The sequence below is a fragment of the Schistocerca gregaria genome, unplaced genomic scaffold (genome assembly GCF_023897955.1).
Source record: "Schistocerca gregaria isolate iqSchGreg1 unplaced genomic scaffold, iqSchGreg1.2 ptg000008l, whole genome shotgun sequence".
In the NCBI taxonomy this organism is placed as follows: domain Eukaryota; kingdom Metazoa; phylum Arthropoda; class Insecta; order Orthoptera; family Acrididae; genus Schistocerca; species Schistocerca gregaria.
The window spans coordinates 33,440-321,797 of NW_026061700.1; the positions used below are offsets into that span (position 1 = coordinate 33,440).

At 43.4% G+C, this 288,358-nt stretch overlaps 6 protein-coding genes across 6 annotated transcripts; all 6 read right to left on the bottom strand.

Annotated features, from left to right (window-relative positions):
- Positions 1–26,844: 26,844 nt before the first annotated feature.
- On the bottom strand, positions 26,845–27,675 carry LOC126301093 (nuclear pore complex protein Nup98-Nup96-like). The gene has a single exon (XM_049991684.1). It carries the CDS (start codon positions 27,673–27,675, stop codon positions 26,845–26,847), a length of 831 nt encoding a protein of 276 aa, XP_049847641.1.
- Positions 27,676–27,840: 165 nt separating this feature from the next.
- Positions 27,841–30,878, bottom strand: LOC126301095 (uncharacterized). The gene is made up of 2 exons (XM_049991685.1): positions 30,594–30,878; positions 27,841–28,620 (listed from the first exon to the last, which is right to left on the bottom strand). The coding sequence occupies exons 1-2, from the start codon at positions 30,876–30,878 to the stop codon at positions 27,841–27,843; spliced, it is 1,065 nt and encodes a 354-aa protein (XP_049847642.1).
- A 7,530-nt stretch (positions 30,879–38,408) lies between these two features.
- LOC126301096 (synapsin-1-like) lies at positions 38,409–39,413 on the bottom strand. The gene has a single exon (XM_049991686.1). The coding sequence runs from the start codon at positions 39,411–39,413 to the stop codon at positions 38,409–38,411; it is 1,005 nt and encodes a 334-aa protein (XP_049847643.1).
- A 3,613-nt stretch (positions 39,414–43,026) lies between these two features.
- Positions 43,027–43,641, bottom strand: LOC126301097 (uncharacterized). The gene has a single exon (XM_049991687.1). The coding sequence runs from the start codon at positions 43,639–43,641 to the stop codon at positions 43,027–43,029; it is 615 nt and encodes a 204-aa protein (XP_049847644.1).
- A 1,261-nt stretch (positions 43,642–44,902) lies between these two features.
- Positions 44,903–46,348, bottom strand: LOC126301098 (polysialoglycoprotein-like). The gene has a single exon (XM_049991688.1). It carries the CDS (start codon positions 46,346–46,348, stop codon positions 44,903–44,905), a length of 1,446 nt encoding a protein of 481 aa, XP_049847645.1.
- An 8,038-nt stretch (positions 46,349–54,386) lies between these two features.
- LOC126301099 (skin secretory protein xP2-like) lies at positions 54,387–169,356 on the bottom strand. Its single transcript, XM_049991689.1, has 3 exons — positions 169,281–169,356; positions 162,051–162,344; positions 54,387–55,039 (listed from the first exon to the last, which is right to left on the bottom strand). Exons 1-3 carry the CDS (start codon positions 169,354–169,356, stop codon positions 54,387–54,389), a joined length of 1,023 nt encoding a protein of 340 aa, XP_049847646.1.
- Positions 169,357–288,358: the final 119,002 nt, after the last annotated feature.

Sequence of the window (288,358 nt, forward strand, 5' to 3'; positions counted from 1 at the left end):
TACTTCATACATGTTGGATTAACTGCACAATTTCTGAAGCCTTGGAAAATGCCGAGGAAAATACCCCTGCTGTGGGAACCACAGGTTTGGCTCCAAAGGTCTCCATCAGAACGTGCCCTGAGTTTTCATATTAACTGTTACGGTGTAAGGTCATGCACCAGCATGCTAGTCGGCAATGGTAAAGACAATACAGATGCGGGAAGACGTCAGCCGATCACACGCTGACTGACCCCTCTCTGGTACGACGATGTGATGGCAGCAATGCCTATGTGAAGAGGATGTTAGTGCAGCAACCGATTGGTGTTGGGCCAGTCGAGTAGCAGCTTACAGACTAGTGACTCGGATAGGAGTGTCAATTCCAGTCATTTCGCTCATACTATGTAGCACAGACTTAGGATTGTCTATACTGATGAAGATTGCTTATATTGTATGTTACCCTTTGCATGTGACTCCTCTGTGTTATTGCAAAATTTAGTATTGTATCTTTTCATTTTGTAACAAAACCCATTAATAAGAATTGTTCAAGTGTCTTGTCTAGTGTACTAAGCATGCAGGTTTCCTAGACACCACACATTTGACTACAACTGCGGGGACACATTAAGTAGGGTCTGCAACTAATAGATATCCCCTGTATTTAAAACACTCCACTTAGTATCTGGGAGAAGTCATTAGTTATTAACTCGCTTTTTTGCTGACAGGCTGTTTTCATTTGGACTACACTGTGGATTTTCCTTGGCAGACAGGTTTGCAGTGGCTTCTGCCTGTGACTTGTTGGCTCCAGATCATGGTTATGGTACAGCAGTTTCTTCCGTGTGAGGACTTCAGCTAGTTTGACACTAATACGGCGTGCATACACAGGCAATCACCAGAGAGGTGAATCCAGCACACACATGATCTATCTGGTGGAAATGCTTCCCCTTGGCTTGAGTATCTAATGGCTCAACAAGGACTGTTCATGGTGTAGCACTGTGATTAAATGAAAAATGCTCTGTGTCACAGATACTATGGCATATGAACCATTAATTCTACTTCATGACTTGACAAACCAAATAAGTGTCATGTCTGAAGGGTTACAGCTCAGGGAAAATAAGTCAGCGATATAATGCAGTGAAGACCACTGTTAGTCCAGTATGCTCCAGATGCTGTTGGGATTTAACAGATGCAGAGGAGATCCAGAGGTGCCGCCTTCTCCTCACTCATTCCCCTGTGACTTCCAACTTAGTTTTTTGAGTGAAATATTTAATTCTTATAAATGTTGTTGATCTGATGTAAAGGGCAATAGCAGTGCGAAGAACAATGGGAAACTTTAGTTTGATTTTTTTTTCTTGCATGCTCTGTCCCAATGATAAGCAGCAAATTCTGCTTCAGTCATTTGTTTTTTGGTTGTTTTTTGTTTTTTGTTTTTTTCCGGCTGGAGTGGTTGAGCAGTTCTAGGTGCTACAGTCTGGAACTTTGCGACTGCTACAGTTGCAGGTTCGAATCCTGCCTTGGGCATGAATGTGTGTGATGTCTTAGGTTAGTTAGGTTTAAGTAGTTCTAAGTTCTAGGGACTGATGACCTCAGAAGTTAAGTCCCATAGTGCTCAGAGCCATTTGTTTTTGACGTTTGAAACATCAGAGTTGAATGTGGTTACCACAAGTTAGTTTATTATTCTAGCATTTCTTGTGATTATGATTAATCAACAAGATTTACATAGAGCTCACAGGTTAAAAACTTAAGGATGCAAAAATGTGAGCTGACATCACTTTGCGTTTTTATCTCTCCAGTATTAGGTGTGTTTGCAGACAAATACCACTTGCATTACAGTCTTAATTTCTTACTAATAGCTAGTACATGGAACCATAAATAAACACAAACTACTACTTCCTACCTACATTTTTGGGTGACCCATATGTTGGAGAATTGTTGAAATAAATCCTTCACTGTACCATCTTCCCAGTGAATTCTGGTATTCCTGTGTTCCTCAATCTAGATATTCTCTCTGACTTTTGGAATATCTTCTATTCATTGCCTTCATCAGCCTTGTCTCAGTATTTGGTGTTCCATAAGCCCTGATTAAAATGATTGACATAGTCCCAAGATGTGTCCTCAATGACACACATCTGTTTACGATATAAACAATCATTTTATTAGTTCCACATTATCCCTTCAATAATTAATGTGGGTGGCATTTTGTAGTCTTTTGGGAATGAAAGCTTATAAATCTGCTCTCTTCACCCTACCTGTAGCATCAGTTACCACCTGTGTTGTCATTGTTGTTGTTAGGATCACCAGCTAGCACTGTGTCCTAAGTTTGTGGATCTAAACTCCACAAAACTTTACTGGTTGTGACTGTTTCTAATGAACCCCCCACACAATTGTAATGCATTTGTGGGTTCCAGGTATCCCTGAATATTGCTTAGTTACGAAATTTACCCTTAGGTTGCCATTTATTTTTCCTGTATTGCTGAGGCAGGACTTGTGGTAATTTCATCCATAGGCTGAAGAACCAAGACTAGGAATTATATTTATCCTAGTCTAGTTGTTGTACAAAGCTCTGAAATGCATAAATATTTTGAATACAATGTCTCTATAGAACAATAAGCCTTAATTGTACAAGTAACTTCGTTGAAAATATGCTTATCAGTTATGCAGGATTACATAGAGTATCCAAAAACTGATACTTCTGAAAAACCATGTGTTTGAAGAAGCTGGGATGACTGTGAAAGTCAGGTAGTTGGAAATTTCTGAGTGTGATGCTGTTGTTTGACACAAGCTTGCTTTGCTTGTGACTTGTAGAGTGAAAGCAATGCATTAAAGAAATCTCCATAGTTTTGACACTTGTATGCAGGAGGCTCAATATGAATAGCTAGCTCCTCTTCTAAATATCTGCACACCAGAACTTAACTTTTGTCCAAAACAGGATGAGGGGTCACTGAGTAATGGAACTGTAGTATCCCAATGGGAGTATGTTTATTGTTCCATCATTTGTGAACACTTGAAACTCAGAGATGAGGAAGTGAGTTTGTAGTAATAGCTTTTGGTCTTCTTCCTGACAGGTTTTCATTAAAATTAAGAGTCTGGTATGTAACAGTCATTTCCTCAGTAAATAACAGTTGTAATTTCAGATGAGTTGTCTGCTGAGATTGTTATATAGGCCTCCAGTCGCCAAAGTTTACAAGCATTAAATAACAAAATAGCACAGGCTGGTATTTCCTGCAGTCCATTTATGGCATTTAATTGTTTAAATCACAATATTCTCCTAGCAAAACTGAGGCTTTATCGAACTGAATGTCATAGTGGAATGAGATGTCACATCTGACCAAAAAGTGCAGAAATCGGTACATAATTATTCAACCCATCTAAGCAGGGAAGATTCTTCTGACTGGGGAGAAATCAAAATGTGTCGTAAGAATAATATATGATGATCATACGTATCATCTTCTGACACATCTTTATAAGGCATTGGGCATTCCAATTACTGCTTCATTGTATATTTCCTTCCTTGTGGAGTTCATTGTGAATAATCCACTGCTGCTCAAAAGGAACATTGATGTACATAAGTACAATATGAGATGGAAGAAAGTAACACCCATTACTCTACACATAGGTTGTCCTTAGCACTGAAAGTGGTGCACAGTGCTGCAGCAAAACAATTACATTTGTTACCCAGTGATACAAAATGTCATACAGACAACAGAATAAAATTTAAAAGCAATGTGAAAAAGCTTCTGCTTGGCAATTCCTTCTATTCCACAAACAGTTTCTGTTATTGTAATGTACAGAAAGTGGTGGACAGGAGTTAATAACACAGATCTGCACATTAAAAAAGTCTTAAGAAAGTTCTGCATGTAACTATATTTACAAATTAAATTTTGATGTGACTCTAATATGACAAGCTCACCATTTTAGTGATTTATCATGCAAAAGTGCTATAGAAAATGAAACTGATGAGCAATTAACTGTTTAAATGAACTGTTGAATCCAAATAAGAGTCCCAGAATATTTTTCCTACCATAATCCTTTAGAAAAGATACTTTCAAAATGACTACTGTCTATGGCTACTGAGGCTATACTGTGAGTAATGCTGCATGATGGGAGAAGTGATCTGGATAGTGGGAGCAACAAGGTGGGTGGGAGGGGAAGGGGGAGGGGGAGGGACAGCAGGTTTGGAGTGGGAGATGGTAAAATGCTGTGTGTGGACGTACACGGGAAAGAAGTGGAGAGAGGCTAGTGTAGGCAAGTGGAGTTAACGGGCTAGACGGGTGGCAGTTGGTGTTGAGGAGGGGGTGGGGGGTGAAATTCTGAAAAGCAGATAAGTAAAGAGACTATATGTGCATTGGTGGAGTAGGAAGTTGTGTAGTGGTGGAATGGGACCAGGGAAGTGGATAGGTGGGCAAAGGACAATGATTAACAAAGGTTGAGGCCAGAATGGTTATGGAATGTACAATATATTGCAGGGGTCTGCCACCTGCACAGTTCAAAAAAGCTGGTGTTTGTAGGAAGGATCCAAATGACAGATGTTGTGCAGCAGTCATTCTACAAGAACTTTTCTACAAGATAATTTTCAGTGTTGCTTCACTAGCATGCACCCATGTCTGCTAATTATCACAAAATCATCATGTCTCAGTGTTTCTAATTGTATGTTGTGTGTTCATGCATGTAACAACTAATTCTTTTCCCACATTAGTTTTACTTGAATAAGATGCTAGAATGTAATAGTAAAGTATTTAATTCATCCAACCCTGTGTTGGGTTGGTACTGAGGTACATGCAGGACATCATTATTTTTAGAGGTCTCTAAATTTCCAAAGAGATAAAGAAGCTGTTTCATCTGGTTACTCTATCCTCTAATATTCTGATGAAAAAAGCTAGCCTTACTTTCCTGTGGATACTTGCATATTTTGTTGGTCTGTTCAGTTGTTTTGAGTTCTTTCAAAACATGGTGTCTGTATCATAATTCTAAAGTAACACAGGTACCTCTATGGCACCAGTAAACACAGAGATGGTGAATGGTGTGATGGTATCTCGTGCTACATTTTCTGTAAAGAGATCAGGCTACATATCTTACCCTCTCTTGTTTAGGTGTTGACTGTGTTTAGTAGAACACTGTGTTCCATTTTGGACAAGGTAGTTTTACATACATTTTTATTTTCGTTATAACAAGCTTAAACCACAAGTCAAACAGGATAAATTTGCAACTCATGTGTAGTTTTCTCTGGTATACCCTACTGTCAGTTTGAAACTGTCCCCCAGATTGGCAACTTGGCATCTGATTGCACAGCTCCAGTCAGGGCTGGCTGAAGCAGGCTGTGAATAGCCATGAGGACATTGTGAGCTGTCCATAAATTTCTTCATATTGCTAGTGCAGTTGAGGCTGGGCAATGTTGCTGATGATGTTCAGCACTTCACGGTCATTAACTCATTTTTGGGATTGGTACTGAGTGAGTGTGCGAAATTCTCTTAAGTTTCTCCTTTTGTACTGATGAAGAAATTTGAATAGTTATCACATCTGTGTGAGATCAAGATCATAAATTTCATTTTTTGATGTTAGGAAGGTAATTATTTGCTTACATTTCCACTTGTTTGGTGTTTCATGTCGTGAACTGTCTGCATTAACCAAAACCAGAGCAATGGCAGAGAGCTGAATGAAAAAGTGTCATGTCTGCTCCATGGCATCATGATCATCTCATCATCTAAGGCAAGAGCAGTTGCCAGTTCAGATTGCAAAGTACTGCCAATGTGTATCACTTCAGCTTATTTTCTTTTTTTCTCTGGAAATAACCACAACAGAATTCAGTAACAAAATGATAAGAAAACCTTTTCATTGCACCAACTGGTCATCAGGATACTTTTATTTTTAGTTTAAAACATTTGTAATGCAATAAACTTAATTCATTGTCAGTTTTTATTATTACTATTGAGTTGTTATCTGCTCAATCATAAGAGGTTTCCTATCACTATTTGGTATCGTAGCATGTGACTGTCAAATAAGTGATGTTACAAAGTATCAGGAGATGGCACAGCATATAAAACCAAATGAATTTGCATGTCACCTCATAGCATCGGTATAAGATGAGTGTCACAAACAATTTGCTAAGTAACTGTCCCTAGATCAGCTAAGACTTTGCAACATAATTGCAAGTATTTGGCAGTGCTGTGATATTGTACTTACTTCTGCATGTGGTCCTGAATCATTTTGTTAAATTCTCTTGGAATTCCCTTTGAATTTGATGTCTTGTGCTATATATTCTCATGTAAGAAGACAGGGTGAGACAGGAAATTTAATTTTTTGACTCTGGGAATGCTGTACACCACATAAGTAACAATAACAACTCTAACTTTGCATTATGAGATTGAGTGATCAATATTGGAATGAGAAAAACTAGTTTCGAGCAACATCTCATTGGCTTAGTTGTTCCACACGAGTCCTATGGTGCAACAGCACTGTGAGTTTCTGCTCTAATTGTGGTTCAGGCCATTGCGCACTACATTATTAACTTCCATTTTGTTTAAAACTAGAATGACCTAAGGAGGGGAACATTGCTACTACATCGTCATCAGCATTAGGGGAAATGGGAGAAGGATGGAGATGTTAAGGTTATGATTAAATAAAGTGAGCACCAGTGTTATTTCTTTTAAATAATTGTTTTTCAGGCTTATTAGACATCATTTATGTAATTTGAGAAAGAATAAATAAGTAACAATATAATGACAAGGGTAGTTGCTACTCACCATACAGTGGAGATTCTTAGTCTCATTTGTGCTATAGAGTGAGTAGCATTTGTCCTTTTCATTACGTTGTTACATTCCGTCTTTAGTTTTCCATTATTTTACAAGCAATTTTAACAAATGTGCACATTTCAATACTGCCTGCTTGCAGGGGCCATGATATAAAGCTCATAAGGGCATAATGCAAATGGTTTTTTTATCACCAATAATATTTAAAGTGCAAGGGAAAGTAATACTCTGAAGTCTGAACATGATTCAAAAAGCTAATTATTTCTCACTAAGCATAAACACAAGTTTAAGAAATTACTATTGTCATATAAAGGGCGAGACAAATAAAAGTGGCCTGGAGAGCAGAGTCCCAGCATACAAACACTGGAGAAAAGGAAATACTGTACCAACTGAACTACAGCAGATGCTGTAAGTGACCACTGTTCATCCCATCGCACAGAACCTGGATTTCTGGAATTTCATCCGAAATGTTCTGCTACAGTTTCTTAAGACTATGAAGGTAGTTATGCTACACCTTACACTTGTGGTCTCCTCACACTAAATAATGACACACTCACAGATCATATGAACTGAGTAGCCAGCTAGGACCATGACCAGACTGACCTCTGATAACAACACTGTCAGGCATGAAGACTGTGCAGATGTGATCCAAGGTTCAACCAGCTGTGTGAGCAGTTGCTCAGTCCTGTTGGAAGTAACTGTAGGTCTTTTCCTCCTCTATTAATGCTGCCACAAATTGTTTAAAAATGTTCACAGTGCTATGCACAGTTGTCAGTGTCTGATGAAAGGAGATTGGACAACCTTCTTATCATGCAATAGTGTTTCATGGAAGCTACACAGATTCTTCACTGCCCATAATGTATGATATTGTGAGTTAACATAACCACTCAGGTGAAACCATGCTTAATCAGAAGTAAAAGACAGATCCATGTTCAAGTTGTTAATTGTTCTCAGTGAACAGACACTTACAAAACTGGAGGTGCTGAGTAGCTTCTGCTGGTTTCAATGCTTGAACAGCACACAATTAGGCAGGGATGTGTGTGCAGGTCCAGGCAGAGTATTTCTCTGCGTGATTGGTGTGATACACATTGTTTCCATTACTTTCTTGTCACATAACTTTCCATAACAAACACTCACTACTCCACCGTGAATACCATTATCTCCTTTGCACTGCTCCACTCACACTGACACAGCCTGCACTCACTGTGCATGTGTGTGGATCACATGGAGGGCATACATGTGGTGTGCACATCACAGAACATGTATAAGATGAGGCATTAGTAATGACTGCACATTTTTACTATTTGCTATCATCTTTGAGCACAGTTGGACTTTGAGAAAAATTTACATGTAGCTTTCTTCTCTTAACTTACTTTTCTGGCAATTTGCTTTTAATCACCAGTATTTATGTCTGTAAATCAAGTCATGAGCTCTCAGTCTTGTTTATGGTTTATTTTTTCTTCATTCCCTCTTACTAAATTATGCTTCAGTTCTAGATGTTATGATTTCATTATTGCTGTAAAATATTTGATAATACCCTCCTCTGTATCTTGTTTCAGGGAGACTATTGTTTGTTGCTGCCTTTGTAACATGTTAATTGCTTTGGATTCCATACTGGTAGCATGTAAAATTCATTGATAGCATGTACACTGGCCTTAATCATTCACATTTTTCAGGTTTACCTCGATGCATTTGTTGGTACAGTAATTGAAGTTGACATCCAGAATACCTCCTCTAACATTTTTTGAGCAGATGATAGAGAAGTTCGGGTTGAATTTCATCAAAACTATGGGATCATTATTTTCTACATTCTTACCCAGTGGCTTTACCATCAAATGAGAAAAATTGACCAGTAGATTTGTTCCACTGAAATTTCAAACCACAATCTACACACAGCAATTCCTGTCAACCCAACGGGCAACATTTACACTTACCAAACACTGCAACACAATTAACTGCTGAAAAATAGAATTCAGTCACTTAACACACAGTACAAACACAAATTTTCATAATTTAAGAGCCACAAAAATTTAGCCTGCAGGTTAGCATATCAGATATGTGCCAATGCATCAAAAGAACACACCAGAAGGGGACTTCACAAACTGGATTTAACTGATGTAGTCAAAAATGAGCTTGAAAGATTACCAGCCTGGCTCCTGCCTCATGCGTTTATTCTTCTTGGTAAGGCATAAGTCCATAGTCTCTCCACTGAAATCTCTACAATTCTGAATCTTATACAATAATGGGCGCAACACAATTGTCTTATAGTTTCAGTTGGCCACACTTTCATAACCCCCCCCCAGGCAAGGGACCTTGAGCTAATGTGGCTCTCCTTCCTTTCCGGGCTGCAGACCTTCCTTTTCCGCATCCTTCCTAATCCTCCATCTTGTCCCCCCCCCTTCACCATTGCCTCTTTCTTTCACTTTCTCTCCCTCTGGGAGTATGTTTTTGTGCCTACATCTGGAGAGGGATGCTCGAAAATGTAAAACAGTCTCTCTTCTTTGCTTTCTCTGCTGGCAAGTCTTTGTCCTTACCTTGTCGTTCTCTTTTCCTTACCTCTTCTCTTTACCCTTTTCTCCACTGCAGTGTTTGGGACCTCTCTTCTTTCCCTTCCCTTTCTTTGTATTTCCTTTCCTCTTTTCTCCTCCCTGTGTGTGTCTGAAGGCTGACCCACACATTCCCATGCATAACCAGTGACGGGGTAACACATAATTTCCTGACCCGGATAGACAGGTAGGGCACGAACATACCCTCTGTAACGGCCATGCCCAGGGAGGGGTGATTACCCAAGCTGATACCTTCCAAGTGTGCCGATAGGTCTCTGAATCCATTTCTCAGCAGGTGTGACCTCAGCTGTGAACAATCACCTAAGGCGGGAGTGCCCTCAGCAAGGGCCCCCACAAGGAAGTAGCACACCATCAGAGATGCTGATAATCATGGGGGATATTTCCGCAATGCTTTCCTCATCATCTACTATGTCTGCTCACAAGCATAAGTTCAATGAGTCTCAGCCACTGACTATTCTGCCATCGTTGCTGCAGTTTCTTGTTGTTTCTCGGTCTGACCAAGGTCATGACTTCTCCACGGTCAACCCTTTCATTAATCAGAAAGGTGTCGATGCAATCGTAGGTCCTGTAAATTCTTGTTCCAGATTACGAAATGGCACCTTGTTGTTAAAAACAGTCAATGCCCTCCAGGCACAAATATTGCTGCACACTTCACTGCTACAAACATTCCCTGTCTAGGTGGAACTGCACCGCACTTCAACAATTCCTCACATGGGGTCGTTTATACACCCTCCCTCGGTTGATTGTAAGACAAGGAAATTCTACACTTCCTGTCTGAATAGGGTGTCATCGCTGTTCATCGAGTCACAAAAAGGGTTTACAAGTACATCGTTCCAACCCAAACTGTCTTGTTGACATCTGACAGAGTTCAACTCCCATCCAACATAAAAGTGAGCTATGAGATAATTTCCATTCGCCCTTACCTCCTGAGCCCTACATATTGCTATCGGAGTCAGTGGTTCAATCATACCAGCCACTCCTGCTCCAATCTGGCCTAATGCGTTGTGTGGCAATGATGTCCACGAGGGTGCTTCAAAACCTCCATCCCCTCATTGCATCAACTGTATGGGTGACCATGCTGCTTCCTCTAGAGATTGCCCTATTTTGTTAGATGAACGGCTCATTCAGGAAATCAGAGTGAAGGAAAAAGTGTCGACCTTTCCTGCTCGAAAGTTATTCACCAATCAAAAGCCCACTGTGCCTCACACAGGTAAATACAGCACTGTCCTTGCCTCTCCGTGGCCAACAAAGGAGGCAGCCACTCAGACTTGTGATCTCACCTTTAGTGCCATGGTCATCAGATCCCACAGCACAAAGATCACCCATTCAACCTCCCCACTCTCACCTGCTCACTCTATGGCTCACTCTTCATCGGGTTCTGCTCAATCTCGAGCCCCAAAATCAGACACCCGGACTTCCAAAAAAGAGCCTAGTCTTGAAGATATTTTACGAACCCCAATTTCACAACCATTGATTCCTCCTTCATCTAATCATCCTGTTTCCAAGAAGGCTAATAAGAAACCCATTTCCTCTCCTTCTCTGCCACAGCATGTCTCATCTACAGCACCACCTGGCGGTAACTGCCTTCGGCCGTCTTCTGTGTCGCCGAGGCACACTGCTGCCGGCCAATCAACCAGCTGATCGCTGGTGGCAGGAGCTGCTCCCGAACAACCTATGGATCAAGATCTTCAGCCTTCGGCTGAAAGCCATTTCACGCTGTCTGTAGCAAGCTCTGAGTAGTCGTTGAGTTGAGGGCAATCTTGGTCACATTCTTCCATTTTCTGTCCACCCTATGTCCATTATCCATTGGAATATTTGTGGCATTCGACCCAATCGGGATGAATTGTCAATCCTCTTATGATCCTACTCGCCGGTCATCTTCTGTCTTCAGGAAACAAAAATGCATCCCCATGACCACTTTGTTATCCCCCATTTTCAGCAAGTCCAATTTGATCATCCCTCTGTTGAAGGCACTCCAGCACATGGAGGACTCACAATTCTTCTCCATGATACTGTCCATTATTACCCAATCCCCTTAAACTCCTCCTGCCAAGCTGTCACTGTCCGTCTTTCACTTTCTGGATACAACTTTTCTCTTTGTACTGTCTACATTCCATCATCGACATCAATGGCACGAGGCCCCGTCTCCCAAGTTCCTTCCTCTTCTTGGACAACTTCCGCCCCTCTATTTGCTGGTTGGGGACTTCAATGCCCACCACCCTCTTCGGGGATCTTCGCATCCTAGTCCGCACGGATCACTATTGATAGACGCCTTCCACCAAGCGGATCTTGTTTGCCTCAACAATGGGGACCCTACCTTTATGTCTGCCTCACGACAAATTTTTCTCATTTCCACCTTTCGGTCGGAATAGTTCCGCTAGCCCGATGCTTCAAATGGTTCGGTCATGTTGATACACACTTGAGTGACCACTTTCCATGTGTCCTTCGATTGAAACCACAACTGCCATATATGTTCCTGAGACACTGGAAGTTTGCCCAAGCCAATTGTACACTTTTTTCGTATCTAGCAACATTCGATGACCATCACTTTGCTAGTGTCGACAATGAGGTCACTCGTATTTCAGAAGTTATTCTTACTGCTGTGGAATGTTCAATACCTTGGACCTCTGAAATGCCCCAGTGCCCCCCAGTTCCTTGGTGGAATGAGGCATGCCATAACGCAATACATGAGCGGCTACATGCTCTTTGCATTTCCAGACACCATCGTACTTTGGCCAACTGTATCCACTAGAAGCAGTTCCGTGCGTGATGTCGTTGCATCATCCGCGATAGCAAGAAGGCAAGCTGGGTCTTCTTTACTAGCTTTTTTTACATGTTCACTTCCTCCTTGGAAGTTTGTAGTCAGATTCGGCGGTTATCTGGATCTCCTAGTTTCTCCCCGGTCTCTAGCTCAATGTCATGCATTATAAATTAGTGGACCCTGTCGCAATTTCTAATTCATTGGGTCAACACTTCGCTGAGTTTTCGAGCTCTTCAAATTACCCACCAGCATTTCTCCCGAAGAAACGTGCAGTGGAAGTGCAACCTCTTGCCTTCTCCTCTCAAAATTGGGAAATCTACAATACTGTTTCCTCCACGCAGGAACTGCAACATGCAGTCTCTTATTCTTGCTGTTCCACCCCAGGACCGGATGGTATCCACATCCAAATGTTTCTGCATTTATGATACAATAGTCTCCGCTACCTCCTTCACCTTTATAATCGAATTTGGACCGACAGTACTTTTCCCAGAGGATGGCTGGAAGCTATCATTGTTCCTGTTCTGAAACCTGGAAAGTACAAATATCTCCCCTCTAGCTATTGCCCCATTTCGCTCACAAGGAGTGTATGTAAGGTTTTAGAGTGTATGGTGAATTGCCGTTTAGCCTGGTGGCTGGAGTCCCACAGTCTTTTAACACCTGCCCACCTGCATCATTCTGCAGTTGACCATTTGTTGCTCTCTCCACGTATATCATGAACAATTTTCTCTGGAAACGCCAAACAGTAGCTGTATTTTTTGATCTGGAGAGAGCATACGATACCTGTTGGAGGACGGGTATCCTCCGCACACTGTTCTCTTTGGGCTTTCGAGGTCGGCTGCCCCTTTTTGTTTGCGAATTTATGGCAGAGCACACATTTAGAGTGCGGGTGAACACTACTCTCTCCCAAGAAAACGGGTTACCCAGGGCTCTGTGCTAAGTGTTTTACTGTTTGCCATTGGCATAATTCCAATTATGGACTGTCTCCTTCCTGATGTCTCGGGCTCCCTCTTTGTGGACGATTTTGCAATCTACTACAGCTCTCAACCAACCAGCCTTCTTGAACGACGTCTTCAAGAATGTCTCGATTGCCTCCACTCTTGGAGCATCAAAACAGGCTTCCGCTTTTCTCCCAGTAAGACCATTTGTGTTAATTTTTGGCATCATATGGAGTTTCTTCTACCTTCCTTACATCTAGGACCTGTCAACCTTCCGTTTTTGGATGTCACTAAATTCTTGGGTCTTACGTTTGACAGAAAGCTGTGCTGGTCCTCCCACATTTCCTATCTTTCGGCTCGCTGTCTGTGACCCTCAACACCCTCCATGTCCTGAATTGCCCTCCTGGGGAGCGGACCAAGTGGTCCTTCTCTGCCTTGTTGGCAACACCTCAAATCAATTTCGGCTTCCTAACCAGTGTTCAGATTATACTGTGGAGCTTTATGCTGTTCTCCAGGCTGTCCAATACTTCCATCGCTATCAGCGGATACAGTCTGTTATGTGCTCAGACTCCCTCAGTCTCCAAGCTCTCAACCCTGTCCACCCTCTGGTCTACCAAATTCTGGACTGCCTCCACTTGCTCCACTTGGGGGGCTTCTCTGTGGCATTCCTCTGTATCCCAGGATATGTTGGTATCTGCGGAAATAAGGCAGCCAATATAGCGGCCAAAGGATGCAGTCTCTCTTCATTGGCCAGCTATTTGCATGATTCACTTAACCGATCTACAGAGTGCTTTATGTCATCATGCTGCTCTTTCATGGCACCCGCATTGGTCGACATTTCCAATAATAAATTGCTGGACGAGATAGCTCTTCCTTGTGCTTGGACCTCTTCCTCCTGAACTCATCATCGGGAGTTTTGTGCCCTAAAACCATAACAAAAGAAAACTTTCAGTAACTTTAAATAGACAGTTTGGATGACGACTAGTCACCTAACACTTGTACACTGAAATGCCAAAGAAATTGGTTTAGGCATGTGTATTCAAATACGGAGATACATAAACAGGAGAATATGGTGCTGCAGTCGGCAATGCCTATGTAAGACAAGAAGTGTCTGGCACAGTTTCTAGATCAGTTACTGCTATTACAATGGCACATTTTCAAGATCTGAGTGAGTTTGAATCTGGTGTTCTAGTTGGTGCACAAATGATGGAACATAGTATCTCCAAGGTAGCAATGAAGTGCAATTTTCCCATACGGCCACTTCTGAGTGTACTGTGAATATTAAGAATCTGCTAAAACATCAGTTCTGTGGCTTGAAAAAAATTCTGGAAAAACAGGGCTAATGACACCTGAAGAGAATCTTTCAACATGACAGAAATATGACCCTTCCAGAAATTGCTGCAGATTTCAATGCTGGGCCATCAAGTGTCAGCTTGTGAAACATTCCTCAAAACATCATCAGTATGGGCTTTTGGAGCCAAAGGCCCACTCATGTACCACTGATGAATGCACAACACAAAGGCTTACACAATGCCTGGGGTTGTCAACACTGACATTGGACTGTTGATGACTGGAGACATCGTGCCTGGTCAGACGAGCCTGAGTTCAAATTTTATCAAGCCGCTGGACATGTACGGGTATGGATGTAACCTCATGAATCCATTGACTGTGCATGTCATGAAGGGACTCTTCAAGCTGATGGGGGCTCTGTAATGGTGTGTGGTGGGTGATGTTGGAGTGATTTGGGACCCCTGATATGTCCAGATATGATCTGGACAGCACTGCAGGATTCATGGTGTCAATTCCCTTGCGTTGAGTCCATGCCATGTTGTGTTGTGGTATTTGTGCATGCTTGCATGAGGCCCTAAATGGTATAATGGTATTAGGCAGGTGTATCAGTTTGTCTCTTCAGTGCATTTGTAGATCAAAAGAACCAGGCTGGACCACCCAGCCAGTGACAGTTTCAGTGACAGCATAAGTCGCCTCATAATTTACTTTGTATAGAAAAACTAAGTTGAACACTGTTCATTACTACAGTTACTATAAATATTTAATGTTGCACTAATTCTCAAAACACATCCACTAATTGTAAGTAGGTAAACACTGTTTATGTTCTCACAGATACATCATAAGACATTTTGTTGGCCAGAAAAATGACACTGGAATATTCAATTGTGCCAAAAATTGTAGTGGTCAGTGTTTTATATTCTTTTTGCCTAAATTGATCTGTTAGAACAGAAACTTGAATCAACATCTTAATTGTGTACTCTCTAGGTATGAATGTTACTATATAACAACATATACTCACAAAATGACTGGAGACTCAATACATAGATGTTGCAAGTGTTACTGATGATGGCACACTGAAGATTATTTTTTTTTTAGGAAAGACATATTTATAAACTCACGTAAAGATATTTTGTGTAATTATGTATTTGTTTATAAAATAACTAGGTTAAAATTTGTGGAATTTGAGGGTTTATATGTTTAGGCAATGATTAAGTTTATGTAATGAATGCATAGTTAGCAAAGTAATAAGGTTTATGTAACTATTTTGTACATGTAAACTGTGAATTATCTGTGTACAAGTTCCTTAATTTGGGTTTAATTAGAACAGAAAATAAAGTTTTCAGTGGGAATTGTCTAAATACTGCACTACAACTGCAAAAATCTCAAGTTCATGATTTTCAGATCATCTTATATCAGTGTTTTGCAATGATGAAAATTCTCTACCAAAACTCTTCCTTAAATTTAAATCTAAACTGTGTTCATAATCACAGCAGGATCAGGGACTATTTGGAAACACTGAATATTTTTAATAATATTTGCATTTAAAATATGTGTGGAGGTGAATTGGAACACATTAAACACATCTAACAGCATTTTACTAAGAAAAATACATTTATATTAATTCATCTGTTAGCCAATTACTGTTTTTTATTCCCAAAATGCTTTATTAATATTCAACCTCTGAATGTATTAATGCTTTATTAATACAGTACGATGTTCCTCAAAACAAATCTCGATACTCGTTATTGAATACCATATGTTAGTTCATGAGGTGTCAGTGCCTTAGAGCTTTAAATATCATCCTTACTCATCTAAAAACATCTTCTTTCAACTTCATTGTAGGCTTTTTTGGTTTGGATGTATCTATGATTCTGTGTAAGTATTTACATGTGCTCTTGACCAACACTATGACATTGCCTAGGTCATCGGTGAAGTTGGCCATGGGACTCAGTGGAACACCTCTTACAGTCCCCTCCAAATATTTGAAATAGTCTGCCATAACATCTCTGTTCACTTCAGCTTTCCATTTTGACTCTAATGTACAGAAAGGTCATTGTTACTTGACAGCAGATTTTTTTTACCGTCTCCTATCTAGGGCTATCGTCTACTGACCTCTCCTCTAATTTACCACTTTGGTTTAAGTAACACTTCACAATGCCCTTAACTTCACCATTTGTAATTAGCTGATATCATTCTGCACTTTTAAATAAGCCACTGATTTTTACCACAAAGCCAGTTTGTCCCTATATTTTCAAAGGATTTGTATTATATAACCTCCTTGTTAGTGTACAATTGGGTATTCCATGTAGTTCAGATGCATTCCTTAGAGAGATTTTACATGCCTTGACTTAATTAACTGCCTTCTGGGGATTTCCCCACTGTATCGTTGATAGCCAGCAGTCCAGATCTTATCCTAATACTATGATATTATCATCTATTGTCTTCATAATACAGTAAATTTTAGAAATTCTAAACTGTAGAAGCTAGAGTTGGTCATCATACCTCATTACAAAAGTGTGTGACAATTTCATATAATGCTTTATCTGTCTATATAAAACAGTTGTTGAACAAACAAATTGATATTCGTATCATGAATCTAACAGAGGTTCACTGGGCATAGGTTTAGATTCAAACTTGGCACATTGTTCAGTATATGATAAGCTTTATAACTTAAACACACAATGTTCTATCCAGATTTAGAATGCACACTCTGATTTGGACTTTGAACATTGATATCCCCCTCACCCCCCCCCCCCCCCCCCCCTTTAAAAAAATCACTCCTCACTCCTCACTCTCTTTCTCTCTCTACTAGTGTCCAGTAGTCAAGGTTGCATGTCTGCCTATCTCCCAAACACTTTTGTCTGAGTCTATGGTTGTAATAAATTACAGTTTCAACTTATGGTAAATTTAAAAAATGCTCTATATCAGCAAAACATAATGTACTCTTAACACAATATAAATTTATACTCCTCATTGATGGAATATTGGAATGGGAGCTATTCCTGAACTTTACTTTATTACTAAAGAACACATTCTTTTTGTTCTTCTTGATGGAATACTAAACATTTAATTCATTTGTTTGAAGTGATGAGTAATTAATTGCTTTTTGATGTTGGGTACTTGTGTCTTAACTGCATAAATAATTTGAGCATTACAATACTTTTAAAACAGTATGTGCAAGCAACAATATAAGTTTTATTACCTGTTCAGTGAGTTATAATTTCGTTATATCTTTCACTTACACTACCACAAATAACATATACTACTCAAGTTACATTGGTGTTACATGTCAACAAACAACATAGTTGCTTATATGTAGTTTTTTGTCAGCTACTTAATCAAATTCTTTCCATACAACCTTGTTGACTGTAGCAGTGCATCTGCAAAAGAAATAACTGCAAAGATGGGTTTCTAAACATCACAACTTCATGTTACACTTCTCCTAATCCACATTATTAATTTTTGTACTACAGATTCATTTTACTCCAGTGCTTCAAACTACTCACTACATTTCGATGATTGTGATGCACAGACTCATTTAAAAAAGGCTAGTATCACCCCACATACACAAAAAATACAATTATTAACACATCTATCTTATCATAAACATGACAAACATAACCTAATGTACTTCAGTGCTCTAGCAAGAATATTGTTTTACTTTAAACCACATATTTTTCTCTAGTTTCTCTGACAGGAGTATCACATCACAAGTATACCTCTTCATTGACATCATTAAAGGCATCAGTATTTAAATTCCTTTTCCTCCCTTAACTCCAGCCTGAACAGCAATATGATAAAACCTTTTAACGGAACTGTACATTACAGGTGCCATTAAAAACCCTGCCACTGCAGCTGATGTACCAACTGCTCCAAATGTCTGCACAAATTGTGGGCCCAGTCCACTGCCTGACTGTTCCAACATACTACCACATCTCATGGGCCTGGCCAACTGCGCCCCCTCACTGCTGTACTGATGTAACTGGCTGACTGCTCACCTCACAGCTCAACCTCGCATCCTCACTGCCGCACCTGATGTGAGTGGATTTATGCTGCAGTCCTCATTCAAAATTTCAGCTAAGTAGTGAAAAAAAACTAGTAGAAACTCATAAATTTCCCTCAAGAAATGTACCAATAATTTAGAAGAGAAAGTAATTGTTTTTTCTTTCTGTGTGTTGCATAGTCATCACTCATTCTTATGAAACCTGCACAATGGTGAAGGAGTCACCAAATTGCATCATATCCTTCAATCATTACTCAAGGAAAAGAAACAGTCTGCTGACTGTACACTCTGCAGACTGCCGTGAATCAAATTTGTCACTCTGATACCAACTGAAACACAAGTTTGAAGCTTCTATACTCCACGAATCTGTATGCAAACCCATTAACTGATGAAGTCCTGTATACACCAAGGTAGTGAGTAGATTGATTGTTGCTTGCTCTGAAGATGACAGGTTAAGCTAGAGACACACACAACTAAACCACACTTGCACAAAAGCTTTCAGGGAAAGAAACAGAGATTTTTAAACCTTAGCTAGCATCTGTCTTTGTTGTGCATATGTGTAACATAACATGTCATCTTAATGGTAAGTAGCAAACTATCTTACCCATTACATTGTTGATTATATATATAATATTAAAAACAAAGATTTCAAGACTTACCAAGCGGGAAAGTGCCAGTAGACAGGCAAAATAAATAAGACACACACACACACACACACACACACACACACACACACACACACACACACACACACACAGAGAGAATTTCTAGCTTTCGCAACCGACAGTTGCATCTTCAAGAAAGAGGGAAAGACAAAAACCCGGACGGTGTAACACTGTGCCAAGATGTGCTGGCTGTGCACCAAGGCATGTTTAGCCACAGGGTGATCCTCATTACCAACAAACACTGTCTGCCTGTGTCCATTCATGCAAATGGACAGTTTGTCGCTCATCATTCCCACATAGAAAGCGTAACAGTGTAGGCAGATCAGTTGGTAAATCACGTGGGTGCTTTCACACGTGGCTCTGCTTTTGATCGTGTACATCTTCCGGGTTACAGGACTGGAGTAGGTGGTGGTGGGAGGGTGCATAGGACAGGTTTTACACTGGGTGCGGTTACAAGGGTAGGAGCCAGAGGGTAGGGAAGGTGGTTTGGGAACTTCATAGGGATGAACAAAGAGGTTACGAAGGTTAGGTGGACGGCGGAAAGACACTTTTTGTGGAGTGGGGGGGATTTCGTGAAGGATGGATCTCATTTCGGGGCAGGATATTAGGAAGTCGTATCCCTGCTGGAGAGCCACATTCAGAGTCTGATCCAATCCCGGGATGTATCTGTGTCACAAGTGGGGCACTTTCAGGGTTTTTCTGTAAGAGGTTCCGGGTTTGAGGGGATGAGGAAGTGGCTCTGGTTATTTGCTTCTGTACCATGTCGGGAGGGTAGTTGTGGGATGCGAAAGCCGTTTTCAGGTTGTTGGTGTAATGATTCAGGGATTCAGGACAGCAGCAGATTCGTTTGCCATGAAGGCGTAGGCTGTAGGGAAGGGACCGTTTGATATGGAATGGGTGGCAGCTGCCATAATGGAGGTACTGTTGCTTGTTGGTGGGGTTCATGTGGACGGAATGACCCTCACCAAACTGTCCATTCGCATGAATGGACACAGGCAGACAGTGTTTGTTGGTAATGAGGATCACCCTGTGGCTAAACATGCCTTGGTGCATGGCCAGCACATCTTGGCACAGTGTTACACCGTCTGGGTTATCTGGATACTTTCCACTAACACCAACCTATCCAAACTCCGGAGATGGGAACTTGCCCTTCAATATATCCTCTCTTCCCATTATCCACCAGGCCTCAATCTCTGCTAATTTCAAGTTGCCGCCACTCATACCTCACCTGTCATTCAACGTCATCTTTGCCTCTGCACTTCCGCGTCGACTGACATCTCTGCCCAAACTCTTTGCTTGAAATATGTCTGTTTGTGTCTGTATATATGTGTGTGCGTGTCTGCGAGTGTATACCTATCCTTTTTTTTCTCCTAAGGTAAGTCTTTCCGCACCAAGGATTGGAAGGACTCCTTACCCTCTCCCTTAAAACCAACATCCTTTCATCTTTCCTTTTCCTTCCCTCTTTCCTGACGAAGCAGCCGCCGGTTGCAGAAGCTCGAAATTTTGTGTGTATGTGTGTGTTTGTGTGTTATTTTATTTTATTGTGTCTGTCTACCAGCTCTTTCCTGATTGCTAAGTCTTGGAATCTTTGTTTTTATTATATACAATATCAGTGGAGTTCATTAGAGTAAATTCAGTTGACAATAATGAACTTAGCTGATTTACAAAGATGTCTTGCAAGGATATTGTGACATGTAAATAATCAATGTCCTTCAATACCTACAATTTCCATTGAAGCACATAATACAGTTGCCAAGTCATGGCTCATCTTCTAGTGTGACAGCAGTTATTTGAAGTGGTGCTTAAATTCTCTTCATATTGGGGACACACCTGTTGTCGTATAATCCTAGTAAGCATACTAATGGCTACCGCCGTCATGCAGCCTTCTCTGCTGTTACATTCTAGGCCAAACGGTTGTTGCTTGAAGTTACACTGGAAAACAGACGACCTTTAATCACACCAGTGTTCGATAAAAACTAATAAGTGAACCACTTTACTCAATTCTGAGGCTACTCTTCATGCAGCATTGGAAACTTATGTTGAGGTGGTCAAAAACATAACAAAAAAAGTGCTTTGAGACGAACATATGGTGAAGCTCAAGTGGAAATCATCCGTATATCATTCGTGAACTATAAAAAACAGATTCAACCAGTTTAAAGAAAGGGCTTTTTGATAGAAATTCAATTTTTTTTACAGGCTCAATGGGCCTGGCCGACCGCACCACATTGCTGCCGCACCTGATGTGCCTGGCCGACCGAACCGCCTAGCAGCCACACCCTTTGGTCATGGAAAACCGCACCGCCTCGCCGCCACACCCGGTGGGCCTGGCCGCCACACCCGGTGGTCCTGCTCTATTGCACCCCATGGTCCTCGTCTGCTGCACCTGATGGACTGGGCTGGCAGCACAGCCTCACAACACCACGAGATAGGCCTGGACATCGGCATGTCCTCACGACTGCACTTGATGGGCCCCGAAGAACACACTGCCTCAATGCCTCACATGATGGGCTTGGGAGAACGCACTGCTTCATTTCCCCAACCGAAAATGTTGGGCCTGCAAGACTGCAGTGCCTCGTCGCCGCAAACCTGATGAGCCTGGCCTATCGCACCCTCAGGGCCTGGCTTGGCAGCACGGCCTCACAACTGCATATATGGGCTTGGACATATGCAATACCTCACGACCGCACCTAATGGGCCTATCCAAAGTGCTGGCCTTGCTATCCTCACATGATGGGCCATGCCAACAGCGCTGACTTCTGACCAAATCAGGTGGGCCTGTCTTACCTCGCTGCCGCACCTGATCCTCCTGGCTGACCGGAGTACCTCACTGACTCACACCTGATGGGCTTTCCTGATTGCAGTGCATCGCCAACTCACCAGAGGCACCTGGCTGACCGCAGTGGAACGCCGCTGGGCCTGGCCGACGGCAGTGACTCATGACCGCACCCGATGGGCCTGGCCGACGGCAGTGCCTCATGACCGCACCCGATGGGCCTGGCCGACACACTGCCTCAGAAACGAAACTGATGTACCTGGCTGACCGCACTTCCTCGCTATCGCACTTGACGGGCCTGGCCGAGACCAGCTGATGGACCTGGCCTACTTAACTGCCAGACTACCACACCCATTGTGCTTGCCCTACCGCACAGCCTTACGAGCACTCCTGATGACTCTAGACCAACACACGGCCTTACGACTGTACCTGATGTGCCTTGCCGACAGCTCTTCCTCACAGGCCTGAGCGACATCTTTGCCTTACGACCCCACTTAATGGGCCTGGCCAACCTCACTGCCTGACAACCACACCCCATGGGCTTGGCTGACCGCATTACCTCAACCACACCTGATGAGTCTAGCCAATCGCACTGCGTCCTGACCGCAACCGATGGGGATGGCCGAACGTACTAAAAGAAGACCACACCCGAGGGAACTGGCCGAACGCACTAACAGAAGACCACACCCGAGGGAACTGGCTAACATCACTGCCTTATGACCGCACCTGATGGCAGACAGCACTGCCTCACGATCGCACATGTTGGGCGTGGCTGACAGCACTGCCTCACGATCTCACATGATGGGCGTGGCTGACAGCACTGCCTCACGATCGCACATGATGGGCGTGGCTGACAGCACAGCCTCATAACCGCAACCGATGAGCCAGGCCTACTTATTGTGACACAACTGCATGTGGTGGTCCTGGCCGACTGCAATGCTTCACGAACGCACCTAATGGCCTGTCCGAAAGCACTGTCACACAACTGCACCTCATGCGACTGTCGGACAGTAATGCCTCAAGACCGCACCTGATGGGCTTGGATGGAACCACTTCATTACAAACACACCTCATTGGCCTTGACGAAAACACTGACTCGCCTGATGGGCCCTTCTGACTGTACCTGATGGGCTTTGCCGCTCCAACCACATGACTACATCAGATGGGCGTGGCCAACTCCACTGCATCACTATCGGATCTGATGGACCTGGCCAAAAGCATTGCTTCACGACTGCACTTGACGGGCCTGCCGACCACACTTCTTTACAACCGCACTTGATGGGCCTGGCCAACTGCACTGATTCACGGCAGCACCCCATGAGCCTCAGCGACCTCACTGTGTGATGAGAGCACACAAAGGGGCTAGCCAACCACACTGCCTGATGACAGCACACAATGGGCCTGGCAGACTGCACGACCTGATGACAGCACACGATGGGCCTAGCCGACCACACTGAGTCATGACAGCACCTCATGGGTCTGGCAGACAGCACTGCCCCATGACTGCACCTGATGGGCCTTGTCGACAGCACTGCCCCATGACTGCACCTGATGGGCCTTGCCGACAGCACTGCCTCACGATTGCACCTCATGCGGCTGGCCGACAGTACTGCCTCAAGGCCACACCTGATGGGCTTGGATGACCCCACTTCATTACGACCACACCTCATTTGCCTGGACAACCACACGGAATCGTCCGATTTGCCTTTCTGACTGTACCTGATGGGGATGGCCGATCCAATTACACGACTACACATTATGGGCCTGGCCAACTCCACTGTGTCACTACCGGATCTGATTGTACTGGAAGAAAGAATTGCCTCATGACTGGACTTGATGGCCTGGCCGACCACACTGCCTCACAACGGCACTTGATGGGCCTGGCGGACCAAACTGCCTGATGGCAGCACACGATGGGCCTGGCCGACCACATTGCCTCATGTCCGCCCATGATGTGCTTGGCCAACAGCTCTGCTTCACGATTGAATGTGTTGGGCCAGGGCGACAGCACTGCCTTGCCGACAGCACTGCCTCACAACTGAACCTGATGGTCCTTGCCGACAGCACTGCCTCACGACTGCACCTGATGGTCCTTGCCAAAATCACTGCCTCGAGACAGCACTTGATTGGCCTTGCTGACAGCACTGCCTCACTACTGCACCTGATGGGCCTTGCTGACAGCACTGCCTCACTACTGCACCTGATGGGCCTTGCTGACAGCACTGCCTCACTAGTGCACCTGATGGGCCTTGCTGACAGCACTGCCTCACTACTGCACCTGATGGGCCTTGCTGACAGCACTGCCTCACTACTGCACCTGATAGGCCTGGCCGACTGCACTGCCTCTCGACCGCACCTGATAAGGATTGGCTTACCGCTACTTTACGACCCCACCCAATTCGCCTGGATGACCACACTTCCTCACAACCACACCAGATGAGCCTCTCCGAACGCACTGCCTCTTGACTGCACATGATGGTCCTTGCCGAACGCACTGCCTCTTGACTGCACATGATGGGCCTGGCCAAACGCACTGCCTCTCGAGTGCACTTCATGCGCCTGGTAGAACGCACTGGCACTCGACTGCACTTGATGGGCCTGGCCAACTGCACTGATTCACGGCAGCACCCGATGGGCCTGAGCGACCTCACTGCCTGATGAGAGCACACGATGGGCCTAGCCGACCGCACTGACTCATAATCACACCTCATGGATCAGGCTGACAGCACTGCCTCACGATTGAATCAAATGGGCCAGGGTGAAAGCACTGCCTCACGATTGAATCTCTTGGGTTAGGGTGACAGCACTGGCTCACGACCTCATTCCTATCGTCTACACCTGATGGGCTTTGCCGATATCACTGCCTTATGTCTGCACCTGATGAGCCTAGCCGACAGCACTGATTCATGACTGCACTTGATGGGCCTGGCCGAACGCAGTGCCTTCGACTGCACTTGATGGGCCTGGCCGAACGCAGTGCCTTCGACTGCACTTGATGGGCCTGGCCGAACGCACTGCCTCTTGACTGCACTTGATGGGCCAGGCCGAACGCACTGCCTCTCCTCTGCACTTGATGGGCCAGGCCGAACGCACTGCCTCTCCTCTGCACTTGATGGGACTCGACCAACGCACTGCCCCTCGTCTGAACTTGATGGGCCTGTCCGAACGCACTGCCTCACGTCTGCACCTGATGGGCCTTGCCGACAGCACTGAATCACGTCTGCACCTGATGGGAATCGCCGACTGCACTGCCTCACGTCTGCACCTGATGGGAATCGCCGACAGCACTGCCTCACGTCTGCACCTGATGTGCTTTGCCGGCAGCACTGCCTAACGTCTGCACTTGATGGGCCTTGCCGGCAGCACTGCCTAACGACTGCACCTGATGGGCCTTGCCGACAGCACTGCCTCACGACTGGACCTGATGGGCCTTGCCGGCAGCCCTGCCTAATGACTGCACCTGATGGGCCTTGACGACAGCACTGCCTCACGACTGCACCTGATGGGCCATGCTGACAGCCCTGCCACACGACTGAACCTCATGCGGCTGGCGGACCGTATTTCCTCAAGGCCACACCTGTTGGGCTAAGATGACCCCACTTCATTACGACCACATATCATAGGCCTGGATGACTACACGGAATCGCCTGATTGGCCTTTCTGATTGTAACTGATGGGGCTGGCTTGTCCAACCACAGGACTACATCTAATGAGCCTGGCCAACTCTACTCTGTCACTACCAGATCTGATGGACCTCGCCGAAAGCAGTGCCTCATGACTGCACTTGATGGGCATGGCCGACCACACAGCCCCACAACTGCACTTGATGGGCCTGGCCGAACGCACTGATCGCGACTGCACTTGATGGGCCTGGCCGAACGCACAGCCTCTCGTGTGCACTTGATGGGCCTGGCCGAACGCACAGCCTCTCGTGTGCACTTGATGGGCCTGGCCGAACGCACAGCCTCTCGTGTGCACTTGATGGGCCTGGCCGAACGCACAGCCTCTCGTGTGCACTTGATGGGCCTGGCCGAACGCACAGCCTCTCGTGTGCACTTGATGGGCCTGGCCGAACGCACAGCCTCTCGTGTGCACTTGATGGGCCTGGCCGAATGCACAGCCTCTCGTGTGCACTTGATGGGCCTGGCCGACCGCACTGCCTCTCGTCTGCACTTGATGGGCCTGGCCCAATGCACTGCCTCTCGTCTGCACTCGATGGGCCTGGCCGAACGCACTGCCTCTCGTCTGCACTCGATGGGCCTGGCCGAACGCACTGCCTCTCGTCTGCACCCGATGGGCCTGGCCGAACGCACTGCCTCTCGTCTGCACTCGATGGGCCTGGCCGAACGCACTGCCTCTCGTCTGCACTCGATGGGCCTGGCCGAACGCACTGCCTCTCGTCTGCACTCGAAGGGCCTGGCCGAACGCACTGCCTCTCGTCTGCACTCGATGGGCCTCGCCCAACGCACTGCCTCTCGTCTGCACTTGATGGGCCTGTCTGAACGCACTGCCTCTCATCTGCACTTGATGGGCCTGTCCGAACGCACTGATCGCGACTGCACTTGATGGGCCTGGCCTAACGCACTGATCGCGACTGCACTTGATGGGCCTGGCTGAACGCATTGATCGGGACTGCACTTGATGGGCTTGGCCGAACGCACTGAACGCGACTGCACTTGATGGGCTTGGCCGAACACACTGCCTCTCGTCTGCACTTGATGGGCCTGGCAGACAGCACTGCCTCTCGTCTGCAATTGATGGGCCTGTCTGAACGCAGTGCCTCTCGTCTGCACTTGATGGGCCTAGCCGAACGCAGTGCCTCTCGTCTGCACTTGATGGGCCTAGCCGAACGCAGTGCCTCTCGTCTGCACTTGATGAGCCTGGCCAAACGCACTGATCACGACTGCACTTGATAGGCCTGGCCGAACGCACTGCCTCTCGTGTGCACTTGATGGGGCTGGCCGAGTGCACTGCCTCTCTTCTGCACTTGATGGGACTCGACCAACGCACTGCCCCTCGTCTGCACTTGATGGGCCTGTCCGAACGCACTGCCTCACGTCTGCACCTGATGGGCCTTGCCGACAGCACTGCCTAACGTCTGCACCTGATAGGCCTTGCCGACAGCACTGCCTCACGTCTGCACCTGATGGGCCTTGCCGACAGCACTGCCCCACGAACGCACTTGATGGGCCCGGCCGAACGCACTGCCCCACGACAGCACTTGATGGGCCCAGCCGAAAACACTGCCCCACGACAGCACTTGATGTGCCCGGCCGAACGTACTGCCCCACGACAGCACTTGATGGGCCTGGCCGAACGCACTGCCTCTCGTCTGCACTTGATGGGCCCGGCCAAACGCACTGCGTCTCGTCTGCACTTGACGGGCCCGGCCGAACGCTCTACCTCTCGTCTGCACTTGATGGGCCCGGCCGAACGCACTGCCTCTCGTCTGAACTTGATGGGACCGGCCGAACGCACTGCCTTTCGTCTGCACTTGATGGGCGCGGCCGAATGCACTGCCTCTCGTCTGCACTTGATGGGCCTGGCCGAACGCACTGCCTCTCTTGTGCACTTGATGGGCCTGTCCGAACGCACTGCCTCTCGTCTGCACTTGATGCGCCTCGCCCAACGCACTGCCTCTCGTCTGCACTTGATGGGCCTGTCCGAACGCACTGTCTCTCGTCTGCACTTGATGTGCCTCTCCGACCGCACTGCCTCTCGTCTGCACTTGATGGGCCCGGCCGAACGCACTGCCTCTCGTATGAACTTGATGGGACCGGCCGAACGCACTGCCTTTCGTCTGCACTTGATGGGCGCGGCCGAATGCACTGCCTCTCGTCTGCACTTGATGGGCCTGGACGAACGCACTGCCTCTCGTCTGCACTTGATGGGCCTGGACGAACGCACTGCCTCTCGTCTGCACATGATTGGCCTGGCCAAACGCACTGCCTCTCGTCTGCATTTCATGGGCCCGGCCGAAAACACTGCCCCACGACAGCACTTGATGTGCCCGGCCGAAAACACTGCCCCACGACAGCACTTGATGTGCCCGGCCGAACGCACTGCCCCACGACAGCACTTGATGGGCCCGGCCGAACGCACTGCCTCTCGTCTGAACTTGATGGGACTAGCCGAACGCACTGCCTTTCGTCTGCACTTGATGGGCGCGGCCGAACGCACTGCCTCTCGTCTGCACTTGATGGGCCTGGCCGAACGCACTGCCTCTCGTCTGCACTTGATGGGCGTGACCGAACGCACTGCCCCTCGTCTGCACTTGATTGGCCTGGCCGAACGCACTGCCTCTAGTCAGCACTTGATTGTCCTGGCCGAACGCACTGCCTCTAGTCAGCACTTGATTGTCCTGGCCGAACGCACTGCCTCTCGTCTGCACTTGATTGTCCTGGCCGAACGCACTGCCTCTCGTCTGCACTAGATGAGCCTGGCCGTTCGCACTGCCTCTCGTCTGCACTAGATGGGCCTGGCTGAACGCACTGCCTCTCGTTTGCACTTGATGGGCCTGGCCGAACGCACTGCCTCTCGTCTGTACTTGATGGGCCTGGCTGAACGCACTGCCTCTCGTCTGCACTTGATGGGCCTGGCCGTACGCACTGCCTCTCGTCTGCACTAGATGGGCCTGGCTGAACGCACTGCCTCTCGTCTGCACTTGATGGGCCTGGCCGACCGCACTGCCTCTCGTCTGCACTTGATGGGCCTGGCCGAACGCACTGCCTCTCGTCTGTACTTGATGGGCCTGGCCGAACGCACTGCCTCTCGTCTGCACTTGATGGGCCTGGCCGATCGCACTGCCTCTCGTCTGCACTTGATGGGCCTGGCCGAACGCACTGCCTCTCGTCTGCACTTGATGGGCCTGGCCGAACGCACTACCTCTCGTCTGCACTTGATGGGCCTGGCGAACGCACTGCCTCTCGTATGCACTTGACAGGGCTGGCCGAACGCACTGCCTCTCGTATGCACTTGACAGTGCTGGCCGAACGCACTGCCTCTCGTATGCACTTGACAGGGCTGGCCGAATGCACTACCTCTCGTCTGCACTTGATGGGCCCGGCCGAACGAACTGCCCCACGACTGCACTTGATGGGCCTGGCTGAACGCACTGCCTCTCGTCAGCACTTGATGGGCCTGGCCCAACGCACTGCCTCTCGTCTGCACTTGATGGGTGTGGTCGAACGCACTGCTACTCGTCTGCAATTGATGGGCCTGGCTGAACGCACTGCCTCTTTCACTTGGTTGGCCGGGCCGAATGCACTGCCTCTTTCACTTGGTTGGCCTGGCCGAACGCACTGCCTCTTTCACTTGGTTGGCATGGCCGAACGCACTGCCTCTTTCACTTGGTGGGACTGGCCGAACGCACTGGTTCTTCTCTGCACTTGATGGGCCTGGCCGAACGCACTACCTCTCGTCAGCACTTGATGGGCCTGGCCGAACGAACTACCTCTCGTCTGCACTTGATGGGCCTGGCCGTACGCACTGCCTCTCGTATGACCTTGATAGGGCTGGCCAAACGCACTGCCTCTCGTCCACACTTGATGGGTCTCGCCGAACGAACTGCCTCTCGTCTGCACTTGATTTGCCTGGCCGAACGCACTGCCTCTCGTCTACAATTGATGGGCCTAGCCGAACGCACTGCTACTCGTCTGCAATTGATGGGCCTGGCTGAATGCACTGCCTCTTTCACTTGGTTGGCCTGGCCGAACGCACTGCCTCTTTCACTTGGTGGGCCTGTCCGAACGCACTGCCTCTCGTCTGCAGTTGATGGGCTCGGCCGAACGCACTGCCTCTCGTCTGCAGTTGATGGGCCTATCCGAACGCACTGCCTCTCGTCTGCAGTTGATGGGCCTGGCCGAACGCACTGCCTCTCGTCTGCACCAGATGGGCCTGGCCGAACGCACTGCTACTCTTCTGCAATTGATGGGCCTGGCTGAATGCAATGCCTCTTTCACTTGGTGGGCCTGTCCGAACGCACTGCCTCTTTCACTTGGTGGGCCTGTCTTAACGCACTGCCTCTTTCACTTGGTGGGCCTGTTTGAACGCACTGCCTCTCATCTGCACTTGATAGGTCCTGGCCGAACGCACTGCCTCTCGTCTGCATTTGACGGGCCAGGCCGAACGCACTGCCTCTCGTCTGAACTTCATGGGCCTTGCTGACAGCACTGCCTCACGTCTGAACCTGATGTGCCTTGCTGACAGCACTGAATCACGTCTCAACCTGATGTGCCTTGCCGACAGCACTGCCTCACATTTACACCTGACGTGCCTTGCTGACAGCACTGCCCCACGTTTCCACCTGATGGGCCTGGCCGAACGCACTGCCTCTTTCACTTGGTTGGCATGGCCGAACGCACTGCCTCTTGTCTGCACTTGACGGGCCAGGCCGAACGCACTGCCTCTTCACTTGGTTGGCATGGCCGAACGCACTGCCCCATTCACTTGGTTGGCATGGCCGAACGCACTGCCTCTCGTCTGCACTTGGTGGGCCTGGCCGAACGCACTGCTTCTCGTCTGCACTTGGTGGGCCTGGCCGAACGCACTACCTCTCGTCTGAACTTGATGGGTCTGGCCGAACTCACTGCCTCTCGTCTACACATGATGGGCCTGGCCGAACGTACTGCCTCTCGTCTGCAATTGATGGGCCTAGCCGAACGCACTGCTACTCGTCTGCAATTGATGGGCCTGGCTGAATGCACTGCCTCTTTCACTTGGTGGGCCTGTCCGAACGCACTGCCTCTTTCACTTGGTGGGCCTGTCCGAACGCACTGCCTCTCTCACTTGGTGGGCCTGTCCGAACGCACTGCCTCTTTCACTTGGTGGGCCTGTCCGAACGCACTGCCTCTTTCACTTGGGGGGCCTGTCCGAACGCACTGCCTCTTTCACTTGGTGGGCCTGTCCGAACGCACTGCCTCTCGTCCGCAGTTGATGGGCCTGGCCGAACGCACTGCCTCTCATCTGCACTTTATGGTCCTGGCCGAACGCACTGCCTCTCATCTGCACTTGATGGGCCTGGCCGAACGCACTGCCTCTCATCTGCACTTGATGGGCCTGGCAGATTGCACTGCCTCTCATCTGCACTTGATGGGCCTGGCAGATTGCACTGCCTCTCGTCTGCACTGGATGGGCCTGGCCGAACGCACTGCCTCTCGTCTGCATTTGATGGGCTTGGCCGAACGCACTGCCTCTCGTCTGAACTTCATGGGCCTTTCTGACAGCACTGCCTCACGTCTGAAACTGATGTGCCTTGCCGACAGCACAGCCTCACGTCTGAACCTGATGTGCCTTGCTGACAGCACTGCCTCACATTTACACATGATGTGCCTTGCCGACAGCACTGCCTCACGTTTCCACCTGATGGGCCTGGCCGTCCGCACTGCCTCTCGTCTGCACCTGATGGGCATGGCCGAACGCACTGCCTCTCGTCTGCACCTGATGGGCATGGCCGAACGCACTGCCTCTCATCTGCACCTGATGGGCCTGGCCGAACGCACTGCCTCTCATCTGCACTTGATGGGCCTGGCCGATTGCACTGCTTCTCGTATGCACTTCATAGGGCTGGCCGAACGCACTGTATCTCGTATGCACTTGATAGGGCTGGCCGAACGCACAGCGTCTCGTATGCACTTGATAGGGCTGGCCGAACGCACTGCCTCTCGTCTCCACTTGATAGGTCCTGGCCGAACGCACTGCCTCTCGTCTGCACTTGATGGTCCTTGCCGAACACACTGCCGCACGACTGCACTTGATGGGCCAGACCGAACGCACTGCCTCTCGTCTGCACTTGATGGGCTTGGCCGAACGCACTGCCTATCGTCTGAACTTCATGGGCCTTGCTGACAGCACTGCCTCACTTCTGAACCTGATGTGCCTTGACGACAGCACTGCCTCACGTTTACACCTGATGTGCCTTGCCGACAGCACTGCCTCACGTTTACACCTGATGGGCCTGGCCGAACGCACTGCCTCTCGTCTGCACCTGATGGGCATGGCCGAACGCACTGCCTGTCGTCTGCACTTGACGGGCCAGGCCGAACGCACTGCCTCTTTCACTTGGTTGGCATGGCCGAACGCACTGCCCCTTTCACTTGGTTGGCATGGCCGAACGCACTGCCCCTTTCACTTGGTTGGCTTTGCCGAACGCACTGCCTCTCGTCTGTACTTGGTTGGCCTGGCCGAACGCACTGCCTCTCGTCTGCACTTGGTGGGCCTGGCCGAACGCACTACCTCTCGTCTGAACTTGATGGGTCTGGCCGAACTCACTGCCTCTCGTCTGCACTTGATGGGCCTTGCAAATCGCACTGCATCTCGTCTGCAATTGGTGGGCCTGGCTGAACGCACTGCCTCTCGTCTGCACTTGGTGGGCCTGTCCGAACGCACTGCCTCTCGTCTGCACTTGGTGGGCCTGTCCGAACGCACTACCTCTCGTCGCACATGGTGTCCCTGGCCTGCCTCTCGTCTGCACTTGGTGGGCATGGCCGAACGCACTGCCTCTCGTCTGCACTTGGTGGGCCTGTCCGAACGCACTGCCTCTCGTCCGCACATGGTGTGCCTTGCCTGCCTCTCGTCTGCACTTGGTGGCCATGGCCGAACGCACTGACTCTCGTCTGCACTCGGTGGGCCTGGCCGAACGCACTGCCTCTCGTCTGTACTTGGTGGGCCTGGCCGAACGCACTGCTTCTCGTCAGCACTTGGTGGGCCTGGCCGAACGCACTGCCTCACGTCTGCACTTGGTGGGCCTGGACGAACGCACTGCCTCCCGTCTGCACTTGGTGGGCCTGGCCGAACGCACTGCCTCTCGTCTGCACTTGGTGGGCCCAGCCGAACGCACTGCCTCTCATCTGCACTTGGTGGGCCAAGCCGAACGCACTGCCTCTCGTCTGCACTTGGTGGGCCCGGCCGAACGCACTGCCTCTCGTCTGCACTTGGTGGGCCTGGCCGAACGCACTATCTCTCGTCTGCACTTGGTGGGCCTGGCCGATCGCACTGCCTCTCGTCTGCACTTGGTGGGCCTGGCCGATCGCACTGCCTCTCGTCTGCACTTGGTGGGCCTGGGTGAAAGCACTGCCTCTCGTCTGCACCTGATGGGCCTGGCCGAACGCACTGCCTCTCGTCTGAACCTTATGTGCCTTGCTGACAGCTCTGCCTCACGTCTGAACCTTATGTGCCTTGCCGACAGCACTGCCTCACGTTTCCACCTGAAGGGCCTGGACGGAAGCACTGCCTCTTGTCTGCACCTGATGGGCCTGGCCGAACGCACTGCCTCTCGTCTGCACCTGACGGGCCTGGCCGAACGCACTGCCTCTTTCACTTGGTTGGCATGGCAGAACGCACTGCATCTCATCTTTACTTGATTGGAAAGGCCGAACGCACTGCCTTTCGTCTGCACTTGATGTGCCTGGCCGAACGCACTGCCTTTCGTCTGCAATTGATGTGCCTGGATGAACGCGCTGCCTCTCGTATGCACTTCATAGGGCTAGCCGAACGCGCTGCCTATCGTCTGCACTTGAGGGGCCTGACCGAACGCGCTGTCTCTCGTCTGCACCTCATGGGCCTCGACGAACGCACTGCCTCTCGTCTGCACCTGATGGGCTTGGCCGAACGCACTGCCTCTCGTCTGCACCTGATGGGCCTGGCCGAATGCACTGCCTCTCGTCTGCACCTGATGGGCCTGGCCGAACGCATTGCCTCTTTCACTTGGTTGGCTTGGTTGTACGCACTGCCTCTTTCACTTGGTTGGCATGGCCGACGCACTGCCTCTCGTCTGCACTTGGTGGGCCTGGTCGAACGCACTGCCTCTCGTCTGCACTTGGTGGGCCTGGTCGAACGCACTGCCTCTCGTCTGCACTTGGTGGGCCTGGTCGAACCCACTGCCTCTCGTATGCACTTGACAGGGCTGGCCGAACGCACTGCCTCTCGTATGCACTTGACAGTGCTGGCCGAACGCACTGCCTCTCGTATGCACTTGACAGGGCTGGCCGAATGCACTACCTCTCGTCTGCACTTGATGGGCCCGGCCGAACGAACTGCCCCACGACTGCACTTGATGGGCCTGGCTGAACGCACTGCCTCTCGTCAGCACTTGATGGGCCTGGCCCAACGCACTGCCTCTCGTCTGCACTTGATGGGTGTGGTCGAACGCACTGCTACTCGTCTGCAATTGATGGGCCTGGCTGAACGCACTGCCTCTTTCACTTGGTTGGCCGGGCCGAATGCACTGCCTCTTTCACTTGGTTGGCCTGGCCGAACGCACTGCCTCTTTCACTTGGTTGGCATGGCCGAACGCACTGCCTCTTTCACTTGGTGGGACTGGCCGAACGCACTGGTTCTTCTCTGCACTTGATGGGCCTGGCCGAACGCACTACCTCTCGTCAGCACTTGATGGGCCTGGCCGAACGAACTACCTCTCGTCTGCACTTGATGGGCCTGGCCGTACGCACTGCCTCTCGTATGACCTTGATAGGGCTGGCCAAACGCACTGCCTCTCGTCCACACTTGATGGGTCTCGCCGAACGAACTGCCTCTCGTCTGCACTTGATTTGCCTGGCCGAACGCACTGCCTCTCGTCTACAATTGATGGGCCTAGCCGAACGCACTGCTACTCGTCTGCAATTGATGGGCCTGGCTGAATGCACTGCCTCTTTCACTTGGTTGGCCTGGCCGAACGCACTGCCTCTTTCACTTGGTGGGCCTGTCCGAACGCACTGCCTCTCGTCTGCAGTTGATGGGCTCGGCCGAACGCACTGCCTCTCGTCTGCAGTTGATGGGCCTATCCGAACGCACTGCCTCTTGTCTGCAGTTGATGGGCCTGGCCGAACGCACTGCCTCTCGTCTGCACCAGATGGGCCTGGCCGAACGCACTGCTACTCTTCTGCAATTGATGGGCCTGGCTGAATGCAATGCCTCTTTCACTTGGTGGGCCTGTCCGAACGCACTGCCTCTTTCACTTGGTGGGCCTGTCTTAACGCACTGCCTCTTTCACTTGGTGGGCCTGTTTGAACGCACTGCCTCTCATCTGCACTTGATAGGTCCTGGCCGAACGCACTGCCTCTCGTCTGCATTTGACGGGCCAGGCCGAACGCACTGCCTCTCGTCTGAACTTCATGGGCCTTGCTGACAGCACTGCCTCACGTCTGAACCTGATGTGCCTTGCTGACAGCACTGAATCACGTCTCAACCTGATGTGCCTTGCCGACAGCACTGCCTCACATTTACACCTGACGTGCCTTGCTGACAGCACTGCCCCACGTTTCCACCTGATGGGCCTGGCCGAACGCACTGCCTCTTTCACTTGGTTGGCATGGCCGAACGCACTGCCTCTTGTCTGCACTTGACGGGCCAGGCCGAACGCACTGCCTCTTCACTTGGTTGGCATGGCCGAACGCACTGCCCCATTCACTTGGTTGGCATGGCCGAACGCACTGCCTCTCGTCTGCACTTGGTGGGCCTGGCCGAACGCACTGCTTCTCGTCTGCACTTGGTGGGCCTGGCCGAACGCACTACCTCTCGTCTGAACTTGATGGGTCTGGCCGAACTCACTGCCTCTCGTCTACACATGATGGGCCTGGCCGAACGTACTGCCTCTCGTCTGCAATTGATGGGCCTAGCCGAACGCACTGCTACTCGTCTGCAATTGATGGGCCTGGCTGAATGCACTGCCTCTTTCACTTGGTGGGCCTGTCCGAACGCACTGCCTCTTTCACTTGGTGGGCCTGTCCGAACGCACTGCCTCTCTCACTTGGTGGGCCTGTCCGAACGCACTGCCTCTTTCACTTGGTGGGCCTGTCCGAACGCACTGCCTCTTTCACTTGGGGGGCCTGTCCGAACGCACTGCCTCTTTCACTTGGTGGGCCTGTCCGAACGCACTGCCTCTCGTCCGCAGTTGATGGGCCTGGCCGAACGCACTGCCTCTCATCTGCACTTTATGGTCCTGGCCGAACGCACTGCCTCTCATCTGCACTTGATGGGCCTGGCCGAACGCACTGCCTCTCATCTGCACTTGATGGGCCTGGCAGATTGCACTGCCTCTCATCTGCACTTGATGGGCCTGGCAGATTGCACTGCCTCTCGTCTGCACTGGATGGGCCTGGCCGAACGCACTGCCTCTCGTCTGCATTTGATGGGCTTGGCCGAACGCACTGCCTCTCGTCTGAACTTCATGGGCCTTTCTGACAGCACTGCCTCACGTCTGAAACTGATGTGCCTTGCCGACAGCACAGCCTCACGTCTGAACCTGATGTGCCTTGCTGACAGCACTGCCTCACATTTACACATGATGTGCCTTGCCGACAGCACTGCCTCACGTTTCCACCTGATGGGCCTGGCCGTCCGCACTGCCTCTCGTCTGCACCTGATGGGCATGGCCGAACGCACTGCCTCTCGTCTGCACCTGATGGGCATGGCCGAACGCACTGCCTCTCATCTGCACCTGATGGGCCTGGCCGAACGCACTGCCTCTCATCTGCACTTGATGGGCCTGGCCGATTGCACTGCTTCTCGTATGCACTTCATAGGGCTGGCCGAACGCACTGTATCTCGTATGCACTTGATAGGGCTGGCCGAACGCACAGCGTCTCGTATGCACTTGATAGGGCTGGCCGAACGCACTGCCTCTCGTCTCCACTTGATAGGTCCTGGCCGAACGCACTGCCTCTCGTCTGCACTTGATGGTCCTTGCCGAACACACTGCCGCACGACTGCACTTGATGGGCCAGACCGAACGCACTGCCTCTCGTCTGCACTTGATGGGCTTGGCCGAACGCACTGCCTATCGTCTGAACTTCATGGGCCTTGCTGACAGCACTGCCTCACTTCTGAACCTGATGTGCCTTGACGACAGCACTGCCTCACGTTTACACCTGATGTGCCTTGCCGACAGCACTGCCTCACGTTTACACCTGATGGGCCTGGCCGAACGCACTGCCTCTCGTCTGCACCTGATGGGCATGGCCGAACGCACTGCCTGTCGTCTGCACTTGACGGGCCAGGCCGAACGCACTGCCTCTTTCACTTGGTTGGCATGGCCGAACGCACTGCCCCTTTCACTTGGTTGGCATGGCCGAACGCACTGCCCCTTTCACTTGGTTGGCTTTGCCGAACGCACTGCCTCTCGTCTGTACTTGGTTGGCCTGGCCGAACGCACTGCCTCTCGTCTGCACTTGGTGGGCCTGGCCGAACGCACTACCTCTCGTCTGAACTTGATGGGTCTGGCCGAACTCACTGCCTCTCGTCTGCACTTGATGGGCCTTGCAAATCGCACTGCATCTCGTCTGCAATTGGTGGGCCTGGCTGAACGCACTGCCTCTCGTCTGCACTTGGTGGGCCTGTCCGAACGCACTGCCTCTCGTCTGCACTTGGTGGGCCTGTCCGAACGCACTACCTCTCGTCGCACATGGTGTCCCTGGCCTGCCTCTCGTCTGCACTTGGTGGGCATGGCCGAACGCACTGCCTCTCGTCTGCACTTGGTGGGCCTGTCCGAACGCACTGCCTCTCGTCCGCACATGGTGTGCCTTGCCTGCCTCTCGTCTGCACTTGGTGGCCATGGCCGAACGCACTGACTCTCGTCTGCACTCGGTGGGCCTGGCCGAACGCACTGCCTCTCGTCTGTACTTGGTGGGCCTGGCCGAACGCACTGCCTCTCGTCTGTACTTGGTGGGCCTGGCCGAACGCACTGCTTCTCGTCAGCACTTGGTGGGCCTGGCCGAACGCACTGCCTCACGTCTGCACTTGGTGGGCCTGGACGAACGCACTGCCTCCCGTCTGCACTTGGTGGGCCTGGCCGAACGCACTGCCTCTCGTCTGCACTTGGTGGGCCCAGCCGAACGCACTGCCTCTCATCTGCACTTGGTGGGCCAAGCCGAACGCACTGCCTCTCGTCTGCACTTGGTGGGCCCGGCCGAACGCACTGCCTCTCGTCTGCACTTGGTGGGCCTGGCCGAACGCACTATCTCTCGTCTGCACTTGGTGGGCCTGGCCGATCGCACTGCCTCTCGTCTGCACTTGGTGGGCCTGGCCGATCGCACTGCCTCTCGTCTGCACTTGGTGGGCCTGGGTGAAAGCACTGCCTCTCGTCTGCACCTGATGGGCCTGGCCGAACGCACTGCCTCTCGTCTGAACCTTATGTGCCTTGCTGACAGCTCTGCCTCACGTCTGAACCTTATGTGCCTTGCCGACAGCACTGCCTCACGTTTCCACCTGAAGGGCCTGGACGGAAGCACTGCCTCTTGTCTGCACCTGATGGGCCTGGCCGAACGCACTGCCTCTCGTCTGCACCTGACGGGCCTGGCCGAACGCACTGCCTCTTTCACTTGGTTGGCATGGCAGAACGCACTGCATCTCATCTTTACTTGATTGGAAAGGCCGAACGCACTGCCTTTCGTCTGCACTTGATGTGCCTGGCCGAACGCACTGCCTTTCGTCTGCAATTGATGTGCCTGGATGAACGCGCTGCCTCTCGTATGCACTTCATAGGGCTAGCCGAACGCGCTGCCTATCGTCTGCACTTGAGGGGCCTGACCGAACGCGCTGTCTCTCGTCTGCACCTCATGGGCCTCGACGAACGCACTGCCTCTCGTCTGCACCTGATGGGCTTGGCCGAACGCACTGCCTCTCGTCTGCACCTGATGGGCCTGGCCGAATGCACTGCCTCTCGTCTGCACCTGATGGGCCTGGCCGAACGCATTGCCTCTTTCACTTGGTTGGCTTGGTTGTACGCACTGCCTCTTTCACTTGGTTGGCATGGCCGACGCACTGCCTCTCGTCTGCACTTGGTGGGCCTGGTCGAACGCACTGCCTCTCGTCTGCACTTGGTGGGCCTGGTCGAACGCACTGCCTCTCGTCTGCACTTGGTGGGCCTGGTCGAACCCACTGCCTCTCGTCTGCACTTGGTGGGCCTGGCCCAACGCACTGCCTCTCGTCTGTACTTGGTGGGCCTGGCCGAACGCACTGCTTCTCGTCTGCACTTGGTGGGCCTAGCCGAACGCACCGCCTCTCGTCTGCACTTGGTGGGTCTGGCCGAACGGACTGCCTCTCGTCTGCACTTGGTGGACCTGGCCGAACGCGCTGCCTCTCGTCTGCACTTGGTGGGCCTGGCCGAACGCGCTGCCTCTCGTCTGCACTTGGTGGGCCTGGCCGAACGCACTGCCTCTCTTCTGCACTTGGTGGGCCTGACCGAACGCACTGCCTCTTTTCTGCACTTGGTGGGCCTGGCCCAACACACTGCCTCTCGTCTGCACTTGGTGCACCTGGCCCAACGCACTGCCTCTCGTCTGCACTTAGTGGGCCTGGAGCTACGCACTGCCTCTCGTCTGCACTTGGTGAGCCTGGCCGAACGCGCTGCCTCTGTCTGCAGTTAGTAAGCCTGACCGATCGCACTGCCTCTCGTCTGCACTCGATGGGCCTGGCCGAACGCACTGCCTCACGTCTGCACTCGATGGGCCTGGCCGAACGCACTCCTCTCGTCTGCACTCGATGGTCCCGGCCGAACGCACTGCCTCTCTTCTGCACTTGATGTGCTTGGCCGAACGCACTGCCTCTTGTCTGCACTTGATGGGCCCTGCCGAACGCACTGCCTCTCGCCTGCACTTGATGGGATTGGCCGAACGCACTGCCTCTCGTCTGCACTTGATGGGCCCGGCCGAACGCACTGCCTCTCGTCTGCACTTGATGGGCCTGGCCGAACACACTGCCTCTCATCTGCACTTGATGGGCCTGGCCGAACGCACTGCCTCTCGTCTGCACTCGATGGGCCTGGCCGAACGCACTACCTCACGTCTGCACTTGATGGGCCCGGCCGAACGCACTGCCTCTCGTCTGCACTCGATGTGCTTGGCCGAACGCACTGCCTCACGTCTGCACTTGATGTGCTTGGCCGAATGCACTGCCTCTCGTCTGCACTTGGTGGTTCTGACCGAACGCACTGCCTCTCGTCTGCACTTGGTGGTTCTGACCGAACGCATTGCCTCTCGTCTGCACTTGGTGGTTCTGACCGAACGCACTGCCTCTCGTCTGCACTTGGTGGTTCTGACCGAACGCACTGCCTCTCGTCTGCACTTGGTGGTTCTGACCGAACGCACTGCCTCTCGTCTGCACTTGGTGGTTCTGACCGATTGCACTGAATCTCGTCTGCACTTGGTGGGCCTGGCCCAAAGCACTGCCTCTCGTCTGCACTTGGTGGGCCTGGCCCAATGCATTGCCTTTCGTCTGCACTTGGTGGGCCTGGAACAACGCACTGCCTCACGACTGCACCTTGATGGGCTTTAGTGACAGCACTGCCCCACGACTGTACCTGATGTGCCCGTTCGAACGCACTGCCCCACGACTGTATTTGATGGGCCCGGCCGAACGCACTGCCACACGACTGCACTTGATGCGCCCGGCCGAACGCACTGCCCCATGACTGCACCTGATGGGCCCGGCCGAACACACTGCCTCTCGTCTTCACTTGATGGGAACGGAAGAACGCACAACCTCTCGAATGCAATTGATGGGCCTGGCCGAACGCACTACCTCTCGTCTGCACTTGATGGGCCTGGCCAAACGCACTGCCTCTCCTCTGCACTTGATGGTCCTGGCCGAACGCACTGCATCTCGTATGCACTTGATAGGGCTGGCCGAACGCGCTGCCTCTCGTCAGCACTTGATAGGGCTGACCGAACGCGCTGCCTCTCATCTGCACCTGATGGGCCTTGCTGAATGCGCTGCGTCTCGTCTGCACTTGATGGGATTGGCCGAACGCACTGCCTCTCGTCTGCACTCGATGGGCCTGGCCGAACGCACTGCCTCTCGTCTGCACTCGATGGTCCTGGCCGAACGCACTGCCTCTCGTCTGCACTCGATGGTCCTGGCCGAACGCACTGCCTCTCGTCTCCACTCGATGGGCCTGGTCGAACGCACTGCCTCTCGTCTGCAGTCGATGTGCCTGGTCGAACGCACTGCCTCTAGTCTGCACTTGGTGGGCCTGTCCAAACGCACTGCCTCTCGTCTGCACTTGGTGGGCCTGTCCAAACGCACTGCCTCTCGTCTGCACTTGGTGGCCCTGTCCAAATGCACTGCCTCTCGTCTGCACTTGGTGGGCCTGGCCGAACGCACTGCCTCCCGACTGCACTTGGTTTGCATGGCCGAACGCACTTCCTCACGTCTGCACTTGGTGGAGCTGGCCGAACGCACTGCCTCTCGTCTGCACTTGGTGGGCTTGGCCGAACGCACTGCCTCTCGTCTGCGCTTGGTGCGACTGGGTGAACGCACTGCCTCTCGTCTGCACTTGGTGGGGATGGCCGAACGCACTGCCTCTCGTCTGCACCTGATGGGCCTGGCCGAACGCAATGCCTTTCGTCTGCACTTGATGTGCCTGGATGAACGCGCTGCCTCTCGTATGCACTTGATAGGGCTGGCCGAACGCGCTGCCTCTCGTCTGCACTTGATAATGCTGGCCGAACGCGCTGCCTCTCGTCTGCACTTGATAGGGCTGGCCGAACGAGCTGCCTCTCGTCTGCACTTGATAGGGCTGGCCGAACGGGGTGCCTCTCGTCTGCACTTGATAGGGCTGGCCGAACGGGCTGCCTCTCGTCTGCACTTGATAGTTCTGTCCGAACGCGCTGCCTCTAGTCTGCACTTGAGGGGCCTAACCGAACGCGCTGACTCTCGTCTGCACCTGATGGGCTTGGCCAAACACACTGCCTCACGACTGCACCTGATGGGCTTTGCCGACAGCACTGCCTCACGACTATACCTGATGTGCCCGACTGAACGCACTGTCCCAAGACTGCACTTGATGTGCCTGGCCGAACGCACTGCCTCTTGTCTGCACTCGATGGGCCTGGCCAGAACGCACTGCCTCTCGTCAAGTGCACTGGCTTCGAGTGCACTTGATCCGACTTGCTGACAGCACTGCCTCACGTCTGAAACTTATGTGCCTTGCTGACAGCACTGCTTCACGTCTGAGCCTGATGTGCCTTGCCGACAGCACCGCCTCACGTCTGAACTTGATGTGCATTGCCGACAGCACTGCCTCGCGTCTGAACCTGAGGTGCCTTGCCGACATCACTGCCTCACGTCTGAACCTGATGTGCCTTGCCGACTGCACTGCCTCACGTTTACACCTGATGGGCCTGGCCGAAAGCACTGCCTCTCCTCTGCACCTGATGGGCCTTTCCAAATTCACTGCCTCTCGTCTGCACCTGATGGGCCTGGCCGAACGCACTGCCTCTCGTCTGCACCTGATGGGCCTGGCGGAACGCACTGCCTCTCGTCTGCACCTGATGGACCTGGCCGAACGCACTGCCTCTTTCACTTGGTTGGCTTGGCCGTATGCACTGCCTCTTTCACTTGGTTGGCATGGCCGAACGCGCTGCCTCTCGTCTTCACTTGATGGGAACGGCAGAACGCACTGCCTCTCGTCTGCACCTGATGGGCCTGGCCGAACGCAATGCCTTTCGTTTGCACTTGATGTGCCTGGATGAACGCGCTGCCTCTCGTATGCACTTGATAGGGCTGGCCGAACGCGCTGCCTCTCGTCTGCACTTGATAATGCTGGCCGAACGCACTGCCTCTCGTCTGCACTTGAGGGGCCTGACCGAACGCACTGCCTCACGTCTGGACCTGATGGGCCTGGCCGAACGCACTGCCTCGCGTCTGGACCTGATGGGCCTGGCCGAACGCACTGCCTCTCGTCTGAACCTGATGGGCCTGGCCGAACGCACTGCCTCTCGTCTGCACTTGGTGGACCTGGCCGAACGCACTGTTTCAGTCTGCAGTTGGTAAGCCTGGCCAATCAGACTGCATCTCGTCTGCACTTGCTGGGCCTGGCCGAACGCACTGCTTCTCGTCTGCACTTGGTGGGCCTGGCCGAACGCATTGAAACTCGTCTGCACTTGAACGCACTGCCTCACGACTGCAACTTGATGGGCTTTTAGTGACAGCACTGCCCCACGACTGTACAAGATGTGCCCGGCCGATCGCACTGACCCACGTCTGAACTTGATGGGCCCGGCCGAACGCACTGCACCATGACTGCACTTGATGGTCCCGGCCGAACGCACCACCCCACAACTGCACTTGATGGGCCCGGCCGAACGCACTGCCCCATGACTGCACCTGATGGGCCTGGCCGAACGCACTGCCTCTCGTATGCACTTGATAGGCCTGACCGAACGCGCTGCCTCTCGTCTGCACTTGAGGGGCCTGACCGAACGCGCTGCCTCTCGTCTGCACTTGAGGGGCCTGACCGAACGCGCTGCCTCTCTTCTGCACATGGTGGGCCTGTCCAAACGCACTGCCTCTCGTCTGCACTTGGTGGGCCTGGCCGAACTCACTGCCTCCCGACTGCACTTGGTGGGCATTGCCGAACGCACTTCCTCACGTCTGCACTTGGTGGAGCTGGCCGAACGCACTGCCTCTCGTCTGCACTTGGTGGGCCTGGCCGAACGCACTGCCTCTCATCTGCGCTTGTTGCGACTGGGTGAACGCACTGCCTCTCGTCTGCACTTGGTGGGGACGGCCGAACGCACTGCCTCTCGTCTGCACTTGGTGGGCCCTGCCGAACGCACTGCCTCTCGTCTGCACTTGGTGGGACCGGCCGAACGCACTGCCTTTCGTCTGCACTTGGTGGTCCCGGCCAAACGCACTGCCACTCGTCTGCACTTGGTGGGCCTGGCCGAACGCACTGTCTCTCGTCTGCACTTGGTGGGCCTGGCCGATCGCACTGCCTCTCGTCTGCAATTGTTGGGCCTGGGTGAACGCACTGCTTCATGTCTGCACTAGATGGGCCTGGCCGAACGCACTGGCTTTGAGTGCACTTGATCCGACATGCTGACAGCACTGCCTCACGTCTGAACCTTATGTGCCTTGCCGACAGCACTGCCTCACGTCTGAACCTGTTGTGCCTTGACGACAGCACCGCCTTACGTCTGAACTTGATGTGCATTGCCGACAGCACTGCCTTGCGTCTGAACCTGAGGTGCCTTGCCGACTGCACTGCCTCACGTTTACACCTGATGGGCCTGGCCGAAAGCACTGCCTCTCGTCTGCACCTGATGGGACTTTCCAAGTGCACTGCCTCTCGTCTGCACCTGATGGGCCTGGCCGAACGCACTGCCTCTCGTCTGCACCTGATGGGCCTGGCCGATCGCACTGCCTCTCATCTCTACTTGATGTGCCTGGATGAACGCGCTGCCTCTCGTATGAACTTGATAGGGCTGGCCGAACGCGCCGCCTCTCGTCTGCACTTGATACTGCTGGCCGAACGCACTGCCTCTCGTCTGCACTTGAGGGGCCTGACCGAACGCGCTGCCTCTCGTCTGGACCTGATGGGCCTGGCCGAACGCAATGCCTCTCGTCTGAACCTGATGGGCCTGGCCGAACGCACTGCCTATCATCTGCACCTGATGGGCCTGGCCAAACGCACTGCCTCTCGTCTGCACTTGGTGGGCCTGGCCGAACGCACTGCCTATCGTCTGCACCTGATGGGCCTGGCCGAACGCACTGCCTCTCGTCTGCACTCAGTGGGCCTGGCCGAACGCACTGCCACTCGTCTGCACTTGGTGGGCCTGGCCGAACGCACTGCCTCACGACTGCACCTTGATGGGCTTTAGTGACAGCACTGCCCCACGACTGTACAAGATGTGCCCGTCCGATCGCACTGACCCACGACTGCACTTGATGGGCCCGGCCGAACGCACTGCACCATGACTGCACTTGATGGTCCCGGCCGAACGCACTGACCCACGACTGCACTTGATGGACCCGGCCGAACTCACCACCCCACGACTGCACTTGATGGGCCCGGCCGAACGCACTGCCCCACAACTGCACCTGATGGGCCCGGCCGAACACACTGCCTCTCATCTTCACTTGATGGGAACGGAAGAACGCACTATCACTCGTCTGCACTTGATGGGCCTGGCCGAACTCACTGCTTCTCGTCTACACTTGATGGGCCTGGCCGAATGCGCTGCCTCTCGTCTGCACTTGATAGGGCTGGCCGAACGCGCTGCCTCTCGTCTGCACTTGATAGGGCTGGCCGAACGCGCTGCCTCTCGTCTGCACTTGATAGGGCTGGCCGAACGCTCTGCCTCTCGTCTGCACTTGATAGGGCTGGCCGAACGAGCTGCCTCTAGTCTGCACTTGAGGGGCCTAACCGAACGCGCTCACTCTCGTCTGCACCTGATGGGCCTAACCGAACGCGCTCACTCTCGTCTGCACCTGATGGGCCTTGCTGAATGCGCTGCGTCTCGTCTGCACCTGATGGGCTTGGCCAAACACACTAACTCACGAATGCACCTGATGGGCTTTGCCGACAGCACTGCCTCACGACAATACCTGATGTGCCCGACCGAACGCACTGCCCAACACTGCACTTGATGTGCCTGGCCGAACGCACTGCCTCTCGTCTGCACTCGATGGGCCTGGCCGAACGCACTGCCTCTCGTCTGCACTCGATGGGAATGGCCGAACGCACTGCCTCTCGTCTGCCCTCGATGGGCCTGGTCGAATGCACTGCCTCTATTCTGCACTCGATGGGCCTGGTCGAACGTACTGCCTCTCGTCAGCACTTGATGGGCCTGTCCAAACGCACTGCCTCTCGTCTGCACTTGGTGGGACTGGCCGAACGCACTGCCTCCCGACTGCACTTGGTGGGCCTGGCCGAGCGCACTGCCTCCCGACTGCACTTGGTGGGCATGCCAAACGCACTGCCTCACGTCTGCACTTGGTGGGCCTGGACGAACGCACTGACTCTCGTCTGCACTTGGTGGGCCTGGCCGAACGCACTGCTTCTCGTCTGCACTTGGTGTGCCTGGCCGAACGCACTGCATCTCGTCTGCACTTGGTGGACCTGGTCGAAAGCACTGCCTCTCGTCAGCACTTGATGGGCCTGTCCAAACGCACTGCCTCTCGTCTGCACTTGGTGGGCCTGGCCGAACGCACTGCCTCCCGACTGCACTTGGTGGGCCTGGCCGAACGCACTGCCTCTCGACTGCACTTGGTGGGCATGGCCAAACGCACTGCCTCACGTCTGCACTTGGTGGGCCTGGACGAACGCACTGACTCTCGTCTGCACTTGGTGGGCCTGGCCGAACGCACTGCTTCTCATCTGCACTTGGTGTGCCTGGCCGAACGCACTGCTTCTCGTCTGCACTTGGTGGGCCTGGCCGAACGCACTGCCTCACGTCTGCACTTGCTGGGAATGGACGAACGCACTGCCTCCCGTCTGCACTTGGTGGGAATGGACGAACGCACTGCCTCCCGTCTGCACTTGGTGGGCCTGGCCTAATGCACTGCCTCTCGTCTGCACTTATTGGGCCCGGCCGAACGCACTGCCTCTCGTCTGCACTTGGTGTGCCCGGCCGAACGCACTGTCTCTCGTCTGCACTTGGTAGGCCTGGCCGATCGCACTGCCTCTCGTCTGCACTTGATGGGCCTTGGTGAATGCACTGCCTCTCGTCTTCACTTGATGGGCCTTTGTGAACGCACTGCCTCTCGTCAGCACTTGATGGGCCTGTCCAAACGCACTGCCTCTCGTCTGCACTTGGTGGGCATGGCCGAACGCACTGCCTCTCGTCTGCACTTTGTGGGCCCGGCCGAACGCACTGCATCTCGGCCGCACATGATGGGCCCAGCCGAACACACTGCATCTCGGCCGCTCCTGATGGGCCCGGCCGAACGCACCGCCTTCCGGCCGCACTTTATGTGCATGGCCGACAGCACAGCCTAACGGGCTGGCTGACATCGTTGCCCTACAACCGCACCTGATGGGCTAAGTGGACAGTAATGTGTTATGACTGCACCAGATGTGCTTGGTGGACCCCACTGCATTACAACTGAACCTGTCCCCCTGCAGATTCGGTGGTAAGTATAGACCCACAGTATTTCTGCCTGTCGTAAGATTCGAATAAAAGGAGTCTCACCTGTTTTAGCTTTTAATGTGATGGTTCCCATTGTGGTTTGACCTCCATTTTTCCAAATTCAGCAGAACTTCATGTCTTTTGGGGAAGGACACCTCACGTGGTGCACCTTGAGTCCTCTGTGCCCCAAGACCTTGGCACACTTTATTGTCTTGGTGTCGTCGCTGCACGCTCCATCCTTCATTTTGGACATACACACCTGTTGGATTGTACGTAACGCCCTTAGTGTGTCACCATCTGCACCCACAATCATTATGGACTACCCATGGCATCCAAAATCTAGCACGGTAACCAGCCTGTTTTGGTGTGTTCGTCATGTACCCTCTAAGTTGTAGCCCCCTAACATCATACTGACGATGCCTTAGCTGACACCTCCCCACGTAACCCAAAGGGTAGATGCTCGTCTCCCTTGGGCATCAGTACTCCCTACTCCCGGCAACGGCCATCCTGCCAGGTGGCCTTTGCTGTGGCTGGATGACGCAAATGGAGAGAGCCCCTGGTCGCAGTGGGTGGCATCAGTGCGGATGCCCCTCAATGAAGAGGGTGAAGTTTCAGTCCGCTGGGCGAATGACCGCCAACATCTCTAAACGTTGTAAGACAGAATTTAATGCTGTGACATATAACCCCAAATCGTTAGATTCCCTATCCACGCCATGGGAGATATACAGGGCTGCGGACAGACATTAGCCAGATTCACCGCAATACCTTGTGTCCAGCAGAACCAATGGGGGTTCGTTTTTGGGGACTAAGCCTCTCACCCCGTGTGGGTTCGGGGGTAAGTATAGGCCCGCGGTATTCCTGCCTGTCGTAAGAGGCGACTGAAAGGAGTCTCAAAAGTTTCGGCCCTATGTGATGGTCTGCTCTCGGGTTTGACCTCCAATTTTCAAAATTTCCGTTGTTAGTGCGTGCCATTTGGGAAGGACGCCTTACGTGGAGTTTTTCTATTGGTCCATCGTGCAACACAATCTTGCATGCTATCTATTGTTGTGTGGTGGGATTTACACCCAGTGTCTTCTGGGTTGCCTCCTTCTCGTCTTGTGCGCAATCCCCTTCTTAGCGCCCATGACAACTGTGGACCATTTCAACACCTAAAATCCAGCACGGTAGTTAGTCCGTTGTGGTGGGGTCGTCATGTACCCTCTTGGTGGTAGCCCCCTGAGCACGCAGGGATCGCACTGCAGATGCCAGAGCCATTTCCTCTCCATGCATGCCAAGGAGTATGTGCCCATTTTGTCAGGGGCACGGGGACTCCAGTCAATGGGATATCGGCCAGGTACCCGTTGCTTTGGCTGGGTGGCGTCCTTGGGGAGAGCCCTTGTTCGGAGTAGGTGGCGTCTGGGCGGATGTGGCGTAATGAAGCGCAATAAATCACACTAAGCAGGTGGTCGCACGGTCACCAGCGTCTCTAAGCGATACAGAGTTGACTTTGATGCTGCACAATACGACCCTCAGTCGTTCCCCTCATTGGCTACGCCGTGGGAGGGACGCAGATCTAGTGCCAAGCCGGAGCCTTACGTACCACAATACCTTGTGTGCAGCAGGACTGATGGAGACTCCTTTCTTATGACAAAGCCTCTGTTTTTTGTGGAACATGTGGAGGATAAGTTGGGGAAAGTGGTGGGGTTGTCTAAAATGAGGAATGGGTCCATCCTGCTCAAGACGTCCTCCTCAGCCCAGTCACGGGCGTTGCTCTTGTGTGATAAGCTGGGTTACGTCCCTGTTACCGTCAGTCCCCACAGTAGCTTAAATATGGTCCAAGGGATTATTTACCATCGTGACCTATTGTTACAATCCGACGACGAGCTGAGAGCAGACTCGGAATGACGTGGTGTGCATTTTGTCCGTCGTGTACATAGAGGACCCAAGACTAACAGGGTGGCTACCGGTGCCTTTATCTTGGCCTTCGAGGGTGCTGTATTGCCAGAGAAAGTCAAGGTAATGGTTTACCGTTGTGACGTCAAGCCAAACGTCCCTCCCGCGATGTGGTGCTTCCAGTGCTTGAAGTTTGGGCATATGTCCTCCCGTTGCCCATCCAGCGCCACATGTCGAGATTGACGCCCCTCTCGTCCAGATTCTCCATGTGTGCCTCCGCCTGTATGTGCCAACTGTGGGGAACACCACTCTCCATGCTCGGTGGACTGCCCTGTTCTTCATAAGGTGCGGAAAATAATGGAATTTAAGACCCTGGACCGGCTTACTTGGGGGGAGTCAAAACTGAAATTTGAAAGGTTGCATACTGTGCCTCTTCGAACTTCTCATGCTGCAGCCACATTATCGTCGCCCTCGCGGGCGGCTGTTGTCGCTTCTCCTGTGCTGCCTTCAGTGGGCACTTCTGGCCGTGCATCTCTGTGTGCGCCCCCCCCCCCCCCCCCCAGTGTCTGTGGGCAAGCCTTCCTCTGTTGCCCCCTTAGCAGTTGGGGCAAACCATCTTCTGTCACTGCCCCTGCACATACTTCAGGAGTGACATCTGCTCAAAAACCGGGGGGCTCGATCCCTCCCCCGACTTCTCCGAAGGCGTTGCCTCTGCTGGTTCCTCTCTCGCGGAAGGGGTCCTTCGGGGCTCTCCCTTCCTTCGCTTCTTCTCCTACCCAGCCGGATGTCAGCCAGTGGCTGAAGGTTTCGGCACCTGCTGGTCGTAGGGCTTCTGTGTCGTCGTCAGCCTCCGCCGCTCCTTCAGAGAAGCTCTCCCATCCTTCTAACCCAAAGGACAGATACGAGAAGAAGGAACGGAATGTGTACAAGAAGAAGGACGTTCTGGTGGTTTCAATACTGCCTGCTGTACATAGTTCTGGCTCTGGGGATGAGGTGGAGATCCTCGCCTGTGCCGCAGATCTCGCCCTCACAGAACCGTCTGGGGCCTTTCCTATGGACGCAGCTGACGCTCCCCCAGTGGCAGCCGTTGGCTCTGAGGCGCCGTCTGCCTCTTAGTCGCCTTCACGCCCTCCCAGTCCCTTCCTGCTTCCATTCTCCAGTGGAATTGCGGCGGTAATTTCCGCCACCTGCCTGAGCTCCGGATGCTTCTAAGTGTTTCCCCTGTTCTCTGCATTGCCGTGCAGGAAACTTGGTTTCCAGCAATGCGGACCCCCGCCCTTCGCAGTGTCGGGGATACTATAAAACTGCGTGGCCTGTCTTAGAGGCAGTCGCTGTCAGGGTAGAGATGTCGCCAGCTATTACCGTTTGCTCTGTTTTCATTCCTCTGGATGGGGAGCTCCCACAACATGGCTCAACTCCCAGCCACCATTGCTGCTTCTGGGCGATTTCAATGCCCACAAGCCTCCATGGGGTGGGACTGTCTCCGATGACCGCGGTCGTACCGTGGAGAATGTGTTGGCTCAGCTCGACCTTAGCCTCTTGAACACTGGTGCTCCCAGGCATTTCAGTATGGCCCGTGGCTCATTCTCGGCCATCGATCTCTCTCTTTGCAGCCCCAGACTTATCCCATCCCTCCACTGGGGAGTGCATCCTGACCTGTGTGGTAGTGACCATTTTCCCATCTATTTGTCACTGCCCCAGTGTCATTCTTCTGGGTGCATGCCCCACTGGGCTCTCAACAGGGCTGACTGGCTGGCTTTCACTTCCACTGCCACCATTTCTTCTCCCCCACATGGTGACATTGACGAGGTGGTCCGTGTCTTGACCACTTCAATCATTTCTGTGGCTGAGGCTGCCATCCCCCGCTCTTCTGGACTCCTTCTGAGGATGGCTGTCCCGCGATGGTCGCCGGAGATTGCTGACGCTAATCGCGACCGTAGGCAGGCTCTCCAGCGTCATAAGCGGCACCCGTCTCTGGAGGCCCTCATCGCATTTAAGAGGCTACGTGCCTTGGCCCGTCGTCTTATTGCCCGGTGTAAGCAGGAGTGCTGGGAGAGGTATCTCTCATCCTTGGGCTCCTGTGTTTCCCCCTCGCTCGTGTGGTCCTGCATCCGGCCGATTTATGGCTACCAGACCCCTCTGGGTGTCAATGGAATCTCCCTGGACGGCGCTGTCTGCACGAACGCTGCCGCCATTGCTGACCACCTTGCCGCACACTTTGCTACCAGCTCTGCGACTGCAACTTACCTCCTTGCCTTTCGCTCATAAAGGAGCGAGCCAAGCGAACGCCATTATCCTTCTGCGCCCATCGTTCTGAAAAATAAAATGCTCCTTTCAGCGAGAGGGAATTCCTCGCTGCCCTCAACGATTGCCCTGATACAGCACCAGGACCAGATCGCATCTACGCGCAGATGCTGAAGCATCTCTCCAGGGACTGCCAGAGACACATCCTCACCATCTTTAACCGCATTTGGAGCGAGGGCGTGTTTCCATCGCAATGGCGAGAGGGTGTTATTGTCCCCATCTTGAAGCCCGGTGCGGACCCTCTGGCGGTGGACAGCTTTTGTCCCATTACCCTCACCAACCTTTTGTGCAAATTTCTCGAACGTATGGTGGGGCAGCGTTTCTGTTGGGTCATTGAGTCATGCGGTCTCCTCACTCCATCCCAGGATGTCTTCCGTCGGGGCCGTTCTGCTGCAGACAATTTGGTGCAGCTGCAATCTGCTATCCGTATGGCCTTTGCCCGCCGTCAGCATCTCACTGCTGTATTTTTTTATCAGCGGAAGGCATATGACACCACATGGAGGCATCACATCCTTGATACATTGCATGAGTGGGGTCTTCGTGGTCAGCTCCCAGCTTTTCTTCAAAACTTTTTATTGCGCCACTCTTTCCGGGTGCGAGTCAGTGCCGCCTCTAGTTCATCTTATATACAGGAAAATGGGTTCCATGGGTCCCGCAGGGCTCGGTGTTGAGTGTCTCCGTATTTCTAGTGTCTATTAATGGTCTGGCTGCAGCCGTGGGGTCGTCAGTGTCTCCTACTTTGTATGCCAATTACTTCTGCATCTCATTTAGTACAACGACTACAGGAGTCGCCGAACGCGGGCTCCAAGTAGCCGTTCGCAAGGCAGCATCATGGGCTCTGACTCATGGTTTTCAGTTCTCAGCAAACAAGACTAGAGTTATGCACTACTGCAGTCGTCGGTCGGTCCACCCTCCTCCTGAACTTTACCTCGATGGCCACCTGTTTGAAGTGGTGGACACTAGCCGCTTCTTAGGACTCGTCTTTGATGCCTCGCTCACACGGGTTCCTCATATTAATCAGCTGAAGCAAAAGTGCTGGCGGCACCTCAACGCCCTCCGCTGCCTGAGCCACGTAACTTGGGGTGCAGATTGCTGCACACTATTGCGATTGTACAGACCCTTTGAGCAGTCCAGGCTTGATTATGGGAGCCTGATCCATGGGTCTGCATCATCCTCAGTGTTGACGTTGTTTGACCCCATACACCACTGTGGGGTTCGGCTTGCAACTGGCGCTTTCCGTATGAGCCCAGTGGATAGTCTACTGGTGGAGGCTGGGGTTCCCCCGCTGCGTATTTGCCGCCACCAAATGCTCGCCGACTATGCTGTCCACGTGAATTGCTCGCCGGGCCATCCCAATCATTGCCTGCTTTTCACTACCATGGTCCTTCCTCTGCCCGAATGGCGACCTAGGTCTGGGCTTTCCATTGCTGTTAGCGTCCAGTCCATGCTCTCAGAACTGGGGTCATTCTCTCTTCTGCCTCCCTTCCGGGTCCATGCACCCACGCCTCCCTGGTGTATGCCCCTGCCGTCCGTCCGCCTGGACTTGGCAGGAGGACCCAAGGACTCGGTCCCGCCTGTGGCCCTCCGTCGCCATTTTCTTGCGCTCCTCGCCTCATTTTCAGGCCGAGAGACTGTCTACTCTGATGGTTCCCTGGTTGATGGTCGTACTGCCTACGCTTTTGCTCACGCTGCCCATGTTGAACAGCGCTCCTTGCCAGCTGGCTGCAGTATTTTTACTGCAGAGCTGGTTTCCATTGGCGCGCTCTTGAGCATATGCGTTCATGCTCAGGTACGTCCATTGTCATCTGCAGTGACACTCTGAGCAGCCTCCAGACTATCGACTGCTGCTATACCTCTTCTCCTCTGGTATCCTTTATTCAGGAGTCTGTTTTTGCTATTACCCACTCTGGTCGCTCGGTGGTCTTTGTTTGGACGCCAGGTCACGTTGGCACCCCGGGCAATGAATGTGTCGACAGGCTGGCTAAAAGGGGGATCGACGCCCCTGCTTTTGAGATCGGCCTCCCAGCTCCTGATCTGCAGCTGTTGTTGCGCCGTAAGGTGGTCGGGATGTGGCATGATGAGTGGCGTAGCCTGACGTCGCCGAATAAATTGCATTCTTTTAAGGAGACGACCGATGTGTGGCGGTCCTCCCTGTGGGCTTTTCGCAGGGACTCTGTCGTCCTGTGTCGGCTCCGCATTGGACATACCTACCTGATGCACGGCTATCTTTTGCGTGAGGAGCATCCCCCCCCCCCGTGTCGGTGTGGGTCCTGGCTGACGGTCGCCCACATCTTCTTGGAGTGTCCCCGATTTCGTACCCTCCAGCAGTCTTTTAATCTCCCAGGCACTTTGCCTTTGGTTTTATGCGACGATGCCTCCATGGCTGACGATGTTTTAAATTTTATCCATGGTAGTCCTTTCTATGGTTCCATTTAGGGAGGTTTTGCACCTTTCCATTTCTGTGTCTCTTGTCCTCGAGTCACTCATCGTTGCTTGCAGACTTTAGTGTAGGGTCGGATGGTTGACTCTCTCCCTTTGTTTTGTTCTCGTGGTCAGTCAACCAGTCTCCAGCCCTCTTCTTTTCTTCTGTTTCTTACTGTGTGGTGTTCATCTGTCCTCTTTGTGTCTGTAGTGTTCTTTGCGGCATTTGTGATCTTTCAGTTATGGGGGGGGGGGGGGGGGTCTCCTATCCTTTGGGGTTTTACCTGCTCTGCACGTTTTCGTCTCGCCTGTTTTTGGAATGGGGGACTGATGACCTTAGCTGTTTAGTCCCCCTTAAACATCCCAACAACAACCACCACCACCACCAAATCTAGGCCTCTCTTCTTTGTTCACCACCTTGAAGATAAGTTTGGGGAAGTGGCATCTTTTTCCAATAAGAGGAACGGGACTATTCTGATACAAGACGTTTAATCTGCACAGTCAGAGGCGTTACTTGCCTGTGAGAAGCTCGGTGACATCCCCATTAACGTCACTCCCCATAAGTCCTTAAGTTTGGCCTAGGGGATTACCTTTCATAGACATCTTCTGCTACATTCTGATGATGAGCTGCGGGAGAATTTGGCACGACGAGGTGTGCACTTTGCCCGTAGTGTCTTTAGGGGGCCCAAGGATAATAGGGTGCCTTCACCCTGGCCTTTTAGGGTGACTGCTTGCCTGAGAAGGTCAAGGTCATGATTTACCGGTGCGATGTCAAGCCCTATGTCCCGCCCCCTATGCGATCCTTCTAGTGCTGGAAGTTAGGACATATGTCCTCCAGATGCACTGCCTGCCACACGTGTCGTGATTGTTTACGATCTTCACATCCTAATGCTCCATGTGCTCCGCCTCCCACCTGCATTAACTGTGAGAACCATCATACTCACTACTCGCCAGACTGTGCAGCCTACCAAAGAGAGCCGAAGATACAAGAAATTAAGACCCTGGAACATTTAACTTACCAAGAGGCAAGGAAGAAGCTAGAACGGCTCAACCCCACATCTCTGTTGAGAAGTTATGCTGCTGCAACTCTACCGCCACCAGTTACTGCAAGACTCCCTTCTCAGTTGGCCCACAGAACAGTAAAGTTACACCTGCCCCACTGCTGGTAGGGGCAACACTCTCTTCCACTGCTCCCAAAACACCCGATTTGCGAGCAGCGGACCCCGAACAACTATGGACATCCATCCACACCTCTCAGCCAGAGAGGCACCAGCCCCTCTGGCTGCTCGACTGGAGAGGCACCAGCATCCTCTGGCTGCTCGGCTGGAGAGGCAACAGCCTCCTCTGGCTGCTCAGCTGGAGAGGCAACAGCCTCCTCTGGCTGCTCGGCTGGAGAGGCAACAGCCTCCTCTGGCTGCTCGGCTGGAGAGGCAACAGCCTCCTCTGGCTGCTCGGCTGGAGAGGCACCAGCCTCCTCTGGCTGCTCGGCTGGAGAGGCACCAGCCTCCTCTGGCTGCTCGCCTGGAGAGGCACCAGCCTCCTCTGGCTGCTCGGCTGGAGAGGCACCAGCCTCCTCTGGCTGCTCGGCTGGAGAGGCACCAGCCTCCTCTGGCTGCTCGGCTGGAGAGGCACCAGCCTCCTCTGGCTGCTCGGCTGGAGAGGCACCAGCCTCCTCTGGCTGCTCGGCTGGAGAGGCACCAACCTCCTCTGGCTGCTCGGCTGGAGAGGCACCAGCCTCCTCTGGCTGCTCGGCTGGAGAGGCACCAGCCTCCTCTGGCTGCTCGGCTGGAGAGGCACCAGCCTCCTCTGGCTGCTCGGCTGGAGAGGCACCAGCCTCCTCTGGCTGCTCGGCTGGAGAGGCACCAGCCTGCTCTGTCTGTCCGGCTGGAGAGGCAACAGCCTGCTCAGGCCTCACTCGTTCGGAAGTGGTCCCTTGGGTGAGTCCCTTCCAAGGATTTTACCAGTGTCTCGCAAGACGCTACCCAGTGGCTGAGGAAGCCACCAGCAGCTGGTCGAAGGGCTTCACGCTCTTCCTCTGTTCCTGACAATGCATCAGGAAAGTCCTCCCAGCATCGAATCCTCCTGCCAAAGACAAGAGAGAGAACAGGAATCTCTCTAAGAAGCCTAAGGACCCAGTGGTTCCCGCTCCACTGCTTCCTGCCACCTCAGCCTCTGAGAATAAGGTCGAGCTCTTTGCGTCCCGTGATGATCTCTACCTCGCCGTCTCAGAAACGGTGGCAGTTGCGACGTCAGTCACTTAGTCGGAGGCAACATGTGACTCTGTGAAGTAATTTGCGTTTTCTGTGCCTTCATGCCCCTACAGCACACGCTTTGTACAATCCTCCAGTGGAATTGTGGCGGTTACTTTACCCATCTCCCTGAGCTACGGCAGCTTCTAAGCATGACACCTGCATTCTGCATTACCCTCAAGGAAACCTGGTTCCCAGCAATCCTCGTGGATAAAGGGGTTATTACTGCAATCATAGCACTTACAGTTGTGTGTCAGGTGGAGCCTGCGTGTACGTCCTTACCTGTGTATATAGGAAGCTGTGGCCGTCCACGTAAGGACGCCCCAGGACATAACCGTCTACAGTGTCTATCTCCCTTCAGATGGTACAGTCTCCCTGACCGAATTGGCTGCACTTGTCGACCAACTCCCCACGCCTTTTCTTCTCCTGGGGGATTTTAATGCCCACAATCGCCTTTGGGGTGGAACAAAGGTTACTGGCCGAGGCAGAGAGGTTGAGAATCTCATCTCCCAACTCGATCTCTGCATCTTAAATACTGGCGCCGCCACACATTTCAGTGTGGCGCATGGGATGTTCTTGGCCATAGACCTGTCTTTGTGCAGCCCAGGGCTTGTACCATCGGTCCTCTGGAGAGTCCATGACGACTTGTGTGGTAGTGACCATTTTCCCATCTCCCTTCCACTACCCCAGCATCGCTCCCATGAACGCCTGCCTAGATGGGTATTTAGCAAGGCAAACTGGGACACGTTCTCCTCTACTGCCGCTGTTGAATCTCTCCCCCAGGGTACCATCGATGTGGCGCTTGGGGCACTGACTGCAGCGATTGCGATTGGTTCCACTGTGGAACGTGTCATTCCTCGCTCGTTAGGGTGCCCCCGGCGAAAGTCAGTGCCTTCGTGGCCTCCGGGGGTCGCTGCAGCCATTACAGAACGTCGGCAGGCTCTTCAGCGAAATAAGTGGTACCCGTCTTTGGAGAACCTCATTTTATTCAAACTTCTCCGTGCTCAGGCCTGGCGGCTGATCAAAAGGCCTCCCAGGTGTGGATGAAGATCCGATGCATCTTTGGATTGCAGCACTCTACAGGTGTCCCAGGGCTTACAATCAACGGGCGCTATCCACTGATGCCAATGCAATCGCCGAGCATTTTGCACAGCACTATTTTTGGGCCTCTGCATCGGGGCATTACCCACCTACATTTCACGCGCTAAAACGCCGCACGATAGAAAAACTGCTTTCTTTTGCTTCTCGCCGCCCTGAGGCGTATAACGCCCCATTTACTTTGTGGGAACTCCACAGCGCCCTGGCACAGTGCCACAATACAGCCTATGGGCCAGGTGGCATCCACAATCAGATGCTCAAACACCTATCCCCAGACTGTCAGCGATGTGTTCTTGCCATCTTCAACCACATATGGGGCGACGGTGTCTTTCCGTCGTAGTAGCGAGAAAGTACCATCATTCCGGTGCTGAAGCTTGGTAAGTGACCGCTTGATGTGAATGGCTATCGGCCCATCAGCTTGACAAATACTCTGCACAAGCTACTGGAATGTATGGTGAGTCAACAGCTGTGTTGGCTGCTCGAGTCTTGGGGTCTTCTGGCTCCATGCCAGAGCGGCTTCCGTCAGGGCCGTTCCACCGCCGATACTTTAGTCTCCCTTGAGTCTGCAATCCGCACTGTTTTTTCCAGGCGCCAACACCTCGTCTCCGTCTTTTTCGACCTCTCCAGAGCATATGACACGATGTGGCGGCACCATATTCTATCCATGTTGCACGGGTGGGGTCTCCGGGGCACCCTCCCCATTTTTATTCAGAACTTTTTATCTGTTTGGAGATTCCGCGTTTTAAATGGCACATCCCATAGTTCACTTAATATCCAGGATAATGGCGTTCCACAGGACTCTGTATTGAGCGTGTCCCTTTTACTTGTGGCCATTAATGGCCTTGCAGCAGCAGCAGCAGCAGCAGCAGGGTCGTCAGTCTCAACCACGTTATATGCTGACGATATCTGCACCTTTTTCAGCTCCTCCACTGTTAGTGTTGCAGAACGTACGTTGCAGGGAGCCAAACGCAAGGCGCAGGAGTAGGCCCTAGCCCATGGGTTTTAATTTTCTCCTACAAAGACTTGTGTTATGCACTTTTGTCGGCGTCGAACTGTCCATCCCCACCCAGAGCTTTATCTTCAGGATGCCATGCTCAGGGTTCTTGACTCTTACAATTTTCTGGGATTGCTGTTTGATGCCCGGCTTACATGGCTCCCACATATTTGTCAGCTCAAGCGTCAGTGCTGGCAGCATCTGAATGCCCTCCGCTGCCTCAGCAATGCAACTTGGGGTGCAGATCGTTACACGCTGCTGCAGCTCTACAAAGCCCTTGTGTTGTCCCGACTGGATTATGGGAGTGTGGAGTTTAGCTCAGTGTCTCCCTCAGCGTTGCAACTGCTGGACCACATTCACCACTGTGGGGTTCGGCAGGCTACAGGAGCATTCCGCACGAGTCCTCCTTGCTGAGGCTGGGGTTCCTCCGCTCCACATAGGGCGTCAACAACTGCTAACCAACCATGCTGCCCACATCCATTGTTCACCCCATCACTCTAACTACCGTCTCCTTTTCGATAATGTGACAGTCAATATCCCACACCGGCGGCTGCGATCAGGCCATATCATTGGAACCCCTGTTACTTATCAGGTCCACCCACATACACCACCTTGGTGTATTCATTGGCTGCAGCTTCAGTTGGAACTTTCCCGATGGACAAAAAATTCAGTTCCTCCTGCAGTCTTGCCCTGCCAATTTCTTGCTCTCCTCGACGCATGCCATAACTCGGAGGTTATTTATAAAGATGGCTCGATGTTTGATAACCGTGTGGGGTATGCTTATGCTCATGAAGAGACTGCCCGCCGGGCCTGGCTGACCGCACTGCATCAGGACACGGCCCGACGGGCCTCGCCGACCGCACTGCGTCAGGACACGGCCCAACGGGCCTCGCCGACCGCACTGCGTCAGGACACGGCCCGACGGGCCTCGCCGACCGCACTGCGTCAGGACACGGCCCGACGGGCCTCGCCGACCACACAGCCTCCCACCTCATGGGATCTGACTGTCTGAACGTTTTGCCATACGGCATTACCTGATGGACCTTGCATACCACACTGCTGCACCTCCTCATGAGTGCACCTGTTGGGCCTGGCTGACTATTCTGCTTCCTGACAGCAACTGTTGGGCCTGGCTGACTATTCTGCTTCCTGACAGCAACTGTTGGGCCTGGCTGACCGCCATGTCTCCCAATCGTACTTGATTGGCCAGGCTGACTGGTCTGGATTGTGACAACATTTGATGAGCCTGGCTGACCACAATGCCTCTCGATTGGACTGGCTGACTGCTCTGTCTCTCTGCCTCACCTGATGGGCATGGCTGATCTCTGTTACTTGCGACCACTCCTGATGGTCCTGTAGGAGTGATCTGCCTCGGCGCACCTCCGGTTTTCCCTCGTTCACAGCAGCACATAAAGACAACACCTGATGGGCCTTTCACACCGCTCTGCTGCTACACCTCAAGACCACAAATGATGGGTCTGACCGATTGCACTGCAGCACTGACTCACTGCCCCACCTGATGGGTCTGGCCAAGCACACTGTGTCACCAGCTTACGACCACTCTTGATGGGTCTCCTGACTGCACTGCCATTCCACGTAACCACCCTATTTAATGGGCTGTGCTGACCACCCTGCCTCACGCCCACCCCCCCTCCCCCTCCCTGGTGGGCTTGGCCAAATGCACGTCCTCGCAACCCCACCTGATGGTCTTTGCCGAACACTTTTCCTAGCGGCCACATCTCCTTTGCCTGGCCAACCGTTATGCCTAGTTCCCCCACTGGACTTGCCTGGCCCACTACTCTGCCACAGTACTGCACAGGGTTTGCCTTGCCAACCACTCAGTCGCACAACCCTACCTGATGGGCCTGGCCAACCACTGTGCCTCATGTCGCAATTCATGTGCCTGCAGACCACACTGCCGTACTGCCCCACAACCATACAAGTTCAGCGATGCTGACTGCTCTGCCTCGTGTCCACACCTGATATGCCATGCCAACTCTTCACCTCATGACCCCACATGATTGGCCCAGCCGTCCACACTGCCAGACCACATGACGGGCCCAACTGATGGGCCTAGATGAGTGCAGAGCTGCACCGCCTCATGACATCAACTTATATACTTGTTTGATTGCAGTGCCGCACTGCCGCATGATGCCAATTGATGGGGCCTGCTGGTCGCACTGCGTCACAACCCTTCCAGATGTGCCTCACCGAACACACTGCCTCTTGTCCCTACCTGATTTGCCTGACAGACCGTGCCACCTCACGACCCCACCTAATGGGCCTGGATGACTGCACCTCGTCATGACCGCACCTGATGGACCTGGCCAATTGTGCATCATCATGTCCATACCTGATGGGCCTCACCAAATGCCCCCCTCACAACCTCAATTTATGGGCTTGGCAGAGCCCACTGCTTCACAACCACACTGCTCCACATTCTCACTTAATGGGCCATGTTGGCTTCACCGCCTTAGCCTCCACCAGATGGGCCATGCTGACTGCATTTACACCACATGATGCGCTGTGCCGAGTGCACCATCTCACTGTGCTCCCCCACATGGGCCTAGCCTGACCACATGACCACACTGCCTCACGACCCCACATGATGGGGCTGGTCGACTGCATCATCTCCCAACCACACCTGATGGGCCTGGCTGATCACACTGCCTCATGACCACACCTGAAGGGACTGGCGGACTCCACTGCCTCACAACCACACCTGAAGGGCACTGCCTTTGACCCCACCCCATTGTCTGGGCTGACCACACTGCCACAACCGCACTGGAAGGCCTTTTGACTGCACAGCCTCACGACCCACCCTGAATGTCCTGGCTGCCTGCACTACGTCTCCACTGAATCTCTTGTGTCTAGCCGAGTACACTGCCTCACAACCACACCTGATGGTTCTGGCCAACTGCACTGCCTTGGGAGCGCAGTACCTCATGAGCACTGTGCCTTGTGAACACAGGTCCTTGCGAGTGAAATGCCTTGCACCCAGCCAATTGCACGTGTTAGTGGCGGCTGCAGTCCTCATACATCAGCCCACGAAGTACTATATTCCCGATGGTCTTTGTTGTTGTTTGTCAGGCAGTGGTGTCCCTTTTCCATCACCAATGGTGCTCGCTTCATGGGAACACTGTTCAGTTTATGAAGCCTTTCCCAGCATCATGGATGGTGTTTTCTCACCATCTCACCAGTGGGGGTGAGATTATTGTAATTCAGCAGCATATCGTTAATGCCTTTTTAGCCATCGTTGTTTGCGGGCTGTAACTGCCTTTTACGTTTTATCTGCAAAGCAATAAGTTGAAGACCATTTAATTTTTAGTTTATGACATACATTTCTGTATGGTGTTTTTTTAGCCTTTTTTACATGTCCATTTCTAGTGGTCTCTTATTCTGACCATTTGGGGCTGACATATAGTTGTTTAACTCCTCTCTTTGTCTGTTTTTTGTAGTTCTGACTTGGATTAATATGACCCCAGTAGTTTTTTGCACCCGAGTGGCCTGGCCGACCGCACCTGGTATGGCTGACCCCGCAGCTTTGCCACCATACCCACCAGACCTTACCTGTGGCGTGACTGTGGCACCCGATGATAACTTGTAGTGCATGGACATCTGTTGTTTAAGCTACATGTTATCTTAGGTAAGTTTGTCATTCCCTTTGGATCTAGTTTTTTGTGTTCCTCTATTTCATAGCAATGTTTTACATGTAGCTAAAAATAGCTTTGTTCCAGTGGAGTTCACTGGCATCATAAATTGTGTGTGTGTGTGTGTGTGTGTGTGTGTGTGTGTGTGTGTGTGTGTGTGTGTGTGTGTGTGTGTCATGCTTCGAAACAGGCAGAATCGTACCTCATTTTGTACAAACACATTTGTGTAATATACACTTTATTTGTTTGAATCTGTTAGTTTTATATCCACAACCTGAAACAAAACAATTTATTATGTTGTGTTAAAATAGTATGTTGCCAACAGTGATACACAGAATTCAGTGTTATATATTACCCTACTATGTATAGTGTGCCAGTCACAAAAAAGGGAGTTCATTTATTGTAAATGTTAATGTACTATAATTTTTGTTATATATGTGTTTCAATTTGGATCAGTTTGAGAGAATCCTTTGTAAATGCTGTATAGAGTGATGACACTATGAACACCATCAGGCAACTTTCACTAACAGCACACTGTCTGGCTTATTCCTGAAATGGTGTGACTGGTGAGGATTCAGGTGATGAAACTATTGCAGATTTAGATAATTTTCAAGGGAAACAATTGAGAACTGGTAAAGAAGATCGAGTAACTGAATGTGTTAAAAGAGAACAACTAGTTATCGAATGTGAACACACTGAGAATGAACAGAGCAAGAGGAGAAATGGTAAGTGCAAGGGAAAGCATACAGAATGAAAATGGTGGTACTGGGAGAAAGGTAACTTTGCTGAGTTTAATTAAGATTGGTGTCAACAATATTATGTTTCCAACAATTCAAGACCTTTTCAAATGATCTGGTCATTTTTTAATAATGACTGTTACAGTCACATACCAATATGTTTCCAGTTTATTAGACTTAGTGATGTGACTTCAATTGAAATTAGGTCATTTATTGAAGTAATTTCAGTTAGCAGTTATACTGAAGAATTGCGGCAGAACATGTTGCTGCAACTTTTTTCCCATTGCGGATTCAGAATCATAATAACTAATGTAGACTTATTACTTACGTGACAGTGATGATCTAAATAAGCCAAACAGGCTGACTAACATGAGGCAGTTATTTCACTTGCTTGTCAAATGATTCCAAAACAATCAATACACTCCATGAAGGAAATCACAGCACTGATAAAAGAATGTTGACATTTTTCAGTAAAAATTGGTGCAGGCAATTCATTGTAGAAAAAAAATATAGTGTGGCTACAAAACTTGGACTGAAGCTGCGGGGACTTGATACTTTAAAAATATGTATCCTTGCGCAAATTAAAGTACCAACATACTGCAGTACTACAAACAATTGGGCTTAAGAGCAAGTATCATTCGTCAGTATTATTCAGTGTTACTGAGTTTGGGGAAATACTATTTTCCCCTGGTTTTGACAATTGCATCACATCATTTTCCTTCCTTATTAAATTATATGATAAAGGAATCCAAGATGCATGGACAATTGAATGGAAGCTGATATCAGATGCCCCTACTGAACAAGAAGAAGATGAAGATATCAGCTCGGGAAACAATTAATTTCAAGAGTCACAAGCCAAGCAGTATAGTAGTTACCAGATGAAATTGCAATCGCGTGGTCACAATTTTTCCAGCTCCACAACAGTTAAACCACTTCACATAGTGAAAAATATTTTTGAAGAGTGAAAAGAAAAAGTAATGATCTAACAACCTCAAATGATTTATCTTTGCTATGAAAATGCAGGAGGAGTTAATTGTGCTGATCATAACATCAGCCTGTACAGAACATTTGTCAGAGGGGAAAAAATGATACTTCACTTTAATATAGAAGAGGCCATACCTGTGCAGTTTGAAACAACTGTAATTCCACCAACCTCTCCCTCTGAAATCAGTAAAATAATAAACTCACTGAAAAGTAAAAGCTCTTACGGAATTGATGGCATTTTCAGCAAAGTACTTAAAGCTTGTTCCCCACAGATAAGTAGGATTCTCAGCCACGTATGTAATAGCTCTTTGGAGCAGGGTGTTTTCCCTGATAGACTGAAATATGCCATTGTAAAACCATTGCATAAAAAGGGGGATACGTCGGATGTCAACAACTACCGCCCAATCTCTCTTCTGACAGCTCTGTCAAAAATTTTTGAGAAAGTAATGTATTCAACAGTAGCCTCCTATATTTGTAAAAATAAAGTACTAACAAAATGTCAGTTTGGTTTTCAGAAAGGCTTTTCAACAGAAAATGCTATATATGCTTTCACTGATAAAATATTAAATGCTCTGAATAACCGGACATCACCCATTGGTATTATTTTTTATCTCTCAAAGGCCGTTGATTGTGTAAATCATGGAATTCTTATAGATAAGCTAAATCATTATGGTTTGAGTGGGGCAGTGCACAAATGGTTTAATTCATACTTAACTGGAAGAATGCAGAAAGTTGAAATAAGTGGTTCGTGTAATGTTAAAACAACAGCTGATTCCTAAAACTGGGGTGCTATCAAGCACGGGGTCCCACAGGATTCGGTCTTAGGTCCTTTACTGTTCTTGATATTCATTAATGACTTACCATTCCACATTGATGAAGATGCAAAGTTAGTTCTTTTTGCTGATGATACAAGTATAGTAATAACATCCAAAAACCAAAAACTAAGTGATGTAATTGTAAATGATGTTTTTCACAAAATTATTAAGTGGTTCTCAGCAAACAGACTCTCTTTAAATTTTGATAAAACACAGTATATACAGTTCCGTACAGTAAATGGCACAACTCCAGTAATAAATATAGAATTTTAACAGAAGTCTGCTGCTAAGGTAGAATATTCAAAATTTTTAGGTGTGTCCATTGATGAGAGGTTAAACTGGAAGCAACACATTGATGGTCTGCTGAAACGTCTGAGTTCAGCTACGTATGCTATTAGGGTTATTCCAAATTTTGGTGATAAGAATCTCAGTAAATTAGCTTACTATGCCTACTTTCATTCACTGCCTTCGTATGGCATCATATTCTGGGGTAATTAATCGTTGAGTAGAAAAGTATTCATTGCACAAAAACGTGTAATCAGAATAATTGCTGGAGCCCACCCACGGTCATCCTGCAGACATCTATTTAAGGATCTAGGGATCTTCACAGTAACCTCACAGTATATATATTCCCTTATGAAATTTGTTGATAATAATCCAACCCAATTCAAAAGTAATAGCAGTGTGCATACCTATAACACCGGGAGAAAGGATGATCTTCACATTGCCGGGTTAAATCTGACTTTGGCACAGAAAGGGGTAAATTATGCTGCCACAAAAGTCTTTGTGCACCTACCAAACAGCATCAAAAGCCTGACAGATAGCCAACTAACATTTAAAAATAAATTAAAAGAATTTCTAGATGACAACTCCTTCTACTCATTGGCTGAATTTTTAGATATAAACTAAGTAAAAAAAAAAAAAAAAAAAAAAAAAAAAAAAAAAAAAAAACTTAATCATTAGTGCCATGCAATATTTTGTGTAATGTAATTTCTTGTACAGACATCTTTTATTAACCTGACACATTCCACATCATTACGAAGTGTCGTATTCATGATCTATGGAACAAGTATTAATCTAATCTAATCTAATCTACTGCAATCACACAGCTGAACAAAATGCGTGACATGTGCATAGATAATGAGAAACTGGTGCATCTTGAATTTTGATGCCATATTGTAACTTCCTCCCTGGAAACAAATGCCTAAATATGCATGTGTAAAAGGAAGCCATCAAAGACAGAGCATCAAGACTCCAGACTTCACAGAAGAAATCACTGTGTGATGGTCCAAGAGAAACAGTCTGACTGCAACCTTTCCCATGCAAAAACCAAAAGATGTGTAAAGTGAAACGTGGTGTACATGTAAACGTGTTCATTATGTATAATACTATGTGATTGCTGAAATGTTTGTTTGATGTAGCACTAACTTCTATTAACTTTTAAATGTCATCAATTTCCCTATAAATGTGTCCCACAAATGTAATTATGATATACGACAGACATCCTACATACAGGACACCCTCTTAATCACATAATTAGTTGTTAAGCATTAAACTCGTTGTGACAGGTCATATGATACCTATGTAACACATTTCTGTAAGGAATACAGAAACATAAACTTCACAAAGGAAGAGAAAACAAATTAAAAACTGTGATAGGTACATCACACCCTCGCTGTTATGGCATGAAGAAACAAATATTGTCCACTTGAAAATCATTTCAGTCCATAATATCCACTAATTTAATGTATGAGACTGCCGCAAGGGACTGAGAGTTTTGGATGGAGACAAACTAACATAAGAATAATAAACCTCCCTCAGAAAATTATACAATATAGAAACCCTACAAAGGTATTGATGACCTCAGAAACTTGGTACAACTACCCAACGCCATAACACCACATGAAAAACTACACTATTCCAATATAGTACTTAAATATATTAAGTTCACCTACATACTTAGTAAAAATTATTCTATTCTCTATCTGCAGCAAAATATATTTGTATTGATGTCTTTAACTTACCTGCATAGCTACTTCCAAAAACTTTGGGGAAAGGTGTATTATGGAAAAAGAAATAAAAAATGTAATGTTTACACATTTCAAAAAACTGTTGTTTTTGAGTTACTAACGAAATTTTTGCAGCAAAATAGAGACTTATAATAAATGCTTAAAATATCATCTGCTTCTTTCTGAACATGTATGTACTCATCAAATAGTGAACTGTTGCACAATTTCAAATAGTTTTGAATGCTTTTGTGGGCTTCTGTGTCACATTGATGTATCATTTGTACATTGTGATCAGATGGATGAACCAGTTTTTAAGCTATCCCCAGAGATAATACTGCAAAAGATTAAAGTTTGAAGAACGTGCCGGCCACAGAACTGGTTCTCTCCACCTGTCCATCCATTCAGTACAATCAGAACTCTGAGACTGGAATGTAATGGTGCTCCATCAGACATAAGTCACATGTTCCTCATTAGCCGGGGCCTGTCGTAAAGTAGGCAGCAACTGTAAGCTGTAGTAGGAAAACATACGGTCCTACCAGAACTAAGATTCCAGTCCACACATTAAACTGATATTGATGTCTAGTCTTCACTGCAGTATACCTATGAATGTTAATTTTGGAGGATGTAAGACAACACAGTGGATACTGGAAACTTCATCTTTGCTTTTGAAGTCGATTTGTTGCCTAATAAAGTTGATGGTGTATCAGTGCAGTGACAAGGTGCTACAAATGTTTGTAATTTGAACAAATGTTTTTGTGTTGCAGTGGCAGTTCCATTTATACTGATCGTCGATGTAAGTTAGATTCGAGCACACTTTGTGCTATCACTGTGGCTGTGTCAGTTATAGGGAGCATGATTCCCTTTGTTCACTGGGCTCTACATTTGTCCAGTGGGAAAAGAAAATTCCAGAATACCAGCCCCTAGATTGACTTGCAAACGGACAAGATGCCAAGAACAAATATGGTGCTATACATCCTACATGTAAGACTGTGATTAGCTTGTAGGCTAGGGCTATAACTTCATCCTCTGTTATGCCCATACTCTCACTCTCCATGTCTTCTACTTCACCATGTGGCTCGAGGTCCTCCTCCTACAGCTGCCCACACAAAGTTTGGGAGTGCTGACTTCCTACCCACTGTGAACACCAGTCTCCAACCCTTGGCTGGGTAAACAACACTCTCCTCCAGCATTCCCTGTAAGGGAGGGATCTCTTTGGATGCTCCCTTCCCAGGACTCTCCTGACCTGCAACTAGAAGCCAGTCAGTGGTTGAAGGAGCCACATGTTGCAGGTTGTAGGACTTTGTGTTCCTCATCTATCCCATAAACTGGGGCATACAAGCCCTTGAAGAAGGCAAAACATTCGGAGGATGAGGAGGATGAGTAACATGAGTACCATGAGGAGGATTAGGAGGGTGAGGACAAGGACAAGGACAATAAATAGTGGACATCCAGGTGGCTACCATGGAGCCAGACTGTGCATGTTCATAGCGTCCATGGTGGACTATGTGTTTCAGGACACCTCTACAAACCATGATTCAAAACAAATGTGTATTGATGACATATCCTCGCAACCAGAGGGAGCAGGCAGCCCTGCAACATGACCTGTCTCCTTGGTTCCTTCATGCCTCCATGGAACACTGATAGCATAGTACTCCAGTAGAAGTGTAGCACTTTTCTGCCACCTGTCTGAACTACAAACTCTCTTATGCATCTCCTCTGTCTTTTTCATTGCCCTCCTGGAGACATTTTTCTTGGCAATGTGGCTCAATTCCATGTGCAGCTATCAGAGCTATTTTAACTATTGCACTGACTACAAAAGAATGTTTGGTGTTGTTTGCACATATAATCTCGACTTGTGAGGTGGAACTATGATCACTGTCTATGGTAAAGCTGTTGAAAACTTCACTGTAGAGCTCAACCATTCCCTCTTGATTACTGGTGTTCCCACTCAATTTATTGTGGCATGTGGGCCTTAATCAACCTTTGATGGTTTCACTTCCTTCTCCCGTCCATCCACTGAAGAGACCATTAAGACTAATGTAACCAGCTGTTTTCTGACCTCCTTCACCCTACCACAGGGTCACACACCTGAGTGTCCACCCATACAGGCTCTCTCCAAAGCTTACTGTGATTCTTTCACCACTGCCATCGCTCTTCTCACCTTGCATTATTGCTGCAATTATGTATTACATAAAACATCAACAAAAGCAGTTGTTGTTATATTTCTCACAAAATGGAACCCCAAGAGCACTCACTATACAGTCATTACAGTACTATTCAGTCTGTTATTGCTGTCTGGAAAGTGCCTTTAGATGAAGTTTTTTTTGGCTTTCAGCAAAGTGCTAATGTCATGCACTGTAATGATGAATCACAAGAGTCGGTTCTTTTGGCATTATACGTTTTCTGTAATCAGAGCTGCATGTACGGGGAAGTGGAGGGTGGGGAGCAGGTGGAATGGGGTATCTGCCACATGCAGCAATTTCAGGGTGCAACATATTCATATTGTTGAAGGTAAAAAACCTTGTTTCACAAGGTTGACAGGGTGAGTGGCTATCAGCATTGTTATAATTATTAGCAGAATCCATAGGACCAGATTACCAGAGTGGGAACAAATGCCTAACAGGTAGGAAAGATTACATACAATATATACACAAATAATCCGCACCCTCGAATAATCTTCATACTCCAATTTTGAGGAAGAGTAAAAAAAATTATTTTTTGCTTTAGTTTGTTTCATTTACAAGGAAAAAATTTGTTCCAAGTTTACAATGTGTTCAAAAGTGTGTAAAATAACTACTGGTTTGAAGCAACACTGCTGTACAGGTTGATACATCGTTAAAATGCAGCTGGCCAGCCGGCAGGCGGGAGACAAGCAGAGTGTAGCTGGCCGGCTGGCCCATTGGATGAGCGGGTGGCCAGGGAATATGATCACTGCCAGCCAGGACTCTACGCATACCTACAATAGAAAAAAAAGATGAATTATCTTGTTTAAGAATTTGTTAATAAGGTATGTGCAATAACTTATTTTAGTCAATACCAGTACGTTTCTTCTCTTACCACACAATTCATCACTTTCATCGTCATCACTAGTGAGAGAACCATTGTCATCTTCACCATCTTCCCATAGAGTGTCTTCATCTGTTCCATCCAGTGAATTTGAGATTCCACATTTTTTGAAGGATTTTTCCACCCGTAGTTGCGAATGGAGCCCCATGCACTTTTCACCCATTCACAAATCTGGGACAAATCCGGCCATTTGAATTTTCCACTAGGCGTGAGTTTATGGTTTTCATCAGCCATCCATTGTGTATATCACTGTTCAAGTGTAGCTTTGAATGGCCTGTTTATACACACATCTAGTGATTGTAGGATTGATGATAGGCCTCCTGGGATAATGGCCAAGTAAGTTTTCAATTTTTGTAATGTATCTTGCACTTCCTTAGTTGTATGTCCGCAGAAGCTGTCCAGGACCAACACGTTGTGTAAATTCCGTAATGCACCAGAACGACATTGCCAAACATGTGTTACCCAGTCAATTATAAGTTCGTTGTCCATCCACTGTTTTGGATTCACTCTCACTTATACCAGTATGCCTTTTATTGATATTTTTGGAATATTTTTCCTTACAAATATCACGCAAGTGGTAGCTTTTGTCCATTGTCAGTTACACACATCACTGTACCTCTTTGTTTCCCACTGCCGCCAGTTTGTATTATGATGCTGGATTCTCCTTTTCTGTTCACTGTCTTGTTGAGCGGCTATTGGAAATAGACTGGCGTTTGTTCCGCATTACCAATTTGCGATAATATATAGGACTGTTTATGGTCTAGATTTACCACATAACAATGAAAATTCACTTTTTTTTCCTTGTAATCATCTGGAAGCCGCTGAGCAATAGTAGTTTTCATCCAGAATCCTAAACCATTTTGGTTGAAAGAAGTTGATAGCCAGCCCTGGCTCGCTTTGAAACTGGTAATGCCTAGTTCTTTGGGTCAAGACAATGTTTTAAGTTGGTCCATTTCACTCATCGCTGCACATCCGTATTGTCACTTCTGATCTACATAATCGCAGAGCCTTTTCTCAAGGTCCTGATGCTTTGCTTTTTGGCCGCAAAATACCCAGCAATTACTATTAGTTTCTTGAAGCTGTTTTATTTTTTCACCAGTTGCAAATACAACTCTCACTCATGTCGTACTTTCTTCCTGCTGCACGGTTTCCACTATTCTTGGCTTCTTCAATAGCTTTCACTTCTTCTTCAGCAGTGTCTGAGCAATAATGAGAACATGTAGCCATAATTAACAAGTTTGAAGATGTTAATGCTTCACTCCTAACGTGCTACTGATGCATCACAGGCTGAGGCCACAACAATGCAATAGTATCATGGGATGTATTGTTGGATGTGGAGCAGTACGAAAAATGTCTTGAATAATCCGTGCACCCCAGTTTCTCAACCTAAAATTCAGGAAAAACATGCCGAATTTTCGAGTATATATGGTATTATCTTTTCAGTGTATCCAAGAAAATGAAATTTTGGCAGAAAATTTTTGTCAGATCTCTACACTACTAAGAGTGAGTCCCTGGTTAGCAGAAGCTTAAGTTTTATTCTAGAAATAGTATGGAAAACTGGTCACATGATCACGCAATAATGCCTCACCAGAGAATAAAGGCAGGATAACTGAACCTGTGATTCTGTCAGGATTAATGAAGTTAACAGGAGAATAAGTTTTGACAATGGCAGGAATATTTAAGGGATTAGTGATGACACAGTTGGAATGAGGAAGGAGAAGAAACAGGGACATTAAACAAATAATATAGAAGAATAAAAAATTCCAAATTTATACAAAAATTTGATACTTCTACTTTTCAATCTCAAGCATGAGAAACTGGAACATATGAATGAATTGTGAAACTATTTTCTAACATAAAACTTTTTGCTTGTAGTTAGTCTGATAGGTGTTTGATATTGGTATTTTGTGAATTATGGTCCGGTATGCTATTTATATGGTAAAGTATAAATAATGTGACAGACCAATAATTAGATTAGGAAAGGAGATTTGCTATTTGCGATGTGAAATAGCCACACAAATTTTTATCAGTTTCTGGCATACAGAATTTCACAAATACCCTGCGTGAGCATGTTAAATAGCCACATTATATCAAGCATGAATTGAAAATGTAATTTATAAAGTGACATAGCATCAAGAAATATGCTGCATAGATTCTCAGTTATCATTGGAAGGGTGCTGGGAATCATGTGTTGTACTGAAGCACATTCAGAAATTATCTGTAGGTAAATTTCAGTGAAATTAATGGTGTAAAATTAGTTTTGAGTTATTTCAAACAATGGAAAATCCAGGATGGAATAAGAACAATATTATGGAAAGGATAGATTACTACTCACCATGCAGTGGAGATGGTGAGTTGCAGATAGGCATAACAAAGAGATCGTCAAAGCAGAAAGTTTTCAGTCAAAAGACCTTCGTTGGAAACACACACCCTTGTTGACTGAAAACTAGCTTGTTTGACAAACTCCTGCTTGTCTATCTGCAAGTCAGCACCTCCACTATTTGAGTTATTCAGTTTTGCACAAGTAAATAACCAAAATTTTCCTGCACCATAAAGTTCTTTTCATTAATCGAGAGCCAGTGATAATGCAACACATAGTCTACAACAATGCACTAAAGGGAAATGAGACAGTGATAGTGAAAAGATACAGCAGCAGTGGGAAGGAATGAAAGAAATAGCAGTAGTAAGAGAGAGCAAGAGGGATACAGTGACAGCAAGAGAAAACAGTAGTTTTTGGATAGAGTGAAGGAGGCTGTGGTTGTAAGACAGGAGACATTGACATTTAGAGATACACACAGAGATAATAGACAGTGAGTTGGGTTGAATGAGTGAGAGAATGGGCAAGTGGGGGTGGATGGGCATGAGCAACTTGGAACATAGTGAATAGTGTTTTATTTATCTCATAACATACCATTTCTAATCATATAATTAGTGTACAGGAGACACATAAAAAAATGGATAACATAACTTAAAGACTAATTGGTACAAAGAATTTTAATATTAATATAAACTTTTATTTTTCTTTCCTCCCATTTTGAAGGACAGCTACATTTACACACTAAACTATGTGTAAATTTATTCTGCTCAAATGTTCAGTTCATCCTTAATGAACTCCTCAACAGTGTAGTAACAGCATTTGACAAGTATATCATATAGCTTTGTTTTCAGTGTCTCTAGGTTCATACTGAACATTCTTCCCTTTTAGCTTGTTATGAATTTTCATTGCCATATACTGAGGAGACTGCACATATAGGTTTAAGCGATGGGTGGGAAGCATAAAATTGTCTTTTTTTTCTCGTGTTATACATGTGATTGAAACAGTTTTTCTCTAATAACTCTAAATTGCTGTGTAGAAAGATATCATAGATGTATAAGGAGGGAACTGTTAATATCTGTTGTTTTTCAAATAGTTGGTGACATGATGTCCTTGGATGGCCAGTACACATGCTCCTTATTATTCTTTTCTGTAACTTTAGTATGCGCAATATATTGCTTGAATTTTCCCAAAAAATAATACCATACCTTATAACTGATTGAAAGTAGCTGTGGTATGCAATATTCCTTGTATTCATGTCTGTTGCACCAGTTAATATTTGCATAGCAAATGCAAAGCTGAAGGCTCTCATCACTAATAGACCTATATGCAAGGCCTGTCCTATACATCCTCCCACCACCACCTACTCTAATCTGGTCACAAGCATCACATATCCCATCAAAGGCAGGGCTACATGTGAAACCAGTCATGTGATCTACAAGGTAAATAGCAGCCTTTACCTGCAGTCTATGTGGACATGACAACAAGTTGTCTGTTCACAAAAAACTGTGACTAGATATTATCTGGGCCAGCCAGTTGTTGAGTATGCTGTCCAAAACCATGTTCTTAATTTCAGTGGCTGCAATACTTCACTGCCTGTGCCACCTGGATCCCTCCGACCACCACTAGCCTTGCACTTCTATTCACTTCCCTGTTCCAATTCCAGCCCCACACAGCCCTCTATTCCACTAACACGCCCATAGTCTTTATACTTCTACCCTTTCGTGCTGCCGCCACCGTTCCCCCCCCCCCCCCCCCCCCCCACTTACACTCGATACATACACCCACACTTTCCCGCTGTCTAATCTCTTGACACCACCTAGCTGCCCTACTATCTCCTCACCTGGTACCTGAATGTTCCCACAAGCAGCACTTTAACATCCCCCACCACTACCCTGCTATCCCTCCCACCCCCAGCCCCCCCCCCCCCCCCCACCCTTATACACATCACACAGTTTGCTTCTCCCACCATGCACTGTTGTAGTGTGTAGCAACACTCCTATTATAATATTGTCAAACTCTACAATTCGTTGGTCAAGGTAGAAACCAAGAGTGAATTGTAGAAATGGCATCATTCATAATTATTAACATGCAGACAGCATGCAATGTACCAACAATAGCTACTAAGGAATGTGATTGGTCATAATCTGCCTTCAAAGAAAAGCTGCACAGTTGGGCACATGCTTGATGTGGCTTCTGGCTTTGAAACATGGAAAATACTATGGATCTCCATCAAATTTCTGTTCTCTCTCTCTGTATATAATGCTAATGATGAAGAATGTTTATATAAGATTATTTTTCCTTTCGTCTGTGATCAAGTCCCATAATTTGCCAAAAATTTACTTCTCTTCAGTTGTAATAAATATTGAATAATAATAGCACTTCTAGCACTGCATTACATTAATACAAAATATTTGTTGTCAGCAACATTATCCTGCAAGGATTTTGTGTGTGATCTTTCAAACAGTCCCAAAGAGGGCTTCCCACTGTCAAGTTCATAGTCTTTTATTGCTTATTGCTGCAAGTTCAGATCACACTGAACTATTGAGATGTCCAACATAAGGGTGATTGTAGGGGTTCACCCTGTTTGAGCAATAATGAAATGCGAACATTATTACGTATTAATCTTTTATTGGCTATTGATACTGTTGTCATATTTAGTTTGTACCAATATTTTATTTCTCAGAAGCAGCATCTATTAAAATGTGCAGTTCTAATTTAAGCCTATGCACTGTGAATCATGGGTTTGTGATTATGGGATCCACCTTGAATATTTAAATTTTGTTACTGAAAATTCTGTAATTTTTAATTTGGGTCTCTTGCCATTAACATTGGCATCAATCGAATCAGAAAAATTGGATTATAAAAATATATCAACAGATCATGGAATTCACAGCAATTTGTCTATAACTGGCATTACAAAGCTTGATCAAGTTAAACTTCAGATTATTAATACCTGTTAAGATAATTGAGTTTTTGCTAATGTAAATACGTTACTGAAAAGTGTAAAAATAGCTCTTTAATTTTAAATTGGTCTGCACTGTACACTAATGTGATGATGAGATGCACAGCTGTCAATGTGGAACAGTCATTCACAGGCAACCTCAGGGGAACCTGCTGCACTTCACCTGTATAAGGCCTACTTAGGCATTCAAGGTTCTGTCTGAGTTTACCCTTATTTCTCTTGCACCTCGTGGGACAGAAATGGATTTTATGAAGTTTTCATTTCCTCCTCCCCAGTGAAAAGGATGGGCTGCTGGAAGGTACAAACATCCAATGTCACAAGAGGGCTCATGTAGCCAGTACTCCTGACTAAGGCGTTCATTCTGACAGTACAGTATCTAGTTACAGAATGCCTGCTACTCACTAGAATGTGTCCTTAACAGTGAAAAGGAAGGAGGATATGTTTGAGAAGTTTTCAGCTTTCTGGATACAAAATTGTTTCAAGGGAACCTGTTTCTCCTTACAGTTAGTAAACCATTCGTGCAATGCTACAATGCTGGTTGAAACTTCAAACTCCCAGCAAGTCACCAACCTGCAAAGAGCTAAATGCCTTAGGTAGTATGCAATAACCACTGAACAGCACAGCACCTCGAATTATAGCAAAGGTGTTGTGACATGCAGGAATCTAGTTGAGACTCCCGAGGTGAAATTGGAATGTGAGTAGTCTCCAGAAGATATTGTCAATGTGCAAAATGTTCTGAATAGGGTAGATGTTGATCTTACAAATTTGACTCCTTTACCCTGACATTCAGTAGCATGAAACTTCCCAAGCATGTTGAGGCAGGTTTCCTTCATCTCAGCATGCAGGCTTATGTCCCCGACCGAATGCACTGTTTTAAATGCCAGAACTTTGGGCATACTACCCTTTGATGCAAGGGAATTGCCGCTTGTGGCAAAGATGGGAGGGCTGTCCATGAAGGATTCAGTTGTTCATCTCCTATGAAGCATGCTACACAAACAGAGGTGCCTAGTGACAGCACTAGTACCTGCATCTGGTGTTGCACTACTTCTGCTGCAGTTATTTCAAAGCCCACCGCTCCACTGAGGCTGAGGATGCCATTGTTGTGGAGCTCCCTGCCCCTACACAGGTCAGACATGGTCCACCATCCAGTGCTGCTAGTCCCATAGTCACAATTGTGGTTCCAGTGCCCACTCAGAGCAAAAAACCTGAGAAAAAGCTTCAGCCAGTGTCAGAGCCAGGATGTCAGCTGTCCGAGAGTGTGAAACCCATCCTCTCGGGCATACCCCATGGTTATTCATCAGAGCTAACAGAACTCGATATCGGACTGGGGTGATCGTCTCACTACATAGCAGGGCCTCCTCAGACAGTAGGCTTCCCTCTGGGATGGAAAGACAGGGTGAAACTGCAACCTCCATGTTAAATGGCTCCCATTTTCCAGTGGAACTTTAATGGATTCAGGACACACACTGAAGAACTGAAGCTCCTAACAGAGGAATGCCCAGTGTGGATGTGTTTACAAAAACTTTATTTTAAAGTTTCCAGTATCCCTGCTCTATGCGCCATACAGTCTATATCGAGGATGACCTGACTGGGAAAAGGGCCAAGGGAGTCATTTTTGTGTTTGTAAATAATGCACACCTCTCTTTACCCTCTCTCAGGCTACTGACTTGCAGGCAGTTGTGTTCGAAATTGGTACATATCAGTGCATCAAAGTCTGCTTTTTGTATTTGCATCTGTCTGATCCAGTAGATTCTACAGACCCTCACAGATCTTAGGGAACAACTCCCCCACCCTCTCTCCTCTCAGGAGACTTCTATCCTTGTCACATCTTGTGGGGTTTGACCTGTACTAGCCCCCAGGGTCAGCCTTTGGAGGGCCTTGTGACATCCTGAGAGCCTTGCATCCTAAACCCTGGTACTCACACTCATTTCTGTATTGCTACTGGGTCATTCTCAGCCATTCACCTCTGTTCTGCTCTCCAGCCTCTCAAGTCTTTGCAGACTCTGTCCAGTTGTAAGCCATCCAGTTGTAAGCCATAGATGACCTTCATTTCAGTGACCATAGCTATTGCCATCAGTTGCAACATCTTAAAATTGCAGAGGGTAGAGGAGTGTGCTGCAAAGAAGAGCTTTTGGTTGTATTCTGAATTTACCTGACCTACATGTGAGGGACACCATTCTACATTCTAGAGGTCCTCATTTTCGACTCCAAATTGTCATGGTTGCCATACCTTAGAGGTCTGCAAGCTAGAACCCTCAAGGAACTGAACATCATTGAGTGCCTCAGCCAAAGTCTCAGAGAGTGGACAGGACAGATCTCCTCAAGATTTATTTTACTTTCACATGGCCATACTGAGGGTGCGCAGTGTACAGATTCTCTAGTTCTCCTCCTACAAAGATCATGGATGCTGTCCATCATTAGGCATTTTCTGATGTCTTACATGAGGACCAAAAGTATGTAGCTGCCTCTGGGAGTGGATCCAAGCAGGGGGACTTGTTAATTTGGTCATTTGCCCAGATCTGACTAACGTAAGATTTTACTATTTTCAATACAAAATTATATGTGCAATCTTATGCTATCTGGAGCAAATAAGTTCTTCCAGTGCCAAATTTCTTGTCTGTTCCAATTCTCTCAGTGCTCCACACTCTCTACACCATTTGTACACAGCAGATAAGGTAATGCAGAATATCCGGGAATCTGGTATCAACAAAAACTGCTGGGAAAGAGGGATGACTCGCCTGGGTAGCAGGGCATCTGCATATTGTGGGCAGGTCTAGCTGTGAGAGATGTGCTGGTCGTGGTGTGCAGATCACCATGCACAATATTTTATAGGACTGAGTCTTATATTCTTACCAGTGGGCTGCAGCTGATTTGCAGACAGATCTGCCCTCTGTTTAAGTAATATTGAAATGAATGTGATTTAAGATTAAAAGTTTTGTTAATTGTCAAACTTTTTTTTCCAGTTGGCTTTAATCTGTTAACAGGGTGACTGACTCAAACAAGTTCTTTGTATGTGTCAGCCAGTCACATTCCCTTGTGAGTGTCTGTCAGCTCTTCTGTATTTTGTTTTACCTAATTTTTAATTTTGTATGTAACTACTTTCCTTATTTTTAAGCTGCTTTAGAGCATGCAAGATACAGTGACTCTGCGGCCATTGCAAGTGCAAGAGCATGCAAGAGTTTCACAGTTTATCTCCACATGGTTCTGTTTTATTGAGTGAAAGTACCCACTGAGCACCTATAAGATTCTCTTATCTTCAGTTTTTTGTTTCTTCAGAGGAATCCTGAGTCAATCAGGCTGAGTATATGAATGAATATGGAGCATGTTTGCCATTGTGCATCAAAAAATGACAAGAAGTTCTTTGAAGAGCTGTTGTGTTACAGTGCAATCAGATATTGTGCCCTGATCTTCAAATTACACAATTCTTTAATAGCACTGTAAATTGTAATGGGTATGTCTAGAAAACATTTAATCCATATTTAGATCAACTCTCACAAAATGAGTGACTAAATGGATGTATTACCAGGTTATTCCAACAGCACACACTGCTTCTCCGGACACCTCAAGCACTCCAGTCAATGACTGGTAGAGGCAGTGTGATCTCCTGGCCTTCACTGTCACCTGATCTTTTATTCCTGTAAAAAAATTAATGGGTCAGGTGTACTCAAATATCTAAAACAGAATGCCAAATACATAGTAGCTGCTGTTTCTCAGGCAGAGCTGCTTTAATTGACAAACTGTTTGACAATTTGAGCACAGCATTTTATTACCATCAAGTCAATCCTGTGGCTCTTTTACTGTAAGTAAATCCCAGGCTAGTTTCATTTGGCTCAACCTGTAAACTTCTAGATGCAGTAATTCTTGCCAAGACATTGTGTTGCATACTGTCTGTGTCATTGCAGATGTAACAGCTTTTTTTTCACATTCTTGTCAATGTATTTGAAAGCCTCTATTTGTAAGCAATGGTTACCAGTTGGTCTGTTAATTGTGGGACAACTACTAAGTGGCAGACTGTTACTGTTTTGTGTCAAGAAGGTAGTCGAATGTTCCAATGCTGTAGCTGTGATGTACACTAATTTGTTTTTCTGTTTCCCATGCTAACAATTCTTCTTGCCATAAAGGACTATCTGCATCTCTTCTGAGCTTGAAGTGATGTTCTAAGGCATGTTGACAGGCTGAATGGTGTGCACCAACATTTCACGTTTGGAGAAACAGTCAATTCTGTGGAACTGCACTAAGACAGGGCATCTACTTTTACCTCCACTGTGCAGGTTACTCTGCATGTTGATTTATTGTAATTCAGAGGTGCAGGTGTGGTGCAAAACTATTCTGAGCCTTTTTTTTAATATAAATATTTTTACTATTTGGCTCATTTTTTTCGTATCAAAGTATCTTTGTTGCTTCAACTAATAGTTCGTGTTAGGAGTGCAAAACAATGTGTACTGATGGTGGGTTGTCAGCTTATGCTGTTGCAATTTCAACTCTCTTCATTAATTGTAACACTGAATTAAAAGTTGCAACCACTTTGTTTTTGCAGATGTCTTCACAGAACAGCCCGACAAGACATTTACGTCTTGTACACCGCCACTTATTAGCACCACATTTGCAAGCTTATGCAGGAATTGGTGCAGCTCAATCAAATTGGCAAGGTGGTGTGTACAGTCATGCAGAATAACAGGTTCACACAGGAATATGAGTTACCGACTTCACCTTAACTGTGCCAGATTGAAGTGATGATTGCTGATCATAAATTTATGAACTGGTTTCCTAGAGTACAGCAAAAACTGTTTCAGTTCAGTACCTCCTGCATTGTCGAGAAACACACCACTGTAAGTATTGAGTTCTGTAGATTACAGTGTCAAATGTCATGTGGTCATCACATTAAAATTTTTATTTGTGCAGACACATTTATCTACTTGGTATATTTCATCGACACTATTGTCAGTTATGTCAAAGTACCGCATATGAAAATATATGTAACACTTATTTCTTTTTATCACCCTTTATCTTTATTTTATTTTCTGAAATCCCAACAGCAGTATTATTTACAGAAAAAACTGTGTGAATTGGATTTTTTTCTGTTTATGGAAACCAAAGGAATACCCATTAGTTTGTGCCAAACAAATCTCACCTCATTTCTGACACCACAGTTGGGGTCATATCTTATTGAGACATGAAAATCTAATACTTATAAAAAATTGCACTAAGGATTGGACAAAACGTTTTTTTCTAGTGCAGTCTTTGACCACCCCTGTGTGTCACCCCCCCATTCATATCTGTCCCTCTATGTCCTCACAAAAGGTGAGCCACACTCATCCTCCCTTTCTAAACTTCCCCAACCTACCTCTCCTTGTGAATGTAATTAATAAATCCTAAAGCAAGGAATAGTTTTTTCACTTTTAATACTTTGGCAGTATCTGAATGTCAGCTGTAGGTAATTAGTGACAACTGTTCTGTCTCTTTGTAATTTTGTTGTTTTGCTGAATGAGTTTTCCCTTTGATACAATTAATAGTGTTACAATTTCATAGTAATATATTTTATTCAATTGAGCTTGGTACCTCACAACACTAGCTTCCTTAAAACATTTAATTCATTGGTAAAATGTGCTTCCTCTTCTTCACATTATTATTATTATTATTATTATTATTATTATTATTATTATTATTATTCCTTGCCTGCTTTTTCTGTTGCTTTCTAATTTGCAGCCAGAGATTCCTCCCTTCAGCACTCCTCTTACAAATAATAATTTTAGGTAGGATTGTTTTAGTCATCCCCATATTTTCCTATCTGTATTTGTAAATGTTTCATAAACAAGTATCATATCTAATTAATTGTCCAGTGAGCTTTACTTTGTGTTGGCAACTTTCAGTAGTTCTTTCTTTCCTATGCTTTGTAGAACCATCCCCTTTGCTTTTTTCTCAGTCCAGCAAGTTCTTGTATTTCTCCATATAACAGCAGTGTCACAGCTTTTAAGCAAGCTTTCTTGTGCCTCGGTAATATCCAGGCTGTATGTTGGTACACTCTTTACATAGCTCTTTAGAAATGTTCTCATTGTGTGGAAGCTGTCTAAGTTGCACATTAGTATGCTGCATATTCTGTACAAGAGTCTTTGTACAAACAGAAATTGTGTTGTTATCTCTGTGTTAAGATCATCAAATCTTGTCATGGTTTGTAAGGTTTTAATTTTGGAATGATCAGTGCCTTCCTCACTTGTAGGTGCTATGTGGAGAGTGACTTCTTCAAAACTTGGTTTTCTGTATGGGGTCAGAAATGATGCACTTCCATAAAGTTTCACAGAGGAGAGATTACAGCTGTGGATCATACGTTCGTTACACAGGTAATCTCAACAATATCAATTCATCAATGAAACATTTACAGCTATGGGTAGCAAAGAATGGCATGTAGATAGCTACAAATAATATCATTATATGTAGCCTCGCATTCTCAATAGTGCGGGTGACATTCCTTTCAGAGCTACTGCACTAGTTTAACAGAAATCTCTGGTGCATCATGAAAGGATATATAGTATATTCACCTTAAAGTTCTTATTAATTTCAAGCACTCTTCATACCTACGTAAATGACACAGTGTGAAGTGTGAAATAGGTACCTCAATAATGGTGCTTGGTATCCATTGTTAACAAGACAGGGGTGCTTCTCGAGAAATGAGAACACAAGAAAGATTTTTTGCCTTCTGGAGGAGCTCGTCCACCAGGAGATATTGGAACAGTTGGCAGCCAGGTGAGGCTGCACTGAAAATCATAATTTTTTTTTATGTTATCAGTGATCAAACTACAGAGGCTAGCTTGTGGGGGATGCTCTAATATACCTCTAACTGATGAACTAAGATGTCAGTGCATCACTAGCGAGGCATGTGCTTCTATCACAGTTCTATGAGGGTAATTAAACAAATAAAATAATCTCCCATGCCCCCCTGATGAATATATATATACTTCCACATGGGAAAAATATATTAAAAACAAAGATTCCAAGACTTACCAAGCGGGAAAGCGCCGGTAAATAGGCACAATGAGTAAAACACACAAACACACACTCAGAATTTCAAGCTTTCGCAACCGGCAGCTGCTTCGTCAGGAAAAGAGGGAAGGAAAAGGAAAAATAAAAGGATGTTGGTTTTAAGGGAGAGGGTAAGGAGTCATTCCAATCCCGGGAGCGGAAAGACTTCCCTTAGGGGGAAAAAGGATAGGTATATACTCGAGCGCGCACGCACCACACACACACACACACACACACACACACACACACACACACACACACACACACACACACACACACACACACACACACAGGAGATTGAGGCCTGGTGGACAACGAGAAGAGAGGATATATTGAAGGATGGGATGGGAGGAAAGGATATATTGAAGTTCAAGTTCCCATGTCCGGAGTTCGGATAGGTTGGTGTTGGTAGGAAGTATCGAGATAACTCAGATGGTGTAACACTGTGCCAAGATGTGCTGGCCGTGCACCAAGGCATGTTTAGCCACAGGGTGATCCTCATTACCAGCAAACACTGTCTGCCTGTGTCCATTCATGCGAATGGACAGTTTGTTGCTGGTCATTCCCACATAGAAAGCGTCACAGTGTAGGCAGGTCAGTTGGTAAATCACGTGGGTGCTTTCACATGTGGCTCTGCCTTTGATCGTGTACACCTTCCGGGTTACAGGACTGGAGTAGGTGGTGGTGGGAGGGTGCATAGGACAGGTTTTACACCGGGGGCAGTTGCAAGGGCAGGAGCCAGAGGGTATGGAAGGTGGTTTGGGGATTTAATAGGGATGAACCAAGAGGTTACGAAGGTTAGGTGGATGGCGGAAAGACACTCTTGGTGGAGTGGGGAGGATTTCATGAAGGATGGATCTCATTTCGGGGCAGGATTTTAGGAAGTCGTATCATTGCTGAAGAGCCACATTCAGAGTCTGATCCAGTCCCAGGAAGTATCCTGTCACAAGTGGGGCACTTTTGGGTTTCTTCTGTGAGGTGTTCTGGGTTTGAGGGGATGTGGAAGTGGCTCTGGTTATCTGCTTCTGTACCAAGTCAGGAGGGTAGTTGCGGGATGCAAAAGCTGTTTTCAGGTTGTTGGTGTAATGGTCCAACCGGCAGTTGCGGAAGCTAGAAATTCTGTGTGTGTGTTTGTGTGTTTAATTTATTGTGCCTATCTACCGGCGCTTTCCCGCTTGGTTAGTCTTGGAATCTTCCCCATCCCTCACCCTCCCACTACCACCTCATCTCCTCCTCTCCCGTACTGCCATTTTTTATTCCCTGCCACCTGCACATTACTGCTTCTGCTTGACATGAGAATGGCATTGCAGTTGAAGCTTCTAGATATTGCTGTCATGTGTGTAAGGTGGGCATGCTGGTGTGAATGAAAGTGTCTCTTCATTTCTGTTGAATGTTTTGGGCAAAAGTAGAATCCTAACAATCTTTTCATTGTATTTGTCTGCAACTCATCATGTCATCTTTAAGATGAGTAGAAATGTATCCTTTGGCTTTTCCAACTTCCAGTTTCCGTTGTTTGACAGATGTAGAAGTGATAATTATTTTCTACTGAAAATTACAGCTTGGTACTTGTATACCTAAGAACCTTAACCCATGACAATTAATTGTAGAATTAACGTTACTCTACACTGTGCCACTGTGGCAACTGTTCTTGGTGTGTATTTAAGGATAAAGGAAGCTAAGAAATGTTACAATGTTGAATGCAGAGCTTTTCCTCAAATTGTTGTAATTGAGAGTAGGATTAAGAAACATCCTAACCATAATTGCCATAGTTATTGATCAATTAAGCATTCCACAAAATGAATGTTAGTTACCATTTTTTCTTCATATCATTCAAGAAAGTGTCTTAATGACATTACCTTGTCAAAACAAATATTAATTCTCAGTTTCACTTACTAACTTAGATAGACACCATGAATGTGCCAACAACACTAAAAAAGGCTGTATTTATCAGAGGCTAGACGGCATCTTTCCTGGTGGCAAGCACAGGAGTGAGAGAACAACTGCACAATGTGAGACTGTAGCAGGCATTTAAAACTGCATCATGTCTGTTAGCCAGTGCTCCAGCACCCACAGTAGCCTGTATCACTCAGCCATCTACTATTGTGACATTTCAGGTTTATTATTTGATAAACATTTCTACAAAGATAATAATTTAACCCTTGAAAACAAATGAATAAATATTTTAACTGCTCATCAAAAAATTATTTGTTTGAAAGAAAAAATAAAAACTAACAAAATTTGCAGGCAGTCTCGTGAGTCTCTTAGCTCCCAGCAATAAAAGCCTATTCCAAAGAGGAATGATTTGAAATAGTAGCAATATGTATTGAAGAAGTTATTCAGAACTTGCTTTATTTGTGTGAATCATTGAATTACTTTTTCTCAAATGAACAGCAAATTAAATAACAGATTAAATTGTGGATCAAGAACCCATAAATGGGCATCACATACCCTTTTACCATGTTGGCAAAAGGGTATGATATTTCTGTTGAACTGGTGTCTGCTTCATTCTTTGAAGAAAATGCTAGTTGGAAACCATTAACAGAATTCATGCACATATTATGTATCATCCCGGGGCTCGCAAATATTTTTTTGAGCATGTACTTGCTTTCCATGTATTTCCAGCCTTTGCAGCATTACTTCATTTCTGTGTTGTTTGATTTTACTTCCACTATCTTTTTCCCCCTCTTCCACTGCATTGGATTGTTTTCTCGTTTCTGAGCCTGCTTGGACCTCGTTTGTGATTTATCTTTGAATTACAACTTCTAGTGTATTCTACAAAATATCATCAAATAAACATATAGCCCCATTCATGGGTTTCACCCACCACCTGTTTTCAAATTCTCCAGAACTCTGGATTGTGCAGCAAGAGTCACTCAATGTGGAGGGTGAGTTTTGGTGGTGGTGGTGGTGGTGGTGGTGGTGGTGGTGGTGGTGGTGGTGGTGGTGGTGGGGTGGGGTGGGGTGGGGTGGGTGGTCAGGGGGGGGGGGGTGTAATTCAGAACCTGCAAAGTGGTGGCCTCTTGACCCAGCAGGGGTCGCACTGTCTGTGCCTGAGCTGAAAGCTCCCCAAGTAGTATGTGGACAGCACAAATGGGCTACAGGACTTCGAGCAGGGATTACTGACCAGGTAGCCATTGCTTAGTCTGGTTGACAACAGTGGGGATAAGCCCTGTTCAGAGATGGTGGCATCATGGCAGATCAGCCACAAATTAAGTGGGTGAAGTTACCTCCCATAGGGCCCCAACAGTCTCTATGAAAGAACAGTCTTCTTTCAATGCAGAGAGGTGGAACCCTAAAATTTTCCCTTTGCTGGATACACCTTGGGAGGAATAAAGGGCTAAGAGCTAGCAGAGCAATACTCCGTGCAATATTTTGATCTACAATGTTGTTCCAGACTCTCTGTATAACAAACTTGTATCTGTTAATACCTCTTTGGAGGTTGTTGCTTCTTGGTTAAGGGCATTTCAGATTACTGCCATCTGCAAAGTTTACCTCCATTCCAGTGGTGAAGTGTTTCAGAACATTTGCATTGGTATCTCAGGTGCCCCACCTTTATTGGTCTTGGGTAATTCCAATGCCCACAACCTTTTGTGTGGTGGAACCTTGGTAACTGGCCATGGTAAAGACTTCTGAAATTTACTTTCACAACTTGATCATTGCTCTCAACTTATGGCAGCCTAACACACTTCAGTGTGCCACACAAACCTTCTCAGCCATATACCTTTTCATTTGCATCTTTTACCCTCTCCCATCCATCCACCGGAGAGTCAACAATGACCTATGTGGTGGTGACCACTTTCCAATCTTCCTGTCCCTCACTTAGTATCACTCACCCGGATGCCTGCACAGCTGGGCTCTCAACAGTATTGGCTGGGATGTTTTCACTTCTGCTGTCTACCTTGGCTCCCTACTGCACGGAGTTATTGGTGGGGGAGTCTAACATACGACAACAGTCATTCTTTCAGCAGCTGATTTAGTGCTCCACTGTTCCTTGGGCCTGCCACAAATGAATACAGTAAGTCGGTAGTCCTGAGAAATTGCAGAACCCGTTAGAGATTTTATATGGGTACACTCCTATGCCACAAGTGGCACCTGTCGATGGAGCACCGCATTTCCTCCAAGTGTCTCCATGCATAGGTCCTCCACCTAATCAAAAGATGAAAGTGAGAATGCTATATTTCTATGGTCAGACCATGTACCTCTCCTTTGCAGGTTTGGGCTGAGATCAGACCTCTGGATACTAGACACCTACAGGTATACCTGGTATTAACTTGAGTGGCACTGTCTATATTGACAAAGGTATCATCACTGAACATATTGCTCTGAACTGTTCTCGAGGGTCAGAGGCTGAGAATTACCAACCTGCCTTTTGTGTCCTAAAATAGTGGTAGGAGCAGAAGCAAATATCTTTTCCTACATGCCACCTGGAGTCATATAATGCTCCATTCAGAGCAGTAATTCGCCAGTGTCCTCAACTGCTGCCCTGATACAGCCCCAGGACTGGATCACATTTACAACCAAATGATCAGGCACATACCAAATGATCAAACACATATCCTCACCACTGTTAATCACATCTGGAGCCATTGACATGGCGAGAGAGCATCATTGTCCCAGTACAGAACTGTGTAAGTGGCCTCTAGAGGTTGACAGTTGTCGCCTGATAAGTCTCACTGATGTTCTTTGTAAGTTGCTTGAACGTACGATGAGCTGGCAGCTTTGTTGGTTCATAGAGTTTCGTGATCTTTCAGCTATTTTCTAGGGTGGTTTTTCCTGAGGCCATTCCAGTACAGATCATCTGATTTACCTGGAGTCAGTCATCTGAAGAGCTTAACAGCTTTTCCCCACTGTCAACATCTTACAGCTGTCTTCTTCAGTCTGCTAAAGGCCTATGACACCACACACCACATGACAACACCACAGGCTTGGTACCATAAACAAGTAGGGTCTCCAGGATCCACCCCCAATTTTCATCCAGAACTTCCTGTCTTACCTTATGTTTTGGGTCTGAGTTGGTGCTTCCCACGGTATCCGCCGTACCCAAAAGAATGGCATCATGCAGGGCTGTATACTGAGTCTCTGTCTCTTTCTAGTAGTAATCCATGATCTTTCAGCAGCTGTGAGTTGATCAGTATCCCTATCCTTGTATGCTGATGACTTTTGCCTCTACTGTGCCTCCTCTAGTCTGGATTTTGCTGATCGTTGACTGTAAATGCCATACGAAAGGTGAAGGCACTAGTCTTTTTAGGACTGGTCTTTGATTCTTGATTGACATGGGTTCCCCATCTTTGCCAACTTAACCAAAATTGCTGGCTGCACCTCAACACCCTTTGTTGCCAGAGTAAAACCAGATGAGTCACAGAACACTGTACCCTTCTGCAACTTTATAAAGCCCTGATACAATTCCACCTTTATGGGAGTCTGGCACACAGTTCAGCATCATTGTCAGCATTGTTCATAGTGGATTTGGTAAACCACTGGAGTTTGACATGCAACAGGAGCTTTGTCAAACTTGCCATGTGAACAACATATCTGTGGACCCTGGGGTTCATCCATTGTGGATCAGACACTGACAGCAGCTTGCTGATTACACTATCCACACTATCCACATCGGTAGTGGCCTTAAGCAATTGAGGTGTGACCACCTCTTTCCAAACACAGTAATCTATCTCCCACAACGGCAGCCCCAATCTGGGATTACGATTGCAATCTGCATCCAGTTTGTCCTCTCTGAACTTTAGTTATTTCCTCTCCCACTTCTCCTCTGTGCCCTCTCCAATATGCCTCCACACTGCATCCATCAACTACACCTGTCACAATGTGCAAAGACTCATTTCATCTGGAGGCCCTCCACTGTAAACTTTTTTCCATCCTCAGTGCATCCCAGGACTCAGAAGTTGTCTACACTGATGGCTTGATGGCTGCAGGTTATGTAGGCTTTGCTTATACTTGTGCAGGAGATGCTGAACTGCTGTCTTTGCCACACGGCTGTAGTATTTTCACTGTGATGTTGGTCTCTGCCTCTTGTGCTCTTGAGCATATCTGATCCTGCACTTCCTGAACAGTTTGCACACTCGACCACTGCTACCTCACCATCCCTTGGTTATTGCTGTCCGCGATTCCCTGTATGCCCTTAAATGATATGGAAGCTCAGTGACCTGCGTCCAGATCCTGGGTCATGTAGGGACCTTGCTGGAAGCCTGAAAACAGACTTCTGGTAAACTGACTCTTGAGATGGGTTTTCTAGAGACAGACCTCTTATAGGTATTACACCAGTTGTAGGTTGCCGGGAATATGAAATGGCTCGCTCTGACTTAAGCAAACTATCTACAGGTGATAAAGTAGACCAAGAATCTGTGGAGGTCCTCCATGCTGGCCTGTCACAAGGCCTCTACCTTTGCTGGCTCCACATTGGCCATACTTGTCTGACTGATAGTAACACCCTCCATAGTGAGTACCTATCCCTTTGTTGTTATGGCATCCGTATGACAGGGATCCATTTTTTTCTAAACTGTCCCAACCTAGCTGCCTGATGGCAGACCCATAGTCTACCTGACTCACTACCCCTGTGTTAGGAGACAATGCCCCAGTGTCTGATTTAGTTTTATGTTCTATTTGCAAAGTGAGCTTCTACAACTCTCTTTGAGAAGGGTCACTTGAGCTTACCAGCCCATTTAGGGTTTGGCAGCAAACTCTGTCTTCTCTTCTGCCGAGACCAAGCTGCAGCTATCTGGGCTTGGAGATCTGGCTCAGTCCTGACTTGCCTGCTCTGACTCAGTTACTGCCGTTAGACCAATCCTCATGTGATCTGTACAACTTGTTCATCTTTTGTCTCTCTGTGCTTTGCTAGCTGCAGTTACATAATTATCCTCCAGTTCTTTCAATTCGCCAGCTGTTTCACCTCTAAAAGCAGTTGGAGCAGGATGGGTCTGGAAAAACTTCAGCTGTGCACTGTCTGTCAATGTATCATGTGCTACAAAGTTATTAGCTTTTCCTACTCCTTCTAAAAAAAAGTTCAGGATATCCTTTAAGCAAGCTGGCAACACTGTCTTTTGGTGCAAAAGCAGTTACTGATAGTATGTTGTCTCGAATGGTAAGTCAAAGGATATCAAAGGCATCTAAATAGGAATAGACAATACAAATATTAAAGAAGAACCAAAAGAAAAATATATACAGAGACTGACAAAAATACTGAAAACAGAATTGACAGCAAGAAACAAGACAAAAGCTATAAATACTTATGCTATACCAATATTGACCTACTCATTTGGTGTAGTGAAATGGAGTACCACAGACCTAGAAGCACTCAATACACTTACACGATCACAATGCCACAAATATAGAATACATCACATACATTCAGCAACAGAAAGATTCACATTAAGCAGAAAGGAAGGAGGAAGGGAATTTATTACCATAAAAACCCTACATTATTTACAGGTAGACAATTTACGAAAATTCATTCTAGAATGGGCATAAAGTAGAAAAATACACAAAGCAGTCACTCATATAAATACATCGGCTACACCACTGCAATTTCATAACCACTACTACAACCCTTTAGATCACATAACATCAGCAGATACAAAGAATGTAAATTGGAAAAAGAAAACACTACATGGAAAGCACCCGTATCGTCTAACACAGCCACACATTGATCAAGACGCATCCAACACATGGCTAAGAAAAGGCAATATATACAGTGAGAGGAAAGGATTCATGATTGCAATACAGGATCAAACAATAAACACCAGATATTACAGCAAGCATATTATTAAAAATCCCAATACCACAACAGATAAATGCAGACTTTGCAAACAACAAATAGAAACAGTAGATCACATCACAAGCAGATGTGCAATACTAGTAAATACAGAATACCCGAAAGACATGACAATGTAGCAAAAATAATACATCAATGACTTACCATACAACATAAACTAATAAAACAACAAGTTCCCACGTACAAGTACACACTACAAAATGTACTGGAGAGTGATGAATACAAATTATACTGGAACAGAACCATTATAACAGATAAAACACCACCACTTAACAAACCTGACATCATACTCACCAATAAAAAGAAGAAATTAACAACTGATCAAAATATCCATACCCTATACAACAAATATACAGAAGAAAACAGGAGCAAAAATTGAAAAACGTATATATACAACTACAGAAATCTCTAATTATTGATACATGTTCAATTACCAGAAACTTCCTAAATGCAATGTAAGATATACTGTACAGTTAAAAGGAAGTTATGCTTAATCAAGGCCCATATCACTATACATTGTTAACCAGACATAACGTCTGAGACAGGAAAGAGAAATAATTATACGCAGTGTTTAGCACACTGGACTCGCATTCAGGAGGATGACGGTTCAATCCCACATCCGGCCATCCTGATTTAGGTTTTCTCTGATTTCCCTAAATCACTCCAGGCAAATGCCAGGATGGTTTCTATGAAAGGGCATGGTTGACTTTCTCCCCCGTCCCCAAATCCGATAAGACTGATGAACTTTCAGTTTGGTCTCTTCTCCCAAACAACCCAACCAACAATAATAATAATTGAAATTTTTGTTGTTCATTAAAAAATGTTACATTAAAAATGTATCATAGAAACACAGCAGAGCACCTATGATAAAAGTGGTCATTGAAAAGAGTTGCACTACAGAAAAGTCTTAGAAATGATGATGTAGATAACTCTCCAGTGTTCCTTATATATTTTTTTAAAAATTGAGTTAATTTATTTGTCATGCTGTTATATGTATTCCTGTCACATTAATTAGAATGGAATTGATTCAGCAGTACAATCAGAAATAGTAATTTGACTTTTCCATGCAGCAGGTACTGGAATTGTGCTCTGTGTGGTACAATATAATGCACTGGTGAATTGCAAATCATGCTGATTTTTGGAAATGTTTTTAGTATGCACATCCCTTGAGACCTTCTTTCAGTGTCAAAACACACATTTCTGTGTTAACAGATTCAGTCACATGGTGAGCATGTGAGAGATGATGATGATGGGAAACCAGCACATGTCCCAGGACAGCATCAGATACAGCTCAACCACTGTGGAGAGGGGTACCATGAAGCCTGAGGGTATCAAAATTGCCATCTTCACATATTGAGAATGTGTCCAGGCCATTGTGTCTGTATTGCAGTAAATCGAAGTTGGAAAGTACCATGTCTTTGACCACATCAGTGCCAGGTATAGAGCAATGAAATACTATCACTAATTTGATTTGACAAAATAAGAAATAATATATCTGGATTAACACATCCTGCACAGTACATGTTCCAGTGAATTATGATAAATATGAGGCTTAGGGGTATTGAAGTTCTGCTGGAAGTGTGTTTATTAATATTTTGCTGAAGAAAACTATAGCCAATCCATTCCAGCTGACTTCCTTCAGGTAGTAATGAAGAAGACAGCCAATAACAAGTCATGAGTGAATTGCAGTTACCTGTAGTTCAATTTTAGTTACATAGCAGAACAATGGTTTTTTCTAGGCATTTCTTATGATACTTTCTCAACCACCTTCTAGGTCTGGTAGCCATATCTGATGCCATATGCTGCATCTTTTTCAACCAGTATACATAGTATAAATTTCATTTATTTAATGGATATTACAGTCATTTACCAGATATTCAGTTTTTCTTATTATGTAACAGCCTTTAGTTAGAAAGCTACATATAATTACAGAGATTCAAAATCCCTGTGACTAGCATTTCCCAATTCTATTGCATTTGAATTGGAGTTCTTGTTACCACATTAGCTGTTTCCAGAAATCTGGTTCTATTCTTAAGCTTTTCTTCTATTCTTCTCTTCTCGGGCAAAGAAGTACATTTACAGTATTGTCAGTAGATATGCTATGAACTACAATTATTAACCTGTACTGTGATGTAATATGTTCAGGATGTATTGGTTTCTTTGTCAAAATTTTCATTTAATAAAATTTTATGTACACTATATTGCTTCTCTGTGCCAGTTGTCATCAAAGTAAATGTTAATTAAGAAATAATGTCGATGGGGTGAAATTAAGAAGATAGATTCCTTGTAGTTATTCATTTTTAAAATTGTGTAATGAATTTTGCAGCAATCTTTTAGTTGCAGATATAATATTCACAGATGGCACAGTTGATAGTAATTACTAAATGAGAGCTTGAAGTTGTTAACAGGAAAGACAGTTACCTGTGAAATTACCTGCTGGAACTTCTTGGAGCTTGCTGTCTTCACTTGGAGCTTTCTCTCCAGTTGCAGTAAAATTCCAAGTGGTCCTGCATGTATTGGACTCTACAGGAGAATTCTAGGTGAATAATACAGCATTCAAAATACAGCAATTTGCGTACTGTGGATGGAAAGGTGTTGGCAGTTCTTCTGCTACTGTGCTCTTACCACAGGGAAAGGGTTGATTATCCTTACCAGTGGTATCCATGAAACTTAAACTTCAGTTCAGCAGCAACAGAAACATGTTTCTGAATAATTGGGCAGGAGCAGTGCTAGATGTGGACTTATTGGCTTTAAGAATTTGGTTTTCTTTCATCTGATTGAAGGGAATGAGAATTTATACAGAAAATAATCCAGGGCTCTGTATAAATGGAACACACAGTATGCTTGTTGGAGAATGAAATCAACTAATGATAACCATTGTTGCATCCCATTGCATCCCATTTTCAAAAAATTTTGTTCTATGCTCCACCCTTACACCAGACTCTTTTTGTTGCTTTGCTAATGCTCATTTGCACCAACCCTTTTACGCCACCTACCAGGGGGAGCACATGGTTCTGAAAAGTAACAACATTTTTTTTCTTTTCACTGTTGGAGTTATTGCTGTTAAGTAAACAGGTACTTCATTTTATCTATTTATCTACTGATAGTTTTTATTAAAGTGTACACATTCATGTGCCATAAAATAATTGTGTAGAACAAGAGATCCAAAATTGTAGCTGTTGGTTGCCTCTTGCACTTAAGTTTGTGAATGGTATTGATTACTGCAGTTTGTTTAAGGTCATTATAATTTCCAAGATGATGTAGTCATCTCCTGTTATTGGACTATGTGCAGATATACTTTGATAGTTCTATCTAAAAAACCAGTTGATGGTCAGTTTCAAAAACTACTGCATATAGGCGGCTGCTATCGTGGTCCCTGTAGAAGCTGCAGAAAGGTATCTCTTACTAAAATGGCTGAATATTTGGTGTCCTGGAGTACACTACAGTTACAGGTCAGATCTCGATGGTGTGTAATACTTACATTTTGATATAAACTATGATTGTGGAGCTTGTATTGTAACAAGTAGTGATGGTCCAAAATACCAGAACATGGGCCATAGGCATCTAATATTACAATATGTAAAAATGTGGTACTATTAGTGGCTGAAGGGAATTACATTCACCAGAAAAAATTAAGGTACCATTCATTCAGATCTATCCCTTGACCTTATGATGGCACAATCTGTTTCATATTTCAGACTAGAAAAGTAGAAGAATTAACAGAAAGGAAAACAAAAGCTGAAATAAGATGATGGACAGTTAGCTATTTCTGGGAAGTTTTATTTTGAGGATGATTTCAGTTTCTAATGTGATGATAGCCTCAAGACACTGGTCACAAGCATGAAAACTGATTCAGTTTCCTAGTGTAAACCTCTCTTGTATATCACAAGTATTAGATTGCAGGCTCTCTCTTTTGACCGTAATGGCAGTACATATGTTTAGGTGTCAGTGCTTGTAGTTACATGATGAGAGCAATATGTTCAATTTAAGAATTCAGATTCTCTTACTTATTTGGTTTGTGCACCAATCTGCTTCTGGTTTCTCCAGCTGTTTTGAAAAGTTGGAGAGTGGGTCGTTAATTATTAAACTAGACACAAGATGTTATTTGTTTGTTTATTTCTGAAAGTCATGCCATCTTTTCATAACTGCTGCATGTCAATCACAGTTTATAAAGCACAGTATGTTGTGCAGCATAGCCAAGCATCAACGAATAATAAGCTATTAGCTTCCATCGTTGACGTCACACACAACCAGTGTTCTCGGAGCCCATACTGGTTGGCGTCAAGGAAGTCATCCTGTTAGAGATACTTCTCACCTTTGAACACAGAATATGTTCAGAGATTCTACAATATATTGGTGTCGAGGATATTGAGCAGTAGTTTTGTGACTCACTTCTATTACTCTTCTTGTAGCCAGGTTTGACCTGTGACTATTTCCAATAACTGGGCTTGGTTTTTGGTTCACAGGATCAATGATAGATTATAGTTTGAAGAGAGCTAGCTAAGCCACAGGTTCAGTATAGAATGTGGCAGGGATTCCATCAGGCCCTGGAGCTTTGATCAGTTTCAACAATTTCAGCTGTTGCTCAAAATCAATCACTTGCACCCATACTTGTTTCATTCACCTTTTCAGTTGTAAAAAGATTAAATTGGGGCACTTCTCCTGGGTTTTTTCCTTTGAAAGGAATATTTGGAAACAGTTTTATGCATTTCAGGTTTTTGCTTGCTACTCCCAATTTAAGTTCCTGTTTCATTCTCTAGGGACTTGGCAATAATTTTGGTGCCACAAACAACCTTTACATAGAACCCAAACTTCTTTCAGTTTAATGAAGTATTTTTTGACAATAATGTGATACAATAGTCATTGGAAGCATCGTGCATTTGGTGTGTGAATGCATTTCATCTGGCATCTCTTTGTCTATAGACCTATGCTTTGTTTTACACTTACTTTCCAGTAATCACTGTTTCTTTAGAACTTTATTTACAGTGACTGTATAGTATGGAATTCCCTTGCATTATGAACTGTTGTGCTGGGTACATATCTATCCAGCATGTCATCAGCTATTCTTTTAAATTTGGGAAATAATTTTTCTGTGTGTTGCTGCACTGTCCGAAAGTTTCAAGTTCCTCATTGAGGTAGGGCACTATTGATTTCTTATCTAGTTGCTTTATGATTGGGTAGTAAGTGAACATTCGAAGTGCCAAATTTTACTTGCAACTAACATAAGAAACTGGGAACCTGTTGTTCAATTAATTAGATACATATTATATATGAAATGGGAGAATGAATTTAGAAGTGACGGCATGCACAGAGGTTTACAAGCAGTCATTATTCATACACTGAACTTGTGAGTGAAATGGGAAGAAATGGGTATGATTAATACAACCTGTGCTGCACTATGGAGGGTGGGGGGATGTGATATTGACCAAAGAAGGAAAACCTTTCTAAGCAAAATTGCTTTATTTTATGTTTCTAGTATTCAGTATCATTATTTTTTCTGATTTAAAAAGTAGTCACTTGCAAACTAACAATTTAAAAAAGGAAGCAACTATTGTTTTAAGTGTCTGAATTATGCCAGAACCTTTTTAATATCAGCTGCAGCAAATTTTAGAAACCTGCACCCTCTCCCAAATCCTTTTCTTACTTTCTGAGACAGACTTCAGAGCTAAGATATTTTTACTGTACCGCTAATTTTACAGCTACTCCTGCTGTCAGATGACTGCAGGAAGCTTTCATGGGTGCCGGAGACATCCTACAGAAGCGTTCTCTGGTAAAAGTAGACACAGATACATTTGGTCAGACTGAAGGTGCTCGTGAAGCAGTCACAACGCTACCTTGACCAGGAATTTGCCTAAGGCTGCTGTCCTTGTAGCCCTGCCAACACAAAAGAGTGCTTCAGCTGGAGGTGAGTCCTGTGTGTGTGTGTTTCTAGTAGGGTTTGAATACAACAAACACAATAGCTTGCAAGACAAGTTTTCTTTTAATTATAAGGTGTGAAACTTTGTTTCCGCGGCTTGCTGATAGGTGGTGACAACGGTAAGTAGCAGTTGAAAGAAACAGATCACAGCCATCAGGCAGTTATCTTGGACCTTGGTCAACATAACTTCATTCAAACATTAGTTGATTTGTGTCTGTATCCTAAAGTTGTTCTCGACTGAAAATGTCAGTTTATGAGCCTAATTCTCGTCATTTGCTGGAGGTGTTACTGTTTTGTTTCAATAAGAAGAAAACAGTGGTTGAATCTCATTGAATGTTCTCAAGTACATACAGTAATGATGCAATTAGTGAAAGAACATGTTGTGAGTGGTTTCAATGCTTCAAGACCGTTGATTTTAACATCATAGTCTGGCATAGTGGTGGAAGAGAGAATGTTTCCCAAGTTGTATCATTGGAGACATTGCTGAGTGAAGACTCGCATCAAACTCTAGAAGAATTGGCACAATTTGTGAGAGTGACACAGCAAGCCATTTCAGAATGTCTCAAGTCTATGGGCACAATCAGAAATGCAATGCAAAAAATTGTGGGGATATCCCATCAGTCTTCCACATCGACGGCAGAACTGAATATTCGTAGCTCCAAGATCATATTCTGCATTTGGTGGGACCACTTTGACGTCCTGTACTACGAGGTGTTAAAACCAATTGAAACAATCACAGATGCTCATTATCAAATGCAGTTAATATGTTAGAGCAGAGCATTAAAAGACAAATGGCTGCAGTACATTGACAGGCAAGATATCCGTCTTCCACATCGACGGCAGAACTGAATATTCGTAGCTCCAAGATCATATTCTGCATTTGGTGGGACCACTTTGACGTCCTGTACTACGAGGTGTTAAAACCAATTGAAACAATCACAGATGCTCATTATCAAATGCAGTTAATATGTTAGAGCAGAGCATTAAAAGACAAATGGCTGCAGTACATTGACAGGCAAGATATAGTGATTTTGCAGCATGATGATGCTCGACCCTACATTGCGAAAGAGGTCAAAATGTACTTGGAAATGTTACAATAGGAAGTCCTACCTCACCTGCCGTATTCTCCAGACATTGCGCCGTCTGACTGTCAACTGTTTAGATCAATTGTGCATGGCCTGGCTAACCAACACTTCCGATCTCATGAAGAAGTCACAAATTGGATCGATTTGTGAATCACTTCAATAGATGAACAATTTTTTTGACACAGGATTCATACACTCCCGGAAGATGGCAGAAAGTAGTGCCCATCAATGGAAATACTTTGAATGATATGTGTGGAACCAATTTGCTTCATTAAAGCCTCAAATGTTGGGGAAAAATGACAGAAGCAAAGTTCTACACCATTTAATATTTCTGTATTTACACCCTGGGGCATTGTACTCTGTATGACAGTCTGGATTTATTTCATTTGTTTCCAGTAAATAAAAAAAATTAAATAAAAAAGGCACCTGTCATTGCTGTACATGTGAACACTTCTGTTAAAAGATCTGTGTGTTTCCTATGTGTCACAATGGGGATATTGAGTTTGCAATATATTTAAAATGTTAAGATTGTTATGTAGGGGAAAAAAGAATGTTGATAAAATACTTTTTACAATAATTTGTTTCATATAGTAACATTTATAAGAGGAAAAGTTTGGTTTTTATTTATTTACGTATTTGACAAACCTTTCATCCAGGACTGTGCAAGACTGTCTCTTATAGGCTTTTAATGTTTTCGTTAGTTATGAACTGTCTTGAGTGAAACTGCAGGTGGAGCCACACCACCATTCTCAAGACAACAGTATTATTGTTTGGTGGTTGAATCTGCTTCAATTTATCATCTAACATAAGTGAATAACACAATGGTTAGTTTAATGCAAAAATATCTTGAGTGTAATTATTTATAATTACCTCCAATTTGACTACAATATTTTTACCTTGTGTGAGCATAAAAAATATTCATATTGCACTTGTACTTGAAATAGTTAAGTACACCATTCATCCAAAAACTACAGAAACTGATTTTATTGCTGGTAAATTAGTATCATCAGTGGAGTATTAGGGTGGCAGCTTGAACTAACAACATTCAACAATAGATGTGCATCTGACCAGTCAGTTGTGAGCAGGCTGTGTTGAACAGTGGGAAGTGTGGTCACATCTCATCAGCATTGTTGTTGTCACAAATCAGTCTAGCAATATCCCTAAACTGTGTTTGTAATAGGTTCTCCAGAATCGTATTAAAAAGAGAAAGGTGTGTGCAAAAATTGTCCCACAAACCTTGTTTCCAAGCAAAAACTATGGTGCTTGGACGCTTTTATGAGATGATTGAAATGCAAAATGAGGGCATTTGTTTTTTCAAAAAATTAAGACAAGTGATGAGACTTAGTTGTTGTAATCTGAGAACAATAATTTTATGCTCAAACAGTACACACACTAGGAAGACAAAGTGCAGTAGAATTAGCAATGCACAAGTGGCCACGAAAGACCGGTGCTTTGGCCTGTGTATTCACTAGTTCCTACAGGGGGTACAGTTGACAGGCAACTGGTGTCATATTAGCATGCCACATGGTCTCTAATGGCAGAATCAAACACAAACTTCACACGCAAACTACGAAACGATGTACACACAAAGTTCATAGTTACAGCACACCTCTTCCTTCACAATGAAATGAACAGTGTTTTCACATCAGTATCTTTTATGGTCATCGTAGGTCTTCAAATTGTGATACACTGCCATCAGCATGTAGGGTGGGAAGTGGTGAGACCACAAATGAGAGCGGTGCTCACACCCCTGTGAGAGGCTGAATTATAAGACCAGTGTTGATGGCTCCACATTAGAGTTCAGCCACAGGAAAGGAGACGGCAGTGGAGGCATTGCAGCAGGCAGCACTGTCTGTGACGGATGTGGCAGCAGCATTGGTGTCAGCTTTGACAGCCTCTGACAGGTTAAGGGACACCCACAACAGATGGGACAATTGTGATAACATTGGCAGTAGTGACAGAGAGGTGAGGGCCCCAGCCACAGAGTAGCAGCCAACTGGGCAGACGGAGGATGTGGGGGTGGTACAGTTGTGCAGCTGCGATGTGGTGATGTAACTGGTCTACTTGTCACGTTGCCCGCCCCTTGACTGGATGGATAGTGCAGAGTTGTGGGTCACAGGCATTCCGATTACCTCTGACACCCGTTATGGCCGAAGGCCGAACCTGTGATCCCAAACAGCCTTGCCGAGTCAGAAGTTTTGTGGCACTATTACTGGTGGATGGCCTGGCATTAGCCAAAGCAAATGTCACAGAGTCTTAGGCTGACGACTATGCGACAACTCTGGCACACTGTTATCACAGTTGGGGGTGGACCTATAAGAACCGAGGAACTAGTCGAGAGCTCCTGGCATGCCCCAAACACATTTGTTTGTATGAATCTCAAATGTTTGTACTAATTGTTCTGATTCCCCATTTGATTGAGCATGGAAAGGAGGAGCTGCAACATGTCGAACACCACTTTTATACAAATATCTTAAAGTTTCTCAGGTGTGAACTGAGGAACATTGTCTGTAAGTGATATGGAAGGCCCTTCATTGCAGAAATATTGGATAAAGCTGAAATTATTGCACTGGAGAAGTAGATGGACAATGCACCACATATGGAAACCCAGAAATTTATGAAAGATCCTGGAAAATTTACACAATTTTTTTTCCCCAAGTGTTTTGTGGATCTGGCCATGGTGACAGGGAAGCATGCTCAGCCTCCTGACGGATGGCCCACTGTGTATGGGCCATTACACTCGCACCAATTCCCCATCAGTGCCTAGCCAAAAAAATGCCTATTTGCTAATGCTTTTGTACATGATACACTTTAGTGATATACATGCAATAAACACATAACCTCACACTGAAGGATGGAGGATGCTACAACCTGGGAGCAGTGTTCTCTGTAGCCAACATCAGCACTCCATACCAAACAGAAAGATGGATTTGTAATGCAAAATTATATCTTAAAGGATCAGAAGCACTGCCCAAGAGGCTTGTCTGGCCACTCATGTTGCACAAAAGAAACAGCTTTGCTTAACACAGGATTAGTAGCTACCATGGCTGCAAATTTAGTGCTAGTAGTAGTAGGGGAACCATCAGTAACATTTTGATCTTCCATGGCTATATGAAAACAGGGTAATTCCTATTTACCAATGTCTGGATCCATACCAAATGGCAACTGCAATAAGACACCACTATTAGCATGATGCACCATAAGGTAGTACTGAATCTCATAATTGAATCACAATAGGAAAAGAGCCCACTGCTGAAAGCTATGTGTGGCTTTTCTGAAAAGGATGCCAAAGGGTTAAAAAGAGACAATAGTGGCTTTTGGTCTGTAATCGGGTGAAACTAAAAATCGTATAGAAAAATATGAAATAATTTCGAGCATACATGATTTCAAAAACCTCTTTGTCTGTCTGAGAAGAAAACTGTCATGCTTGTTATGCTGAATTTATGGAAGCAGAGACATATGCGATATGGCATTCCGATCTGTCTCCATACTTGTGAACAAGGGTGGTGCAGAGTCAGAACTGAGATGTGTGTGTCACAAATGAAAGTGGCTAGCCCTGCTGAAAAGTGACCAAACGAGGAGCTGACTGCAGCTTAAATTTAATAAACTTTGATGCCAAGTCACAAGCCAGGCATTAGTGGAAAGGAACATCATTAAGTAATAATGGACACAATGGTTGTGTCACATTAGCAGTGTCCTGTATCGATTTGGGATAGTACACGGTTTTGCTTAAAAATGCCTGCAATTCCTCAAGGGATGTGGGATGTGGCAGTGCAGCAATAGCATCAATGTGCGGGTGAAATGGTTGAATTCCAGCTCATGACATTTGAAACTCCAAATAAACTCCACTACAGAGTGAAAATTTCATTCTGGGATAACGGCTGGCTGAAAAAGCTGTGTCTTGTCCAGATTGCACTTTTATCTTTCAGACTGTAAAACAGAAAATGGAGCATGAAATTTCTGCAAATGTCCCTCTGAAGAGGCACCAGACGCTACTATGTCATCTAAATAGTTGAGGCAGTCTGGCACTAATGCAATAAGTTGCTGAAAAATGCATTGGAAACTAGCTGGTGTGCTTGCTACACCAAAAGGCACAGACCGGTATTTATAAAATGCCCAATGGGCTAGAGACAAGTGGAAGATGTTTAGATTACTTGTCAAGTAGCAGCGGTAAATGTGCCACTGCTTTCAAAAATAAGGCTTCCAATAATTTTGCTAACAGCTCGCCAGGGTACAGCAAGGGGTGGGTATTGATGACTGTGCAATAAGCAATAATAGCTTCTTCTTTTTTTTTTTAAGTCATCACTGAGGTGTAATTTACCAGCATGCTTTTATACTATCCTTAGTGGTGCTGATCATTCACTCAAAGAAAGAGGTCTAATACCATTAAGGAATTGAAGGTTATCTAATTTTGCTTTTATTTAACCACATAAAGTTACAAGTACCAGGTGGAAGCAGAAAAAAATGAGGATCGGCATACTGTATTATTGTAATACTAGCTTGAAATTATGTTCCACAATCCAGTTCTGGAGAATACAGATCACAAAATTTGACACAGTGAGCGTCTAACTATTGGTATGGAACAGTATCTGGAACTAAATGCAGTTCACCATGGATGGAGAATCCATACAGTTCGAAAGTGTCAAAAGCAAAAATTTTTTTCAGTGTAAGCATTGTCCACAGCTAGAAATGTTAATGAACAAACCATAGCATTGTGTGTCACAGGTGCAGAAAAGGGTCCAAGAATGGGAATATGTTGTTTGTTACAACTCGCAAGCCTATGTGGCAGCAGGTTCGGTGAGAGCGAGTCCCCCTTCTGGCTGAGCCCCCTGACGACATAGGGAACACACTACTGATAGCTGCGCTGTTTCATCCCTTTGTGTGCACCAAGGAGTGGTTGCTTGTCATACTGGAGCATTGGAAGTATCAGCAATGACTTCTGTGCTAGAGACCTTGCTATTTCTGTGGTTGGGTGGTGGCCACGGGCAGAGCCCCCGATATGAGTGGGTGGTATAGAGGCAGATGATCGGTGAAAAAAGCATATCGAGCTGCTGATATCTGGCCCTTCTCAAGTGGCCATCACTTTGAGTGGTGACTGATCATTGAACGCTGATTTTTATGACCCTGCACCCTTCCCTTCCCTGGCTACACACAGGGAAGAGGGCCTCGGGATGACACCCGGAACGGGTATTGATCTATCTATTTGTACTAGGATGGGTAGGGACACATTCACAAACACTAAGGCACTGATTTTTGTGGAGTATTTCGTGGACAAGTTTGATGAAGTGGACTCCATCAGTAATAAGCAGTAGGGCATACTGTTCATCAAAACTACTTCTGCTGCCCATTCTGCAGCCGTTAGTGCTGGTGATCGCCCTGGTGATAAGCGGTGTCAATTACCACTTACCAATCTCTGAAAATGGTCCAGAGAGCGATTTTATCCTACAAAGTGACGAGGTACACCATGCAACCTGGAATAACATGGCATTCATTTAGTTTGACATTTGTAGAGGGCCATAAAGATGACCACATAAATTCTAGTACCTCTACTCGGGCTTTCGAGGGAGATACACTGCCAGAGAAGCTCAAGGTTATGTGTTACCTATGTGATGTGAAGCTGTGTATCCTGCCACCTGTGAGGGGTGTGTGTGTGTGTGTGTGTGTGTGTGTGTGTGTGTGTGTGTGTGTGTGTGTGTGTGTGTGTGTGTGTCGCCTTTTGTCTCCGCGCCTTTTGTCTGCGCGCCTTTTGTCTCCGTGCCTTCTGTGGTCTGTGATGGCGTGAGACAGTCTGTCCTTTCTTTCCCTCTCTCCTTTCTTTTTCCTCCTCTTCCTTCCTCCCTGTGCGTGCCTGAAGGCTGACCCATGCGTTTGCATGCATAGCCTGTGACGGGGTAACGTGTAATTCCCTGCCCTGGGTAGACAAGTAAGGCACGCACGTCCCCCTGGTAAAGGCCAGGCCCAGGGAGGGGTGATTGCCTGAGCTGACACCTTCTGACCACGCCGATTGGTCCCTCCGTCAATTTCTCAGGAGCTGTGACTTGAGGTGTGTGTGTGTGTGTGTCGCCTTTTGTCTCCGCGCCTTTTGTCTCCGCGCCTTTTGTCTCCGCGCCTTTTGTCTCCGCGCCTTTTGTCTCCGCGCCTTTTGTCTCCGCGCCTTTTGTCTCTTGTCTCCGCGCCTTTTGTCTCTTGTCTCCGCGCCTTTTGTCTCTTGTCTCCGCGCCTTTTGTCTCTTGTCTCCGCGCCTTTTGTCTCCGCGCCTTTTGTCTCCGCGCCTTTTGTCTCCGCGCCTTTTGTCTCTGCGCCTTTTGTCTCCGCGCCTTTTGTCTCCGCGCCTTTTGTCTCCGCGCCTTTTGTCTCCGCGCCTTTTGTCTCCGCGCCTTTTGTCTCCGCGCCTTTTGTCTCCGCGCCTTTTGTCTCCGCGCCTTTTGTCTCCGCGCCTTTTGTCTCCGCGCCTTCTGTGGTCTGTGACGGCGTGAGACAGTCTGTCCTTTCTTTCCCTCTCTCCTTTCTTTTTCCTCCTCTTCCTTCCTCCCTGTGCGTGCCTGAAGGCTGACCCATGCGTTTGCATGCATAGCCTGTGACGGGGTAACGTGTAATTCCCTGCCCTGGGTAGACAAGTAAGGCACGCACGTCCCCCTGGTAAAGGCCAGGCCCAGGGAGGGGTGATTGCCTGAGCTGACACCTTCCGACCACGCCGATTGGTCCCTCCGTCAATTTCTCAGGAGCTGTGACCTGAGGTGTGAACAATCACCTAAGGCGGGAGTGCCCTGTGAGAGGGTCCCCACAAGGAAGGAGCACGCCATCGGAGATGCTGGCAATCATGGGGGACTCTTCCGCAATGGATTTCTCTTCTTCTTCCCTCTCGACTTCTGCCCAAAAACGGAAACTTGACCAGCCAGCATTGACAAAAGTACTACGGCCTGCCGCACAGTTCCTCATAGTTTCTCGATCTGAGGGCGGAAAAGATTTTTCCTCTGTCAATCGTTTCATTATCCAGAAGGGTGTAGATGGCATAGCCGGATCGGTCAAGTCTTGTACCAGGTTGCGTAACTGTACCTTGTTACTAGAAACTGAGAGCCTTTCAGGCACAAAAACTGCTTTGGGCCACACTCCAATACACGTTCCCTGTCCGGGGGGAGGCTCACCGCACTTTAAAATCATCTCATGGTGTGGTATACACTAGATCACTCGATGGATTGACTGACAAGGAGATTCAGTATTTCCTCGCTGAGCAGGGCGTGACGGCTGTCCATAGGTTCATGGAAAAGGTCAACAATGACCTTGTACCAACCCGGACACTTTTCTTGACATTTGATAGTGTTCAGCTGCCATCACGCATCAAAACGGGCTACGAGGTTATTTCTGTTTGCACCTATGTCCCGACACATATGCGCTGCTACCAGTGTCCGCATTTTAATCACACTCGCCAGTCTTGTTCCAATGCGACTAAATGTGTCACTTGTGGCAGGGATGCCAATGAGGGTGACCGTCCACCTCCCTCTCCTCGTTGTGTGAACTCTCAGGGTGACCATGTCCTCCCGCGACTGTCCCATCTACAAGGAAGAACGCTGTATACAAGAAATTCGGGTCAAAGAGAAAGTGTCCACCTCGGCTGCTCACAAGCTATTTGCAAGTAGGAAGCCCACGCTGCTCCCAGCGGGGAAATACGGTACTGTCCTCACCTCTCCTCGGAAGGCTGCCCTGCTGTCACAACTTGGACTCTGGACGCACCATGTGTGCATTCCAAGGTCGCCTGCTCTTTTTCAGTTCTGGATCTTGCAAAAGCTTGCTCTCCCTTTGTGCCCTGCTCTACTCAATCTTTGAAAGAGAAAAAGAAGACCCCTTAAGTCTTGTAAAAGACCCCCTCCTGCCACTCCCTCCCCTCTAAACCAAGTGCTGTCACCCCCTTAGCAAACTGAATCTGACATCTTACCTATGGATGTCACCCCATCCCTGTCAGTGATGATCTTTGACCTGGTGCTGTGACCTCCCTTCGGCTTCCTTATGTCTAACTTGGACTCTTGCACATGATAATCTGTCAGAACTGCAAGAGATATTACTGTCGTCTACTGGAAATACAACAGCTTCTTTCCTCTTATTCTGTTTTCTCTCTTGCTCTTTTAGAAATGCCCTTCTGTGATGACCACTTTCCAACATTTATTCATTATCAACCATTCCCCATTGCTTGCAGATGTTGCACGATGGTGAATTGATCGCAATTCATCACATTTGCCAGTTATTCAGTACACAGACATGGATCATCTTGGATTAATGCGTAAATGTGTAAATGATCTTCATCAGAATTAGAATGTCTTCCTGAACATAGAGAGTCACTAATGTGTGCTTAGAGCGTCACTAATGTCAAAACAATCCTCCTCAAAATGAGAAAATCATTTTGTTGCGTTGCTCATCCCAGTGGCATTATCCTTGTATACAGCACAAATGTTTCTGGCTGCCTCAATTGCTGTCACTTCTCTAATGAAACAGTGCTAGCCCCAATGATAATGTTTGGAGGGGGTATGCAATTTAGTTTGCACCCATGTCATTTTGACTGAAACCCCCTTTGTACCATACTGGAAGAAATAGTGGTATAAGCACAAAAGACACCTGCAATCCTATTATTTGTGTCTACGTCCCACCAGGAAGGCACTTCCTTATGTTGACCTGCATACCTTAATACAGCAACTCATGCCACCCATACCACCTCCTTGGAGACCCCAATGCACAGCAGCCTCTTTGGAGCTGTGTTACTTTCAAGGGTAGGTGTCTTCTAATTGACCAACTTATTACTGACTTTGATTTGTCTCTTGGTCCCCTTCCCAATTCACTGACCCTCGTGGCAACTTTTCTGCTATCAAGCTCATGATCTCCTATCCTGCTGTCATGGCTTCTGTGCATTGATCACCACATGGTGATCTTGGTGACAGTGACCACTTTCCAATCATTCTGTCATTCCCCTACTGCCATCAGGATTCAGTGCCCCATGTTGGGCATTCCACAGACCCACTTAGCCTTTACATACATCTGCTGTGCACTTTGACACATCTCTCTCAGGTTACATTGATGTGGTCATGCAAGATATCTCTACTATCGATCTATCCACAGGTCCCCCTCATTGGCAGGTGGTACCGTGGTGGTCCGAGGATGCGACAGTTGCTATCTGGGACTGCCGACGGGTGCTGCAACAATTTAAATGACATCCATCACAGAACAAATTGATCACTCATAAGCATATCTGTGCTAAGGCACACTACCTTATTAAGAAGAGTAAAAAGGAATGCTGGGAGTGCTATGTTTCCTCCCTGGGGTCGTGCGCCACTTAATTGCAGATTTTGTTGAACCTCTGTAGCCATCTGGGCTGCTAGCAACAATCGATTTCGAAAGTTCATATCCTCCAGGGTGCGCCCCCTGTGGGTTTGGGGGTAAGAATAGGCCCACGGTATTCCTGCCTGTCGTAAGAGGCGACTAAAAGGAGTCTCAAACGTTTTGGCCTTGTGAGATGGTCCCCTAACGGGTTTGACCTCCATCCTTCTAAATTTTCCGAAGAGCGAGCCGATTGGGGAAGGGCGCCTTACAAGGAGCGATGTGTCCATCAAGCATTACCATCTCTAGCCAGGTTTGTCGTCATCGCTTAGCAGTCCCGCTCACCTACCATCTCTTGGGCGTGGATTTGTTCTTGGGTGCGGTTTCTTGCAGTCTGCTATGCTGTGCCGCTTTATGCGCCAATGACGATATTGGACTACATCACCTGAAATCCAGCACGGTAGCCAGTCCGTTGTGGTGGGGCCGCCATGTACCCTGTTGGTTGTAGCCCCCTGACTACACAGGGATCGCTCTGCTGATGCCAGTGCCGTTAACTCCCCACGTATGCCAAGGAGTAGATGCCTATCTCCTTGGGGCATTGGGACTCCCGGCAATGGCCATCCTGCCAGGTGGTCGTTGCTGAGGCTGGGTGGCGCCCATGGGGAGGGCCCTTGGTCAGAGTAGGTGGCATCAGGGCGGATGACCCGCAATGAAGCGTGGTACATCATCTCTTGCTGGTGGCCAGCCGCCAGCAGTCTCTAAGCGTTCCAGGGCTCAATACAACGCAACTACATATGACCCCAAATCGTTCCCCTCCCTGGCTACACCATGGGAGGAACGAAAGACTAAGGATGCCAGCGAACCATACTCGCCCCGCTACCTGGTGTGTACGAGAGCTGATGGAGAATCCTTTACATCCATGAAGCCTCAGTTCTTCGTCGAGCACTTAGAGGACAAGTTCGGGGAGGTGGAGGGCTTGTCCAAAATGCGCTCGGGCTCGGTTTTGATCAAATCGGCGTCCTCCGCCCAGTCCCACCGGTTACTCGATTGTAACAAGCTGGGGGATGTTCCGGTTCAAATCACGCCCCATAAGAGTCTTAATATGGTCCAGGGCATAATATTCCATCGGGACCTTCTATTGCAGTCCGATGACGAGCTTCGCGCCAATTTAGAGCGGCGAGGTGTTCACTTCGTCCGGCGCGTACATCATGGTCCAAGGGATAAGCAGGTTGCCACCGGTGCCTTCATCTTGGCCTTCGTGGGTGATGCTTTACCTGAGAAGGTCAAGGTGATGGTCTATCGTTGTGACGTCAAGCCATATATCCCTCCCCCGATGAAGTGCTTTAAGTGCTGGAAGTTCGGGCATATGTCTTCCCGCTGTACTTCCGGCCTCACATGTCGAGATTGTGGACGCCCATCACATCCCGATACTCCATGTGCTCCGCCTCCCATCTGTGTAAACTGCGGAGAGCACCACTCACCTTGCTCGCCGGACTGCAGGATCTACCAGAAAGAGCGCAAAATCATGGAGTATAAGACCCTGGACCGCCTGACATACACTGAGGCCAGGCAGAAGTTCGAACGCCTACATCCTGTTCGAATGCCTGCCTCTTACGCCGCGGCTACTACTGTTATGGCCCCATTAGCTCTCCCTCAGACTGCCACTTCTCAGAGCCGGAATGCTACGCCTGCCCCCTTGATGGTGGGGGGCACTTCACTCCCTGCTGCTCCTGCACTACCTGCCTCAGGAGCAGCAACCCCCCAACCATCGGGGACATCAGTCCCCACTTCTAAGCTGGGGAAGCCTCAAACTTCCCCTGCTCGAATAGCACGGAAAGGGTCCCTTGGGTCCCTTCCTTCCCAGGTTTCCGCCTCTGGGAAGGGTGACGTCAGCCAATGGAAGAAAAGCAGACCAGCGGCTGATCGCAGGGCTTCCCGCTCCTCCTCCGTCCCGGAGACTGACTCGCTGGAGCCCTCCCAGCCAATGAAACCCAAGGACCAGAGAGACAAGACGAAGAAGAAGACGTCTAAGGCCAAGGACCACGTGGTGGCATCCACCCCACTGCTCCCTACAGGCTCTGCGTCCGGGGATAAGGTGGAGATCCGGGCGTCCGCTGAGGACCTGGATCTCGCCGGACCCTCAGACGCCATGGAAGCAGATTGTACTGGTCCTCCATCGGTGGCAGCAGGTGACCCAGTGGCGTGATCTGCCTCCTCGGCCCCTTCACGCCTTTTTCGGACATGGACAAAGCAATACTCCAGTGGAACTGCAGCGCTTTTTTCCACCACCTTGCTGAGCTTCGCCAACTCATCAGCAGTCACCCTTTCCTCTGCATTGCCCTACAGGAAACTTGGTTTCCGGCAATGCGGACCCCTGCCCTACGTGGGTATCGGGGTTATTACAAGAACCGGGCAGCTTATGAGAGGGTATCTGGTGGAGTCTGCGTCTACATCCTTAACTCTGTCTACAGCGAATGTGTACCTCTTCACACGCCTTTAGAGGCTGTCGCTGTAAGGATGTGGACGCCTCAGCCTATTACTGTCTGCAGTTTGTATCTTCCGCCAGATGGTGATGTCTCGCGTCATGTGTTGGCTGCATTGATAGCACAACTGCCTCCTCCTTTTGTGTTACTGGGCGACTTTAACGCCCATAACCCCCTGTGGGGTAGCGCCGCGATTACTGGCCGGGGTAGAGATGTCGAGACTCTTCTCTCACAGCTTGACCTCTGCCTCTTAAACACGGGAGAGCCGACACATTTCAGCGTCGTCCATGGCACATTTTCGGCCATCGACCTTTCTATCTGCAGCCCCGGACTTTCACCATCCATCCACTGGAGTGTCCATGACGACTTATGTGGTAGTGACCATTTCCCCATCTTTCTGTCACTACCACAGCGTCACTCTTCTGAACGCCCTCCAGATGGGCTCTGAATAAGGCTGATTGGGGCTTGTTCTCCTCTCTCGCCACTATCGCACCTCCTTCCCCTGACACCATTGATGCGGTGGTTCAGTCGGTCACCACCGGCATCGTTTCTGCGGCGGCATCTGCGATTCCCTGTTCATCCGGGTCCCCTCGGAGGAGGACTGTGCCTTGGTGGGCGCCCGAGATCGCAGAGGCGATTAGAGATCGCCGGCGGGCTCTTCAACGCCATAAGCGGCACCCGTCCTTGGAGAACCTCATCGTTTTTAAACAGCTCCGTGCCCGTGCCCGACGCCTTATTCGCCAACGGAAGCAGGAGTGCTGGGAACGGTATGTTTCCACCATTGGCGTCCGTACCTCTGCATCGCAGGTTTGGGCTAAGATTAGGCGACTCCATGGCTATCGGCGGCCTGTCTCTGTCCCTGGGCTTTCGCTGAATGGAGTGGTGTGTACTGACTCCGACACGATTGCGGACCGGTTAGCAGCGCATTTTGCTCAGTGTTCCGCATCTACGAATTACCCACTGGCCTTCCGCTCCCGGAAAGAGCGGTTGGAAAGTTGGAGGCTTTCCTTTCACATGCGCCATGCGGAGTCGTACAATGCTCCTTTCAGCGACTGGGAATTCCAGAGTGCCCTATCTGCTTGCCCTGATACGGCTCCTGGGCCAGACCGCATCCACAGCCAGATGCTGAAACACCTCTCTGTGAATTGCAAGCGACGCCTCCTAGATGTTTTCAACCGCATCTGGGTTGAGGGTGTGTTCCCGTCTCAATGGCGAGAAAGCATCGTCCTCCCCGTGTTGAAACCTGGCAAGAACCCGCTGGAGGTGGACAGCTACCGCCCCATAAGCCTCACCAACGTTCTTTGCAAGTTGCTAGAACGTATGGTGAGCCGGAGGTTGAGTTGGCTCCTCGAGTCTCGAGGCCTTCTGGCTCCGTCTCAGGGTGGGTTCCGCAAAGGCCGCTCTGCCGTCGATAATCTGGTCTCCCTAGAGTCTGCCATCCGTACAGCCTTTGCACGCCGCCAACATCTGGTTGCTGTCTTCTTCGACATGCGGAAGGCGTACGATACGACTTGGCGATATCACATCCTGGCCACACTTCATGGGTGGGGTCTTAGGGGCCCGCTCCCGATTTTTATTCAGAATTTTCTGTCGTCTCGTTCCTTCCGCGTGCAAGTTGCTGCGTCCCATAGTTCCTCCCGGGTCCAGGAGAACGGGGTCCCACAGGGGTCTGTCCTCAGTGTCTCCCTGTTTTTAATTGCGATCAATGGGCTCGCTGAGGCGGTGGGATCGTCCGTCGCAGCTTCGTTGTATGCAGACGATTTCTGCCTCTACTACAGCTCCGCTAGCATTGCAGTTGCTGAGCGCCAGCTGCAGGGCGCTATCCGCAAGGCGCAGTCGTGGGCTGTAGCGCACGGCTTCCAGTTTTCGGCCGCTAAGACCTGCGTTGTGCATTTCTGCCAGCGTCGCACGGTTCACCCTGAGCCACGCCTTTACCTTGACGGTGAACCTCTTGCTGTGGTAGAGACGCATCGGTTCTTGGGACTGGTATTTGATGCCCGGTTGACTTGGCTGCCTCATATTAGGCAGCTTAAACAAACATGCTGGCGGCATTTAAACGCTCTCCGTTGCCTTAGCCACACCGGATGGGGTGCCGATCGGTCCACCCTTCTCCGGCTGTATCAAGCGCTGATCCAGTCCCGCCTTGATTATGGGTGTGTGGCTTATGGTTCGGCGTCGCCATCAGCGTTGCAATTGCTGGATCCCATCCATCACTGCAGGATCCGACTCGCCACAGGAGCATTTCGGACAAGCTCTGTTGACAGCTTACTTGTGGAGGCTGGTGTTCCTCCATTGCGGATCCGGCGCGACCGACTTCTGGCCGCTTATGCTGCCCACGTTTGTAGCTTGCCAGGGCATCCCAACTACCGTCTCCTGTTCCCGCACTCGATCGTCCATCTTCCAGACAGGCGGCCCCGGTCAGGGTGTACGATCGCGGTTCGCATCCGGGCTCTACTGTGTGGGATTGAGTTTTTTCCTCTCCCGCCTGTTTTCCGGGCCAATCTCCGTCTGCCCCCTTGGTGTGTGCGCCGACCATGCATTCGGCTGGATTTGGCACAGGGTCCGAAAGACTCGGTCCCTCCTCCGGCCCTCCGCCGCCGCTTTGTTGCTCTCCTTGCTGAGTTTCCCGGATCTGCCGTGACCTATACCGACGGTTCGATGGTCTCTGGTCGCACTGGTTACGCTCTTACTCTAGAGGATCATTGTGAGCAATGGTCGCTGGCACCCGGGAACAGTGTATACACTGCCGAGTTGGTTGCCATCTATCGCGCCCTAGAGTATATCCGCTCCCGCTCAGGTGAGTCCTTTGTCATCTGTAGTGACTCCCTGAGTGGTTTACGAGCTCTAGACCAGTGCTTTCCTCGTTCCCGTCTGGTGATGGCCATCCACGAGTCGCTCCATGCTCTTGCCCGTTGCGGCCGCTCCGTGGTCTTTGTTTGGACCCCAGGTCATGTCGGCATCCCGGGCAATGAGCGGGTTGACACGCTGGCTAAACAGGCAGTGAGTTCACCGGCTCTGGAACTCGGCCTTATGGAGTGTGATCTCCTGTCGCTTTTGCGCCAGAAAGTGCTTGGTGCCTGGGGTGACGAGTGGCGCACCCTGCCCACGCCCAACAAACTTCGGGCGGTGAAGGAGACGACCCGTGTGTGGCGCTCCTCCATGCGGGCCTCTCGGAAGGACTCTGTCGTCCTCTGCCGGCTGCGCGTTGGCCACACGTGACTGACGCACGGCCATTTGTTGCGCCGGGAGGACCCACCGCTAGGTCGCTGCGGGGCAGCTCTGACGGTGGTCCACATTTTGGTGGACTGCCCGCTTTTAACAGGACTCAGGCAGACGTTTGCGCTGCCTGATACCCTCCCTGCCCTTTTATGTGATGACGATGCTATGGCGGACCTCGTGTTGAGTTTTATTCGGGCAGGGGGTTTTTATCGTATGATTTGAGTGTTTGTCCTTTTATTTCCTGTATTGACTTGGGCCTTTGCCCTGTGGTTTTAAACTGTGGGTTTTAATGTCATTTGGTGGTTGGCTTTTCCTTATTTTCATGGTCGGCCAACCACCTTCACACTCGGTGCGATTTTAGTTCCGTTTGTCTGGTCTTTGTCTGCCTTTCTTGTATTGTGACGTCCCTTCTCTCAGTTCTTCGTTTTCAACGACTGACAGTTTTTATTTCGTGTGATTTTATCGTGGAACAAGGGACCGATGACCTTAGCAGTCTGGTCCCTTCAATCCCACACCCAACCAACCTCCAGGGTGCTCTGTATACTGATCCATTGGTGCATGCAGTATAGCTCGCAACACACTTTGACAGCATCCGCGTCCTCTTCCTATCTTGCTACCTTCCTCTGGCAGAAGCACTGAGCTGAAGGAACCACCTTATGCTTCAGCTTTGAAGAAGCTGAATCCTACAATGGCCCCTTCACTGAATGAGAATTCTTGCAAGTTTTTACATCTTTACATGACACGACCCCCACACTTGGATTCCAACCAGAACCAGATTGTCAAACACTTGGTCATTACCGAGAGGCATCATTTACTCAGGGTCTTGAACTGTATTTGTCTCATGGGTGTCATTCCTTCACAATGCCAAGACAGCATAGTTATCATAAGTCCTTAAACGTAGGACGAACCCAGTGTCTCTTGTCAGTTATCACCAGATTAGCCTGACAAAATGCTTTGTAAATTGCTCAAGACGATGATTAGCTTCTGATTATGTTGTGTTTCAAATCTTGAAGCCTTTTGTCCCCATATCAGTCAGATTGGAAACAGAAATCCAACAGGCTTGTACTAAATGATGTCTTCTTTGACCTACTTAAGGTGTACTGTGTGGCTCAGAACCATCACATTTTAGTTACCCTCCACGAGTGGAGCTTTTGTGGCACCTTTGCTATTTTTATCCAAGAGTTTTTATTCCACCAGCTCTTCAGAGCCTGAGGTGACACTTCATTCAGCAACCCTCAGATCCAGTAGAATGGCATCCCCCAGGATTCTGTGGTCAGTGGCACACTCTTTTTCACTGCCATCATTGGGTTCGTAAGCACTATTGTGCCCCTGGTTGACCTGGTGTCACAAGTCAATGAATTTTGCTTCTGGTGCAGCCCCCATGGAGTAGTGTCTGCTGACTGTCAGCTCTGAGGTTCCATCCAACTAGCCTCTGCATGGGCTCTCCCCAACAGCTTCCAGTTTTCCCACTACAAAATGTGGGGTGGGTTAGGCATTTTTGTTGCTGACCCTCAGTATAAACAGATCTGGGACCTTATTTAGGCAACCAATTCCTTGATTTTGTAGCACAGTATTGTTCCTCAGGTCATATTTATGATAAAAGGCTAATGTTTCTGCCCCATATTCTGCAGCTGAAGACTCTGTGCATGTGGTAGCTGATTGCTCTCTGCTCCTAGCCCACACATCCTTGGATGCAGACCATGCTTCTCTTCTTCATATTTTCTATACTCTGATTTTGTGCACACTAGATTATGGTTGTCAGGGTCATGGCCCAGTGGTTCCTTCCATTCTGAAACTGTTCGACCCTGTTCACCATTATGCGGAACATCTGGCTGTCGGTGCATTTTGCGCTAGTCCTTTAGACAGTCACCTCACAGAAATGGGGATTCCCTCTCTACAAGTGTGACAGAGACAACTCCTGATTTCTTATGCAATAGCCTTTTGATGATTCCCTGACCATCCCTTGTATCCCATCTTCTTCAAAAACTAGGGATGTCTCCCTCCTGCTCCCTGCCCTTGGGTGGGACTGCCATTTGGAATGCATCTCACTTCTCTCTGTCAGGATTTTCATCTCCACTCACTGGAAAATGCCCTGTCTATTTCCTCACTCCACCCCCCCCCCCCCCCCCCACATTTGGCCCCCTTTGATGTTGCCTTGACCACGGATTAAGAATGACCTATTATGGGTTCCTAGAATCTCTGTCAGCCCGGCAATATTCTGGCAACTCATACATTCTATCCTTGAAGATTTCCCGGGTCCTATCATGTTCAACTCTGTTGCTGTTGTTGTTGTTGTTGTGGTTGTTGTGGTCTTCAGTCCTGAGACTGGTTTGATGCAGCTCTCCATGCTACTCTGTACTGTGCAAACTTCTTCATCTCCCAGTACCTACTGCAACCTACATCCTTCTGAATCTGCTTAGTGTAGTCATCTCGTGGTCTCCCTCTACGATTTTTACCCTCCACGCTGCCCTCCAATACGAAATTGGTGATCCCTTGATGCCTCAGAACATGTCCTACCAACCGATCCCTCCTTCTGGTCAAGTTGTGCCACAAACTTCTCTTCTCCCCAATCTGATTTAATACTTCCTCATTAGTTATGGGATCTACCCATCTAATCTTCAGCATTCTTCTGTAGCACCATATTTCGAAAGCTTCTATTCTCTTCTTGTCCAAACTATTTATCGTCCATGATTCACTTCCATACATGGCTACACTCCATACAAATACTTTCAGAAATGACTTCCTGACATTTAAATCTATACTTGATGTTAACAAACTATAAGGCTTCCTTAGGCACACGGGGCACTGTCTGAGAGTACCCTTATTTTCCTAGCAGCTCATGGGACCAAGATGGAATGCTCAAAATGAACAGCAGAATATTAAGGTATGGCTTATTGCTATCTAACTGAACACAGTGTAGTGAGATACAAGTGAGGGATGAGCTCAATACAATTGCAGATTTAAAGTTGTTGCCCAAGTTCTCCCACACTGTTCTTTCTCGTAGGTGAAATACTGACATCAGAGGAGCACTTGTGGGACAGTAGGGATGCTGGAACTCTGCTTGTGATACACTATTCTGCAATGACCTGCAGTTTTAGAATGGTATGTGAGCAGTGCTGAGCCTTGACTGAGCTGTGTTCGAAGTATTCTCAGTCCAGGCAGAAGTGTTTCTAAATCTCAGCCCCAAGGATCAACATGACCATTCTACAGGCTGATTATGAGCTGACAAAGCTTTCAAGTTGATACTGTTATTTCATGGTTTGTCTTTCTGTCTGTCTGTCTCTATGTTACCCGTATGATATCAGTGTGGAGGTAAGGAGATTATGACTCCTCACTGTGTCGTCAGTAGTGCAGTTGTCAAGCAGCTCATCTTAATTGTTTTCCATGAAGTGCCCATATGGTCCTAGAGACAGTTACCCTGTGGTTAGCTGCATGGCTTTGAAACAGTTTACATTTTATCAGTTATAAATCTTGTATAGCTCCTCCTATGTCACAGATGAATCACTACCAACTGTAATTTCCAATAAATTCAACACACAGTAAAATATTCTAAAGTGACAACCGTATAGTGACATCAGGATATTGGTATTAACCCTAATGTGTGTCCTTCATCCTGACTGAGGTATTACAAGCTCTCCTCATATTAATTAATAACCAGTACCTCAGTGAGAGAGTATGATATCTGATCCAGCAATAGACTGTCTGAAACCTGTATACAAGACATGTCAACTTCAATTGGAGTGAACTGCAAAGTTATAGCAGTTGTTTGTGAACAATCTTTATGTGCAGTACACATGTTGTACTGGTCTTGCTCAGGTTTTCAATGCTACATTTGATTGGGTTAATGTTTGCTGTGCTGCAAGTAGGATGAGATCTTTTTAGTTTTATTATTTAAAAAACCTTAAACTACAAAAAGAAAAAGATAAAATCACTCTCAATGCACAGTATGAACTAGTGGTGAATATTAACACACAAGAAGTTGAGAGACGAACTGTAGCTGGTTGTGGTACATACCTAACATAGTATTGTTTCTTATTGCTTTGATGAACTACTTAGGGAGGGCCAATCAGCGAAGGGAGAACTATAATCTGATGTGTGTTTCTGAAACCAGTGGGTATAACTAAATTGTTAACAGCCTTACACAACTAGAGCTTACGACACAAAAACTGTCTAAGTGGACTGTGCCTACTCACATAATGTCTAAGTATTTTTATACATTCTGATCACTTGCAGTGTTACTCACAAAGAGAAATTTGAAAATAATATCACAAATAGGTTATCAGTATTATATAGAATCCTGTGGCTGTCAAAATCCTTTCAAAAACTATACCTTTCAAACAATTTTCTTCAGAAAAAATATGCCCATTTGGGATGTAGTTTGAGTGTAAGGCCATTTTCTCTTAAAATAAACAGGAAGGGTGCACCTAAATGTCTTCAAACCATTGCGCAGAATCTGTTTTTGGTTTTTATCGTGTTCTCCAAGCTTCTACAGAATGTCACTTGCAGGTGTATGTCGTGAGATCCAAGGAATTTGCAAAAGCAGTGGTTTCCTATTTTTTGAAATAAAAGGTGAGACATTTTGTGGTTTTAAATGATACTCCAACTTAAACAATGGAAACTCCATGGTGGAATATTTATAGTGTTGGGAAAGACAGATAGCTACTTGCTGTAAACAAGACATGATAAGTTGCAGACAGCCACAATTGAAAGGCACTTAAATAAAGGTTTTGGCCACAGCCTTTATCAGTAAGAGAGAGACACATCATTAGTGTACACAAACAAGCACACCTCATGTACACGACTGCCAACTCCAGCATCTTAGGCCAGAGTGAAGGCATGCTGGAGTTGGCAGTCATGTGCCTGTCTTTTTCCTACATTGTTAACGGTAGAGCTTCAGGCAGTTACATTTGACAAGAAACACATGTGGCCTCAAGTGAGGATTATGCAATAAGTTTCTCTATGATAGGCCATGTGGATAGACAGATTCTAAATGTTACATTTTTGTAATGATTAACCAGTATCCCACATAGATTGTGACTGTTTGCATGATTTTGTGTGATCCATTTACCTGAAGGTACTATACAGTATAACAGAATAAGGTGACTGATGAGGCTTACAGACTGACATTCATTCTTGGTCTGTTCACAGAAGTCTTCTCAAAATAATGGAATCAGTCTATGTTGATGCACAGACAATACTCCCTGTGTTTCCAGATCTTGTATCTTGTAATGTACTCTAAGACACTCTGGTCATTGTGCTTACTTCAAATCAGGTCTCATCGCTGAACAAAATTCTAATCCTGCCAACGAAATTCCAGACACCAGACATGTCAAGAGATGCTGATCACTATTTTTTCAACCTTTTTCCCAGATTAAATACCAGATCTTCTCACAGTGTCTCACAATGTGAGGACAGACTACATAGTTGATGGTGAGCCATTTGTCAGATGGGGACTTGAAAGTTGGTAGTCCAGTTGGTGTCAGTGGAGAGTTGTAGGCTATGTGCCAGTACAGTGTTTCTTCTTCTTTCTCCTTCTCCACCTTCTCTCATCATACACACACACACACACACACACACACACACACACACACACACACACACACACACACACACACACACTTCTGGAGAACCAGCACCACCCAATCAATGTTGTTGCAGGCTTACTGGACCTGGAGTAATCAGTTTCATTGGACTGTACAATTTCATATCCTTTTTTAGAATGAAAATGATAGTTCTAATTTTTCTACTCAAACATCCACTGAATTTTGTCTTTCACTAGTGAAAACAAAACATTCATGAGAGATTGTAGGCAGGAAGTTGAATTTCAAAATTAAGTACACATGGCACAAAGGTTAACAAAACAGGAATCTTTATTCAAACCAACAAGGGAACAAAATGTGTATGGAAGATTAAAAAGTAAATAATAAATGAATGTCAGTGTTACAAAGTGAGTGATGATGATGATAATAATATAAAAGCTGGGTTTCTTAATGCCCTGTTAGTGTCAGTGGTATCTAGGATTAATCTGCATTCCCCACACAGCATATGTGATAATTGTTTTGTTGTTTCAGTTGAGGAGTAATCACAAAGGGTAGCTTTTTAAATGAAAGGTTTGTCAACAGTTCACTTATTACTTAATCCATTTATTTAATACAGACCACTCGAACTTGTACAGCTACGAACAAACTTTCATAAATGGTGAATGGGCTGACTAGCATGGAGTTCTCGTTGACCTAATTCGTGGATATCTTGTCTGCAACAACTCTCTTTCTTTTGCTAAATGTATCTTTGCTAAATGTATCTGTCAGCTGAAACAACAAAACAATCATCACATATTCTGAATGAGGAATGCAGATCAATCCTAGATATCACTGACAGTGACAGGGCGTTAACAAACCCAGCTTTTACGTGTTTTGCTAATGTATCTGAAGTATTTGTCACCTTTTCATTCTTTTTGTGTCCGTCTGGTACAAAGCAGAACACTTTTACAGCATAGTTAAGATTGCAGTGTTGATGATAATTATTGATATGTCTTTATTTATATTTTCAGGTTTCCCTAATGAGATAAAAAATAAATTTCAGTATGGCATTCCAAGATTCTGGAAGCTGTATACACAAAATTGGAGAAAGAATGAAGGTAATTAATGTAATTTTTGGTTTTTGCTGTTTTGAAAGTAATTTATTTACAGTTCATAATGAACTCAGTATTGGCAAAAGGAAGATCACTGTGAGAAAATGATAGAATAACCAATTTATTGTAAGCATTACCTCAATAGAACTTGAATCACATGATACATACACAAAGATTACTAAGCTACTATGTATCATCATTTCAACACATATATCAAACATGATACTGTACAACACAAATGGCACTAGCTACAGGTGAATATTGGGGTCTGTTATACAGTTCACTGATAATCAGTGTCACAGCCATGGCCTTTCCCTGCCTGTCATAAAAAGTGACTAATGGGAGTTTCCTCCTATTGGGTTAAGCTTTTTATCTTAGTCTTGTGACTATTCTTCCAGCTTTTGAAGGTTTCACTCTTTTTTGCTGTTTTCCCTTTTTTATCACATCTCCCCCTCAAATTCTTTGGTTTCTGATATTCTGGTCACCTTTTCAGCCTTGACATTCACTTTCCAAATTTTACCAACATGCAGACAATTTGGGGAAGGATGCCTTACTGTGGAGCATTATCTCTCCACTGTGCATTGTTGTCTTTTGCACCTACCAATCAAGTGGATCTAACTATGTACCAGAAATCCAGCATGGTAGCCACTCCATCATTGTTAGGTTGCCTTGTACCCTCTCAATGGAAGCCTCCTGATAACACAGGGGTTGCACTGCAGATGCCTGAGCTGTGTCCTCCAGACGTCAACCAAGGAGTAGGTGCCTGTCCACTTCAGAGTACTGGGACTCTGGGCAACAGCTACTGTGCCAGGTGACCTTTGCTTCGGCGGGCTGCCACTCGTGGGGGGAAAATCTCTGATCGAAGTGAGCGGCATTAGGACAGATGATCTATGAAAAATGACTCGAACTTAGTGGTGGCTGTGCAAACATGACTCCCTCATCAATCAGAACAGATATTTTAATGCAGAAGTTTACAATCCTACAGGGTTTGTGTCATGGACCATGCCTTAAGACGAAAGCTTGGCAAGGGGAAATGGAAGTGGACATTTTGATGAGTTCTCAGTTCATTCCCAAACTGATGGCAGCTCTATACCTGTCACAATCCCGATATTTTTCATTGAAAATATTGAAGATTGGTTTGGGGAAGTTGAGACAATAGAGAAGATGAGAAATGGACCTTTGCTGGTCAAAACATCACTTGCCAACCAGTCAAGAGTCTGTGTCAAGTTAAGGGATATACCAGTCACCATTTCTCATCATAATGACCTCAATAGAATTCTAGATGTTGACTTCCATTGGGGCCTAATACTGCAAACTGATGAAGAGCTGCATACTAATCTGGCATATCGTGGAGCCCATTTTGTTTGCCACATCCAGAAGGGACCCGAGGATAATAATGGACACTGGAGCTTTCATCCTTTCCTTCAGTGGCAACATTGTAACTGAGATGGCTAAGGTCACAGTTTGTGGGTGTGGTGTCAGGCCTTGTATTCCTCCTCTGGTACAATGTCTTACGTGCCAAAGGTATGGTAGGGCGTGTGAATGTGCGTCCCATGAGGGCAACCATTGTGACCAACCCCCTGAGTGTGTCAACTGCACAGAACTGCACCCTCCTCATTCAGCATAATGGTTAGTGTTTGAGAGGGAGAGGAAAATTTGAGAATATAAAACATTGATCACTTGTCTTACCAAAATGCAAGGAAAAAGTTTCAAAGACTTCATCTGACCAATATGACCTCCAGTTTTGTGACTGTGATGTCCAAACCCCACACAATGACAAGGTCTTGCATGATACCTCCTTGTGGTCATAGTCCAGTGACTGCCCACATTTTGGGGAGGGAATGTCAGTTACATTACCTACCCCTATGCTACTCTCTGATCAGAGGCTCTCCCTTTGAGTGCCACTACGCTGTGTCAGAGGTTACCTGGCAATGTAGCTGTTGCCCGGAGTCCCAGTACCCCAAAGTGGACAGGCACCTACTGCTTGACTGACATCTGTGAAGGTGACACCCTCACAAGCCAAGGAACAGCAGCTATTGATGATGATGATAACGATGTGTTAAGAGGACTAAACTATGTCGTCATCAGTCCCTCCTTATCACAAGAGAAACGTGTAAGAAGGTAAAACAAAGTGGGAAAAAAACAGGGACTTAACTGCTCAAACTATATAAGCAAGCCAAAGAGTTTGGAAGTGAGTACAGTAGTTGTAATATAATAGACAAAAGAAAATAGAGGTAACCCAGGCACCTACTTTTACAGTGTGATAGATAAAAGAAAATAGAGGTGACTGAGGCAGCTTCTTTTACAAGAGGACCTAAAGGCACAACAAGGTTAGAGGGGAAAAAGGTAACTAACAGTTGTCAGTGGGTACTCACTACAGGGAGGCACTCACCTACACAACTACCCATAACACTGGATGTGGAAGAGTATTATAGGTTAGAGTAAAATCCACTTAGGAACTGAAACACTTTAGTAGTGCCTGTCAAATGGCTCTGAGTACTATGCGACTTAACATCTGAGGTCATCAGTAGCCTAGTGCCTGTCACATCATCCACAAGCAGCTGAGGTAGTTAAATAGGCTAGCTGAGTGCATACCACGCATCAGCCAGTGGGACACACTCAACAAGAATGCACACTATTGTAAGTAGGCTACCACAGCTGCAGAGAGGAAGATCCTCCCAGTCCAGAAGGAACTCGTGTGGCCAGTGCATAGTCTATACAACACAATGGCATCTTTCTGGGAGCCCTGGGAAAATGCGTGAAACACCTCAGCTGACCCTTTAATCACCCTCCACTTTTTTTGGATCATAGCAGCCTGGCATTCCAATTCCCAGAGCTTCACAATATTGTGTTGAAGATGCAATCTTCAGGTCTGTGCCTGGTATCTGACATCAAGTTGAACTCCTGTAGTCCCATCTTCAACTAGACAGCTGACAAGTTCATTTCCTGGAATGCGTATGTGGCTCAGTGTCCAGATGAAGCTCAGTGTCATTCCAGAGCTGCAGAGATCAGCAAGCAGTGCCCGGATTTGGCAACCAAAGGAATTTTGAGGTAGCACAGAGTTCTTACTTTTAAGCAACTCATGGAATCACTATGGATGAGAATGTTTGTTGTGGCCTGGAATTTGATGTACCACAAAGCCTGAGAAATAGCAACCACCTCTTCAGTGAATACACTGCAGGCACTTGTCAGTGAGTGCTTCTCACGATTATTATTATTATTTCTATTTCTTTCCTTTCTCAGACGTTATGTTTGGTTGAAAATGGAAAGTGACGTGGACCTTGATCAAGAGTGACTTCCTTTTAACTGTACCGTATATGTTACATTGCATGTTGCTCCTTTGCTACAGCCTTTTTATTCTTCATATATAATTTTGTTCTGTGTGACATTAATTTCTGGGTAATGACTGAAGTTAATATTTTGTATATTGTTGGTAGCCATGTTATGGGGCAATATTTTGCTGGGTTTGCTGTGTCTGCCTGATCTTTAGGTTTCAGATAAGTTATTCCTTGTGTAAGTGTTTCAGGGACTATGTGTGGGTATGCAATGTAAATGTTAAATAATTTAGTTAGTTGTGAATGTGTTGAGGTGAGCTTCTTTAGCCAGAAATTTGCTTTTTTTTCCAATTGTGCTAGGAATTAGTTGCTTGGGGGACTTCCTGTTGCAAAATTATCACTTCAGGCATTTGTGGTATCATCTTGTATGTGTTTGTTTCTGCTTGTACCCACCATGCATGTCTGTTATGTTGTACTGGGTTTGACCATATGTTGCTCCAGAAGTGTTCCATATCTGTTGTGTTGGTGGATTGTCTATTTTAATGTGTGTGTTACCTTTTGTGTGATAAAATTTCTTTTGGTTTGTGTTGAATGTTTGTTTTCTTTCCCCTTCTATTTTCACCTTTTTGTCCAATGCTTGTAATTTCTGCTTCTTTTCATCTAATTGTTCTATCGCTTCTTGTTCTCAGATTTTACCTAATATTTTTTGTTTTTTGTGTGATATTTTATTTCCTACAAATTGTGTTAGCTGTCCAATGTCTTTTCTCAGTTTTTCTATTCTAATCTGTAGCCTGTGTTGCCATGCTGGTTTTGTGGATTTCTTCTGTGTGTTGGTTGGTTCTGGTCTCTGCCTAGTGTGTATATTTAGTGTAGTGAGTGTTCCTATATAAACCAGTAGTTGTGACTCTTCCATAGTTGTATTTTCATATATTTTGTTGTTTATGATTGTATTATTACATATTATTATTATTATTATTATTATTAGCATTATTATTATTATTATTATTGGTTTGTGGGGTGCTCAAATGCATGATTATCAGCACATGTACAAGTCTGCAGCCATTACACAGTCCAATCTTGCCACTTTCATATGAATGATAATGAAATGATGAGGACAACACGAACACTAAGTGCTTCTCATGTCCCCTCACACATGCAAAATTGTAACGGGTTCTGTGTTGTACTTTTGGGTCATCTGTGTAGATACATATTGAATTAAAATAATCATGAAAGACTGAAAGCAAAAAGTATTTGAGAAGGGTAGGATCAGCATCCTACTTGGGACCACAAAAGAGCTCAATCCAAATCACAGGACAGAGTACAGGTGAAGGAGGTGTAGAGAGGGAGCTCTAGGGACCCAGACTAACAGATGAATTTGGAAGTCCTTCATTTGAACATCAAGTCAAAACACAGCTGACGTTCTCAGTTTTGGGTGATGCAAAAAAAGACTGGGCTGGTACTTGCGGAACACAGTTGAACGACACAGTGGGTGAGAGGGGAGGGGGGGGGGGGGGGGGTTAGGGATCTGACAGGTTGTTACCGTGTGATTTGCCAGATGATGCTGTCGTCTAACCTACCACAGCAGTGGGACACCAGCTTCTCCTCAAAAGCTGTCAACAGGGCTTGTACAGAAGATCCCCTAAGCCAACTGCACACCTGTGTGCAGTACAGGTTCAAGCAAGCTCAGTACAGATGGTGCTGCTGTCCCATAGGCAGCACATCTGTAGTCCAAGTGAGATAAAAATCAGCACTTTGCAAAATCTCTGAAGAAATATGCAGTCTGTGCCCCACAAAGAGACAAAGAAAGCAGAGCATTCAGCTTCTTTATACAAGTTGCCTCGAGTCAGCAGACATGTGGCAGCCAAGTTAGCTTGTGGTAAAATAAAATACCTAAGAATTGGAAAGCTTCAATGACTTCAAGTAACTGATCACCAAGATAATTTTATGGGTGCAGGTGCACAGTAGAGAGTTGACAAAAATGAATAACTTGTGATTTTGCAGCAGAAAATTGATAGCTGTGAGTCAGGGCCCGGTCATGGGCTCTCCAGACAGACCCCTTAAGTTGTCTCTCAGTGGTGTGCAGTGATGTACGGGGACAGTACAGGCCAAGATTGTCCACATACATTGACACAGGGACTGTGGGGCCTACTGCATTTACGATACCATTGATGTGATAGCAAACAGCATTACACTAGGAACCTTTCCCTGAGGAATTCCAGTTTCTTGCACATATCAATTGCTGAGAGTCTAACCTATCCAGACCTGAAAAAATTGTAGGGATAGGAAATTCTGGATAAAAATCAGTAAACTACCCTGGAATCTGACTCATGCAGTGTAGATAGGATGTAATGTCACCAGATGGTATCGTATGCCTTCTGTGGGTCAAGAAACACAGCTATCTGATGATGGTGATGCACAAAAACATTGCACATTATGGATTTCAAATGAACCACATGATCTGTGGTGGACTTGAGAGGCCTGAAGCTACTTTGGAATCACAATATATGCCCTCTGGCTTCAAGGCACCTACAAATACAGTGATTGACCATTTGTTCAAATTGCTTACAAAGTGCATTTAACAGGGAGATTGGCCCATAGTTAGTCTTTTCCTGGAAATACGTTGGTACTTTCCTGTTTTCAGGACAGGAATAATACTATCTTTCCACCACTGAGATGGGAATGCTCCCTCCTGCCAAATGCAATTTAAAATCCTGAGGATACATTTCACGGTGTTGGCAAGATGATGATTGAGCATTTGCTTACGAATTTTATGAAGACCAAGGACCATATCTCAACACACTGGCAAAGTGCTGTGAACCTCCCATTCTCTAAAAGGGACACTGTATGATAGAGAGAGAGGTGCTTGGAAAGACAGCACGTGGCACTGAACAAGATGTTTCCACATCAGGCAATGAGGATTTTAATTACTGGAAGTGGACACTTCAGTGAAGTGTGCTGCAGTACTGTCAGCAAGTACCACTGGATGAGTGCATGTGTTACCACTCACAAAGACACCAGGAACTGCATCAGGTGGTGGATGGTTGCAGATACAGCTGAGTTTAATACGTACTTGGGACGATGGGACCTGGAATTTCATAGTTGAGATATGTTGATTCCTTTTGTTTATCACCTGAAGTCTTTCGAATTTTATTAAATTATCCATACAGCACTGGTGCTTGTGGTACTGAAGCACTGTGCAGCATTTTCTGGTAGCTGCTGTTATATCTTCAGACCACCATGGCACTGGTGGCCATCAGGAAGAACTTGAGAAGTAGAATATTGTTGCTGCTGCAGCACAAGTGATAGTATCCTGTACAAATTTGTCAATATCCGTCACATGACGGGCTGCAACAGTGGCCGCAGAAGAGATGGTCTGCCAATCAGCTTTGATTGACCAATGTCATGAATATTCTAGATATCTGTGGGTGGAGAGGGAGAGAACAACAGGAAAATGGTTGCAGTCACAAAGATCACCATGGATGCGTCACTGAATCAGGGGTAAGATAATCAGGCTGCAAAATGAGTTCAATAGCTGAAAGCTGGGCAACACTGAAATGCATTGCAGTGCCGGAGTGGAGTATGCAGACATCCAATTCTGAAAGGTGTTCTAGTGCCCAGTTTCCGTGAGACAATGACATTGCCCCAGAGAGGATTATGGGCATTAAAGTCCCCAATAAGAGGAAGGGGTCAGGGAACTGTGACACTAACTTGAACAGCTCATGATAATGAAACTTTCATTAAGGGGTTGACAGACATTACATATTGTCATTGAACAAAGAGGTTGACACTGACAGCTGTGGCCTCTAGTGCAGCAGTAAGTGGCACCCACTCACTGAAAATATTAGCGTGTGTGAGGGTACAGGCCCCATAGATGCTCTCTTGATATTAACACATTTTTTACAGTAGGGTTAGTAGTTTTACAGAGCAGGGAGGTGTGTTGCCTTGAAATGTGCTTCCTGGGGCTTGTCTCCAAAGAAGCCGTTAAATGATGGAGTTCTCTCAAATGGCAACATAGTCATTACAGTTCCATTGAATGAGTGTTTGTGTCAGGTCTGAGAAAGTGGTAAATGAAAGAGACAGATGTGATTACTTCACTAGCAGGTAGTAGTCCACCTGAAGGCATAATACATCATCAATGTCCATTGGCTCGACTGCTGCCGGGCTGGGGAGCGGAAAATTTCAAGGCTCAGAAAGTAGCTTATCTTTCCACTTATCCTTCTGAGACTGCTTTCTGTGAAGATTTCCCCATTTAATCTCCCAGAAGAAGAGGAGAATACTTTCATTTGGCCCATGACCTGTAGCTAACAACTACAAGGAAGGGTTTACTGTTTCCAACTAATATGTTCTCAGTAACATTGCCTATTTCCATGGAGCAAGTTGTAATGACTCAAGGCAAACATCTGGAGCCATGAAGCATAAGCAGTCAGATAATTCCAAAGAACCCCTAGTTTAAATGATTTTGTCAGAAGAATTGAATGCCACTGAAATTCTATAATTCTGCAAGTCAAAGCATGAAATGTCAGGAGTCTGAATGTGGTGAGGAAGCTAGAAAATCTTTGATGAATTTGTCGTTAATAGAATTGTAGCGCTGAGAAGGAATCATTGTTAATGCTCTGTTCCCAGAAGAGAATGTCATATAATGATGCACACAACAAACTTTATTAAGTCTAAAACACAACTTATTATAACAGGTACACTAGCCACAGAGAGGTGCACAATAACAGTTTGATAACATGTATATCAAGGTAAAAGTGACTAATTTAGAGCTGGCTGGGCCCATCTCTAAAAGCTGTCAGCTGGTGAGGAGAGTGTACATATGAAAACTTGTGTGTGCATCCACAAGTTGCAGCCTGTGATGGTCATCAAACTTCCAGCTGTGTCTGCCAGCTTGTGTGGTGCGCATTGTGCCTGCACACATAGATCTCAGGTGTGAATCTATGTGGGGCACTACAGTTAACAGTTCAGTAATGGATTTATTCTCATCAGAATCAGCAGCAAAAAAAGCCAACAATAATTGTTCCGACTTATCTGCCAACATAATGAGCAGAAGATGACGAGACTCTGAAAGTATATGAGGAAATATTAATGTAAAATGGGTAGAAATCCAATAACCATGAGTGATTGTAATGCTGCAGGACAAGTAACACAAGGCAGAGAATATGAGGTTGGCAAGAGGTGTGGCAAAGGAAAAAGTCAAATTCAGTTATTCTAGAAATTTTAGTAACACTGTTCAAAAGTCACAAGAGGTAGAGGTATAGTTACAAAAGTCCTAGAGATGTGAGAAGATTCTAGTTAGAATACATCATTTTGTGACATATTGCAAAATTTGCTATTGGACTGCAAGGTGTACCCAGGAGCAGATAGAGGAGATTGATATCACAGTTCTGTAATGATGAAGAATAGCCTGAACTTTATGGGAATTGCCCAGACCTATAGGTGATGAAGGAAGTTGAGTACTCAGAAGAATGTTGTGTGTTTGGAGTTCAAAGAGGCAGTAAACAGTGTGGTAATGAATACCACAATGGGCAAGTCAGTTGAAGAGGAACTGATTTACAGAAGTTGGACAGACAAATTTAAGTATACACGAGGTAACTGTGAAGAAACATGGTGTTAAAGAAGAAATGCTTGAATTGATTCATGATGTAAGGAAGTTCAAAAATGTGCAGTAAGAGACAGGAAGACATCAATATAAGTCACTTATGTGTGACATAAGTAGGAAAGCTGGGAAGCTGAAGTGAAACGTTTGGATAAAATATGTGAAGGAGTCAAAAATGAAATGGTTATTGCTACAACTGTTCAGCAAGTAAAACAGTCAAAGCAATCTTTGGTGACAATAAAACTAATGGAACAAGCATTAAGAGTGCAAAAGGATCTCCACTGTTAAACTCAGAGGAGTGAACTGACAGGTGGAAAGAGTAGATTAAGGCATCTATGTGTGGTAGGATTTGTCTGATGAGATGATTGGAGAAGAGTTAGAAAATATAGGTGATCAAATGTTAGAGTAAGGGTTCAACAAATTTTTGGGAGACCTGCAATCAAATAATACTGGAGGCACATGTAACATTCCCAATTGTATGTTTGGAATGCAGAATTGTATAGAAGTCAATTACATACTGTGGGGAAACCAGAGATGAAAATAATCAAAGTGTTTGAGATGTGGTTCTACAGAGGACTGTTGAACATTCAGTGGACAGATTTTATAAGGAATAAGGAGTTTCATCACAGAAACACAGATGAGAAGGAAGAAAATGGTAGGTCATGTGATAAGAGAGCAATGAATAACTTCCATCATACTAGAGGGAGCTATAGAGGGTAAAAACTTCAAGAGACGGCAGAGATTGGAATATGTACAGAAAATAACCGAATATGTTATACTCTGTGGAGAAGTAGTTGCAATAGGAGAAGAGTTCATGGTGGTCTACATCAAGCCACTCAGAAAACTGTTGAATGTCACCATTCCCTCTGAACTTTTATGAACCACGTACAATGAATTTTATGAGAGAAAACTTGGGTTGTAAAGCTTTGGATATTAAACCTAACACATTAATCAGTTGTCTAAAAGATAATCAAGGGAGAATACTATATGTTACTCTTAGGGCATTCTCTTTTACAATTAAGTCTTCATTATGGTATCTAATTCCCTCAGAATCACCAGCTTCAATAAAACTACATCCCGTTACACTTGTTTCACTTGTTTTTCACTTTATAATCTGCATAAAAGGCACTGTGCACTCTGTTCAACTAGTCTTCCAAATCCTTTGCTCTCTATGACAAATAAAATTCATTTGCAAACCTAAAGGGATTTTATTCTTCTCCTTGCTTGTTGTCCTCTTCCTACAATCTATAGCTGCATAAACCATTCTGTGTGAGTACATTGTTGTGGTCAAGGCCTTTGAGATGGGTGCATTAAACAAGATCGACTTCCATACCCTCCATGCATTCCTTGAAATGGTGTTGTATTCTAAAGCTACTCTGTGTGGACAGTATTTCAAATTATTTGTTTTTGTGTGTTACAAGTATCCATTATGTCTTTCCCTCATAACTTTCTTTAATTAGCCTAGAATCTAACTGTGGAACATCCATATGAATGTCAGAGATCCTTTTTCTCGTCTTACAATTTGTACAATGTTTACAACTTGTAGATGGCTGTTGAAACCTTTTAGAATTCATGATATATGATATTACTGTGACATAGGTTTGTTTATAGGCTTAGCTGGATGTTATACTTAAGACGTGAGTAATGATTCATCACTTACACATATTTTAAAGTGCAGTACTGTAGCTTGTGGGGAACAGACCATACTTGCCTGTCTTGATTCTCCGTAACCAGGTCTGCAATCCCAGATTGATTATGTATGTGTACTTCTGTATCTACTTGACATCTACACTGAAATACATTTTGTACTCTACACCATGAGGGACTCAAATGAAGTATAAAAAAGTTCATTTTGTATGGAAGACACCTGAGGAATGAAATACTAACCAAACCAAATTATTTGAAAGAAAGGAACTTCTTGACCAGGTTAGTTATATTCTGAAGGTAGGCCGATCCTGTATCTGGACACAATAAAAAATATCATCTCTTTGCTGGCCTCTTAAATTGACCAGGCAGACCCATTGTCAGTTTCTCTCTTTCAAATGGGTGTGGTAGCCATGTCTCACACCAGCTGATGTTTAGTAATCACTGTGCCATCACTGAAGGCTAAACTTTAGATTATTATGAGCACCTGTTGCAACTAGTGGGTGATATGAATGTGTACGACATCTAAGAACCACAGTTGGAAAAGAAATTCTCTACAGTGCATGGTATTGTTGTGTAAGTCTCTTCCTTCTGCCTTACCATATCTGTTGATGTTTGGCAAATTCTGTTCTAGTTCTATATTATAATTATTGGCACCCTCTTTAGTATCTTGTCATATCTTGTTCTTCTGGGGTAGAATTCTGACAAAGCACTTCTACACAGCTATCTCACCAACAGTTTACCTCATGCTGTAATAGGTTTTCCTAGTAACAACTGAGACATCCAACACAATAAAATTAAAACAGTTAATATTAACATATTGTGTGATGCAATATGTTTTCTATCTCCAGTGGACTTAAAAGGTAAGAAATTTAAATACCCAAGGAAAGTCATGACCCAGCCTCACACCTTTACTTCTGCCAAACACACACACACACACACACACACACACACACACACACACACACACACACACACACACACACACACACAGTTCACAGAGTTAATTTCATCTGTTTCTGATCACATTTTATCTATTTTATGTAAGTTTGCTCTTATACAGAATCTTTTCTGTGCAGGTGAGGGTGCTGCCACACACAGCACCAGGAGAAGAGGAGGATTTTCTGTACAGGTATCTTATAGATTATTAAAATATTGTTAAAATAATGCAAATTAATTTGGCCACAGTGTCTGTTGTTTCAAGCAGAAGGATATAATTAATCTGTCCAACCCTCAAAGCACTTTCTTTGGGTTTTAATTTCGGGGAGGTACTGTGATATTAGTATCTGTTTTATATCGTAAACCTGCAGGTAATATTTCCATTTTACACTGATAAAGTTTCATCAAATAACAGGAATAATTGCTTCTTGCTTGCCAACATGTGAAATGTAATTTTCAATAGTCTATCAGATTGACAGGGCAATAGAGGCACTTTTCAAGATACGTAATTCAATTTATATTTTGAAAATAGGACACATATTGAAACAACATGTTTAACATCTGCATGGCCCCAAGAAATGGGGCTGCATAAAGTCAATGGCAAGGATTTTCAGGATTTTCTTGGTAAATAGTTTGAAGCTTTCACATCATTGACAGAGTTGGCATCTCTAGCTAATACATTGTACTCTCCTTTGAAAGTAAGGAAAATATCAATAGTCAATGATTTTCCAAGCCCACTTAGCCACCTTAGGATCCCCAATACTCTGTGGGTGTAAAATATTAGGTTCTCCAGTTTGTCCTCTGGAATGCAATCACACCAGTTATCATACCATTCATAGCATGTGAAATGGCAGCAAAATGATACATTATTGTGAAGCATGTAGTATCTAACTAGTGCCTCAAGTCAGGTAAGGGTAAATTGTGTTCTGATTTATCTCCACCAGGCTTCCCCATCTCGGAGATTACACATCACTGCAGATGTTTAATGCACATGATAAATGATGTCTTGCCTCAGTAAGACATATTTCATACTTTATTCCTTAGATCCCAAGTCACTAGACATTCCTTCAGGCACACACAATAATACCTCAGCTACTATATTTCTCTCTCCATTTGTGTAAACTATTTCAAAATTGTATTCTTGAATTGAAATGATCATGCATGAAGTAATTTTTAATAAAGAATAAAGCCTAAAGGTTGATGATGACAATATACTATGATGTGATTACCAACCTAATAGTGAGGGAAGTTCCTAAAAGTGAACACAATTGCGAGAACTTGTAATTCAGTGGCTATGTAGGCCCATTAGCGAAGGGTATTGTACAGAGAGTTCATCTGCCATCAATATCTCTGAATTGGAAGGGACAAGCTCCCAAACTGGTGAATGAAGCATTAGTTGTTAAGCAAAAATCCTGAGACATATCTAGATAGCGCAACATTTGTGTATTGTTTAGTACATCTTTCAACTTACTGGAAGTAGATTGGCATACTTCTGACAGAATGGGTAGTATCTGTTTGTATAATAAGTTTAGTAATGGTACTGCATTTAATAATTAATCTGGAATGAAATGATTAGAGAAGTTTTGTAAATCTAAAGGTAGTAGTAGTAGTAGTAGTAGTAGTAGTTTTATTCATCCGTAGATCTCTTTTTACAAGGATATAGGACATGTCAAAGTATTTACAAGCTTAGATCAATTTACAATAAGCTAATTCGTATACACATATATTTACAGACTTCTAGTTAGAGACAATCATTAGATTTTACTCCTGGTATACAATAATTTATTTACAAATAACTCATTAAATAATGTAATGCCACACTATTCACACATATTTCACTATCAGTCACTGCACACACTATACATACATTGTTTCATAACACTTCACTCACTACACACACACACACACACACACACACACACACACACACATACACACACACACACACACACACACACACACACACAGGTGATCCTTGGGCCATTTTCTGTACTGCAAGTTCCCATTTGCTATCCTGAAAAACTGAGTCAGCATCCCTTCATAATGAGTGAGATGTTGAGCTCAGAAAGAGGAAGAGGTGTTAGTATTGTGCTATGCATAGCTTGAGGGGAGAGTGTCTCTAGAAAGGAAAAAAGAAGAAAAATAATAAAGTGAAGGTGTTATGTGGAATATTGGATGTTTTATAATCATCATTATTATTATTATTTGTTTGTATAACATTTTTTTATCAAACCCCTACTCTGCTTTATCTAAGTAATCCTTCAATGTATAAAATGTATTGCATAACAGGTACTTTTTAGCTGCCTTCTTAAATAAGTGTATTTTTGAAATTTCTTTAATCTCTTTTGGTAATTTATTGTACAGTTTTATTCCTTGGTAGAAAATGCTGTTTTGAGTTTTATGTTTATTTTTTCTTGGTAAATGTAAGTTGAGTCTATCTCTTGTTGCATGGTCATGGACACAGCTGTTTGTGCAGTAATTGCCAATGTTACTTTTGATCTGTACAACTGACTGGTAAATGTGTTCATATGGAGCAGTTAAAATTCCCAGTGTTTTGAACAGATCTTTACAATGAGCTCGACTACTATTTCTGGTTATTATTCTTATGGCTCTTTTCTGGAGTTTGAAAATTGTGTTCATATTTTGTGGATTTGTTCCCCAAAAAAGAATGCCATAGCTAAGAATTGAGTGTACATATGAATAATATGTAACTAAAAGACACTGCATGTTACACACAGATGATAGAATTCTAAGGGCATAACATGCTGATGACATTCTGTTTGCAAGTACCTTTGTGTGTTCGCACCACTTCAGCCGAGAGTCAATATTTATTCCTAGAAATTTTGCATTTTTTACACAGTCTATAGAGGTGCCATCTACATTTAATTTAACATTGTCATTTTTCCTCTTCAAACTGAAGTTCATGGCATTAGTTTTCTTTATGTTTAATGTCAATTTGTTGCTTATTGACCAATCGTAAACTTCCTTGAGAGTTTCATTTGCTTTCTCGGTAAGGAGTTCTCTTGTTCTCTCAGTGACTATAATATTGCTGTCATCAGCGAAGAGAATTTTCTCACCATGAGTAACACTACTGGGAAAGTCATTGATGTATATCAGGAATAGTATTGGTCCTAATATGCTACCTTGTGGAACCCCTATATTAATATGTTTTGGTTCTGATAAGTATTTTACTAAATGTTTAGATCTATTTGAAGTATGTGTTATCTCTACTCTTTGTACCCTATCTGTTAGGTATGATCGAAACCAGTCATTAGCTACCCATCTTATTCCTAATGCTTCTAATTTATTTAATAGAATCTTGTGGTCGACTGTATCAAAAGCCTTAGAAAGATCCAAAAATATGCCTGTGACACACTCATCTTTATCAAGAGCATTAAGTACAACTTTTGTGAATTCTACTATGGCTGACTCCGTATTTTTGCCACTTCGAAAACCAAACTGTGATTCGCTTAAAAGATTGTATTTATTCAGATAATTCATTAATCTGTCTTTCATAATTGCTTCTATTATTTTTGAGAATGCTGACAGCAGGGAAATGGGCTGGTAATTTTCTATGTCTTCTGCATTACCTTTCTTAAGCAAAGGTACAACTCTTGCCTGTTTTAGCTGCTCTGGAAATGTCCCTGATGTGAAGGATTCATTTATTATATTTGTTAATGGGCCTTGTATAATCCCTATGCATTGTTTCAGTACACACATTGGTACATCATCTAAGCCTTCTGACTTTTTATTTTTTAGCTTTTGAACAGTTTTATTGACTTCATTCTCTGTGGTTGGAAGTAACATCATTGTATCTAGTGCAACAATTTTTGCAGGTGTTATATTTGTTTTGGGGAATTTTTGCTGTAACTTCTCTGCAATACTTGAAAAATGCTCGTTTACATAGTTTGCTAAGTGTTGTGGATCATTTATTACCTTATCCCCCTCCCTTAGCAGTATGTTATTCTGCGTTTGTTTGCCTCTCCCCGTTTCCTTTTTTATAACATCCCAGACTGCTTTGCTTTTATTCTCTGCATTATATATTATTTTGTCATTAGATGACTTTTTTGCAGCAATCAGCACCTTCCTATAAATCTTTTTGTATCTATGATAGAAATTTAAGAATTCTGGATCATTGTGAATCTTTTTCATAGAACTGAGGTGTTTAAGTGTTTGGGAGGACTTCTTAATACCTGCTGTTATCCATCTGTTTTTGTGAGATGTTGATACAGTCATGCATACTTTTGGAAATGCTGTTTCAAAGTTCAATTTAAACAATTTGGAGAATTTCATATTCACATTGGTTTCCTTATACACTTCATCCCAGCTTTGTTTTTCTAGTTCTTTTGAAAAATCTTTTACTTTGATTTCTGATAGATGTTGTTTATAGGCTTGTAGTTTAGGGAATGATTCGATGCCTGATTTTACTGTTGTTATTTGACAGAGATGGTCTGATAGTCCGCGATCTTTTACAAGTACATCACATCTTTCCCTGTCTATATTTGTGGCCACATGGTCAATTACTGATGCAGTCATTGTAGTAACCCTTGTTGCACTATTGACCAATAGGGACATGCCAAAACTTTGAAGGATATTTATGAAGGTGCTGCTGGATTCATTTATGATATTAGGGTTGATGTTTATGTCCCCACACAGAATTATGTTGACCTTTGTACTTGAGACTTTATCTAGAACTTCTGTTAATTTATTGAAAAAAGTGTCCACACTACCACTGGGAGATCTATACACACACAAAATGATTAATTTCTTGGTGATATCGAGCCCTGATAATTCAATAGCTGATATTTCAATGTGTTTGTCTTCACTTACTGTACTGAGGTCATGTCTAGATTTGAACTGTGTTCCTTTTCTGATATAAATGCATGATCCTCCACCCCTTGAAGTAGTTCTGCAGTAAGAGTTTGCCCTTTCATACAATGATAATACTACATGTTGGATTTCTGTGTCTCTACACCAGTGCTCAGTAATACAAACTACTGTGCAGTTCAAAGATTGGAGCTCAACTTCTAATGCTTGTATTTTATTTTTTATTGATTGCATGTTTTGATGGAGGATTGTTAAGTCTGTGAAATGCCCCATGTTACTCTTTCCGATGGTTTGTTTTTCTTTGTGACATCTGGTATGTGTGATTTCTGAAGTGTTATAATCTGTCTTGTGAGTGATTGTTTCAGTATTTTTTGAACTGCTAGAGATACTCTTTAGGTACTTTTCATTGTCTTTTCCTCTGGGGTACAGGAAAGCTATAAAGAGCTTGTAGTTTTGTTTTGTCAGTTAGGACATCCTGGGGCATAATAATGCGCCCAAGAAATTTAATCCCTCTTCCCCATATTTGATTTTTTTTTCAAATTGCCCATAACATCTTACTACTTAAATTAATTTCTCTACCATCTCCATGTGCTCTTCCAAATCTTATGTGGCAGCCAACAAATTGTCCATGAAATAAATAATTCTTTACTGTAATTCTGGGTCTAATACATAGTCTAGTGCTAGCATAAACATGCCACCACTCATTTCAGGAGTAAATGGTTTCATTATCAACTGGTAGCTATGATCTGCAAAAATAAAAACAGGTCGCTTTATAGGGGGTCCATATAGTAGTATCTGCCAGTATGACACGCCTAAATTAATTTAAATTAAGTACATGATCCCTTGGATCCACTGTATTTGTTGATATAAATTTTCTGTTTCGATTCTCACATAATTATTAATTTTTTAATTTTCCTCACTCCAATACCAACCGAATACTTCTCACTTCTTTAGCTACAGCTCACACAGGTTACAGCATTGGCTTTTTGATGGCTGAATTATATTCCAGTCTATCATAATAATCACCTGTATCTCTTTGGCTCCAGTTGCCTGTTTCAAATAAGGAATGGCCAGAAAGATAGACAGAATGGTTCATGAGATAGAATACCCAGAAGACATGTGCTTCTCCTTCAAATACTTTAGTTAATTTTTTAGTGAAATGAGCTTGAGCTGTTCTATGAAGTTTAGTCAAATACTGAGATTCTCATTACATAAGTTCAATTTGCTGTTCAATATCCAATTCAGTGAATGTTTTGGAATATTGGTGTAATAATCTGGTAGTATCTGTGTCCATGAACTCTGATTTGATCCATAGCAATAGTTTTCATGGGCTTGATTGATCTCAATGATACCAGGTTCTGCTTTACATTTTTTAACATAATTTATCATTTCCCTACGTGGAGATCTACATCTACATCTACATCTACATGGTTACTCTACAGTTCACACAAGTGCCTGGCAGAGGGATCATCAAACCATTTTCATACTACTTCTCTGTCTTTTCACTCTTGATAGGTGTGCGGGTAAAAAGGACACCTAAATGTTTCCATTTGTTCTCTGTTTTCTCTTATTTTATTATGATGATCATTTCTCTGTACATAGGTGGGTGTCGATAAAATATTTTTACATTTGGAAGAGAAAGTTGGTGACTGAAATTTCATAAACAGATCTCACCACAAGGAAAACTGTCTTTGTTTCAGTGACTGCCACCCCAACTTGCATATCATATCAGTGACACTCTCACCCCAATTGCATGATAACACGAAACGAGCTGCCCTTCTTTGCACTTTTTGGATGTCCTCCATCAATCCTACCTGGTAGGATTCCCATACCAGGCAGCATTATTCCAGCAGAGATGGACAAGTATAATGTAGGCTGTGTGTTTAGTGGGTTTGTTGCATCTTCTAAGTATTCTGCCAACTAAGTGCAGTCTTTGTTTCACTTTCCCCACAATATTATCTATGTGGTCTTTCCAATTTAAGTTGCTCATAATTTTAATTCCTAGGTATTAAATCGAATTTACAGCCCTTAGATTTGTGTGATTTATTGTATACCCAAAATTTATCGGATTTCTTCTAGTACGCATGTGGATGACGTCCCACTTTTCTTCGTTTACTGCTAATTATCACTTTTCGCACCATACAGAAATTCTCTCTAGATAATTTTGTAATTGGAATTGATCATCTGATGATTTTACTAGACAGTAAATTACAGATTCATCTGCAAACAATCTAAGGGAGCTGCTCAGATTATCACTTAGATCATTGATATAAATCAGGAACAGCAGAGAGCCTATGACACTACCTTACGGAACACCAGATATCACTTCTGTTCTGATTAATGATTTACTATCTATTACTACAAGTTGTGCCCACTCTGAGAGGAAATCACAAATCCAGTCACACAACTGAGACAGTACTCCAATGCAAGTAATTTGATTAATAGTCACTTGTGAGGAATGGTATCAAAAGCCTTCTGGAAAACTAGTAATATGAAATTGATCTGAGATCCCTTGTCAAGAGCACTCATTACTTCATGGGAATAAAGAGCTAGCTGTGTTGCACAAGAATGATATTGTCTGAATCTGTGTTGATTATGTATCAGTAAGTCATTCCCTTCAAGGTGATTCAAAATATTCAAGTACAGTATATACTCCAAAATCCTACTGCTGATTGAGGTCAGTGATATGGGTCTGTAATTCTATGGGTTACTCTTATTTCCTTTCTTGAATATTGATGTGACCTGTGCTACTTTCCAGTCTTCAGGAACAGACCTTTCGTCAGGAGAGTGGTTGTATATGATTGCTAAGAAAGGTGCTATTGTATCTGCATTCTCTGAAAGGAAACTGATTGGTATACCATCTGGACCAGAAGACTTGCCTTTCTTAAATGATTTGAGCTGTTTCACATCACCTAAGATATCTACTTTTATGTCACTTATGCTAACAACTGTTCTGGTTTCAAATTCTGGAAAATTTACTACTTCTTCTTTCATGAAGGAATTATGGGAAAATGTATTTAGTAACTCCACTTTAGTGGCACTATCATTGGTAACATTTCCATCACTATTGTGCATTGACAGTATTGACTGTTTTTTTGCCACTGGTATACTTTACATATGGCCAGAATCTCTTTGGGTTTTATACCATATTTTGAGACAATGTTTCATTGTAAAACCATTAAAGGCACATCTCATTGACATCTGCATTAAATTTCAAGCTTCTGTGGAACTTAGCCAGTCTTGAGGATTTTGAGTGCTTCTGAATTTGATATACTTTTTTTATTGCTTTTGCAACAGTGTTCTGACATGTTTTGTGTACCATGGTGGATCAGTCCCACCTCTTATTAACTTATGCAGTATCAATCAATCTATCTATTGCTGTTGATACTTTATCTTTGAAATTGAGCTATATCTGATCTACACTTACACAGTAAGCTTGGAAGGAATGGGGACACTCTCTTCGGAAGACATTAGTCAAATTTTTATCTGCTGTTTTAAATATATATATTTTGCATTTATTTTTAGTGGTTTTGATTGATATGGTTTTGAGCCTCACTACAATGACCTTGTTTTCACTAATTCCTGTATCCGCCATGACACGCTCAATTAGATCAGGATTATTTGTGGCTAAGATGTAGTGTGTGATTTTGCAACATTTTAAAATAAGTGTGAGCTCATGAACTAACTGTTCAGAGTAATTCACAGAGAAAGCATTTAGTACAACTTCAGAAGATGTTTTCTGTCTACCACCAACTTTGAAAATATATTTTTGCCAACAAATCAGGGGTAGATATTCACCAATTATAATTATATGAATGGTGTACTTTTTTGTAATGAGATTCAAGTTTTCTTTGAACTGTTATGATATTATATCATCTGAGTTGGGGGGTCAGTGGAAGGAGCCAATTATTATTTTGGTACAGCTGTTGAGTATTATCTCTACCCATTGTAGTTTGCAGGAACTATCTATTTCAACTTCACTACAAGATAAACTACTATGAACAGACATAAACACACCACTACCTACTTTATTAAATATATCCTTTCTGAACATGGTTTGTGCCTTGGTAAAAATTTTGGCAGAATTTATCTCCAGCTTTAGCCACCTTTCTGTTCCTATAATTATTTCAGCTTCAGTGCTTTCTGTCAGCCCTTGAAACTCTGGCACTTTTCCAACACAGCTATGACAATTTACAACTACAATACTGACTGTTGCTTGGTCGATTCTCATTGTTTCTTTGCCCTGTACCCTTTGAGACTGTAGCCCTTTTTTTATCTTTCCCAAGACTGTCTAAACCTAAAAAATCACCCAGACCATGGCATACAGCACCTGATACACATGTAGCCACCTCCTGTGTGTAGTGGATACCTGACCTACTTAGTAGAACCCAAAACCCAACCACCCTATGGTGCAAGTTGAGGAATCTGCAGCTCACACTGTCGTAGAACCATCTGAGCCTTTACTCGGCTCTGTACTAAAGGTCCACGATCAGTCCTGTCAACAATATTGCAGATGGGGAGCTCTGCCTTCATCTTGCTAGCAAGACTGACAGTCTTCACCAACTGAGATAGCTGCTAGCAACTGGAGAGAATGTCTTCCAATCCATAGCAACACATGTCATTAGTGCCGACATGAGCCACCACCTGCAGTTGGCTGCACTCTGTACCCTTCATGGCATCTGGAAGGACCCTTTCCAAATCTTGGGTGACTCCCCCCAGTACGTACATGGAGGGCACATACGATAGCCTTCCTCTCACATAAGAAATGAATGCCTATCCGACAGTCCATGATTAATGCCTTGACTATGTGCAACATTTCCATCATTGCTATATCACTACCACTACTAAAACACAGGTCTGTCAGTTAATTATCTGAGATTGTGCACTGTGCCTATCACTACTATGATCCTACAACAATTGATCAGCAAATTGGGCATGACATGATTTTTTAAACAAGCCATGGGAAATAACATTTGGTGCGTCACCTATGTCTGTTGTTACGATAGTAGTTATGGCTCCCACTATAGAATGTGAACCTGCCTGCAACACAATTTGTGATGAACTGACAGTTTATGTTATCATTGGTCAGATAAAAAGCTACTCACCAATAGGTGGCAGGAAAACTCTCCAAAAAAAAAAGAAAAAGAAACATAAATCAAAAAAGGCTTTTACTTATGCATGACTTTGGAGCTAGTGGCTCCTCCTCATGGGAGAAGGGTTGATGGAGAAGGTAGAGGGGTGAAAGGAAAGGAACTGGAGAGGTTTAGGAAAATGGGTTGAGTTCAGAAAAGATGCCCAAAACCCTCGGTCTGAGGAGACTTAATGGACAGGATGAGAAGGAAAGGTGGATTGCTGGGAAATGCACTGGAAGAAATCTAAACCTGGGAGCATCAAGGTGGAGGACATGGTAGTATGCAAGACACAGTTTTCTATTAAAACACCATGCATCATTTAATAAGAGTGATGAGCTGAATTCATTGTATATAACAGAGATGGGAGGGGACAGCAAAAAGTAGGCAGGTCAGAGAGTGAAAATTGTAGGAAAGTAAAATGGAATGAGGAAAGGACTAGTTACTGTGAAGAAATGCTAAAATGAAAAGTATTTATGTAAATTAAGGCCAGATGCATGGCAAGGATCAAGAACATTTTGTAGCTCTAGTCCCCACCTGCCGAGTGCTGAGAAACTGGTGTCTGGGGGAACAATTGCAATGGCACAGGTGTGCACTGAGGTCACAACCGTCATGTTTTAGAGCACGATCGGCAACAGGGTATTGTGTGTTACTGTTATACACTTCCTGCATATGCCCATTCATCCTGCCAACTTGGTGCTATTCATGCTGATGCAAAAGGTAAAATATTGTTTACGTAACAGCCGATATGACATGTGGTGCTTCACAGGGGGATCTCCCTTTGATGGTATATGTTTTGCCACTTACAGAGCTGGTATAAGTGGTGGCAGGAGCATGCATAGGGAAAGTCTAGCACCAGGGACTGTCACAGTGCTAGGAGCCACAGGGTAGGGAGATGGGTGCAGATGGAGCATAGAGTCTTACAAGAATATTGCAGAAATTGAGAGGACAAGGAAAAGCTATTCTAGGTATGGTGGCCACTATGTTAGACAGGATGGATCTGACATCAGGGCATGGTTTTAGGAAATCATGGCCTTGTTGAAGTAGCTGATTACTACATTCCAGACCAGGATAATACTGGGTGACAAGTGATGTGCTCAAAAGTTGTTTTTTTTTGGAGCAATTATCAGTACCAGGATTGGATGTGATAGCCTGGGAAACCAGCTTTTGAACTAGGCTGGTAGGGTAATTACATCCAGTGAAAGCTGAGGTGAGGATGGTGGTGTAAAGTGTCTGCATCCAAACAAATATGTTTGCCCTGAATGTCAAGGCTGTATGGAATGGAACGTTTGACCTGGAGAGGATGGCAACTGTCAACATGTAAGTACTGTTGTTTGTTAGTGAATTTAATATGGACTGACACCTGTAGCTGGCCTTCAGTGAAGATCAGATGAACATCAAGGAAAGTGGCATGGAATTCAGAATAGTACCATGTGAAATGTAATTGGGAGAAGGTATTTAGAGACACCAGGAATTTGAGCAGGTCAGCCTCAACATGAGTCCATATGGTAAAGATGTCATCAATGTATCTAAATCAAAGTAGGGACTGGATTCTTATGGATTACAGGAAAGGCCCATACAAGCAGATCATGATAACTTTGGCATATGAGGAGGTATCCTGGTTTTCTATGACCGTACATGTGGTCTGATAGTACATCACCCATCACAAAGGTTAAGTAGTTGCTGGTAAGTATGAAATTAAGGTAAGCAGGAAGAATATCATAGGTTTTGAATCAGGTGGACACTGACTGAGAAAATGTCCAGGAGCAGGAAGACCATGCTCATGGGGATTTTGGTCCAGAGGGAGGTGGCGTCAACAGTGACAAGCAAGATGTATGATGGGCGTGGGATTGGTATGGATTTCAGATGAACTAGGAAATTGTTGTTATTTTAATATAGAAGGGAAGTCTTTGTACTATGGGTTGCAGCTACTGGTCCATTAATGCAGATATACATTCAGTGGATGCTTTGAAGCCAGTAACTACAGGATGGTCATGACAAATGGTTTTGTGGATTTAAGGAAGAAGGTAAAATGTAGGGGGGGGGGGGGGGGTTTGGGTGGTGCAAGAAGTTTTATGGATTGCAGTATTCGTCTTTGTGAGGGGTGTGAGGTTTTAAGGAGGGACTGTGGATCAGTTTGAATAACAGGAATAGAATCATGATAGCAGATGCTGTGTGTAAAGGGTGCAGACAACTGGCACAAACCTTCACTAACATGCTTCTGTCAGTCAAGCACCACAGTGGTAGATGGTTCATCTGCTAGGGGGATAATGGTGGAGTCATTTGCCTTTGGAGAACATAGCCTGCAGTTCTGCAGCAGACAGGCTAGGGTCATGTTGTAGAAAACTGAGGAAGGATGAACCTTCTGCCAGGCACTTGAATGTGATTTGCAGAGTAGCCATGTAGATGTAGATGTAGATCGTGAAACAATAATGGATGTGAGGAATTCTTGGAAGGCTAGTGAGGGATGAGGTAAGGGATGATTTTGAGGTAGTGGTTGTGGACCATGTTTGGTTCTTGATCAGAACTGTTTATGACAGGGCTCAATGTCAGGCACACTTTTGAAAAGATTTTGGGGTTGGGTTGACAAGTGATATTTCCAGTTGACATAGTGTGTGAAGGAAAGTGGTATCTTCACCATAGCAGCATGATGAAATGCAGGCTTAGATCTGAAAGTGAGACCTTTAAATAATACACATAATTCAGGAGAGGAGAGTGCTATAGGTGAGAGGCTAATATTTTTGTACTGATTTGGCTAATTCTTGTGATTGAGTTATTATTGATTGAGGAAGCAGTGGCAAAGGCTGTGGTATGTTAACGAGGTTGGCCAAGCTCAGTTTGTAGGATAGTAGTGGTGGCTGATGGTGTCACTGTTTAGGGAGTTGCAGAGGAACAGGAAAGGAAGCATCACTGTTGTAGTTTAGGAGGAGGAAGGAAAGATTTTTGTGGTGATGTCTATCATGTTGTTGCAGTTTGAAGTCAGCTTGGCAGATAATACTGTAAAAGGAAACATGAGGGGCACATAACAACAGGACTTCATAGAAGGAGAAAGCCTGGTGGAGTGGAAATTGGCAGATGAGTCATGTAGATCACAAATAAGCAAGGTAACAGCAAGAGATTGCTATATTTGAAACTGTAAAAGAGCCCAGTGTAATGCAGGATTACATCCAGAAACAGAGTTTCAATGTTAAGCCTGTTGGAGTAACTCAGAGTCAAGCAGGTTTTGAGAAACAGTATATGGGACGTTAGCTCTGATACTGCATTATGAAAAGAGTGGATGTAACATGCAATTCATCATGGCCAGGGACGACAGTATGCAGTATTAGAAATGGTGGGAGTTAAAAAAAAATGAGAAGCAGAGGGTGAAAAAGATTGACAAATGGAAGAAAAGTAAGGAAATGTTTTTTTTTTTTTTTAAATCAGAAAAATTCATACAAAAATCATGAGAACAGACAATAGTTAACAAGAGATAAGGAGTGAATGAGAATTTCTTGCCAGAAAAGTGGTCTATATGAAGTATGAGAATGGACAGCTCCTTCCTATGGCAACCTTTTCATGGGCCACTTGGAGGGGGATTTCCTGAAATTCACAAGCTTCCAGCCCTTGATTTGGTTTAGGTACATTGATGACATCTTTGCCTTATGGACTCATGGTGAGGCTGACACATTAAAATTCCTGCCATCTCCAAAGACGTTCTCCCAATTAAATGTCACATGGTCCTTTTCTGAATCCCATGCCACTTTCCTTGATGGTCATTTCACCCTCACTGAAGGCTATCTACACACTTCTGTTCACATTACCCCTACTGACAAATGACAGCACTTACATTTTGATGGTTGTCATCCTTCCAGTGTCAAACGTTCCTTCCCATACAACGTTGGTATTCGAGGCAAACATATTTGTTCAGATACAAATTATTTACAACATCACTCCACCATTCTCACATCAACCTAGACTGGTTGCAATTACCCCACCAGCCTAGATGAAAAGCAGGTTTCCCAAGCCATCACATCCAATCCTGGTACAGCTGATCACTGCAAAAGAACAGCTTCAGAACATATCACATGTTACTCAGTGTTATCCTGGTCTAGATGTAGTAATCAGGTACTTCAACAAGGTGATGACATCCTAAAATCATGCCCTGAAATGAGATACATTCTGTCTGAGATTTTGCCCGGCACACCTAGAACAGCTTTTTGTCACTCTTCCAATTTCATCATGTGGCACTGATGGCAGGGGGGACCCCATCTGGGAAAGTTCAGCCACTGAGTTGCACGTCTTACTTCATGTGATGCAACATTGGGCAACTTTTGTGTCAATGATGATGAAATGATGATGATAACAACACAACAACAGTCCACAAGCAGAGAAAATCTCCAACCCTTCATGATAGGTGAACATGTTACCACTAAGCTAAGCAGACAGACAGCTCCACAATATTCTTATCAGACCCGATACTCCTTCTGTCCCCATCTTCGTACCCCATGGCTCCTACACCTGTGACTGTCCCTCTGTCCCTGCTGCAAGTTGCCCTATGTACCCTCTTACCAATGCCTATACCAGCCCTGTAATTGGCAAAATGAATACTATCAACGGGAGGGCAACCTGTGAAACAACATGTGTCATATATCAGCTGTTACACAAACACTGCTGGGCCTTTTACATCAGCATGGACTACCACCAGTTAGTCAGTTAGGTTGAATGGGCAAATGCAGAGGGTATATACTGTCAATAGACAATACCCTGCTGCTGAATATGCTCTACAATATTACAGTTGGGATGTCAATTCCTGTTTCCCTACAGGTGTCATCTGGATTCTTCCCAGATACCAGCTTCTAAAATCTCCACAGCTCTCAGGTTTTCAAATTTCATCCAGTACTGTCCCCAATAATTAATCTTTCCTTGATATCCTATCTACTAAGTCTCACCTGACCTGATGTTCTGGGTGACTTCTCCGAACCCTATGTCTGTTTCTTAAACCTCTCCAGTTTCTTTCCCTTCACCTTCCTCCCTCCTTCTTTAACCGATCTGCCAGAAGATGGAGCCACTGGCACCAAAAGGTTACAGAAGTAAGACCTTCTTTATATTTTTGTTGTCCTGCTGCCACTTTGTGAGTAGACTTTTTTATCTATTCATTTACATTATATTGTCAAAATTGATTATTTTCTGTGTTACAGTTTGTGTTGTCAGCTATGAATTGTTCCCAAGATCACTACACTTGTCACATCATATTTAGTTAATCTTGTCATGCCTCTCCCCTTGCCATTCTTTGACTGAATATTTTGCCCAAGCAGAGTCAAATGCAGATTTCTGAATGTGGTACATACAGTTGTTCCACTCAGATGCTCATTATCAACACTACTATTATTCATCCAATTATGGTCTGCAGCTTAGTTAACTGGCTGATATTGCCACTGTGGAGCACAGTTCCTGTTCAGCTGCCAAGACTCTGTTCATGTGTGTGGCTTACTGTGTGATAGTCTTTTTGTCGTGCCTACCTGCAACTTAGTATCTCTGTCATATGGCAAGCAAAACCATCAGTTTCATAATATTCTTACAATTACTGTTTGCACATGCAAGATGAAATCTGTAATTTTGCTTCTTGTGTTTCTGTGATTGAAGTGGTTATTGTGGTTCCTGTATTACCATTCCACTGACCATTATAATTTCATGTTTGCTTTCTGTCCCTTTTATTATTAATGTTATAAAAATTAGCAACATTGTTCCTTCCATTTTGATAAGTTTTTGTGTGTTAATTTATCATATCTATGAAATCTAATATCAATATGGAGTCTATAACAATCAATTATCTTATGTTAATTATTTTTTCCTTAGTACAAATGAGCAGTTCAATTTTTAAAGTTATTACAATATCTCACTGTAAAATCAGATTGACCCACTGTCAAATTTTATTCAAGTATTAATCAAAATATTTTCTTAAGTTTCCCTGAAGTTCTTACATGGGGTCAGGGTTAACGACTTCTTCTCTGTATGGCTACTGACCAGTATTTAGACATAAATACACATTCAAAATAATCACAGCTTGAGCAGTATTGAGCAACATTACTACTTAATATGCAGTCATCCACAAATCTGACTCAGCTCCTTGGAAGGCTTTTATCGACGTTATCAGATAAGAGCAGGGAATCGGTGATGCCTAATCAGCTTTTCTTGTAACTTCAGATTGGCAAAATAGGTCACTGCTGCAGGTGGTGATTATTTGGAGGTGTGGTAAATTAATGGTGTGTGAGGAAGCACTATCCCAGTTAGCCAGTAGAGTTCCTCAGGGAACTCAGCATCAGTCCCAAAAGTGAATGAATGATCATGAAGTGACAATGTTCATTTAGATTAAGTCTGTATACCAGACCGAGACTCAAACTTGGGACATTTGCCTTTTGTGGCCAAGTACTCTACCATCTGAGCTACCGGAGCACAACTCGCACTCGCAGCCCTACTTCTGCCAGTACCTTGTCTCCTACCTTCCAAACTTGCTTGTGAAAGACAAAGGTTCCAAGTCTGAGCCTTGTTCTGGCACACAGTTTTCATCTGCCAGGAAGTTTCAAATTGGCACACACACTACTGCAGAGTAAAAATTTCATTCTGGAATTGTTTATTTACACTATTATGAGTTTTAACATTATTAGCACCAAATAGAATGAGAAAGGCAGACTGACATTAAAAATTGGCATCCATTCAAGGATTTAAAGAAAATGACATTAAGTGTTTTATTCTAATGCCAATTCATTTTCTGTTGCATGCAATTCATGCAAGCACTTCTCCAATGGGAAATACAAAGGGTTGAAGCCAAGCAGTGGTGGAGCAGACAACTTCACACAGGCACAATTACACCTTTCGAGGTATGTTTTCTGTATCAAGCAATAGAGTGCCTCACACTACAATGTGGTGCAATTAAGTTTTCAAAGCTGCACACAGACAGTTTCAATAGTTTTAACTTTAGTTGCTGCCATAACAAAATAAAAAAATCAGCCATCCACTACATGACTGTGTTGTATACCAGACATCATGTGTCATTATTATTGCTTAATAATGTCCTCAGTAATGACAGTATTACTAGTAGCTTTATCAAAGAGACCCAACATTAGTGATTTTCCCTGTAGTCGTGTGCTAGTAAAACTCATTTGTAAATGGATAATTTAGAATCCAGATCAGATCAATTATTTGAGGAATCTTTGGATCTAGCATAACTTTGGCAACAGCTAGTCCAGCTCACAATATTTTAAATGCTTTATTGCAAAAGTCAGATGCTATCATGAATCATGAGAATGAACTTATGAGTCAGCAAATTGCTTTTTCAGCTGAGAGTACTGGAATTATGAACTGGCAAAGTACCATTGTGACTGATATTATGGTACTTTGGCTCATCAGGAAGCTATGCCACAAAGCAAAGTGAAATGATTCCATAACATATAGCTGAAGTCACTAAGATTGCGAAGAGACTGGATAATGTTACAAAACATTTAACTGAGGAAATTAACATACTAAAGCATACATACACATGTTTACTGGAATTTGTGCAGCAACATTGCACAGGATTAGGGGATGTTTGGAAAAATCAGAATGAATTGCTTAACACAGTTCAGTGTGTAAGTAGTGAAACAGAAAATATCACTATTGAACAAAAGTAGATCTACACAATAGAAGTATAGAAGAATTTAACACTTGGTCTGCAAACAAGGCAAAACTAAACTAAATTAGTTGACACAAAAGTACTAGAATAAGTAGGGAAAATCTCTGGAGAAATTCGCAACATAAAAATAATAATGGATACTTCAGTGGGAAGTGAATTACTGGTGGTTAATGGAAAAAGTAACCAACAGTGTTCATGTCAGTGAAACATAGACAATGGAAAACTTGGAGAAATGGAAAAGGATGTATCAGGTATTTAAGATATTACCAGAATGACATATCATTGTTTAGTCCTCAAAGGAAATTTCATGACGAACCAACACATGGAAAATTACCGTGTATGCATCCCAATTCATTAGCAAACATATTTTGAACAAAACATGTAACATGCTTCCACTCACAAGACTGGAAGAGTTGAGAAGCATCTGCTGGTTGTAGTTGGTTGGGATGCATGTGCAGATCCAGGTGTAGTATTTTTCTGCATGATCAGTGTGGTCTGCCAGTCTCTTGCAATAGGTTCTGGATTGATTTGTTAGGACCTTAAAGCATTTTCTGGTGAACTGAGCAATGTTTTCAGTTGTGTGGGAATGTTTTGGAATGTTTTTTGACTTGTTAAAAACAGGTCATGTATGATGCCATGTTCAGACTGAGCATTGCGTGACCCTCTTTGCTGGCACTTTGATACCATTAAACTTTTCAGGAAGCAACTGTCCATCCTTTTTTGTGACTTTGCTGTCACACAATTTTCCATAAAAAATATCCACTGCTCCACTATGAATACCATTATCCCCTTTTCAACACTCAACTCACACTGGCACAACCCGTGTCTTCATGATCTGGGCTCAGGTCCAAGACCCCCTATCTTTGTTCCTTCACAACCTCAACACCTTCTCTCCCATCCACTTTAGGTGGTCCTCCTCAGTCCAGTGTGCCACCTTCCCCTATGTTGACCCCCTCATCTCTGATGGCTTCAGCTCCACCTCTGTCCACATTAAAGCATTTTGAGGGCTGTCATCCCTTTCACACCAAAAAATCCTTCCTGTACACCCTGGCCATCCATGGACTGCATATCTGCAGTGACAAAACCTCCATTGTTCTGTATGCTGATTACCTATCATTGTGCCTTCAAATGAGGGGCACCCTCCATGAGATACTTCCCACCCCTCCAACGGTCATGTTCAATCACCCACCCAACTTCCACAACATCCTTGTCCGTCCCTATGCTGTCCCCAATCCCAAATGCATGCCACAAGGATCTTATTGTTGTTGAAGACCCGGGTGCAAAACCTGCACAATCCACCCACCCAGCACAGTCCTGTCACAGGTTTATGTTTTCCTCATCAAGTGCTGGGTCTCCTGTGAGAGCAGCTACATCATTTACCAGCTGTGTGGCAACCGTTGCACAGATTTTTATATTGGTAAGAGTACCAACCAGCTGTCCAGCAAGATGCCAAACTGTGGCTGAGACCAAAATAGAGCACCCAGTGGCACAACAAGCAGCTGAACATCACACCTGATGTCAATGGCTGGTTCACTACCCGAGCTATCTGGATCGTTCCCTCCATCACCAGCTTTCCTGAGCCATGCAGATGGGAATTATCCTTACAACACAGTCTGTGCTCCCATAATAATGCCAGCCTCAACAAATGGTAACATACCATACCAACATCCTCCACACAGTAGGTTTTCACCCCCTCTACCCATCATCTCCTCCCCATTCTCATCTCCCATCCTGTTTATTTGCAACCATCTTTCCCTGCTCTTCTCCTTATTTTGCTCCTTTTTTTTCACAATTTTCCTGACACTGCACCTGTTGGCAGTCTAGTCCATGCACACTCCAATAGACATGTTTCATCACTCTCCCCACCACCCCTTTCCCTTGCCCGCCCTCTCAGATTGATGGTTGCATCCCACATCATAGTTGCATTCCAGCCTGAGACTCTGAACTTGGCAGTCATATGTGCATGAGGCTTTCTTGCTTGTATGTGCTGTGAATATGTGTCTTACTGATAAAGGCTGTCATCACAAGCTTTATATAAGTGTCTTCTAATTGTGCCTGTCTGCAAATTGACATATCCTCTTCATGGTAAATAGCAATCTGTTTTCCTACATTGTTGATGATGTTACCAACTTCAGCTGTGGGAACATGGCACTATACTTAGTGAATATAATCACACCTGGCCAATTTATGGAATACAGATACACTGATACCGAGTTAAAATTCACTAGTGACACAGTGGTGAGACAAATAGAGTTAAGGACAATATCACTGAGCATTGAACCACTTCAATGCGAGATGCCTTTAATAGGTTCCACAATGAAACATTTTCTCGAAATTTGGTAGAAAGTCCAAAGAAATTCTGGTCGTATGTAAAGTACACAAGTGACAAGACGTAGTCAATACCTTCGCTGCGCAGTGCCGATGGTACTGTTACCGATGACTGTGCCGCTAGAGCGGAGTTATTGAATGCAGTTTTCCGAAATTCCTTCACCAAGGAAGATGAATGGAATATTCCAGAATTTTAAACAGGAACAGCTGCTAGCATGAGTTTCTTGGATGTAGATACCTTAGGGGTTGCGAAGCAACTCAAATCGCTTGATATGGGCAAGTCTTCAGGTCCAGATTGTATACCGATTAGGTTCCTTTCAGATTATGCTGATACCATAGTTCCCTACTTAGCACTCATATACAACTGCTCTCTCACCTATAGATCTGTACCTACAGATTGGAAAATTGCGCAGGGCACACCAGTGTTTAAGAAGGGTTGTAGGAGTAATCCATCTAACTGCAGACCTATACCATTGATGTCAGTTTGCAGTAGGCTTTTCGAGCATATACTGTATTAAAACATTATGAATCACCTCAAAGGAAATGATCTATTGATACGTAATCAGCAGGGTTTCAGGAAACGTCTCTCTTGTGCAACGCAGCTAGCTCCTTATTCGCATGTAGTAATGGCCGCTATCGACAGGGGATCTCAAGTTGATTCTGTATTTCTAGATTTCCAGGAAGCTTTTGACACCACTCCTCACAAGCGACTTCTAATCATGCTGTGGGCCTATGGGGTATCGTCTCAGTTGTGCGACTGTATTCGTGATTTACTGTTGGGAAGGTTGCAGTTTGTAGTAATAGATGGCAAATCATCGAGTAAAACTGAAGTGATATCAGGTGTTCCCCAGGGAAGTGTCCTGGGACCTCTGCTGTTCCTGATCTATATAAATGACCTGGGTGACAATCTGAGCTGTTCTCTTAGGTTGTTCACAGATGATGCTGTAATTTACTGTCTAGTAAGGTCATCAGAAGACCAGTATCAGTTGCAAAGTGATTTAGAAAAGATTCCTGTATGGTATGGTAGGTGGCAGTTGACGCTAAATAATGAAAAGTGTGAGGTGATCCACATGAATTCCAAAAGAAATCCATTGGAATTCGATTACTCGATAAATAGTACAATTCTCAAGGCTGTCAATTTAAAGAAAGTACCTGGATGTTAAAATTATGAACAACTTCAGTTGGAAAGACCACATAGATGATATTGTGGGGAAGGTGAGCCAAAGGTTGCATTTCGTTGGTGGGACACTTAGAAGATGCAACAAGTCCACAGAAAAGACAGCTTACACTACACTCGTTCGTCCTCTGTTACAATATTTCTGCACGGTGTGGGATCCTTACCAGGTGGGATTGACGGAGGACACTGAAAGGGTGCAAAAAATGGCAGCTTGTTTTGTATTATCATGTAATAGGCGAGAGAGTGTGGCAGATGTGATACGCGAATTGGGATGGAAGTCATTACAGCAAAGACATTTTTTGTCGCGGCAAGATATTTTTACGAATTTTCAGTCACAAAGTTTCTCTTCTGAATGTGAAAATATTTTGTTGAGCCCAACATATATAAGTAGGAATGATCATCAAAATAAAATACGAGAAATCAGAGCTCGAACAGAAAGGTTTAGGTGTTCATTTTTCCCACGCGCTGTGAGGGAGTGGAATGGTAGAGAGATAGTATGATTGTTGTTCGATGAACCCTCTGCCAAGCACTTAAATGTGAATTGCAGAGTAGTCATGGAGATGTAGTTTAGGCACTCTCTAAATCAGTGGTATTCAACCTGGGGTTAATTACTCCCAGTAGGATAAAATGAAATTTTCTGATGGCTAAAGATTAAGCAATTTAAATATTTCTATGTCGGTTATTTTCAAAAGATCATTAGCATCATCACAATGTTGTAAGACCCTAATATTTAACATATGATACCAATAATTACTCTATCTCAATTTTTGGCATTTATGCAGTGGAGGTTACAGGTTCCACACATAGTCCACCCACTACGTATATATCCTGTGCTTTGTTCATTACATGGCTTATGAAAAAAGTGAAGACATATTCATAACAAAGGCTAAATATCTGAAGAAATCTTCTTATTCTTCTTCTTCTTCTTCAAGTTTTAGGTAGTACCTACAGTAGCCCATAAATTGCTTCATTACTCACTTCAGAACAAATAAATGAATTACTTTGCAGCACAACACAGCTAAACAGCAGTAACATAAGCTGTACTATAATGCTGTAAACATTGTTGTTATTATTATTATCATTATTTAAGTAGTTAGACAAAAAGCATTAACAGCCTGAAGTCATCCAGCATCTGTCAGGTCAGAAGCAAGGGGCACAGCAATCAAGTGGTTTACAAACAGCCAGTATAGTGCACACATCTGAATTTGTTTGATTTTAAATGCAGTTGCAGTGCTCAGGTCAATCAAGTGCCACAATGGAGAGGAGTAATAAAGGATAAGTATGACTTGTAACAGTATCTACGCTCACTGTGGATAGTTGGTTTTCTTATCTGAGAAGGAATTGTGGAAATCACTTGTGATACACCATGAATTCGTATGTTATTCATCATTTTGAAAATAAGTGTTCCAGTGAAAGTCTTTCATTTTACAGTTTAGTAACGTGCTGTAGTTGGTGATAATGTGGGGTGGGGTGGGGGGTCAGCAGATGCCAGGGGCCATGGTAGCTAATGTCTGTTTGCACTCAGGGGTAATGGTCTAAGAAAGGTTAGGAACATCTATTCTAGATAGTCTATCTGCTATTGACAGTCACCACACAATACAAAAACTCTTATCATTTGCTAAGTTTGAAATGGGGATTGATGCAAAAAAGCCCTTACAAATGAGCCATTGTCACATTTGGATATTCTTCCTGTAGTCCATTTTTAGAAATTGAGGTCGAAGTTTTTTCAGAGTTTGGTATTTTCATGGTTGGCTGTAAACTAAGAGTATATTATTTAAAACCTTGCAGTTCTGTTATTAATTCATCCTTATCAAGGGGGTTATTATTAATATCCACTAACTTCATTTCCTGAACATCGTCATCATCATTTAATGTCTGCAGCTGAGCCCCATGTAGAAGCCCAAACAAATTCTTTATGTTCTTTGATGCACAAAACCTGTCCCTATGTTCACTAAAGATCTGTCTATTATTTCTAGACTATGTTATGGAACGTTTTTCACGTATCCAATATGAGCTGTCGTCTTAACATTATTTATTGACTATCCTCTTCTATTTCAGTTCCCACAATTCCTTGAATTGAGGATCCAAAGTGAAATTTTCCAGCTATGGTCTTAGGTTCTTCGATTATATCTATTAAAATTTTGGTTTTCTGAAACACCTCAATAAATTTGTGACATGCTTGTCAGATGGGTCAGTGTTGGCAATTTATTTTTGTTATCTTTTGTTTGCAGTATCAGTTCTTGCTAGGTGCTTGAACCAAGAACAAGGAGATGTAATAAATTCAAAAGTAATGACATTTTTCAGAAGCTTTGTAGCTTCTGTTTTCATCTCAGTGATAGATGATGTACAAGATAAAAGCTAATTTAAAGCCCTGAGTACCTTATAAAGATGATTTTACACAACTGTTGCAGATTCTCTCTTTGTTGGCCATCTATTAGAATTATGGTAAATTCAGAGATAAATGGCACATACTTCAGCATAATTTTCCATCTGTTACTAGGTGATACAAAGAATAAATAAAGATGTTTTCTATCCTAAATAACTTTCTATGCACTTGCAGTGTTTTCTTCAGTCAAATTTAATGAATGTGCAGTGCATGACATGTAGTATGCTAACATATTTTCTTGCAAACACAATTGAATATCTCTACATTTTCCAGCCATTTTAGTACCATTGTTGTAAGATTGGCCTCAACAATTTTAAACATCCAACCCATCACTTTTGATTTTCTGCAGTATTACCTCGAAAAGCACCTGGCCCATCTTATCTCCTATTGTTAAAATGTCAGTGAAGTTTTTACAGAAATCTGTACCACTCTAATTAAATTTTACATATTTGATAATTTGTGACATCTGCTCAAAACGTCAGGAGTATAACAAAAGATAATAAAAATTATCTTGTTATTTTAACATCACTCACTATTTGATCCCTTTTTTGGCTCCATTTATTACCAAAATTTCATCTTTGATGACCTTTTTCATGACATCTTGCATGCACCATCAGTGTGAGGTAGTGGCAAGACAATTGAGTCAATGGTGTTTAAGAAAGTCACTAATTTTGCCACACAAAAGTAAAGGCTTTCATTTAAACCTCTGAAAGGGCTGCTCTGCTTTGGCAAATGCAGAAGCACTTCAAGACTGACAGCTAAAACTGTTTTCCAATGCTTCCTCATCTCTGATATTTGTTGCTACAGCTCTTTCTCAATGCGAACTTTATTTCAAGATATCTCCAATGCTTACGAAGAGCAAAGCTATTTTTTGTGGCTCAATGCATTTCTGTGCTGTGTAACCTATTCATTTAACTTTTTCCACTGAGTGAGACCTTAGTTAACCACATGGGAAACAGATAAGTTACCTATAAATACTTTGCCTGATATGCAAAACAAAGCATTTTTTATTTATTTTTGGTCAACAAAGAATTTATACATTAAGAAGCTTTTTCTAAAATCAGTCTTCTGTTTCCTTCTGTCTCCTTGAGAATTGCTTATGTCTGCATCAGATCTGTCTTTGCTTCATAATTTTTCAACGGCATGGCATCTTTCTGCAGATGAAACCCCTCACTGGCCAGATACCTGGATCCTTAAAATCAAGTAGTTCTTTGTGTTGACCTGCGGAGGTATCGTGAACAAAAGTACTGGTTGTACCCATATTTGAAATTCCCAACATTTCCTCTGCTGCAGTAAAGACACCAAACCATTCTTCTCCTCAGAAGAATTAGAAAGTACTACATCATCATCTATAGGTACATGTTTGTACATACTCCATGTGTAGCTCTGCATTCGTCTCGAATAAAAACACAACCAAAGTTCATCTTACATTCAATAAACCATACACCCAAAGGCATGATATATTAGTGTCTCCCTTCATACCTGTACATTTTTTAACCTGCTGCTAAAAGTAGCCAAATGCTTTCTCTGCTTAAAGTAGCTGAGCGTTCCTGATTGCAGCTGAATTTGGGTGCAAATTTCTCGGTGAATAGATAATTTCAAGTATGCCTTTAAGCTGTCATTGTAGAAAGGTTGCCAGTTTGTTGAAGCAAGACCTCAAGTACTTGACTAATAATTTACTCATCTCACATATTTCTTCTCTACTAAGTTGACATTAACAAAGATTATTTCTCTGCATTTTCTCTTTCTTCTTCTGCTTCCTTCCTGAATTGAATTTTTTTATCATCCCAAATATTGCATGTAAATAATGGGCTGTTATTTGACATTGGTTTATGATTGTATCACTTTACTGCAGCCAATTTATGCCTTACAGAATATATTTATAGATTGTCTTAACATTACGTTGTTACAGTAATATTATAAGTGAGCCAACCCATTTCAGTTAGATTATTTTATTTTCCCCAGCCTCATTGAAAAATCATGAGGCTACACCCTCTTCTTCCAAGAACATTGGCAGATGTGGCTAATTTTGTATTTCTAACCAATCTCGCTCACTGTCCATAGAGATGATGAGGTGCTGTTGATGGTGACTGACAGTCCGTACCATTATCGTGCCTGTACAGAGGAAGAATGTTTAATCAGTATTTGGAAATCACAAATGGAAATGAATTTGTGAATATTGTTCATAATATGAAATTGTAGAATAAATGACTGGTATTACAGTCAACTGAAACACAGATGTACTTGCCTTACCAATTGTACCATCACCTGGAGCAAAAGTTTTCTCTAGTGGTATCTTCTGTTTCTGATTCTGCATCTACAAATACAATATGTAAGATCTGATTCTTCCAGCTCACTATGTGCTATTTCTGCCTTTGTAGATGCCCTTAATGACTAAAAGTCATTATTATCTTTAATTTATATCAACTTCTGCTTTGTTTGGGTGCCAGCAAGTGTTGCACAACAGAAACAAGAAAAGGCACTCCCTCCATATTAACTGCCAACACACAAAATGGGTTAGAACACTGTTGCAGAAACAATGAAACAAACATTCCAAATTTAAACAGACGCAAAATCTCCAAGATTGGCGATCTTTTACAGAAGCTCAAATTTTAGTGCGGACTTCAAAGCGAGATGCTTATAACAGTTTTCATAACAAAACTTTGTCTCAAAACCTGGCAGAAAATCTGAAGAGATTCTGGTTGTAAGTGAAGTATGTTAGTGGCAAGAAACAATCAATGCCTTCTCTGCATGATAGCAATGGAGATACTATCAAAGACAGTGCTGCCAAAGCACAGTTACTAAACACAGCCTTCTGAAATACATTCACAAAAGAAGATGAAGGAAATATTCCAGAATTCGAATCAAGAACAGCTGTCAACATGAGTAATGTTGTTGTTGTTGTTGTTGTTGTTGTTGTTGTTGAAGTTGTTGTGGTCTTCAGTCCTGAGACTGGTTTGATGCAGCTCTCCATGCCACTCTATCCTGTGCAAACTTCTTCATCTCCCAGTACCTACTGCAACCTACATCCTTCTGTATCTGTTTAGTGTATTCATCTCTTGGTCTCCCTCTACGATTTTTTCCCTTCACGCTGCCCTCCAATACTAAATTGAAGATCCCTTAATGCCTCAGAACATGTCCTACCGACCAATCCCTTCTTCTAGTCAAGTTGTGCCACAAACTTCTCTGCTCCCCAGTCCTATTCATGAGTAATGTAGAAGTAAATATCCCAAGAGTAGTGAAGCAACTTAAATCACTTAATAAAAGCAAGTTTTCTGGTCAAGACTGTATACCAATTAGGTTCCTTTTGGAGTATACTCATGCATTAGCTCCATACTTAACAATCATATACAACTGTTTGCTTGATAAAAGATCTGTACCCAAAGTCTGGAAAGTTGCACATGTCACATCAATATTCAAGAAAGGTAATATGAATAATCCACTTAATTACAGTCCAATATCGTTAATGTTGATATGCAGCAGGATTTAAGAACATATATATTGTGTTTGAACATTATGAATTACCTTGAAGAAAATGGTCTGTTGACACACAATCAACATGGGTTTCGAAAACATCATTCCTTTGAAACACAACTAGCTCTTTATTCACATGAAGTGCTGAGTGATATTGACAAAGGATTTCACATTGATTCCATATTTCTGGATCTCCAGAAGGATTTTGACACTGTCACACACAAGCAGCTCATAGTGAAATTGCGTGCTTATGGAATATCATATCAGTTATGTGATTGGATTTGTGATTTCCTGTCAGAGAGGTCACAGTTGATAGTAACTGATGGAAAGTCATTGAGGAAAACAGAAGGGGTTTGTGGCAGTCCCCAAGGTAGTGTTATGGGACCTTTGCAGTTCCTTATCTATATAAGTGATTTAGGAGACAATCTTGCAGATGACGTTGTCATCTGTCGACTAATAAAGTCATCAGAAGATGAAAATAAACTGCAAAATGATTTAGAAAAGATATCAGATTGTGTAAAAAGTGGCAGTTGAACCTAAATAATGAAAAGTGTGAGGTCATCCACATGAGTGCTAACAGGAGCTCGTTAAACTTCAGTTACATGATAAATCAGTCTAATCAAAAAGTTGTAAATTCAACTAAATACCTAGATATTACAATTATGAACAACTTAAACTGGAAGGAACACATGGAAAAGGCTGTGCAGGAGACTAACCAAAGACTGCATTATATTGGCATGATACTTAGAAAATGTAACGTACCCATAAGTAAACTGCCTACACTATGCTTGTCCATCCTCTTTTAGAATACTGCTGAACAGAGTGGGGATCTTTACCAGATAGAACTGACAGAGTACATTGAAAAAGTTCAAAGAAAGGCAATACATTTTGTGTTATTGTGAAATATGGGAGAGAGTGTCACATAAATGATACAGGATTTGGGCTGAAAATCATTAAAAGAAAGACATTTTTCTTTATGACAGAATCTTCTCACGAAATTCCAATCACCAACTTTCTCCTCTGAATGTAAAAATATTTTGTTGACACTGACCTACATAGGGAGGAATGATCACCATGATAAAATAAGGAAAATCAGAGCTGGTAGAGAAAGATATAGGTGTTCATTCTTCCTGCATACTATAAGAGATTGGAATAGTAGTGAATTGCAAAGGTGGTTCGATGTACCCTCTGCCAGGCACTTGAATGTGATTTGAAGAGTACCCATGTAGATGTAGATGTAGATGTAGATGTAGATGTACATGTACATGTACATGTAGACAAAACAATTTTGATGAAATGTTAAGTGATTCTAAAAGTCAGATTTTCCCCATAGCAGGAACTTAGTGCTGCATGGTCTTTTGTATCAATAGGAACATGAAATCACAGAAAATCATGAATTTATTTTCCTACAAAATGAAACCTCAAGAGCATCAAGTATTTAGTCTGTATGTGCTGTCTGGGAAGAGCCTTTATCTACAGTGTTGTTACTTTATCAAAAAGTTAACATTATGTATTACATTGATGAACCACATGGTGAGTTTTTTCAAATTCGATATTGTCTATGGTGAACCTGAAGTGGTTTATGGAGGTGCCGTTTAGTTCTTGTGTTGTTCCTGAGAAAATTGAAGAAAGCATTTTTCACATTTTTTGCTGTCAGCGATGCATAACTAAAAATCTAACTGCAGCAAATTGTTTACATTTAAACAGTATCTTATCAAAGAGTTTATCTGGAAGTGCTATTTCCCCATTTTCAAAAATCTTCAATCACTCTAAAACATCAGTTTTGGATACTGGAACTGAGGAAAAGTTTCCAAGATGACTGTACACAGCAAATGGCTGAAATTCTTACAACATATTCCTAAGATCCCTATGCTGAGTAACCATATAAATTTCTTGTATGTATTTATCAGTTTCTGTGGTAAAGTAGTTCGAAGATACCACAATAGAAAATGTTAAATAGCCATATAATATCCTGTTTGAGTCAAAAATGTAATTTATGTGACATAGCATCAATAAATATGTTATTAAGTTTCTCCATTACATATCGTCAGGATTCTGGGAACTGAGTGCTGTGTTACTGAAGCACATGCAGAATCTCTCTGCATGTAAATTTCAGTATGAGGTGAAATTAGTTTTCAGCTATTTCAAACAATGGAAAATCCATGATGGACTAATGACAGTATTATGAAAAGGTTAGATTAATACTCACAATGTAGGGGAGATGTTGAGCTGCAGGTAGGCGTAACAAAAGAGTGTCAAACAAGTAAACTTTCAGGCAAGAAGCCCTTCATTGGAATGCTGATGAAGGCCTTTTTGCTGAGAACTTACTTGTTTGAGGCTTTCTTGTGTCTGTCTGCAACTCAGCATCTCCAGTATTTAAGTTATTTCGGTCTCAGATAAATAAACAATCAAAATTTTACTGTCCCATAAAGTTCCTTTCAAAAGACATATTCCTGCCTGTAGGAGGAAAATGAAGACAACAAGCTGTAGCACTTAAAACAGGCAATTGTGCTCCTTCTTCAAAGATGCTGACAGGAAGGTGGCATTGTAGCTGCCTCATTCTATGTTCCTCAACACCTTTAAAAAATTTCCAAAAAATTTGGTATACAAACACATTCATGCTTTTTTATGCTGAGAAGTAAGCAGACAGTGGCAATGGGAAAGAGATGGGAATGTAGTAAGTACTGGAATATAGCAGACAGTGGTTGTTGCACGAAAATAACATAGGAGACAAGGGCAGTGTTACAGAAAGAGAGGAACACAGTGTCAACGGAATACAGAACAGTGCACGCAAAAGAGTGAAGCAGATAGGGATAGTTGGAGAGGAATGAAGAAAATTGGGAAGTGGAAGTAGGTGAGAACCAATGATAATGCACACAGAGTCTGTGACAATTGCAAAAAAGAAGAGAGACAGTGTGTCAGTGAGAAGATACAGCAGCAGTAGGAAGGAGTGAAACAGATAGTAGCAGTAAGATAGAGCAAGCCAGAGACAGTGACAGCAAGAGGAAATAATAATACTGCTGCTACTACTAATAGTAGTAGTGAGTGAGTGAGAATGGGCAAAACAGAGTGAGGGGTATGAGTTACATATTAATGAGAAGAGAACAAATATATTTGTGTACCAAAAGTTTTGGGAAATTTTTAGGAAGGTGCTGGGTAAAGTAGGATGAGGCAGCTGGAATCAGATTTTTCAGTCAATTATTTAAAAAGGAGCATATACACTTATTTGTGTTTAGAGAGGAGCATTTTCCCAATGGTAGATGAAACACTCAAAAAAATATTACGTGTAACTGAACCAAGACATCAGATTCTTCCATTTTCTCCATATATAACACTTAAAATGCTGAGATGAAGTGGGAGATATGATACTGCGCGAAGAGTTTGACAGAGCACTGAAATACCTAAGTCGAAACAAGGCCCTGGGAGTAGGCAACATTCCATTAGAACTACTGACAGCCTTAGGAGAGCCAGTCCTGACAAAACTCTACCATCTGGTGAGCAGGTGAAGTACCCCCAGACTTCAAGATGAATATAATAATTCCAATCCCAAAGAAAGCAGGTGTTGACAGATGTGAAAATTACTGAACTATAAGTTCAATAACTCACAGCTGCAAAATACTAACGAGAATTCTTTACGGATGAATGGAAAAACTGATAGAAGCCGACCTCGGGGAAGATCAGTTCGGATTCCGTAGAAATATTGGAACACATGCAGCAATACTGACCCTATGACTTATCTTAGAAGCTAGATCAAGAAAAGGCAAACCTGTGTTTATAGCATTTCTAGACTTCGAAAAAGCTTTTGACAATGTTGGCTGGAATACAGGGAGTCGTTTCTGAAAGTATTTGTATGGAGTGTAGCTATGTATGGAAGTGAAACATGGATGATAAATAGTTTGGACAAGAAGAGAATAGAAGCTTTCGAAATGTGGTGCTACAGAAGAATGCTGAAGATTAGATGGGTAGATCACATTACTAATGGGGAGGTATTGAATGGAATTGGAGATAAGAGGAGTTTGTGGCACAGCTTGACTAGAAGTAGAGATTTGTTGGTAGGACATGTTCTTAGGCATCAAGGGATCACCAATTTAGTATTGGAGGGCAGTGAGGAGAGTAAAAATCATAGTGGGAGACCTAGACATTAATACACTAAGCAGATTCAGAAGGATGTAGGCTACAGTATGTACTGGGAGATGAAGAAGCTTGCACAGGATAGAGTAGCATGGAGAGCTGCATCAAACCAGTCTCAGGACTGTAGATCACAACAACAACAACAACAACAACAACAACAACACAACAAACCTTGAAAACAGCTTGTGTGTTATTATCAAAGAAATAGAAGACAAAAGTACTCTGTCTTCATCAGTGACCCATTATAAAGTTAGTCAGTTACACATTCCATGGACGATTTTGCATGATAGGTTGTAGTGATGTGGAGAAAGTCATTTTACATTGACATTCCAAGTTAATTTGTACATATAACTACTTTCTGATCACTTCCTAGTTTGTGTTTTTTCTTTATTATTTACAAAAAGAGAAAGTGTGTTCAGATTTGAGTTAGTAATTCCTGTTCACCATAGTATCCTTTGCATCACATACATGATGTAGGTATTGTCATAATAAGGTACAGCATACATACAGCACAATTCTAGATGTTAATATAAATAATATGAAATTAACATTTTACAATGTGTTTAAAAAATTTCATAATGGACTAATGGATTGGTATTAGATGTGCCCTATAACAGTTCTGACGTACAAGCAGTACACTTCAAGAAATAAGAATATACAAACAGTATTTAAAATTAACAATGAGAACAGCATGTATGAATGACAATGAGAAGAAAACAAGAGGTTATTAGTCATCAAGGAATTCAAAATACTCATCCATGATACTTCTATCAGACATACTTTTGAATATGAACAACAATGGTACTGTAAGTATTATTAACTGCATGAATAAGGGCTTGCAGTGTCTTTGTGGAGAGCTGCATTTAATAATTTTAATAACATTTTCCTGTCATTTCAAAGTATCTGAAAGTGAGGTTTTTTGACACCTCAGAACATTCTTCTATAAGATACAGTGGACTGGAAATAAGCAAAATACACTAACCTTGTACATTGTTTGCAACAAATTCCATAAATTATGCTTGGTGCAAAACAGCAACCACAGTGACTATAATCGATTGACAGGTGGAGTTTGCGTTTATGTTCTAAACTCAGTCTGTAGTGAACAGGGGCCATTCAAAACTCTCTTGAAGCTGTGGCTGTCAGAGTAAGGATGATGCAGGAAATAACTGTCTGCAATGTTTATCTTCATCTACATGGTGCAGTACCCCTGAATGTATTAGCTGCACTAATTGATAAACTGCCTAAACCTTTCCTTCTTCGGGAAGATTTTAATGCCCATAACCCCTTGTGGGGTGGTAAAATAGTTACTGGGCGAGGCAGAGTTGTCGAAACTATACTGTGGCAAGTCGACCTCTGACTCTTAAATACTGGGGCCACCACATGTTTAAGTGTGGCTCATGGGAGTTACTAGGCCATTGACGTATCAATCTGCAGCCCAGAACATCTCCAATCTCTCCACTGAAGAGCACATGTCTGTGTGGTTGTGAGCACTTCCCCATCTTCCTGGCAGTGTCCCAGCATCAGGCACACAGATGCCTGCCCAGATGGGCTTTGAACAAGGCCAATTGGGTAACTTTCACGTTAGCTGTCACCGCTGAATCTCCCCCACGTTATAACATCGATGTGATGGTTGAGCAGATGACTAGCACAATTGTTTCTGTCACAGAAAACGGAATCCCTGGCTCTTTAGGGTGCCCAAGGTGTAAGGTAGTCCCTTGGTGTCGCCGCAAATCGTTCAAGCAATTGAGGGGTGTCTGCAAGCTTTACAGCCCGTAAGTGGCACCCTTCCCTGGAGCACATCATAGTCTTTAAATGGCTCCGTGCCAGTGTTCGCTACCTTATCGAACAACGGAAGGAGTGGCGTTGGGAGAGATAAGTCTCCACCATTGGAGGCCACATGTCTTCCCAAGTCTGGAAAAAGATCAAATGTCTCTTTGGATACCAAGCCTCAATGGCTGTCCCTGGTGTTACCATAAATGGCGAGTTATGTACCGACACAAACGCAATTGCCGGGCGCTTTGCCGGACGCTTTGCCGGGCGCTTTGCCGGGCGCTTTGCCGGGCGCTTTGCCGGGCGCTTTGCCGGGCGCTTTGCCGGGCGCTTTGCCGGGCGCTTTGCCGGGCGCTTTGCCGGGCGCTTTGCCGGGCGCTTTGCCGGGCGCTTTGCCGGGCGCTTTGCCGGGCGCTTTGCCGGGCGCTTTGCCGGGCGCTTTGCCGGGCGCTTTGCCGGGCGCTTTGCCGGGCACTTTGCCGGGCACTTTGCCGGGCACTTTGCCGGGCACTTTGCCGGGCACTTTGCCGGGCACTTTGCCGGGCACTTTGCCGGGCACTTTGCCGGGCACTGCATTGGATAATCACCCCCCAAGGTGTTGCACACTGGAATGATGGCTGAAAGGTAATGTACTCTAATGCACTTCATGCTGTGGTGAATCCTATAACGCCCCATTTACAAAGTGGAAGCTCTTCTGTGCTTGTGCACATTGCACCGACACAGCTCCTGGGCCTGACCGCATCCACAGCCAGGTGATTAAACATCTCTCATCTGACTACAACCGACATATTCTCATCATCTTCAACTGGCTATGGTGAGATTGTGTCTTTCCATGCAATGGCGGCGAAGCACCATCATTCCTGTGCTCAAATTCGGTAAAAACCCACTTGATGTTGATAGCTATCACCTCATCTGCCTCACCAATGTTCCTAAAAAGCAATGCCACAAGAGTGAGAATAAAACGGATGAAATGTGTTACACAAAACAGAAAGAAAGGAAAAGCCATAAGAATGAAGGGCATACTATGAACACTAAAAGGAGCAAAAGAGGACAAGAAAACAACAGAAGACAGTAAAAGATGAAAGCAGATTACAGTGGCTGGCAACCACGTGAATAGGAAGGGAAAGCCAGTGACTCTGCAACACATTAAAACCTCAACCCTAAAGCACTAGGCTGGAGGACACAGAGGGGTCAAAGGATACACTAAACCCTACTTAGAAGTATAAAACCCACTCTCACGGATAAAATGTAAAACTAAAGCTGCTGTGGAGTCATTGTGTCCAAAACCGAAGGCAGGTTGGTGGGAAAGTTGAAAGTCTGTCACAGAGTGCCTAAATGTGAGTAGTCCAGCAAGAGGTGGACAACTGTCATTTGGAACCCACAGTGACACTTAGGTGGCTTCTCGCAACAGAGTAGTTAACCTTGCATTAGCCTCATATAGTCAATGCAGAGCTGGCAGAGGATGACTGATTCCCTGGGAGAGGCCTGCCTGGAAGACTTCCACACATTCATAGCCTCCTTAATGATATGCAGTTTGTTGTGTGTGCTGTTATGCCAGTCCATCTCCCAAAGCCAGAAAACCCCATGGTGTGAGACACAATGTAGGTCAGCTTCAGAGAATGCCTATCTCCAGAATCAGTTTCCACATTGCCTGTTTGGGAGCCATTCCGTGGTTTTTCGGTTGACCCCAGGACACGTCATTATCCCTGGCCATGAACTTGCAGATAGGCAGATGTGAGGAAACGCAAATCACCAAAATGTAAGTAGTTACTCTTTTTTAAAAAAATTGTGAAGTTAACTGTTTAAGAATATAAAACGAACACAACTGTATCGTTATAAATCCCACTGATGATGGCTTAGAACAGGAGAAGGTGAAAAGTGTACGGGATAAATAAAGTAACTATCAGTAGTAAAAGGCAGCTTTATTTACAAAACAAAATTTTATATGCTTGCTGCAGAGGATGGCCACACAAACAGACTTGTTATTCAGGCCATGCCAGGCATTTCCACATGGCCCATACCAGAAATTCAGAAGATTCTTTTGAACGTCCATGAAACCATACAACACACATATTTCAACAACATATGCAAATGTAACAATCTGGTACCTAAATATTCAATGTAAAAATTAAAAACAGTTCACCCATGACCCAAAAAGCAATGCATTCTGCACAGAAAATATGGTTAAAATACGAGAAAAAATCCCTAGACTCTCAAAAACAAGAGTTAAATTACGAGTTGTATAAGACATATTTACAACTCGCAGACACCATAAATAATATGAAAGTTTTCTCACATCTGGTCAACAGGGTCGAAAAGCTTACAAAAACTGCTGCACAAAGAATAGAAACAGTTCATAGAAGAAAGATCAACCAACTCAAACTCCAGTTACAACATATTACCTTTACTCACACACACAAATTCTACCAAAGATCAGTGAACCTTACGGACACACAGTCAAACAGTAAAGAAAGACAGCTGTTGGCGAAAGGATTAAAATACAATGTAAATTCAGAAGTAGATGAAGATTGCTTAGGAAATCTAATTATAGAAGCAGGAAGTGTTTTGACAAGGGATGATAGGAAAGGAAATTAACTAGAGAACTAGTAAAAAAAGAAATCCAGAATATAATAACCAGCATAAAAATGCAACAACAAAAAATCAACAAAAACTCAGATCTGCAACACTAGGAAAAATTACGAGAAAACTACAAAAACAAAATGTCATCATTTTAAAATAATAATTCCAAACCAAAAGAAAGCAGATGTTGACAGATGTGGAAATTACCAAACAATCAGTTTAATAAGCCACAGCTGCAAAATACTAACATGAATTCTTTACAGATGAATGGAAAATCTAGTAGAAGCTGACCTCGGGGAAGATCAGTTTCGGTTCTGTAGAAATACTGGAACACGTGAGGCAATACTGAACTTACGACTTATCTTAGAAGAAAGATTAAGGAAAGGCAAACCTATGTTTCTAGCATTTGTAGACTTAGAAAAAGCTTTTGACAATGTTGACTGGATTACTCTCTTTCAAATTCTAAAGGTGGCAGGGGTAAAATACAGGGAGCCAAAGGCTAGTTACAATTTGTACAGAAACCAGATGGCAGTTATGAGTCGAGGGGCATGAAAGGGAAGCAGTGGTTGGGAAGGGAGTGAGACAGGGTTGTAGCCTCTCACTGATGTTAATCAATCTGTATATTGAGAAAGAAGTAAAGGAAACAAAAGAAAAATTCACAGTAGGTATTAAAATCCATGGAGAAGAAATAAAAACTTTTAGGTTCGCCGATGACATTGTAATTCTTTCAGAGTCAGCAAAGGACTTGGAAGAGCAGTTGCATGGAATGGACAGTGTCTTGAAACGAGGATATAAGATGAACATCATCAAAAGCAAAATGAGGATAAGGGAATGTAGTCGAATAAAGTCGGGTGATGCCGAGGGAATTAGATTAGGAATTGAGACACTTAAGGTAGTAAATGAGTTTTGCTATTTGGGGAGCAAAATAACTGATGATGGTCGAAGTAGAGAGGATATAAAATGTAGACTGGCAATGGCAAGGAAAGCGTTTATAAAGAAGAGAAATTTGTTAACATCGAGTATAGATTTAAGTGTCAGGAGCTCTTTCCTGAAAGTATTTGTATGGAGTGTAACCATGTATGGAACTGAAACATGGATGATAACTAGTTTGGACAAGAAGAGAATAGAAGCTTTCGAAATGTGGTGCTAGAGAAGATTGCTGAAGATTAGATGGGTAGATAACGTAACTAATGAGGAGGTATTGAATAGGATTTGGGAGAAGAGAAGTTTGTGGCACAACTTGACTAGAAGAAGAGATCGGTTGCTAGGACATGTTCTGAGGCATCAAGGGATCACCAATGTAGTATTGAAGGGCAGCGTGGAGGGTAAAAATCGTAGAGGGAGACCAAGAGATGAATACACAAAGCAGATTCAGGAGGATGTAGGTTGCAGTAGGTACTGGGAGATGAAGCAGCTTGCACAGGATAGAGTAGCATGGAGAGCTGCATCAAACCAGTCTCAGGACTGAAGACCACAACAACAACAACACAGTCATGCCCGAGACAGGATTCGAAACTGCAACCTTAGTGGCTGCGTGGTTCCTGACTGATGCGCCTAGAACTGCTTGGTCACACCGGCCAGCAGTACCAGAAGTAATAGAAATTATAGATAAGTACCTGGAAACTTATAGTCACCTACCTGATGAACAGATTAAGGAAATATGCACACTAATAAAGCTCATAACACAACAAAATTACTTCAAATTCAGTAATGAATTTTATTTAGAAGAAGGTGGATTACCAATTGGGTCCCCAGTTTCAGAAGCCTTAGCAGATATTTTTGTAAACCACATTTAACAGATCATTTTCACAAAAATATTAGCAAAAGAATACAACATATTATATTGGTTCAGATGCATGGATAACATCCTTTGCTTAACAGATGTACCACAAAGAAAAATTGAAAAACTACATACTGACATCAGCAAGATCCATAAAAATATAAAATTCACAATTGAAAGAGAACAGAACAACCAAATTAACTTCCTGGATATAACAATAAAAAAACAGAACCATAAGCATATGTTTGAAATTTACCATAAACCCACAGCAACAGACAATATGATTCCTCAATCCTCTAACCACCTGCACACACAAAAGCAAACAGCACTTCAACACATGCTCCATAGACTCAACACAGTACCACTTGCCAAAGAAGGCTACCAAAAAGAATTGGACATAATGATGCAGGAGGCACAAAATAATGGTTACAACAGTAACACTCTAACAAAGCTTAACAACAAAATTAAAAGTAAAATAAAAGCAGAGAGCTCCAAACCACAGACAACAACACAACAGAACCAAACACAAACATGCAGTCCCATAACAACAGCACAGGATAATCAGTAAAAGTTGAAAGAAAACAATAGATGGTACTCAATGACATACAAACACAAACTCACCCATTAAATCACCAATATTTTCAAGAGACAAGGAATAAACATAGCAGACACAACAGACAGTTCTATGCAAAAATACACCCCAAAACTGACAAATAACAGAGACATATACCAGAAAGCATTTACATATCAGCTACAGTGTAACACTTGTGAAGGCAGTTACATAGAGCAAACAGGGAGAACATTTGATGTCAGATACAAAAAAGACATGAGAGTTGGGAAATATGGGACAAACCACATCACATTTGCAGAATGCCTAAGAGAAAATGACCACAAACCAACCACTAGAGACAATGACATAAAATAATTAGAATCGACAGTAAAACAACACCTCCTAATAATGCAAGAAAATTACCACATACAGAAAACCAAAGCAGAATGGAAAATCCTGTTGAATGACCAAGTACACATGCCAAGCAGTTCATTATTTAAAACAATAGAATAACATCTGCAAAAAGGATTAATAAAATAATACAGTCCAATATAATAATAGAATCCAAATCTCTACACCCATTCATCCATGAAACCCTCCACAGAATATTGAAAGGAAAAGTCAAATCAGCTGTCGCTGTTACCAAAGTTTTCAACCACTCACTAATAGCTTGTACTCCCGCCTCCTCTGCCGTGCCCCAACCCCCCCCCCCCCCCCCCCCAAATTAAAACTCGTCAGCTCTATCCCCCTCCCTCCCTCTCTCTCAATCATATGCACACACAGTGTAAACATCAAAAATAGAAGTTAGTCTTGAACATATACTTCGCTACATTTGCAACAAATAGGTAAACTTCGCAAAGAAGATGAAACAAATAATGGAGTTGCAATATTTATGTTGAGAAAAACAGTGTACGATGACATAGTTGTATCGAGTGACAAAAGAACAGTAGTCGACCACAAAAAGGTGAGAAATATGGTGAACGGTGTATGGAAGGTGAGAACACAAAGATATGATTATATGGCAGTGATAAAAGTGGTAGTGTGACCTCCAGACCAGATGTGAGGATAAGCAAATTAGCAAATCATAAGTAATGACTTTTTTTACAAAGTGAACTGTTTAATAATCTAAAACTAACAAAATCGTATCAATATATATCCCACTGATGATGGCTTAGAACAGGAGAAGGTGAACACATATGGGATAAATAAAGTAACTAGCAGAAAGAAAAGGAAGCTTTATTTACAAAACAAAAATGTATACCCTGGAATGGGGAATGTATTAAGCACTATCTTTTACATCCCTTCCACAGTAGTATTCCACTGACCACTGAACCTAGAGAATATCACTACTACACAACCCCTGCTCGCTGCCCTTTACCTCGTGGCTCATGCCCATGTAATAGACATAGATGCAAAACTTGTCCCATACATGATCCCTCCACCACCTACTCCCGTCCACTCACAATTGTCGCTTGTCCAATCAAAGACAATGCTACCTGTGAAACCAGTCATGTGTTCTACGAGCTAAGCTGCAACCACTGAGCTGTATTTTATGTCGACACGGCAACTGATAAAATGTATGTTCACATGAACGACAACCAAAAGCCTGTGATGAAGAAACAGTTGGGCCAATCAATTGCTGAGCATGCTGTGCAGCATGACGTTTGTCATTTCAGTGACTGCTTCACAGCCTGTGCCTTCTGGATTCTTCCCACCAACACCAACTTTTCTGAATTGGACTAGTGGGAACTCTCCCTACAGTATAGCCTACATTTAAGTAACCCTCAACCTTCATTAGTCACTGTCTACCACCAAACTATACCATTCCTTGTTCCCATTCCAGCACTCAATTCCAGTAACGCACCCACAGTTTTTATACTACCTCCTTTTCTGATGGCCCTCCCGCCCCCCTGCCGACATCTGTCTAATCTCCCGACTCCAACTAGCTGCCGTACCCTCTCTCCACTTTGTCCTTGTAACTGTCCACAAGCAGCACATAACTGTCCCCCTACCCTGCTGTCTCTCCCTGCCCCATCCTCCTCCTTCCCCACCACCTGTTTGCTTCTCCCACCATGTGCTGCTGCTTGCAGTCTGGCCTTGGGTGCCAGAGCGTGTGTGCTTTTGTGTTTGTTTTCCTTGCTCTGGTGAAGATTTGTTATGATTATTAATATGCAGCCAATATGCAAGGTATCAACATTCTATTAAGGAATGAGATTATCATTGTCTACCTTCAAAGAAAAGCTCTGCAGTTGGGTGCATTTCCTTGAAGAAGCTTCTGGCTTTGAAACATTTAAAACACTGTGGGCTCAATCTTATTTCTGTTATCTGTCTCTGAAAATAATGCTAATAACCAAGAACATATATTTAAGATTATTTCTATTTCCTTTCATCTGTGATCAGATTCTACATATTTCCAAAAATTTACTTCTTTTCAGTTTTAATATCTACTGAGCAATAGTGACTGTTTACTAGCACTAAAGTTAACCAAAACAAAACAGTAGTTGTTAGCAACACTACCCCACAAGGATTTTTGTGCATGATCTTTCAAACAGCGCTGAAGATGAGTTCCCACTGTTGTATTTGTAGTCCTCTACTATTTCATGTTTCAGGTTCAGAACCCACTGAATTATTGAGATGTTCATCATCATGATGATGGTTCAAGTAAGGTTAAACACTGTAATGGATAGAATGGGAACTTCATTGCAGAAGACAATAGAAAATATACCATAGGTGTTATGTCACATCAATAGTTGTGATACAAGCCATTCAGAAGCTGTACAGTTTCAGAGGATCAGCACCTGAAATTGCTGTTGATAGTTCCATCCTTAAAATGGATAGCCAGAAGTTTCTTTTATAAGTTCAAAATTATGAGCTCACCAATCTTTAATCGTGTCTGTAAGATCCTATTGGGGATGACCAGATCTCTTACAGTTTCTAATGATGTATGCAGACAGGTACTTAGTATGGACATCTGTGGAACACAATACTTATTATCTCTTCAGAAAGTAAATGTGCACACAATACAGATGAAGTGATCAAAAGTTGTTTCACATACAGTTAAGTAAAACACGGCAAAGAATGGTTGTTGTAAACACAAATATTATTAAACAATACTGAAACACACACATAATGATATTTATTGCTCATAATTGTAAAATAAGTTCTCTCAGCCTGACTTAAATGTATGGAGAGGCAACACAAATAGTTCCCAAGAGCTGTCTAGAATGCAGCCTAGCTAAACTGAAGCCATACCTGAAGAAGATTAACAGCAGAATCAAGAGTGGAGTGAATGTAGGGCATAAACAGATTTGTTCTATGGTATTAATGAACTGTGTTAATTTATTATTGTTTACAAAACCTGTGAGCCAGAAGGCTAATTTTTATTGGCTGTGGATATTGTCATTATATTTTGTTTGTAGCAGTATGTTACTTCGCATGAGAAGCGTCTATTCAAAAGTTCAATTCTAATTTATGCCAATGCGTTGGTAATCAAGGGCTTATTATTATTATGGGACCCATCTTGCGTATTGAAATGTAGTTACTGAAAAATCTGTAATTTTTAATTCAGGACTCTTGCTCATTAGTACTAGTGTCAATAGAAATTAGAAAAATCAGATGATCAAAAGTGTATCAACAGATCCTGGAAATTCACAGCAATATGTCCATAACTGGCACTACAAATCTGGATAAAGTTAAACTAACAATTATCAATATCTGTTAATGCATATAACAAAGAAAGTTGCTGTGACTTAACAAACGAGAAAGTGCTGGTAGATAGACACAATAAAAAATACACAAACACAGACACAAATTTCAAACTTTCGCAACCCAAAGTTGAAGCAACCTTGGGTTGAGAAAACTTGAAATTTGTGTATTATTTATTGTGCCTGTCTACCAGTGCTTTATCATTTGGTGAGTCACTGCATCTTTGTTTTTTATGTATATTTTTACCATGTGGAATGTTTCCCCCTATTATATTCAATATCTGTTAAGATAGTTAAGTTTACTGAAAAGAGGAAAAATAGCCCTTTAATTTGAAAGTGATCTTTCCTTCAAAATATACCTATTAACTCGTAAGACTTTGCATAATGTATGAACTTCATCAGCAGAATTTTGAAAATAAAGTTACCAAAAGCTTATGTGGATCTTAATATACGATACGGGAGTGGTGCCACCACTCCACACTTCTCTCCAGTGCTAAACTAGTGATCCATTAACATCTTAGAATGCATCCTGTCAACTAATCCTTTCTTTTAGTCAGCTTGTGTAGAAAATTTCTTTTCTCTCCAAGTCCATTTACCCATCTTATGTTCAGCATACATCTGTAGCACCACATTTCAGAAACTTCTATTCTCATCCTCTCTAAGCTGTTTGATATCCATATTTCACTTCGTATATGACAACAATCAATACAAATGTTTCCAGAAAAATTTTTGTAACACCTAAATCTATAAACATGTTGTGAATATTGCAGTTCCATGTTGTGAATATTGCAGTTCTCTTTATTTCTGTGTCTAAGAAAATTAGAGAGAAATTTCCCCTCTCTTTTTTTTTTTCGGGCATGTTCATAGCTGTGTTTTCACACAAACCTGTTTCAGCATTTTCTGTACTATCTGAAGATAGCAAAAAAAAGTGCTGAAAAATGTCTCACTGAAATCAAAGCTACAAAGGTGTCTTGCATAAGGTGCAATTACTCTACAACCTAAGTTTATATTCAATGTTCCAAAATTTTCTTCTTCAGAAACACTTTCCTTTCCAATGTCTGCCTAGATTTTATATCATCTCTACCTTGAACATTCATTTGTGATTTTGCTGCCCAATTAGCAAAAATCATCACCTTCAAGTGTCTCATTCATTAATCTAATTCCCTCACATCACCTTATTTAATTTGACTACATTCCATTATCTTCTTTTGCTTTTGTTTATGTTCATATCATATCTTCCTTTCAAGAACTGTCCATTCCGTTCAACTGCTCTTGCAGATCCTTTGCTGTCTCTGACAGAATTACAATGTTGTCAGCAAACCTCAAAGTTTTTATTTCTTCTCCATGTACTTTAATTCCTATTCTGAACTTTTCTTTTGTTTCCTTTACTGGTCGCCCAATATACAGTTTGAATAACATCACGGATAGGCTACAACCCAGTGTCACTTGCTCCCCAACCACTGCTTCCCTTTCATGCCCCTCAACTGTTATAGCTGCGATCTGGCTCTGTAAAAATTTTAAATAGTGTTTCACTCCCTGTATTTGATCCCTGCTTCATAATTTGAAGGACAGTATTCCAGTCAACATTGTCAAAGGCTTTCTCTAAGTCTACAAATGGTAGAAACGTAAGTTTGCCTTTCCTTAATGCATCTTCTAAGATAAGTTGTAGGGTCAGTACTGTCACATGTGGTCCTACATTTCTCCAGAATCCAAAGTTATCTTCTATGAAGGCAGTTTCTGCTGGTTTTTCGTTCCTTTTATAAAGAATTTGTATTTGTCTTCTGCAACGACTCTGTAAAAATTTTAAATAGTGTTTCACTCCCTGTATTTGATCCCTGCTTCATAATTTGAAGGAGAGTATTCCAGTCAACATTGTCAAAAGCTTTCTCTAAGTCTACAAATGGTAGAAACGTAAGTTTGCCTTTCCTTAATGCATCTTCTCCAGAATCCAAAGTTATCTTCTATGAAGGCAGTTTCTGCTGGTTTTTTGTTCCTTTTATAAAGAATTTGTATTTGTCTTCTGCAACGACAAACTCCTAAACTGACAGTTTGGGAATATTCACACCTCTCAGCACCTTATTTCTTTGGAACTGAAATTAATACATTCCTAGTGAAATTTGTGGATATTTCACCTATTTCGTACATCTAGCACAGCAAATGGAATAATTTTGTCATTGCTGTCTCTCCCAATGCTATCGGTAGTTTTGACAGAATGTTGTCTACCCCTGGGTACTTGTTTCCTTGTTTCAGTGTGAGTCTTCAGTGCTCAGTCAAATGCTTCTCACAGTATATCTCCCTTGTTATCTTCATCTGTCTCTTCTACCATTTGTATGACGTTGCCCTCAGTTATATCTCCCTTGTATAGATCCCCTATACACCAATGAGTCAAAACATTATGTCCACGCCCCACTGTGATGTCGGATGCCACCTGATACCGTTACAGGCATATGACACTCTAAAAACAGTAAGTAAGTGGGAAGCAGATGCATATGGGGATCACCCTAATGAAGATACAGGCTGCAAATGGCGAAATTCATTGAAATAAATGACTTTCACAGGTGGCAGTATTAAAGGTGTATTACGTTAGTTGGGCTGCTATTTCTAAGTTAATTATTAATTTTGGTATTTGAATGTTCAGTACACAGAGGATACAATAAGAGTAGTTTAAACACTAACTTTTTCATTCAGTACATGCCTCAAGATAACCATGTGATGTGTCTCATTACAGCATTAGCTCTCCAGCACAGAGTGCGGTCTGGCCACTACTTGGACAGAGCTGGTAGACTCCCTGCAACAGGAGGCTGAGAAAATCAGAGCTGAGCACCCCAAGGAAAGAGAGCTGATCTGGGAGAGGACTGTACATATCAAACTCGTGTAGGAGCAGCTAACACAGATGGTGAGTAGCTGCAGCAATCTCTGTTATGCACTATGTACTGTGCCATTAAACTTTAGTTACACAATAATTGTCAGTCCACCTGTATCTCTGCACAGATAAACCAAAACGTAATTATCACTGTTGAGGATGAGACTGAATGTCGCCTGGTGGTGTTGCTGGCACATAATACGGCGACGGAAGTATACAAGGAGGGCAGAGATGAATGGGGACTCATTCTGGAAGTGATAGGCGTCACAAATGAGGGAAATTGTCTGGGGAAAATGACTTTGAAAGAAAGCAGTTTATAATGGCCGGCCCTTGCTACAAATTCTCAGAAACACTGAAGCTCATGTGCTGTATGTGTGCTGCTGCTGTTGTGAGTGAATGTAGAAAGTGATCGAAGGACGGTGTCACCTTGAGTAGGTGGTGAAGTGTTGCATGTCTTTGCATCTTCACAAAATGTGGAGGTCAGATACTTTCCGACTGTGTAGAGAAGAAGAGGTGGCAGGGCATACCAGATATGATGACAGAGTATAGTATCGCCACAAAGACAAGTTTTTCAGAGCACTCAGTTTGGTGTAGATTGTCAGGAGAGGCAATTTGTAGCAGACCAGCTCTAAAAGGTACTGTGTCAAACCGATGACATTTGGATTATGACATGCAGTGGGTATGAGATCATAGAGATGAGACTGTGAAATCATGTAAACTTGTTACACAAACTGACAACATTGTTACTTATTACACTGGATTGATATCTGTGTGCAGGTATGTGATCATTACAGTGAGATGGTGCTTACAATAAAGAAAAATAGTGTTGTGTTCGCAGGCTAGTGGCAGTGAGATTATGGTACGAGAAATGTTCCTTAGCAGAATATTTGCGTGCGTTGAGAGACCAGACTTCTGCTGCACTTAGCAATTGTGAATCGAGATAATGAACTGACACTGAGATGAATGCCAAAAAATTTGCTGATGTAAAAATGAGTGCCACAAGTGAGAGAGGAGCTTTCTGGTGCTTCCTTCAAAAATAATTCACATCGGGTTACGGATAAAATGGGATGATTGTGGGTTGGTAGTAATTATACCGACAAAGTGATAGTAGTGTGAGAAGAGAATTCTGCAGGTTCTTTCAGATATAATTGACATAGGGTTATGGAAGAACTGCAATGATTGTTGCTTTTTGTAAACTATAAGGACAGAGTGACAGTACTAAGAAGGGGAGCTCTCTGTAGCTTCTTTCAGAAATAATTCTCATAGAGTTATGGATGAAATGAAATCATTGTGGCTTGTAGTAACCATACTGACAAAGTGATAGTATTGCGAGAGGAGCTTACTGCAGCTTTTTCCAGAAATAGTTCACATACTTTCATGGATGAAATTTAATGATTGTAGCTTTGTGTAAACTATATGAACAAAGTGACATTACTGAGAGAGGAGCTTTCTGTGGCTTCTTTCAGAAATAAATCACATAGTGTTCTGGATGAAATGTGATGACTGTCTTTTTGCATTAACTATACCAACAAAGTGATAGTATTGTGAGGGGAGCTTTCTGCAGCTACTTTCAGAAAAAAATCACAAAGGGGTAACGATGAAATGTGATGATTGTCGCTTTGTAGTAATTACAACAGCAAAAAGATTGTAGTGTGAGATGAGCTTTCTGTAGCTTCTTTCAGAAATAATTCACATAGGTTTATGGATGAGATGTGATGATGTGGCTTTGTAGTAACTATACCAACAAAGTGGTAGTATTGGGAGGGGAGCTCCCTGCAGCTCCTTTCGGAAATGATTCACATACCATTATGAATGAAATGCATAGATTGTGGCTTTTTAGTAATTAACCAACGAAGTGAAACTTCCCGGCAGACTGCAACTGTGTGCCCAACCTAGTCTCGAGATCGAGAACTTTGCCTTTGCGGGCAAGTGCTCTACCATCTGAGCTACTGAAGCATGACTCACAGCCAGTCCTCACAGCTTTACTTCTGCCAGTATCTCATCTCCTATCTTCCAAACTTTACAGAAGCTCTCCTGTGAACGTTGCACAACTAGCACTCCTGAAAGAAAGGATACTGTGGAGACATGGCTTAGCCACAGCCTGGGGGATGTTTCCAGAACAGTTTTAATCTGCCAGAAAGTTTCATATCAGTGCACACTCCACTGCAGAGTGAAAATCTCATTCTGGAAACATCCTCCAGGCTGTGGCTAAGCCATGTCTCCGCAATATCCTTTCTTTCAGGAGTGCTAATTCTGCAAGGATCGCAGGAGAGCATCTGTAAAGTTTGGAAGGTAGGAGCCGAGATACTGGCAGAAGTAAAGCTGTGAGGACTGGGCATAAGTCATGCTTTGGTAGCTCAGATGGTAGAGCACTTGCCCACACAAGGCAAAGTTCCCGAGTTCAAGTCTTGGTAGGGCACACAGTTTTAATCTGCCAGGAAGTTTCATATCAATGCACACTCCACTGCAGAGTGAAAATCTCATTCAGGAAACCAAAAAAGTGATTGTATTGTGAGGGGGCTTTGTGCAGCTTCTTTCCCATTAAGCACTTAGGATTATGGATGAAATGGGAAGACTGTTGCTTTGTAGTAACCATACCAACACAGTGTAATAGAGTGAGAAGAGCTTGCTGGAGCTCCTCTCAGAAATAATTCACATAGGGTTTTGGATGAAGTGTGAAGATTGTGGCTTTGTAGTAACTATACCAACATGATGATAGTTTTGTGAGGGGAGTTTTCTGAAGCTCCTTTCAGAAATAATTCATATAGGACTATGAATGAAATGCAATTATTGTGGCTTTTTAGTAACTGTACCAAACCTCATAGTATTGGTCGGGAAGCTTTTTGCAGTTTCTTTTGAAAATAATTCACATAGGACTACGAATGAGATGAGATGATTGTGGCTCACTAGTAATTATACTGGCAAAGTGATAGTATTGTGAGGGGAGCTTTCTGTGGCTTCTTTCAGGAATAAATCACATAGGGTTATGGATGAAATGCTATGATTGTGGCTTTGTAATAGCTATTCCAACAGATTGATACTTGAGTGAGAGGAGCTTGCTGCACCTTCTTTCAGAAATAATACACATAGGGTTATGGATTAAATGCAATGGTTGTATGTCTTCAGTAACTATAACAACAAAGTGATAGTATTGTGAGGGAATCTTTCTGCAGCTTCTTTAAGAAATAAATCTCATAGTGTTATGGGTGAGATGCCCTGTATGTGGTTTTGTTGTAGCTATGGCAACAAAATGATTCTACAGTGAGAGCACCTTTGTGCAGCTTCTTTCAGAAATAATTCACATAGTGTTATGCATAAAATACGGTGGATATGGCTTTGTAGTAACTATACCAACAAGGTGATAGTATTGTGAGCTTTCTGCAGCTTCTTTCAGAAATAATTCACATACCATTATGAGTTTAGTGAAGTGCAATGATTGTCACTTTTTAATAACTATACCAACACTTTGGTTCTAGAGTGAATGGAACTTTTTGCAGATTCTTTCAGAAATATTTCAAAGCATGCTATGAATCAAATGCAATAATTGTGGCTTTGTAGTAACTACACCATCAAGGTTTATATTATTTTGAGGGGAGCGTTCTGTGGCTTCTTTCAGAAATAATTCACATGACGTTACAAATTAAATGCAATTATTGTTGCTTTGTAGTAGCTATACGAACAGATTGATTGTTAAGGAAGAGGATATTACTGCAGATTCTTTCAGAAATAATTCACATAATGTTATGAACGAAATGTGATGATTTTGGCTTTATGGTAACTACACCAAGAAAATGATTGTAGTGTGAGAGGAGCTTTCTGCAGCTTCATCCAGAAATAATTCACATAGTGTTATGGCTGAAATGCGACGATTGTGGCTTTGTAGTAACTAACTGTGAAAATGATTGTAGTGTGAGAGGAGCTTTCTGGAGCTTCTTCCAGAAATAATTATCGTAGTGTGAAAGATGAAATGCGATGATTGTGACTTTTTTGTAACTATACCAACAAAGGGATAGTAATTTGAGAGGAGCTTTAGTCAGCTTCTTTCAGAAATAATCTTCATAGGGTTATCGATAAAATGCAATGCTTGTTGCTAGTTGTGGACCTTTCCTACAAGAGAGTGCAAGAATTCAAATACCTAGGGGCACTTTCCACTGTGAACTCATCATGTGAAGCAGAGATCAATGCCAGAATACAAGCAGGAAACTGATCTTTCCACAGCCTAACACAACTGCTTTGGTAGAAATATCTCTCCAGACAGCTCAAGATTCAACTGTACAAAACCTTTATCCAGCCTCTTGTTCTATATGGCTGTGAGACATGGAGTATCCGGAAACAGGGCTTCCATGAGCTCCTTGTTTTCGAGAGGAAAGTGCTTCAGAAGATTTTTGGTACAGTTCTGGATGCAGATACCAGGGAATGGAGGATCAGATACAATGAAGAGCTTGAGGAACTATACCAGCGGCCCAACATAGCAGGTACTCTCAAAGCCAAACAAATGCAGTGGGCCAACATTGTAGCTTGGATGAAGGATCACAGATGGCCTCGGAAGCTCTTGGATTTCACACCTACAGGAAAGAGACTGCCAGGGAGACCCAAGAACCATTGGAGGGGTGAACCCCATGAAGATTTAATCCAAGTGTCAGAAGATGTGGACGAATGGCAGATAGCAGCATTGGACAGAATACAGTGGAGAAGGAAACTTGTAGATGTGTGTGGTCTATTGGGCCTGATCATGTAGTAGTAGTAGTAGTAGAAGTAGTAGTAGTAGTAGTAGTAGTAGTAGTAGTATTGCTTTGTGTAAAATTTCAAAGAAAGTGACAGTACTGAGAGAGGTGCTTCTGCAGCTTCCTTTAGAAATAGATCACAACTGTACCAACAATGTGATAGTAATGTGAGAGAATCTCTCTGCAGCTTCTTTCAGAAATAATTTCCACAGGGATATAGATGAAATGCGATGAATGTGGCTTTGTAGAAACTGTACTAACAAAGTGACAGTACTGTGAGCAGAGCTACAAGCAATTCATTTCAGCAATAATTAACGTATGGTAGTGGATGAAATCAGAAGATTCTGGCCTTGTTGTAACTATACCATGAAAGTGATAGCAGTGTGGTAGGAGCTCCCTGCAGTTCCTTTCAGAAATAATACTCGTAGGGTAATGGATGAAATGTAATGATTCTGCCTTTGTAGTAACTGTACGATCAAAGTGTAGTAGTGTGAGTGGAGCTTTCTTCAGCTCCTCTCAGAAATATTTCAGGTAGTGTAATGGATAATATGCAATGATTCTGGCTTTTTTGTAATCATACCAACAATCTGAAGCTGCTGTGGTATGAGCGTTCTGCTGACTCTCTTGAAAAAAAAATTCACATACGGAAATGCATGAAATGCAATGATTCTGGCTTTGTAGTAATCATACCAACAAAGTGATGCAAATGTGGGAGGAGCTTTCTGCAGCTTCTTTCAGAAATAATTCTCACAGTGTAATGGGTGGAATGCGATGATTCTAGCTTTGTAGTAATCATACCAACAAAGTGACCTAAGAGTAGGAGGAGCTTTTTCAGGGTCTATTAGAAATAGTTCATGGTGTGTAACAGATGAAGTTCGATGTTTCTGGCTTTGTGGTAATCATATCAACAAAATGCCACAAATGTGGGAGGTGTACTCTGTAGCTACTTTCAGAACTAATTTGCACAGTGTAATTGATGAAATGTGGTGATTCTGGCTTTGTGGTAATCATGCCAACAGAGTGATGCTACTGTGGGTAACATAGGGTAATGGATCATATCCATTGATTGCGGCTTTGTAGTAGACATACGAACAAAGTGACGCTGTTGAGGGAGGAGCATTCTGCAGCTTCTTTCAGAATTAATTCACATAGGATAAAGGATGAAATTGCAATGATAAGTTCTGTGTAGTACTAAAGTCAACAAAGCGACGCAAATGTGCGAGTAGCTTTCTGCAGCTTCATTCAGAAATAATTCGCATAGGGTTATTCATGAAATTCGATGACTTTGGCTTTGTAGTAATCGTATGAACAAAGTGATGCGAATGTAGGAGGAGCTTTGTGCAGCTTCTTTCAGCAATAATTTGCATGGTGTAATTGATGAAATGTGATGATTCTGGCTTTGTAGTGTGACGCAAGTGTGGGAGGAGCTCTTTGTAGCATCATTTAGAAATAATTCTCATAGGGTAATGGATGAAATGAAATGATTCTGGCATTGTTGTAATCATAGCAACAAAGTGACACAATTGCGGCAGTACCTTTCTGCAGCTCCTTTCAGAAATAATTCACATAGGGTAAATGAAGAAATGCGATGATTCTCACTTTGTTGTAATCATACCAACAAAACAACGCAAATGTGAGAGGCATTTTCTGCAGCTCCTTCTGGAAAAAATTCAAATAGGGTGACAGATGAAATGTGATGATTCAGGATTTGTATTAATCATACCAACAGAGTGACGCCATTGTAGGTGGAACATTTTGCAGCTTTTTTCAGAAGTAATCACATAGGGTAATAGATAAAAATGATGATTGTGGCTTTGTAGTAATGAGAGCAACAAAGTAAGGCAAATGTGGGTGGAGCTTTCTGTAGCTTCTTTCGGAGAAAATTCACGTAGTGTAATGGATGAAATGTTTTGATTCTGGTTTTGGAGTAATCATACCAACAATGTGACGCTGCAGTAGGAGGTTCTTTTGGCACTGTCTGTGAGAAATAATTCACATAGTCTTATGGATGAAATGAGATGATTCTTGCATAGTAGTAATAATACGAAGAAAGAGATCCTGATGCGGAAGGACCTTCCTGCAGCTTCTTTCAGAAATAATTTACGTAGTGTAATGGATGAAATGCTATGATTGAGGCATTGTAGTAATCATACCCACAAAGACATGGTGCTGTGGGAGGTGCTTTCTGCAGCTCCATTCAGAAATAATTCACATAGGGTAATGGATGAAATGCGACCATTCTCGTTTTGCAGTAATCATATGAACAATGTGACACTGCTGCCTGAGGAGCTTTCTGCAGCTTCTTTTAGAAATAGATCAGATATGGTTATTGATGAAATGTGACGATTCTGGCTTTGTTGTGATGATACCAACAAACAGATGCTGCTGCAGGAGGAGCTTTTGGCAGCTTCTTTCAGAAAATAACCACATACAGTAATGGATGAAATGGGAGGTTTCTGGCTTTGTAATAATCATACGGAAAAAGAGACATTGCTGTGGCAGATGCTTTCTGTAGCTTCTTTGAGAAATAATTCACATAGGGTAATGGATGAAATGCGATGATTCTGGCATTCTTGTAACCTCACCAACAAAGAGACACCTATGAGGGGGAAGCTTTCTGCAGCATCTCTCAGAAATACTTCACATAGGGTAATAAATGAAATGCGATGATTCTGTCTTTGTAGTTGTCATACCAACAAACAGACAAGATGAGGGTCTAGCTTTCTGCAGCGTCTCTCATAAATACTTCACATAGGGTTATGCCTGTAATGCGATGATTCTGACTTTGTAGTAACTATACCAACAAAGAGATGCAAATGAGTGAGGAGCTTTCTGTAGCTTCTGCCAGAAGTACTTCACTTAGGGTAATGGATGAAATGCGATGATTCTGGCTTTGTAGTAACCATACCAACAAAGAGACGCTAAATGAGGGAGGAGCTTTCTGGAGCTTCCCCTGGAAATACGCCACATAGTGTAATGGATGAAATGCGATGATTCTGCCTGTGTAGTAACCATACCAACAAAGAAATGCAAATGAGGGAGGAGTTTTCTGCAGCTTCTCCCAGAAATATTTCACATAGGGTATTGGATGAACTGCGATGATTCTGGCTTTGTAGTAACCATATCAACAAAGAGAACCAAATGAGAGTGGAGCTCTCTGCTAATTCTTTCGGAAGTACTTCACATAGGTTAAAGGATGAAGTGCGATGATTCTGTCTGTGTAGTAACCATACCAACAAAGACACGCTAATAAGGGAGGAGCTTTCTGCAGCTTTTCCCAGAAATACTTCACATAGGGTAATGGATGAAATGCTACGATTCTGGCTTTGTAGTGACCATACCAACAAACAAACGCAAATAAGGGAGGAGCTTTCTGCATCTTCTCTCAGAAATACTTCTCATAGGGTAAAGAATGAAATGTGATAATTCTGGCTCTGCTTTAACAATGCCAATTAAGAGTAGTATTGTGAGAGGAGCTATCTGCGTCTGTTTTCAGAAATAATTTAGGTAGTGTATTGGATGTAATATGATGATTCTGGGTTTATAGTAACTATGCCAACAAACTGATAGCAGTGTGAATAGTGCCATTGGCAGCTCCTTTCAGAAATAAGCCTCATATTCTTATGAATGCACTGTGATGATTGTTGCTTTGTAGTAACTATACCATCAGTGTGATAGTATTCTGAGAGGTGCTATCTGCTACTCTTTCCAGAAATAATTTACACATGGTAATGCATGAAAGGCTTTAATTCAGTCTTTGTTAGATCTACATCAACAAGCTGACAGTAGTGTGAGAGGAGCTATCTGCAGCTCCTTTCAGAAATAATTCACATGGGGTAATGGATGAGACGTGATGATTCTGGCTTTGTAGTAACCATACCAAGAAAGTACCAGTATTGTTGTAGGAGCTTTCTGCAGCTTCTTTCAGAAATAATTCACATGGCATAATAGATGGAGTGCAATGATCGTGGATATGTGGTAACTATACCCACATAGTGGTAGTAGTGTGAGAGGAGCTTTCTGCAGCTCCTTTCATATACAATTTTGCATAGGTTAATGGATGAAATGCAATGATTCTCACTTTGTAGCAACTATACCAACAAAGTGATAGTAATGTCAAAAGAGCTTTATGCAGCTTCTTGAAGAAATAATTCTCGTAAGGTTATGGATGGAATGCAATTATTCCGGCTTTGTTGTAACTTGACCAACATAGTGATAGGAATGTGAGAGGAGTGTTCTTCAGTTCTTTTAGAAATAATGCACATAGGGTAACGGAAGAAATACAAAGATTCTGGCTTTGTTATAACTATACCAACAAAATGGCAGTACAGTGGAAGGAGCTTTCTGGAGCTTTTTCCAGAAATATTTCTCATAGGTTAATGGGTGAAATGCAATGATTTTGGCTTTATCATAACTATAGCAACAAAATTATAGTAGTGTGATAGGAGCTTTTTCCAGCTCCTTTCTGAAGTAATTCACATAGGGTAATGGATGAAATGTGATGGTTTGCAAATGTACTGGACTTGTTCACTACCTATTATTCATGTGGCTTATCTGCTAATTGGGTTGATAGTGAATGGTTGCATTTGCACCCCTATTACTGAGTCATATATTGGCTAGCTTTTTAACAGCAATGAACTGAACTATACATGTTCAGATTGTAGCTTATTTATTTAAAAGAAACACTTTAACTCTTGGTCATGCATTTTTAAGTTCACAAATAAACTTGATTTTTTAAAATAATAATCGGTGCAATTCATACACTGTTTGTCCCGCACCTACACACTTTCACATTGTTCCTTCACATACCATGGCCTCCACACTTACACTTGTGGTACTTTGTTCGTTGTCCATTGAGGTGGCAAGCTGGGAGCAAAAGGACCCAATTTTCCCACTCATATCCACTGTCCTGAGTCAGGTCACATGACACCACATTAGTCAAAATCCCTAAACATGGCCACAGTTCGGTTATAATATTTTATAATATTTAAATACTTAAGTCTAAATTCATTATATAATTTTACATATTTATCACCACACTTTTATAATTTGTTTCAATTAATAGGAAACCAAAACACTAAGCAACGGAAATACAATTCCCATCAAAACACAAAACAAGTATTTTCCGGTCTATTTTGTCCAGCATGTCATCTCTACATCGGTTCTTTAAATTTAAATTATGAACTACTTGAAAGGGCTCCATATTATCCCCTGTTACCATACATACCCCCACTTCATGGAGACATCCTGTGTTCACTGATCAGCTCTTATTGAGGTTTATACATAAAACTTATACAAGCAGCCACTTAGCCATTATTGTTCTTTCCTCCACTTTCCTCATGAACATCGTATAATAAGCTAGTTAATTATTTCCCATATACCTCTACAATTTGCAAATTTAGTGAGCACCATACATGACTGTCCCCACGCACCAGTGTCAACTCCAGATGCCACAGATAAATTAGAAATTTTAATAAAATCTCAACTATTTTTAAACAAACTATTTGCAGTTTTCCTCCCTCCTATACTCTCCACACATTTATACACAAATAATGACTATATATACAGTAGGTTTAAGTTCCTTTATGACCTTTTCAAAAAGGCTTCCATCACATCCACACCAGTTGCACAAAACCATGGGACAACAGATTCCCTTATTGCAAATACATACAGTATAATGAAGTTTGTTGACCACCAACAATGGCATTGCAATATACACAGTAACATAAATAATACTCTAATTATAAATACACATGTACATAGCCCCCAATAATTGTTTTAACTAGACAATAGTAAACATGGGAATCTCACTTCCTTACTCTTTATTCTTTCACCACATATTTTTTGAACTCCACTACATTTCTCAGTCCAAATGGCTTTTTGGACACTGATTATACTAACCTATATGCCTTAGGTTGTTGACAACCCATTATCTCAAAGGGTCCATGGTATAATTCAAATAACTTTTTGATTTTGCCGTCAGTGTCACTGTATTTTTTCTTGCTCCTCACTAGCACTTTATCTCCCTCCTTGAACTTTGTTGTCTTATATCTTTCTCCATGCCTCCTCTGTCTCTCATATCCTTTCTTTAACATTTCCTGTCTGGCCATCTGCATATTCTCTTGACTTTTCAAGCCTTGCGATGGAGGAAACTCTGTGTTCTGCTATTAGATTGTCTGGCTTGATATTTTTCATGAGATAATAGGGTGAGAATCCTGTAGCAAAACTCTCCACTGTGTTCATAAGATCCTCAAACACAATTATATATTCTGTCCAAGTACTATGATTTTTACTGCAATAAGTCCTACATAGCCTACCCAGCTCCCTTATATACCTCTCAGCCATGTTAACCGCAGGGTGATACACTGAAATCCTTATATGCTTGATCCGAGATCTTTGCATAAACTTCCCCCACACACTAGATGCAAATTGTGCTCCATTATCAGACAGAATATTCTCTGGTTTTATAACATTCACAAAGTAATCTTTTCCCCCTGTGGGTCCAGGGGTAAGAATAGGCCCGAGGTATACTTGCCTCTCGTAAGAGGTGATTAAAAGGAGTCCTACCCCCTCAAAGGGGTACTTTGTGCCTGCGTCCAGACACGGATGGTTTAACGACTTACATTTGAAGTCTTATTGGTTTTTCACTTATTCTGGTATCTTCCTTCCTTTGTTTGTTCCCTTTTTTCCTTCTTCTTCTCCCCCTTACTGTCTTCCTTACTTTTTACCTTGTCTCCTTCCCCTTGCCTCATTCCCCTTGCCTCCTTTTATTTCAATTCTTGCCCACCCTATGGTGTCCGCCTTGGCGTTTGAGGCAGTGTGTCCTTTCTCTCCCTCTCTCCCTTTTTTCCTATTCTTCTTTCCTCTCTGTGCATGCCTGAGGGCTGGACCCATGCATTCGCACGCATATCCGGTGATGGGGTTACCAGCCCTAGGTAGACAAGTAAGGCACGCACGTACCCCCTGGTAAAGGCCAGGCCCCGGGGAGGGGTGATTGCCTGAGCTGACACCTTCCGACCATGACGACTGGTCTATTTCTCGGGAGGTGTGACCTGAGGTGTAAACATTCACCGAAGGTAGGAGCGCCCTCTGAGAGGGTCCCCACAAGGAAGGAGTGCATCATCAGAGACGCTGACAATCATGGGGGATTCATCTGCAATAGATTTCTCTCCTCCTCCTCCTTCTTCTTCTTCTCTCCTGACTTCTGCCCAAAAACGGAAGCATGACCAGTCACCAGTGACAAAAGTATTACCGCCTGCCTCGAAGTTCCTAGTACTTTCTAGATCTGAGGATGGAAAGGTTTTTTCGTCTGTCAACCCTTTCGTTATTCAGAAGGGCATAGATGCCATAGCCGGACCTGTCAAGTCTTGTACCAAGATGCATAACAGTACCTTGTTGTTGGAATCTGAGAGCGCTACTGAGCGAGGTGGCGCAGTGGTAGCACACTGGACTCACATTTGGGAGGAAGATGGTTCAATCCCCTGCCTGACCATCCTGATTTATTTTTTCCATGATTTCCCTAAATCTCTCCAGGCAAATGCTGGGATGGTTCCTTTGAAAGGGCAGGGCCGACTTCCTTCCCCATCCTTCCCTAATCCAATGAGACTGATGACCTCGCTGTTTGGTCTCTTCCCCCAAACAACCCCAACAACCACCACCCTACCCCCCTGACAGCACTTTACAAGCACAAAAACACCTTTGGGCCCCACTCTTGTACACATTCCCCATTCGGGTGCAGGTTTACCACACTTTGAATTCGTCACATGGTGTGGTATATACTAGATTACTTGACGGATTGACTGACTAGGGGATTCTGTTTTTCCACGCTGAGCAGGGTGTGACAGCTGTCTATGGCGTAATGAAAAAGGTCGAAAATGACCTTATACTGACCCGGACACTTTTTTGACCTTTCATAGTGTTCAGCTGCCATCACGCTTCAAAGAGGGCTATGAGGTTATCTCTGTTCGGCCCTATGTCCCAACACCTACACGCTTCTACCAGTCTCAGAGTTTTAATCACACCTCCCATTCTTGTTCTAATGTGGCTAAATGCATCACCTGTGGCAGGGATGCCCATGAGGGTGACTGTCCACCTCCACCTCCTCATTGCATGAACTCTCAGGGTGACCATGCAGTGTCCTCCCGCGACTGCCCCATCTACAAGGATGAATGCTGTATACAGGAAATTTGGGTCAAAGAGAAAGTGTCCACCTCGGCTGCTCTCAAGCTTTTTGCTAGTAGGAAGCCCACGCTGCTCCCAGTGGGGAAATACAGTACTGTCCTCGACTCTCCTCGGACTACCAGGTAGGTGTTGATGCAGACATGCGATCTGACCTTTAGCCCTATGGTCGTCCATTCGGCCAGTGTTAAGATCACCCAGTGAGCGTCTCCTCTTCCTCCCATCACCCCTAAGACACAAGCACCTTCATCAACTTCTGCCAACACTAATACCCAGAAGTTACAGGCACAGGCCTTCAAGAAGTAACTCTCCCATGCAGACTTTCTACATACTTCAAACTCCCAGCCATCGGCCAGTACTTAAACTAAACGACCTTCCAAGAAGGCTCATAGGAAGCAAAGTTCTCCTTCTCTGCCATGGCGCATTTCTTTTCCTGTGCCACCCAGCAGTTGCTGCCCCAGGCCGTCATCCATTTGGCCTGGCCGCACTGCTGGTAGCCGATCATCTTTCCGTTCACCGGCGGAAGAAACTCCCACTCCCGGCCTTCTTAACAAGATGGCTGATGGACCTATTGAAGCAATGGATGATGACTGTCTGCCTATTGATAGTGGTGGCAGTGCTCGCTCGAAGCCAGGCCCTCAGCGGCCTTCCAGGTGACCCCTTCTTGCTTCTCCTTTTTCTTTTTCTTCTCACAATGGCACTTCTTCATTTGAATATTCACGGCATTTGTTGAAACCGAGAGGACTTAAAGTTGCTGCTACACTTGCACTCTCCACTTGTCGTAGCCCTCCAGGAAATGAAGCTATGCCCATGTGATCAAATTGACTTGGCACACTATTCCTCTGTGTGTTTTGACCTACCACCTGAGGCAAGTAGTCCGGCTTATGAAGGGGTTATGTTGCTAGTACGGGATGATATCTTCTACGATCCCATCACCGACGTGCAGGTGGTTGCCGTCCAAATTATTCTCCCCACTTTTAGATTTTCCATCTGTACCATTTACACTCCATCGTTGTCTGCCATTACTAGGGCAGGCATGATGCAAATTATTGCTCAGCTACCTGCACCATTTTTGTTGACTGGAGACTTCAATGCCCACCATCCCCTTTGTGGCTCCCCAGCATACTACCTGAGAGGCTCCCTGTTCACAGACCCTTTCAACCACCTCAATCTTGTCTACCTCAATTCTGGCTCCCCTATTTTTCTTTCAGACACAACTCACCACTATTCCCATTTATACCTCTCTATATATACTACCCAACTTGCAAGCCAATTTGAGTGATACGCACTTTCTGATATGTATTTGAGTGACCACTTCCCTTGTGTTATCCATCTCCTGCATCATACCCCATCTCCATGCTCAACTAGTTGGCACATCTCCAAAGCAGACTGGGGGCTCTTCTGTTCCGGACGACTTATCGGGATCAAAATTTCGCAAGCTGCGATAGTCAGGTAACACACCTCATGGAAGTCATTCTCACTGCTGCTGAATATTCTATCCCTCATACTACCTCTTCTCCACATTGCGTACTGGTCCCCTGGTGGATCGCAGCATGTAGAGACGCTATACATGCTCGTCAACGTGCTTTACGCAACTTTATACGCAACCATACGACGGCGAATTGTATTAATTATAAACGATTACATGTGTAGTGTCGTCATGTTATTAATAAAAGCAAGAAAGCCAGCTGGGCTGCTTTCACAAGCTCCTTATACAGTTTTACTCCTTCTGTTGCCTGGGGTAGCCTGCGCCGGCTATCTGGCACTAAGGTCCACTCACCACTTTCTGGCTTGACGGTAGCGAATGACATCCTTGTGGCCCTTGAGGAGGTCTCCAATGCCTTCGGATACTTTTTCGCAGAGGTTTCGAGCTCCACTCATTACCACCCTGCCTTCCTCCCGCGAAAACAGGCAGACGTGGCTACGTCACCTAGCTTCCTCTCCTCTAATCGTAAAAGTTATAATGCTCTATTCACCATGCAGGAACTCGAAAATGCGCTTGCCCAGTCACGGTCCTCCACTCCAGGGCCTGATTCTATTCATATTCAGATGCTGAAGAACCTTCCTCCTCTGGGTAAAGGTTTTCTTCTTCGAACTTACAATCGCATCTGGATTGAGGGTCATGTTCCCACATGCGTTCGCAAATCTATTGTTGTCCCGATTCCTAAGCCGGGGACAAGCACATGCCTTCCAGTTATAGACCAGCTTCCCTTACCAGCTGTGTCAGTAAGGTGATGGAACAAATGGTTAACCTTCGTTTGGTTTGGCTGCTCGAATCTCAATGCCTGCTTAGCAATGTACAATGTGGATTTCGTAGGCGCCTGCCTCCCTGGTTGCTCCACAGGCCCAGCGTCCATTTAGACTCGTCGGAGTACAGGAGGAGCTGCACTCCTGCGGCGTTTGTTTTTACCTCCTTATTTTCCAATACTTTACACCAGCATCCCGACCATGTACCAATATTTATGGATGGCTCTAAACAGGGGGACTGGCTGGCCGCAGTGGTCTCGCGGTTCTATTCATGCAGTCCGGAACCGTGCGACTGCTACGGTCGCAAGTTCGAATCCTGCCTCAGGCATGCATGTGCGTGATGTCCTTAGGTTAGTTAGGTTTAAGTAGTTCTAAGTTCTAGGGGACTGATGACCACAGCAGTTGAGTCCCAAGATGCTCAGAGCCATTTGAAACATTTTGAGCCAAACAGGGGGACTCTGTTGGTTGTGCTGTTGTTTTCCCTGACCGAGTCGTCAAGTTATGGCTTTCTGCGGCGTTTACCATCCTCGATGCCGAATTGTTTGCGATCTTGCGGGCATTGGAGCAGATGAGATGTGTTCCCAGTCTTAAGTTCCTCATTTGTTCTGACTCCCTGAGTGCCCTTCAGACCAACACTTGTACCCAGCGGATATGGACATCCAGAACATCCATGATGCCCTACTCCACCTGCAACAGCAGGGGAAGGAGGTTTCTTTCGGCTGGGTGCCGGGGCACGTGGGTATTAGGGGAAACGAACTGGCGGATGTGGCTGCCAAAGATGAATGTTCCCTCCCTCAAGTTGTTGAATGTGCCATCCCCCTCCATGCTGTTACCTCCCTTTTCGTTTCCGTGTTATGCATCAATGGGAAGAGGAGTGGCTGGCAGTTGGTGACAATAAGCTGCCTCTGGTCAAGGCCACTATGCGACCATGGCGTACGTCCTACCAGTGATGCAGGCGGAATGAGGTTCTCCTCACTCGCCTCCGCATTGGGCACAGTCCCTTAACGCATGGTTTTTTACTCCTGCGGGAGGACCCCCCAATATACAGTGTTTGTGGCGTCCAGATTACTGTCCACCACATTTTACATGACTGTCTTTTATTCTCTGACCAGACTGTGATGGTTTCTTGGCCACCAGATTTGCCCTCTGTTTTGCAAGACGATGCAATGACTGTAGTTAAGGTCTTATGGTTTTGTGTCCTGTCCAATTTGTTGCCTCGGATTTTAGGGAGAGGGTTTTAATGTGCTGCTGGGTGACTGGCTCACCCAGGGTTTAGGTAACAGGTCCGCCAGTCAGGATTACGTCCTTGTTTCCCTTCGGTTTCTGTTCTCTTTTCCTTGTGTTTCCTTTCCTTTTTTAGTGTGTTCCTTGTCCTTTTGTTTTGCCTCCATATGTGGGGATTTGGAACTGCATCAGATCTGCATCTTTTAGAAATTCTCCTTGTTCGCTGTTCGTCTTAGTCCCTTTACCACATGTCTTTCTGTTTTTATGCGCATGGGCGCTGATGACCACACTGTTTAGCGCCCGTAAACGTCACACACTCATAGGCGCCGCTCTGCTGTTGACCATCTGGTTACCTTGTCGAGCTTCATTATGAATAACTTCTTGCAGAAGCGCCCAACCCTGGATGTGTTCTTTGATTTGGAGAAGGCTTACGACACCTGTTGGAGAGCGAGCATTATCCGACCCATGCATACATGGGGCCTTTACGGTCGCCACCCTCTTTTTATTCATGCCTTTTTAATGGATCAACAGTTCAGGGTACGTGCGGGTTCTATCCTCTCCGACGCCTTTCGTCATCCCTCAGGGGGCTCAGCATTCATTTGCTGGGTACGGGCTTTGCAAACCCGGGTTCCTCGAGCTGTGGACTGGTGTGCGCCACCAGTCTGCTGATACCGTAAGCTCTGTGCATGTTTCAGCGACTACCGTGTGAGTAACAGATGAACGTTGTGTGTCTTAGGGACTGGGGATTTTGGCTTGATTGAAGGTTTTTTTATAGAGGTATATACCATCCTCGCGATCCAGGCAATCTTAAGGTGTGCTGTGTGCCAATAAGCTGCATGGCTGTTGAGATGGAACAGTTGCTAGCGGGCAACCTCTGGGGAACCTGCCACACCTCAGTTGTACAAGGCTTATCCAGACATGCAGGGCTCTGTCTGGATGGACATAAGTTTCCCTAGCTGCTTGTGGGATGACCATGGATACCACGAATTCTTCCTCGTTTCCTCCTCCTAATTTTTCGATGGCCAGTGGGATGGATGGACCGCTGGTAGGCACTTCCACCCAATCAAACAAGAGGGCTAGGTTAGTCAGTCCTCCTGACTCAGGCGTCAGCAAACGTACAGCAGTTCAGAGTAACAGAGCACATACTGACAACCAAAATGTGTTTTTAATAATAAAAAGGACAGAGGGTTTCTTTGAAAAGGTTTCGCCATTCTATATTTAAAAGGGTCTACAAGGAATAGCTGAAACTTTAAAATCAGTGAAGCGTTTACGGAATGGGACACTGCTTGTTGAAACATCAGCTTCTCAGCAAGCAGTTAACCTTCAAACAGCTAAAAGCTTGGGCGAATATACTATCGATACAGAGCTTCACAGCACCCTGAACTCCAGTAAGGGTGTTATTACCTGTAGGGATCTCGTTGATACTCCTGTAGAAGAATTAAAGAGTGTGTGGGCTCAGGAGGGAATGGTTGACGTTCAGAACATCATGAAAAAGGTGGGTGGGAACCTGGTGAAATTTGACTCCTTCATTCTTACTTTCAATACCCCCAAACTGCCAGAACACGTCAAGGCAGGAGTTCTTCAACTAAACGTCAGATCATATGTCCCAAACCCAATGCGCTGTTTTAAGTGACAGCGTTTTGGGCATACAACTCTAGGGTGTAAAGGAGAAGCGATGTGTGGCAACTGTAGTAAGGCTGCCCATGACAGAATTGACTGTTCGTCGCCTGTCAGATGTATAAACTGTTCTGAAAGCCACCCTTTTGGAGTAAGGACTGTGGAATGTTCCTAGAGGAATGTAGAATACAAGAAATAAAAACAACTAAGCGTATCCCCTACAGTGAAGCCAAAAAAGATCTTCAAGTTCATGTAGCCCCCCAACATTTGTTACATCTTTTGCTTCCATTGTTCAGAAGCCGCCTCCAAAGGTCGATGCATCTACACAGACGGAGGTTGTTAGTGTTGTCAAGAACACCTGCACATGTCAGAGCACTTGCAAGGCAGCAAGTGTATCAGAGCCTGTAGGCCCTCCTAGAACAGCAGAGAAAGTTTCAGTAGCTAACATTGAAGAGCCCCAGGCATCTCCGATTGCTGAGGGTGTTCCAAAGCCCAGCATGGTCATAAACACCCCAGCTTCGGTTCCAGCAGAGCCCTCTAAACAAAGGAAAGCACATGTGAAGCAGCACCTACAGATTAAATCGGCTGGTTAACCCTCGGGTCATGTCAATGTGGTCTCACTAGACACTTCATCAGACCCTTCCCCCGAGCTGATGGGGCGATATGATTGCCCTATATTCTCAGACTCCATGGCTGAGCCTCCACCTGCTGCAGTGTCCCCACCTCGGCAGAAAGAGAGGCAGAAAATAAAACCACCGTGATGGGTCCCATACTGCAAGGGTTCAGGACACATGTGAAGGAACTACATCTATTGATTCAGGATAGACCTATGTGTGTAGGTCTGCAAGAGACAAATTTCAGTGAAACGTACACCTCTGAGCTACGTGGTTATGTTCTCCACAAAAAGGACTACCTGATTGGACAGAGAGCTCGAGGAGGAGTAGGTATCTTCATCAACACCGACTACCACACCTCGCCTCTCTCCCTCATGACGGATTTACAGGCAGTTGCAATATTAGTAAATGTGCGTCATATGCTAACACTGTGTTCGCTTTACCTGCCCCCACATGACGTGCTCGACGAACAGGCTCTCAGTGATCTTCTTACACAGCTCCCCCACCCCTTCATCCTCTGTGGTGATTTTAATGCACACAGTATGCTTTGGGGCTCTGTGAGTACTTGCCCAGGGGTAGAGCAATCGAGAGGCTTCTTCTGTCTACCAGTGACAATTTGCTAAATAAAGGTCACAGCACGCATTTTTGCTTTGCAACTGGGTCGTTCTCTGCCATTGATCTATCACTTTGCTCTCCAGCGATCGCCCACACTGCTGCATGGGAAGTGGTTGATGACTTACATGGCAGCGATCACTTCCCCATCCGGATTCACCTGCCACATGCAGTGGAACCGGAAAGGAAACCGCCTTGATGGGTGCTTGGTAGAGCCAACTGGGCACGGTATAGTCAACTCGCCCAGTTTGAACATCGGGTCAGTGTCAAGGAATGGGTGGATCATATTACTGAAGTGATCCACTGCGCCAGTGAAGCGTCCATCCTACAGTCCATGGGACAACCGAAGTGGCAGCCTGTCCCTTGGTAGAGCGAAGAATGCCGTTGTGCAATCAGGGCTAGGCGGGCAGCTCTGCATAGGTTCAAATGCCGGCCAACTGTAGGGAACCCTGCTGCCTTTCGGGTGGCGTGGGCAAAGTGTCATCGGATTATACAAGAGAGCAAGAAGCGGTTGTGAGAGCAGTTCCTTAACACCATTAATGATTCTACACAAAGTTCCATTGTATGGGAGACCATCAGGAGGATTTCTGGGAGAGGTGGAAGGTGTCCTATGGCTGCTATAATGTGGAATGGTACTCTCCAAACGACCTCAAAAGATATTGCCTAGTCTATGGCGGCTCATTTTGCAGCTATTACTGCAACCGACAGTCAGAATCCAGCTTTCCAGCCCCACAGAGTGGCTGCCGAGAGGAGCAGATTTGGCTTCCGCTTACCCCATACAGAAGAGTACAACTGCCCTTTTTCCATGTGGGAACTGGATTCTGCATTGTGTGGGGCTCATGATACATCCCCTGGTCAATATAGAATCCACTAGAGCTTGCTGCAGCACCTCACAGGAAGAAATAAGGAAATCCTTCTCCGACTTTTTAATCTTGTTTGTATGTCCGGTCACTTCCCTGACTTGTGGCATGAAGCGATTTTAATTCCTCTTTTAAAAACTGGGAAAGACCGCATGTGCCCGGGTTGTTTCCATAGTGTTGCCCTCACTATCTGCATGGGAAAGAACTTGGAGCAAATGGTTAACCGCCGCCTTGTCTGGATGTTAGAATCCAGACAACTCCTTAGTCGCTTTCAGTGTGGGTTGAGGAGGTATCGCTCCACCGTTGATAACCTGGCCCTCCTGGAGGCAGCTATACAACAGGCTTTCCTGAGCCAGCATCACCTGTTGGGAATATTTTGTCATGAAAAATCCTGTGCAGTGTTCCTTGTTTGTGGACGATTTCTCTGTATTTTGCTCTTCTTCAAGCCTTCCAACGATGACCTGTCAGTTGCAACTCACTCTGCGACATTTGGATGAATGGGCACAGAAGAGTGGTTTTAAGTTTTCAACTGATAAGTCAGTGTGTGTTCTTTTTAACCATTCTCGTTCCATTCTTGACTTGCCCGAGTTGAGGATGACGGACACTGTTCTGAATTTTAAAGAAACGGTGATGTTTCTCGGCCGCAGTTTTGATTCTAAGCTTACGTACCTAACACTTGTTAAGGAACTGAAAAAACGGTCTCTTAAGGTGCTGTCTATTTTAAAATGTCTTAGTCACCACGCGTGGGGAGCTGACAGACTTGTCTGCTCTGGTTTTACAGAGCCTTTGTGCAGTCCTGGCTTGATTATGGATGCATGGTGTATGGGTCTGCAAGACCCACTTATTTGAAGCTGCTGGACGTGCTGCACCATGAAGGGATTCGGATGGCCACTGGAATGTACAGAACGAGCCCCATACCGAGCCTCTGTGCAGAGGCAGGTGAACCGCCACTTCACCTCCGGCAGCATCTACTAATGGTGCGCCACGCCTATCAAACATTATCCACACCAACCACACCTGCATACCACAGTGTAGCTTGGCCTCCATTGGAAAGGCTTTTTCGCAACTGGCAACAAGCAACAAGGCCCTATGGGGTTCGTGCAAAGGATTGCATTTTAGAGATGGGTGTGGCCGGTTTTAATGTTTCACATCAAGGTTGGAGCAGATATCCACAATGGCTCCTCCAGAGGCCCACACTGATTTTAGATTTGGCAAATTTTAAGAAAGACAGGACATCAGATTTTCCTTTCAAATCTTTGTTTTTTAACATTTTAGACAGGCATCACGATTTTACAGTAGTCTACACTGATGGATTCCAACAGGGGGATTTTCTTGGCTGCTCAGTAGTGTTCCCCGAATGTGTCATCAGGATTCACCTTCCCCAGAAATACACTGTTTTTTCCACAGAAATTCACATGATCCTGAAGACTTTGGAGAAGATACGGTTTCCTCAGGGCGAACACTTTCTAATTTGCTCTGACTCACTGAGTGCATTACAGTCACTGCAGAAATTGTACCCAGCAGAGAAGCTGGAACAATGATTTACGACCAACTGTACATCCTCCAACGACAGGGCCAGCAAGTATCCTTTTGCTGGGTGCCAGGGCATGTGGCCATACGTGGAAATGAACAAGCTAATAGAGCAACCAAGGACACCTGCAGATTACCGGAGGTGACACAATGTTCTATACCTTTGCAAGGTGTCGTTTTGTGCTGCAGCACAAGTATATACGATTGTGAGAGGAGGAATGGCTTGCGGTGAGGGAAAACAAGCTGCGGTTGGTGAAACCCACCATCAAGCCATGGTGTTCTTCCTGCCGGTCACCTAGGCATGATGAAGTGACCCTTACACGTCTTCGCATAAGGCACTGTCCTCTTATGCGTGCCTTCTTACTACGGCAAGAGAAACCCCCACTGTGTGATGCCTATCACGTACAAATCACTGCACGCCACATTTTAGTTGGGTGTGATTTATATAGTTCTGTCAGGGCAGAAGTTAATATAAGTGGGGATCTGCCTCGATTTTAGCTGATGACGAGCCGACTGTCAAAGTTTTAAAGTACTGTCATGTTTCTGGGCTTCAGCCTAATATTTCAGGTTGGAATTTTTAGTGTGTTGCCGAGTGGCTTACCACTTCCTCTTATTCTTGTAATAGGCCAGTTCCAAACATGTCCTATGTGTTTCATTTTACTCCTTCCCCCACATTCTTTTGCAGGTATACTCTTTATGTGCTGCTTTCCACTTTGCTACTGTAGATGGGCAAACTGCCTATATAGACTATAATTTTTAATTTTAGTTCTATTTTTGCACATGCTACAATTTAGTGACACTTGTCCATAGTTGTTTCCTTTCAGGCAATAAAGACTACACTGTTTAGCACCCATAACAGCATATCCATCCATCCATCAATCCGTCACTCAGAAATAATTCACATTAGATAATGGATTAAATGTAATGACTCTGTCTATATAGTAATCATACCAACAAACAGTCCCAGATGAGAGAGGAGCTTTCTGCACCTTCTTTCAGAAATACTTCACATAGGGTAGTGGATGAAATGCATTGATTCTCACTCTGTAGTAACCTTACCAACAAATAGACATCTACGACGGAGGAGCTTTCTGCAGCTTCTCTTTGAAATGCTTCACATAGGGTTATGGGTGAAATGCGATGACACTGTCTGTGTAGTAGTTATACCCAGAAACAGACCCAAATGATGGTGGAACTTTCTGCAGCATATCTCCGAAATACATCACATAGGGTAATGGCTGAAATGCGATTATTCTGGCTTTATAGAAACCATACCAACAAAGAGACGCGAATGAGGGAGCCACTTTTTGTAGCTTCTATCATAAATACTTCACATCAGGTAATGGATGAAATGTAATGCTTGTGTCTGTGTACTAATCATACCAACAAACAGATGCAAGTGAGGGAGGAGAATTCTACAGCTGCTCTCAGAAATACTTCAAATAGGGTAATAGACGAATTGCGATGTTTTGGGCTTAGTAGGAACCATACCAAAAAACAAACGCAAATGAGGGAGGAGCTTTCTGTAGCTTCCCTCAGAAATACTTCACATCAGGTAATTGATGAAAAGTAATGATTGTGTCTGTGTACTAATCATAACAACAAACAGATACAAGTGAGGGAGGAGCTTCCTGCAGCTTCTCACTTAAATACATCACATGAGGAAATAAATGAAAGGCGATGATTCTGGCTTTGTAGTAACCACACCAACAGACAAACGCAAATGAGGGAGGAGCTTTCTGTAACTATTCCGAGAAATGTTTCACATAGGGTAATAGATGAAATGCATTGATTCTTGCTTTGTAGTAACCATACCAACAAAAAAAGCAAATGTGGGAGGAGCTTTCTCTAGCTTCCCTCAGAAATACTTCACATCATATAACAAATGAAATGTAAGGATTGTGTCTGTGTACTAATCATACCAACAAACAGATGCAAGTGAGGGAGGAGCTTCTGCAGCTTCTTTCTGAAATACATCACATAGGGAAATAAATGATATGGGATGATTCTGGCTTTGTAGTAACCACACCAACAAATAAATGCAAATGAGGGAGTAGCTTTCTGTAGCTTTTCTTATAAATACTTCACAGCAGGTAATGGATAAAATGTAATGATTGTGGCTGTATACTAACCATAACAACAAAAAGATGCAAGTGAGGGAGAAGCTTTCTGCAACTTCTCTCTGAAATACATCACTTAGGGTAATTGATGAAATGCATTGATTCTTGCTTTCTAGTAACCATACCAACAAAAAAAGCAAATGAAGGAGGGGCTTTCTGTAGCTCCCCTCAGAAATACTTCACATCATGTCATAAATTAAATGTAATGATTGTGTCTGTGTACCAATCACACCTATAAACACATGCATGTGAGGGAGGACCTTTCTGCAGCTTCTCTCGGAAATACGTCACATAGGGTAATGGATGAAATGCAATGATTGTGGCTTTGTAGTAACCATTCCAACAAACAAATGCAAATGAATGAGGAGCTTTCTGTAGATTCCCTCAGAAATACTTCACATCAGGTAATGGATGAAATGTGATGATTGTGTCTGTTTACTAAACATACATACAAACAGATGCAAGTGATGGAGGAGCTGTCTGCAACTTCGATCTGAAATACTTCACAACCGGTAATGGATGAAATGTAGTGATTGTGTTTGTGTACTAATCATAACAACAGCAGATGCAAGTGAGGGAAGAGCTTTCTGCAGCTTCACTCAGAAACACTTCACATCCGGTAATGGATGAAATGTAATGATTGTGTCTGTGTACTAATCATAACATAAACAGTTGCAAGTGAGGGAGGAGCTTTCTGCAGATTCTCTCTGAAACTCATTACATAGGATAATGGTTTAAATGAATGATTCTGGCTTTATAGTAACCATACCAACAAACAAACGTAAATGAGGGACGAGCTTTCTGCAGCATCTCTCAAAAATACTCCACATCATTTAATGGAAGAAATGAAATGGTTGAGTCTGTGTACTATTCATACCAACAAACCAATGCAAAAGTGTGAGGAGCTTTCTGTAGCTTCCCTCAGAAATCCTCCACTTCAGGTAATGGATGAAATGTAATAATTGTGTCTCTGTACTAATCATTCTAACAAACAGATGCAAGTGTGGGTGGAGCTTTCTGCAGCTTCTCTCAGAAATACATCACATAGGGTAATGGATGAAATGCAATGATTCTGGCCATACCAACAAACAAAGGCAAATCAGGGAGGAGCATTTTGTAGCTTCCCTTGGAAATACTTCACATCAGGTAATGGATGAAATGTAATGACAGTGTCTGTGTACTAATCATACCAACAAACAGATGCAAGTGAGTTTGGAGCTTTCTGCAGCTTCTCTCTGAAATACAGTACAATGGGTAATAGAGGAAATGCAAAGATTCTGGCTTTGTAGTAACCATACCAACAAACAAACACACATGAGGGAAGAGCTTTCTGTAGCTTCCCCCAGAAATACTTCACATCATGTAATCAATGAAACGTAATGATTGTGTAAGTGTACTAATCATTCCAACAAACAGATGCAAGAGCTTTCTGCAGCTTCTATCAGAAATACTTCACATAGGCTATTGGATGAAATGTGATGATTCTGGCTTTCTAGTAACCATACCAACAAACAAACGCAAATGAGGGTGGAGTTTTCTGTAACTATTCCCCGAAATACATGACACCAGGTAAAGGATGAAATGTAATGATTTTGTCTGTGTACAAATCATACCATAAACAGATGCAAGTGAGGGAAGAGCTTTCTGTAGCTTTCCTCAGGAATACTTCACATAGCATAATAGATGAAATGCTATGATTCTGGCATTGTAGTAACCATACCAACAATCAAACGCAAATGAGGGAGGAGCTTTCTGTAGCTTCCCCCAGAGATACTTCACATCATGTAATCAATGAAATGTAATGATAGTGTCAGTGTACTAATCATTCCAACAAACACATGCAAGTGAGGGAGGAGCTTTCTGCAGCTTCTATCAGAAATACTTCACATAGGGTATTGGATGAAATGCGATGATTCTGGCTTTCTAGTAACCATACCGGCAAACAAACGCACATGAGTAAGGAGCTTTCTGTAGCTTCCCTCAGAAACATTACACATCAGGTAATGGATGAAATGTAATGATTTTGTCTGTGTACTAATCATAACAACAAATGGATGCAAGTGAGAGAGGAGCTTTCTGCAGTTTTTTCTGAAATACATCACAAAGGGTAATAGATGAAATGCGATGATTCTTGCCTTGTAGTAACCATAGCAACATAAATTGCAAATGACGGAGGGGCTTTCTGTAGCTTCCCTCAGAAATACACGACATCAGGTAAAGAATGAAATGTAATAATTCTGTCTGTGTACTAATTATACCAAGAAACAGGTGCAAGTGAGGGAGGAACTTTCTGCAGCTTCTCTCTGAAATACTTCAGACGAGGTTATAGATAAATTGCTATGATTCTGGCTTTGTAGTAGCCATACCATCAAACAAACGCAACTGAGGGAGGAGCTACTGTAGCTTTCCTCAGAAATATTTCACATAGCATGGTAAATGAAATGCTATGATTCTGGATTTGTAGTAACCCAACCAACAAACAAAAGCAAATGAGGGTGAAGTTTTCTGTAGCTATTCCCAGAAATACATGACACCAGGTAATGGATAAAATTTAATGATTGTGTCTGTGTACTAATCGTACCAACAAACAGACGCAAGTGAGGGAGAATGTTTCTGCAGCTTCTCTCTGAAATACATCACTTAGTGTAATGGATGAAATGCAATGATTCTGGCATTGTAGTAACCATTCCGACAAACAAATGCAAAATTGGGATTATCTTTCTGTAGCTACCCTAGAAATACTTCACATCATGTAATCAATGAAATATATTGATTGTGTCTGTGTACTGATCATACCAACAAACAAACACAAATATGGAAGGATCTTTCTGTAGGTATTCTCGGAAATACTTCACATACGGTAATGGATTAAATGCGATGATTCTGCCTTTTTAGTAACCATACCAACAAACAGATGCAAGTGAGGGAGGAGCTTTCTGCAGCTTCTCTGTGAAATATTTCACATAGGGTAATAAATGAAATGCGATGATTCTGGCTTTGTAATAACCATATCATCAATCAAACGCAAATGACGGAGGAGCTTTCTGTAGCTTCCTTGAGAAATACTTCACACCATGTAATAAATGAAATGTAATGATAGTTTCTCTGTACTAATCATACCAACAAACAGATGCAAGTGAGGGAGAAGCCTTCTGAAGCTTCTCTCTGAAATGCATCACATAGGGTAATAGATGAAATGCGATGACACTGGTTTTGTAGTAACCATACCGAACAAACAAACGCAAATGAGAGAGGAGCTTTCTGTAGCTTCCCCTCAGAAATACTTCACATTTTGTAATAGATGAAATGGGATGATTCTAGCTTTGTAGTAACCACACTAACAAGCAAATACAAATGAGGGAGGAGCTTTCTGTAGCTTTCCTCAGAAAAATTTCACTTAGCATAATAGATGAAATGCTATGATTCTGGCTTTGTAGTAACCATACCAACAACCAAACGCAAATGAGGGAGGTGGTTTCTGTAGCTTCCCTCAGTAATACTTCACTTCAGGTGATGGATGAAATATAATGATAGTGTCAGTGTACTAATCTTACCAACAAACAGTTGCAAGTAGGGGGGGAGCTTTCTGCAGCTTTTATCTGAAATATTACACATGGGTAAAAAATGAAACCCGATGATTCTGCCTTTGTAATAACCCTACCAACAAACAAACACAAATGTGGAAGGATCTCTCTGTAGGTATTCTCGGAAATACTTCACATAGAGTAATAGATGAAATGCGAGGATTGTGGCTATGTTGTAACCATACCAACAAACAGATGCAAGTGTGGGTAGAGCTTTCTGCAGCTACTCTCTAAAATACATCACATAGGGTAATAGATGAAATGCAATGATTCTGGCTTTGTTGTAACCATACCAACAAACAAACACAAATGAGGTAGGAGCTTTCTGGAGCTTCCCTCAGAAATACTTCACATGAGGTAATGGATGAAATGTAATGATTGTGTCTGAGCACTAATCATATCAGCAAACAGATGCAAGTGAGGGAGGAGCTTAGTGCAGCTTCTCTCTTAAGTACATCACATAGGACAATGGATTAAATGCAATGAATCTGGCTTTGTAGTAACCATACCAAAAAACAAATGCAAATGAGGGAGGGCTTTCTGTACCTACCCTCAGAAATACTTCACATCAGGTAATGGATGAAATGTAATGATTGTGTCTGTGTACTAATCATACCAACAAACAGATGCAAGTGAAGGAGGAGCTTTCTGCAGCTTCTATCTGAAGTACATCACATAGTGTAATAAATGAAATGTGATGATTCTGGCTTTGTAATAACCATACCAACAAAGAAACGCAAATGAGGGTGGAGTTTTCTGTAGGTATTCCCAGAAATACGTGACACCACGTAATGGATGAAATGTAATGATTGTGTCTATGTACTAATCGTTCTAACAGGCAGATGCAAGTGAGTGAGGATCTTTCCGCAACTTCTCTCAGAAATACTTCACATAGGGTAATAGATGAAATGCGATGATTCTGGGTTTGTAGTAACCATACCAACAAGCAAACGCAAATGAGGGAGGAGCTTTCTGTAGCTATTCCCAGAAATACTTCACATAGGGTAATAGGTGATAGGTGATGATTCTTGTCTTGTAGTAACCATAGCAACATAAAATGCAAATGAGGTAGGAGCTTTCAGTAGCTTCCCTCAGAAATACTTCACATCATGTAATAAAAGAAATGTAATGATTGTGACTGTGTACTAATCGTACCAACAAACAAACGCAAATGATGGTGGAGCTTTCTGTAGCTTCCCTCAGACGTAATTCACATGAGATAATTGATGTAATGTAATGATTGTGTCCGTGTACTTATTATAACAACAAACAGATGCAAGTAAGGGAGGAGCTTTCTGCAGCTTCTCTCTGAAGTACATCTTATAGGATAATAGATGAAATGCAATGATTCTCGTTTTGTAGTTACCATACCAACAAACAAATGCAAGTGAGGTAAGAGCTTTCTGTAGCTTTCTTCAGAAATACTTCACATAGCATATAGATGAAACGCTATGATTCTGGCTTTGTAGTAACCATACCAACAATCAAACACAAATGAGGGAGGAGCTTTCTGTAGCTTCCCCCAGAAATACTTCACATCATGTAATCAATGAAATGTAATGATTGTGTCGGTGTACTAATCATTCCAACAAAATGATGCAAGTGACGGAGGAGCATTCTGCGGCTTCTCTCTGAAATACATCACATAGGCTAATGGATGTAATGCAATGATTCTGGCCATACCAACAAACAAACGCAAATGATGGAGGAGATTTTGTAGCTTTCCTCAAAATACTTCACATCAGGTAATGGAATGAAATGTAATGACTGTGTCTGTGTACTAATCATACCAACAAACAGATGCAAGTGAGGGAGGAGCTTTCTGCAGCTTATCTCAGAAATAAATCACATAGCATAGTAGATGAAATGCGATGATTCTGGCTTTGTAGTAACCATACCAACAACAACGCAATTGAGGGAGAAGCTTCCTGTAGGTTTCATCAGAAATAATTCACATCATGTCATAAATGAAATGACATTATTGTATCTGTGTACTAATTATACCAGCAAAGGGATGTAAGTGAGGGAGGAGCTTTCTGCAGGTTCTCTCTGAAATACCTCAGATGAGGTAATAGATAAATTGCGATGATTCTGGCTTTGTAGTAACCATAATAACAAAGAAATGCAAATGAGGGACGTGCTTTCTGTAGCTTCCCTCAGAAATAACTCATATCAATTCCTCAATGAAATGTAATGATTGTGTCTGTGTTCTAATCATACCACCATACAGAGCAAGTGAGGAAGGATCTTTCTGCTGCTTCTCTCGGAAGAACATCACGTAGGGTAATAGATGAGATGCGATGATTCTGGCTTTGTAGTAACCATACCGACAAACAAATGCAAATTATGGAGGAGCTTTCTGTAGCATCCCTCAGAAATACTTCATATCAGGTAATGGATGAAATGTAGTGATTGTGTTTGTGTACTAATCATAACATGGAACAGATGCAAGTGAGGGTAGAGCTTTCTGCAGCTACTCTCTAAAATACATCTCATAGGGTAATAGATGAAATTCAACGATTCTGGCTTTGCAGTAATCATCAAAACAAACAAACGCAAATGAGGGAGGAGCTCTCTGTAGCTTTCTTCAGAAAGAATTCATGTTAGATAATGGATGAAATGTAATTGTTATGTCTGTGTACTATTCATACCTGCAAACACGCGCAAGTGAGGGGGAAGCTTTCTGTAGCTTCTCTCTGAAATACTCCACATCAGGAAATGGATGAAATATAATGATTGTGTCTGTGTACTAATCATACCAACAAACAGATGCAAGTGAGGGAGAAGCCTTCTGAAGCTTCTCTCTGAAATGCATCACATAGGGTAATAGATGAAATGCGATAATACTGGTTTTGTAGTAACCTTACCGAACAAACAAACGCAAATGAGGGAGGAGCTTTCTGTAGCTTCCCTCAAAAATACTTCACATCAGGTAATGGATGAAATGTAATGACTGTGTCTGTGTACTAATCATTCCAACAAGCAGATGCAAGTGTGTGAGGATCTTTCCGCAGCTCCTCTCAGAAATACTTCACATAGGTAATAGATGAAATGCATTGATTCTGGGTTTCTAGTAAACATACCAACAAGCAAACGCAAATGATGGAGTAGCTTTCTGTAGCTATTCCCAGAAATACTTCACATCATGTAATAAATGAAATGTAATTATTGTGTCTGTTTACTATTCGTAACAACAAACAAACGCAAACGTTGGAGGAGCTTTCTGAAGCTTCCCTCAGAAATAATTCACATGCGGTAATTGTCGAAATGTAATGATTGTGTCCGTGCACTAATTATAACTACAAACAGATGCAAGTAAGGGAGGAGCTTTCTGCAGCTTCTCCCTGAAGTACTTCTTATAGGATAATAGATGAAATGCTATGATTCTGGCTTTGTAGTAACCATACCAACAATCAAATGCAAATGTGGGAGGAGCTTTCTGTAGCTTCCCCCAGAAATACTACACATCATGTAATAATTGAAATGTAATGATTGTGTCAGTGTACTAATCATTCCAACAAAATGATGCAAGTGAGGGAGGATCTTTCTGCAGCTTCTCTCTAAAATACATCACATAGGCTAATGGATTTAATGCAACGATTCCGGCCATACCAACAAACAAACACAAATGAGGGAGGAGATTTTGTAGCTTTCCTCAAAATACTTCACATCAGGTAATGGAATGAAATGTAATGACTGTGTCTGTGTAATAATCATACCAACAAACAGATGCAAGTGAGGGAGGAGATTTCTGCAGCTTATCTCAGAAATACATCACATAGATTAATAGGTGAAATGCGATGATTCTGGCTTTGTAGTAACCATACCAACAACAACGCAATTGAGGGAGAAGCTTCCTGTAGGTTCCATCAGAAATAATTCACATCATGTCATAAATGAAATGTCATAATTGTGTCTGTGTACTAATCATACCAGCAAAATGTTGTAAGTGAGGGAGGAACTTTCTGCAGCTTCTCTCTGAAATACATCACATAGTGTAATGGGTGAAATGCAATGATTCTTGCTTTGTAGTAACCATACCAACAAACAAACGCAAATCAGGGAGGAGCTTTCTGTAGCTTCCCACAGAAATACTCCACATCAGGTAATTGATGAAATATAATGATAGTGTCGGTGTAGTAATCATACCAACAAAGAGGTGCAAATAGGGGGGGGGGGGGGGGGGGGGAGCATTCCGCAGTTTTTATCTGAAATACCACACATAGGGTAAAAAAGAAACTCGATGATTCTGCCTTTGTAATAACCATACCAACAAACTACCTACAGAAAGATCCTTCCACATTTGTGTTTTTCTCGGAAATACTTCACATAGGGTAATAGATGAAATGCGAGGATTGTGGCTATGTTGTATCCATTCCAACAAACAGATGCAAGTGAGGGTAGAGCTTTATGCAGCTACACTCTGAAATACATCACGTAGGGTAATAGATGAAATGCAATGATTCTGGCTATGTAGTAATGATCAAAACAAACAAACGCACATGAGGGAGGAGCTCTCTGTAGTTTCCTTCAGAAAGAATTCATGTTAGGTAATGGATGAAATGTAATTGTTATGTCTGTGTACTATTCATACCTGCAAACACGTGCAAGTGAGGGGGAAGCTTTCTGTAGCTTCTCTCTGAAATACGTCACATAGGGTAATGGATGAATGCAATGTTTCCGGCTTTGTTGTAACCATACCAACAAACAAACACAAATGAGGTAGGAGCTTTCTGGAGCTTCCCTCAGAAATACTTCACATGAGGTAATGGATGAAATGTAATGATTGTGTCTGAGCAGTAATCATAGCAACAAACAGATGCAAGAGAGGGAAGAGCTTTCTACAGCTTCCCTCAGTAATACTTTACGTCAGGTAATGGATAAAATGTGATTGTTGTGTCTGTGTACTAATAATATTGTCAAACAGATGCAAGTGAGGGAGGAGCTTTCTGCAGCTTCTCTCTTAAGTACATCACATAGGATAATGGATGAAATGAAATGATTCTGGCTTTGTAGTAACCATACCAACAAACAAATGCAAGTGAGGGAAGAGCTTTCTGTAGCTTTCTTCAGAAATACTTCACATTGCATATAGATGAAACGCTATGATTCTGGCTTAGTAGTAACCATACCAACAATCAAATGCAAATGAGGGAGTAGCTTTCTGTAGCTTCCCCCAGAAATACTTCACATCATGTAATCAATGAAATGTAATGATTCTGTCGGTGTACTAATCATTCCAACAAAATGATGCAAGTGACGGAGGAGCTTTCTGCGGCTTCTCTCTGAAATACATCACATAGGCTAATGGATGTAATGCAATGATTCTGGCAATACCAACAAACAAACGCAAATGAGGGAGGAGATTTTGTAGCTTTCCTCAAAATACTTCACATCAGGTAATGGAATGAAATGTAATGACTGTGTCTGTGTACTAATCATACCAACAAACAGATGCAAGTGAGAGAGGAGCTTTCTGCAGCTTATCTCAGAAATAAATCACATAGCATAGTAGATCAAATGCGATGATTCTGGCTTTGTAGTAACCATACCAACAACAACGCAATTGAGGGAGAAGCTTCCTGTTGGTTCCATCAGAAATAATTCACATCATGTCATAAATGAAATGACATTATTGTGTCTGTGTACTAATTATACCAGCAAAGGGATGTAAGTGAGGGAGGAGCTTTCTGCAGCTTCTCTCTGAAATACCTCAGATGAGGTAATAGATATATTGCGATGATTCTGTCTTTGTAGTAACCATACCAACAAGCAAACGCAAATGAGGGAGTAGCTTTCTGTAGCTATTCCCAGAAATACTTCACATCATGTAATAAATGAAATGTAATTATTGTGTCTGTTTACTAATCGTAACAACAAACAAACGCAAATGATGGAGGAGCTTTCTGAAGCTTCCCTCAGAAATAATTCACATGCGGTAATTGGTGAAATGTAATGATTGTGTCTGTGTACTAATCATACCAACAAACAGATGCAAGTGAAGGAGGAGCTTTCTGCAGCTTCTCTCTGAAGTACATCTTATAGGATAATAGATGAAATGCAATGATTCTCGCTTTGTAGTAACCATACCAACAAACAAATGCAAGTGAGGGAAGAGCTTTCTGTAGCTTTCTTCAGAAATACTTCACATAGCATATAGATGAAACGCTATGATTCTGGCTTTGTAGTAACCATACCAACAATCAAATGAAAATGAGGGAGGAGCTTTCTGTAGCTTCCCCCAGAAATACTTCACATCATGTAATCAACGAAATATAATCATTGTGTCAGTGTACTAATCATTCCAACAAAATGATGAAAGTGACGGAGGAGCTTTCTGTAGCTTTCTTCAGAAGTACTTCACATAGCATATAGATGAAACGCTATGCTTCTTGCTTTGTAGTAACCATACCAACAAACAAATGCAAATGAGGGACATGCTTTCGTTAGCTTCCCTCTACATTTCATCCAGTAATTGATATCAGTTATTTGTATGATTTTGTCTGTGTTCTAATCATACCAACATACAGAGCAAGTGAGGAAGGAGCTTTCTGCTGCTTCTCTCTGAAAAACATCACATAGGGTAATAGATGAGATGTGATGATTCTGGCTTTGTAGTAACCATACCGACAAACAAATGCACATTATGGAGGAGCTTTCTGTAGCATCCCTCAGAAATACTTCACATCATGTAATAAATGAAACGTAATGTTTGAGTCTGTGTACTACTCATACCAACAAACAGATGCATGTGAGGTTGGAGCTTTCTGCAACTTCTATCTGAAATACATCACATAGTGTAATAAATGAAATGCGATGTTTCTGGCTTTGTAATAACCATACCAACAAACTGACGCATATGAGGTAGGGGCTTTCTGTAGCTATTCTCAGAAACACATCACATGTGTTTATATGTGAAATCTGATGATTCTGGCTTTGTAATAACCATACCAACAATCAAACGCAAATGAGGGAGGAGCTCTCTGTAGCTTCCCTCAGAAATACTTCATATCAGGTAATGGATGAAATGTAGTGATTGTGTTTGTGTACTAATCATAACATGAAACAGATGCAAGTGAGGGTAGAACCTTCTGCAGCTACTCTCTAAAATACATCACATAGGGTAATAGATGAAATGCAATGATTCTGGCTCTGTAGTAATCATCAAAACAAACAAACGCAAATGAGGGAGGAGCTCTCTGTAGTTTCCTTCAAAAAGAATTCATATTAGGTAATGGATGAAATGTAATTGTTATGTCTGTGTACTATTCATACCTGCAAACATGTGCAAGTGAGGGGGAAGCTTTCTGTAGCTTCTCTATTTAATACTCCACATCAGGAAATGGATGAAATATAATGATTGTGTCTGTGTACTAATCATACCAACAGACAGATGCAAGTGAAGGAGGATCTGTCTGCAACTTCTATCTGAAATACTTCACAACCGGTAATGGATGAAATGAAGTGATTGTGTTTGTGTACTAATCATAACAACAGCAGATGCAAGTGAGGGAAGAACTTTCAGCAGCTTCCCTGAGAAATGAATGAAATGTAATGATTGTGTCTGTGTACAAATTACACCAATAAACACATGCATGTGAGAGCGGACCGTTCTGCAGCTTTTCTCTGAAATGCATCACACAGGTAAGTGGATGAAATGTAATGATTCTGGCTTTGTAGTAACCATACCCACAAACAAATGCAAATTAGGGAGGAGCTTTCTGTAGCTTCCTTGAGAAATACTTCACATCATGTAATAAATGAAATGTAATGATAGTTTCTCTGTACTAATCATACTAACAAACAGATGCAAGTGAGGGAGAAGCCTTCTGAAGCTTCCTCAAAATACTTCACATCAGGTGATGGAATGAAATGTAATGACTGTGTCTGTGTAATAATCATACCAACAAACAGATGCAAGTGAGGGAGGAGCTTTCTGCAGCTTAACTCAGAAATACATCACATAGCTTACTAGATGAAATGCGATGATTCTGGCTTTGTAGTAACCATACCAACAACAACGCAATTGAGGGAGAAGCTTCCTGTAGGTTCCATCAGAAATAATTCACATCATGTCATAAATGAAATGTGATAATTGTGTCTGTGTACTAATCATACCAGCAAAGGGTTGTAAGTGAGGGAGGAGCTTCCTGCAGCTTCTCTCTGAAATACATCACATAGTGTAATGGATGAAATGCAATGATTCTTGCTTTGTAGTAACCATACCAACAAACAAACGCAAATCAGGGAGGAGCTTTCTGTAGCTTCCCACAGAAATACTCCACATCAGGTAATGGGTGGAATATAATGATAGTGTCAGTGTACTAATCATACCAACAAAGAGTTGCAAATAGTGGGGGAGGTTTCCGCAGCTTTTATCTGAAATACCACACATAGGGTAAAAAAGAAACTCGATGATTCTGCCTTAGTAATAACCATACCAACAAACAAACACAAATGTGGAAGGATCTTTCTGTAGGTATTCTCGGAAATACTTCACATAGGGTAATAGATGAAATGCGATTATTGTGGCTATGTTGTATCCATTCCAACAAACAGATGCAAGTGAGGGTAGAGCTTTATGCAGCTACACTCTAAAATACATCACGTAGGGTAATAGATGAAATGCAATGATTCTGGCTTTGTAGTAATCATCAAAACAAACAAACGCAAATAAGGGAGGAGCTCTCTGTAGTTTCCTTCAGAAAGAATTCATGTTAGGTAATGGATGAAATGTAATTGCTATGTCTGTGTACTATTCATACCTGCAGAAACGTGCAAGTGAGGGGGAAGCTTTCTGTAGCTTCTCTCTGAAATACGTCACATAGGGTAATGGATTAAATGCAATGTTTCCGGCTTTGTTGTAACGATACCAACAAACAAACACAAATGAGGTAGGAGCTTTCTGGAGCTTCCCTCAGAAATACTTCACATGAGGTAATGGATGAAATGTAATGATTGTGTCTGAGCAGTAATCATAGCAACAAACAGATGCAAGAGAGGGAAGAGCTTTCTACAGCTTCCCTCAGTAATACTTTACGTCAGGTAATGGATAAAATGTAATGGTTGTTTCTGTGTACTAATCATATCATCAAACAGATGCAAGTGAGGAAGGAGCTTTCTGCTGCTTCTCTCTTAAGTACATCACATAGGATAATAGATGAAATGCAATGATTCTCACTTTGTAGTAACCATACCAACAAACAAATGCAAGTGAGGAAGAGCTTTCTGTAGCTCTCTTCAGAAATACTTCACATAGCATATAGATGAAACGCTATGATTCTGGCTTTGTAGTAACCATACCAACAATCAAATGCAAATGAGGGAGGAGCTTTCTGTAGCTTCCCCCAGAAATACTTCACATCATGTTATCAATGAAATGTAATGATTGTGTCAGTGTACTATTCATTCCAACAAAATGATGCAAGTGACGGAAGAGCTTTCTGCGGCTTCTCTCTGAAATCCATCACATAGGGTAATGGATGTAATGCAATGATTCTGGCCATACCAACAAACAAACGCAAATGAGGGTGGAGATTTCGTAGCTTTCCTCAAAATACTTCACATCAGGTAATGGAATGAAATGTAATGACTGTGTCTGTGTACTAATCATACCAACAAACAGATGCAAGTGAGGAAGGAGCTTTCTGCTGCTTCTCTCAGAAGAACATCACGTAGGGTAATAGATGAGATGCGATGATTCTGGCTTTGTAGTAATCATCAAAACAAACAAAGGCAAACGAGGGAGGAGCTCTCTGTAGTTTCCTTCAGAAAGAATTCATGTTAGATAATGGATGAAATGTAATTGTTATGTCTGTGTACTATTCATACCTGCAAACACGTGCAAGTTAGGGGGAAGCTTTCTGTAGCTTCTCTCTGAAATACTCCACATCAGGAAATGGATGAAATATAATGATTGTGTCTGTGTACTAATCATACCAACAAGCACATGCAAGTGTGTGAGGATCTTTCTGCAGCTCCTCTCAGAAATACTTCACATAGGTAATAGATGAAATGTGTTGATTCTGGGTTTCTAGTAAACATACCAACAAGCAAACGCAAATGAGGGAGTAGCTTTCTGTTGCAATTCCCAGAAATACATCACATCATGTAATAAATGAAATGAAATTATTGTGTCTGTTTACTAATCGTAACAACAAACAAACGCAAATGATGGAGGAGCTTTCTGAAGCTTCCCTCAGAAATAATTCACATGCGGTAATTGGTGAAATGTAATGATTGTGACCGTGCACTAATTATAACAACAAACAGATGCAAGTAAGGGAGGAGTTTTCTGCAGCTTCTCCCTGAAGTACATCTTATAGGATAATAGATGAAACGCTATGATCCTGGCTTTGTAGTAACCATACCAACAATCAAATCCAAATGAGGGAGGAGCTTTCTGTAGCTTCCCCCAGAAATACTACACATCATGTAATCAATGAAATGTAATGATTGTGTCAGTGTACTAATCATTCCAACAAAATGATGTAAGTGACGGAGGAGCTTTCTGCAGCTTCTCTCTAAAATACATCACATAGGCTAATGGATTTAATGCAGCGATTCTGGCCATACCAACAAACAAACACATATGAGGGAGGAGATTTTGTAGCTTTCCTCAAAATACTTCACATCAGGTAATGGAATGAAATGTAATGACTGTGTCTGTGTAATAATCATACCAACAAACAGATGCAAGTGAGGGTGGAGCTTTCTGCAGCTTCTCTGTGAAATATTTCACATAGGGTAATACATGAAATGTGATGATTCTGGCTTTGTAATAACCATATCATCAAAAAAACGCAAATGACGGAGGAGCTTTCTGTAGCTTCCTTGAGAAATACTTCACATCATGTAATAAATGAAATGTAATGATAGTTTCTCTGTACTAATCATACCAACAAACAGATGCAAGTGAGGGAGAAGCCTTCTGAAGCTTCTCTCTGAAATGCATCACATAGGGTAATAGATGAAATGCGATGACACTGGTTTTGTAGTAACCATACCGAACAAACAAACGCAAATGAGAGAGGAGCTTTCTGTAGCTTCCCCTCAGAAATACTTCACATTTTGTAATAGATGAAATGGGATGATTCTAGCTTTGTAGTAACCACACTAACAAGCAAATACAAATGAGGGAGGAGCTTTCTGTAGCTTTCCTCAGAAAAATTTCACTTAGCATAATAGATGAAATGCTATGATTCTAGCTTTGTAGTAACCATACCAACAACCAAACGCAAATGAGGGAGGTGGTTTCTGTAGCTTCCCTCAGTAATACTTCACTTCAGGTGATGGATGAAATATAATGATAGTGTCAGTGTACTAATCTTACCAACAAACAGTTGCAAGTAGGGGGGGGAGCTTTCTGCAGCTTTTATCTGAAATATTACACATGGGTAAAAAATGAAACCCGATGATTCTGCCTTTGTAATAACCCTACCAACAAACAAACACAAATGTGGAAGGATCTCTCTGTAGGTATTCTCGGAAATACTTCACATAGAGTAATAGATGAAATGCGAGGATTGTGGCTATGTTGTAACCATACCAACAAACAGATGCAAGTGTGGGTAGAGCTTTCTGCAGCTACTCTCTAAAATACATCACATAGGGTAATAGATGAAATGCAATGATTCTGGCTTTGTTGTAACCATACCAACAAACAAACACAAATGAGGTAGGAGCTTTCTGGAGCTTCCCTCAGAAATACTTCACATGAGGTAATGGATGAAATGTAATGATTGTGTCTGAGCACTAATCATAGCAACAAACAGATGCAAGAGAGGGAAGAGCTTTCTGCAGCTTCCCTCAGTAATAATTTACGTCAGGTAATGGACAAAATGTAATGGTTGTGTCTGTGTACTAATCATATCAGCAAACAGATGCAAGTGAGGGAGGAGCTTAGTGCAGCTTCTCTCTTAAGTACATCACATAGGATAATGGATTAAATGCAATGAATCTGGCTTTGTAGTAACCATACCAAAAAACAAATGCAAATGAGGGAGGGCTTTCTGTACCTACCCTCAGAAATACTTCACATCAGGTAATGGATGAAATGTAATGATTGTGTCTGTGTACTAATCATACCAACAAACAGATGCAAGTGAAGGAGGAGCTTTCTGCAGCTTCTATCTGAAGTACATCACATAGAGTAATAAATGAAATGTGATGATTCTGGCTTTGTAATAACCATACCAACAAAGAAACGCAAATGAGGGTGGAGTTTTCTGTAGGTATTCCCAGAAATACGTGACACCACGTAATGGATGAAATGTAATGATTGTGTCTATGTACTAATCGTTCTAACAGGCAGATGCAAGTGAGTGAGGATCTTTCCGCAACTTCTCTCAGAAATACTTCACATAGGGTAATAGATGAAATGCGATGATTCTGGGTTTGTAGTAACCATACCAACAAGCAAACGCAAATGAGGGAGGAGCTTTCTGTAGCTATTCCCAGAAATACTTCACATAGGGTAATAGGTGATAGGCCATGATTCTTGTCTTGTAGTAACCATAGCAACATAAAATGCAAATGAGGTAGGAGCTTTCAGTAGCATCCCTGAGAAATACTTCACATCATGTAATAAAAGAAATGTAATGATTGTGACTGTCTACTAATCGTACCAACAAACAAATGCAAATGATGGTGGAGCTTTCTGTAGCTTCCCTCAGACGTAATTCACATGAGATAATTGATGTAATGTAATGATTGTGTCCGTGTACTTATTATAACAACAAACAGATGCAAGTAAGGGAGGAGCTTTCTGCAGCTTCTCTCTGAAGTACATCTTATAGGATAATAGATGAAATGCAATGATTCTCGTTTTGTAGTTACCATACCAACAAACAAATGCAAGTGAGGTAAGAGCTTTCTGTAGCTTTCTTCAGAAATACTTCACATAGCATATAGATGAAACGCTATGATTCTGGCTTTGTAGTAACCATACCAACAATCAAACACAAATGAGGGAGGAGCTTTCTGTAGCTTCCCCCAGAAATACTTCACATCATGTAATCAATGAAATGTAATGATTGTGTCAGTGTACTAATCATTCCAACAAAATGATGCAAGTGACGGAGGAGCATTCTGCGGCTTCTCTCTGAAATACATCACATAGGCTAATGGATGTAATGCAATGATTCTGGCCATACCAACAAACAAACGCAAATGATGGAGGAGATTTTGTAGCTTTCCTCAAAATACTTCACATCAGGTAATGGAATGAAATGTAATGACTGTGTCTGTGTACTAATCATACCAACAAACAGATGCAAGTGAGGGAGGAGCTTTCTGCAGCTTATCTCAGAAATAAATCACATAGCATAGTAGATGAAATGCGATGATTCTGGCTTTGTAGTAACCATACCAACAACAACGCAATTGAGGGAGAAGCTTCCTGTAGGTTCCATCAGAAATAATTCACATCATGTCATAAATGAAATGACATTATTGTATCTGTGTACTAATTATACCAGCAAAGGGATGTAAGTGAGGGAGGAGCTTTCTGCAGGTTCTCTCTGAAATACCTCAGATGAGGTAATAGATAAATTGCGATGATTCTGGCTTTCTAGTAACCATAATAACAAAGAAATCAAATGAGGGACGTGCTTTCTGTAGCTTCCCTCAGAAATAACTCATATCAAGTACTGGATGAAATGTAATGATTGTGTCTGTGTTCTAATCATACCACCATACAGAGCAAGTGAGGAAGGAGCTTTCTGCTGCTTCTCTCGGAAGAACATCTCGTAGGGTAATAGATGAGATGCGATGATTCTGGCTTTGTAGTAACCATACCGACAAACAAATGCAAATGAGGGAGGAGCTTTCTGTAGCTTCCCCCAGAAATACTACACATCATGTAATCAATGAAATGTAATGGTTGTGTCTGTGTACTAATCATATCATCAAACAGATGCAAGTGAGGGAGGAGCTTTCTGCAGCTTCTCTCTGAAATACGTCACATAGGGTAATGGATGAAATGCAATGTTTCCGGCTTTGTTGTAACCATACCAACAATCAAACACAAATGAGGTAGGAGCTTTCTGGAGCTTCCCTCAGAAATATTTCACATGAGGTAATGGATGAAATGTAATGATTGTGTCTGAGCACTAATCATAGCAACAAACAGATGCAAGAGAGGGATGAGCTTTCTACAGCTACCCTCAGTAATACGTTACGTCAGGTAATGGATAAAATGTAATGGTTGTGTCTGTGTACTAATCTTATCATCAAACAGATGCAAGTGAGGGAGGAGCTTTCTGCAGCTTCTCTCTTAAGTACATTACATAGGATAACGGATGAAATGCAATGATTCTGGCTTTGTAGTAACCATACCAACAAACAAATGCAAGAGAAGGAGGGCTTTCTGTACCTACCGTCAGAAATACATCAAATCAGGTATAGGATGAAATGTAATGATTGTGTCTGTGTACTAATCATACCAACAAACAGATGCAAGTGAAGGAGGAGCTTTCTGCAGCTTCTCTCTGAAGTACATCTTATAGGATAATAGATGAAATGCAATGATTCTTGCTTTGTAGTAACCATACCATCAAACAAATGCAAGTGAGGGAAGAGCTTTCTGTAGCTTTCTTCAGAAATACTTCACATAGCATATAGATGAAACGCTATGATTCTGGCTTAGTAGTAACCATACCAACAATCAAATGCAAATGAGGGAGTAGCTTTCTGTAGCTTCCCCCAGAAATACTTCACATCATGTAATCAATGAAATGTAATGATTGTGTCAGTGTACTAATCATTCCAAAAAACTGATGAAAGTGGCGGAGGAGCTTTCTGTAGCTATCTTCAGAAGTACTTCACATAGCATATAGATGAAACGCTATGCTTCTTGCTTTGTAGTAACCATACCAACAATCAAATGAAAATGAGGGAGGAGCTTTCTGTAGCTTCCCCCAGAAATACTTCACATCATGTAATCAATGAAATGTAATCATTGTGTCAGTGTACTAATCATTCCAACAAAATGATGAAAGTGACGGAGGAGCTTTCTGTAGCTTTCTTCAGAAGTACTTCACATAGCATATAGATGAAACGCTATGCTTCTTGCTTTGTAGTAACCATACCAACAAACAAATGCAAATGAGGGACATGCTTTCGTTAGCTTCCCTCTACATTTCATCCAGTACTTGATATGAGTTATTTGTATGATTTTGTCTGTGTTCTAATCATACCAACATACAGAGCAAGTGAGGAAGGAGCTTTCTGCTGCTTCTCTCTGAAAAACATCACATAGGGTAATAGATGAGATGTGAAGATTCTGGCTTTGTAGTAACCATACCGACAAACAAATGCAAATTATGGAGGAGCTTTCTGCAGCATCCCTCAGAAATACTTCACATAATGTAATAAATGAAACGTAATGTTTGAGTCTGTGTACTACTCATACCAACAAACAGATGCATGTGAGGTTGGAGCTTTCTACAACTTCTATCTGAAATACATCACATAGTGTAATAAATGAAATGCGATGTTTCTGGCTTTGTAATAACCATACCAACAAACTGACGCATATGAGGTAGGAGCTTTCTGTAGCTATTCTCAGAAACACATCACATGTGGTAATAAGTGAAATCTGATGATTCTGGCTTTGTAATAACCATACCAACAATCAAACGCAAATGAGGGAGGAGCTTTCTGTAGCTTCCCTCAGAAATACTTCATATCAGGTAATGGATGAAATGTAGTGATTGTGTTTGTGTACTAATCATAACATGAAACAGATGCAAGTGAGGGTAGAACCTTCTGCAGCTACTCTCTAAAATACATCACATAGGGTAATAGATGAAATGCAATGATTCTGGCTCTGTAGTAATCATCAAAACAAACAAACGCAAATGAGGGAGGAGCTCTCTGTAGTTTCCTTCAGAAACAATTCATGTTAGGTAATGGATAAAATGTAATTGTTATGTCTGTTTACTACTCATACCTGCAAACACATGCAAGTGAGGGTTAAGTTTTCTGTAGCTTCTCTCTGAGTAAACATCACATAGGGTAATGGATGAAATGCAATGTTTCTGGCTTTGTTGTAACCATACCAACAAACAAACGCAAATGAGGTAGGAGATTTCTGGGGCTTCCCTCAGAAATACTTCACATGAGGTAACTGGTGAAATGTAATGATTGTGTCCGTACACTAATTATAACAACAAACAGCTGCAAGTAAGGGAGGAGCTTTCTGCAGCTTCTCTCTGAAAAACATCACATAGGGTAATAGATGAGATGTGAAGATTCTGGCTTTGTAGTAACCATACCGACAAACAAATGCAAATTATGGAGGAGCTTTCTGTAGCATCCCTCAGAAATACTTCACATAATGTACTAAATGAAACGTAATGTTTGAGTCTGTGTACTACTCATACCAACAAACAGATGCATGTGAGGTTGGAGCTTTCTGCAACTTCTATCTGAAATACATCACATAGTGTAATAAATGAAATGCGATGTTTCTGGCTTTGTAATAACCATACCAACAAACTGACGCATATGAGGTAGGAGCTTTCTGTAGCTATTCTCAGAAACACATCACATGTGGTAATAAGTGAAATCTGATGATTCTGGCTTTGTAATAACCATACCAACAATCAAACGCAAATGAGGGAGGAGCTTTCTGTAGCTTCCCTCAGAAATACTTCATATCAGGTAATGGATGAAGTGTAGTGATTGTGTTTGTGTACTAATCATAACATGAAACAGATGCAAGTGAGGGTAGAACCTTCTGCAGCTACTCTCTAAAATCCATCACATAGGGTAATAGATGAAATGCAATGATTCTGGCTCTGTAGTAATCATCAAAACAAACAAACGCAAATGAGGGAAGAGCTCTCTGTAGTTTCCTTCAGAAAGAATTCATGTTAGGTAATGGATGAAATGTAATTGTTATGTCTGTGTACTATTCATACCTGCAAACACGTGCAAGTGAGGGGGAAGCTTTCTTTAGCTTCTCTCTGAAATACGTCACATAGGGTAATGGATGAATGCAATGTTTCCGGCTTTGTTGTAACCATACCAACAAACAAACACAAATGAGGTAGGAGCTTTCTGGAGCTTCCCTCAGAAATACTTCACATGAGGTAATGGATGAAATGTAATGATTGTGTCTGAGCAGTAATCATAGCAACAAACAGATGCAAGAGAGGGAAGAGCTTTCTACAGCTTCCCTCAGTAGTAATTTACGTTAGGTAATGGACAAAATGTAATGGTTGTGTCTGTGTACTAATCATATCAGCAAACAGATGCAAGTGAGGGAGGAGCTTAGTGCAGCTTCTCTCTTAAGTACATCACACAGGATAATGGATGAAATGCAATGATTCTGGCTTTGTAGTAACCATACCAAAAAACAAATGCAAATGAGGGAGGGCTTTCTGTACCTACCCTCAGAAATACTTCACATCATATAATCAATGAAATGTAATGATTGTGTCGGTGTACTAATCATTCCAACAAAATGATGCAAGTGACGGTGGAGCTTTCTGCGGCTTCTCTCTGAAATACATCACACAGGCTAATGGATGTAATGCAATGATTCTGGCAATACCAACAAACAAACGCAAATGAGGGAGGAGATTTTGTAGCTTTCCTCAAAATACTTCACATCAGGTAATGGAATGAAATGTAATGACTGTGTCTGTGTACTAATCATACCAACAAACAGATGCAAGTGAGAGAGGAGCTTTCTGCAGCTTATCTCAGAAATAAATCACATAGCATAGTAGATGAAATGCGATGATTCTGGCTTTGTAGTAACCATACCAACAACAACGCAATTGAGGGAGAAGCTTCCTGTTGGTTCCATCAGAAATAATTCACATCATGTCATAAATGAAATGACATTATTGTGTCTGTGTACTAATTATACCAGCAAAGGGATGTAAGTGAGGGAGGAGCTTTCTGCAGCTTCTCTCTGAAATACCTCAGATGAGGTAATAGATATATTGCGATGATTCTGTCTTTGTAGTAACCATACCAACAAGCAAACGCAAATGAGGGAGTAGCTTTCTGTAGCTATTCCCAGAAATACTTCACATCATGTAATAAATGAAATGTAATTATTGTGTCTGTTTACTAATCGTAACAACAAACAAACGCAAATGATGGAGGAGCTTTCTGAAGCTTCCCTCAGAAATAATTCACATGCGGTAATTGGTGAAATGTAATGATTGTGTCCGTGCACTAATTATAACAACAAACAGATGCAAGTAAGTGAGGAGCTTTCTGCAGCTTCTTCCTGAAGTACATCTTATAGGATAATAGATGAAACGTTATGATTCTGGCTTTGTAGTAACCATACCAACAATCAAATGCAAATGAGGGTGGAGCTTTCTGTAGCTTCCCCCAGAAATACTACACATCATGTAATCAATGAAATGTAATGATTGTGTCAGTGTACTAATCATTCCAACAAAATGATGCAAGTGAGGGAGGAGCTTTCTGCAGCTTCTCTCTAAAATACATCACATAGGCTAATGGATTTAATGCAGCGATTCTGGCCATACCAACAAACAAACACAAATGAGGGAGGAGCTCTCTGTAGTTTCCTTCAGAAAGAATTCATGTTAGGTAATGGATGAAATGTAATTGTTATGTCTGTGTACTATTCATATCAGCAAACAGATGCAAGTGAGGGAGGAGCTTTCTGCAGCTTCTCTCTTAAGTACATCACATAGGATAACGGATTTAATGCAATGATTCTGGCGTTGTAGTAACCATACCAACAAACAAATGCAAATGAAGGAGGGCTTTCTGTACCTACCCTCAGAAATACATCACATCAGGTAATGGATGAAATGTAATGATTGTGTCTGTGTACTAATCATACCAACAAACAGATGCAAGTGAAGGAGGAGCTTTCTGCAGCTTCTCTCTGAAGTACATCTTATAGGATAATAGATGAAATGCAATGATTCTCGCTTTGTAGTAACCATACCAACAAACAAATGCAAGTGAGGGAAGAGCTTTCTGTAGCTTTCTTCAGAAATACTTCACATAGCATATAGATGAAACGCTATGATTCTGGCTTTGTAGTAACCATACCAACAATCAAATGAAAATGAGGGAGGAGCTTTCTGTAGCTTCCCCCAGAAATACTTCACATTATGTAATCAATGAAATATAATCATTGTGTCAGTGTACTAATCATTCCAACAAAATGATGAAAGTGACGGAGGAGCTTTCTGTAGCTTTCTTCAGAAGTACTTCACATAGCATATGGATGAAACACTATGCTTCTTGCTTTGTAGTAACCATACCAACAAACAAATGCAAATGAGGGACATGCTTTCGTTAGCTTCCCTCTACATTTCATCCAGTAATTGATATGAGTTATTTGTATGATTTTGTCTGTGTTCTAATCATACCAACATACAGAGCAAGTGAGGAAGGAGCTTTCTGCTGCTTCTCTCTGAAAAACATCACATAGGGTAATAGATGAGATGTGATGATTCTGGCTTTGTAGTAACCATACCGACAAACAAATGCACATTATGGAGGAGCTTTCTGTAGCATCCCTCAGAAATACTTCACATCATGTAATAAATGAAACGTAATGTTTGAGTCTGTGTACTACTCATACCAACAAACAGATTCATGTGAGGTTGGAGCTTTCTGCAGCTTATCTCAGAAATAAATCACATAGCATAGTAGATGAAATGCGATGATTCTGGCTTTGTAGTAACCATACCAACAACAACGCAATTGAGGGAGAAGCTTCCTGTAGGTTCCATCAGAAATAATTCACATCATGTCATAAATGAAATGTCATAATTGTGTCTGTGTACTAATCATACCAGCAAAGGGTTGTAAGTGAGGGAGGAACTTTCTGCAGCTTCTCTCTGAAATACATCACATAGTGTAATGGATGAAATGCAATGATTCTTGCTTTGTAGTAACCATACCAACAAACAAACGCAAATCAGGGAGGAGCTTTCTGTAGCTTCCCACAGAAATACTCCACATCAGGTAATGGGTGGAATATAATGATAGTGTCAGTGTACTAATCATACCAACAAAGAGTTGCAAATAGTGGGGGAGCTTTCCGCAGTTTTTATCTGAAATACCACACATAGGGTAAAAAAGAAACTCGATGATTCTGCCTTAGTAATAACCATACCAACAAACAAACACAAATGTGGAAGGATCTTTCTGTAGGTATTCTCGGAAATACTTCACATAGGGTAATAGATGAAATGCGATTATTGTGGCTATGTTGTATCCATTCCAACAAACAGATGCAAGTGAGGGTAGAGCTTTATGCAGCTACACTCTAAAATACATCACGTAGGGTAATAGATGAAATGCAATGATTCTGGCTTTGTAGTAATCATCAAAACAAACAAACGCAAATGAGGGAGGAGCTCTCTGTAGTTTCCTTCAGAAAGAATTCATGTTAGGTAATGGATGAAATGTAATTTCTATGTCTGTGTACTATTCATACCTGCAAAAACGTGCAAGTGAGGGGGAAGCTTTCTGTAGCTTCTCTCTGAAATACGTCACATAGGGTAATGGATTAAATGCAATGTTTCCGGCTTTGTTGTAACGATACCAACAAACAAACACAAATGAGGTAGGAGCTTTCTGGAGCTTCCCTCAGAAATACTTCACATGAGGTAATGGATGAAATGTAATGATTGTGTCTGAGCAGTAATCATAGCAACAAACAGATGCAAGAGAAAGAAGAGCTTTCTACAGCTTCCCTCAGTAATACTTTACGTCAGGTAATGGATAAAATGTAATGGTTGGTTCTGTGTACTAATCATATCATCAAACAGATGCAAGTGAGGAAGGAGCTTTCTGCTGCTTCTCTCTTAAGTACATCACATAGGATAATAGATGAAATGCAATGATTCTCACTTTGTAGTAACCATACCAACAAACAAATGCAATTGAGGAAGAGCTTTCTGTAGCTCTATTCAGAAATACTTCACATAGCATATAGATGAAACGCTATGATTCTGGCTTTGTAGTAACCATACCAACAATCAAATGCAAATGAGGGAGGAGCTTTCTGTAGCTTCCCCCAGAAATACTTCACATCATGTAATCAATGAAATGTAATGATTGTGTCAGTGTACTAATCATTCCAACAAAATGATGCAAGTGAGGGAAGAGCTTTCTGCGGCTTCTCTCTGAAATCCATCACATAGGGTAATGGATGTAATGCAATGATTCTGGCCATACCAACAAACAAACGCAAATGAGGGTGGAGATTTTGTAGCTTTCCTCAAAATACTTCACATCAGGTAATGGAATGAAATGTAATGACTGTGTCTGTGTACTAATCATACCAACAAACAGATGCAAGTGAGGAAGGAGCTTTCTGCTGCTTCTCTCAGAAGAACATCACGTAGGGTAATAGATGAGATGCGATGATTCTGGCTTTGTAGTAATCATCAAAACAAACAAAGGCAAACGAGGAAGGAGCTCTCTGTAGTTTCCTTCAGAAGGAATTCATGTTAGATAATGGATGAAATGTAATTGTTATGTCTGTGTACTATTCATACCTGCAAACACGTGCAAGTTAGGGGGAAGCTTTCTGTAGCTTCTCTCTGAAATACTCCACATCAGGAAATGGATGAAATATAATGATTGTGTCTGTGTACTAATCATACCAACAAACAGATGCAAGTGAGGGAGAAGCCTTCTGAAGCTTCTCTCTGAAATGCATCACATAGGGTAATAGATGAAATGCGATAATACTGGTTTTGTAGTAACCTTACCGAACAAACAAACGCAAATGAGGGAGGAGCTTACTGTAGCTTCCCTCAAAAATATTTCACATCAGGTAATGGATGAAATGTAATGACTGTGTCTGTGTACTAATCATTCCAACAAGCAGATGCAAGTGTGTGAGGATCTTTCTGCAGCTCCTCTCAGAAATACTTCACATAGGTAATAGATGAAATGTGTTGATTCTGGGTTTCTAGTAAACATACCAACAAGCAAACGCAAATGAAGGAGTAGCTTTCTGTTGCAATTCCCAGAAATACATCACATCATGTAATAAATGAAATGAAATTATTGTGTCTGTTTACTAATCGTAACAACAAACAAACGCAAATGATGGAGGAGCTTTCTGAAGCTTCCCTCAGAAATAATTCACATGCGGTAATTGGTGAAATGTAATGATTGTGTCCGTGCACTAATTATAACAACAAACAGATGCAAGTAAGTGAGGAGCTTTCTGCAGCTTCTTCCTGAAGTACATCTTATAGGATAATAGATGAAACGTTATGATTCTGGCTTTGTAGTAACCATACCAACAATCAAATGCAAATGAGGGTGGAGCTTTCTGTAGCTTCCCCCAGAAATACTACACATCATGTAATCAATGAAATGTAATGATTGTGTCAGTGTACTAATCATTCCAACAAAATGATGCAAGTGAGGGAGGAGCTTTCTGCAGCTTCTCTCTAAAATACATCACATAGGCTAATGGATTTAATGCAGCGATTCTGGCCATACCAACAAACAAACACAAATGAGGGAGGAGCTCTCTGTAGTTTCCTTCAGAAAGAATTCATGTTAGGTAATGGATGAAATGTAATTGTTATGTCTATGTACTATTCATATCAGCAGACAGATGCAAGTGAGGGAGGAGCTTTCTGCAGCTTCTCTCTTAAGTACATCACATAGGATAACGGATGAAATGCAATGATTCTGGCGTTGTAGTAACCATACCAACAAACAAATGCAAATGAAGGAGGGCTTTCTGTACCTACCCTCAGAAATACATCACATCAGGTAATGGATGAAATGTAATGATTGTGTCTGTGTACTAATCATACCAACAAACAGATGCAAGTGAAGGAGGAGCTTTCTGCAGCTTCTCTCTGAAGTACATCTTATAGGATAATAGATGAAATGCAATGATTCTCGCTTTGTAGTAACCATACCAACAAACAAATGCAAGTGAGGGAAGAGCTTTCTGTAGCTTTCTTCAGAAATACTTCACATAGCATATAGATGAAACGCTATGATTCTGTCTTTGTAGTAACCATACCAACAATCAAATGAAAATGAGGGAGGAGCTTTCTGTAGCTTCCCCCAGAAATACTTCACATTATGTAATCAATGAAATATAATCATTGTGTCAGTGTACTAATCATTCCAACAAAATGATGAAAGTGACGGAGGAGCTTTCTGTAGCTTTCTTCAGAAGTACTTCACATAGCATATAGATGAAACGCTATGCTTCTTGCTTTGTAGTAACCATACCAACAAACAAATGCAAATGAGGGACATGCTTTCGTTAGCTTCCCTCTACATTTCATCCAGTAATTGATATGAGTTATTTGTATGATTTTGTCTGTGTTCTAATCATACCAACATACAGAGCAAGTGAGGAAGGAGCTTTCTGCTGCTTCTCTCTGAAAAACATCACATAGGGTAATAGATGAGATGTGATGATTCTGGCTTTGTAGTAACCATACCGACAAACAAATGCACATTATGGAGGAGCTTTCTGTAGCATCCCTCAGAAATACTTCACATCATGTAATAAATGAAATGTAATGATTGTGTCAGTGTACTAATCATTCCAACAAACAGATGCAAGTGAGGGTGGAGCTTTCTGCAGCTTATCTCAGAAATACATCACATAGCTTACTAGATGAAATGCGATGATTCTGGCTTTGTAGTAACCATACCAACAACAACACAATTGAGGGAGAAGCTTCCTGTAGGTTCCATCAGAAATAATTCACATCATGTCATAAATGAAATGTAATAATTGTGTCTGTGTACTAATCATACCAGCAAAGGGTTGTAAGTGAGGGAGGAGCTTCCTGCAGCTTCTCTCTGAAGTACATCACATAGTGTAATGGATGAAATGCAATGATTCTTGCTTTGTAGTAACCATACCAACAAACAAACGCAAATCATTGAGGAGCTTTCTGTAGCTTCCCTCAGAAATACTCCACATCAGGTAATGGATGGAATATAATGATAGTGTCGGTGTACTAATCATACCAACAAAGAGTTGCAAATAGTGGGGGAGCTTTCCGCAGTTTTTATCTGAAATACCACACATAGGGTAAAAAAGAAACTCGATGATTCTGCCTTAGTAATAACCATACCAACAAACAAACACAAATGTGGAAGGATCTTTCTGTAGGTATTCTCGGAAATAATTCACATAGGGTAATAGATGAAATGCGATTATTGTGGCTATGTTGTATCCATTCCAACAAACAGATGCAAGTGAGGGTAGAGCTTTATGCAGCTACACTCTAAAATACATCACGTAGGGTAATAGATGAAATGCAATGATTCTGGCTTTGTAGTAATCATCAAAACAAACAAACGCAAATGAGGGAGGAGCTCTCTGTAGTTTCCTTCAGAAAGAATTCATGTTAGGTAATGGATGAAATGTAATTTCTATGTCTGTGTACTATTCATACCTGCAAAAACGTGCAAGTGAGGGGGAAGCTTTCTGTAGCTTCTCTCTGAAATACGTCACATAGGGTAATGGATTAAATGCAATGTTTCCGGCTTTGTTGTAACGATACCAACAAACAAACACAAATGAGGTAGGAGCTTTCTGGAGCTTCCCTCAGAAATACTTCACATGAGGTAATGGATGAAATGTAATGATTGTGTCTGAGCAGTAATCATAGCAACAAACAGATGCAAGAGAAAGAAGAGCTTTCTACAGCTTCCCTCAGTAATACTTTACGTCAGGTAATAGATAAAATGTAATGGTTGTTTCTGTGTACTAATCATATCATCAAACAGATGCAAGTGAGGAAGGAGCTTTCTGCTGCTTCTCTCTTAAGTACATCACATAGGATAATAGATGAAATGCAATGATTCTCACTTTGTAGTAACCATACCAACAAACAAATGCAAGTGAGGAAGAGCTTTCTGTAGCTCTCTTCAGAAATACTTCACATAGCATATAGATGAAACGCTATGATTCTGGCTTTGTAGTAACCATACCAACAATCAAATGCAAATGAGGGAGGAGCTTTCTGTAGCTTCCCCCATAAATACTTCACATCATGTAATCAATGAAATGTAATGATTGTGTCAGTGTACTAATCATTCCAACAAAATGATGCAAGTGACGGAAGAGCTTTCTGCGGCTTCTCTCTGAAATCCATCACATAGGGTAATGGATGTAATGCAATGATTCTGGCCATACCAACAAACAAACGCAAATGAGGGTGGAGATTTTGTAGCTTTCCTCAAAATACTTCACATCAGGTAATGGAATGAAATGTAATGACTGTGTCTGTGTACTAATCATACCAACAAACAGATGCAAGTGAGGAAGGAGCTTTCTGCTGCTTCTCTCAGAAGAACATCACGTAGGGTAATAGATGAGATGCGATGATTCTGGCTTTGTAGTAATCATCAAAACAAACAAAGGCAAACGAGGGAGGAGCTCTCTGTAGTTTCCTTCAGAAAGAATTCATGTTAGATAATGGATGAAATGTAATTGTTATGTCTGTGTACTATTCATACCTGCAAACACGTGCAAGTTAGGGGGAAGCTTTCTGTAGCTTCTCTCTGAAATACTCCACATCAGGAAATGGATGAAATATAATGATTGTGTCTGTGTACTAATCATACCAACAAACAGATGCAAGTGAGGGAGAAGCCTTCTGAAGCTTCTCTCTGAAATGCATCACATAGGGTAATAGATGAAATGCGATAATACTGGTTTTGTAGTAACCTTACCGAACAAACAAACGCAAAATGAGGGAGGAGCTTATTGTAGCTTCCCTCAAAAATATTTCACATCAGGTAATGGATGAAATGTAATGACTGTGTCTGTGTACTAATCATTCCAACAAGCAGATGCAAGTGTGTGAGGATCTTTCTGCAGCTCCTCTCAGAAATACTTCACATAGGTAATAGATGAAATGTGTTGATTCTGGGTTTCTAGTAAACATACCAACAAGCAAACGCAAATGAGGGAGTAGCTTTCTGTTGCAATTCCCAGAAATACATCACATCATGTAATAAATGAAATGAAATTATTGTGTCTGTTTACTAATTGTAACAACAAACAAACGCAAATGATGGAGGAGCTTTCTGAAGCTTCCCTCAGAAATAATACACATGCGGTAATTGGTGAAATGTAATGATTGTGACCGTGCACTAATTATAACAACAAACAGATGCAAGTAAGGGAGGAGTTTTCTGCAGCTTCTCCCTGAAGTACATCTTATAGGATAATAGATGAAACGCTATGATCCTGGCTTTGTAGTAACCATACCAACAATCAAATGCAAATGAGGGAGGAGCTTTCTGTAGCTTCCCCCAGAAATACTACACATCATGTAATCAATGAAATGTAATGATTGTGTCAGTGTACTAATCATTCCAACAAAATGATGTAAGTGACGGAGGAGCTTTCTGCAGCTTCTCTCTAAAATACATCACATAGGCTAATGGATTTAATGCAGCGATTCTGGCCATACCAACAAACAAACACATATGAGGGAGGAGATTTTGTAGCTTTCCTCAAAATACTTCACATCAGGTAATGGAATGAAATGTAATGACTGTGTCTGTGTAATAATCATACCAACAAACAGATGCAAGTGAGGGTGGAGCTTTCTGCAGCTTATCTCAGAAATACATCACATAGCTTACTAGATGAAATGCGATGATTCTGGCTTTGTAGTAACCATACCAACAACAACACAATTGAGGGAGAAGCTTCCTGTAGGTTCCATCAGAAATAATTCACATCATGTCATAAATGAAATGTAATAATTGTGTCTGTGTACTAATCATACCAGCAAAGGGTTGTAAGTGAGGGAGGAGCTTCCTGCAGCTTCTCTCTGAAGTACATCACATAGTGTAATGGATGAAATGCAATGATTCTTGCTTTGTAGTAACCATACCAACAAACAAACGCAAATCATTGAGGAGCTTTCTGTAGCTTCCCTCAGAAATACTCCACATCAGGTAATGGATGGAATATAATGATAGTGTCGGTGTACTAATCATACCAACAAAGAGTTGCAAATAGTGGGGGAGCTGTCCGCAGTTTTTATCTGAAATACCACACATAGGGTAAAAAAGAAACTCGATGATTCTGCCTTAGTAATAACCATACCTACAAACAAACACAAATGTAGAAGGATCTTTCTCTAGGTATTCTCGGAAATACTTCACATAGGGTAATAGATGAAATGCGAGGATTGTGGCTATGTTGTATCAATTCCAACAAACAGATGCAAGTGAGGGTAGAGCTTTATGCAGCTACACTCTAAAATACATCACGTAGGGTAATAGATGAAATGCAATGATTCTGGCTATGTAGTAATCATCAAAACAAACAAACGCAAATGAGGGAGGAGCTCTCTGTAGTTTGCTTCAGAAAGAATTCATGTTAGGTAATGGATGAAATGAATTTGTTATGTCTGTGTACTATTCATACCTGCAAACACGTGCAAGTGAGGGGGAAGCTTTCTGTAGCTTCTCTCTGAAATATGTCACATAGGGTAATGGATGAAATGCAATGTTTCCGGCTTTGTTGTAACCATACCAACAAACAAACACAAATGAGGTACGAGCTTTCTGGAGCTTCCCTCAGAAATATTTCACATGAGGTAATGGATAAAATGTAGTGGTTGTGTCTGTGTACTAATCATATCATCAAACAGATGCAAGTGAGGGAGTAGCTTTCTGCAGCTTCTCTCTTAAGTACATCACATAGGATAATAGATGAAATGCAATGATTCTCACTTTGTAGTAACCATACCAACAAACAAATGCAAATGAGGGAGGGCTTTCTGTACCTACCCCCAGAAATACATCACATCAGGTAATGGATGAAATGTAATGATTGTGTCTGTGTACTAATCATACCAACAAACAGATGCATGTGAGGTTGGAGCTTTCTGCAACTTCTATCTGATATACATCACATTGTGTAATAAATGAAATGCGATGTTTCTGGCTTTGTAATAACCATTCCAACAAACTGACGCATATGAGGTAGGAGCTTTCTGTAGCTACTCTCAGAAACACATCATATGTGGTAATAAGTGAAATCTGATGATTCTGGCTTTGTCGTAACCATACCAACATCAAACGCAAATGAGGGAGGAGCTTTCTGTAGCTTCCCTCAGAAATACTTCACATCAGGTAATGGATGAAATGTAGTGATTGTGTTTGTGTACTAATCATAACATGAAACAGATGCAAGTGAGGGACTAGCTTTCTGTAGCTCTCTCAGAAATACATCACATAGCGTAATAGATGAAATGCGATGATTCTCGCTTTGTAGTAACCATATTAACAAAAACGCAAATGAGGGAAGAACTTCCTGTAGCTTCCCTCAGAAATACTTAACATAATGTAATAAACGAAATGTAATGATTGTGTCTGTGTACTAATCAAACCAACAAACAAATGCAAGTCAAATAGCATCTTTCTGCAGCTTCTCTCTGAAATACCTCAGATGAGGTAATAGATAAATTGCGATGATTCTGGCTTTGTAGTAACCATACCAACAAACAAATGCAAATGAATGAGGAGCTTTCTGTAGCTTTCCTCCGAAATATTTCACATAGCATAATGGATGAAATGCTATGTTTCTGGCTTTGTAGTAACCATACCATCAACCAACGCAAATGAGGGAGGAGCTTCCTGTTGCTTCCCTCAGAAATATTTCACATCATGTAAATAATGAAATGTAGTGATTGTGTCTGTGTACTTATCATACCAACAAAAAGATGCAAGTGAGGGAATTGCTTTCTGGAGCTTCCCTGAGAAATACTTCACATCCGGTAATGGATGAAATGTAATGATTGTGTCTGTGTACTAATCATACCATAAACAGATGCAAGTGAGGGAAGAGCTTTCTGCAACTTCTCTCTGAAATACATCACATAGGGTATGGATGAAATGCAATGATTCTGGCTTTGTAGTAATCATACCAACAAACAAACACAAATGAGCGAGGAGCTTCCTGTAGCTTCCCTCAGTAATACTTCATATCATGAATCAATGAAATATCTTGGCTTGACCGCCTGCGAGAAAGGCCAAGCTGTATAAAAGCCCCTCAGTCCTTTGGTGTGCTCCGTGCCTAGAAGATGCATTGCTGTTGGGGTTGAACAGTCACAAACGGGCAACCTCTTGGGCACATGCCGCACCCCAGTTGTATAAGGCCTACTCAGGCACGCGGGCCTCTCTCTGAGTGGACTTTTGGTTCCCTAGCTGCTCGTGGGACCGTAATAGACCCTTCGACCTCTTCATTTGCCCCTACCAGTGGCTTGGGTGGGCCACTGGTAGGAAAACACACCTCATCGAAAAAGAGGTTACGCGCTGCGAGTCCTCCAGTGCCTGGTGTTGCTGGAGATTTAACAGAATGTAGTAAAGGATGACATGCTGATAATCAGAATGTGTTTTTGATTATTAAGAGGAAGGATTGTAGCTTTGAGAGGGTTTCTCCCTTTTACATCAACAAGGTTCTTGAGGGAATTGCAGGAACACTGAAATCTGTAAAGTGACTGCGCAATGGGACTCTGTTAGTTGAGACTTCTAGTTCCCGTCAAGTCGCTGCCCTTCGGAAAGCAACCTGTCTAGGAGAGTACGCTGTCGAGACCGAGCTCCACTCCACTTTGAATTATAGTAAGGTTGTTGTGACGTGTAGGGATTTTGTGAATATCCCCATAAACGTGTTAAAATCTGAGTGGGCTGACGAAGGAATTGTTGACGGCAGCATATTATGAAACGAGTCAATGGGGACCTCATCAAATCTGACTCGTTTATTCTCACGTTCAGTTGCCCGAGACTCCCGGAGCATGTTAAAGCGGGGTTCTTACGGTTGCCTGTACGGCCATATTTCCCCAACCCTATGCGCTGTTTCAAATGTCAGCACTTTGGGCATACTACGATGGGGTGCAATGGGATAGTCACTTGTGGTAAATGTGGTTAGCCTGCCCATGACAGAGCCGATTGTTCATCACCTGTGAAGTGCGTGAATTGCTCTGGGAGTCACCCTATCTGGAGCCGGATCTGCCCCGTCTATCTCGAAGAACGGAAGGTACAGGAGATTAAAACATCTAAGAGCATCCCCTATGGTGAGGCCAAGAAGCTCTTTATGGCCAAGCAACCTCCTGTGTTTTCAACATCTTTCGCTTCCGCTCTCAAAAAACCGGTACAACTGGCCACTGTTGCTACGCAAACGGAGGTTGCTAGTGTTAGCACTAATACCTGCGCTTGCCAGTGTACTTGTGCTGCTGCTGTTGTTTTGCAATCTGCTTCTCTCCCCGCTACATTGGACAAGGCCGTGGTTGCTGACATTGAGGTACTTCCTGCCTCTCCCCATAAGGCGCCTTTTGCCCAGGCGAGTAATCCTCCAACTGTTGACAAGGCTCTGCATTCCAAGCCCCGCAAGACAAAGCCTCAGAAGGTGAAGGTTCTGCCACCTGAGGAAGCTAGTCAGCTTCGGTCCGATGACGAGGCCATCGTACTGTCTGACATCTCCCGTGGGACGTCATCGGAGCTTATGGACATTGATGTCGACCGGGGGCGATCTTCTCGCCCCAGGAATAAATCTCTGGCCAGTACGTTCTCTCCTCCAAAGCACAGATGCAGGGTGAAAGTTCAGCCACCCTGATCACTGGCTCCCATATTACAGTGCAACCTGAATGGGTTCAGGACGCATGTGGCCAAATTACAACTCCTTATACGAGAGTGCCCCTTGTGCTTATGTCTCAAAGAGACACATTTTCGGGCCACTGATGCTCCTCCTTTACGGGGTTATACCGTATATCGAAAAGATGATCTGACGGGGGAAAAGGCAAAGGGTGGTGTTGCGGTTTTTGTCAATGACATGCACCCCTCATCTGAGCTCCCTCTCGTCACCGACTTGCAAGAAGTTGCAGTTGACATTCTTGTGGGTCGGCGGCTCAGTCTGTTCAGTTTATTTACCGCCTCCGGATGCGATAGACTCTGAGGCTCTCACGGACCTTATGAGCCAACTCCCCCGCCCATTTCTTGTTCTGGGGGACTTCAACGCTCATAATGACTTATGGGGCTCTCCGACTACTTGCCCCAGGGGTCGCATTCTGGAAAGCCTCATGATGTCTGGGAGCACTAGAGTTGAGGAGGCACAGTTCTTCACTCATTTCTGTACTGCTTCCGGGTCGTCATCGGCTATTGACCTTTCCTTTTGCTCTGCAGCACTCGCGGATTCTGCTCTGTGGGAAGCTGCAGCTGACCTGCATTCTAGTGACCACTTCCCCCTTTTGATTCGCTTCCTGGATGAGGCTGTGGTATTACCAGTGTCGCCCCGGTGGCACCTCTGCAGAACTGACTGGACACTTTTCAGCCAACTGGCTGTTTTGGAACACCGTGCCAGCGTCCACGAACGGGTAGACCATGTTACAGCCGTGATCTCCCATGCTGCTGAATTGTCAATCCCACGGTCATCAGGTCATCCCAAGAGGCGTCCTGTCGCTTGGTGGACCACTGAGTGCCGCTCAGCCATCCGAGCATGCCGTGCAGTTCTGCGCCGCTTCAAGTGCCGTCCCTCAGCTGACAATCTTGCGGCCTTTCGGGTGGCAAGGACCAGAGCGCGGCGAGTGATTAAAGAGAGCAAACGACGGTCATGGCAATCGTTCTTGAACTCCATCTCTCGCTCCACTAGTTCTACGAAAGTATGGGAAGCCATCAGGAGGATTTCCGGGAAACTCAGCCAGCTACCTGTCACAGCATTGCTGCATCAGGGATGTCTCCTCACGGCGCCGAGAGACATTGCCCAGACATTGGCCATGCATTTTGCGGACTCTACCGCCACTATTAACTGTGATCCATATTTCTGCCGCTACCGCACTGCCATCGAAAGGGGTCACTTGGACTTCCGGTCTCTAAATTCTGAACCCTATAACTGCCCCTTCACAATGTGGGAACTGGATTCTGCACTTTCTGTGGCTCATGATACTGCTCCTGGTCGTGATCAAATCCGGTACAGCATGCTGCGGCACTTGTTGCTGCCATCCAAGGAAGTTCTCCTGAACTGTTTCAATATGACATGGTTATCCGGCACGTACCCTCACTCGTGGAGGGAGGCAATTTTGATTCCCCTCCTCAAACCAGGGAAGGACCGAACGTATCCCAGTAGTTATCGGAATATTGCTTTGACGAGCTGTGTTGGGAAGACGTTGGAACGCATGGTCAACCGCCGCCTGGTTTGGCTGCTCGAGACCAGGCAGCTCCTTAGCCCCTCTCAGTGTGGCTTTCGGAGATGTCGCTCCACTATAGACAACTTGACCCTGCTTGAGGCCGCCATCCAGCAGGCCTTTCTACGTAACCAGCATTGTCTAGGGGTCTTCTTTGACATTAATAAGGCGTATGACACTACTTGGCGCCGCCTTATCCTCAATCAACTCCATGAGTGGGGCTTTCGTGGCCGTCTCCCCGTCTTCATTCGGTCCTTTCTTTCTCACCGCCTCTTTCGGTATCGGGTTGGTAATGTGTTATCGGATTTGTACGTGCAGGAGAATGGTGTTCCTCAGGGCAGCGTTTTAAGTGTCACCCTCTTTGCCGTTGCTATTAACAGTATCACGTCCACTATCCGGAGTCCTGCCCAATGCTCCTTGTTTGTGGACGATTTTGCTGTTTTCTGTTCTTCCTCCAGTCTTGTCAGTGCTAGTCGGCAGTTACAGCTTACGATAAAGCGCTTAGAGGCATGGACTGCAAAGACGGGTTTTACCTTTTCTGCAGAGAAATCTGTGTGTGTTCATTTTAATCGTTCTCGGCGTCTTTTTACCTCCCCTGAATTGCGTCTGAGGGACACCGTTCTTCCTTTTAGAGACACTGTGAGGTTCCTGGGCCTCACTTTTGATTCCAAGTTGTCGTGGTTGCCTCACCTTAAAGACCTCAAGGTGCGGGCCCTGAAGGCACTGAATATTTTGAAGTGTCTGAGCCATCGGTCCTGGGGAGCAGATCGGGCGCGTCTGCTTCAGTTTTATAGGGCTTTCGTCCGATCGCGTCTTGACTATGCTTGCACCGTGTATGGGTCAGCAAGGCCTTCGTATCTGAAGATCCTTGACGCAGTACACCATGAGGGTATCAGGCTGGCCACTGGTGCCTTCCGTACCAGTCCCATCCCCAGCCTGTGTGCTGAGGCAGGGGAACCGCCGCTCGCCATCCGGCGGAAACTCCTCATGGTGCGACGGGTGTGTCATTTCCTTGCCTGTCCTACCTCCCCTGCGTACCCTACCGTTGCCCGACCGCCTATGGAACGTCTCTTTTCCAGTCGTCCCAGGGCAACAAAACCATTTGGGATTCGTGCCAAGCATTTGCTTGAGTCCCTTGGTGTGGAGCGTGTGGCCCCCCATCGACAAGGTTTTACTCGCCTGCCTCCCTGGTTGCTCCAGAGGCCCAGCATCCTTTTAGACTTGTCGGAGAACCGGAGGAACTGCACTCCGGCGTTTGTTTTTACCTCCTTATTTTACGATATTTTAAACCAGCATCCGGACCATGTACCTGTATTCACAGATGGCTCTAAACAGGGGGACACTGTTGGTTGTGCTGTTGTTTTCCCTGATCGAGTCGTCAAGTTACGGCTTCCTGCGGTGTTTACCATCCTCGATGCCGAATTATTTGCAATACTGCGGGCATTGGAGCAGATGAGATGTGTTCCCAGTATTAAGTTCCTCATCTGTTCTGACTCCCTGAGTGCCCTTCACACCATTCAACACTTGTACCCAGCGGATACGGTCGTCCAGAACATCCATGATGCCCTACTCCACCTGCAACGGCAGGGGAAGGAGGTTTCTTTCTGCTGGGTGCCGGGGCACGTGGGTATTAGGGGCAACGAACTGGCGGATGTGGCTGCCAAAGATGCATGTTCCCTCCCTCACGTTGTTGAATGTGCCGTCCCCCTCCATGCTGTAACCTCCCTTTTGCGTTTTCGTGTTATGCATCAATGGGAAGAGGAGTGGTTGGCAGTTTCTGACAATAAGCTGCGTCTGGTAAAGGCCACTACGCGACCATGGAGTACGTCCTACCAGTCATACAGGCGGGATGAGGTTCTCCTCACTCGCCTCCGCATTGGACACAGTCCCTTCACGCATGGTTTTTTACTCCGGCGGGAGGACCCCCCAATCTGCAGTGCTTGTGGCGTCCAGATTACTGTCTGCCACATTTTACTTGACTGTCTTTTATTCTCTGACCAGAGGGCGGTGGTTTCCTTGCCACCGGATTTGCCCTCTATTTTGCAAGACGACGCAGCGACTGTGGTTAAGGTTTTACGGTTTTGTGTCCTGTCCAATCTGTTGCCTCGGATTTTAGGGAGAAGGTTTTAATGTGCTGCTGGGTGACTGGCTCACCCAGTTTTTAGGTAAGAGGTCCGCCAGTCACGATTACCTCCTTCTTTCACTTCGGTATCTGTTCTCTTTTCCTTGTGTTTCCTTTCCTTTTTTAGTGTGTTTCTTCTCCTCTTGTTTTGCCTCTGTATGTGCGCATTTGGAACTGCGTCAGGCCTGTGTCTTTTAGCCGTTCTCCTTGTTCGGCGTCCGTCTTCGTCCCTTCACCGCCTGTGTTCCTGTTTCTATGCGCTTGGGCGCTGATGACCACGCTGTTTAGCGCCCGTAAACCTCAAACACACACACACACACTCTATTCACAGATGGCTCTAAACAGGGCGACTCTGTTGGTTGTGCTGTTGTTTTCCCTGACCGAGTCGTCAAGTTACGGCTTCCTGCGGCGTTTACCATCCTCGATGCCGAATTGTTTGCAGTCTTGCGGGCATTGGAGCAGATGAAATGTGTTCCCAGTCTTAAGTTCCTCATCTGTTCTGACTCCCTGAGTGCCCTTCAGACCATGCAACACTTGTACCCAGCGGATACGGTCGTCCAGAACATCCATGATGCCCTACTCCACCTGCAACGGCAGGGGAAGGAGGTTTCTTTCTGCTGGGTGCCGGGGCACGTGGGTATTAGGGGCAACGAACTGGCGGATGTGGCTGCCAAAGATGCATGTTCCCTCCCTCAAGTTGTTGAATGTGCCATCCCCCTCCATGCTGTAACCTCCCTATTGCGTTTTCATGTTATGCATCAATGGGAAGAGGAGTGGTTGGCAGTTCGTGACAATAAGCTGCGTCTGGTAAAGGCCACTACGCGACCATGGCGTATGTCCTACGAGTCATACAGGCGGGATGAGGTTCTCCTCACTCGCCTCCGCATTGGGCACAGTCCCTTCACGCATGGCTTTTTACTCCGGCGGGAGGACCCCCCAATCTGCAGTGCTTGTGGCGTCCATATTACTGTCAGTGAAGTAAAATGTGGCGGTCTTTTATTCTCTGACCAGAGGGCGGTGGTTTCTTTGCCACCGGATTTTCGCTTTAATTTGCAAGACAACGCAGCGACTGTGGTTGAGGTCTTACAGTTTTGTGTCCTGTCCAATCTGTTGCCTCGGATTTTAGGGAAGAGGGTTTTAATGTGCTGCTGGGTGACTGGCTCAGCCAGTTATAAGGTAAGAGGTTCGCCAGTCACGATTACCTCCTTGTTTCCCTTCAGTTTCTGTTCTCTTTTCCTTGTGTTTCCTTTACTTTTTAGTGTGTTTCTTCTCCTCTTGTTTTGCCTCTGTATGTGAGCATTTGGAACTGCGTCAGGCCTGTGCCTTTTAGCCGTTCTCCTTGGTCGGTGTCCGTCTTCGTCCCTTCACCGCATGTGTTCCTGTTTCTACGCGTTTGGGCGCTGATGACCACGCTGTTTAGCGCCCGTAAACCTCAAACACACACACACACACACACACACACACACACACACACTTGTAGTAACCATACCAATGAAAACACAAATGAGGGAGGAGCTTTCTGTAGCTTCCCTCAGAAATATTTCACATCATGTAATAAATGAAATGTTATGATTGTATCTGTGTACTAATCATACCACATAGGGTATGCTGCCATGGTGTGCGCCTCGCCCTTGCCTTCGGCTCTAATTGGCACAGTGCCCGAAAGACTCAGTCCCTCCGGAGGCCTTGCGCCACCACTTTTATTCCATCTTAGCCACGTATCACAGCACCGGCATTGTCTACACTGACGGTTCGATGGTTGCTGGTCGTGTCGGTTATGCCCTAACTCTATGGGACCATTGTGAACAACTTTCATTGCCGGCTGGCTGCAGCGTTTACACTGGTGACGTGGTCGCCATCTTTCGAGCTCTATAGTATCTCCACTCCTGCTCAGGTGAGTCCTTCGTTATCTGTGGCGATCCCCTGAGTGGTTTACGAGCTCTCGACCAGTTTTTCCCTCATTCTCGTCTGGTGATGGCTATCCAGCTGTTCCTGCATAATCTTGCCCGTTGCGGCAGATCTGTTGTCTTTGTTTGAAACCCAGGCCATGTTGGGATATCTTGCAATGAAACTGTTGACTGCCTGGCGAAAGAGGCCACCAGTAAAGCATCTCTGGAGATTGGCTTCCCGGCGACTAATTTGCGGGCACTATTACGCCAGAAAGTTTTAGATTTATAGGACACTGATTGGCGCAACCTGCCCTTGCCAAACAAACTCCGTCATAACAAGGAGATGACGACTATGTGGCGTTCATCCATGAGAGCCACCACAGGGACTCAGTCATCGTTTGTCGTCTCTGCATTGGACACACCCGACTGACGCACAGTTATTTCCTATGTTGTGAGGATCCACCTATTTGTCGTTGTGGGGTGTCCATGACAGTGGTTCATATTCTGTTGGAGTGCGCCCTTTTAACTGTGCTCAGGCAGACTTTTGCGCTGCCTGATATGCTCTCTGCGCTTTTAACTGATGACTGTTCCATAGCAGACTTAGTTTTGCGTTTTATTCGGGCAGGGTGATTTTATCGCTTAATGTAAGTGTGTGTGTGTGTGTGTGTGTGTGTGTGTGTGTGTGTGTTGATTCTGGCCTATGGGCTACGATTTTAGTCAGCTTTTTTTAATGTGTTTCTCGGTGGTTGGCTTTTCCTTTTCTGTTTCTATGGTCGGCCACCCACCGTCACACTCCGTGCGATTTTAGTTCGTCTTGTCTGGTCTTTGTCTCAGTTTCTCTTGTTCTGTGTCATCTGTTCTCTCGTCTGTTGATTGTTCTTATTTTCTGTGGGTGTTTTTAGTATTTGAAAAAGGGACCGATGACCGTAGCAGTCTGGTCTCTTTAACCCCACAAACCAACCAATCCAAAGATGTCCCCTCAGTCGGAGATGAAATGTCATAAATAATTTTATTCATCGACCGTGCCGTCCTCCCACAAGCCAGTCCAGAAGTTTTGACTAAAGTGAACAGTCACTGCGAAAGCCTATGATGTGTAAATGTATGCTTGTCTCCTGAAGTGTACCTTGTGAAAGGAGGAGTAGGAGGTGGGTTAATGCTCTTGGTGTGAGTAGCTTCACAGTATTTTCTATCCTCCACGTAACATGTATTTTCATTCTTAATAAAACACTGAATATTAGTCATCGACAAAGTTTTTTGTTGTAGCTGGTGCATTTAGAGGAAACAGCACTAACCTGGTGTACATGTTTCCTTGGGATTGAACTAGAATGCCATGAATTTCAGCCACAGCCTCCAACTGTTGTCACTATTTAACTTAAATTGTTTGAAGTACATTACCTGACACACATTTCCTCAAAGGCCTTTCTGCTGTGCTCTAATTTCTCCTGTTCATATACAGGATTGAAGAAGTTGACAGTTGAGAAGCATTATGGGTTTGGGAAAGAAGAAGATCTTTAGTCGGCGTGAAAACACAGACAACACTGTTGTGGTAAACTGCAGTATTAAAAATTCTGTAACTTTACAAAAGGTCTAAAAGAGTCAGTAGAATCAGGTGTGACTGGTAAACCATCTTTCTTCAGTTGGTATACATTTTGTTATTTTTCATTTATAAATGTATATCTATCTGTTCCAGGAGATACATTTTCCTGCCACTGGAATGAATATGCAGGTTTTTCTGCATATCATTAACAATGTGTTTGTTGTAGATCATGTCTTCCACAGTGGCCGACTTTGAAAAATGATTTGAGTGAAAGCCATTTCCTTCTGCAAATGAGTGTCCCATGTCCATGTGGTAAGGCAGGCCAACCTGGCCATTGTATTTTATATTCTGTACCTTTGCAAGTTGAAATCAAACTTCACACAGACACACACACCACACACACACACACACACACACACACACACACACACACACACACACACAAACTCTCGTAGATCTTCTTTAGTTACATCTGAGCCTCCAGTGCACATAATTCATATTTATGCATTATATTTAGCACATGGGGAAACATGTGTAAACTCAGTTTATGAGAAATAAAGGATATAATGTAAGTAACTAATTCATTTTTCACCAAATTAAATCTATCTCGGCGGTACTGCATTCTGCTCATTGCTCGTTGTTGACATTTGCCTGGCTCTGGTTCCGAGTGGATTTACATTTGGTGCTTGGTTTCCACAAGCATCCGTTGTTTATCTCTTCCTCCTTGTGTCGCCCATAGTCGGTCGCAGTCGGTTGTTGTCAGGTGACGTTGGTCTGTCGTCCGACTCATCCTGTGTTTACCCGGTGGTGCGTGCTCCACCGCCAGCATCTTCCCTGCCTGACAGCTCCGATCCGCAGCCCAAGCCATTCCTGCTGTAGGTTGTGGTTACCACATTTTACTTCGCTCCTACCACATTGTCGTCAGTAATTGCAGTAGTCATTTTCAACATCTTCTCAACCATCTTTGAAACATTTGTACCACTTGTAAACTCTTGTACTCATAGTAGAGTCGCCAAAAGCCACACTCAATGTTTCCAATGTGATACTCTACTTTGTTCCATTTTTAAACAAAATTTAATGCAGATTATTTGACCCACCTTTTAAGAAATAAAAAATTCTCTGAGCACTCAAAAACAAAGACCTCCTTTTCCACTGTCAACAATGAACTAAATACTAAAAATAGATGTCAATATATGTACGGTACATCAGGAACACGTGTACTAACAAGAAAAGAACAAAAATGTATACAGCCGACAGAATTAAATTCCTGTAACTTTTTGATCACACCTCATATGCAGTGTCTGAAAAAAAGGAAATAAACCACCCATAACAGTGTAACTTTGCACAAGTACAAACTATTAGTGGGCATGTAAACAATTAGAGCAGCGATTCTCAGCGAAAGTAGAAAGGCCACTAGTGTTGATGGTGGAGGGTATGTAAGAGGTGTGAGCACCATGGGATAGACTACTGATCAGAGGTGTCACATTGTGTTCAGTGTTGAATCACGGTTCTGCACTATCCTCGATGACCACTGTCAGCACGTGTGGTGGCAGCTTGGGGGACGTTCCATTCTTCCAGTGTTTTGGAAAGGCACAGTATGGCCAGCAAATGGTTATGACTGTAGGTTGCAGTTGATAGTGATTGAGGGAACTGTGATGGAACAACAATCTTTCAGATATCGATAATCCTCGTGTTACATCTTGTACGACAGTATCGTGATGTTATTTCCAACACAACAGTGCTCATCCACACAGTGGCATGTGTATGTATCAATTGTATGCACGGTATTAGCTGCTCCCATGGTCAGCAAAATCACTAGATATGTTCCCTGCAGAGCATATGTGGCACGAGCTTGGACATAAACTCTGCCCCAGTGTCAGTATGCAGAATATTGTGGACCATTATAACAGTTTGAGGCCAGCTTGCCCAATGAAGGAATCTAGTGGCCTTGCGACACCCTTACAACCAAACAAGTGTATGCAAGCAGGGCAATTGGGTGTATGTCATATTGATAAGTGAGCTCATACTGCCCAGTTCTTTGTAAATCTGACTCAATTTTGTAATCACTAAAGTAACATCACATACCATCTGAACCCATGGCATTTCTTTTCTTTCTGTGAATTTCAATTTCTTAGCCGGGCAGGGTTTATTAACATCTTGGGCTGAAAGAAAATTAGCATGATATAGAGATGTAAAACTATTAGAGATGTAATTAAATGTAAAAGTGTCACTCAAAACACATTTAAAGTGGAAAGCCTGAAAATACACCAAGTTGTGTGTCCAGAAAATCTGTATCACAATGGGTTAACAGTGAGCAGCAACTGCAACCAAATGGGAAAAATATATTCTCCCGGCCCAGGATGTTGTAGCAGATTTTCTGCAACTTCACATTCCTAATGCTTCTGTATATTTTTTTCCTGTTTCTACAAAGTCCATTCTTGGCATCTATAATTTAAAATGATCCAAGTCACTGTCCTTCTTCTTTGTATACTAAGGTGTCTGTAAATAATTTACTCTTATTTCTGAAGGCCTGGCCATTCCAATTCTTCTCTTAATATCCACTAGCTTTTGCCCTCAACTATGTTGGCACAACTCTTGAACCTGCATGAATTTTGAGTAACCCTGAAGCTTATTATCCATGGGAAAAATGGATATAAAGAACTGAAAGTGAAGTTGTCAAAACGATGCAATGGTAAAGAATTGATATGTTTGTAAGCACAGATACAGATATTTGAAGTATGAAATAGCAAAACGCATGGATAGGGGAACAAGCTAGTGGTGTATTTAATGAAACTACAAAAAATTAAAGAATCTGTAGTTACAAATAAGTCAGTTCTTTACTGTTGCACCCTATTGACAGTGTCACCTTCAGTCTTTTATATCTGTTTCTCTTGCTAATAAGCTTCAGGATATTTATGAAAATTCATGTCAATGAAGTCGTTTGCTTAATAAGCTTATGAGTGACAATAGTTACAGTAATTTGTGAATGAGTTCAAGAATGTCTGTGGGTAATGGAATTAAACTGTTAACATTAGTAATATTTTGGAAAGTTTCATCATCATTATACTATTTACTACTTTTTACATATTTTTCTCATTTCTGGTCCCGGTTTGTTTTGTTTAGTTTAGTTTTGTGAAACTTCCGCTGTCCCGATGTTTTTTTCTTCCAGTATAATGAAATGATGCTTATATGAAACTGAGTTGATCTACATAAAGCACTTGCAGTCTCTTGCAGGCCTGCATACAATAAAAAGTATTTAATATTGCATTTTTTGTAATCAGTTCAGCATGCAACTCTGTATACATAACCTGTCAGTAGCTGCCCACAGAGTTATTTTCAATTTTCCTGTAACTAAATAACATAAAACATGATAAATAGATGTAAAAACATTTTATAATATGGAAAAATGCCTGTACACCATTATTATTTGCAGTATGTAGATAGTCACAGGATATGTGATGCATTCCCTTATGGATCTGAGTTACTGGGTACACTTTTGTTTCCATACTATTCGGGCCCACATAGTTAAATGTACAGTTCAGTTTATCATGTTTTATAGATAAACTCACTTCAAAATTTCTCTGAGGGCTGAAATGTTTTTATAAATATGTAATGTTGCATCATTGGCTGTTGTCAGCTTAGCATATAATTTTAATGTTCTTTTATCCATTCTGGATCTTGCTGAACTCAACAGCTGTGAACAAATGTTGATTAAGAATGCAACCAACCATGAGCACTTCTAAAGGTATTTATTTAAATGCCATTACCAGTCTCAAGCTATTATGTCTGTCTACAGGTTTTTATTTTATTTACTTTTTTTTTAAGTAATAGCAACAATGTGCTGATATACATGTATTTGATAAAATATAAAATGAAATACTTACATACCCTAGATTTGTTTTGTCGGTATCATTTAGGTTTTCTTTGGTCCTTAAGCATTTTCAGCATGACACATGAAGAGTTAAGAATTGTAGACAATGCACTTATTCTAAACAATCCACTGTGTTGTGCACGCACTTCACAGTATTTCTCATCAGTTGCAGCCTTTGACAAGTACTTCACATGTAATGATATTGCTTACTGTGAAAAGTCTATCCACTGACCAAACATCTAATCTACTGTACGTTAAGTAAAGAATGTGTGGACGATGCAAATCTAAATAACAGAAAAATGCTTTGTCCAGAAAAGTGCACTTCTTGCAAGTGAGGAACTCTAATTGTAGCATGTCATAGGAGAAATTAACAAGAAGTTTTATCAGGCTACTCTCGAGAAGCAATGGCATGTGTTTTGATTTTGGTCCCTAAAAATATTCTTCAATGGATGTTAAGTTGAGCAGCTAGTGGAATAAGGATACCCTTGTTCAGAGTCCTAACACAGACCAATCATGTTTAATTTGTGTGAAAAGTGCAATGAACATTTTCAGGATTGAAACTTCCGGGTGTGAGTCGTGCTTTGGTAGCTCAGTTGGTAGAGCACTTGCCCGCGAAAGGCAAAGGTCCCGAGTTCGAGTCTCGGTTGGGCACACTGTTTTAATCTGCCAGGAAGTTTCATATCAGCGCACACTCCGCTGCAGAGTGAAAATCTCACTCTGAAATTTTCAGGATTGTTTGCTAGCCAGCTGTAGATGCTGATTTAGAATTTTCTGAAATGAATTGAAGGTTTGAATGTATATTTCTAGTTATTTTAAGATACCCATTTTCCTCTATAAGTTAGTTGTATATTTTGTTTGTAGATTATCTTTAGTGTTTGAAATGGTGTATCTATATTGAGCCATGCGAGTGGCAGTTGCAGATTTACTTAAATGTTTTTAGTCTAAAAGCATCCTTGTATTTATGATATCTTGAAGTTGCTGCCAGTCAGGCCAAGATAAAATCTGATGCAATTGTCACAATCAGTACTGTGTATTCCTCAGTTTTTAGAGACCTAGCCCAATGGTTTTGGTTTTATGTACCATGTTATGTTGAAGCATTTAGTGTGCATCTATGGGCTTAAAGTCGAAATTGTGCAGAAAAAATTAATAAGTTATTTTATTCAACCACAGAACGTTTATGAAATATTACATATGTCATTTTAATTGAAAGAGGAAACAGTTTTTTATTTAACTAATCCATGCATACAGCAACAACATCTTGTACAGTTGTTGATGATAATGATCTGCTGTTAATTTTGAAGTGTTTTGTACAATTTTTATACACATTGCCAAACAAGTTTACAATTTATGTAAAAAAAAAATACAGTTTGTGTCGCATAACTACACACTGGGTGAGCGAACATTTGTAGTTTGGGCACTGCCTTCCAGCTGTCTTAAGTACCTTGACAATACTTTTAGCATCCCCTTGTATTCTTTGTGTTGTCTCTTTAGCCCATTTGAAAAAGCAGAGTCATCAGCTCACCACAATGTTAAGATGACAAAATTGGATAAAGTATGGAAACTATCCATCACAGACACTGGGTGCAGAATTTCACATTATTTCTAATTAAATAATAATAATTTTTTCAATGCCTGCTTGATGTTACATAAATAATCATGGACTTTTTAGTATTAACTATTTGAGAGGTATGCTTCATTTTTTTTATATCAGGATTTTAATGCATTCAAAAAATTTATGGTGCGGTTTTATTCCTTTGTAGAAAATACTGGCTGTTGTTTTGTTTATCTTGAAACATGAGTCAGACAAAACTGACATTTACTCAGATCATGTGAATACTGCTGTTTGTGAGATAATATTTTAGGCTTATACAGAACAAAGCAGTGGTTATTCAGTCTGATATTATGTAATTGCCCAAACTATGAGGTTTGTGGTGGGTATATTTGGGACAGAGATGCTACATATTAGTATGTTGTGCAAACAATAATGTAAAATGAATGACTTACAGGGGATGATGTGAAGTTTGCACTATGTGCAGATTTAGACTGCTCAGCAATAACTGAAGTTGTATTTACCAAATGTTGAAAATTGATCTTCTACCTTAAACTTATAATTACCTTTGATGTTTACATTCTGTATGTAGCAAACATCACTATAGAAATCTGCCATTGCACTGCTTGTAAAAGTTGTAACTGTTTGATAGTAATTTGTCATGTTGACATAATGATTATTCCTTAATCTAGAATGTTTCTAGTTACGTAAGTACTTTTATTCATGTTTTATAGTAAACTGTTTATACATTATGTATGTAAATGTTTATTGTTCGCTAGGAAACTTAAGTTTGGGTCAACACAATTCCAAACAGACAGTTATAATTTATGATAATAATTAAAATAGCTTATGCACAATTATCTTAAAATATTCAAAATTAAATATAAACTTAGTAACAATCAGATTAATGCTTAGACATTCTTTCCTTTCTTACTGTACACTGATTTCTGCATGCATTTTTAAGTGTAAAGATGCCTTGCTGGTACCTGGTACTTAATGCTGTAAATGTTAGCTGTGTTAGCTTCAGTTTTGCTTGGTTACTTTATATTTGTATCCATTATATGGGGCAAGTCAAAACAATACTACTTTTGTGTAAAACAAATGAGCTCTGTATTCGCATGTTAACAATACTATCAGAGCTGATGACATTCTGTGATCGTCAGAAAAGTCATTTCTATAATGTTTCTGGATGTAACAGCATAACTAGTGCTGCGATGGGGCTGATTTGACGATGGGACTAGTGCTACATTGGGACTGGCGTGAAGATGAAAATGTTCTTGAGTGGATGACCATCTCTGGGGTGCAAGAATTTCTCTTGATAGGTGTGCAGCCACCCGGATTACACTCTGTTCCTAGCTGTACTGGACATTCCATATTTCTTAGACTCCTGGATCAGTCTGTACTGCTATCACGCTGTCTACCACACCCTGTTCTTTGTACCTCCCTTTGCAGGTGCAGTGGGTAACATGACACTTGTGAAGAGGCTTCAGTTTCCTTTCCAAGAGAAAATAGGTCCTACGCAGACCCATCCTCAATCCACCCATAAACAATTATTCTCAAATTTTATATGGATATGAATCTGTATGTGCATCAAAGCCTTTCTTATGCAGCACAAGACATGGGTAGCCAACATATGTTTGCGGCACTGTGAACTGTAACTTGACAGCTTACCACTACCTTATCCAAGACTGCCTCTAAAGTAGTGGCGATAAAGGCTGTGCATATGTGGCATGGACTTCGGTGTGAGAACACCCATCAGGGATTTCAGAGTATTTAATTCTACAGCATGGAATGTGTCGCAAAGTGCTCTTTGACCCAGTTAAGTTATAACATTATATAAATATCATCACCATTAATACTGTTCACTGTGCTGTGTATTAATGACATCGATGACATGAACAACAATTATAATAGTCTATTCACTGGACAGTAAATTTGTAATTATTTATTTATCCTGTTAGATGAGTTGATTGTTAATCAGTGCAATGATGACTGCTTTACCACCTGAAGCAAGACTGCTTAATACAAATTTCTGCTTTATTCAATCAATTTTTGGTGTGCACATATGTTGCTGCAACAATAATGTAAAATTAAATGATATGATTGAATTGTTCACTTGATAGAATTCTGTATTCATTTGGATGTTAAGTACACCAGTGTATCATTTCTTTAATGCCTCATCTGAATCCTTGTCAATATAGCCATTTTTATCTCGCATTTACATATAGCATTGCCTAACACTTGTTTGTAATTTAGTTTTCAAAGCTATGATTGTAAAAAAAATTACATGTTGTTTGTGTTTAATATGTTGTTTAAGTTTAGTATGTTGTTTCACTGTTAGTATGTTCAGAACATTAATAATGTATTTCAGGATAGTTAGTAATATTCTTTAAAGTTATCCCCTACTGCCACTCTGTGTTTTGTAAGTCATTGTAATATGTTGATGCTGATTTACACTTTCATGGCCACTTACCATTATTTTGTTACTGATCTCTTATAAAAGCAAATTCTTGGTTTATATACTTCATCTATTTTTATATCTTTATTGCCTGTTGTGGAAAGTGGATGTTAACAATGTTGTTGAATTAAAGTGTAAGCAGCTATGCCTTCATCTGGAAAGAAATAAAAACATGTTTGACATGTATAGGTGTTTTAATTCATCTCCCTAAGGATATCTCTCATATAACTTATTTCATCTCTGGCAGTGTTTATTAATTTGATGTGGTAGTCAGGAAGCAACCTCAAGATGTAAAACAAACTCTTCCAATGTTTTTGTCCATAAAATTCGGAATTGGGAAGAAAGATAATGGTGGCAAGTGCTGTTATCAAATACACAACACTGAAATGGTTGTATTTGAGTGGTTATACACTACATTAGAACAGAATTTTCCAGTAATCAAAATTTATTTTGTGACAGCATTATGGGACAATTTTCTCCTATTCCCACATGAGGGTGCACAGATAGCTTGAGCATTCGGGAGCTTCTTCCATACTCAGTTAGCTCTGCCAGTAACACTGTGACAGTTTTTTACATACAGAGGATGACAGTGTGCGGTTCAACAGGCAGGTCCTGTCAATAACAGAGAAGCTGTTGAAAGCTTGATTTCTCGCTAAAACCTTAAGGGGCAAGTAAATCTTAAAAACATATCTAAAAATTTCATAATCTTGTTATGATTGTGTAGAAACAATTGTTACTCCTAAGTAACACTCGGATGCAATAAATAAGCCCTGTCGTGGTAAATAAATTTACACTCATATTTAGGGTACGCTAATTATCACATTCGTTTAGGTAGTGACTCTTTATCATGTTAGGGCACCATTTTCAAAATTTTAAGTGGTATGTAAAATCTTGTGGCTTTTGAATACTGAGAAAGAGGCACTTGCAGTTTATTCCATGCCATCGACAGGAAAACTGTGAAGGCCTAATGATGTAAACAGAAAGGTATACTAGGGTTTAACCTCCCATTCTTAATGCTGCTTTCACAGTGCTCTCCCAGAAAGTGGATGATCACAAGTGCATGGCATACTGTCTCATCTGTTCCAAAACACAAATGTTAGGGTATGAGATTGATAACCATTTACCATTCATTGTTCTGCAGTGAGAAATATTTATTGGATTTTTCAGATTGGTGCAACAGGTAAATCAAATATACTGGTGCCCGTTGCAATTTATTGCTTCAAAATACCTATAGAAACAACTGTGGCAGCTCTCACACAGAATCTTTGGTTTGTCATCTCTCTGTACTTATGTCTGGTTTAGGCAGTGCACGATCCACATCTCCATTCAACAACCTGTAATAGTATTCATGAAAATCCGTAGGAAACCCACCGTTCCATAGTAACACTCTTGTCTCTCATTTGCTGTGAATAGATCTTTAAATTTGCTGCTGCACTTTGTACTTTCTTGATGTAGTGGACCTGCTGTGCAGTTCCAATTCTTCTGGCCATGTTATTTTATTTCTGTTTGCAGATGATTGAGGACTGTAGGAAAGCACATATCTACTCGGACTCACGATAAAGTAATGTAACCACTCTTAACAAACTCCTCTAATGTGACGAGTGTTCAACGGAAACAATGGTATTGTCAGGAATGCCCCTACGGAAGTGTTTTCTGCACACGTAATGATTTGGCAGACAGGGTGGGGAGCAATCTGCGGCTGTTTGCAGATGATGCTGTGATACAGAGAGATTCAAATGACATGTAAGTTGTACATAGATGCTATGGGATCTCGTATGGGAATCCCTGGATAGAAAGCAATATTCTTTTTGAGGAACACTGGATAGAGAAATTTAGAGAACTGGCATCTGAAGCCGATTGCAGAATGATTCTACTGCCAGCAGCATACATTTTGCATATGAATTATAAAGATAAGCTATAAGATACTGGGCTTCCACAGAAGCATATAGATATCCATTTCTCCCTCATTCTTTATGCGAGTGGAAGAGGAAAGGGAATGACTAGTAGTGGTACAGGGTACACGCACACTACTGCTGCTGGTGGAATATGTATGTAGGTGTGGCCAGGCTCATAACAGGAGCTCTCATTCCATCTTGTTGTGACAGAAAAGTTTCTGGATCATTGTCGCCAGTGTCCATTTTCTCCTCGAGTTCAAAGACACTGCCAAGCCATGACTTCAACCAACAGGTGGACATCCACAGCAGGGTGGAAGCACAAACACTGCTGTGCCTTGCTGATCTTAATGAGTTAACTCCACTTTTCACAAGTCTATACATACATGACAAAGGGCACACATGGCTGGTTGATTAGTTAAAATATTTTTTTTAACAATTACGAATGTCGTTCCTTGGCGTGAGAGATAATACATGCTTTTCAAGTTCTTGTTAAGATTGATCACACTTATAACATTCCCAGTTAAGGGTAATAGTTTATGTCCTTACGAATTAATTACATACTATTACCACCAAAACATGGTTATAAACAAACTGTTCTTTACCATAGGGAGTCACATGCTGATGCTGAGCTCTGTACTGCACTACGTTACTTCAAATCTGATTTGAGACAAATATTAAATGGTGTCTCTGTACATGTTGACTTGTCATTTTCCAGCTAAGTCTCTTTACTTTTGACTATTTTTGAGACTATGTCGTTATATTGACACAACATCACATTGCAGCTTAATACATTTGTAGCACCAACATTTACAACTCAATTTTTGGACAGACACTGTGTACATATATCATTTTTGAGATGATATTGTCCCTTCTTTTATACCTCCATACAAAAATAGTATAGGTCATTTCCTCTATGTATCCACCTGACCCCAGGTAACACCATCCCTCCTATGGGTCAATCTATGTCCCCCTCACTTCCATACATAAAATGGGGTTCACTGAACTTAAAAATTGAAACTATATCTCTTTCTGTGTCAAAAGTGTCTACATAGCATATTTCTGTTTTACTTGATACATGGGTTTCCTACTACTTTCCATTCTCTCACTCTTACTGTGCCTTTTACTGAGTCATACCTTCCCTCTATGTTATACCAACATTTAATAACGTGCTTTCTCTGATACAAACTTAAGATTAACTACAGACTGTTCATTAAGACCTCATTTGCTGTTGCACATGGAAATGTTGTTATCCAGTTTGTTCTTATCAATAGAGTTGTGAACCACTCATTTGAAATCATGAAGTAGTACTGAGAATACAGAAGTTTCCTTTAATTTGTTATTTTTCCTCTCAACTACTTTGTCATATACTAGGTATATATGTGATACAGTAGCTTTTCACTTTCCACTGAGAACACATCTATCTTTTTGTTAATCCCGACTGAAAATAACATTAAATTATCAAACTCAAAACCTTTATTTATTGTGTGTCAAACACTTTATGCCCAATTATGTAACATATGTATAACTATCAGCTTTTTCATACCCTTTGACACATATAAGGTTCACACAGAAGTTAATAGCATTTTCGTTTCGCATGTTGCTACGGGTTTATTTATCAATTGCCATTTTAATTTGTAGTTCACTGTTGCTATCTCAGTTTACATTTTGCCATTTGGAGATAGTGAGTGGAGCTGTGGACGCTAGAAAGTCAAGTGCCAAATGGAATAATCTGAACATTTTCTTCTTGAGTTCAGTAGAGGGGTGATAGCAGTGAAGGCAGCCAGAAACATCTGCACCGTATGTGGGGTAATGCTATTCATCAGAGCACAGCAAGCATATGGTTTTCTCGTTTAAAGGAGGACCATTTTCACATTAGTGACCCACTAAGTTAATAAAAATGCGAAAGTCTTCCTGAAGATCATGGAAAGATTAATCCACAGTGATACACGCCAGTGTATTCAAGATCTGGGTCATTGATGATCATGATCATTCCACCACTGTGCAAATTTTGCATGCAACAGAAAGGTTACAAAATGAGGTGTATGAGTACCACATGTCCGAAGTGAAAATCGCAAAAATCAGTTGGTGGTCATTCTATCTCTATTTGCTCATCATCAAGTGGCTCATGAAATACTGAACATTACAATTGTTGCAGGGTTAGGAGTCAAACCCGGGACTCCACATGGCAGACCTGAAGCTGGGACCCACCACACCGTATTTCGTCAGGAGACCGAGCAAGTTCAAGAATTTCGAGAGGCAGTGCAGAGTGATACAGCGGTATTTAGTAACATTGCTTTATTCAGCTAATTTACAGTATTTGAAGGTGAAGTGTAGTGTCAGCGTGCTGCCCGCCCGATGTCCTGCAAGTGCAGCTGACTCAGCAGACTCCTGGTATGCCGACGCCGCTGCTGTCGTTATCAAGGCTGCCTGCCAACGGAACTCTGCCACCGCTGTCCCGGTCATCACCCAGCGATGTGTAGCGACTTGCGACTTGCTCCGTCCCATTAGGCCTGTTCTGTCTGATCAAGGGATGAAGGTGGATGTACTGGTAACCCGTGGCCCTCTAGCCACCGCTGCTCCCAACATGTGACCTGACTCAAACCCACGCCCACCTGGATGCTCTGCTGAAATTTTCCTCTAATGGTGCTTGCCGGACGGCATCACCCGCTGCCATCTCTGGCGCTGTCGTAGCGCTGCTCTGCTACCCTCAGGGTACGCCTCGCCCGGACCCAGTACGCCAGGTGGGAAGCAAACTTGGCCACTAGACTAGAGTGGAACCGAGTCCCTCCTGGACCTGCTGCAGACCTCTCTCACTGCCGTCTTTCAGGCAGACCGTGCTATCTCCAAGTTGAAGGATGCCATTCCACCCTCCTCTGGCGTTGTGTCCCCTGATGAAGAAAATAGCCCGAGCAACTACATAGACCCCCCTGTGGGTCCGGGGGTTAGAATAGGCCCGAGGTATTCCTGCCTGTCGTAAGGGGCGACTAAAATGAGTCCCTCCCCCTCAAGGGGGTAGTTAGCACCAGCGTCCGGAGACGGACGGTTTCACGACCTATATTTGCGTTCATTTTGGTTTTTCCCTTCTTTTGGTTTCTTCCTTCCTTTGGTTGGTTCCTTTCTTTGTTCTTCTCCATCTCACTGTCTTACTTACTCTTCTCCTTGCCTTCTTGTCCTTGCCTTCTTCTCCTTCTCTGGTCTCCGCTTCGGCGTTTGAGACAGTATGTCCTTTCTTTCCCTCTCTCCTTTCTTTTTCCTTTTTTTCCTTCCTCCCTGTGCGTGCCTGAAGGCCGACCCATGCGTTCGCACGCGTATCCAGTGACGGGGTAACGCGTAATTCCCCACCCTGAGTAGACAAGTAAGGCACGCACGTGCCCCCTGGTAAAGGCCAGGCCCAGGGAGGGGTGATTGCCTGAGCTGACACCTTCCGACCATGCCGATTTGTCCTTCCGTCCGTTTCTCGGGAGGTGTGACCTGAGGTGTGAACAATCACCTAACGCAGGAGTGCCCTCTGAGAGGGTCCCCACAAGGAAGGAGCGCGCCATCGGAGACGCTGGCAATCATGGGGGATTCCTCCACAATGGATTTCTCTTCTTCTTCTCTCTCGACTTCTGCCCACAAACGGAAACTTGACCAGCCACCAGTGACAAAAGTACTACCGCCTGCCCCACAGTTCCTCGTAGTTTTTCGATCTGAGGATGGAAAGGATTTTTCCTCTGTCAACCCTTTCGTTATCCAGAAGGGTATAGATGCCATAGACGGATCTGTCAAGTCTTCTACCAGGTTTCGTAATGGTACCTTGTTACTAGAAACTGAGAGCACCTTTCAGGCACAAAAACTGCTTCGGGCCACACTCCTCTACACGTTCCCTGTCCGGGTGGAGGCTCACCGCACTTTGAATTCGTCTCGTGGTGTGGTCTATACTTGATCACTCGACAGATTGACTGACGAGGAGATTCAGTCTTTTCTCGCTGAGCAGGGCGTGACGGCTGTCCATAGGTTCATGAAATGGGTCAATAATGACCTTGTACTGACCCGGACACTTTTCTTGACCTTTGATAGTGTTCAGCTGCCATCGCACATCAAGGCGGGCTACGAGGTTATTTCTGTTCGCCCCTATGTCCCGACACCTACGCGTTGCTACCAGTGTCAGCGTTTCAATCACACTCGCCATTCTTGTTCCAATGCGGCTACATGTGTGACTTGTGGCAGGGATGCCCATGAGGGTGACTGTCCACCTCCGTCTCCTCGTTGTGTGAACTGTCGCGGTGACCATGCAGCGTCCTCCCGCGACTGTCCTGTCTACAAGAAAGAACGCTGTATCCAAGAAATTCGGGTCAAAGAGAAAGTCTCCACCTCGGCTGCTCGCAAGCTATTCGCTAGTAGGAAGCCCACGTTGCTCCCAGCGGGGAAGTACAGTACTGTCCTTGCCTCTCCTCGGACTACCAGGGAGGTGGCGACGCAGACAGTGCTGAAGGTCAGATCACATAAGGTCGTCTGTTCGGCCAGTGCTAAGATCGCCCGGTCGACGTCTCCTCTCCCTCCCGTCGCCCCTCCGACACAAACACCTATACCAGCTTCTGCCAGGACGAAGACACAGAGGTCAGAAGCAAGGGCCTTCAAGAAAGAACCGTCTGGTGCAGATCTTCTACATAACTCGAACCCTCAGCCATCGACCAATCCTTCCAGAAAACGACCTTCCAAGAAGGCTCATAGGAAGCACAGTTCTCCTTCCCCGCCACGGCGCATTTCTCCTCCTGCGCCCCCCAGCGGTTGCCGCCCCAGGCCGTCATCCGTTTCGCCTGGCCGCACCGCTGGTAGCTGAACATCTGGCCGTTCACCAGCGGAGGCAGCTCCCCCTCCCGGCCATCTTCACAAGATGGCTGATGAACCTATAGAACAAATGGACGATGACTGTCCACCTCCTGCTAGCGGCAGCAGTGCTCGCTCGAAGCCAGGCTCTCAGCGGCCTTCGAGATGACCCCTTCTTTCTCTCATGATGGCACTTATTCACTGGAATATTCGCAGCATTCGCTCCAACAGAGAGGACTTGAAATTGCTGCTCCGCTTGCACCGTCCGCTCGTCGTAGCCCTCCAGGAAACGAAGTTACGCCCATGCGATCACATTGCCTTGGCACACTACACCTCTGTGCGTTTTGACTTACCCCCTGTGGCAGGTATTCCAGCTCATGGAGGGGTTATGTTGCTGGTCCAGGATGATATCTACTATGATCCCATCACATTGAACACTGGTCTGCAGGCAGTTGCCGTCCGCATTACTCTCCCCACTTTAACATTTTCCATTTGTACCGTTTACACTCCACCGTTGTCTGCCGTTACCAGGGAAGACATGCTGCAAATTATTGCTCAGCTCCCTGCACCATTTTTGTTAACTGGAGACTTCAATATCTCTCCATCCTCTTTGGGGCTCTCCAGCATCCAGTCTGAGGGGCTCCCTGTTAGCAGACGTTTTCAACCAGCTCAATCTTATCTGCCTCAATACTGGTGCCCCTACTTTCCTTTCAGACACCTCTCACACCTATTCCCATTTAGACCTCTCTGTATGTACTACCCAACTTGCACGCTGGTTTGAGTGGTATGCGCTTTCTGATACATATTCGAGCGACCACCTCCCGTGTGTTATCCATCTCCTGCATCATACCCTCTCTCCGTGCTCAACTAGTTGGAACATCTCCAAAGCAGACTGGGGGCTCTTCTCTTCCAGGGCGACCTTTCAGGATCAAACCTTCACAAGTTCCGATAGTGAGGCTGCACACCTCACGGAAGTCATTCTCACTGCTGCTGAATATTCCATCCCTCACACTACTTCTTCTCCACGCCACGTACCGGTCCCCTGGTGGACTGCAGCATGCAGAGATGCCTTACGTGCTCGTCGACGTGCTTTACGCTCCTTTAAACGCCACCCTACAGTGGCGAATTGTATCAATTATAAACGATTACGTGCACAGTGTCGTCGTATTTTTAAAGAAAGCAAGAAAGCCAGCTGGGCTGCTTTCACAAGCACCTTCAACAGTTTTACTCCTTCTGTTGTCTGGGGTAGCCTGCGCCGGCTATCTGGCACTAAAGTCCACTCACCAGTTTCTGGCTTGACTGTCACGAATGACGTCCTTGTGGCCCCTGAGGATGTCTACAATGCCTTCGGCCGCTATTTCGCAGAGGTTTCGAGTTCCACTCATTACCCCCCTGCCTTCCTCCCCCGAAAACAGGCAGAGGAGGCTCGGCCACCTAATTTCCACTCCTCGAATTGTGAAAACTACAATGCCCCATTCACCATGCGGGAACTCGAAAATGCACTTGCCCGGTCACGGTCCTCTGCTATGGGGCCTGATTCTATTCATCTTCAGATGCTGAAGAACCTTTCTCCTGCGGGTAAAGGTTTCCTTCTTCGTACTTACAATCGCATCTGGATTGAGGGACATGTTCCCGCATGCTGGAGCGAGTCTCTTGTTGTTCCAATTCCTGAGCCAGGGAAGGACAAACACTTGCCTTCCAGTTATAGACCCATCTCGCTTACCAGCTGTGTCTGTAAGGAGATGGAGCGAATGGTTAACTCTCGTTTGGTGTGGCTGCTCGAATCTCGACGCCTAATTACCAATGTACAATGTGGATTTCGTAGGCGCCGCTCTGCCATTGACCATCTGTTTACCTTGTCGACCTTCATTGTGAATAACTTCTTGTGGAAGCGCCCGACCACGGCTGTGTTCTTTAATTTAGAGAAGGCTTACGACACCTGTTGGAGGGCGGGCATTCTCCGCACCATGCATACATGGGGCTTTCGCGGTCGCCTCCCTCTTCTTATTCGTTCCTTTTTAATGGATCGACAGTTCATGGTACGTGTGTGTTCTGTCCTGTGAGAAACCTTTCGCCAGGAGAATGGGGTGCCACAGGGCTCCGTTTTGAGCGTCGCTCTCTTCGCCATAGCGATCAATCCAATAATGGATTGCCTCCCAGATGATGTATCAGGCTCCCTTTTCGTGGACGATTTTGCCATCTATTGCAGTGCGCAGCGTACATGTTTCCTGGAGCGCTGTCTTCAGCGTTCTCTTGACCGTCTTTACTCCTGGAGTGTCGCCAATGGCTTCCGTTTTTCTGCCGAGAAAACGGTCTGTATTAACTTATGGCGCTACAAAGAGTTTCTCCCACCGTCCTTACGACTCGGCTCCGTTGCTCTGCCATTCGTGGAGACAACAAAATTTTTAGGTCTTAGATTTTACAGGAAACTTCGTTGGTCTCCACATGTGTCATATTTGGCTGCCCGTTGTACCCGTTCTCTAAATGTCCTCCGTGTTCTCAGTGGCACGTCGTGGGGAGCGGATCGAACCGTCCTACTTCGCCTATATCGGTCGATCGTCCGCTCCAAGCCGGATTATGGGTGCTTTGTATACTCCTCTGCACGGCCGTCCATCTTACGCCGCCTCAACTTCATACAACATCGGGGTTTACGGCTTGCGATCGGAGCGTTTTATATTAGTCCCGTCGAGAGTCTTCATGCTGAAGCTGGTGAATTGCCACTCACCTACCGGCGCGATATACTGCTTTGTCGTTATGCCTGTCGGCTACTGTCACTGCCCGACCACCCATCGTATCGTTCCTTTTTTGACGACTCTCTCGACCGTCAATACAGGTTGTATGTCTCTGCCCTGCTACCCCCTGGAGTTCGCTTTCGTCGCCCCCTTCAGCTCCTTGATTTTTCACTCCCTGCAACCTTTAGAGTGGCCGAGAGCCACACGCCACCTTGGCTCCAGGCTCAGGTTCGCGTTCACCTTGACCTCCGCTCGCTCCCAAAGGAGGTTACCGCCGGTTCGGTATACCACTTTCGTTTTTGTCGAACTTCGAATGAAGTTCATTAATATGACCTTCATTTATACAGGTGGCTCTAAGACCAACGACGGGCTCGGGTGATCTTTTATTGTCGGGGCACAAAGTTTCAAGTACTGGATACATCGCCATTGTTCAGTTTTCACAGCTGAGCTCTTTGCCCTCTACCAGGCTGTTCTTTACGTCTGCCGCCACCGACATTCTGCTTATGTCATCTGCTCCGATTCTCTGAACCGGATACGGATCACAGAGGCTCTGGATGGCGCTCACCCTTTCGTGCACCGGATCCAACGCTCTCTTCAGCAGCTGGTGGACGATGGGTCTCCAGTTAGCTTTATGTGGGTTCCTGGCCATGTCGGTATCCCTGGGAACGAAGCTGCAGATGCCGCGGCCAAGGCTGCGGTCCTCCAGACTTGGACGGCTTCTTGTTGTGTCCCTTCATCAGATTGTAGCACGGTCATTTGTCGGCGCATTTTATCGCTGTGGCATGCCGATTGGGCTGCACTTACGGGCAACAAGCTTCGGGCCTTGGAACCTCTTCCCGCAGCTTGGACGTCCTCCTCACGTCCTTCTCGGCGGGAGGAGTTCGTTTTGGCCCGGCTACGAATTGGACACTGCCAGTTCAGCCATCGCCATCTGCTGATGGCAGCGCCGGCGCCGTTATGTCCATGTGTGCAATTGCTGACGGTCCGCCACATTTTATCGTCCTGTCCGGATTTTACTACGCTGCGTCTTGATCTTGGCCTGCAATGTACTCTGGATGCCATTTTAGCGGATGACCCAGGAGCTGCTGCTCGCGTTCTTCGTTTTATCAACTTGACACACCTGTCTAAGGACGTTTGATTATGCTGTAGTTTTTTAATCCTATGCCTGTTAATACGTCTTTTATAGTGTTGACCCTTTTAGTTGCTGTTTTAACCTTGTGCCTCTCGGTACATTCCTAAATTAGTCAGGGCGCTAATGACGATTGTAGTCGTGCGCCCTAAGACCACAAAAAAAACTACATAGAAACAAAGTACAAATTTATAGAGAATGCTTATAACATTGCTGCCAGACTGGCCACTATAAGCGTAGACCAGCACACGTCTGTCCCGACGTTCCACTGACCTGGCAGACCCTGTCAAGCTAATCTTGCCCGTCTATTTATATTGGTTTCTCCCTTGCTTCTGACATAGTGTCAGAGAGAGACAGGAACAATTGTAGGGATAAATTCCTACAGGTCAGTCATTTACAAATCGCCACTCCTGGCTCTGGCTTAGTGCCCCACCTCATATATCCACTAACTAAGAGCAACACTGCAGTTTCCTACCTTGTTGTTGCTCCACTCAAAACAAATCGTGCATGCAATACCGCTGTCGCAGCTCTGCGCCGGCAGGTGCCATGATTCAGATTCAGATTCAGATTCTTTATTGGTCATTCAGCATTATTACATGCAATAGACTTCGTCAGTTCACTTAAATATATTTAATAAAAATATTAGGTTAATACATTTAACTTTAGTTGATATTGGGTATTTCTAGAAATTCTTCTATTGAATAGAATGGGTTCATTAACAAGAAGCTGTGTAGCTTTTCCTTAAATAATTTGATTGGCATGCTTGTGGCATATTTGTACAATTTGTTATATATTTTAATTGACATGTACTTGTGGCTATTGTTTGTTTTGCTAATCTATTCTGTGGCAAGATCAGAGAAGTACAGTTTCTTGTATTGTAGTCATGTCTTTGATTCATTACACTTAAATTAGGTAGTTCCGCAAATATTAAGTTAACACTATCAAGAATATATAGATTAGTAACTGTTAAAATTCTATATTTAATGAACAATGCTTTACAATGTGTCCTATTATCTACCTTTGCTATTACTCTGATAGCTTTTTTTCAGTCTGTTTTAAGGTATGGGCTAACGCTCTGGGGAAATAGCAAAAAAATAAATGAAATTTTGGTGATCCAGAAGAAAGCAAAGTACGCTGTCCTTACATATTCCGATGTCACGCAGAACATCAGCCTCTTCAACAGGTATATAACTCTTGACAGCCTAACTGCTATGTGTTCTGCATGAGAGTCCCATGTTAGTTTGTTGTCCAGGATTATACCTAAAAATTTTGCACTTTGTTTTTCTATTTTTGTAGTCTTTGATAGACTGAACCACATGTTCTGGGTCTTTGTCTCATTTAATAGTAGCCCATTTGCATTAAACCATGATGTTGCATTTTCTTTTGCCAAATTCATACTGCTTACAAGTTTATCAAAATCATGGTTTACAGACAGCAGAGTTGTATCATCTGCATACATATATGTCTTTACATTAATATTTGCCGGTAGGTCATTTATATGTATGACGAATAGAAGTGGTCCTAATTTAGATCCCTGTGGCACTCCGTGTTGAACCTCAAGTGTGTTTGACACATTACTTCCTGAGCTTACCACTTGCTTCCTATTATTAAGGTATGATTTGACGAGTTTTAAACTTTTGCCACATATTCCATAATATTCGAGTTTAGAGAGTAAAACAGAGTGGTCAACACAGTCAAAGGCCTTGCTCAGGTCACATAAGGTTACCTGTATGTGAGCCTGGTCGTCAAATGCTGCTAAAATGCCACTCACTAAGAGTTCTATGGCATGTATGGTTGACCTTTCTTTCCTGTAACCAAACTGTGATGTACTCAGCATATCGTTTAGTTCTAGGTACTCATAGATCTGCTGATACATTATGCCTTCAAAGACTTTGGCTAGTGTTGGAATTAGTGAAATTGGCCTGTAGTTAGCAGGCTCAGCTTTGCTTCCCTTCTTAAAGGTTGGAGTCACCTTGGATAGTTTAAGAGAATCAGGAAAGACCCCTTCTCTAAGACACAAGTTTATAGAATATGTTAATGGTGCTGTAATGTAAGGTATTACTTCTTTCAGTAAATTGTTTGACATATCATAAATATCTGTACTATGTGAATTTTTCATTTCTTTGACAATTTTGATAACTTTGTCTTGACATACCTCTTTAAGGTGTTTCAATGAAGGTCCGGCCTGATTATGATTTCGGTTTGCAGTTTTAAGATAATCTATATGCGTCACATTGGGTTTACTGATCAAGTTTTTTATTTCATCTGCACAGCCTACAAAATATTTGTTGAATGTATCTACTGGTATTGGGACTGTCTCATAAAAGTTTCTTATTTGACCTTTAACAGTCTTAATTATTGTCCAGGCAGTTTTGCACTGGTTTCTACTACTTTTTATGAGATTAGTGTTGTATCTTTGTTTAGCCACTTGTAGCTCTTTCTTATACAATTTTTTTGCGTTGTTTACCTTGCCTGGCCTGCTGGTTGTCGTCCGTTACGGCACTCTGCCAGCGTCCCCAGATTTCATCCCCCAACCGCTCCTTCATTGAATTTCTAAAAAATTTCCCTTTCCTTGACTAGACTGACACTAGTGCAGCACTATCCTGGTGATGAAAAATTGTGTCTTTATGCTAACATAAGGAAAAGAAAGGATTGGTTGAGGCCAAACAAAGGAGCAACATCCCATACAAAGAACTGCATTCTTTCACAAAAGTAATGTTATGCATCTGGTGGGTCGATGATGGTGGGGTGTATTATGAATTGCTTCCGCAAGCTGTAACCGTCGTTGCTGACATTTTCTGTCAACAGAAAAGATGTCTTGCAGATACAGTTTAACAACAGCAACCAGGAAGTCCACGTGAAGCAATACTGACCAATGAAAGAGCCTGCCTGCATTCCGTACAGTATTTTTTTGTCAGTCTAGCAAAAGTTGGGTTGGGAAGTCATGTCACACCCACCTTATTCACCTAATCTTGTGCCTCAGATTTGAACCTTTTCCACTCTCTATCAAATAACTTTCATGGAACTTCTTTTCGGATTAAAAAAGCGTTCTGAAAATGAGTCAATGAATTCTTCACCTGAAAACCATGCCATTTCTATTTCGCAGAATAGAAAATTTCCCCAATGTTTGCTGTCCATCGTAAGCACTGAAGGATGATATATTATTGTATGCTGAAGTCTCTGTTATGTTTATTAAACCTATAGAAAAAGTATACAAACTTATGCACCAGCTACGTACCTGTGTTGGGGCCTAGCGCAATGGTTATCATATAAACATGATGTAGAAGGTTGTAGGATCAAAAAACGACAAATGAAACTTTTTTTAATTTATAAATCCGATCAAAAGAATGTGATTATTATTTTTATTCAATTAATTCGTTTACATGTAATTTCTGATCTTATTGTTTGTTTTATTTACCCTTATTTTTCTTTCTGTCATTCTTTTTTCTCCTGGAATCTGCCTGTGTCACCTATAATGTGGAAATAATTGTTAATGTATGTGTGTCCATCTCGAGTTGCTTCGTAGAGGTTAGCTTTAACCACCATAAAGAAAGCAACTGCGATTTTTAGATCTGCGCTGATTGTTGATTGCTATTCTCTCTGATGCATTTTACGTCATGGGGTTGTGGTTAGCTTAGGACACAAATTTGAATTCAGGGCTTTGTCTGCCGTGATTGTCATTTCTCACTTAGAATCAGCTGTCCATAGACCATCTCGCATTTCCAACGTTACTGGAAGTGGCTGCCTCCGACATTACTCTGCATTAATTGGTGCATAGTCATGAAGTAAAACAAATTAATATTTCTACTTTGACAGTTCTCTGCAATTTATTGCATAATTTGGTAAACCATACTGTTTTTTCTGACATGCTCTGGTGGTTTCCGGTGATTAAGGGTGTCAGTGTGGTACTGGTGTGCAAGACTCGCACTCCCTCTTGGCTATCGAACTTACTTGGAGTTGCTTCGCCGATCGTCTTTTCAGGATAGCCAGCTGTGATGTCCTGCAAGACTTCTTCTCTGAATATAGGATGCTACATGGAGGAAATTTTTTATACTTTAAAATATTCTCGAGTATACAGAGTTATTTTAAAACTCAATCTCACTGTATTTTCATCACACACAACAGTTTCTGACAGACCGGAAGGTTCCGAGCTTAAAAAATATTTTTTTTGTTGTATGAAATCTATAACATTCATTTTTCCATAAATACACTCTACAAATCTCACAAAGTTTAACAAGACAACTGTTTGGACCTTACTTATTGATTCTTTCTCTTAAATTCGTAAGTGTCCCTTGTCTTCTTTCAACAACATTCAAATGTTCACACAGTAATGTTTCACGTCGCACGGAGTACGGTGCGTTTATTCCTTGACCTGGACGTGTAACTCCAGGCGGCTACCTGCCCACGCCGATCATCCGTCCCATACACGTCCGTCCTGCACACACATAACTGTGGTGCAGTAGACACAGTTCTACTCATCTCTAAAATAACGCGTGTTCAAGACGGTGGAAATACGAGGGTCTCTAGAATTTACTCCGAAATTCTTTAGGTATTACAATGCCTTCCAGAATGCTGGAAGTTAGAAAAGTATAATTATGAAATTGTCATTACTTCAACACCCCCCCCCCCCCAATCAATTTAATAATTTCCTAAATTGCCCATAAAATTCACTATCCCCAGCTTTTGACACAGTCTATTGAAACGTACGCTCTTAGCTAGTATTGGTAAAATATGTGCCATTTGTTCCTCGGAGCTAATGTATTGAACATTCAGATGGCCTTTGTTGTATAGCTCTTGTGTAGAACGGATTTCACATCCAAATACTTCAGTCATCTATGTTTCCATTTCCGTAATTGACAGATTCTTCAAGGAGGTGCGTAAGCCATGTGGTGTCTGTCATAGCTGTCGCTGAAGCTGGATATTCTGCTTCTATTTCATAGTGAAACTCATCTGTCTGCTTGTCAACAGAAACAGTATTTTCAAACAAAAAACTATGAGAAAGTGAAGAAGACAGAATATCTACAATACAACACAGTCAGAATCAACATAGCAGCGAATAGCATTTAAAATTTCCTTTTTGTAACACACGCCAACATCAAGTGTTCCTTTAATATATCAAAGAATTCATTTCAGAAATTTCTACTCTAATTCTGTTGGTTTATTTTGCTGTCTACTAAAATAGTTAAGTGATGCACTTCGTCTGGTCATAGCTGTCATTATATACATCGAAAAACACAGTAATTGTCCATCTGGTTTAAATTCATCCATTTGACCACAAGCATCTCCACTGGATTTGACTTCCATTGATGTTCTCAGTGTTTACAGTCTTCCATGTTGAATCTTTTCAATAAGTATTCAAGATGAACATAGTGACAAAGAAACATTTTGCCACTGTTGCGCTGCATATTTATTCTGAGGAATGATTTTGGTTCTCCAAGTTCTCACATTCGACATTTTAACTAGTTCTTAATGTAGGTGACTTTTTTTTTACTATTATATCCAGCTGGAATATTATCTACACATGGAAGCAAAATGAGTATAATGATCATCAATGCTTTCAACATAGACATCTGTCAATTTTGGGTTGTCGAGACATGATTTCCTTCATAAAACCGTCAAAAGTTTAAGAAAAGTCTTGTATGCAAACTAAAAATAATCTTTACACCAGGTCTCAATGCAGGAATCGATTTTGTACATCTGTTTGTTCCATAAATGAATTATGGTCCTTCACCACACTAAGGAGCATTCTTAGTGTTGTGAATTGAGCAAGTGGAGTATAGTCATATCTCTTTCAATATTTACAGACATGTCTATTTTTACTTTGAACATCCTCTTACTGTCAGTGATACTTTTATTTGCTGTAAGTGGTGCATAAGTCAAAGTTCCATTACATGACTGAGAGCCCATTTTTTCCTTTATTGCTTTTTTTCCATTCTTCTTCTACTTCTTCTTCATGATGCCTAACCTGAACGTCTTCAGACTTCTGAGGTAAGTTTTCCCACGAATGTTTTTGCATTCAAGGGAAACACTGCATAATCCTTGAAAAACCTAAATTTTCTTGTTATTCTATTGCTTTTCCGCAAAGTTTCTGCTCGCTTCCACTTCTCCTGACATCGTGGGCCTTGAGTTACCTTCAACAGTTTGCAGAAAATCAAGGACTTCGAAACAGAACTAACTTTGAGGAAACTGAAGAATGTTCTGAATTACGTTGTTCACTTGAATGGTCTTCTTGAAGCTCCAATCATCACTGCTTTCACCTTCAAATAGAAACTTATCTTTTTCAAAAATTACATCTCTCCCAAATACAACTTTGTGTTGCTTGGCGCACCATATTCTGTGGCTAATTGGACAGTTTCCAGTCACGAAACATTTTAATGGGCTAGTTCCTTTTCAATACTTTCCTTGGAATGTGCCACTATGCAACTCACCCAAAGTCATATTTGTTCAAATTTGGCTTTCTTTCATCCGATAGCATTTCTAGAATTTGTGCATCTAAAACTGAAGTATAACTACGGTTAATGATAAAAGTATCTGAAAGCAATTTTAGTCAAAAGTTACTGGCAAACTTCGCGTCCAAGAATCGTGCAATGAGCCTTTTCAATGACAGTATGATTTAGTCGCTCAGCCATTCCATTTCGTAATTGAATTTTCAAATATACTCATGACCGTTGTCGCTTTTAAATCTCCTGATTTTCAGCAAATACATACTTTGGAAATACGAGCAAGAATTGTTACCAATATTGTATCCACCACCGTGCCATTCAGTTCAGTGAGCGGACACATGGGTATTATATACTGTAGGACTCAAAGTTTCGGAGTGTTTTTCTCGTGAATGGCTAGCCCTCTGGCCATATGGCTGGGGCATTGTAACTCTGTGGGGTAGTGCTGCCAACACACGCCATCCCACTCTTAACTTCATTTCCCAACCCTCGCACTCCCCTCGTTAGTGTGTGTATATACACGATTGAATCATTTCTGTGAGCTGCAGCTATAGCTATCACCCTTCTGAACTGAACCTGCTGAATTTTTAAAAACAAGCAGCATCCAGCCATTTATAGTTTATGCACTGACAATTAATTATTTAGTGAACCTGACACTAGAAGAGCACCTTTTAGTTTTAATTTGAAATTCCAGTCCACAAACTATGCTTTCAACATAAATAAGAATAAAGGTTGGAAAAATTTGATTCACCAGTTCGTTCACATCCACCAAAGAACAGATTAATTAGCTAAATATCCTGTTACCCTCAAATCTAGAAACCAATACACTTTGCCACCAGGAAAACATCCAGTAACAGCTGAGAAAGAAAAATTATTTTCATTTCTGTTTATTTTTTGGAGAGATTTTGCTAAATTTGGAGAACTGTACTTCTATGCTTTTGTGGCAATCTAACATTGTATTTTTCCCCAATAATGGCATTGTTTCCCACGTCTGTAAAACATATATTGGGTTGGTACATAAGTTTGTTGCGTTTTTCTGTATGTTTGATAAACGCAACAGATACACATATACACGCTACTCAAGCATAATATATTCTCCTTCACTATTTACAAGTCTCTCAATGCTGAGATAACTTTTCGATTCCATGACTGTAGACATCGAGTGGTTTTGAGGTGAAGAACTCATCGAGCCGTGGTAGGAGCACCTTTTGCATCCGGCAAGGCTTAGCTTGAAGTTTGTTCGATAGAGAGCAGGAAAAACTGAGGGTGCAAGATCAGTTGAATAAGGTGAGTGCAGAACGACCTCCCAACCCAACTCTAGTATAAAGGTTTTGGTCAGTCTAGCAGAATGGGCGCGGGCGTTATCGTGGAGTAGCATCACTTTACGCAGTCTGCCTGGTCGTTGTCCTCGAATTGCGTCCACAAGATGTCTCAGTTACTGACAATAAATATCATCAGTGATGGTTACATCAAGGGGAAGCAATCTGTACTAAACCACACCATCACAGTTCAACTAGATGCATAATATTATGGATGCATCAGGCTTTTATATGGGGAGTTGTTGCTTTGTTTGGGGGCAACCATTCTTTTCTTTTCCTTATGATGTTAGGATAAAGACACCATTTCTCGTCACCTATAAGGTTATAACGATACAAGTTAGGAATGGTCAACGTTGCTTTCGAGCAAACTGATCACGAACAACGAGAAAAGCACATACATCCACCTGCTGATTTTTGTGTTTTCGGCTTAGAGCATGTGGTACCTTTTTTCAACCTTCTCCATTGCATGCAAATGTCACACGATGGTAGAATGATCGCAGTTAATAACATTTGCCAGTTCTCAAGTACGCTGACCTTGATTATTGTGGATTAATGTATTTAAACAATCGTTATGAAACTTCGGCTGTCTTCCTGAATGTGCTGAATCACTAATGTCAAAATGATCCTTCTTAAAACGAGAAAACCCCATTCTTGCCATGATCTGTCTCATGGCATTATCCCCCTCCCACATGTGGCGTGAATGTTTCTGACTGCCTCCGTAGCTGTCATTCCTATTGAACTGTAAACATTTCTGATGTATTCTTCTATTAGATTTCTCCACTAGGCACTCCATTTTCTAGTGTCCAAACCTCCACTCATTATCTCTATATAACAAAATGACAATATGTAGTTCACTGTTGCTATGTGAGTTCACAAAGTAAAAAATGACAACTCCTAACATCCACAATATCAACTAAAATCTTATATTTAGACAAAGCTTTGGCTGCATCATACATAGCTTGAAACTTGGTTGTCTCTGAATACTTCCTTTTACCTTGCTGTCAGATGCTGTCGACGATGGCAATTCATTTACTGTCCAGTTGTTACCTTTAGAATTATTAAGTTTTGCTTCTTTGTCTAGTAATCTACCCTTTAAGAAATTCGGTTCCAATTCCACACTTGAGAAGGTATTCAGAGCAGTAACAACTACTTTGGATTCTGGTGGAATTGTTTGTAAGAAACCGCATACTATATCAGTTCCTCCAATATTATCATCCGATCCTTGAAATTACCCATTAACTTACGAAACTCCAAAAAATTAATTTCAAGAGTTAGTGTCATTTGCATTAAACTTTAAAGGTCTTTCTTAATAAAAGCCATACCTTTCAGCTCAAATGTTTGAATTAATGAATTTCTTATTTTTTGTGTAGGCCTACTCCAAGCAACTTTGTGAAATTCTTTGGATTACTTGAGATTTACACTGCTTATCGGTTTTGCCAAGCTCTCCCAGAAGAGTTTTCTTCCACGCACACTATTCAGCTGTCTCAGCCATATCCACGTATCGCTTTCACACAAAACTCACTTCCAGCTCACATAGAAGTATTTCAGTCCTAAATTTTCAGTTGCTAAAGTTCTTCCCATTAAACAACAGTACCTCGTATTTCTCCTCCTCTTGAGCCATGACTCTAAATTAGGTACTGGATAAATTTTTTTCTACCTTTATTTGTTGTACTGTAACACCTGGCACTTGGGTCCATGACCAGTTGCTAAGAAAATAACAGTTATTTAGGATAAGTAATTTCAACTCATTACTTCACACAATTTACAATTACAACCACGGGACAACAATGAAGACAAAATACAAACAGAGCGAAGAAACACAGAAAAAACACATAAAAAAGACAAAGAGAAAATAACTCAAAGGATTATTATTACATTATCATCATTTCAACACACTTTGTATTAGATAGGAAACTCCATGTCCAAACAATAAACAATGGCACCATGTCACAGAACAGCCTGCCACCACAAATAAAAAACATAGCCTTGATTTTAGAAATCAGAAATCATTAACTGATCATTGCTTTGCATTGTGTGAACTTTTGGTCCATATGTGTACAGTGAAATATCAAACAAGCTGCAAGTGCATGAACGATTTTTATAAAATTAATAATCACTGTGAATGAGACTTTTATACAATGTGTAGCTATCTCCATACTGTTGTCTTTGTCCATGTTTGTACTGTATTGTAACACTCTTTTGGTCTCCTTCAACTATGATTTATGCTACTTGTCAACTCAGATTATACAACCTGGGCCCAGCAAAAATTGTTATTTTAACAGCCCTGGACATCTGCTGCCGTTTACGTTAGGGAATCTTCTTCTTGATACAGTTATGAAGTGTAGTGGTATGACCGAGAGGAAATTTGTTCTCGCTTGATATGGCTAATAACTATATGACATTGTTTGTCGTGTATCTTGATATATATAGAAGGCTGTAAAAATGAATTTTACTGCAGATGTTTTCCCCAGTATTCAGAAAAACAGTATCTCCTGGCGTAATGGTGTACATTAGAGGTGACAAGAAAATAACATAACTGATAGTAACTGCTACTTCTCAATAACCAGTTATTTCTGTGATAAGGGATCATCTGATACTAGCAGTCACTTAAATAACAGTGCTTTGCGCCATCTGTTTACAGAAGATGATACTATGCTTTCACGTCAACTAATCTGAGATCTGGCTATGATATAGAGGGATATGTCATCTGGAAGATGTTCTGCATGTCATGGAAATAACGGAGAGTATGCGCCATCTATTGATACAACTATGTGTTATTTTGTGCGCTCTCACTACTTTCAGCAAAAAAATTAAATAAAGTTAATGTCAGAGTGGTTGCTGATAGGAGCAAACTTAAAGGCATTGTACATGTACTAGAGTTCCCTTGGGTCATTAGTTTGGGCAGTTAGTACAAATAAAACAATTGGAGCGACAATGGAAATAACTGTCAGAGGTTGTTATTTTTCTCTAGCTGTTATTATTCTCTCTCAGTTTCGTTCTCTGACACTTAACAGGCTACCACTACAGGTAACCCAGTGACATTTCCAGAGAGAATAGTTACTGGAGTGAGCAAAATATTTTTGTACCGCTATGGAAATAACTATCTAGAAACCCCGGTGTCAAGCAGTTGACAACTATTGGGATTCTATTCACTCCATTTCTTGTAGTTCCTGAAACAGTTGCCCTTCTTTCTGGCCTTCGGTTGTGTTAGGGTATTGTTAATGTTTTTTAGGGGTTTACACATTTTGAAATATTTGAGTATTGTAGGTGATCTAAAAATGGAAAATAGTGGAGTACCTTCTCAAAGAATACTGTATCCCCAATGCCTAGCGGCACCATTATGATGAAAAAACGCTGGTGCTGTATGTAATTAGTGTATCTTATCAACTTCAGTACAAAAAAACTTGTGTAATTTCATAAAACTTGTCTTTGTGGCTTTACTAAGAAAAATGAGCTTTCTCAATTTGTACATATCCACTACAAATGGGCTTTTTTTTATTTAATTACTTATTGGCTACTGATTTTGAATCATTTTCCACATAGTATTGAGCACATCAGTTTTATACAGGGAAATTGTACAATGGAATATTTACACTTTACACTTTAATTTTCCATACTTGTGTGAAGTGTAAACATTTGATCGCAGCATAGATGGAATGAATTCAGGTATGCTTACAACAATAGTCAGATCAGGTACTTTGTCAGGAGCATTCAAATAAAAATATAGATTTACTTAGAAAGAGCATATATTATTCAAAATATTTCATGTAGAATGCCCAAGAACAAGTAGGCTTTAATATGTTTTGAAAGAGGCCAAGGGAGTTTATTTTGGCTCTTTGGCCCTTTATTTTAAATGCTCATCTATCTCATTCATGAAGTAGTATGATACATATTCAAATAATGGAAAATCCAGGATATAATGTAACAATATTACGAGAAAGAAATCTGCTACTCACTATCTAGCGGACACACACACACACACACACACACACACACACACACACACACACACACACACACACACACACAGCAACATTGCATGATGGAAGTGGCAACTTGGTGGGAGTATGGAGGATACTGGGGCAGGAAGGGAGGGTGGAAGTGATGTAGAGTAAAGTGCTGCAGGTTAGATGGTGGGCAGGGAAGAGGTGGGGAGGGTGGCAGAAGTAGCAGAAACGGAGGGAAATAAAAGGATTGGGTGTGGTGGTGGAATAATGGCTGCGTAGTGCTGGAACAGGTGCAGGGAAGGTGTGGGATGGATGAGAACAGTGACTAATGAAGGTTGAGACCATGAGTTTTATGGGAATATCGGATGTATTGCAGAGAAAGTTCCCACCTGCACAATTCAGAAAAGCTGGTGTTGGTGGAAGGGATCTATATAGCACACACTGTGAAGCAGTCATTGAAATATCATGTTTGGGAGCATGTTCAGCAACAGAGTGGTCCACTTGTTTCTTGGTTGCAGTTTGTCGGTGGCCATTTGTGTGGACAGACAGCTTGTTGGTTCACATTCCTACATAGAATGCAGCACGGTGGTAGCAACTTAGCTGGTAAGTCACATGACTGGTTTCACAGGTAGCCCTGTGATGGTGTCTGAACTGGAGTAGGTGGTGGCAGGAGAATGTATGGATGTAGGTGTGTTACAGAGGTATGAGCCATGAGGTAAGGGATTGGGAGCAGGGGTTGTGAAAGCATGAGTACATTGTGTAGGTTCGGTGGATGGCAGAATACCATGTGAGGCATGGGAAGGATAGTGGTCTGGATACTTCTCATTTCAGGCCACGACAAGAGGTAATCGAAACCCTGTCAGAGAGTGTAATTAAGTTTCTCCAGTCCTGGGTGGTACTGAGTTATGAGGGACATGGTCGTCTGTGGTCAGACTGTGGGATTTTGGGAGGTGGTGGGAGACTGAATAGATAAGGCACGCAAGATTTGTTATTATACAAGGTTGGGAGGATAATTATGGTCAGTGAAGGCTTCAGTGAGATATTTAGATTGGGACAGCTCATCACTGCAGATGTGGTGACCAAGTGGGGATAGGCTATACGGAAGGGACTTCTTGGTATGGAATGGACGGCAATTGTTGAAGTGGAGGTATTGCTGGTGGTTAGTAGGTTTGATATGGACGGAGGTACTGATGTAACCACCTTTGAGGTGGAGGTCAACATCTAGGAAGGTAGATTGTTGGGTTGAGTACGACCTTGTGAACCAAATGGGGGAGAAGTAGTTGAAGTTCTCGAGGAATGTGGATTGGGTATCCTTATCCTCACTCCAGATAGCAAAGATGTAATCATTGATCTGAACCAGGAGTGGGGTTTAGGATTCTCCGTTTTTAGGAAGGGTTTGTTTATATGGCCCATGAATAGGTTGGCATTAGATGGTGCTATGAGGGTGCCCATAGCCATACCCTGGATATGTTTGTGGGTAATGCCTTCAAAGCAGAAGAAATTGTGGGTGAGGATAAAGTTGTCATGGCGACTAGGTTGTTGGTTTGGAATCTGTCAATCTTTGGGAAAGGGAGTGTTCAATAGCAGGAAGGCCACGGGCATTAGGAACGTTAGTGTACAGGGAGGTGACACCAATAGTGACGAGCATGGCACTTTGTGGTAAAGAGTCAGGAACTGTGGAGAGTCGGTGGAGGAAATTGTTCAAATGCCTCTGAGCACTACGGGACTTAGCTATGTTTAAGTAGTTCTGAATTCTTGGCGACTTATGACTTCAGAAGTTAACGTAAGGACATCACACACATCCATGCCCAAGGCACGATTCGGACCTGCAACCATAGCGGTCGCGCGGTTTCAGACTGTAGCGCTTAGAACCGCTCGGCCACTCTGGCTAGCTGGAGGAAATGGTTGGTATCTTTTAAATAGGAAGGTATGTTAGAGGTAATAGATTGAAGGTGTTGGTCTATGAGAGCAGCAATTCTCTCAGTAACGGGCCACAATGGGGCGTCTTGGGTGATTAGGTTTATGGACTTTAGGAATCATGTAGAAGGTAGGATTTGAGGAGTTAGAGAGGTGAGCAGAGGCATGGACTCCAGGGACAGGGTCTGAGGTGGGCATAAGAATTTGAGTAGTGACTGGAGATCTTGCTGGATTACTGGAATGGGGTCGCTGTGGCAATGTTTGTAGGTAGAGGTATCTGACAGCCAGAAGAGTCCTACTGCCAGGTAATCCTTGCAGTTAAAATCAACAGTGGTGGAGCCTTTGTCCACAGGTAGGATTAGGAGGTCAGGATCAGTTCTTACGTGGTGAACTGCAGCTATTTCTGCAGATGTAAGGTTAGAATGCATGTTGAAGGATTTGGGGAAGGATAGTGAGGCAACTGATACCCTTAATCACCGGAACTGTCAGAGCATGGCATAAACAGTGTGGTACTGGTGTGCAAGACTCACACTCCCCCTTAGCTATCAAACTTACTTGGAGTTGCTTCTCCGATCTTCTTTTCAGGATAGCCAGATGTGATGTCCTGCACAACTTCTTCTCCCAAGATAAGATGCTACTTTGGAGGAAATGTTTTATACTTTTAAAATAACTCCGTACACTCGAGAATGTTTTGAACTCAATCTCACTCTATTTTTATCACACATAACAGTTTTCATACAACTAAAACATTTTTCCACCCATGAACCATCGACCTTGCCGTTGGTGGGGAGGCTTGCGTGCCTCGGCGAAACAGATGGCCGTACCGTAGGTGCAACCACAATGGAGGGGTATCTGTTGAGAGGCCAGACAAACATGTGGTTCCTGAAGAGGGGCAGTAATCTTTTCAATAGTTGCAGGGGCAACAGTCTGGATGATTGACTGATCTGGCCTTGCAACATTAACCAAAACGGCCTTGCTGTGCTGGTACTGCGAAAGGCTGAAAGCAAGGGGAAACTACAGCTGTAATTTTTCCCAAGGACATGCAGCTTTACTGTATGATTAAATGATGATGGCATCCTCTTGGGTAAAATATTCCGGAGATAAAATAGTCCCCCATTTGGATCTCCGGGCTGGGACTACTCAGGAGGACGTCGTTATCAAGAGAAAGAAAAATGGCGTTCTACGGATCGGAGCGTGGAATGTCAGATCCCTTAATTGGGCAGGTAGGTTAGAATATTTAAAAAGGGAAATGGATAGGTTAAAGTTAGATATAGTGGGAATTAGTGAAGTTCGGTGGCAGGAGGAACAAGACTTTTGGTCAGGTGAATATAGGGCTATAAATACAAAATCAAATAGCGGTAATGCAAGAATAGGTCTAATAATGAATAAAAAAATAGGAGTGCGGGTAAGCTACTACAACCAGCATAGTGAACGCATTATTGTGGCCAAGATAGACACAAAGCCCATGCCTACTACAGTAGTACAACTTATATGCCAACTAGCTCTTCAGATGATGAAGAAATTGATGAAATATATGATGAGATAAAAGAAATTATTCAGGTAGTTAAGGGAGACGAAAATGTAATAGTAATTGGTGACTGGAATTCGTCAGTAGGAAAAGGGAGTGAAGGAAACATAGTGGGTGAATATGGATTGGGGCTAAGAAATGAAAGAGGAAGCCGTCTGGTAGAATTTTGCACGGAGCATAACGTAATCATAGCTAACACTTGGTTCAAGAAACATAAAGGAAGGTTGTATACACGGAAGAATCCTGTTGATACTAAAAGGTATTTAGATTATTTAATGGTAAGACAGAAATTTAGGAAGAAGGTTTTAAATTGTAGTACATTTCCAGGGGCAGATGTGACCATAATCTATTGGTTATGACCTGTAGATTAAAACTGAAGAAACTGCAAAAGGGTGGAAATTTAAGGACATGGGATCTGGATAAGCTGAGAGAACCACAGGTTATACAGAATTTGAAGGTGAGCGTAAGGGAACAATTGACAGGAATGGGGGAAAGAAACGCAGTAGAAGAAGAATGGGTAGCTCTGAGGGATGTAGTAGTGAAGGCAGCAGAGGATAAAGTAGGTAAAATGACAAGGGCTGCTAGAAATCCTTGGGTAACAGAAGAAATATTGAATTTAATTGATGAAAGGATAAAATATAAAATTTCAGTAAATGACGGAGGCAAAAAGGAATACAAAATGTCTCAAAAATGAGATCGACAGGAAGTGCAAAATGACTAAGCAGGGATGGCTACAGGACAAATGTAAGGATGTAGAGGCTTATCTCACTAGGGGTAAGATAGATACTGCCTACAGGAAAATTAAAGAGACCTCTGGAGAAAAGAGAACCACTTGTATGAATATCATGAGCTCAGATAGAAACCCAGTTCTAACCAAAGAAGGAAAGGCAGAAAGGTGGAAGGAGTATATAGAGGGTCTATACAAGGGCGATGTACTTGAGGACAATATTATGGAAATGGAAGAGGATGTAGATGAAGATGAAATGGGAGATAAGATACTGCGTGAAGAGTTTGACAGAGCACTGAAAGACCTGAGCCGAAACAAGGCCCCAGGAGTATACAACATTCCATTAGAACTACTGACAGCCTTGGGAGAGCCAGTCAGACAAAACACTACCAGCTGGTGAGCAAGATGTATGAGACAGGCGAAATACCCTCAGACTTCAAGAAGAATACAATAATTCCAATCCCAAAGAAAGCAGGTGCTGACAGATGTGAAAATTTCCTAACTATCAGTTTAATAAGTCACAGCTGCAAAATACTAAGCGCATTCTTTACAGACGAATGGAAAAACCGGTAGATGCTGACCTCGGGGAGGATCAGTTTGGATTCCGTAGAAATATTGGAACACGTGAGGCAATACTGACCTTACGACTTATCGTAGAAGAAAGATTACAAATGCTAGAAACGTAGGTTTGCCTTTTCTTAGACTTGGAGAAAGCTTTCGACAATGTTAACTGGAATACTCGCTTTCAAATTCTGAAGGTGGCAGGGGTAAAATAGAGGGAGCGAGAGGCTATTTACAATTTGTACAGAAACTAGATGGCAGTCATAAAAGTCGAGGGGAATGAAAGGGAAGCAGTGGTTGGTAAAGGAGACAGGGTTGTAGCCTCTCCCCGATGTTATTTAATCTGTATATTGAGCAAGCAGTAAAGGAAACAAAAGAAAAATTCGGATTAGGTATTAAAATTCATGGAGAATAAGTAAAAACTTTGACAGAATTACAATGTCATCGGCGAACCTCAGAGACAGCAAAGGACCTGGAAGAGCAGTTGAACGGAATGGACAGTGCCTTGAAAGGAGTGTATAAGATAAACATCAACAAAAGCAAAACGAGGATAATGGAATGTAGTCTACATCTACATGACTACTCTGCAATTCACATTTAAGTGCTTGGCAGAGGGTTCATCGAACCACAATCATACTATCTCTCTACTATTCCACTCCCGAACAGCGAGCGGGAAAAACGAACACCTAAACCTTTCTGTTCGAGCTCTGATTTCTCTTATTTTATTTTGATGATCATTCCTACCTATGTAGGTTGGGCTCAACAAAATATTTTCGCATTCGGAAGAGAAAGTTGGTGACTGAAATTTCGTAAAAAGGTCTCGCCGCGACGAAAAACGTCTATGCTGTAATGACTTCCATCCTAACTCGTGTATCATATCTGCCACACTCTCTCCCCTATAACGCGAAAATACAAAACGAGCTGCCCTTCTTTGCACCCTCTCGATGTCCTCCGTCAATCCCACCTGGTAAGGATCCCACACCGCGCAGCAATATTCTAACAGAGGACGAACGAGTGTAGTGTAAGCTGTCTCTTTAGTGGACTTGTTGCATCTTCTAAGTGTCCTGCCAATGAAACGCAACCTTTGGCTCGCCTTCCCGACAATATTATCTATGTGGTCCTTCCAACTGAAGTTGTTTGTAATTTTAACACCCAGGTACTTAGTTGAATTGACAGCCTTGAGAATTGTACTATTTATCGAGTAATCGAATTCCAACGGATTTCTTTTGGAACTCATGTGGATCATCTCACACTTTTCGTTATTTAGCGTCAACTGCCACCTGACACACCATACAGCAATCTTTTCTAAATCGCTTTGCAGCTGATACTGGTCTTCGGATGACCTTACTAGATGGTAAATTACAGCATCATCTGCGAACAACCTAAGAGAACTGCTCAGATTGTCACCCAGGTCATTTATATAGATCAGGAACAGTAGAGGTCCCAGGACGCTTCCCTGGGGAACACCTGATATCACTTCAGTTTTACTCGATGATTTGCCGTCTATTACTACGAACTGCGACCTTCCTGACAGGAAATCACGAATCCAGTCGCACAACTGAGACGATACCCCATAGCTCCGCAGCTTGATTAGAAGTCGCTTGTGAGGAACGGTGACAAAAGCTTTCCGGAAATCTAGAAATACGGAATCAACTTGAGATCCCAATTAAATCAGGTGATGCTGAGGGAATTAGATTAGGAAATGAGACACTTAAAGTAGTAAAGGAGTTTTGCTATTTAGGAAGTATAATAACAGATGATGGTCAAAGTAGAGAGGATACAAAATGTAGACTGGCAATGGCAAGGAAAGCATTTCCGAAGAAGAGAAAATTGTTAACATCGAGTATAGATTCATGTATCAGGAAATCGTTTCTGAAAGTATGGAGTGTAGCCATGTATGGAAGTGAAACATGGACGATAAATAGTTTGGACAAGAAGAGAATAGAAGCTTTCGAAATGTGGTGCTACAGAAGAATGCTGAAGATAAGGTGGATAGATCACGTAACTAATGAAGAGGTGTTGAATAGGATTGGGGAGAAGAGAAATTTGTGGCACAACTTGACTAGAAGAAGGGATCGGTTGGTAGGACATGTTTTGAGGCATCAAGGGATCACAAATTTAGCATTGGAGGGCAGCGTGGAGGGTAAAAATCGTAGAGGGAGACCAAGAGGTGAATACACTAAGCAGATTTAGAAGGATGTAGGTTGCACTAGGTACTGGGAGATGAAGAAGCTTGCACAGGACAGAGTAGCATGGAGAGCTGCATCAAACTAGTCTCAGGACTGAAGACCAAAACAACAACAACAAAACATTTTTCGTAAGCTCGGAACCTTCTGGTCCGTCAGAAACTATCACATTCATTTTTCCATAAATACAGTCTACAAATCTCACAAAGTTTAACAAGACAACTTTCTGGACCTTACAAAAGTAGGAGAAAGAATGAATAAGTAATTGTTGCTTCTTCTCTTTCAACAACATTCAAATATTCACAAATAATGTTTGACGTCGCACTGAGACGGCGCGTTTGTTCCTTGAGCTGGACGTGTAGCTCCTTACAAATGGAAGGCCTCAGACACGGCCAACCGATTCGGCTCAAATTTGGCATGTCGCCAAACCTAAAACGGAGGAATGTAAATATTTTAGGTCAACGCGTTATTGAAAAAATCACCCCTAAAGTTATGAAGAGCAATCGACTCAAAATTGGCGGGGTCGATAGATAATTGTAAATACAGCATTTTTCATCATCAGGTGTGGTATCCGAAAACGCATACTATTCCAGAAATCGAGGAAAGAAACTTTTACAACTGTCGCTTCTGTACCAAATATGTAAACGGTTTTTGCCGACAGCACTGATAGTGCAACGGCCAAGGTAACTGGCTGGGAATCTGAGAACCTGGGTTCGAATCGCGAAGAAACCCAGTGGATGTTGTTACTTTCGTTTGTATTTTTCCATATCTCAATTGATAGGGATAGGAGGGTTAATAAGGTAAGTAAATCTATAAGGAACGATAAAAATAAGGTAGGCAAATAAATTTCTGAAACTTCTTGGGGTAGTAAACAACTAAAATGTTACTCCAGGTCACATTAGAATGGCTCTTCCAGTCACTGTTACGTGTCCTCACTTTTCGTCGAACAACTAGATGGGTGGTACTTGTCACATAAAAATTTGAAACAAATATACTCACGGCACCAAGAACATCTAATGAATGCAATCTTTCGAAAGCTACACTGTTCCTTCCCAAGAGTCGGCGGAAAACAAACTTGGTGTACATTTAAAATGTCTTTTTCGGGAATTGATTTTGATGCGTACCACGCATACGATATCATTGCGTGAAAAATCGGTGCTGAAAGTTGGTTATGAATTATGTTGTAAATAGTTATTGTATCCCTGCGGTTGTCCAATTCCCGCTCGGTTTCCAGAAGCACATTGCAATTCTGAAGCCTGGAAACAAAGTTTTTAACCTGGCGATAGAAATCAACATCACAAGGCGGGCACACAGATGTACAGTTGGGCGGTAATACTTTTACTGTGCACGTCGACTGACCCTCGCCATCTATAATCATTGTGTCATATAATATAGCATTACTTTGTCCACTCCAGGAATCAACTACTAGACAAAACTTGTTATCAGAAACGTATGGTTTTAAAACATTCTCAAGAAATGTTCTGTAAATCACATTCGTCAGTTTGGAGAAGGTAATGTAAAAATTTTTCAACGAGTTGGTTAAACGGTTGACCTCTTCTATAACCTGAGGACCAAATGTAACATTCGTTTCTTGTAAACACAGGAAAACCTGACGTAACAGTTTTCCAGAGCCTGTAGTGGCATGTTGCGCCGTGTACGAATGTGTTACTAGGTTTTTGCTACCAACTGCGACAAGGATTCTTTTTTCTCCCTTATGCGATAACGTGCGTCGAATGTTCACCCAACACTGGCATCCTGTATGACCGGTGTTGATCACGTAATCACTATTAAAACCGGTCATAAGTGACGCCGTTTGCCTGTTGAAAAGAGCTCCCACTTTCTGTATATCTTCTACATTTTGTACCTCCTTATGAGAGACGTATTTAGTGACGCGCCGTTGACGAATTTTATACCCTGATATGAAATTTTTTGCCCAAGATAATGATGCAGCAGACGTAGAATCCTTGTTGGCCGTATATTGAAGCGCTGCAACTGCAGCCCACTCCTGAAGTATTCTCGCTGTTACATTCTCGTTACGTCAACAAGATTCGACAAATCGGTCGTATGTCCACATATTTATCGCCTGGTATTTGTCGTATCTTGTCCCTCCTTTAACGATATCACTGTCCCACAATTTCAAGTCCTTCTTCCGTTCCAGGGCTGTTGTTGCTCCATTCTTTTGCAGTATTTGTAAGTTCAAATTTGGATGATTCCTGGCTAGCGCTACCGCCTTAACTTTTACTTTAAGCTGTATACAGCTGTAGTTAAGTCGTTTAGTAACCGGTTCGTTATACTCATCGGGAACGGATGAAGCACATATTCCCAGTGACGTGGAGATTTCTGAAGTGTTATGACAATTTTGCGATTTACTAGTCGGGATATCTTCCACTGAATCACCTTCTGCTTCGTCTTCATGGTTTAGTATCTCAGTATCAAGAAAAGTCATTTCGTACGTCAAAACCAAAAATCTCTCGACCAAAGCCGTTCCTATCAACCTGGAACGCCGAGAAACCGACCTGGCTGCTTCCGGTAGTGCGTTGATAATGCATCTGTATTTTACAAACCAAAACACAGCGACGGTAACTTCCCGCTTGCCAGGCTCCCAACTATATATTACAACGCTAGTCGAAGGGTGTACATCCTCCGTTACTCAGATTACGCACCTGAAAGATATGACAACAAATAATAACTAGTTACTACGGCATAAACAGACGAGCTAATTACTAAGAACTACATACAGCACTCGTCATATGTTACTTACAGAATAACACTGTATTCATTCACGAAACGTATTTCATTCGGCACATTAATGATGGAAAAATCACTACTGTACCCGCCAGAATCGCGGCAGCCTAATGACGGAAAACAACGCTTTCCGATTTACGTCTATAAGGCTCGTGCTGGATACCTTCTCTCTTCCAGATTCACAACTATGATATGACGAAGAGGCAACCGGGACAACATAACTCTCCCCGCGTGCATTCTGTCCCGTGCCTCGCTGTAAACAAGGGCCGCGCGGTTGGCTGTCTGTGATCCCTCATGAGGAATTCGAAGCACTCTTACAAGGGGAAGCCGCCAATTGTGAAATTCAGATTCAATTCATACTGCCCATAATAAAAGCTCATGGCCAGAGGTGTTATGTGGGAAAACACCAAGATGCACTTCTCAGCCGTTATCGAGAAAATCGACGGTTAAAAGAAACCGTTGCGGTGAAATACTCACTACGATTGATAGTTTTCTACAGCGTCGTGGCGCAGCGGTAAGCGCTCGGGTTCGTAATCCGAAGGTCACCGGATCGAATCGCGCGCCATGGAACCATTTTTTTAGTATTTGTTTTTTGTAATTCAAATGTGTGTACACACACACAATTCCCGGCAATCAGTTGCAACAATTATGCATACAATAAGTTGTTGAAAGTCGTTTGTCGGGGAAAAACTGGCAACTTCGAACATCATTATGTTTTCCGCAAACAAAGTTGTATTTCATTAATGTTATTAATTGTCTTCATAATGTTAACCAAGTATAGTTAACGGAAGACGTAAAAACGATATTCCGAAACGAATACGTATAGTGTAAATCAAACGTTCGAATTAGAATAGAAAACCCACGAACACAAATTTGCTATGGCAGGTATGGAATATAAACTCCGTTACTCGCTCGTTACACTCGAAGGACAGATGTTGAATGGGCCGAAACGAGCCACCGCATAACAGCGTAGTTGCCTGCCAACTTCGAAAGAAGGTAGGTGCGGTCCCTAGCGCAACTTATAACATCATCGAAAGTCAGTGCGGACGTGAGAGCTTTGGTACACCCTGTTAAACAAACGGAAAAATGGAGGCGGTACAATTGGAGAGCGATCCGCCTTCACCAACATGCGTAAGCAATTCATTAATATTTTTTCCGCGTCTCCCGACACGCTTCATATACCCTGCGCTGCTAGTGCTGCTAGTTAGTTGGTTAGGCGTTCCATTGATTTTTTTATTTTGTTTATTTTTTTATTTCATTTTTGTTCGTTGTATCTGCTCGGGGCGGACGTCGCAAGACACCCGTTTCAGTTCGTCGTTGATCCATTAACTCAGTTTTTTTATTACAGACGGCAGCTAACCCTCTGACAGAACACGCTAAGCTACCGTACCGCCTGTTCGATCCGGCCACCTTCCGATTACAAACCCGAGCGTTTACCGCTGCGCCACGATGTTGTATAAAACTATCAATCGTAGAGAGTATTTCACCGCAACGGTTTCTTTTAACTGTCGATTTTCTCGACAACGACTGAGAAGTGCATCTTGGTGCTTTGCCACATTACACCCCTGGCCATGAGCTTTTGTTATGCGTAGTAGGGATCGAATCTGAATTTCACAATTGGCGGCCTCCCCTTGTTAGTCGTAGTTGTGGTCATGTGTCAAGGCTTAAAAGTTTAATACTTTACTAACCAACGGCGTTGGGGTAATTAGTTTGCCTACCTTATTATTATCATTCTTTATTAATTTACTTACCTTATTAACCATCCTATCCCTATCAATTGAGATATGGAAAAATACAAACGAAAATAATAACAGGCGCTAGGGTTCTCCGATTCCCAGTCTGTTAGTTACCTTAGCCGTTCCGCTATCGCCGCTGTCGGCGAAAAGCGTTTACCATGTGGGTACAGGAGAGACAATTGTAAAAGTTTCTTTCCTCGATTTTTGGAAAAGTTTGCGTTTGCTGACCCCATACCTGATGATGAAAAATACTCTATTTAGAATTAGAGCGATCGATAGATAATTGTGAGTCCATTGCTCGTCATAACTTTTATGGTTGATTTTCTCAAAATTACGGGGGTGTTGACCCAAAGTATCTTGGAGTATTTCATTTTAGGTTCTACATAAGCAACCTGCCAAATTTGATCCGAATCGGTTGGCCGTGTCTGAGGCCTTCCCCTTGATAGCCAGGATCGGCGACTACCTGCCCGCGCCTATCATCCGTCCCATACATGTCCGTCCTACACACACATAATTGTGGTGCAGTAGATACATTCTACTTTACCACACTCGTCTCTAAAATAACCCGTGTTCAAGACTGTGGAAATACGAGGGTCTCTAGAATTTTCACCGAAATTCTCGAGACACTACAATGCCTTCCAGAATGCTGGAAGTTAGCAAAGTATAATTATTAAATTGTCATTACTTCAACACCCCCATCAATTTAATACTTTCCTTAATTACCCGTAAAATTCACTATCCCCAGCTTTTGACATATTTTACCAAAAGCAGCTAGCATTGGACATCTCAGTAAACTGCCATTTGTTCCTCGGAGCTAATGTATTGAACATTCAGATGGCCTCACCCTGTATAAAGAACAACAGCCGTTCTATCACACTTCGTGGTCCCAGATGAACCCTCACCGTCGAGGACAACATACTGGGTACTATTATTCAAGAAGTTTTCGAGCCATTCACATATATGTGAACTTATTCGATATGCTCGTAGTTTCTTTAACAATCTACAATGGGGCACGATGTCAAATTCTTTCCGGAAATCTAGAAATATGGAATCTGCCTGTTGCCCTTCATACGTTGATTCGTCGACGTAAGTTGCTTAGCCTCAAGTAAGTCTATTGTAATCGAACTGAGAACGTGTTCAGGGAGTCTGCAGCAATCAGAAGTTTGGGATATTGGTCTCTAATTTTACGGGTCCGTTTCTTTACCTCTCTATATACTGGAATCATTTGCGCTTTTTTTACAGTCGCTTGGATCTTTGCGCTGGGCGAGCGATTTACGACAAATGCAGGTAAGGGACCAATGACGTATAACACTCCTTGTAAAATCCAAAACCTATAACAATATTAATATACAGAAGAAAACGCTGCGATCTTATGCACCATACTAATAGTTTGCGATCTCAGAATTTGCGGTGTGAGGCACCGTCACACGTCGCGAGGGCCAGGGAAGACCACACTCCCTAGGAAAAATCACTCGCATTATCGTGCCTGTATACTAGACTTGCAGTCATTACGACACTCGCTTTCTACGTGGCGCACAAATTCCGCCAGTATCAGGGTTATCGCCTGCTAGTTAGACAGCCAGCTACACACACAAGCTCCTATCTAGCTCCGCTCCACCTGTCCGTCAAAACAGTGCGCATATAGCCGCGCCAGTCTCTCATCCTCTCCGCGAGAAAATTCAACATTTCTTCCTTTAAAATATGTAAAATTAAATCAATACGTTTTTCAGTTTATTGCAAATATTACTTTTTGAAGCACTGTAATCATTTTCTTTCTTTAACTACAAATAGTGGGGATAATATGAAAAATGTTCTCAAACATAATTTTGAATGTCGAGTGTAGAGTATATACGAAATTTGGAAGGCTTCCTAACACCAAACGCTGACTGGAAGTATCTTGTATGATGGGAGGCCCTGTAGTCTGCAGGTTGACAGAAACTGTTCCGTCAGTGGATGCGCGCCTATTTGGTAAAGCATCCACACCACGTCTCCGTACGACTTATCGCCGGCCACGGGAGGGTCTTGAACCTGTCCTGGAGAGTGGTGGCGTGTTTCAGCCCGAATTAATGGAGCGCTCTGTTAGTTCAGAGACAGGTCTCCGTGCCGGCGCTGACGTACGACGTGGTAGGAGGTCCGCAAAACCTCAGGCGTGGTGGGGATGTTTTGGACTTTACGAGGGAAATAAGGAATCAGCTTTTACATTAGTATGACCAGTGTAGCGGGCTGTGTGTAGCCTTCTTATCTTGAGAATCTGCAACTCTATTGGAATTTTCGTAAGAATCTTTAGCTGCTTCTGCAGAACTGATATTTTTCATGTTCATTAGTGAATGACGGCGCTACTGTTATTACGCAGTTTAATCTTAGTGATTAAGCTCATATAATGTGGGTTACTTTTTCGTTGTTTAATGAAGCTGTTGAATTAAACAGTAATAAAGTACCCAGTATCAATCTGCAAATATCCACGAGGCTGTGGCTAAGCCATGTCTCTACAAAATCCTTTCTTCCAGGAGTGCCAGTTCTGCAGCACTCGCAGAAGAGCTTCGGTGAAGTTAGGAAGCTAGGAGACGGGGTACTGGCACAACTGAAGCTGTGAGGACGGGTCGTGAGTCGTGCTTGGGTAGCTCAGACGGCAGGGAACGCCGTGAGGCAAATATCCCGAGTTCGAGTCTCGGTCCGGCACAAAGTTTTAATCTGCCAGGAAGCGCCAGTAATAAAGTAAACTTTCATTACATCAGATTGTTGCTGCTTACAAGTGTTACTCCACAGTAATGGCCCATACGAAGGAATGAACACTGCAGCTGAAACAAATCACAGCCACCAGGTTATTCGATGAAAGCTGCCTCGTTGTGGGATTGTGGTTCTGGCTCGGAACCTGGCTCATTTTCTTGCAGGTATCGCCAGTTTTTCTCATCCAGATCGTTGTCCGAGTCAGAATGTGTGACATGGGACCAGCCATGCGTAGCGTTCTAGATATGAGATGCACACAGACGTATATCTCATTAAGGATATTATGAGTGCAGTTATCATGTCAGTTTGGTCGCGGTACGTGGTAGTGGCTGAGTGAAGTAGGCAAAATCCGCAAAATATGGAGCAATAAATACTCTTAGGTAATACTAAATAATATGCACCGAAGCGCCAAACAAACTGGTATACGCATGCGTATTCAAATACAGGCTGAATACGGGGCTGCGGTCGGCAACGGCAATATAAGAGAACAGTTGTTAGATCGGTTACTGCTGCTACAATGACAGGTTATCAAGATTTAAGTGAGTTTGAACGTGATGTTATAGTAGGCGCACGAGCTATGGGACACATCATCTCTGAAGTAGCGACGAAGTGAGGATGTAACTGTACGACCTTTTCACGGGTGTACCGTGAATATCAGGAATCCGGTAAAATATCAAGTCTCCCACATCGATGCGTCCGAATCATTTAACGAAACATCATCGATATCGGCTTTCGGAGCTGAAAGCCCACTCGTGCATCCTTGATGACTGCACGACACAAAGCTTTACGCCTGCACTGGGCCCTTCAACACCGATATTGGACTATTGGTGACTGGAAACATGTTGCCTGGTCGGACGAGTCTCGTCCGAAAGAACAGACACCATTGCTGACCTGAGGCCGTCTAGAACGAAATTACGATTGTATTAATGCCTTGAGCTGCTGACGGGCGTTGACGTATAGCAACGGGGACTGGTGAAAATGTGTGCCCGACCGGGATAGAGCGTCCTCCATGTAAGCAGGAGATCCCGGGTTCGAGTCCCGATCGGGGCACACATTTTCACCTGTGCTCGTTAATATATATCAACGCCCGTCTGCAGCTGAAGGTATTAATGTAATTCTAACCTCAGACATTAGTCGATCCATGCCACGTCGAGTTGCGGTACTTCCGTGTACTCACGGGGGCTTTACACGATGTTAGGGAGGTGTCCCAGTTTCTTTGGCTCTTCAGTGTATATGACTTAAGAGCATTGCCATATATGTAAAAATGTTTTGATTGTATCACTTATGATACAATTTAGTGGTGATAGAGTCTTAAATGTGTTTCATCAATACTGTGGTGGCCTGAGGTGAGTGATTGTGGTTGGCAGATACCTCAGTGTACTGTGGGGTGTAGAACACTTAGAGAATATAGCCTTTTCTGAGAGAACTATTACCTTTGAACTTTACCGTATTACTTAATATACTCGCTTATACAATCCTCTCCCTGTTGCATCCATACTGGCATTAACGTTGCGTTTCGCTACATATTTAACAGCAGTAATACTCTCTTAAAATAATGCTATTTAAATGAAGCTCGAAATGCAAGGAAGTTGCCTTATGTCATTAGGCATGTACTTTTCATTGCATATATGTAATATATTGTTTTCATAATACTTGCTTACAGACTATATTTGCAGCTACTGACGGAAACGCGCTAAATTGTGAAAAGGATTATACATATGAAGAATAAGCGAAATGCTTACGCTAAATCACTGTAGAGAAACGTTTGGTTACGCATTTGTTTGTTACGAGTGGTTTTACCTCGTAGTCTACCTGGATTTTTTTTTCTTTGTGACTCTGTTGATTGTCGGCAAAGTGCAATTAACGAAAACGCACTGGGACATTAAAAACTGATATATTTATTAAAGTTTGAATAACGAAACGGGGCAAGCATCGTATGTCGTCCGTCAAATGAAACAATAAACGCATTTTCATATGTACGGTAAAGTTCGTAAATCACAGAGTATGTAGCTTTTCCTAAGAGTATTTGTTGCTCAATATTTCGCGAATTTCTGTTCGCCACCCTTATCCACTGTCACGCACCAAGACAGAAGTCCCTTACTATCTTACTAACAGCGTGAGACCAAGCGATAGCTACGAACATAACGAGTCGGTGGCAGTCCGTCAAGCAGGAAAGTATATCAGTAAAAAAAAAAGGAAAGAAAAAAAATATTCCTACGGCCTACCCAAACCATTGTTTCCCAATCGCGGTAGATGGCGCTGTAATCGACAAATATCAACTGTGCCTGTTTTTGCATTTAAGACACAAAGCATTTGATTCCACGTTTCATTTACGATGTAAATGTAAACCTTTCTGTTCAAAAGGTACATACTGATCTTCAGACGTTGCTTGAGTGTGTTGTAAATGTGTACGGAGCAAATAAAAGACATTTCTAGCAAATAAGCTACTTGTATGGTAACGTAGTTTTCTGTTTCCTACGGCGTTGGCTGTGATAAGTCCCCAAAACACGTGAATGCTTCGCCGGGCGTTGTGGCCGAGCGGTTCTATGCGCTTCAATCTGGAACCGCGCGATCGCTACTATCGCAGGTTCCAATCCCGAGTTCTGAGTTATAGGGCACTGATGACCTCAGATGTTAAGTCCCATAGTGCTCAGAGCCATTTGAACCATTTGAAGCTGAATGCTTCACTTCGGTCGCCTCCCTCGAACCCCGCCAACAGGGTGACCGATTTAGATGTGCGTTTCCGCCCAACCGCTGTAAATCTCACGCTGGCCGCTACGCGGAACACAAACCACACAACCACTCTAATATGTTAAAATGCCCACAAGGTGATAATGACAGGCTCACCGGCCTTGGATACTCAACGAAATCAAGCATTCCAATGGTAAGCGGCATGGGTGCTCAGCGATAGTAAGCATCCCGATGGGAACAAAATAGTATTACCTCAAAATCTTGGTTCTGGATCACGTTAAACGTCGATTCTAAGCAGACACTGGAACCGCTAACCACGTTACACTCTACAGTCCAATTTGGAAGAGTCAAGTAGGTATCCCACTGCTGTCCAGAGCGCCTCCAGACGCACTTTCGCTAAGCATCGGGGCTCAGTTCGAAGCGGGACTCAAGAATGAAGACAGCTCTACCCCAGCCAATGAGATTCCAGGCCGAAGGAGTTTGTGGAAACGTCATGGACAGTGGTGGTATACCACCATACGACCCGACAACCAGAAGTCATGCTCCGGGGTGCCATTACTTTTCACAGTAAGGCCTCTTTGGTTGTCAGCCGCAACATCCTTACGGTGGTACGTCCAAGTCATTGTACGTGCTGTTTTTTTTTTTATGTTCTTCATGAGAAGCCATTCCGGTATGACACTTAAGCAGTAGAAACTCTCGCCGTGTGCTGACAGGCATTGTCTTTCTGGTCTTCGTCCTTGCCAAACCATACCTCGGCCGGCAAGGTCGCCTTGTCTCTCCCCAACTGAGAACGTTCGGAGCATTATGGGCAGCACCTCATCTGCATGGATACTCTGCTAATTACATTTAAGTGCCTGGCAGAGGGATCATCGAACCACCTTCACAATCCTCTATTATTCCAAACTCGTAAACCTCGCGGAAACAACGAACAACTATATCTTTTCGTACGAGCTCTGATTTCCCTTATCGTGGTGATCGTTTCTCCCTATGTAGTCGGTGTCAACAATATACTTTCGCATTCTGAGGAGAAAGTTGGTGAATTTCATGACAAGATTCCGTCGGAACTAAAAACGACTTTCTTTTAATGATGTCCAGTCCAAATCCTGTATCATTTCTGTGACACTCTCTCCCATATTTCGCGATAATGCAATACGTGCTGCCCTTCTTTGAACTTTTTCGATGTACTCAGTCAGTCGTATCTGGTAAGGATCCCATACCACGCAGCAGTATTCTAAAAGAGGACGGACAAACGTAGTGCAGTCAGAAAATGTAACAGATCTAACAACGAGACTAAGTGTCCTTCCAATAAAACGGAGTCTTTGGTTAGCCGTCCCCACAACATTTTCTTTGTGTTCCTTTCAATTTTTGGTTGTTCGTAATTGTAATTCCTAGGCATTTAGTTAAATCTACGGCCTTAATCTTTGACTGATTTATCGTGTAACCGAAGTTTAACGGATTCCTTTTAGCACTCAAATGGATGACCTCACGCTTTTCGTTATTTGGGTCAATTGCCAATTTTCGCACTATACAGATATATTTTCTAAATCGTTTTGTAATTTGTTTTGGTCTTCTCACGGCTTTACTAGTCAATAAACGACAGCGTCATCTACAAACAATCTATGACAGCTACTCAGATTGTCTTCCAAATCGTTTATAAATATAAGGAACAGAAAAGGGCTTATAACACTACATTTGGAACGCCAGAAGTCACTTCTCTTTTACTCGATGGCTTTCCGTCGATTGCTACGAACTGTGACTTCTCTGACAGCAAATCACAAATCCAGTCACAAAACTGAGACGATATTCTAAAGCACGCAATTTCACTAAAAGCCGCTCATGTGGTACAGTGTCAAAAGCCTTCTGGATATCCAGAAATACGGAATCGATCTGAAATCACTTGTCAATAGCAGTCAACACTTCACATGTTACATAAGAACGATCTTCACTAAATCCATGTTCACTGTGTGTCAATAGATCGTTTTTTTCGAGGTAATTCATAATGTTGTCCTACTACCTTTCCTGAATATTGGTGTGACCTGCGCAACTTTTTCAGTCTTTGGGTACGGATCTTTCGTCGGGATTTCGACGATCTAACGCGTCAGTTTGACAGAATTTTGGCACGTTATACCTCAGGAGAACATCCATCAACTGTACTTCATAATGCCGAATCGAATAAATGCCTGAATAAGCACCAGATGTGGATCAACGCGTTACTTACTTGTTCGATTTCTGAAGCACTTTCTGTTGGATAAATCATCCAGATTGTTCTGTACATGTACTACACATCGACGGATTTTCGTCTCATTCGGATTATTCTTTCATGGCCTATAGTTTTTATGTATGTTATAACGTATATCCATACTCCCAGAATGACTACGGAAGATGCGTTATAAATATGGTGAAAATACTGTTTAATTATTTGCAGTATCCTTAATATGGGAAAACCAATAATAATTATTCTACAACAGATTGCTGTTCAAAAAGGACTGTCATCTCTTTTTTTTGCGAAGCATTTGCAGAAGAGAACGCTTCTGCTCAGATAATGTGTTTACCTTTAATCAGTTTCAATAGATGGTTCAAATTGCTCTGAGCCCTATGGGACTTAACATCTGAAGTCATCAGTCCCCTAGACCTGGAACTACCTAAGCCTAACTAACCTAAGGACATCACACACATCCATTCCCGAGGCAGGATTCGAACCTGCGACCTGCAGCAGCGCATTCCCGGACTGAAGCGCCTAGAACCGCTCGGCCACAGGGTCCGGCCAATTCCAATAGATCAACGAACATTGAGAACAGCTGAAATCTCTCAAACTGAATGAAGCTCCATGCCTCGACCGATCCCTTAACACGGTGCATGGTATTTGCGGCTGCGTTAGCAGTTCTGTTAACTACAATCCATCGTCCATCGCACGAACAAAAAGCCCTGCCCAGTAGTTGGAAGAAATCACAGATCGCACCCGTTTACAAGAAGGGCAGTACACGTGATCCTCAAAACTACCGTCCGGTATCCTTGATATTGATTTGTTATAGAATCTTCGAATATATTCTAAATTAAAAAATAACGAGGTATCTCTGACAGAATGACCTC

Bases quoted from the DNA above. Each gene is read 5' to 3' on its own strand.
- LOC126301093 (XM_049991684.1), bottom strand. From the start codon at position 27,675: ATGCAGACGAGAGGCAGTGCGTTTGGCCAGGCCAATCATGTGCAGACG.
- LOC126301095 (XM_049991685.1), bottom strand. From the start codon at position 30,878: ATGCAGACGAGAGGCAGTGCGTTCGGCCAGGCCCATCCAGTGCAGACG. The intron at 28,621-30,593 runs GTGCGTTCGGAC...TGCGTTCGCCAG, and splicing joins CCCACCAAGTGAAAGAGGCA to GCCCATCAAGTGCAGACGAG.
- LOC126301096 (XM_049991686.1), bottom strand. From the start codon at position 39,413: ATGAGAGGCAGTGTGTTCGGCCAGGCCCATCAAGTGCAGACGAGAGGC.
- LOC126301097 (XM_049991687.1), bottom strand. From the start codon at position 43,641: ATGCACATCAAGTTCAGACGTAAGGCGGTGCTGTCGTCAAGGCACAAC.
- LOC126301098 (XM_049991688.1), bottom strand. From the start codon at position 46,348: ATGCAGTGTGTTCGGCTGGGCCCATCATGTGCGGCCGAGATGCAGTGC.
- LOC126301099 (XM_049991689.1), bottom strand. From the start codon at position 169,356: ATGATGATGAACATCTCAATAATTCAGTGGGTTCTGAACCTGAAACAT. The intron at 162,345-169,280 runs GTGGGAACTCAT...TGCCCGGCAAAG, and splicing joins AGAGGACTACAAATACAACA to TGCCCGGCAAAGTGCCCGGC. The intron at 55,040-162,050 runs GCAAAGCGCCCG...TTGCCTCTCCAG, and splicing joins AGCGCCCGGCAAAGCGTCCG to CCGGACAGACAGAGCAGGCT.